The sequence below is a fragment of the Gymnoscopelus microlampas genome (genome assembly GCF_963454915.1).
Source record: "Gymnoscopelus microlampas genome assembly, chromosome: 19".
In the NCBI taxonomy this organism is placed as follows: Eukaryota; Metazoa; Chordata; class Actinopteri; order Myctophiformes; family Myctophidae; genus Gymnoscopelus; species Gymnoscopelus microlampas.
The window spans coordinates 45,767,087-46,039,957 of NC_139956.1; the positions used below are offsets into that span (position 1 = coordinate 45,767,087).

The 272,871-nt window shown below is 41.6% G+C and overlaps 2 protein-coding genes across 2 annotated transcripts; one reads left to right on the forward strand and one right to left on the reverse strand.

The window, feature by feature from the left end:
• Positions 1 to 58,094: 58,094 nt before the first annotated feature.
• Positions 58,095 to 237,365, forward strand: LOC311034546 (netrin receptor UNC5D-like; the record flags this gene model as incomplete). The annotated part of the gene is made up of 16 exons (XM_084042426.1): positions 58,095 to 58,168; positions 99,563 to 99,618; positions 103,041 to 103,253; positions 134,329 to 134,472; positions 134,778 to 134,881; positions 181,265 to 181,439; positions 194,765 to 194,932; positions 198,074 to 198,238; positions 205,500 to 205,532; positions 213,749 to 213,934; positions 215,591 to 215,740; positions 230,939 to 231,967; positions 233,963 to 234,023; positions 234,268 to 234,315; positions 237,060 to 237,078; positions 237,345 to 237,365. The coding sequence occupies 16 exons, from the start codon at positions 58,095 to 58,097 to the stop codon at positions 237,363 to 237,365; spliced, it is 2,646 nt and encodes an 881-aa protein (XP_083898552.1).
• Positions 148,838 to 159,553, reverse strand: LOC311034720 (uncharacterized protein). The gene is made up of 5 exons (XM_084042688.1): positions 159,464 to 159,553; positions 156,176 to 156,316; positions 154,884 to 155,206; positions 149,832 to 150,007; positions 148,838 to 149,030 (listed from the first exon to the last, which is right to left on the reverse strand). The coding sequence occupies exons 1-5, from the start codon at positions 159,469 to 159,471 to the stop codon at positions 148,962 to 148,964; spliced, it is 717 nt and encodes a 238-aa protein (XP_083898814.1). The 5' UTR covers positions 159,472 to 159,553; the 3' UTR covers positions 148,838 to 148,961.
• Positions 237,366 to 272,871: the final 35,506 nt, after the last annotated feature.

Below are 272,871 nucleotides of genomic sequence, written 5' to 3' on the forward strand. Positions count from 1 at the left end.
TATATTTGTTTGTTAATTGAGCAAGCAATCAGCACACCTAAACCCCTCCAAATTTTCTGACACCATGTTAAAGGGATATTTCACCTTCAAACATGTTTGGCCCATTTATTTCTTAATCTACTCAGAATTGTGTGAGCACCCCAGACATTTTTATGTTGCTTGATTGAAGTATTTAGATATTCGGTATATCCTATACCAACCCATTGTATACCCATTGTCAAATAGCTGATATCATCTGAAAGTGTGAGAACTACTGATTTAGAAGGCATTTGTAGAATAGGCCTGGTCTCAATGGGTTAAGGTTACTACTCATGTTACTTGGGACACCTCATTAGTACACCCTTCGCTGTACTGTGATTGGCTCATAATAGCACACCCCTCTACATTAGTACACCCCTAGCTGTACTGTGATTGGCTGACTCTATTCAGCACTGTGATTGGCTAGCGAGACACATGATGAAATGAATAATAACCTATGAATAGGACTATGCATTTAAAAAAGTGAGCTTCCATCACTGTGATGACCACTGTGATGACCACACCGCCCACTTCTCACTGGGTGTGATTTTTGTATTAGTACAGGGGTCTTCAACAGGGGGTCCGCAACCCCTAGGGGGTAGGGGTGTGCCGATACACTAATTTCACCAAACGATACGATACGATATTTGGCTCACAACTTCGATACGATATCGATACGATACGCACTTTTTTTATTATGAAAATATATGGGAGAGGAAAAAATTAAATGCAAACAAATAATTCTGTTTTTGCATTATTCAGACATGCAAACTTGTAGCTTTTCAGCTACAATAGCCGTTTTCAATCCAAATAGGGCAATAGTGTGACACCTGACCCGAAAAAACAACAACATGTTGTCACCCTTTTCACCTCGGGGCTGTTTGCATGCCTGATTATAATGATTGTTATACATCTCACCACTCCGACTAGTGGCTTCCGCGTGCGGTTAAGGTTAGGGTTAGGGTTAGGTATAGGGTTCGTTAACGTCGGAAAGGCGACATGCACCCCAGAACCAGGTCTCCTGGTCTGTAGCATAATGAATAATATTACTAGATGATGATGGTGAGAGATTTTAGAAACAAATCTGTATTAAATAGTTGGAAATCAGAGTGGTGACTGAGGTCTCAAGTTAATCTAATGACCATGACTGTTTTGATTTTTAATGCCTGGTTGTATACTCTATGGGTACCCATTTGTTGTGACTAGAATGGCGCACCGGAGTAAGCGCCTGTCTGGTGTAATTGCGCTGATACTGGGAAGAGTTCGAATCCCAGGAGGGAATGAACATTTATATAATATATATTCATTCATATATTAATTAATTAATTCATTGATGCGTTTATTTGCACGCTTTCAATGGGCTGAATAGTGATTGTACCTTACACATGTTGACTCCGACTCCAATGGCAAATAGTTGCATTTATTAAACGTGTAAATCTATTGTTAGAGAGACTGACACAGGAAGTTGTTGTCTTCCTGTTTCTCAATAACAAAACCAACGGAGAACCGGCCACAACACAACGTGAGTGTTCGTCTGTCTGACGTTTCTTCATCCAAACAAGAATCAGATCGTTATGTTTTGGCATTGTGATGAGCACCAGTCTGTTGGGAACAAATGTATGCCAACTGTATGCTACTTGACTTTGGTGCTACTTGACTTTGGTGTTTCTTTGCCAAAGTCAACGTTGTATTTTTTTTTAAGCTTTGTAGTTGTTTTTTACATAAATTATGCTTCGCTTCATAGCGCATGCACCAGCCATGCAAAAGTGGTCCAATTTTAGAATACATGTAGGATAGTGCACCATAAAATGATGCTTTGGTAGTAGCTTCCTGTTGGGACACAAATGCTTGAATAACCCGTGGTGCTCTGCAATCAAGTGTTTCAAATAAATAGTAATGCCAGTTGATAACCTGGGAGAAAATACATTATCTGCTATTTGAAGCAACAGCAGAAGCAAATACCAGTGTTGATCATTTGGACAAACCAAGTCTACAAAGATAAGTGGTAGATATCGAAGTAAACACCAGGGTTGGATTGCATTTAACCCCAAGTCATTTGAGTCCTCTGTAACCTCAATGCAGGTGGCTTGTCGTTTTGTTCCAGGTAACCATAGTTAAAGCTCTTAATTCTCCTGTCTATTTCCTTCGATGTTGTGTAGTTTTTAATCAAGTGTAGTATTAGCAGTTTCATTTCATATTGTGCCACGCCCTCCAAGATATGCATAATATCGACAGAGAAATTGTCACATGTATTGAAATACTGCAAGGAATTTAGAATGCAAGAACGTTTAACACCCATCACATAGGGAAGTTTAGGAGTAGTCGTCTCCATTTTGTGGCAGTGTTCTGCATGAAGTGCTTGAGTCCACATAACTATCTTGGGTGAATCTTCTTTGAATTCTGTCTGAAAGTCCTCTTTCTCAACTAGACAAAAGCGGCAACAATATCTGGCACTGAAATGATTCTACGAAACCAAACAAACCGTGAAGACCCAGGTTGTCGCCTGTAACATGGACAATAGTTCCATACACTGGCTGATCATACAATGGACCTTAATTCCATCCTTCTCCAGTATTTTAATATCTTGCACAAGTGGATCAAGTATTTTAGAAAAGGTGTGTGTTTTAATGTCTTGGGCATGGAATAAAGCGACCAATGATTATTAAGCAGCATTGAGTTGAACTTTGGAGAAAAATTACGCAAGGTGAAATAGAAAACTTTATTGTCCACAAGGGAAATTTGGCTTGGGCTTTCACCCCTGCTGCAGCCACACACAAAACATCAGTGACAAAAGACAAAATACATAACAGGGGGGACACAACATTACACATTACACTCCCGGGGTCTTGCTATGAATACTCAGTGCCGCATGGATTGAGAGAGACATTGTTTGGTTAATCTGGACGAGGTGGTTCAGGACAAAACTGTGGATTCTTTTGTCTGAGAGGCACACCCAAGCCTCCACGCCACGGCAGAGTCCCATGTGGAGTTTTATGGGGCTGTGCGGGACGCCCTCTTTTTCCTGAACACGTCCTTGCTGTGGTGGAGGACGTCAGCCTCCCGACAGTGCCTCACATACTCCGTGTAGGCTTGCCCCAGGGTCAGGGTACTATCCAGCGGAATGAGTGCTTGCGGGAAGTGCCCGGCTCCTGGACTCGGCGGGCCTCTCGTCAATTCCCATCAGATCTGGCACCACCTCATCTGGCTCAGCCAGTTCCGGCCGGTTGGTGGCCCCGCCTGCACCCGCACCTGAGATGAGATGACATATACTTTACTAATTCCCGAAGGGAAATTGTGGTGTTACATCAGTACCGTGTAACACTTAAATAAACAATCTACAGACAAACAGTAAACACACAACAAACACAGATGGACATAATCATACAAGACCAGGGCCGACACAGGACCATATGTATCGAGTGAGAGAGTTTTTAAGCGTTATAACGTCTAATGGCAGCCTCATCTGTGGGGCTCCGGGTGGGCGCTTGTAGGGAATCCCCTCCCCCAACTTGAACAGCGTCAGGCCAGGGTAGTTGACGGTCAGCGTGTGAGAAGAGAGCATCCCCATCCTTTGCATGCGGGTAAGGGCACCTGGCGGCAACTGGTTCAGAATGAACTGCCGGAGAAGCATATACTTCACATATACCTGTGCCTGCACCATTGCAATACAGGAGAGTACCACGTAGTACCGTAGCTGCAGGTCACCCTCCCATGGTCCGTGGCCCCGCATCCTGCTCACCATTTCAGGAAGCCACGGCATACCATGCTCTGAGTACTGCTAACATCTCACCAGCATGAGTCCTCATGTGTATCTTCAGACTGTCCTTTCGACTGACTCTGTTTTTACAGACTGTCCTTTCGACTGAATCTGTTTGTACAAACTGCACAAATGTATGGTCTTTCTCCATTGTGAGTCCTTATGTGTCTCTGTAAGTGATCAATTCTCTTAAATCATTTGTCACAAACACGACAACGTTTCAGCTTGTCAACCGATCGGGGTTACGGATAGTTTCCTTCAAGGTCAGGAAAACTTCGAGAGGCGTAGGCTCTGCCTCGGCGGCTCCCACAGGTCCAATGGGCCTCCTTGCCCCTTTTGACCGTCCGGTAGTTCACACAGGCGAACTGCCTCAGGTTCAACGCCTGAAAACCTGCCAGCAGTATAGCCTCGGGGTCCCGCTGACTGCCCCTCACCACTTCCACCAGCCTCACGGTCCTGGCTGCACCGAGGCTGGCTGTGGTAGAACTCTTCGAGTGCCAGCTCGGTCTGGAAGGCCTTCCAGGTGGGCTCGTAGCTCCCCATGACGAGATTTGTGGCGCAGATATCTCGCAGGCGGCCCGTCAAGAAGTCCAGGACCTCCCGGTTGACTGTGTGCAGGCCCTCCCCCTCCGGAATGTCCCGAAAGGGCATGAGTGTCGCCTTTTCCCTCATGAGGCATTTGAGCTGCCCCAGGTCAAACATCTCTTTTGGGTTGTGCTTGAAGGGAATTTTGGGGCCCTCAAAAAGCACCACCGCCTCCACCCTTGCCGGAAGATGCTACCCTTCCACTTGAGGTCCTCCATGTGCTGCAGGTATGCGCTCGCCCTCCTCCGAAACATGGCATTCCTGTTGTGGTGGAGGAGGCCACAGGTCGCCACCTCGCCCGAGATGGGGTGTCTCGTGTACGGCACCTGGAACAGAATCAGAATGTATCAGCTTTATTGTCACATCGCAGGTTTACAGAAGTACAAAAAGTTGGTGAAATGTGTTCTTGTGCACAGTTACCATCGTATCGTTATTTACTCAAGTACCTGAGATAAGATATAAAGGTGCGTGAGCATTGCATACCTGGTGGGTGTGCAGGCTGTCGCAGTACAGCTGCATGAAAAGCAGAGTTTGGGTCCTGTCCGGAGCCTCTGCCACAATACTGGTCAGTTCTTGCTTGACGTCGAGTCCGAACACTCCCAGATTGCTCTGATAGTTTGCAGCTTCATGCAACGCTTGGACCGTGAAGACCGATCCCCGGGGCCCGGTCATGGACTGGACCCCTAAACGGGACCACATAAGGTGAAGTCTCGGGGTCTTGCTACAGATACTCACAGCTGCATGGATTTAGAGAGACTCTGTTTGGCTATCCTGGACGAGGTTGTGCAGGACAAGGCTTTTTCCGGACTTCTGGCCAAACTGGATGAGGGTCTTCATGATCCTGATCCTTCATGGTCCTATATAATGCACCATTTACTGCATCAATGGCATCGTCTACCAGCCTGAGCACTCTAATTTTGTCCTTCTGCACAATGGAGATCCTGCCCCCGCCGTACGAGGTCAGGCAGTTTTTCTGCACCGTCCCCATTGCCATGCCATCCGGGCCGAGGTCCCTGACCAGGTCCCGGAATTTCTGCACCACTTCCTTCACGAACACCACCGTCGCCGTCCTGGCATCTGAATCAGAAACAGAATCGTCTTTATTGTCACATCACAGGCTTACAGAAGTAAAAACAACACATCCCATACCACCGTATCTGTTAAGGGTGTCACGATACTCGATACGTATCGAAATCGAACCGAAAATGACGTACGATACAGTGTATCGAAATCAAAAGCTGTATCGCGATTCAAGGGTTAGTAATAAAAAAATACTCATGCGCATGCGCACATCCGATTGGACGTCCGGGTGAAGCCATGCTCGAGCCGTTGTTGTGTTTTTCCGTGCATCGCGCATGCGTGCTTACGACGGGGGAGAAAAAAAGACGACAGGACAAACCCACACACAGTGCACACCGCAGAGGAGTTTGGAAGAGAGACAGAGGGAGAGGCCGCTGTAGCGTTGCGTCTGTACTACTACTTTACATTTCACCATGGCCACTGCTGAAGCCAGCGATGGTAATGATGATACACAAACGGAAGAATTGGAAAACCCTCCCGCTTCATTTAAGTCAAATGTCTGGCAATATTTTGGCTTCCCAGTGAATTATGAGGGCACCCGACGCGTTGTTGACAAAACGGCTACCGTTCGTCGATTATGCTCCACATAACCACATTGATAGTTTCTCCGTCTTCTCTTTTCCCCCTCTACACTTATACCTCTCGGACAAAAATAGCCGATCTACAAGCTCACAACGCCTCGCAGTGCGAGGCGTTGTGAGCTTGTAGATCGGCTGTTTTGGGCTAAAGTTCACCTCAGAAAAGGGATGGGGTTATGGTAAAAAAAAAAAAAAACCCTGTTGAAGACCCCTGGCTTAGCTTATTATTCACATTTCTTGTTTGTTAAAGCTCTTACCTGTTCTAACAATGTGAACATACTTTAAGATGTTTAAGAACATGTAGCCAAATAACAATTGTTACATGTTCAACTTTGTATTTAGACTTTATTTAGTTATAAAGCTTCACAAGAATGTTGTTAACTCATCTTAAAGAAGAATCTGAAAATGACAGTTGTTGTAAGGGCATAAAACCATTTTTGTTATTCTCATTCTCATTTGATATTATTAAAATAAAAGGGACATGTGTTTTTCTTTACAAATCAAGACAATAGCCTAAATTAGTAATCATATAGCCCTCAAAGCAGAAAAAAGGAGGTTTTAATCGAAAATGTAATCGAATCGAATGCGACCCATATATGATGTTGTGTATATGTAGTTGGAACACTGGTGATAGCTTTGGGATTCTGGGACTGTGAGAGTGTACTATTGGAACCAAAATAGACCCCTTATGGGTCTGTAACTCTGAGAGCGTACACATGTAATCAGATAGACCTCTGGTTATGTGTAAGCTCTCATAGTTAAATAAACACTGAGGATTTGACAGTGTGATTGGCGTCCGAGAGATAAAACAGCCTATCAGACGGGGGGTCCGTGGCCTAATGCATCAAACCGGTGGTCCATGAAATGAAGAACGGTTTGAGAATCACATTTCTGTTCCTCGCCTCTCGTGGAACTGAGGCTTTTGCTCTCTCTCTCTCTCTCTCTCTCTCTCTCTCTCTCTCTCTCTCTCTCTCTCTCTCTCTCTCTCTCTCTCTCTCTCCCCCCTTCTCCTCTGCATGGGTGTGTGAAGCAGTGGTGGGAAAAAGTACTCAAATGTTTTACTTAAGTAAAAGTCCTGAATTCAAAATTTACTTGAGTAAAAGTACAAAAGTATTGGTATCAAAATGTACTTAAAGTACCAAAAGTGAAAGTACTAAAATGTTTGAAAATAGCAGATCCCTGGTCCCTGGAAGATATAGCAGATCGTCTATTTTCAAATAGCCTAGGTATAAAATAGGGCTAAAAGTGGTTAATGTATGTTTTATAATGCAATACATCTATATCTGCAAAGTAACTAGTAACTAACATTTTCAAACCATTGTAGTGGAATAAAAGCACAATATTTGCCTCTGAGATGTAGTGGAGTAGAAGTAAAAGTATAGACGATTGGAAATACTCCGGCAAAGTAAGAGTACCTCAAAATTGTACATAATGACAGTATAGCTTGAGTAAATGTACTTAGTTACTTTACACCACTTGGTGTGTGAAGTGCACTGCTCATTGATGTACTGACCACATGTGTTGGACACATGCAGTCGGCCTCTTTTCTTCCATCAGTGGACTCCATATGGAGACAGATGGACCCGGTGGGAGTTCCCTTCTATCCCATCAGCCCTGCTGTCACACAGTGGGCAGCACATCACACGGTCCCATCCTGACACTGTTCTCTTCATCCATTAGCAATGACATCATTATGTGTTAAGCAGTGGTGGAAAGTAACTAAGTACATTTACTTAAGGCAATTCTTAAAAATGTTTTCTAAAACTGTTTTTTTGAAGAAAAAAAAAATGAAAAAAAAAAGTTCAAGATATCAGCCAAAGAAATATAAAGTGACACAGATGCGTTCCAGGTCTTAATGGGTTAAGTACTGTACTTAAGTACAATTTTGAGGTATTTGTACTTTACTTGAGTACTTCCAATTTCCAACACCAAATATTATACTTTTACTCCACTACATTTATTTGAAAACTTTAGTTAGTTACTTTGTAGATTTTGATTATTATTACAAAACATACATTTACCACCTCAGCCCTATATACATTTCGTCCATTTGAAAATAGCCGATCTACAAGCTCACGATGCGACGCATTGTGAGCATCGGACATCGGACATCGGACGGTATCAGTCGGTATCAGTCGGCCTCTTACATCGGACGGTATTATTATTATTATTATTATTCGGGATATATTAACAGCATCAACAACATTCAAAAAGGTGATTGCCTGGCCTTGAACAGAAAACCCCTGTGTTAAACATTTGAAATGCTATAAGCACAATTCATTATTGCTATAAGCACAATTCATTATTGCTAGTTATTATTATTATTATTATTATTAATAATGATAATATATGGTTATATTATTATTATTATTATTATTATTATTATTATTATTATTATTATTATTATTATTATTATTATTATTATTTATATCGTTCATTCATTAATCATTGAGCTAGTGAACAGAACGGGACCTCAGTTGCCAGATTTTGCGGGAGAAATAAGCAACCAGGTCTATGAAAACAAGCCCAAAAGAAGTGGCTTAGTCAATCGGCAATTTTTGAGTAGCCGATTGACTAAGCCACTTCTTTTGGGCTAGCTCGCGTGAGCTTGTACATAGGCTATTTTTTTTTTTAAACTCATGCATTAAAATGTGGAATATTGGGAATATTTTTTAAAACATTCTAACAACACAAATGCTCCCTGGCACAAAACATTTTTCATGAAAATATTTGAGAACCACTGGTTTAAATGTATTTAATTATTTTTGGGAGCAAGCCTAAATAAGCAAGTACACTTTATAAATAAGCCACAAAAACACAACACAACCCGCCGCAACTACCAATTTTACAAGCAACTTTACAGAAAAAGAAGCCCAAAGTCGCTTATAATGAAATCATTTTATATTTGTATTGTGTGCTGTCATGCTTGTTTGAGCAGAAGTAGAGAGCCTATATGTGTTTGGGAATAAAGCTAAATTAGCTAAATTATAGCGACAGATAGATAATGTACACAGTCTACACTTGCTGCTTGCTGGACAACATAGGACTAGGACAGAGTGATATGGCAGCGCGTCAATCTGGTCACCGATCATGGCGGCGAAAGTGGGCGGAGTTAGCGGCGTCTCAACCCTGTTACGTCGCTAATCCCGACCCCTATAGAATCAGAGGATTTATTTTTCACTCACATCTTTGCTTCTGGGGGTCCCTGGAAGAAAATATTTTGAGATGGGGGTCCACGTATAATTGTGGGGGTCCTTGGCATGAAAATGCACCACTGATATAGCAACATAGGATTTAGAAGACATTTTTAGAATCGGCCTCAGGTCTTAATGGGTTAAATTAAACATCAATAATTGCACCTAATGCTGGGCTTCATATCATATCAATATAGAGTTTCAGAGATTAACACTCAAACTTGTCCCGTGTCTGTTTATTTGTCAGCTACTGTAGGTTACATAATTCAAAATGTATGAATTTTGCAAAAAATGTGCCTGAAAACGATTTTCCAATGAGGTCTGTGTGGTGAATTATTAAGCTCTCAAGCTTTTGCTTTTTTTATAATGCTGAAGAAGTGAAAAATTAAAAAAGATACAGCTGAAGAAAAGAAGGACACATATTGAACTGTGTGATGAAATCAAGGGATCCAATTCCATTTCTGAAGATCAAAGCTGCAAATGTATGCACTGAAAAGATGAGGCAACAGACTGATATACTGTTATATGACGCTGGGCAAGACCTGGGCTGTTGGTTGTCTAGGAAGTGACGACCGCAAATGGTTGAATTTGGCGGAAGTACCGCCCAAGGAAATGACGTTGATGCTTTACAAATCTGTCAACATTCTCTGTGAATGATTAGTGTTTTTTTTTTGGGTCAAAAAATATCGTTTCCGGGGGAAACGCATACACCGGAAATCCTGCCCACTCAGGACTTCCGAGACGCTCGCTGCTTTAGGTCATGTGACCAGGCTCTTCTCTTCGCAGATGAGTGAGGCTGGGACCGAGGCTACTGTTATATGCGCATAGAGATCAGTGTTGCCAGGTTTTGCTAGATAAACAAGCAACCAGGTCTATGAAAACAAGCCCAAAGGAAGTGACTAGGCTACATGAGCCCTTTAAGCCTATATGCATCGGCTATTTGGAAGAAAAAAAATCACACCCTGTGTGAAGGAAGCGGTGCCTTTGGGGCGGGGCTTAACTCATTTCAGTTCGTCCCTATTGGTGGTCTGAGTCATAGAGGTATAATATAACTAGAGGGCGGATTGCCCCGCCCCCAGCTATCATTTCAATGAATGTGCTCACTGGCGTTTTGAAGCACCCGGAAGCCTGCCGGAAGTAGAATTATTGGTTCGATTTTGACCACACGTAGAATTATGAGCATGCGCACTAGTGTCCTTTTTGCGTTCTACGGCAGCCCGTGTGTCAAGGATTGAACGCGAGATATTTATTAAATACTCTCGAGATGCCTATGTATATGTAAATGCATATGTATTTATGTATAATATGTTTACATATTTATATCTATATATATATAAATATCTCTCAGTATGTTTTGCTCGTGCATGTATTTCTCCCCGCCTGCAGTTCCAGCTTTGGCCACTGGGGTGGCAGCTTCAATGTTTCTCAGCAACTCTGGGGGCTTGGTCTGAGTCCACTTACCAAATTTGTACTTGGTAGCATGCTGCAAACTGGAATAATGGCTGTGTAAAGCCCAGCCAATGGGCAGACAGAGGGGGCGGGGCTTAAGTAATTACAGTTCGTCCCTATTGGTGGTTTTAGTCCATGTACAAAATTTGTACTCCGTAGCATGCTGCGAACGTGAGTTATGGCTGTTTAAAGGCCAGCCAATGGGAAGACAGAGGGGGCGGGGCTTCAGCAATTAATGCTCGTCCCTATTGGTGGTCTAAGTCCACATACCAAATTTGGACTTGGTGGCATGCTGCAAACTGGAGTTATAGCTGTTTAAAATCCCGTGCTCATCCCGTGCTCATACGGACGGACGGACATAACATACGCTGGGGGTCCCTGGACCCCTCTTTGATAACCAGTGGCAAGTGTGGCCAATGCGAGGAGAGATGGCACAGGCAATCTCCAAGTCCGTGTGTGTGTGTGTGTGTGTGTGTGTGTGTGTGTGTGTGTGTGTGTGTGTGTGTGTGTGTGTGTGTGTGTGTGTGTGTGTGTGTGTGTGTGTGTGTGTGTGTGTGTGCGTGTGTTTGTATGTGTTGCTTCTTTGCCGTGCTCATCCCGTGCTCATACGGACATAACATACGGACGCTCATACGGACAGAGTCAAATGTAGAGCGGTTGGCACCGCTAAAAACGTGTGTTGCGATGCAACGCGTTGTGAGCTTGTAGATCTGCTATTTTCAAAACAATCTTGAATTTTTTTCTTTTTAAATCTGGAATCTTTTTGAAACATTTTAACAACACAAATCTTGTATGGGGGTCCCTGACATAACATATTGTCAGATGGGGTCTGCAGACAAATACATATTAATGTGGAGGTCCTTAACTGGTTTAAACAACAAATAAGCTACTACACTTTAGAAACAAGCCCACAAAACCGCAACCCACAACTACCAATACCAATTTACAGCAACTAGCAACTTCACAGCTTATTATAAGCGGACATGGCAATACTGATAAAGATACTATACTGGCAGTGTGCACAAGGAACGCGGAGCTGATCGGTCCAGCGGTTTGCGAGATTAGCTCCAGCCACGCAGACAGACACACAGATCGACTCTTTTAGAGACATGTGCCTCCTGCAAAGCCACAAGGTAAAACATGCAGCACAAAATGTGTCAGTGATTGTTGAAGGACGAAGGGACGCTGTATACCGTTTGATTCAAGGGTGATCAGGGTGATGAACTACATGCAACACAGACAAGACCACTAATATCGATGTCCTTGTAGAGCTTTTTTTTATTACTAATTTACATCTTCATTGGTAAAGTCACTCAGGAACAGTCACCTTGGCATTCAAATCTTCATATGAAGGTTATATTTCATTAACATAGCTAATTATGCATGCATAATTCTAAGGAAAGATTCATTTTTTTTATAGCTGCACTTGAAAAAAAACATGGATTATTAAACCAAAAACTAACCCAAAACAGAAGTTTGACACATTCAGATGAAACGGAATAATTTTAAGGTTTGAGATTTATCGCACATGGAGCCTCAAGCTGCCTCTTAGAACGCCATTACAGTCCTTGAACCATGAACTGAAGCCAAACACCGCGTCCAGGTGAGTTTTAAGGCTTTTTCCAGATATCAATCTATTATCCAAGCCTCCAGTGCCCTCTCGCTATTTGCAGATGCATGATGAGTCACTTCACGCATAACTATGGTGAGGTTCGCTGAGCACAGATGCACTTTCTCAGCAATGCTCTGACCCCCATCTCAAAATATTTAGTTCCAGGGACCTCGCAAAGATTCGAGTTAAAAATGTTTGCTTTAACCCATTAAGACCAGGAACGCATCTGTGTCATTTTTTATCTTTATTTCTTTGGCTATTCAAAAATAGCAGATCTACAAGCTCGTAGCGCGGCACCGAGTGCCGCGCTATGAGCTTGTAGATCTGCTTTTTTTGTTAAATCGTGAAAATGTGTGCACATCTTTGAATATATAATACATATTTTTTAAAGCGAACATTTGTAACTCAAATCTTTGCTTCTGAGGTCCCTCGGAACAAAATATTTTCAGTTGGGGGTCCGCGGCCAAATGCATATCATTTTGGGGGTCCTTGACAGCAACATTTTACATTTTTTTTCAGAAAACTGTTTATTTAGAAGATATTTGTAGAATCCTCCAGAAGCAAAGGTTTCCAGTTATAAATGTTCGCTTTAAAAAATATATCTTCAAAGTTTGCACACAAAAAAATGCAGATCTACAAGCTCATAGCTTGTATCGGTGCCGTGCTATGAGCTTGTATATCTGCTATTTTTGAATAGTGCAAAGAAAGCTTAAAATGACACACAGATGCGTTCCCAGAATTAATGGGTTAAATATATTTTTTCGGCTTTTCCACAGAATTGGAGCGACACAGTAAGTGAGTTTTGGTCATCGTTCGCTGTTCTTGCAATGTCATCAGTATGAGGGACAGGAAATGACCTTTGTCTTGTAGATGGCTTTATAATCAGCCAGGCAGAATTGTAAATTCAAAGTACATGTTTACTGTTGCTAGCAATAACAGATCTACACAGTAAAATCCTTAGTGTTGCTATCATTTATCCATTTGTAACATTTGTGGTTACATTTGTGCTCTCCTCAGAGTTAAATTAAAATTAAATACATAGGACCACAATAGAATCAAGTCCCCAGGACTTTTTTTGTGTTATCCTTTTGGCCTTAATGTCCAACTGTACCTCGTGCTGTTTTCATTTCTGACTAATAGAGTATTAAATCAATCAAACAAACTAAACAATTATTTGTATGACAACTACCGTAAATCCTCTAATAGTGACCCGGGCTTGTATTTGTTTCAACTGTAGTGGGTACTGGGCTTTTATTGAAAAGAGAGAGGCCTGTATTCAGTTACAGGTGGTCACTGGTCATTATAACTTTTTCATTACTCACTGTTGGGTAGATTTCCTTCGCTTTGTTTTGTATTATTTTCCTTGACTGTTTGATCACTCACTCAGCTGTATCCCTTCAAACCTAATGTATGCTCCGCCGTGCGAACGTGTTGCGCGCTGAGAAAGGACGAGAACAGCAGACATACAAGCTCACACCGGTCGCATCCGCGACGCGATGTGAGCTTTTATGTCAGCTGTTCTCCGGCGCACAATACCGTTGCGGGGTGGAGTATATACATGTCTTGCTAGGAGCATCTCACCAGCCAACACACAAGAGGAGGTTGAATGAACAGACATCAGCACTCCACAAAAGAGCTTTGGACCATGCAGTCTCAATGTTTGTAAACAAGAAACCCGTCTTTTAAGAAGTATAAAGTCAGGGGCGGGTCACTTATCGTTACATAACTCTATGGGTATCTTAGTAAACAGCGCCCTCTTGAGACTTTAAAAAAAGTCTCAAGAGGGCGCTGTTAGAGGAGGGCTCTATTCACAGCAGCCATATTATGAAGACATTCACAGGTGTTACCAATGATACTAATGAAGGCTCTGTTCCATTCTGGTCAAACAGATTCAGGGTGCTGATATTGTGCATGTTGGCCCACTGGAAACATCAGTGGGTCTACAGTTGGGGTCCAGGGACCCTCATGGGCTTCCAAATGGCCCCCTACAGGTGTGTAACTCTGAGAGTGTACAAATACATGTGTGTACAATGTACACTCAGAGCTATGGGGGTTTTGGAAACCACTGTGCTAGACTAAATGGAACAGAGCCTTCATTAGTATCATTGGTAACACCTGTGAAGGAAGTGATAATATGGCTGCTGTGCATAGAGCCTATTAGCAGACCGGCTTGTATTTGCTTTTTTCAACAACGCCCCCGGTCATTAATAGAGGCCCGGTTTTTAATTGAATAGAGGTCACTATTAGAGGAAATACGGTCATCGTCAACTGAAATGTTGTAATCGTGACAGCCGCAGTCACGGGATAAAGAGTGGAGATCACATTTAAAGGGTGTAAGCAGGGGACCAGAGGGACGGGGGATAAGGACTGCAGCTGCATTCCAACTGCACTGATCTTTTTGCAGCTGACAGCAGCAAAAATATGTCCTGCAAGCCTCAGGGGTCCTACACAGTTAACACTGTACTGTACACTTCTGCTATTAACACTACACTAGACTTATACTGTTAACGCTGTACTACTGTACACTGTAAAACTGTACTTGAATTGCCATGGACATTTAAAGTACCTGTCCACCTCCGCGGAGTCTATGGGCAGAGCTGGAACTTCTTGGGGGGCTGAGTAGACGGCTGCCCCCCGGGACTCCCAGAGGGCCTGTCCCATCAACCTTATTTTAAGTTCAGACTACACTGATTATCAGCCTGAAGCTGCGTGGAGCTTCAGTCTGACATTGGCCGCAGTGTAGGCGATTACAAGGGGGAGGGGATTCGAATTCCCCTAAACCAATCACAAGAGATCCACGGATCCGCCTACATCTGACGTCGTCACGCAGCTTGCTTTAGCGGATATTCGCTGTTTGGCTTGTCGTTACGCCAGATCAAGAGGGGCAGTCAGAGAGTGGGCGGGGTCTATGGTCTGGAACGAGGCTAGAACTCTAATGTTGTGCGTGTGCGTGCGCTGTCCATGGTGCTGAACTCTAATGTTGTGCGTATGCGTGTGCTGTCCATGGTGCTGAACTCTAATGTTGTGCGTGCGCTGTCCATGGTGCTGAACTCTAATGCTGTGCGTGTGCGTGCGCTGTCCATGGTGCTGAACTATTGTGTTGTGCGTGCGCTGTCCATGGTGCTGAACTCTTGGTTGTGTATGTGCTGCGCGAGAAAAAAGGACGCTCTGCTTCTAAATTCCGCCGATTTTCGCCGTTTTTTTTTCTTCTCACGCTCTTAAGTAAAGCCCCGAAAGGTTTGTGCCCTGTGCTGCGCTGCTTTTATCCGCCAGATTGGGACGTTCATGGCATATTTTTGCACCATTACGGTGCGTTCATCATCGGTGATGAGTGCCTCTAACAGCCGCTGCTGGCTGCGTGCACGCAGCGAGGCGATGCGAGGCAGTACTCACATGCGTCCCCTCCCCCTGCGCCTAATGGCTGTACATGGGGCCGACGCGTGCTTTAGCGTGATTGTGTGAGTGTGGCATCAGGAAGTAAATTCCTAGCCTCGATCTCCAGGCTAGTAAAACTAAAAAATAAAAGCTTTAAAATTCCTGTCCCAGCTGTTGGTACGCAAAAGCGCCTTGCGTCGCCTGATGTGCCACGCATTATTTATTTTGGGTGCGCATGCGCACCTGCACACCAGTTATCTGCACCCCTGCATATATTTTTAGTTAGTTAGTTAGTTTTATTTCAGTCATGATTTTTTTTCATACATAACAGTTGAACATACAGTACAACTTTTTAAACAAAACAGTTGAACATATAGTAAAACTTAGTCAACAAGATGACTATTTGACCGAAAAGGTATGGGCTGAAGCCGAAGCTTATTTTGCCCACCTTTTTACCATAAAAAAAAAATGTTATCAAAGTAGCATAAGAGCAAACAAAAGAAAATGAACAAACACAGAGCTTCAAATATTACATTTCAGAACAGACGAAACAAAAAGAAACAACAATTTGTTTAGTTTTTCAGACGTAAACAGTTAGTTTATAGCTTTTTCTATTTATATTATAACAATATTTTCTATCACTAGCAGCATTTATACCGTCTCTATTTAGAATTTATTATTTTTATTATTCATTTATTTTATTTTATTTTTTCATTTTTTTAATAAACTTTATCCTTTCTATTGTAGAGTTACTTTCCGCTACACTTTACATATATATGAAGTGATTGCTTCATACATATAATATATGCACTCAAATACACACTCACATACATATTTCTCCACATATGTATGCGTGCATATGAAAGTATGCCCACACACATATGGATACTCACTTTCATATTTATAGCTATTCATTGCATGTGTATGTAACTATCAATTACCTTTGCTTTATATAATTTCTTGAATGTTTTTATTGAGTTAGACATTTTGATTTCGTTTCCCAATGAGTTCCACAGATCAACCCCTATGACCGATATGCATCTCTCTTTGGTGTTGGTCCTTGCTTTTGTTTTTTTGAATATGGCAGTTCCCCTGAGTTCGTATCTGCTTTCTCTAGGCTTGAACAGCTCTTGCATGCATCTTGGAAGTAGTTGGTTGTGTGCCTTGTACATTATTGCAGTGGAGTTGAGGTTGACTAGATCTTTCAATTTCAGTGTGCGGCTTTCTATGAATAGTGGATTAGTTGGAGCATAGTAATCAGACATATTAACTATTCTTATAGCTTTTTTTTGTAACATAAATATAGGTTGAATTATTGTTTTATAAGTATTTCCCCACACTTCCACACAGTATGTTAAATATGGCAATAGTAAGGAACAGTATAGTGTCTGGAGTGATTTTTTGTTTATGATTCTTTTCATTTTGTATAAAATTGCTATTGTTTTGGATATTTTTCTTTTTAAGATGTCTATATGTGGCTTCCAAGTAAGTTTGTTATCAATAATTATTCCTAGGAATTTTGTATGGTTTACTTGCTCTAATTCAATATCATTTATGGTTAAATGGATTGGAATGTTAATCTTTTTATTGCCGAAGATAATGAAATGTGTTTTACTTATGTTTAATGATAATTTATTTATGTCAAACCACTTTTTTAAGATTTTTAAGTCATTTTCCACTGCATGCAAGAGCTGCCCAAGGTCTGCACCTGAAGAGTACAGACTGGTATCATCTGCAAACAGAACGCAGTGCATATCCTGCAGGGCTTCACATATGTCGTTTATGTAGAGAATGAATAGTTTAGGGCCCAGGACCGAGCCCTGAGGAACTCCGAATGTTGTTTGTAGGGTTTCGGAGTCAACTCCATTTAAATTGACGTATTGTTTCCTATCTTTAAGGTAACTTTCGATATATTGCAGGCAGGCAGGCATGCCTCCGGCAGGGTTTCCTCACTGGCAGGTGACAGCAGTGACAGCAGAAATGTGTGGAGAGGAATTTAATTGTCATAATAATTAAATTGGCAGAAAAAAGGGGTAAAATAATTGGGCACTCTAAAATGTATAATAGGTAAATAAATTCAAAGTACAACTCCCCAGAGCCAGATAGACTGCAGGTATAAACGTCTCTCATCTCATTCAATTCCAGCATTCTATTCAGAAGGCTGCTGGCGTCAGACATTGTTCACTGGCCACAGCTCTGATCATGTGGGACAATCGACACATTAAAAAACATTTTCACACATACTCACCGGCATTCAGAACAACCAGCCATAATTGCGGCCGTTAGATGGACCGCGCATTGATGGCATCGATTTGGACTGAATGTGAGGTGGAACGCGGTAGACGGTTCTGCCCAGACAGAAGGCCCTACGGTACTCATTACACTCATTACACTCCAATGGAAACGGCCAGATGAGTTTTATACGACTGATATGGACAAGCTGGCACATAATGAGGCGCTGCACTTTGTCAGAGGAGAACAACATGTCTGGCAGATAAAAGGCAGACATTAGAAATAGAACTGAAAGTGTTTAATGTCATTCTGAATGTCCAAGCAGAATCTCCACATGGACAATAAACAGTGGTGGGAAAAGTACTCACATTTTTTACTTAAGTAAAAGTATCAATACTGCAATGTAAGAAATACTCTGTTACAAGTAAAAGTCCAGAATTCAAAATGTACTTGAGTGAAAGTATAGTATTGGCATCAAAATGTACTTAAAGTACCAAAAGTTAAAAGTACTCATTATGCAAAATGTCCCATTTCAAGTTTTGAAATGTATACACATCTTTCGAAAATAGCAGATCTACAAGCTCACAATGCGTCGCGATGCGACGCATTGCGAATTTGTAGATCGGCTATTTTCAAAAGGCCGAAATGTATATAGGGCTGAAGTGGTTAAAGGGATTCTAGGCAACATTAAGCCTAAATTTAAAAAAATATTTATTTATTTCCCCTCTATCAGCCACTATATAATGATGCTGGGGTGTTTTCTTGCATTGAAACACAGTCCTCTTTCTGAAATCCGTATTTTCCCTACTAGTCAATGAGCCAGAGCCCCAAAATTGACAAATGATTACCGAAAGAGTGGGCAAAACCAAACCTATATAAAATTGTTCATAGGGTCAGTACGAGTAAATAAATATATGATAACCTCTCCACAGGAGCAGCTTTTTCATGGTTATCACACATTTTGTGATTTTCCCCATACGTACATGACAGGTGAAAAAATGACAACATTTAAAAAAGAGTTATCATAATGAAACTTCCTGAGTTGATTACTTACATGAAGACAATGATTTTTCGTATTACAAGTTTTCTGCAATTGTATATATAAATATGCAAATTAGGCATTAGGAAAATATGCCCACATTTGCATAACTTTCCAGAATCAACATTGGAACATTGGACAAAGCCAGAGTCAACATACTTATTTCATTTTGTTAAGATGTCGGAGTCAAAGGTTTTTAACAAGGGAATATTTAATATCTGGCTCAATTTTGGGGCTCTGGCTCATGGACTAAATGCATAATTTGCATATTTAAATATACAGTTTCAGAAAACTTGTAATACGAAAAATAATTGTCTTCATGTAAGTAATCGACTCAGGAAGTTTCATTATGATAACTCTTTTTTAAATGTTGTCATTTTTTTCACCTGTCATGTACGTATGGGGAAAATCACAAAATGTGTGATAACCATGAAAAAGCTGCTCCTGTGGAGAGGTTATCATATATTTATTTACTCATACTGACCCTATGAACAATTTTATATAGGTTTGGTTTTGCACACTCTTTCGGTAATGAAATCTTGTCTGGCTCATGGACTATACTGTTTATGTTTGTCCGGGACGTAAATGAACGCACGCATGTGCGCGTCCGTGCGCGTCCGTGTCCGTGTGAACTTTTTACTTTCGGTTTTAAAACGCTCTCAAACTTCTTTTTGGAGGCACAGAATTTACTTTTAAGATAGCGTTTGGATAGAATTTTGTTGTTTAACTACATATATGTGGTCAATTTATCATGACAGAGCCTATTTAAAAATAAAAATTCAGAGAACAGGCAGGGGCGGGCAGTGACATGCATTGTATCCGAATAAAGCAACCTATTTTCGGCATGGCCCGTTTAGAAGTCCCCCCTGCGTCACCCCCTGGTGGTCGGGGAAACGAACTGCTGGAGGGGCGGTGTTTGACAACATTTTTTTTCTTTTTTTTATCTCTGAACTTGTCTACAATCCCTTTAATGTATATTTGGTAATAATAATCCATATCTACAAAGTAACTAGTAACTACATTTTTCAAATAATTGTAGTGGAGTAAAAGTACAATATTTGCCTCTGAGATGGAGTGGAGTAGAAGTAAAAGTAATGAAAACGGGAAATACTCCAGTAAAGTAAAAGTACCTCAAAATTGTACTTGAGTAAATGTACTTAGTTACTTTACACCACTGCTGTATCCTACTCTTTATTCCTTAGCAGTCTATAATAAGACGTAACATTAATGGTGGTTTTCACTGTCTGGCCATGGGTAATCATCACGTGAAAAAAAAAAAAAAGCTTTTTAAAGAAACATGATTGCCCGACATGTTCCTTTGGTGTTAAAAGCCTTTCGGCAGACAATTTTAAACGTCATTGATAATTGTACACTTAGCTTTGTTTCCCCACACTTTAGCTTTCAGCAGATCATTGATGTCAAAACATGTGTTTTGAATTGCAGTTAAATCTGCCCACCAGAGTACACCAGGGAACGCATTTGTGTGTCATTTATTTAGCTATTTAAAAAAATAGCAGATCTACAAGCTCATAGCGCGGCACCGAGTGCCGCGCTATGAGCTTGTAGATCTGCTATTTTTTTGAAAAATCGTAAAAATTCTTTGAATATGTATAGATTTTTAAGGCTAACATTTTTTAACTCAAATCTTTGCTTCTGGGGGTTCTACAAATGTCATCTAAATCCCAACAGTTTTATTTTTAGAAAACGTTGCTATAATCAGTGGTTCTCAAACTTTTTCATGTCAAGGACCCCCAAAATTATATGTATTTGGCCACGGGCCCCATCTCAAAATATTTTGTTCCAGGGACCCCCAAAACAAAGATTTAAGTAAAAAAATATTCGTAGAAAAATATATAGATCATATAGATTATATAAAGATTTGCACACATTTTCAAGATTTTTCAAAAATAGCAGATTGTACTCGGTGCCGCGCTATGAGCTTGTAGATCTGCTATTTTTGAATAGCCCAAAGAAATCTAAAAAATGACACAGATTCTTTCCCGGTCTAAACGGGCTAAGACAGATTATTTTCCCTGGTTGGTGACGATTCTGACAAATCCTTAACTTTCTTCAACCTGTGTTTATCACATGTCAACGATAGCTGGTGTATTCTCTACCCCTCCTTGGCGCTTCATTAATAATGGAATTTATAAGTTCATTTCTGGTGAGAGAACACTCTCAGGAAGATTGTACTATCGGAGAACAATAATCACTTGTTTATTTTCCATGCCGGGGGGCATAGCATATTCATTAGTGTGTTGATGTATACGTGTATTCATTAACTTCTATTCTCGTCGTTCGGAGGCTAGACGTTTGTGAATATCTGTGTGCAATTAACTCTGTTGATGAAAGATTTTACCATGATTCCAGGGGATGGATGACGTTTTAATTATCTCTTAATGTATCCCAAAATAAAGCCAAAATAAACACAGGCTCTTTTCAGTGCATAACTTACAGGGCTCATCTTTCAGGAAACTTTTCCAATGTACGGGAGGACACCAACACACTGGGTTGGGTCTACTGCCAGGGTTCATAAAATGTTCAGGCCGCGACCCCCCAAAATCATATCTGAACTGAGGACCTCCCACCCTGACAAGCACTTGGAATTGTAGGCATTACATTTACGTTTGACGGTTCCACTGATACATATTGTGAAAATAGCTGAACGTTGTGTGTGAGCTTGTATTTTCACAATGTTTGCCTCTTTCTTACGTAACATTGGACAATTTGGTATTAATAAAGTCAATAAATGAACAATTACGTAAATAACTTTAGAAATGTGCAGATACCGTGTATACGTTTATACTGTATGTTGGTTTGTTTACTGTTGAGTGAGAATAATGTTTATTCTGGAGGGAATGCAGGATCTATGCTCCGCATAAGTGGTGGAAAGTAACTAAATACATGTACTCAAGTACTGTACTTAAGTACAATTTTGAGGTACTTTTACTTTACTGGAGTATCTCCAATTTGCAATACTTTTACTTCTACTCCACTACATCTCAGAGGCAAATATTGTACTTTTACTCCACTACAATTATTTGAAAACTTTAGTAGATTTGGATTATTATATAACCACTTTAAACTTTGGCAATTTCATAGACAATCTACAAGCTCACGACGCGTTGTGAGCTTGCTTGTAGATCGGCTATTTTCAAAAACTTGTGAAATGGGACCTTCTGCATAACGAGTACTTTTACTTTTGGTACTTTAAGTACATTTTGATACCAATACTTATGTACTCAAGTATATGTTGAATTCATTCCGGACCTTTACTTGTAACAGAGTATTTCTACATTGCAGTATTGGTACTTTTACTTAAGTAAAACATTTTAGACACTGAGTCCCTGAGTCCCTGACGAGGACAGTGTGTAGCTTTGGGATGGAGAAGCTCCCCAGTGGGAAGGACACAGAGGGCACATCTCTACATGTCAGGATCATTGGCAACACTAGAAAAAGTGCTCCTCGGAGCACAGGTCTCCGGCAGGTCAGATACGTTATTCTGGCCTCCTGGTGGCGCTATAATAGGCCAATGTGAAAAGGGTGCCATTTATTCTTAGGTCTTTCACGGCAATCAGACACAGCATTCATGATTTGAGGCATTTTGTTCCAAAAATGTGTTTTGCTAAATTAGACCTGCTGGTGGCGCTATAACAGGCCAATGTGAAAAGGGTGGCATTTCTTCCTCTGCCTAGTGGGAATGTGCGTGTGAAATTTCACGGAAATCGCAAGCTTTGTGCATAGTTTGAGGCTTTTTGTTCAAAACGGACCAATCCTGCAAACTTTGGAAGCCAACCATAGAGGCAATGAGGATGGAATATGGGAAATCGGACAGATCCGTGTTGATCACATGACTATAGAGATACTGTGTACCGATTTTCATGACGTTTGGATAAAATCTGTAGGTGTAATGTAAAAAAATGGGTTTCGCACAAATTGGCCTCCTGGTGGCGCTATAACAGGCCCATGTGAAAAAAGTGGGGCAGAGGTTCTGAATTGTCATCCAGGGAGTGTGTGTGCACAGTTTCGGAGCGACCGGGCCAACGGTGCCGGAGATTAGCTGCTAACACACAGACAGGACGGACACACACACGGACGGACAGACACACACACGGACACACGGACGGACGGAGGGTAAAACATACTCTCTCGCCATGCCTTCGGCCTGGCGGAGACAATAATGCTGTGGGAAAAGACAGAAAGACATTTATCGTCACCTTGCTAAAATAATGGCCTACTTCATTTTTTTTTGGGAACATGATATTTCTGCCTAAATCAGCTCTTCATGACACTGGCCACCTCTGGTAAAATTGTCTATATCCTTATTGAAAAGGATCATGCTGTTCCCACCCCAGTAGTATAATGGCCTACCTAAAAATAAGTGACCTAGGCCATAAAAGTCACAAAGACAATGTGACTTGGGCAGTCTGGAGTAGGTCACTCACTCAATTAATAATTTTGGCCAAAGTCAGGTTTACAATTGCCTAAGTCAAAACACAAATTGCCCAAGTCATTTAATCCTCTTATGTTATATAACTGTCAGACAGTGTTATTATTGGTCAATAGTCATATATTGCGTTATTTGTCAATAGTCATATATTGCTATAAGGTTTGTGGGTGAAATGATAAAGAAATATAATATAGTTTTTATTGGTTCAGTTCTTTCTGTTTTCTGAAAAACTTCATTTTAGCAAAGTGACGTTATTATGCCTAACAGGGTGTCTCTCTCTCTCTCTCTCTCTCTCTCTCTCTCTCTCTCTCTCTCTCTCTCTCTCTCTCTCTCTCTCTCTCTCTCTCTGATAGGTGTTAAAAACCTCAGTGTTGATTGATCCCTTTCTGAGAGTGTACACATTAGGGATGGGGTGGTAATCGTCATTATCATTCATCGTGATAGAAAACAAAAATTGTATCACAGAGATTTAAGTGTATCGTGAAATTGTCCTCCGTCATACACTAGGATGAATTAGCTTGTGTTGAGCTGCAAATTCAGTACCACTTCGACCCTCTATACTTGATAAAAACGGATCTGTAAAGAGCACATTTGGTACGCTTTTATTTCGCTCTACACAAATCGATCACCAAAAATATCAGATCTACAAGCTCCCGACACGCTGCATTGCAACGCGTCATGAGCTTGTAGATCAGCTATTCTGGCGAACGTTCTCCCTAGAATAGGAATGCTGTAGGTTCAAGTGATTAAACATTTTTTTTGCCATAATAACCGTGATATGTAAATTTAATATTGTCCCATCCGCTAGAACACATGGAACCAAATGGACCCTTACACAGTCCATTGTGTTACACTTGCAGTAACACTGAGAATGGTACAGTGATAGCTTGCATACATACATACACCATATGCATCACTATAAAAGGCTCTCTGCAGTGGAACTCTGTCCTTACAGAGCCGATAGCATTACATTAATATTCATGTAGTAGCGATTCACATTAGAGCCTGCAGCTCTTTCTGTTTGTGAAACAGCAGCTTATTTTAATTAATCTTTATCTTCTTCTCTTGCATGCGTGCCGCTGTGGTTCCCAACCCCTGTCGTTCTCATTGGTCAGGTAAGAACACATCAATTCTCTCTCTCTGTGTGCGTGTGTGTGTGTGTGTGTGTGTGTGTGTGTGTGTGTGTGTGTGTGTGTGTGTGTGTGTGTGTGTGTGCGTGCGCGTGTGCAAGAGTGAGCGTGTGCGTGTGCGCGTGCGATCTACAAGCTCATAGTGCGGCACTCGGTGCCGCGCTATGAGCTTGTATATCTGCTGTTTTTTAATAGCCAAAGTATAAAATAATGGTTTAAGTGGTTACACAGATGTGTTCATGGTCTTAAAAAAGACGATCAGTTTGAGCTGAAACGTTGGCCCAAATATGGACTCATGCGTCATAGACGACTGACGTCAAGACATAAAGTCTGAGATCCACGTTGACTGTGCAGATAGGTATAGTGCAGTATGTACTGTATGTACACTCATTGCTCCCTGAACTCTGTCTCTTATCTCACATCTTCCTTTGGCTTTGGTCTCACATGTCTTTGTTTTCCCTGCTGCTGTACGGGAAGCACTGATGAAGGCAGATGTCTGAATTATCTCACTATGTGTAGGTTCTGAATGTGACAGAGACAGACAGCCCTGCATAAAGACACAGACCTCGTAGGCCAAATTGCGTTGCTAGGGAACCGTTTGGATCCAATCTATTTCCTTGTCAGCTACTGAAATACACAAACAGTGCAAGAGCAAATAAACTGTTAGAGCCATTTAGAATGTTTATGTTGTGTGGAGCATATTAGAATGTTTATGGTGTGTGGAGCATATTAGAATGTTTATGTTGTGGAGAGTTACTATGGTTTGCGGGTGTGAAAAGGTCTGTTGAGATTTCATTCAGACCAGGCTACATTGATTCCATAATTGTTATTTGGAGACTAGAAGCCAGGTTGGACTTTAGTTGTAAATGTTCCTATTCTCCACAAAGCAAAACACAGTCATTCAAATTAATAGACATTCACTGGTAGTTGACAGAGCCATGTTTATGAACACATCGGGTGCCAGAATTTTTTAATAACAGATTACGTTCGGTGACAGAAATCTCACCGTTGAGCTGCGCGGCGCTGTTTAAGCTGTAGACTCCAAGATGAGCAATCCATGTGAAACAAAGCATGCGTGTATTTTGCCACGATGGTCCTGGCTAACGCCTGGAACGATAACATCTTTCACGTGGGTCACAATGGTGGAGTGATCGCGGGTACAAAATTAGTCATTCTCCCCAACGTTTTAGAGAAGGAGATAAAACGGAAGCGAGCCATTTTTGCCACGGTGATCCATCTGTCCCTTCCTTCTCAGAATCACCATGGGTGATTCCAGAGCTGCTCTAGCACCTCCCGTGTGGAAAAAAACGGAAAAAACAAAAAGACTGATAACTCGTAATTTTACGGTTTCGGCACCAAAGCGATACTCTTTGAAAACACGTAATATTACGGTTTTGGCACCCGATGTGTTAAACACAATGTGTATATACAGTATGTTCTCTGGGATTGATTATTCAAAAAACACTTCAGCACATTTTCTTCATTAGAAATGTGTTTGGGCAGCTATGCGCCCCTCACACCTACATCGCACCGCCAATCCGACTTATATGCCCATACATGGAGATCTCGGTATCGGTCAGTCCTTGTCCCTTTTATGCCCATATATGGAGATCCCTGATGTCATCGGTACATGCCCATATATGGGCACGCCAAGCCCCCAGAACCCAGAGGTTGCATTGAAGCCCATTGGACATGCTGGCCATTCATAGGTACTGCAGCTTAAAACGGCCTGGGGCCACTGTACGTGAACGTACATTACGGGTCCATTTGGTTCCATTTGTACACTCTCAGAGTTATGGGGGTCGTGGAAACCACTGTGCTACACTAAATGGAACAGAGCCTTCATTAGTATCATTGGTAACACCTGTGAAGGAAGTGATACTATGGCTGCTGTGCATAGAGCCTATTGGCTCGACTCACAAGCTTGCACACAGGGTTGCACATGAACCGTGACGCATAACGTGTCACAGAAGCCCTAAATAGGTCCCGCCCGTCACATTTCACGACCCGAGGAAGGGGTGATTTAGGACTATGCGCTGGGGCGACCAACTCAAAACAAGTGGATGGGCGGAGATTGCCGGTGCCCTCTCTATTATTTTATCATTTTAACTCTATGGGGCTTGCCCCCTTTTGTGCCCACATATGGAGCTGACCGATTTGTTTGCGCCTGATGCCATGACGACACATTGAGGTTAGACATCACACTCCATGTTGGGGCATAGCTGCTTTGGGAACTCCTTGGTTATGGCGACGTGAGCGTGACGTCAGAGGTCGGCTCGCCAGCCAGCCCGCCAGCCCTCCCTTAAGCCAATTTTCATATAGGATACAACAAATATGGAAAATAACTTATCTGAAAAACGTGAAAGATTTTATGTTATAAAACATTTTGTAAATGTTCGCAAAATAGTTAGCAATTAAATGTGTTCAATTGTGATAACATACATATCAAACATATCAGACAGAATATATTTAATTCATTCTGACCAGAGATAAAAACATATCTCGCCAAACATAAACATTAATGACCAGAGGAGGGATATCAAAAGCAGTCGTATTGATTCCCCCATCCTGTGTAGTATATTCCAATTCTTTAATTCAATAAATATCTACTAGTAGTTGACAGAGCCCCATTTATAAAGCACATCATTGCTTATGTTTATGAGCAATTTGCTTTGACACATGCAATCAAAGAGTTAGCTGTTGGTCTGTCTCCTCAACAACCTATAATGGCAGTGTCACCAACCAGCATTTACCTCGTGCAGTAACAAGAAAAAGTGCATATATTTGCATAAATGTTTACTCAAAAACCCTTTTGTTTGCACTTTCCCTCCAGTGAACGTTGGCCTATATATTCCCCTACTGATTGCAATCTCTGCAATCTGGTGCGTTGGAACTGTGGGATAGGCTTCAAAAGATAGCGGAAGATGACGTGATGATTTCGATGTACACAAGGAAATTGAAATGTGTCTTTTCGAATAATCTCCCCTCCGATCCTTAGTTACACATACACGTAAATATTAAATCAGAGAGGTTAGAGCGCAGAGTATAGCCCTTGGAGCTTTTTCAGGGTTGCGTGCGTTGCTCAAGGGCACTTTAGAGATGGTGGGCATATACTTTGCTCATAAAAACGTTTTTTGTGGACACGACCCCTTAACACATATACTGCCAATCCCGAGATATCTCGGGACATTAAATCCACCCGTTACCTGCGTATCCCGAGATATCTCGGGATCGTCTTTTAATGTGGTTTGATAACGAAAAAAAACATTTTTGGTACCATCCTTGATTTTTTTTTTTCCCCATGACGCTTCCGACCCATCCTATGAGAAAATTTCTGACAACCGTTTCCGGTTCGTTTTTTATCTTGAAAAAACAGTTTTTCCCTGGTTTTGGCTAAAGATCATGGTTTTCACACGGTTTAAAAAACGAATGGTAAGCTCCGGTTGTATTTTCTTTTCTTTGATCGACGAACGGTTATCCTCTTTGTGTTTAAAAACGATCTGATAGCCGATCGGAGGCCCAAGCTAATCTAAGATGGCCGGTGGGGAAACGTCACAGCCACGTCACAGCCAAACGGATATGACGTTTGCAGCCTCTTTTCGCCGCTACCACAGAAGAAGAAAAAGAAAAAAAAGTGTAAACGAGGGCTCGTACGTCCGTCGTTGCTGTTTATAAACACCATCCGATCGCGGATTTTAATGGATATAATTTGTTTGTGAACGGTTCAAAAGGCTATAAAACTCAAAAACGCTGGCAGTGGGTGAGTACCTTATGAATAAACTCTGGCAGGGAATGTGTTAAGGGTTCACACACTTTCGTGACCCCCTAAAATAATCATATTTGAGCTGGTGACTTGTAGGCATTACATTTAGTTTGACTCAGTTCCACAGATAAGTATGGTTAAAAAAGCCGAACTACAAGCTCAAAACACGCGCACAGTACGTTGCGAGTGTGTGGAAAGAAAATATCCTATGTCACGACTGACACCAGAGTGTGTGTGTTTGTGTGTGTGTGTGTGTGTGTGTGTGTGTGTGTGTGTGTGTGTGTGTGTGTGTGTGTGTGTGTGTGTGTGTGTGTGTGTGCGCGTGCGTGCGTGCGTGCGTACGTGTGAGTAATGGCTGTCACATCGCCCCGGATAGAAATCCTTCTCTCTGCTCATTAGAGATCCTGTAGGACTCTAATCACAAGGTTAAGGACCACTATACACTTTCATTAAAAGGTTAGGACCTCTATAAATGCTGCGGAACCCCCCATCCCCACCACCATCACCATCACAGCCAATAAATACTCAATTACGTGGCCATGACCGACTGCCGCTACGCTAAGTAGCATCTGTCTGACATCACTTCACTACCGCCCCTCCTCTCCTCCCTCAATCACACACAGGTGGTCTCACGCAGCACATTTTCGTTTACAGGAAGAAATTAAGATTGGCTTTTTGTTGTTTTGTTTTTACACAAAACTGCATCTATTGTATATGTTCATATGGTGACCACAGTCTAACAATACAAAAAAATGCATCTATTGTACAGATGTGCCACTTCAAAACTTCACACGTTACTGTTCTTTCAAATGCATGTTTTCCTCCCTGTTCTGCCCTTAAAATTGCACTGTTTTGCCCCTGAAAAGAAGTTGTCACTACACACCCCTGTTTTTCCCTTCAACAGACATCCATATACATGAGAACAAAAGAATGTGTGTTGAAGAAGGTGTCAGACTCATTATGAGGCGAAAGGTGATTTGAAGAGGTCCTTGACCAGTTGATCAAATGAATTAGCATCATAAAAGCAGTGATCATCAAAATAATTCAGCATTTTAAATGCCCTTCTTTGTCCCTCTTATTGCCCTGGGAATCCCCTGAAAATGTACTGTCTTGCCGATGGCAGGACATTTGAAGTTTTGAAATGGCACATCTGTATATGTTCATATGATGACCACAGTCTAACAATACACAAAAATGCATCTATTGTATATGTTCATATGATGACCACAGTCTAAAAGTGTGAAAAACATATTTTTCATTTCACTAGACCTTTAAAACACAACTTTGTTTTTTTTACAACTAAGGTTTATTTTTTAGCTTGTAATTAAAGTAAATAAAAGATGAGTGATACACATTTTTCATTTACTGCTTTCTATAGTTTTAGCAATTTTCGTTAGTTAGGGTTGATGGATGTCTGTTTTTTTGGAATGACGTCACATCCGACTAATTCTTCTCTGAGTGACGATCAATCATTCCAAAGCTGTGTTAGGGCGCCCCTTGTGCAGATCTGCGTTCTTGGCGGGCAAGTGATTAATTAAATAGAACGCAGATCTGCGTCTTCGACGGGTAATGTGTGAAATGTGTTTTTTCAGACATTTAACGACTTTAACCCTCAATACTTTGTAAACTTGACCTCAGTACTTGGTTTGCTGATCCTGTAAGCTCACAACGCGTCACAGACGCGTTGTGAGCTGCTATTTTTTTGGCTAATGTAACCACCCCCAACATAGGGATGCGAGGGCTCAAGTGGTTGATGTAAAAATAAAAATAATAAAGTCCCTATCACACAAAGATTTGGCGGCCCCCTGCAGCATCTCTGAGGTAGCCTGGCATGGCCAGACTAGGCTGCACCAGCGCTCCTGTTTTCGGGTATAGAGGGGCGGGTGTATAGAGGCGCGGAGAGATTGCGCCTGATCCCATTGGTTCACCGATCTGTCCGTCAACCCCCGCCCCGTTAACACAACATTGCGAACGACGCCCACTGCACTCTGGTTGGTTGGGGAAATGAAACACTTCCCATACCCGGTACACCGACGCGCTCCTCCAGGCTTTTATTTTTTAGCAAAACTAAACAATAAAAGCCTGGAGATCGAGGCTATGGCCAGACTAATGTCACTGCTTCGATATTAGTCTGGAATCTCTGTGTGGAACCTGCATTTCCGAGGGGCAAATTCAAAACAATGCCTCTGGTGATAAACCCGCCCCCACATTTGCATACTGGGCCCTGATTGGTCCCTCACAACTTCGGAGGGAGAGAAATCAAATCTCTATTGAGAGGGGCCAGACCTAATCTGCATGAGGGCAATACATTTTTTTCAGTGGCAGATTTGTCCGCAACCAGGCTATCTCTGAGGTCCCCGAGGTTTTTTTGTTGATGTGGAGAATCAGGTTAAAAATGACTTTCTCTAGTTCTCTTTCTAATTCATTTTAAGTTTATTGTACCAAATGGAAAGTTATACATGCAATTCTGACTTGAATTATTGCCAGTCCACTAAATCCTGTCATTTCTAAATTGAAGCTCTGCTGCATATTGCCCTCAATGTGCAGAAAGCATCATTTGATACTCAGGTATAAGATCAGTGATGCGTACACATTACTGCATTGTATTCACCAGCGGATTTAATGAGAAATGACTGAAAAGATTGCTGAGCATGTCTATAGACGATGATAACTACGGTAAATTTCTGTAAATGTGGCAATCTAATATATGAGATATTAAAACGCTAATGGTCACAAGAGAACAGTTCATTATTACTTCGACAACTTAGACCCTTTATACTTCATTGGCCGGGGTCTCCCAGGAATCTGTACTTGGCCGCCTCCTTTTTTCCCTCTACACCCAATCTCTTCAGCCAAAATAGAACACACCGTAAGCTTAGATCTTGTAGATTTTCACAGAATGTTTGCCTATTTCTTACAGCATGTTCGCCTATTATCAGTGGTGTAAAGTAACTAAGTACATTTACTCAAGTACTGTACTTAAGTACAATTTTGAGGTACTTTTACTTTACCAGAGTATTTCCAATTGTCAATACTTTTCCTTCTACTCCACTACATCTCAGAGGCAAATATTGTTCTTTTACTCTTTAATTATTTGAAAACTTTAGTTACTAGTTACTTTGCAGATATAATGAAATAATAAAACATACATTAACCACTTTAGCCCTATTTTATACATAGGCTATTTGAAAATAGCAGAACTATGCGTTGTGAGCTTGTAGATCTGCTATTTTCAAACGTTTTATTACTTTTACTTTTGGTACATTTCAATACCAATACTTTTGTACTTTTAGTCAAGTAAATTTTGAATTCCAGACTTTTACTGGTACATTGCAGTATTGATACTTTTACTTAAGTAAAACATTTGAGAACGTTTTCGACCACTGTTTAAATGTAGTAATCTATTTGAGATTCATCTCTAATGCTCACAACGGGTCGCATCGCAACGCGTTGTGAGCTTGTAGATCTGCTATTTTCAAAATATACGAGCGCTTCTGCGAGTGCATTTTCGGGACTCCCGACCATCTTTTCATGGACATCGAGGTGTACAAACTTACAGTAGCTTGTCCTATGTTATGGAGTTATGTCATAGAGAGTTATGTAGGCTACACAACCTGGCTGGGTTAAGGATATAAACCTGACGCTCCAATATTAACGTGGCGGCACGGGATCACTGCATTCCGCCCGAATGTCATGACTGCTTTATTTAGTGTAACTCGAACACGCACTGCTCGGTATGGGTTAAATAAATGGGTATACAAACGTATTCCATTCATGGCGATGTGATTGGTATCATAATATGTCATTCATGTAGGCTACAAGCCTACCTATGTGACAACAAAGATTGTACCGATACGCTACGGATTACATGAAAGACAAAGTTGGGCGGGTGTGTGTGTGTGTGTGTGTGTGTGTGTGTGTGTGTGTGTGTGTGTGTGTGTGTGTGTGTGTGTGTGTGTGTGTGTGTGTGTGTGTGTGTGTGTGTGTGTGTGTGTGTGTGTGTGAGAGAGAGTGAGAGAGAGAGAGGCGTGTACGTGTGTGGCGAGGCGAGCGGGGGAAACTCTTTCTTATTGGCTTTTCATCATGCCTTTTTGGGTCATATTCTGGTTCTTCATGTCGTGAAGTCGGGGCGTTTTGTGAATATTTAAGGGCGTGTTATTTAAATTACGCTCGGTTTCAGCCGTGACATTTATCAAGGCTGCGACCCAATGTACGCCTGTATAGGATCCGTTGATAAATGTGACTTTGACGTTGGTGTACGGCCGAATATATGGAAAAATATAAGCCGGTTTATACGCTCCGTTGATTGTGTCTTAGAAGATAGCACACATAACGTTAAAGTTCCAGAGGTCAAAGGAGGTCAAGGTCAGGCCGCCATCTCATCTTAAAAAACATGAAATACACGTCTCCATGGTGACGAACTTTGACCTCAACGCTTCCTGTTTATGCAGCATGTCAACTGTGACTGTGCATTTGCATATGCTGTGCATTTGCATATGCTGTGTGTGTGTGTGTGTGTGTGTGTGTGTGTGTGTGTGTGTGTGTGTGTGTGTGTGTGTGTGTGTGTGTGTGTGTGTGTTTGTGTGTGTGTGTGTGTGTGTGTGTGCGTGTGCGTGCGCGTGCGCATGCACATGTGGAAATGTGTTAGACTGCTGGAAAGACTGACAGACTTTAGTATGTCTTATTTAAATGCATACGTGTGTGTGTGTGTGTGTGTGTGTGTGTGTGTGTGTGTGTGTGTGTGTGTGTGTGTGTGGGTGTGTGTGTGTGTGTGTGTGTGTGTGTGTGTGTGTGTGTGTGTGTGTGTGTGTGTGTGTGTGTGTGTGTGTGTGTGTGTGCGTGCGTGTGTTTAAAGTTTAAAGTGTGTCTTATTACTTTTTATTCTACTTTATTGTAATTTATAAGTAATTATTATGTTTTAGTTTTATTATTAGTCATTTTGATTGAATTCAATAATGTATTAACAGTTTAACAGTTAGAGGTACAGTTATACAATAATAAGGATAACACAAAAAAACCTTAGGGTTTGTATGTGTGTGCATGCGTGCGTGTGTGTGTGCGGTAGGGGATCACAAACAGTGTTCATCAGCAAACGTGTGTAAGTTCGTGTGTGTGTGTGTGTGTGTGTGTGTGTGTGTGTGTGTGTGTGTGTGTGTGTGTGTGTGTGTAGGTGTGTGTGTGTGTGTGTGTGTGTGTGTGTGTGTGTGTGTGTGTGTGTGTGTGTGTGTGTGTGTGTGTGTGTGTGTGTGCGTGCGCGCGTGCGTGTGCGTGTGCGTGTGTCTGTAAATGAGTGTAGATTAATGAATGCATCCTCCAAATCCAAAGGATTACAGCTAATCCCAGACATCGACCCAACAGAAGGGCTAAATCTACAACCGAGAGAGAAAATAAAAGTAATTTGAATCAAATTAAAACACATGCCTGTCTGGTTTTCTCATTAAAGGATGGTAAAGACATTCTTTTTTAATTAAAGGTAATTTTGTGGTATTTTCATCTGTATTTCATATACATTATTGTACGTTGAAAGAGGGGCAGACAGTGATGACGGTTTAACACAAGAAACGTAGCCACAAGAACAACCTCAGGTTTGACCTCAATTTAAATTCCTCCATACATAAACATAAGAGCACGGCTTTGTCTGCAACGCTTCATCACAACACATTAAATCTAATCAAATAATAACTCCTCACGATGTAAAAACGCCCCCGTTTGCAAAGCATGGCCACTGTTCCCATGTCTGCTTATTAAAAAAGACTTTGGGCTTGTTCTTCTGTAAAGTTGCTTGTTAATATTGGTAGTTGCGGGTTGCGGTTTTCAAAATGTTTTATTTCTATTATTATTATTTAAACCAGTAGATCTCAAATATTTTCATGTCATGGACCCCCAAATTAATATGTATTTGACCCCCATCCGAAAATATTTTGTGCCAGGGAGCCCTGTTTTGTACCAGATGTCTGTTGTTAAAATGTTTCAGAATCTTAAAAATTTTGTATTTGAAGATGTTTTGAAAATATTCTTCTTCAATCACTGCTCACTCCATCTGTAGCTACAAACGGCTGTCTCTTGAGGTCATCTCCCGTCTGAGATTTCCACAATCTCCTCATCCCATGCAAGGCATTCCAAGTCAAGGACAAAGTGCCCTCCAGACCTTCAGATCCGGTTCTATCGAAGCGGAAACAAGATATTTGAAGTCCTCGATTACCTCGAGCACCGTCCCCACTGGCAGTAGCAATTATTTCCGCAATCTGCCTGCGACGCACCGTGGACACTTTTGAAGAAAATATTGTTTTGATGAGGTTAGGAGATATAGACCGCTATAATGCCTCGCTGAGGAACTACAAACACAACCAGATGGTAATTCATTTAAGGAGAGAGATGGCACACACAGACACTCTCCACCGTGTCTGTCGCCATCAATGGGGAAATCTCTGAGGAAAATTATGTGAAAGTGCGTTTGGAGGTTGAGAAAAACAAAGAGTGGGGACAGAATCACCATCACAAACGCACTGTGATTGCGTTGTGAGCTTCTAGATTGGCTATCTTTGCTCTTTGACATAAGGACATATATAGCGTCTAATTAAAGACAGGGTGCCGTGATTTTCAGTGATCCCCCCCCCCCCCCCTAAAACATAATCATCAGGTATTATGGTTATACTAGGAGGAAGATTTTTTTCAAAAAAGTGTACACAGAAATTGTTAAAATTATGTTTTTATGTGGACACACCTCCAGTTCATTAAGTATACCTGGTTCTCACCTTAGCACCTCCTCCACCACCTTAGCACCACCCACCTGTCCTAGTCCCTCCTCCCTCCCTCCCTCCTCCTCCACACCTGTTGTGTTATGATAATGAGGGGGAGGGTATAATTTCACTATGTCACTAAAGCGCTGTTTCTCTATTGGCACGTTTGACCCTCAAGGTTTCAGCCTCCAGGTAGAAACTCTAAATAGTCAGAGAAGACATAAAACACCATCACAACACCACCAGGGGGCTTAATTAAGTTCTATCAACCTCATAGACACATGAAAAACAGAAAAAGTGCAAAACCATGGCACCACCTCTTTAAGACCTGAGGCCGATTCTACAAATGCCTTCTAAATCAGTGGTTCTCAACCTTTGTTGGGCCAACTTAAGGACCCCCAAAATGATATGTATTTGGCCGCGGACCCCCTTCTGAAAATGTTTTGTGCCAGAGAACCCCAGAAGAGAAGATTTGTGTAAAAAACTAACCCCCATTTACAAGTCGAACCCTGTCTCTACCCATTCATTTACAGCTGCTCCTAAAAAACTGGGAAGGAATTAGCAATTAGTTTAGTGTGTGTGTTGTCCACTCTCAGACGCCGGACAGCATGACAGCTAGGGAGCAGGTAGAATTTGTGGGTTGAATCGCCGCCGAACCCAAAAGCCCATTTATCTGATTGATGTTTTGGGGGGAGGTAGTGGGACCCAGCGGAGGAGAAACTGTAAATGAGTTTTTTTTTCCTTCCCCCCGCGGTACATTGTGTCTGTCGCCCCGTTTCACCCTCAATCTGTCTTCCTCTTTCGCCCGCTTTGCCCGCCAAACGTTTAGTAAACTAATTAGTTGGAACGTGGCCATTCTGAACTCCATGGTGGCTGAGTGAGTGTGCGGGGCCAACTGGAGGAAGCGGCTGGGCGTGGTGGAGGAATGGGAAAAAAAACGAAATAAGAGCGTAAACAAGGGGGAGGGGCTGTTCTGTTATAGGGCGGTGAGTGATGGGCGATGTTGGCGAAGGAAACGGTTTGGAAGAGAACACTTCGTTGGCCGGTCAACTGGCCCCAGACGTCCATTCTGTTTTGTGCCGTCTACCGATTTGACCCGCGTCCATGAGAAACTCGCTTTAAACCTCTATCGTGAGCTTGTAGATCAGCCATTTCCAAATGGCCGAAGTATATATAGAGCTGGGGCCAGTTGCACCACCTCACACTAAGTTCAAACTTAGCCTAGTTATAGCTTAAAGGGATTCTAGGCAACATTAAGCCTACATTTAATATATATATATATATATATTTTGCATTTTTTTCCCCTCTATCAGCCACTATATAATGATGCTGGGGTGTTTTCCTGCATTGAAACACAGTCCTCTTTCTGAAATCCGTATTTTCCCTACTATTTATGTTTGTCCGGGGCGTAAATCAACGCACGCATGTGCGCGTCCGTGCGCGTCCGTGTCCGTGCGTGAACTTTTTACTTTCGGTTTTAAAACGCTCTCAAACTTCGTTTTTGAGGCACAGAATTTACTTTTAAGATAGCGTTTGGATAGAATTTAGTTGTTTAACTTCATATATGTGGTCAATTTATCATGAAAGAGCCTATTTAAAAATACAAATTCAGAGAACCAGCAGGGGCGGGCAGTAACACGCATTGTATCCGAAGAAAGCAACCTATTTTCGGCATGGCCCCTTCAGAAGTCCCCTTAACTATGGAAGTCCCTCCTGCGTCACCCCCTGGTGGTCGGGGAAACGAACCGCTGGAGGCGCGGTGTTTGTTTATTTCTGAACCTGCCGTCAATCCCTTTAAATGGCTTTAAAAAAAACATTTAGACCAGGAAAGTATCTGTGTCATTTTTTTATTTATTTGGCTATTCAAAAATAGCAGATCTACAAGCTCATATCGCGGCACCGAGTGCCGCACTATGAGCTTTTTTGAAAAATCGTGAACATTTGTGCAAATCTTTAAATATATATTTATACATTTTTTTTTTACATTTGTAACATATTTTTCTTCCAGGGACCCCCAGAAGCAAAGATTTGAGTTATATATATATTAAAAGTTTTGCACACATTTTCAAGATTTTTGAATTGCCAAAGAAATTTAAAAATGACAGAGATGCGTCCCCGGATTGAATGGGTTAAGCTATAACTAGGCTAAGTTTGAACTTAAGTGTGAGGTGGTGCAACTGACCCCTGAAGTGATTCATGTATTTTTTGTAATGATAAGTAACTAGTAACTCACGTTTTCTAATAACTGTAGCGGAGTAAAAGTACAATATTTGCCTCTGAGATGTAGTGGAGTACAAGTAAAAAGATTGAAAATTGGAAATACTCCAGTAAAGTCAAAATACCTAAAAAGTGTACTTAACCCTTGCATTGTGTTAGAAAACTGCATCCACTTGTGGTGTTAGCGGGTCAAATTTGACCCGTGATTTAAATCAGACCAACATACTCAAAAAATAAGTATTTTCATAAAAGAAATTCTCCCACCTCATAGCTGACTTGTAATGCATTCATATCCATGTAAACACGTTTTAAAATATCATGTTGGGTTAGGGCTAGGGTTTCATCTTTCAAAATATCTTGTTTTCTATTATAAAAATGTTAAAATTCACTCATTAAATTTCCTATAATGATGGCAATGGATAATGATGTTATCTAGCTAGAATATAATAATTAAGAATAATAATTAGAACACACTTCCAAAAAAAATAAAAACACAAAAAATACTTGTTTTCGTTTTTTAACTTTAAAAAATGTTAAAATTATTCAAAATAGTGGTGTTAGGGTCCGAAATGACCCGTATACCATAGAAGGTAAAAAGTCATTTATTTTTCATAAACTCAAACTTTATTTTACTCCTGATAGCAAATGCTAATTGAGGACATGTCTCTCTCACTCTCAAACATGTAAACATTGAATATTGACAATTTTGGTGGGAATTGAGCCACACTTCTCTTCCGGGTCATTTCGGACCACAAGTGTCATTTTTTTTTGAGACTATCAGAATTAATTAAAATGATGATAAATCATTTTGTTACCTTAAAATGGCTATTTCTGAGGATATCATGAAGCCTCGTTCCAATAAAGAAATGTAAAGGGTACTTTTTACCTATTCAAACTTGAAAACGGGTCAAAAAAGACCCTAACACAATGGAAGGGTTAAGTGCATAACTTGAGTAAATGTACGTAGTTACTTTACACCACCGAGCTGAGCTCACTATAAACTTCATAATGAAGCCACGATTAGGCTGAAACGCTGTTAGAAACATTCATGGCTGCTATATAACGATAAACAAAGGAAGAAGGCTGCTTCAAAGCTGCTAACAAGCTCCTGAATCCACAAGCAGGGAGTCAGCCATCGATCTGTAGTGAACCTCTCTCCCCGCTGGATGTTTTCTGTGGTCTGGATTTGGTCTTATATCCATGCACATCACTCTGAACTCGAACACCATTGATTGGGATGAAGACGTCCTCCTCTAATTAACATTCTTATTACTATCATACCGTTGCTGTCTGGGAGCAACCGTGTATCTCTATGTTTGTTTCAGAAATTTCCTGAAAAGTAACGGTTTGGACATACACGGTTTCCAACCGACGGCCAAGATTTGTGTTGCCAGATTTTGCGAGGGAAATAAGCAACCAGGTCTCTGAAAACAAGCCCAAAAGAAGCGACCAGGCCACGTGAGCATGTTTTACTTAAGTTTATTTGGCTATTCAAAAATAGCAGATCCGCGCTATGAGCTTGTAGATCTGCTATTTTTACGTCCTGTACTCTGACAAAGCCCCCTGACGCTATGACATATTTGTCGGATCGCGGTGTGACGGTGTTTGGGCCCGAACTCTAGATGTGAGGCCCGAACCTCTAGTACTGTTAAAAGCAGTCATACACCAAACATAACAGAAGCATGCGATGCCCTACTTATTAAGCAGCTAACATGAACGCTAGTACCGTTTAAAAAAAGCCATACACACAAACAAAACAAGCATGTGAGGCCCTACTTATTAAGCAGCTGAAATAACTGAAGTGACACTACACGTTCACTGCCGTAGCAGAATGCCAGCAGTGGCTAAATGTTTTTTTTGCTGTTGTCTATTTCTCTCTAATGGGAATCAATGTAACAGCTGGTGCGTGTGTATGCGTGTATGTGCGTGTATGTGCGTGTATGTGCGTGTGCGTGTGTGTGTGTGTGTGTGTGTGTGTGTGTGCATGTGTGTGTGCGCGTGCGCGTGTGTGTGTGTGTGTGTTCAAACTCAAACTGTAACATCAGCAGAGACATAGTGCTGAGCATGTGGACTGTGGATTATTTGACTGTGCTGTTTTTAAACCTATAAAAACTATGGGGTGCCGTGAGGGCCTAAATTCACTCTCAACTCTCACACTCTCTACTGCCTCACACACACACACAACTGAACACCTCACACACACACTAGTAAAGCCTCTCACGCACTATAATGAAACCTCACACACGCTCTACTGAAAACGTTGCCTCACACACACACAACTGAAAACCTCTCATAAACATTAGTGAAACCTCACACACACACTAGTAAGAACCTCTCACACACTATAGTGAAACCTCACATACACACCACTGAACGCCTCACACACACACACACACACACTAGTATAGCCTCTCACACACCATAGTAAAACCTCACATATACACTACTGAACACCTCACACACATACTAGTAAAGACTCTCACAAACTATAGTAAAACCTCACACACACACTACTGAACGCCTCACACACACACTAGTAAAGACTCTCACACACTATAGTGAAACCTCACACAAACACTACTGAACGCCTCACACACACACTAGTAAAGACTCTCACACACTATAGTGAAACCTCACACAAACACTACTGAACGCCTCACACACACACTAGTAAAGACTCTCACACACCATAGTGAAACCTCACACAAACACTACTGAACGCCTCACACACACACTAGTAAAGACTCTCACACACCATAGTGAAACCTCACACAAACACTACTGAACGCCTCACACACACACTAGTATAGCCTCTCACACACCATAGTGAAACCTCACACACGCTCTACTGAAAATGTTGCCTCACACACACACAACTGAAAACCTCTCATAAACATTAGTGAAACCTCACACACACACTAGTAAAGCCTCTCACGCGCTATAATGAAACCTCACATACGCTCTACTGAAAACGTTGCCTCACACACACACAACTGAAAACCTCTCATAAACATTAGTGAAACCTCACACACACACTACTGAACACCTCACACACACACACTAGTAACAACCTCTCACACACTATAGTGAAACCTCACATACACACCACTGAACGCCTCACACACACACTAGTATAGCCTCTCACACACCATAGTAAAACCTCACACACACACTACTGAACACCTCACACACATACTAGTAAAGACTCTCACAAACTATATTAAAACCTCACACACACACTACTGAACGCCTCACACACACACTAGTAAAGACTCTCACACACTATAGTGAAACCTCACACAAACACTACTGAACGCCTCACACACACACTAGTAAAGACTCTCACACACTATAGTGAAACCTCACACAAACACTACTGAACGCCTCACACACACACTAGTAAAGACTCTCACACACTATAGTGAAACCTCACACAAACACTACTGAACGCCTCACACACACACACACACTAGTAAAGCCTCTCACACACCATAGTAGAACCTCACACACACACTACTGAACACCTCACGCACACACTAGTAAAGTCTCTCACACACTATAGTGAAACCTCACACACACACTACTGAACGCCTCACACACACACTAGTAAAGCCTCTCACACACCATAGTAGAACCTCACACACACACTACTGAACGCCTCACACACACACTAGTGAAGCCTCTCACACACCATAGTAGAACCTCTCAAACACACTACCAAACACCTCACGCACACACTACTGAGTCCGATGTCATAATGACACAATATAAATAATATTAATATCGTATAAACTGAGTTCTGTGTCAGAAATGCCCAAATATGGAGTGTAGGCCAGTCAATGATGATGATGTCAGTAGTATGACAGTGACATCATATTGATGACATCAGAGTACTCCATATGGGGAGAGAAGGTATGGGAAGCCCAAAATGACTCTAATGTATTGATGTTGGGGGAAAAAATACAAAATCAAGGGAAAGTTGTACATTTATGATAAAATATGGACTCCTTACATATTCTCAGATGAAATGATGTGAGGACAAGACCCTATTTTTTTTTTTTTGAAAAGCAACTGCGTCCGTCAAATCTAGCAATTTTGGTGTTTATTATTACTATTATTAATATTAATATTATTATTATTATTATTATTACCCTTATTATTATTATTATTATTGTTGTTGTTGTTGTAATGCGTTGTCTGTTTTGGTGGTGTTATGTTTTTTGATATTATACACTGTACTGTCTCTTGTCTTGACACAAAAGGTAAAATGAAATTAAAAAATATTATATATAAACACTATGACTTCAACAACGCCATCAGAGCTGCTGGACCACAAAGAAAATGACCAAAGAGGAGGGACTTTGTTGCTGACTATTGAGGATGAGAGAATGATACTGTAAGGACGACTTCACCCATTTTTTCCCCTACTCACTCTGTGTCACAGAGAAGGGCTGTGGACAGTTCAGAGACCTGCTTACCAGTGGCAAATGTGGTCAGGTTTGGTCATTTCACAAGAAGATTTCAAATTTAATTTTAATTAATTTATTACATTTATTAATGCAAGAAGAACATGACTTATATTATAGCTTGCTAACGTTCTCTGAATAGAAAGACTGCTGTTTCTGTTAGCTTGGATTACCCGTCGATGATGTCACTGGTAAGCGTGTTTCTGAAACATCTGCTTGATGGTCCAAGCTAATATTAAAGGTAGGGTAAGTGTTATTTTTTGGTTAAAACAAATAGTATTTTGTTAAAAGGTTAAAATACTATATTCTGATAGTAATCATTGCTATAGATATAGAGTGTTTTTTTCAGTAACAGATGTCTCCCTGTCTCCAGCTATTTAATAAACAGAAAATACATTTTTCGGTCGGTGTCAAAATCTCAGCCAATCAGGAGAAAGTACCCATTTTTAAGCTTAATTTGTATAGTGTTCCAGTTCCAATTTGGTTTGCTCATTTCTTAGTGTCATCACTTCCAATTTCACTTGTTTAATCTGTATCCTGATTGAGTTCTGTGTCCTGGTTGGATAAAATTGGAAATTAAACTGAAACTGAAACGAAAATGCATTTTCTGTTTTATAAAGAGCTGGAGAGACAAAGAGACTCCTAATACTGAACAAACACTCTATAGCAATGAGTACTATCAGAATATAGAGCTATTTAACACTTATTTTAACCAAAGCAAATCACTTACCCTACCTTTAACTACAGCATTTCTCTTATATGGATATGCTATTTTCATTTTTGTATGAGTCAGTTCTTTTATGACTGTTTTTTTTTGTAAGTAGGCCTACAGAGGTGGTTGTGTTTTTAATGGAGGCTTATGGAAGGCTCTGAGTAAAATAGAATGGAATAGAGTAGAATAGAATAGAATGGAATGCCGTGGTAACATTTAAAAGCACTTATACAGTATCACCATTACATAGGCCAAATTGGATAAAATCTTAAAAGAAGGTGTATCTTGTTTCCATGTGGTGCATTTTAAAATGAAAAATAACTAATAGACTATACAAATAACTGTGCAAAACACACTGATATATACTATATGAACCGATAAAAACTGTACATATAAATTGACAGACAGACAAACAGATAGATTTTCAGTACTGTATGCGTGAGGTTTCACTATGTTGTGTGAAAGTCTTTTACTAGTGTGTATGTGAGGTTTTGCTATGGTGTGTGAGAGGCCTTACTAGTGTGTATGTGAGGTTTTAATATGGTGTGTGAGAGGCCTTACTAGTGTGTGTGTGTGGTTTCACTAGTGTGTATGTGAGGTGAATCTCAGTAGTGTGTGTGAGAGACAGTCACAATATGGCGATTTAGTGTAGTGGGTAGAGCATTGGCCTTACAAGCAAGAGATTGTCGGTTCAAACCTGACTCAGGGTTGACATTAGTAAGGTAATGTAAATGCAGTTTCTCCAGGTTCTACCACAACAAATAGGTTCTGAGACACTACAACAGACATATGAACCCAATTCTCCCCTACAAGATGACATGTTGTTGGGGAGAATTGGGTTCATATGTCTGTTGTAGTATTAAAAGATCATTTCGTTTATGTATGTCCAAATGAGGCTTTAAAAGGGACTAAAATTGACCCAAAAAAGTCAAAGAAAGCCTTACATCTGTCTTAAAAAGACCAGACACATGAATGTGGTCACAACATTTTCAGAGGACTAGAGGGGGAAAAAATCGTTCCTTAGGTGGGATTCGCTCACGGCAAATTGGATTCTCAGCAAAGCACCGCTAACAGGTAAGTCACAACGCCAGCTAGCCTCCAAGAAATCCCACCTAAGGAAATAGATTTTTTTTACGCAAATCCATCATCATTGAGCAATCCAATAATATTCATGCTTATAGCCTATACTCTCTATCAGGGGTAGAATGTGCTTAGTCTAGCCTATATACATTTGCATTTCTTATTTGGATAAGATATAAAAATGTACCTTGAGATAAGATAAATTGTTTGCAATTGACATTGAAATCAAAGCATTAATCATTAACGTGAGGCACAACTTTGTTTTGTTTTGTATTGATAGAGTATTTTATTAGACAGAAATGTAATAACAGCACTAGTACAGCCAAACACATAGTCTAAAAAGGACTTGCGGTCTTCTGTCCATTGTGGTCCTAGGTGTCCAATTCATCAACATATCAAATAGCACCAAAAAACATGTATATCATCACTACATAATAAAAAAACACTTTATGTACAACATAGAAAAAAGGGGAAGGGGGGGGGGGCTGTCGATGTTTTTCTTTGTTTATTTGGTTTATTTACACACTTTTTCATATTTTGGATTCATGTTGATGTTGTGTATTTTCCAGACATTTAACCACATATGAAAACTCAATACTAGTAAACTTGTCATTTGGCTCTGTACTTAGTGGGTTTTTTGCCTCAATGCCACACTTCTTCACCAAAAATAGCAGATCTACAAGCTGACAATATATGCAGCAGGATGCGTGGTCAGCTTGTAGATCTGCTATTTTCGGTGAATGTTCATCCCCAGAATAGGGATGCTGGGGTTCAAGTGGTTAGTGTAAAAAATACTGAAAGAGAGAGCAAAGGTTCTATCTCACATAGATTTTGCGAACTCCCTATAGTAACTCTGAAGACCCCCGGGGTCCCGGACCCCTTGTTGAAGACCCCTGCTCTAGGCTAGGCAAACATATACTATGGTTTAAAACATTATCCAATGCGTTATTCAAATGCATTCTCCTCCGGGTGAATGGTGTTTTGCATATCAGACCGCAATTTATTTTATTAACATCTCTCTTGTCTGTCTAATTGACTCTAGTCTAGCCTAGAAAGGCTGCTCAACAGTGGGATCAAATCAATACGGTAACGTCGTATGCAAATGAGCTATATGCGCTCTTATTAGAATGTAAACAAACCGCTCGTGCAGCCAAGGATCACATGGCTTCCAGTATTTTAACGCTATTTTTTCCATCTAACTTTTTGTTACAGCTACTTTTATCTCCTTATAAAAATACATACTTTATCTATGGGATTTTTGTTTTATACATTTCAATGTAAAAAACATAATAATAATGTGAATGTGGTACATCAAAATTATTTATTTTATTTTAATCAAAAAATTGTGAAATGACATAAGCCTACGTAAAACTACGTTTGATTTAGTTATATAAAAATAAATAAATAAATACATTACATTGATTCCAAGCTATACTTAACGTTTCAAAAACTAATCACTTTTTAACAGTTACAGCTGCCTCTTTGTGTTACAATAAAAGGATTCATCCAAAATGGGCGGCCATAGCTGAGTGGTTAGTGAGCCCGCCTACGGAGCCAGAGGCCCTGGTTGCCGCAGGTTCGATTCCCGGCCAGGTCAGCATATGTGTTGATGATATGAAATTTTTCCCTGAGCAAGACTCTTAACCCCTAATTGCTCACAGGTTATCATTGGAAACAAGACCGCAAGGACTTTCATGAACGACCTTTTAAAACGAATTATCCTTATAATGTGCCCATGCTAAAACGCTGCTAAATACATACCAGTATGGTTGACATTTATCCATAATTTCAGTTCATTGTCTCTTGACTCAATTCACACCTTTGGTTGAGAACCGCCCTGTTTACACCTAGAAACCTCTTTCAAACTGCAAGCCATTCAGCTTACTGAGGACGAGAGCTTGATCATGACATTAATATTATTATTATTATTATAATTTTGATATAATAAAATTAATATTTATTATCATATTATTATTATTTTCATCAGAACGTTGACGCGCCTGACCAATCAGAACGTTGGCGAGGCTGACCAATCAGAACGTTGACGCAAAAGCCAGGCATAGAGGGCTAATATCCGCTCTATACCTAAAGGTATAGAGCGGCTAGCACCGCTAAAAATAGGGTCTTGTCCTCACATCATTTCATCTGAGAATATGTAAGGAGTCCATATTTTATCATAAATGTACAACTTTCCCTTGATTTTGTATTTTTTCCCCCAACATCAATACATTAGAGTCATTTTGGGCTTCCCATTCCTTCTCTCCCCATATGGAGTACTCTGATGTCATCAATATGATGTCACTGTCATACTACTGACATCATCATCATTGACTGGCCTACACTCCATATTTGGGCATTTCTGACACAGAACTCAGTTTATACGATATTAATATTATTTATATTGTGTCATTATGACATCGGACTCAGTAGTGTGTGCGTGAGGTGTTTGGTAGTGTGTTTGAGAGGTTCTACTATGGTGTGTGAGAGGCTTCACTAGTGTGTGTGTGAGGCGTTCAGTAGTGTGTGTGTGAGGTTCTACTATGGTGTGTGAGAGGCTTTACTAGTGTGTGTGTGAGGCGTTCAGTAGTGTGTGTGTGAGGTTTCACTATAGTGTGTGAGAGACTTTAATAGTGTGTGCGTGAGGTGTTCAGTAGTGTGTGTGTGAGGTTCTACTATGGTGTGTGAGAGGCTTTACTAGTGTGTGTGTGTGAGGCGTTCAGTAGTGTTTGTGTGAGGTTTCACTATAGTGTGTGAGAGTCTTTACTAGTGTGTGTGTGAGGCGTTCAGTAGTGTTTGTGTGAGGTTTCACTATAGTGTGTGAGAGTCTTTACTAGTGTGTGTGTGAGGCGTTCAGTAGTGTGTGTGTGAGGTTTTAATATAGTTTGTGAGAGTCTTTACTAGTATGTGTGTGAGGTGTTCAGTAGTGTGTATGTGAGGTTTTACTATGGTGTGTGAGAGGCTATACTAGTGTGTGTGTGTGTGAGGCGTTCAGTGGTGTGTATGTGAGGTTTCACTATAGTGTGTGAGAGGTTCTTACTAGTGTGTGTTTGAGGTGTTCAGTAGTGTGTGTGTGAGGTTTCACTAATGTTTATGAGAGGTTTTCAGTTGTGTGTGTGTGAGGCAACGTTTTCAGTAGAGCGTGTGTGAGGTTTCATTATAGCGCGTGAGAGGCTTTACTAGTGTGTGTGTGAGGTTTCACTAATGTTTATGAGAGGTTTTCAGTTGTGTGTGTGTGAGGCAACATTTTCCGTAGAGCGTGTGTGAGGTTTCACTATGGTGTGTGAGAGGCTATACTAGTGTGTGTGTGAGGCGTTCAGTAGTGTTTGTGTGAGGTTTCACTATGGTGTGTGAGAGTCTTTACTAGTGTGTGTGTGAGGCGTTCAGTAGTGTTTGTGTGAGGTTTCACTATGGTGTGTGAGAGTCTTTACTAGTGTGTGTGTGAGGCGTTCAGTAGTGTTTGTGTGAGGTTTCACTATAGTGTGTGAGAGTCTTTACTAGTGTGTGTGTGAGGCGTTCAGTAGTGTGTGTGTGAGGTTTTACAATAGTTTGTGAGAGTCTTTACTAGTGTGTGCGTGAGGTGTTCAGTAGTGTATATGTGAGGTTTTACTATGGTGTGTGAGAGGCTATACTAGTGTGTGTGTGAGGCGTTCAGTGGTGTGTATGTGAGGTTTCACTATAGTGTGTGAGAGACTTTACTAGTGTGTGCGTGAGGTGTTCAGTAGTGTGTGTGTGAGGTTTCACTAATGTTTATGAGAGGTTTTCAGTTGTGTGTGTGTGAGGCAACGTTTTCAGTAGAGCGTGTGTGAGGTTTCATTATAGTGCGTGAGAGGCTTTACTAGTGTGTGTGTGAGGTGTTCAGTTGTGTGTGTGTGTGAGGCAGTAGAGAGTGTGAGAGTTGAGAGTGAATTTAGGCCCTCACGGCACCCCATAAAAAACACTCTTGACAATAGAGTTCTAAGTACTGTTCGTCTTAATAAAATAAACCTCAAGTAGAGGGTTCCAGCTGTGCACACATGCTCTTACACACGCATGTGCACGCGCACACACACACACACACACACACACACACACACACACACACACACACACACACACACACACACACACACACACACACACACACACACATAAGCGCGTCACTTGGTGCCACGCTATGAACTATAGATAGATCTGCTATTTTTGAAAAAATCTTGAAAATGTGAGCAAATCTTTAAATATAAAAAATAAATGTAAAATATTATATATAATATATAATATGTAAAAAATTAAGCGAACATCAAATCAAAACTCAAATCTTTGCTTCTGGGGGTCCCTGGATCAAAATATTTTGAGATGGGGGTCCGCGGCCAAATACATATAATTTTGGGGGTCCTTGACATAAAAAAGTTTTAGCAACACTGATATATAACATAAGTCTCTCAGAAAACTGTAAGGATTTAGAAGACATTTTTAGAATCGGCCTCAGGTCTTAACGGGTTCAAACATTTCCAGATAAACAATTTCACACGTGCGCGAGGAGCGAGCGTGGGCGAGTTTGCACTCACCTCCTGTTGAAACTCACACGGCTCGATGCGTGACACTTAGATCATACTGTATGCGGCTTGTGTGAGAGTTTATAAACCGATTTAAATATGGTTTTGCTGTTGAACTTGGCCCCCAATTAACTTTGTTTCGTCAAGTATTTTCTCGTGCATGTGAGAAAAAACGATTTATAAGTGAAAAAAATCATATTGGGCTGAAGTATTCATTTTAAACACATGAAACCCTTGCATTCCCTATTCTTGTAGATCGGCTATTTTTGCTAGGTACTTAGTGTAGAGCGTAAACAGGAGGGGGCCTAATATAGAGCCCTGGGTGACCCCGTTTAACAAAGTATAGGGTTTAAGTGGTTAAGGATGGATAAGGAAGAACATTGATAAATCGTTGAAGAAGGAGTTTGATGCAGTTTGAGCTGCTGTTGTGGGAAGTCTGCAATGGAGTTTAACTTTTTTGTTTTGTTTTGTTACACTAGATTTAGAAATGTGTGTGTGTGTGTGTGTGTGTGTGTGTGTGTGTGTGTGTGTGTGTGTGTGTGTGTGTGTGTGTGTGTGTGTGTGTGTGTGTGTGTGTGTGTGTGAGAGAGACACACTGTGTTTTATGGCATCTCATTGAGACATCCTTGATGTTGACGTCTCTTCTATCCTCCTTGTCTATACCTCCTGCCTACACTTCCAAGTGCTTGTCAGACTGTGGGGTCCCCAGTTCAAGTACGATTATTTTGGGGGGTCCCCAGTTCAAATATGATTTAAAAAAAATCACACCTGTGTGAAGGTAGCGGCGCCTTTGATACATTTTGTCATCAATAAGTGTTTATAATGTGTTTATAGCCACGTGTCACGTGAAGCTTGACCAATCACTTTGTTGACGTGTCTGACCAATCAGAACGTTGACGCAAAAGCCAGGTATAGAGGGCTACCGCTCTATACCTAAAGGTATAGAGCGGCTAGCGCCGCTAAAAATGGGGGGGTTGCGGCCTGCAAAGTTTGTGAACCCTTGCTCTACCTAAAACCTCATTTAGTCTTTGTCGTCCCACGGTGTCACCGGCTGAAAAGAGCGCATCCAAAAGCTCACAGTGCGTCACATCCATGACGCGCTGTGAGCTTGTAGATCGGCTACTTTTGGTTTGCAACGCCACTGTATGATAGAGCATAAATTAGCCATAACCTCTCTCTCTCTCTCTCTCTCTCTCTCTCTCTCTCTCTCTCTCTCTCTCTCTCTCTCTCTCTCTCTCGTGCCTTTCCCTCTCTCGTCTCATTCCCTCCATTTCTCTCTCTAATGGTGCATTCTGTCACCGCTCTCGTTTCAGTGTCGTCCTCAAAGTGTCTCTTTTTAGGATGAATATCAAAATACTCTTTCCACAATGTATTGTGTAACTTTATGTGAAAGAAACGCCCCCCCCCCCCCCAAGATTCCACAGTGAGTGTGTGTGAGTCATTGCTGTCTTCTTCCTTCACTTTAACCCATTAAGACCTGAGTCCGATTCTACAAAATGTCTTCTAAATCTAAATCTAAACAGTTTTTTAAACTTATGTTACTATGTCAGTGGTTCTCAATCTTTTTCATGTCAAGGACCTCCAAAATGTATATGTATTTGGCTGCAGACCCCCCATCTCAAAATATTTTGTTCCAGGGACCCCCCCCCCCCCCCCCCAGAAGCAAAGATTTGAGTTGCACATGTTTGCTTTAAAAGATATATATATATTCAAAGATTTGCACACATTTTCCCGATTTCTCAAAAACAGCAGATCTACAAGCTCATAGCGCGGCACTCGGTGCCGCGCTATGAGCTTGTATATCTATTATTTTTTTAATAGCCAAAGTGTAAAATAATGCTTTTTAGGTCAAATAAAAAAATGACACAGATGCTTCTCCCGGTCTTAAAGGTGAGCAAATCCAAAAATGAAGGAAGTGATTTATCTGAACGCCGGAAAGTCAAGGTGTAGAGGACAAATCATAAGACGTTGAATGTGCTGTTACCCAATACCGTAATTCAGTGGTTCTCAAACTTTTTCATGTCAAGGACCCCCAAATTGACACTTATTAGCCCACAGACCTCCATTTGAAAAGATATGCCAGGGACCCCCATAAGAGAAGATTTTTACGGCTCTAGCAGTGATTCTCAACCATTTTAATTCCAAGGACCCCCAGGTTGACATGTATTAGGCTACGGACCCCCATTTAATCGCATTTCTATCACTGGGACCCCAATGTATATTGTAAAATCAATGTTAAACTAACTCAGAGAGTGTACAAATGGATTTGTACACTCTCAGAGTTACAGACCCATAAGGGTCCATTTGGTTCCTAACTATCCATCATTTAGCTGGGGACCCCCTGGAACTCCCTCAAGGACCCCTGGGGGTCCCCGGACCCCACTTTGAGAACCAATGCCGTAAGTGGTAGGTCCTTTCATTTACATGCATTAGGCTAAAGAGTAAACCACTGTGTGCGTCATGCACAGTGAAATCCTCATTGTTCATTTAAAGGTCTGTCCACACCAAGAATGATACGTATATAATTATAACGATAATGATGTCTTTGGTTGTATTTGTAGCTGAGCTTTCTGACTACAGTGTAATTAAAGCTGAGACAGGGGAAGGGCAGTGCTGACACTGTGCATGGGTGAAAAAAAGATATTGCTGTTGTCGGGCAGAAACCTCCTATCTCCATAATATTCTAACTTTTTTTTTTTCTTTTTCGTAAATTAAAGGGATAGTTCATGCAAAAAAAAACTTTTTTTCTATCGATTAGTCACCCCATGGAGACTTGAATTCATGGTTATGTTTTTGTTTTAGTTGCATTCCTATGCCAATAATGTGATGAACAGCGGACCGGTATAGGCAGCGGTTCCGGTAGGAGATACAAAGGAGACTATTTGTCTCCTACCGGAACCGCTGCCGGTCATCAAATTATTGGCTTAGGAATGCGACGAAAACAAGAAAATATCCATGAATTCAAGTCTCCATGGAGTGACTGATCGATAGAAAAAAAGTCATCTTGGGGGTGAACTATCCCTTTAACGCCCTACTTGATTATACTACAGTGACACACAAAAGCATCAAACGTAGCAGATCTACAAGCTCGAAAGCTCGCTCGTTTCGAGCTTGTAGATCTGCTACTTTTGATATTTTTGAATTTGAATCCTGAAAAGTAACAGTTTTGGACATAATGGTTTCCACCAGACAGAGACAAAACAAATCAATAGGCTCTATTCACAGCAGCCATATTGTGAAGACATTCACAGGTGTTACCAATGATACTAATGAAGGCTCTGTTCCATTCTGGTCAAACAGAGTCAGGGTGCTGATATTGTGCATGTTGTTGTTTCCATACTCTGTTACACCAGTGGGTCTACAGTTGGGGTCCAGGGACCCTCATGGGCTTCCAAATGGCCCCTTACAGGTGTATAACTCTGAGAGTGTACAAATGGAACCAAATGGACCATTTGGTTCCATTTGTACACTCTCAGAGTTATGGGGGTCGTGGAAACCACTGTGCTACACTAAATGGAACAGAGCCTTCATTAGTATCATTGGTAACACCTGTGAAGGAAGTGATAATATGGCTGCTGTGAATAGAGCCTATTATGGAGATACAAGGTTTCTACCCGACAGCAGAGATGTGTTGACATCTTTGTGATGTGACATGGTCACTTCAGGACACCGCCACTGTCCAAGCAGAAATGTAACTCAGCACTATTCAGTGTAAAGGACACCTTTAATCGATGGCTCCTGTTAACGCAAACCATCAGTCATGAGATGTTTTACGACGCTGATAAATTGTGTTTTTAACCCATTAAGACCTGGAACTGTTTCATTTTTAGATTTGAGCTAAAAAGCGTTATTTTACACTTTGGGCTATTCAAAAATACCAGATCTACAAGCTCATAGCGCGGCACCGAGTGCCGCGCTACGAGCTTGTAGATCTGCTATTTTTGAATATTCGTGAAAATGTGTGCAAATCTTTGAATATATTTTTAAAGCGAACATTTTTAACTCAAATCTTTGCTTCTGGGGGGTCCCTGGAACAAGATATTTGGATGGGGGTCCGCGGCCAAATACATACAATTTTGGGGGTCCTTGACATGAAAATGATTGGGATTTAGGAGACATGTAGAATCGGCTTCAGGTCTCAATGGGTTAAAAGGAACTGAATTGGACACGCACGCACGCACGCACGCACGCACACACACACACACACAGTACCACACACGGTAAAGTGAAAGTGATGCAACAGAGGCTGGCTGAAATAATATAATTAATTTGCTACGTTTTAATAGTTGTTTATCACACATGCACCGTACCAGGTGTCACAAGGAGACCAATCAATCAAACGATGCAAGAAATTAGTCAATAACGTTACCGGACATTATATTTAGCAATGTTTCACAACATTACGGTCACATTTTAACCCATTAAAACCGGGAAAGCATCGGTGTCATTTTAGATTTTAGCTATCTATAATATATATATAGCTAAAATCTAAATCTAATTCTATTATAGAACTCTGGTAGGAGCCTCCACAAGTCTACTACCGGAGACTGTGCCGGTCATCAAGTTATTGGCTTAGGAATACGACAAAAACAAAACAACATGAATCCAAGGCTTCATGGGGTGTGTAATTGATAGAAAATAAGTATTTTGTTTGGGTGAACTACTCCTTTAACTTAAACACATTTCAGTACATTGCCAATGGGCCTCGCAGCCCATGAAGACCCCACAGTAGTCATGGACCCCATGGGTACTATTGGCCCCATTGGCCTGGTCCATCTTGTGTCCATGGGGTGGTGGGTCTATACTACTGTAGGCCTACAAAGGAAGTGGAGAGACTATAGGACACAGAGTTTGTATAAAAGAACAAAGACATAAGAATAGCCCATCAGTAGAGAGAGGACACACTCTGGAAGAAGATGACTCATCTGACCTTTTGTCTTGACTCTGCTTCAAACCTCTATGTGACGGAGTTCAAAGCTGTCGTTAACTCACCCTCAGTGATGGAAGAAGTACTCACATGTTTTACTTAGGTAAAAATATCAATACCCTAGAAATGGCAAATGGAAAATAGCAGATATACAAGCTCACAACGAAGCAACGCATTGTGAGCTTGTAGATCTGCTATTTTCAAATAGCCAAAGTATATATAGGGTTGAATTGGTTAATGAATGTTTGTAATAATATTCAAAATCCTCAAAGTATTTAGTAACTAGAGTTTTCAAATAATTGTCGTGGAGTAAAAAGTACAATATTTGTCTAGATGTAGTGGAGTAGAAGTAAAAGCATAGCAAAATGAAAACAAAACTACAGTAAAGTAAAAGTATCTCAAAATGATACGTATAGAGTACTTGAGTATATGTACTTATAGTTAGACTTTACACCACTGCCTGCAGGTTAATGGTGACATTTGACGTGCGCGCACGTCCCTGCATGTCCCACTTAACAATGCTGGAGCCAGGTCTATTAAAAGCCTGTCTCACGGTAAAAAAGACAGGAACAGTCTCCCGACTTCACATAACAGCCTGTATGAGGCAGACAGACATTCTGGGCAGATATGTTCGCCTAAACCTCATTTATACTTTGTCATATACGACCTGTCGCTCGCTGAAAATAGCCGACTAAGCTCACAACCCGTAGCGGCGCAACACGTTGTGAGCTTGTAAGTCGGCTATTTTTGTCGAGCGACACCTTCGTACGACAAAGTAATTTTTCAGCTGCATTTGCGTAACATTTATCTCATACATAGGCAACTGGTGGCCCGGGGCCCACATGCGGCCCCCACCTTCACTTAATGCTTAATATCTAAATAAATCAATAATACTGATATATTATTGATTTCCGCTGTTACAATTCCAAACATGCAAACATGACCCGCTTTAATTACTTCAGTCTGTATTAGTAGCTTAATGACTAGTATTAAAATTCTATCGTCTTTTTTATGTCCAAAGTATTTGTATTTCAGTTCATAAAGTTAACATAAGTATAACTAAATGCATTTGAAATTAAATTAAAACAATACTTTTCAGGATTCTAATTCAAAAATAGCAAAACAAAAATCAGGATTCCAATTAAAAAATTGCAAATCTACAAGCTATAGCAGATCGCAGCGCGACACGTTTTGAGCTTGTAGATCTGCTATTTTTGCTACTTTTGTGTGACTTGGCCATAGAATGGCTACATAGAATTATCTCCTGCCTCAAACCTGAGTCTCTCTGCACGAGCGCCAACATTTCTACTGCTGAGCTAAGACAGAAAGTTACTTTGGGCAGAGGAGATATTACGCTTTGTGCTTGCCATCTTATAATGAGCATTAGTAAGGACCAGTTACACAAAGATAAGGTTGAAAATGGGTTAACTTGAAAAAAGACAGAAGCAAGCACTCATCAGACGAGTCGTTCAAAGTTCAAAAACGTAACGGGTGCACGGTTCAGGCAGAAACAGTTTCTCTGAAAAGAAAACCAGCTTTCATCCATTTAGGATCTTGGGCGGAGTATGGGCAGGCAAATTTGAGTGTGACTTTGTGAACAACAACAACCCGTTTTCCCCTTGGTTAAAATGCTGGTTTAGATACAATGTGTTGATGTTTTTTTTTTTTTTTTTTTTCATTTTTTCTGGGTTAGTAGAACAGCTGGAGGAGTTTAAAGTTTATATTAATTCAAGAAAGTCTAGAGAGTCAGTGTTGTTCCTGGATGTATTGGTACAGAGAGATGTAAATACTGTAAGATTGCAACTTGTATCTACAGAAAACAAACTGATAGATACAATTATTTACATTTTTCGAGTTATCACCCTTCTGGGTTAAAGAGAAGCTTACCTACAGTCAACTACTTAGGACGAAAATAATCTGTAGTTCTGACAGTGCTTTCGAGAGGCAAGCGAAGGACTTGAACTGGACTGTGAACGTTTCAAAAACTAAAGGTTACAGTGATAAAGTACTTGGGACTAACCTAGAGAGAGCTTGTGAGAAAGAGAGGACTAGCCTGTTAACTCCTAAACCTGCTCGTGCAGGGGAGTCCAAGATGATTTTATCTACTACTTAGGGCGGATTCAGACTAGGTCCGTTTGAATGAAACCGTTCCCGAGTACGGTTGGCTTCTCCCAGCTGGCCAGCATTCACATTGGCCAAGATTCTTGCGCACCTGAGACCATTTAATTTAACAGTAATGGTAAATGTGCCTCATGGGGGCGCTGTTGACTATGGGACTTTGGGAGATGGGAGAATGTCATTCACAGAAGAAGAGTGACTTGTCAGAGTGTATAATAAAGTTTGACTGTGTTCCTGACGTTGTCTTGAGTTATAATAACAACAGAACAACAATACACAACCAAAGCAGTGTGTGCGTTGGTCTTTGAAACCTCAATATGTAACGTTGTCTCTCGCGTCTGTGTTATTATCAATATGATAGCGACGTCACTAATGCATCCTTGGTATTTTAGCAGTGACGTCACCAACTAATCCTTGGCATATTTATCCTAGTGGCAGTGTTACATATGTGTTTTTTGTTTATGTTTTTTCACGGCTTGCACTACTCAAACACTAGCGGGATTATTATTTCTTGTCAACATTCAAGTAGAACTATGAGAAGGTATAACCCAGCTAAAATAATGTGTCATTATAAAAATATATACATGATATATGATTAGCAGTCCACTTCCTCCTGTTGGTACGGATGGCTTCACATTGCATCGTTCCGTACCCGAGGACGCATGATCCGGATCCGAGACTAGCTCCGGAGACGGTCTCGGGTACGGTACGGTGATCCGTTTCGGGGAACGATACGCAACGTTCACACTATCACAACATCAGCCAAGTGGTCCAGGGTGCGCACCCGGGACGGGACCATAGTGTGAATCCGCCCTTATTCACCCTTGTGTTCTGACATTAAGAGTGCTGTGAAGAAACACTGGTATTTGTAATCAAGCGATCCTAAAGTGGGTCATGTTCAACTTCAAGTGAGGATTTCAGGACATAAAAGTAATATTAGAAACAAGGATGAAAAATCGCCTGTGGCTAGACATTTTAATGCGGTGGGACATGAAGTTTGCTCGCTGAGGTTTCAGGGTATATAGAGGCAATTCAGCCATTAAAAAGAGGTGGGGATCGTGAAAGATTACTATTGCAGAGAGAGGCATGGTGGATCCACACCCTACAGACAGATCACCCTAAAGGGCTGAATGAAGAACTGTTGCTAGGCTGTTTTTGTTTAAGTAGTGGTCTTTTTTAATCAAAAAAGATTGCTGCTTTAATGGTAAAATAATTTACACTTTTTGTGCAATAAGTTATATGTCTTCAAAGTGACTTCGGAAGTGAAGGTTTTGCCCCTTTCTATTGTGTCTGTATTGGTACTGCGGTATTTAAAATATGCGTATTTTATAATACTGTGGTGCTATTTGTGAACAAATCTGAGTCTGTCTTTATAGAAGGGTTTTAAACTCGCATAGGCTTGGGTTTTCAAAAATATATATTTTCTAAAAACATTTTGTGAGAAATGTGTTGTAAAAAATATTGACGATGTTGGTGTTTTTCATGTTTTCTTGTTTTTTTCTTACCTTCTTTTTGTTGTATGTAAACTTGCAAATATTTTCACCCAGACCGCCTTGTGTGTTGCACCAAGGTCCCTTTTATAAGGTGACACTATTTTGTACGTTGCACACACGCTGAGGAAGGCCTGTGAGGCCGAAACGTCCGGTTATATGAGTGCTGCTGGGGGCGAAAAGACTCTAATAAAAACAAGATCTGAAAATGGGTTAAAGCATGGGTCTTCAACAGGGGGTCCGGGACCCCTAGGGGGTCCACAGAGTAACTAGGGGGGGGCGCCTGAAAATAGCAGATCTACAAGCTCACATTGTGAGCTTGTAGATCGGCTATTTAGAAATGGCAGAAATGTATATAAGACCTGAAGTGGTTACTTAATGTTTTGTAATAATAATCAAAATCTACAAAGTAACTAGTAAGAGATGTCTCTGAGATGTAATGGAGTAGAAGTAAAAGTATAGAACATTTAAAATACTCTAAAGTCAAAATACCTCAAAATTTGACTTAAGTACAGTACTTGAGTAAATGTAATTAGTTACTTTACACGACTGCAATTAGCTCATGAGATACTTGTGTGCATTAGATATTGTATATTGATAACCACAGGTCCTCATAAAGGAGCTGATGAACAGACTGGCAGCGCTACAGGAGGAGAATGGAGCCTGACAGTGCCTCCCCAATGATCAACGATGTTACATCTAAATCAATACACACACAAAGACATAATGTGTCTTAGATCTCAAATCAATACTTAACACAAAGACAAAGACCTTCTATGTGTCTTATGAGAGAGATGTTTGATCCACATAAAGCAACTGGAATGTTGATCAACAACTGTGTATGACAATAACAAATCAATTCTACTCCCTGTCTAATCCACCAAGCTATTTCTACATACTGTATGATGATAACAATGTGACCTTAAGTGGTTTAGTAATTTTAATAATGCCAATCAATGTGCTAATAGGGTTAGAGCACATCAAGCATTCATATATCAAGTCACAACTCAATGAACTCATTAAGACCTGAGGCCGATTCTACAAATGAAGCGGTTCTCAAACTTTTTTTGTGCCAAGGACCCCCAAAATGATATGTACTTGGCTGCGGACCCCTCCATCTGAAAATGTTTTGTGCCAGGGACCCCCAGAATGCATGGCTTTGGCTTTGGAATGCAACAAAAACAAATAAATCCATGAATTCAAGGATTCATGGCATGTGTATTTGATAGGAAATAAGTAATTTTTTGGGGTGAACTACTCCTTTAAGTCGTCATGGTTACCCAGTCCGTATAATACCAGGTTGCTATGGTTACCACTCTTGCTAATCAGAATCCATAGAGGCCATTCTGACGTGGCGGACCCCATATTTGGGCACGTATCACCCATGATTCCATATTTGGGCACGGCTGACTCGGCGTGACCTCATGGTGACAAGAGCATCACCTGTTTATAAGCCATCGCAGTCCATGTGATCCGACAGAACCCACTACGAATGCCACAGATCTTCACCATTAGTGCCAAGCTCTAAGGGTTTCTTCAGCTCAAGGATCATGAGAGCCAAGTGGAAGAAGAAGCGCATGCGCAGGCTGAAGCGCAAGAGGAGAAAGATGAGGCAGAGGTCAAAGTAGAGCTTGGGGAGGCAGCGGTGGCCTAGAGGTTAGAGGAGCGCGCTGGTGGCTGAAAGGTTTCCCGGTTCGATCCCCACCAGACCAGCATGGGTGGGGAAGTGAATGACCATCCCCCCCTCCTCCACACCGTCGACGTGCCCATGGGAAAGGCACTGAACCCCTAGCCTGGTTCCAGACGAATCTGCCATTGCAAAAAAAAAATTGTCTGGCCATGCCAGGCTACTGAACCCACAATTGCTCCCAGAGTGGGAGCTTCTCAGTGGCCAACAATATAGACCGTGGCGCGGAATACTGGGATTGTGCAGGGCGTTGCTGGGGCATTCATGCTCAGTCTGCTCACCATACCTAATAAAGGTTAAAAAAGATAGAAAACTATAGAAACTCTCATTAACTCATTCCCTATGCCTGGACATGCTATTTTGAATGTCCCATAGCAAGTGTATGATCAACAAACAAGTTTGTTTGTTGATCATACTGGAGATAAATATTTTGTGACCACTTGAAAAGATAAGAAATATGAACAAGATCAGGAGACCTGGTTCTGCCAGACCCAGAATAAGTACTTTATAAGATCACTACGTCACGATCTTACTTTATAAGATCACTACGTCACAGCTAAGCCGGACTTCACATGACGTGTCAGCCTGTGTCCCTTCTATGCCCATGTATGGGACAGACTTTTTTGGCTGGGGCCGGAGGACAAAGTGACCATGCCCATGTATGGGGACAGACTTTGGGGACAGACTTTTTTGGCTGGAGCCGGACCACAAAGTGACCATGCCCATGTATGGAGAAAACAGATACGAAGCCTCATGTAAGCCCGCCCCTTGGGTCTGGCAAAAATCATGGCAGTGGATGAGTAAAGGTCCTGAAACACAGGGGGCGATTTGTGAATATGTTATTTATTTATTTTTTTGTCAATGCAAGCTTCCACATCAGTTTTGTGGAGCGAAAAAAGCGTCTTTTATTTATTCGGACTGAGTCAGAATTTTGTGTATATTCGCAAAATCGCCGGTGTGTAATGACCTTTAACCTGCATCTCTGAACAATGATGAGAATGTTCCAAGATCTCTGAAGTGGAATTGTGTAGAGCCACCCTCATTGTTGCTAAAGTCCTGGTTTTGAGAGTACACCATTTCTCCCTGACAAAGCCAAGCCCTCAGAGGACGTCTACCGCCACTTAAGCTCCTCCCTCTCTCTCTCCCCGTCTCTGTCCATAAGCTGCTGAGCTCTGAAGGAAAGCCTTCATCACCTGGATGGAAGATCTGCCCTTCCGGGCCAAGCTAGCTGCAGGATTGGACTGCATGCATCTGGTATAACCTGAAATACCTAGTGGATGGACATGCTGCTGGACCACGTGTCACTGCTCTGTGACATCAGCTCAGTGTGGATTTCGTCGACTAAAACTATGACGAAATATGTTTGTTGACTCCCTTTTTTCACTGACAAAGACGAAATAAAAACTAAGCTACTCTGTCTAAAACTAAATATATTGACAATTTCGTCAACAGATAAAATACTAGTCTAAAATGTTAATGAGGCACTAGTGGTGAAGAGATCCAGTAGAACTAAGACAAGTAATTCTTATGTTTTTTTTTTAAGTGAATCACTTCCATCACTGTGATGACCACTGTGACCACACCGCCCACTTCACACTGGGTGTGATTTTTTTTTTTTACACAATAAAAAGGTTTCTGTGGTCTTTGATCGCCATATATGTGAGTTATTGGGGGCTAGAAGAGCTACTGTAAATAATAATAAATAAATTGCTGGGTTATTGTGTAAAAAAAAATACATATTTAGCCACCTGCCCGAATGCCCCCGTCCACTGTAAAAAAGATCCCGAAAATTGCTAAAACTATAGAAAGCAGTAAATGAAAATTTAACACTCATCTTTTATTTACTTTAATTACAAGCTAAAAAATAAACATTGGTTGTAAAAAAAACAAAGTTGTGTTTTAAAGGTCTAGTGAAATGAAAAATACGTTTTTCACACTTTTAGACTGTGGTCATCATATGAACATATACCTAACAATAGATGCATTTTTGTGTATTGTTATATCAAAAGTCCCTAAAAAGCCAATCTTAATTTCTTCCTGTAAACGAAAATGTGCTGCATGAGACCACCTGTGTGTGATTGAGGGAGGAGAGGAGGGGCGGTAGTGAAGTGATGTCAGACAGATGCTACTTAGCGTAGCGGCAGTCGGTCAAGGCCACGTAATTGAGTATTTATTGGCTGTGATGGTGGTGGGGATGGGGGGTTCCGCAGCATTTATAGAGGTCCTAACCTTTTAATGAAAGTGTATAGTGGTCCTTAACCTTGTGATTACAGTCCTACAGGATCTCTAATGAGGAGAGAGAACGATTTCTATCCGGAGCAATGTGACAGCCATTACTCACACGCACGCACGCACGCACGCAAGCACGCGCACACACACACACACACACACACACACACACACACACACACACACACACACACACACACACACACACACACACACATTCTGGTGTCAGTCGTGACATAGGATATTTTCTTTCCACACACTCACAACGTACTGTGTTTGTGTTTTGAGCTTGTAGTTCGGCTTTTTTCACCATACTTATCTGTGAAACTGAGTCAAACTAAATGCAATTTGGGAACCCATCACCAAATAAAAAAGGAAAAACTGCGCCCTCTGCTGTTTTTTACTCTTTCACTTAGCTCTGGGGGGAGCTTGATGGAGCACCCGTGCGCAGGGAAACCAGGGTTTTGGTCTGCCTTCAGCCTTTCACTTCCAGTGGTGTGACTATGTTTTCATTCCCACTAACAATATTTCTACACGGAACACTAACACCACTTCTCCCAGAGAACGTATGTATCGTTTTGGTTATACGCCCACTTGTTTCTATGATGAAAAAGCAAGTTAAAATGTCAATATCTTTCTGTGGTTTTGTCTGCTCCGAGGACGCTATTGTTAAATTAGTTTCGGTTTGTTTCTAGTGGGGAAGGATCGGCACACACGTAAATCCCGGCCACAACATTTGATTGGGTAAAGCGCGGCCTGCTACCTGATCTGAAGGCACGCCCACTTGTAGGCCAGTGCGTACGCGATATGACGAACCCCCCCGACAGATTCAAGCGGAGAGCAGAATCTGTTCTTGAGAGATTAAACTAAATGTAATGCCTACAAGTCAACAGTTCAAATATGATTATTTTAGGGGGTCACGAAAGTTTGTGAACCCTTAAGGGGTCGTGTCCACAGAAATAGTTTTTTATGAGCAGAGTAGCGCTTTGGATATCATGTCCACACACACACACCATACAGAAATGTGAGCTTACCATATACACAGTATTCCTTAATCATATTCCATCATAATCAAGGGCTTTCGCAGAGAAATTAGACTCCAGTCATTTTCAAATTAGAGCACTGCAGAGGGCAGGTGTGTGTCTGTGTCCAGCTGACGCTCGTTGATGCTTGTTAATGTTATAGGCATCAAAGCAATTATGCTTCTGCACTGTCAAATAGGCCAACATCTAATCTAAGATTAGTGGGACTCATTCAAATGACCACCCCTATATTGAAAACCTAGCAACATCACTGTATTGTATTATATTAGATTTATTAGATATTATATTGATATTATAGCAATGTTGTATTATTAGATGAGATGTTGTTACCTGACAATTAATTGACTTTTGGTGAAAAAGCCCACACGCATCGGTATCGGTTGATATCAGTATCGGAAATTAGGAGTTTGACAATATCGGTATATCAGAAATCGGTAAAAAAGTCGATATCGAACATCCCTACTATCCTATATTAAAATGTGCTAATGGGAGAGTGGGCCGGCGGGCGGGCGGACCTCTGACGTCACTCTGACTCAGCCATAACCATATAAGGAGTTCCCAATGCAGCTACGCCCAAATATGGAGTGTGTTGTCTAACCTCTATACTGATGACATCAGCGATCTCCATATATGGGCATGAAAGCATGCTGGGCAAGACCTGGGATGTTGGTTGTCTAGGCGGAAATGGTTGAATTTGGCGGAAGTACCGCCCAAGGAAATGATGTTGATGCTTTACAAATCTGTGAAATGAAACAAGTGTTGTGATTGGTCCAAAAACATTGTTTCCGGGGGAAACGACGGAATCCTGTCCACTCAGGACTTCCGAGACATTCTCTGCTTTAGGTCGTGACCAGGCTGGGAATGAGGTTAGGATGAAAGGGACAAGGACTGACAGATACAGATATCTCCATATATGGGCAGAAAAGTGACACAGACAGACGGGTACAACGGGTAGGCTACTCTGACAAAGCCCCCAACACTAAGACTCAGACCTATTGGTCGGATCGGCAGTGCGACTTAGGTGTGAGGGCCGCGTAGCTGCCATAACCTCCAGTTTGTAAACACATCCTCAGGTGTTAAAGAAAAGTGCTGATGAAGCAGAATGAACTAATCTGCTAGGGAATGTAATTAAGTCCTTATCAGCTTTCTGTGTATCGTTGCTGTTGGGGGGAAAACCTTGCATATCCAAAACAGTTTTAGCTGTGCCAGCTGTGTGTGTTTGTCAGTCCGTCCGTCTGTCCGTCCGTCTGTCCGTCCGTCCGAGCACGGCATTAACAGCTGCAGAATTAACAGATGCAACACATTACACTAATTAAACACAAACAGGAGACAGTGCAACACATGTGCCCATTTAAAGACATGCGCACACACACACACACACACACCGCGCGCGTGCACACACACACACACACACACACACACACACACACACACACACACACACACACACACACACACACACACACACACATGGGCCCAACAGTCAGCATACTCATCAAATAGAGTAGTACCGCCTGAATACCAGCACCCACACATCAAAAAGAGTAGTGCCGCCTGAATGCCAGCACGCACTCGTCAAACAGAGTAGGCACCGCGTACTCACACTGGGTGTGAATTTTATGATTGATTTTGTTTTAAAATAAAATGGTAAAAAATTGCAGATCTACGCAAGCTTGTAGATCTGCCTTTTCACTTATTTTCACAACTGAAACTCAGAGCTATCTGTTATAATTATCTTATCTGTTAATATTATTATCGCTGTCGGGCAGAAATCTTGTTTCTCCATACATCATCTTTTAATGTTTTTTTTCTCATAAATAATAGCCCCATTGTATACTTTGTCCTATCCAGTGGTGGAAAAAGTACTCACATTTATTACTTTATTACTTAAGTAAAAGTATAAATACTGCAATATAGAAATACTCTTACAAGTAAAAGTCCGAAATTCAAAATGTACTTGAGTAAAAGTAAAAACGTTTGGCATCAAAATGTACTTAAAGCAAGAAAAGTAAAAGTGCTCATTATGCAGAATGTCCCATTTCAAGTTTTCACATTTCTAAACATCTTTTGAAAATAGCAGATCTACAAGCTCACAATGTGGTTAATGTATGGTTTGTAATAATAATCAAAATCTACAAAGTAACTAGTAACTAAAGTTTTCAAATAATTGTAGTGGAGTAAAAGCACAATATTTGCCTCTGAGATGTAGTGGAGTAGAAGTAAAAGTATTATAAATTGGAGATTCTAATGTTACTTAAGTACAATACTCAAGTAAATGCACTTAAGACCTGGAACGCATCTGTGTCACTTTAGATTTATTTGGCTATTCAAAAATAGCAGATATACAAGCTCATAGCGCGGCACCGAGTGCCGCGCTATGAGCTTGTAGATCTGCTATTTTTTAAACATCATGAATCTTTTTTGTTGATTTTTTTCAAAAAACTGTTAGGATTTAGAAAACATTTTTAAGAATCGCCTCAGGTCTTAATGGGTTAAATGATTCTGATATATTTTTTAAAATAAATAATCAATCTATAATGACATGCCCAAAACGGGGATGCCAGGTTGAAAGTGATTAAGCGTGTCAGTGGGTTTTATAAATATTGAACCAATGAAAAGTTTTAGGTACTTTTTTTTACATTTCCTGAAAAAAATAACGGTTTTGGACATACATGGTTCCCACCTAGTGTTGCCGGCACTGCTTATTATATGCGACTTTGGGCTTGTTTTTCCTGTAAAGTTGCTAGTACATATAGGTAGTTGCGGGTTGCATTTTTTGGGGCTTGTTTCTAAAGTGCAGTTGCTTATTTGGGCTTTCTTTAAAAATATATGTATATTTTTTGTTTATAGACGGGGTGCCGTGATTCCCCCCAGATTTTTTTCAAAAAAGTGTACAGAAATTGTTAAAATTATGTTTTTATGTGACACGCCTCCAGTTCATTAAGTATACCTGGTTCTCACCTTAGCACCTCCTCCACCACCTTAGCAGCACCCACCTGTCCTAGTCTCTCCTCCTCCTCATGCCCACACCTGTTGTGTTAAGATAATGAGGGGGAGGGTATGTTTTTACTATGTCACTAAAGCGCTGTTTCTCTATTGGCACGTTTGACCCTCAAGGTTTCAGCCTCCAGGTAGAAACTCAAAATAGTCAGAGAAGACATAAAACACCATAAAACCACCACCAGGGGGCTTAATGAAGTTCTATCAACCTCATAGACACATGAAAAACAGAAAAAGTGCAAAAACATGGCACCAGCTCTTTAAACCAATGGTTCAACAACATTTTCACATCAAGGACCCCCAGATGAATGTGTTTGTCCACTGTCTTCCCATCTGAAATTATAATTTATGCCAGGGACCCCCGTACCAGATTTGTGTTAAATATATATTTTTAAATTCCCTCAAGATTGTTTTGAAAATAGCAGATTTACAAGCTTTTACACGCTTACAACGCATCGCATCAAGACGCGTTGTGAGCTGGTAGATCGCCTATTTTCAAATAGCCGGCGTATATAAGTTTGAAGTGATCATGTGGCCTGTCGCTTCTGTTGGGCTTCTCTTCATATACCGGGTTGCTTGTTTCTCTCGCAAAATCTGGCAACACTGTTTCCCACCTGACAGCAGTGACATGGCTGCTATGAAAGGGGTCTTTTCGTCTGGTCTTTCAGAAAACACACAGTGGTGTAAAGTAACTAAGTACATTTACTAAAGTACTGTACTTAAGTACAATTTTGAGGTATTTTTACTTTAGTGGAGTATTTCCAATTTTCAATACTTTTACTTCTACTCCGCTACATCGCAGAGGCAAATATTGTACTTTTACTCCACTACAATTATTTGAAAATTTTACTAGTTACTTTGCAGAGATAAATTATGATATCATGAAACATACATTAACCACTTTAGCACTATTTTATACCTTGGATATTAGAAAATACCTGATCTACAAGCTCACAATGTGTCGCATCGCTTTATAGTATTTTTACTTCTGGTACTTTAACCCTTCCATTGTGTTAGGGTCATTTTTGACCCGTTTTCAAGTTTAAATAGGTAAAAAGTACCCTTTACATTTCTTTATTGGAACAAGGCTTCATGATATCCTCAGAAACAGCTATTTTAACGCAGCAAAATTAATTACCACCATTTTAGTTAATTCTGGAAAAAAAGTGACACTTGTGGTGTTAGCGGGTCAAATTTGACCCGGTAGAGAAGTGTGGCTCAATTCCCCCCAAATTGTCAATATTCAATGTTTACATGGTTGAGAGTGAAAGAGACTTGTCCTCAATTAGCATTTGCTATCAGGAGTAAAATAAAGTTTTGGTTTATGAAACAATAAATGACTTTTTACCTTCTGTGGTATACAGGTCAATTTTGACCCGCTAACACCACTAGTGTCATTATTTTTATTTGTTTTTATTTTTCATTATTTTTTTGTTTTAGAGGTGTGTTTCTTATTATTATTCTTAATTATTCTATTATAGCTAGATAACATCATTATCCATTGTCTTCATTATAGGAAATGTAATGAGTGAATTTTTACCTTTTTACAATTGAAAACGACATATATTTAAAGATGAAACCCTAACCGTAACCCAACATAATATCTAAAAAAGTGTTTACATGGATTTGAATAAATTACAAGTCAGCTATGAGGTGGGAGAAAAAAATGAGTATTTTGGGCTGAGTTAAATCACGGGTCCAATTTGACCCGCTAACACCACAAGTGGATGCAGGTTTCTAACACAATGCAAGGGTTAAAGTAAAGTAGGTTAGATAAGTGTCTTAAGACACACCGGCATGACATGGGTGAATGACATGTCGTCAGCCTGCGACTGCAACCTGTTCCTGTTCGCAGATGACTCGGCCCTGCTAGTCTCGGACAGGGACAGGCTGCAGGTTGAGAAAACTCTCAGCTCTGAACTCAACAAGATCTGCATCTGGCTCTCCGACAACAAGCTCTCATTACACCTGGGCAAAACGGAATGCATCCTCTTTGGGTCCACTCCTAACCTCAGAAAGGCAGAGAGCTTCACGATCAAAGCGGGTGATGATATCATCAAAAGAAAAAACGAAATTACCTGCTCTATCTTGGAGGCTGACCTCTCTGGTGACAAAAATGCTGAAAAAACGATCAAAACGGTCCACAAAAAAACACGCTATTTGCGGAGTATTGATCGTAAAGTCAGTAAGAAGACTCTGAAGACTCTTGCAGTGGCCCTCATACAAGGTCATTACGATTATGCATGTACTTCATGGTATCACAACACCACCAAGGCCTTAAAAACAAGGCTCCAAACATCCCAAAACAAACTTGTAAGGCTACTTCTTGGCCTCAACTACAAAATCCATCTAACCCCTGATCATTTTGATAGGATTGGATGGCTTAGGGTTGCGGACAGAGTACAGCAACTTGCTATGGGCCTGGTCTTCAAGATATATCACAACATTGGGATCCCCCTGTATTTGTCAAAATACTTCCAAAATGTTAATGATGTCCACGATCACAATACCAGAGGCAGCTCCACAAACCTTTTCCAACCCTTTTTTGGCTCAACAAAGGGAAGTAACTCGTTCTCATGCTATTCATCAAAAATGTGGAACGCCCTACCAAAAGGAGTAAAGGAGTGTAAAACCCTACTCTCTTTCAAAACTGCCCTAAAGATACACCTTCAGGAGGCCGCAATTGGAAAATGGCCCCTGTCTAAGTCCTAACCTAACCTACCCCCCTACCCCCCCCCCCCCTCTCTCCTTCTCCTTTTGTACATATTTCTCACTCTTCATACCAGTAACCTGTAAACTGATTGTATGACATTCTATAGTAGTTGTGTATATCTGTCTGTCTCTTATATGTCATCATGATTTGTGTGCATGGGGAACTCATTTGAAACAAGCTCTGTGCTTTTATGAGTCTTCCAGTTTAGTAGACCTTGTATTGTGAATTTGTACTTCCATGTACTGTTGTTCTCATGTCTTACTAAATAAAGTACATCAATCAATCAATTTGTGAAACATGTAAGATCCATAATGATCTCGCAGAGCTTTCCAACCTAGGCTGTGGTGGGCTACTATCACCAAATCAGGCTGATCCATTGGGAGGTAACCATAATGCTTCATTTGTGCACGTGCCGCATGCTGAAGACATATATACAAGGCCACAACACTTGTGGATGGTATGCATTGTGAGCTTGTAGAGAGCTTGTACATCTGCCATTTTCGGTACCACCATACATTGAAGTATACATGGATCTCAATGGTACTGTAGGTGTGGCAGTCAACAACCATCAATGGGACCGCCTGAAAGATTTTTGTTTTAATCTCCTGTCCAAATTAATGAAAATCATTTATCTGAAATAATCTTGCGCTCCACTGGCAGGCAACTGGTTGGGCAGTGGTCATCACAAATTTCTAAGGACATAACTTTAGCTGCAGAATCTGACCCACGCTGACTTCATTTGGGAGAAAAAGAAAGCGGTAGAAACAAAAACGAGCACACTGAGTCCATTTATCAGAGAATAGCCAACATGTCCTTCTGGTACTTTTTAATGAATAAGGCACAGGCATACACGGACGTGTTTCGACATCAAGTCTTTCTCAGTGTGTATCAGAAAAAGAAAGCGGTCATTGGTGTTGTTTGTACCAGGGGGGTACTAGACAGACAGTCCTGAAGAAGAAAAGGACTTAAGCTAATGTCTGTAGTTGTAAATAGCCATCGTGACCACGTGACACTGTCAATCTCAAAGACACCTGACTTCATATGTTGAGGGCATTTTATTTTTTTAAGAGGTCCTATAGCCTACTCACCCCAATTACAACTTTTATTTTTCCTTTTCCTACTTTAAAACATTTATCCCATGATTTTTGTAACCCATTTTTACACCCAGTGCCAATTGCCTAAGATTTAATGCTGGGAGCTACTCTTTCTCTAACAGCCTGGGGAGAGCCCCGAACTAAGCTCATAATTCTTTCAATGCATGAGGAGTGAGTAGGCCGCTTATTATCATCGGACAGAGGGGAGTTTCCCCGATAGGATGTAGCTTGTGGAAGGAACACGTTATTTCAACCGGTTCCTTTCCTCTCCATCAGGCGCCCCGGCTGAACAGGGGGAGGCAGTGTAGAGACCAGGATTACTGCATATTTTGTGTGAGGGTACCTACCCTAGGAGACACGGGGAGAACATGCAAACTCCACACAGAAAGGCCCTTTCACCAACCCAACCTATATATATATAATATTTTGAGGGGAAATGAATAAAAACTAGAAAAAGTGCTCCTCGGAGCACAACTCTCCGCTGATGGGAATGTTGGGAATGTTCTATCTGTATAAGTGTCCTATCCGTCCTGTCTGTATAAGTGTCCTATCCCTCCTGTCTGTATAAATGTCCTATCCGTCCTGTCTGTGTAAGTGTCCTATCCGTCCTGTCTGTGTAAGTGTCCCATCCAATTGTTACAGTATCCGCCATTTCTCAACCATTTCGTGATTGTTCCTGTCTTACCTCACTCTTACCAGACTTGTGTTGGGAATGTTGGGAATGTTCTAATTCTTATGTTCTAACTGTCCTATCCGTCCTGTCTGTATAAGTGTCCTATTCGTCTTGTCTGTATAAGTGTCCTATCCGTCCTGTCTATGTAAGTGTCCTATCCCTCCTGTCTGTGTAAGTGTCCTATCCCTCCTGTCTGTATAAGTGTCCTATCCGTCCTGTCTGTATACTGTAAGTGTCCTATCCGTCCTGTCTGTATACTGTAAGTGTCCTATCCGTCCTGTCTGTGTAAGTGTCATATCCCTCCTGTCTATGTAAGTGTCCTATCCGTCCTGTTTGTGTAAGTGTTCTATCCGTCCTGTCTGTATAAGTGTCCTATCCGTCCTGTCTGTATAAGTGTCCTATCCGTCCTGTCTGTATAAGTGTCCTATCCGTCCTGTCTGTGTACTGTAAGTGTCCTATCCGTCTGTGTAAGTGTCATATCCCTCCTGTCTATATAAGTGTCCTATCTGTCCTATCTGCCAATTATGTATCAGCCATGCAGCCATTTCGTGATGGTTCCTGTCTTACCTCACTTTGACGGTGGCAAAGACACCGTCAAAGTGACGCCATGTATTTATACAGTATTTCACCGTATTGTCACGTGTCACGTGAGGCTTGACCAATCGGTGTGTCATATTTAGAAAGTGAAAACAAAACTCTCCTGCGGAGAGTAATAATAACAAAAGAGGTCCTCCGCACCACAGTTACAACTCACCGAAACGTAAAAGGTTGATGTCAAGACAGCGCTGAAGTGTGATTGAGTCATCAGACTCAGTGGAAACACTGCAAGCATTAGATGCAGAACGTACTGCCAAGGGAGTCTAAGGAGGGAGGCCGAAAACAGAGCTGCCAACCGAACGAGAGAAACGATGCGTCATAATCACCCATCGCTGAGCTTCGAGAGACGTTTGTACCGCATATAGCGTTGTACCGCAAACTTAACTTAAACTGTCATTTACTTAATAATAACTAATAATTAGTAAAGGATGATAAACACATTAAAATGAAAAACACCAGATCCATGTGGATCTCTGCCATCATGGTGATGATGTGATATTGATGACATCACTCTTGCCCAAATATGGAGGGTGGGCGGCAGCCTGCGCACATCGGTGTTACTATGCATGGCAACCGATTGTGTTGTGAGTGAGGTCAGACCAAAGCTCTGCTCAGCATATATGAGGTGTGAAGTTACTTTAGACTTCATTCCACTGAGACCGGAAGAGGATGTGTCCACAAATGGAGTTGTGAGAGAAAAGCATACAGACAAAGAGTTCAGGGAGCTAGAGAGAGGACACATTTTTCAGCCTCAACAGAACCTTCAACTCTGTCACCATCACAGTCCATGTACAGCAGCAGCTCCGACCATGAACCACCACTCCTGGGAGGAGGGTGGTCCCAATCCTCCCAGACTAAGCTCTCCTGTTCTGAGTGTACCTTCACGTCTCATCTGAGCCACGACAACCTCAACCGCCAAACGCTGAGGAATGGACAAATCTGCTCAGAGGCCGGTCAGCAAATAGTCAGCTCTGTAACCAGTAGGAAACTAGGAGACACAGACCCACCAAAATCTCAAAGTCAACAACGGTTTACCGAGATTTTAACTCAACCAGGAGATGTAAAGACAAATCAGACGATTTACGCTGGAAAGAAAACTCGGATCTGTAAACAGTGTGACAAAAGTTTCAGTAAGTTAAGTTATTTGAAGAAACATGAGCGTATCCACACTGGAGAAAAGCCTTTCCATTGTAAACAGTGTGACAAGAGTTTCAGTGACTCAAGTAGTCTTAACAAACACCAGCGTGTCCACACCGGAGAGAAGCCTTTCAACTGTAAACAGTGTGACAAGACTTTCAGTGAGTCAAGTAGTCTGAACAAACACCAGCGTATCCACACCGGAGAGAAGCCTTTCTTCTGTAAACAGTGTGACAAGAGTTTCAGTCAGATAAGTCACCTGAATACACACCTGCGTATACACACCGGAGAAAAACCTTTCCATTGTGAAAGGTGTGACAAGAGTTTCAGCCAGTTAACTAATCTGAGGAAACACCAGCGTATCCACACTGGAGAAAAGCCTTTCCACTGTAAACAATGCGACAAGACTTTCAGTGAGTCAGGTAGTCTGAACAAACACCAACGTATCCACACTGGGGAAAAGCCTTTCCACTGTAAATGGTGTGACAAGAGTTTCAGTAGGTTAGATCATCTTAAGACACACCAGCATTTGTGAAACATGTAAGATCCAAAAGGATCTGCAGAACGTCCCAATCCACGCTGTGGGCTACAATCACCAAATCAGGCTGCTACTGCATGCTTACAGGGAGTGAGGAGCAATGATCCGGTGGGAGGTAACCGTAATGCTTCATTTATGCACGTGCCGCATGCTGAAGACAGATATACAAGCCCACAACACTCGTAGAAGCTTGTATAGAGCTTGTGGATCTATTTTCGGTACCACCATACATTAAGGGCGGTTTCACACTATGGTCCCGGATGCGCACTCCAGGCCGCTTGGCAGGTTTCGTGCTAGTGTGAATGTTGCGTATCGTTCCCCGAAACGTATCACCGTTCCGTACCCGAAACCACCTCCGGAGGTAGTCTCGGATCCGAATCATGCGTATTTGGGTACGGTACGCTGCAATGCGAAAGCAAGCATACCGTTTGACGGAAGTGGCCCGCTCTTTGTAATAGGTGACGGTATATAAACTCGACAAAAACAGTCAACAAAAACACGTCGCAGATCAATCCACAGGGGTTCAACCATGGCCGGATCCCGCGGGTTAATTTCATCATTAAATTATTATTATAATTATAAATTATAATTATCATTAAATGATGACCATATGAACCCGCGGGATGATGCGCTAAAACCCGCAATATTTATATATAAGACATTTTTTTTTATTATATAAAACATTACATACAGAAATAGAATGAGAGCGCGAGAGATAGAAAGAGAGGCCGTGTCACTCACGGCCATATAAGGACAGCAACAATATATATATATATATATATATATATATATATATATATATATATATATATATATATATATATATATATATATACATAGTATATCTTGTGGATATCTTGTGGAGTTTCAGCTACTATGCATCCCAGAAATATAGCTTATAAGGCTTTGTAATTTGAAATTTGTAAGTAAATATGGTAACTCATTTAGATGTAGGCCTACGTAGGTTTATGGTTTCCCAAGGACTATAGCCGTTTCACTCATGATGCAATTTCTCTTTCATAACAGATACATACATGTGCCAGATAATCCCCACACCAAGAGAGTAAAAAAAGAAAAGACGTTGGATTGATGTACTTTATTTAGACATGAGACATGAGAAACAGTACATGGGAGTACAATTCACAATACAAGGTTTCAGTCATTCAGTCCGACTTCACTGTATAGGCTACTATAGTTGCCTTTTCATAAATGATATATTTTTGTACTTAAGCTGTCGTGAAAGTTTATAATATTTAGAGAATTTTAAAGTTTCAAATACAAAAGTAGTAGTAGTTGTGAAGGTTAGCAAACTGGACATTTAGACTGAATGTTTCCTGTATCTTGCGCTAATGCACACAAGTGTTTCACCAGGTTTTATATGTGTTGTTTCTCATAAGCGTGCATCCGTTGTCCGTCAACAACACAGCAGTCTGTGCCTTGACTTCTGTGCGCTCACTGGGTACATCCACACATGCCCGTACGCTAGCATGCAACGGTACGCTACGTGACGGTAGCCCCGTCCAATCCCATGTTAAAAAAAAAAACGGAACGGTTTTAAACTTAACATGGGAGTGGATGGGACCTCCGGCGTCCGTACGGAAACTTGACGGAGATGTGTGGATGCACCCACTGCGCTGTGCGCTCAGTGCGTTGACTCTCTCCCCAACCCTATATTTATGCGCGACCAGCACAAACATTGTCGCATAGTTGATGACGTCTGTGTCCACAGGCGAACCACTATGTGCATGCCGCCACCTATAGGATCGGGGGTATATATGCAAGTGTTCTCTGGTGCGCAAAGATCTTGGCCAATGTGAATGCAGGCCAGCTGGGAGAGGCGATCCGCACTCGGGAACGCTTCGGTTCAATCGGACCCTAGTGTGAAGCCACCCTCAGTAGCTCAATGGTACTGTAGGTGTGGCAGTCACTAAACATCAATGGGACCGCCTGAAAGATTTTTTTTTTCGTTTCCCCTCCTAATTAAGGAAATTATTTATCGAAAATAATATTGTGCTCCACTGGCAATCAGCCTGCGGGCGACCGGTTGGACAGTGGTCATCGTAGATTTATAAGGAGATAACGCTAGCTGCAGAATCCAACCCACGCTGACTACATTTGGGAGTAAAAGAAAGCGGTAGAAACATAAACAAGCACACTCAGTCCATTCATCAGAGAATAGCCAGCACTCCGAAGTCCTTCGTGTGTATCAGAAAAAAAAATCACACCCAGTGTGAAGTGAGCGGTGTGGTCATCACAGTGGTCATCACAGTGATGGAAGCTCACTTAAAAAAAAAAGTGTTTTTTTTAAGTGCTTAGTCCTATTTATAGGTTATTAATTTCATCATGTGTCTCGCTAGCCAATCACAGTGCTGAATAGAGTCAGCCAATAGAGTCAGCCAATCACAGTACAGCTAGGGCTGTACTAATGTAGAGGGGTGTGCTATTATGAGCCAATCACAGTACAGCGAAGGGTGTACTAATGAGGTGTCCCAACCCCACTTATAGGAGCGGCTACACCGCTCAAAAAGAAAGCGGTCAGTGGTGTTGTTTGACTATCAATCTCAAAGACACCTGACTTAATATTTTGACAATATTTTGTTTTTTTTAAAGAGGTCCTACGCACCCCAGGTACAACTTTTATTTTTCCTTTTATTTCTTTTTTACTTTAAAACATTTATCCCACAATTTTTGTAACCCATTTTACACCTAGTGCCAATTGCCTAAGCTGTAATCCTGGGAGCTACTCTCCCTCTAACAGCCTGGGGAGAGCTCATGCTTCCTTCAATGCATGAGGAGTGAGCAGGCCGCTTATTATCACCGTAGAGAGGGGAGTTTCCCCGATAGGATGTAGCGTGTGGAAGGAACACGTTATTTCAACCAGTTCCTTTCCCCTCCATCAGGCACCCCGGCTGACCAGGGGGAGGGAGGTAGTATAGAGAACAGAATTACTGCGTATTTAGTGTGAGGGTACCTACCCTAGGAGACACGGGGAGAACATGCAAACTACAAACAGAAAGGCCCTTTCACCAACCCAAGGCTTAATATTTTGAGGTCAAAGAAATAAAAATAACAAAAGAGGTCCTCCACACCACAGTTGTGGTTTTCAGCCGAAAACAGAGGTGCCAACCGAAGGAGAGAAACCAGCGATATACGAGCGGTGCGTCATAATCACCCCGTCGCTGAGCTTCGAGAGGCGTTTGTACCACATATAGTGTTGTACCGCAAACTTAACTTAAACTGTCCTTTACTTAAGTATATTTTGATGCCAATACTTTTTGTACTTTTACTCAAGTAACATTTTGAACACATGACTTTAACTCGTAACAGAGTATTGTTATGTTGTGGTATTGCTACTTTTAATTAAGTAAAACATCTGAGTACTTCTTCCACCACTGAAAACACACCACTGTGATGTTCTGTGCCGAACAATATTGTTGTTTTCAATTACATCATTATGAACTCAGCAATATGAGATGGAGGATAAGCTCCAAAAAAAACAACATCCTTCCCTATAATCCACCCTCTGCCTTGTGACAAATGAATAATGATGTTAATATATTTGCAGGGAGAGCGGATTTTAATCGCTGGAGCGATGTTAACTTTTTTTTATTGAGTCTGGTTCTGTTTCCCTGCCAGAGCTTTAATGAAATGACAAAACAGAAGCTTTTTATGATGATATTTTACCATCTCTTTGTCCTGAACCCCATCTCAACATCCACACGCACGCGCACACACACACACACACACACACACACACACACACACACACACACACACACACACACACACACACACACACACACACACACACACACACACACACACACACACACACACACACAATAGTAATATATTCATACATTCATTTATAGTAATATAATTCCTGATGCAAGTGTTCTGTGGTGTTGCCAGAGAGAGAGAGAGAGAGAGAGAGAGAGAGAGAGAGAGAGAGAGAGAGAGAGAGAGAGAGAGAGAGAGAGAGAGAGAGAGAGAGAGAGAGACAGCCAGACAGACAGACAGACAGACAGACAGACAGACAGACAGACAGACAGACAGACAGACAGACAGACAGACAGAATACAAGAAAGTGGATTGTTTTCATAATGTTTCTGATCCATCGAATACAATCGCAGGGTTTCACTTTATGTATCAGAGTGAGCTGTCAAGTTCACAGTCAAATGGGGATTTCACTGTGTAGCGTGTGTGATTACTCAACACAATGCCTTTAACCCATTAATACCTGGAACGCATCTGTGTCACTTTAGATTTCTTTGGCTATTCAAAAATAGCAGATATACAAGCTCGGTGCCGCGCTATGAGCTTGTAGATCTGCTATTTTTGAAAAATCTTGACTTTTTTTTTTTTGGAATTTTTTTTTTTAGGATTTAGAAAACATTTTTAAGAATAGCCTCAGGTCTTAAAGGGTTAATTATGTCACTATCTCCTTTCTGTCAGAGAAAGACAGAGTAATGGATCAGAGGCGATACGAAAAAGTATGGATAATTATATTCTTTTGTCTGTCTCCGCCATCAGTCAACAGAGGTTTCATTTTCAGACACAGCGAAAGCCACGTGATGAATATAAATGTTACTGTTAGATGAGCCAATAGGCTCTATGCACAGCAGCCATATTGGAAAGAAATTGGGCCTCTTCTTACTTCCTTCAAAGGTTTTACCAATGATACTAACGAAGGCTCTGTTCCATTCTGGTCAGGGTGCTGATATCGTGCATGTTGGCTCACTAGAAACACTCCAGAGTGTACAATTTGTACACTCACAGAGTTATGGGGGTCCTTGAAAACAAGACAACCACTATGCCACACTAAATGGAACACAGCCTTAATTAGTATTATTGATAACACCTGTGAAGGAAGTAAGGAAGGGGCCCAATTAATTCCCAATATGGCTGCTCTGCATAGAGCCTATAGAGGCACTGGATATCAGCGGTGGAAAAAGTACTAAAATGTTTTACTCAAGTAAAAGTATCTATACGGCAATGTAGAAGTACTCTGTTACAAGTAAATGACCCAAATTAAAAATTTACAAATTAAAAAAGCAGATCTACAAGCTCACAGCGACGCGTTGTGAGCTTGTAGATCGGCTATTTCCAAATAGCCTAGGTATAAAATAGGGCTAAAGTGGTTAATGTATGTTCTATAATGTAATACTTTATATCTGCAAAGTAACAAGTAACTGAAGTTTTCAAATAATTGTAGTGGAGTAAAAGTAAAATATTTGCCTCTGAGATGTAGTGGAGTAGAAGTAAAAGTATAGACAATTGGAAATACTCCAGTAAAGTAAGAGTAACTCAAAATTGTACTTAAATACAGTACTTGAGTAAATGTACTTACAGTAGTTACTACGTAAGCACACTATGAATAATGTGCTTAAAACAGAAACCCCAGAATCTGTATTTGTTATTCCCCCCAAACAAAGTGATTAATTGGCCGTTAAGCAAACAAGGCAGTTAATAAAATGCACTTATCTACTTAACCATATTAAGTTTTGAGAACACATATTGTGAGAAACCCCAGTTAAGCTGCATGAATAATATGTCTATATTGCATCTTACATCAGTGGAATGGCATTGTTGTGACATAAAATGGAGAACGAGGAAATTCAGCAAGGTGCACTAACCACACAGTAACATTCCGAATGCTATTTTAATGCTAAATTAACTCTGAGGATGTTTCTGTGTACTTTCTCAGGATTCCAAGAATTACATCAGCATGAGTCGTAGAAATTACCCAATCCAGCTGTTCCCTATAGGGGGGCAGGGCAGCTCGTTAAGCAATAGATTTGGGTGGAATTAATTCACGGTTTTCACGTGTACATAAGAAGATTTACCAAAACGTTATTGTATAGATGAGGTTTCAGCCACCTGCTGTTTTTTTTTGCATGAAATCATATTTTTGTTTTCTTAGATTTGTGCGTCTTTTCAGTCCAGCACCAGGCTTTCATTTGAGTAAAGTCCAGGAAGTTGCCTTCTTCCACACCATATGGTGTGTTTTTCTCAAGCTAGGGGTGTCAATTTTGTTTCTCAAAATATGATGATTTTAAGCCTCCGGTACGATAATTTAACATTTCACATCGGGCTACAATTACTGGTCAGTGCTGGGTCTTAAGTTGTAGTGTCACGTTCTCTGTTGTCTGCGCTTAGGTTCGAGTTTGAGTTATCTGTTACTTACTGGAGTGTTGTGTAAGTTTGTGTTGTGAATGTTCTCTGGTGTGGTTGTGTAATATGTTGTAGGTTATTCTGTGTTGTCTGTCTTAAGTAAAGTCAGGTTAAAATGTGATCTTTGTTTACTGTGTTTGGTGTTTCTGAGTTCCTGCTTTTTAGTTTCAACCTTGTAGGACAACTGGAAACAATACAAAAAAGGACACAAATTCAGGGAATTCAGAAACACAATATCAGCTTTTCGTCCATGTAGTTTTCTGTGCCTGACTGAATGTCAAGTTTCTATTGGCCACGCTGGTATTTGTCACAGTGCACAGAAGGTCTGAACTTTGACCTTTGCTCGCTTCGCTGTGTTCCACGCAAAGACAAACTGTCGAGGGTGCAGAACAACAGCGTTGCCATGTCCGCTTATAGGCTCTATGCACAGCAGCCATATTATCACTTCCTTCACAGGTGTTACCAATGATAAAAATGAAGGCTCTGTTCCATTTAGTGTAGCACAGTGGGGTCCATTTGGTTCCATTTGTACACTCTCAGAGTTACACACCCATAAGGGGCCATTTGGAAGCCCATGAGGGTCCCTGGACCCCAACTTTAGACCCACTGGTGTAGCAGAGTGTTTCCAGTGAGCCAACATGCACACAATATCAGCAACCCTGACTCTGTTTAATTATCATCTAAACCAGTGGTTGTCAAATATTTTCATGTCATGGACCCGCCCAAAGTAATATGTATTTATTCCTAACCCCTAGCTGATAATATGTTGTGCCAGGGAGCCCCGTACCAGATTCGTGTTGTTAGAATGTTTCAAAAATCGTCCAAATATTCCACATGTTATTTCAAGCTCTTTTTTGAAAATAGCAGATCTACAAGCTCACAACGTTGTGAGCTTGTCGATTGGCTATTTTCAAATAGCCGCTGTATACTGTAGGCTATATAGGTTTTAAGGTGCTCATGTGGCCTATATAGTCACTTCTTTTGGGCTTGTTTTCCTAGACCTGCTGGTTGCTTATTTCTCTCACAAAAATCTGGCGGCGCTGCTGAACAATGCTAAAAATGCTAAAATGTTTTTCAAAGTGCAGAGCGATGCTGTCTCCACTAGGCTTAACCCTTTAAGACCGGGAACGCATCTGTGTCATTTTAAGATTTCTTTGGCTCTATAAAAATAGCAGATCTACAAGCTCATAGCGCGGCACTCGGTGCCGCGCTATGAGCTTGTAGATCTGCTATTTTTGAATAGCCAAAGAAATCTTAAAATGACACACATGCGTTCCCTTCCCGGCCTTAAAGGGTTAACTAACCCTGTGACAGGCGGTGACATTCCGCCCACACATAAAACTGTAACCCCGTGACAGCCTTTTACACCCACACGTTCCACAAGTCTCTGAAAGCTAAAAGCTCTATTTATCACATTCAGCTCCCACAGTTCACCTGTGAATTCTTTGACACTTTGGCTGAAGATGAAAGACATGTAAAATGTGATTCGGGATTTTTTTCCCCCCCTGCAAAATGTTAATGTGGGTCCAGGAGGAAATTCTGGAAGGAATGGAGATACAGTACAGGTGAAATACGTTACTTTACGTTCATTTACTTGAGTAAAAGTACAAAAGTATTGGTATCAAAATGTACTTAAATACCAAAAGTAGAGATTTGGGTATTGGAACTTGGCTTTTCTCTCTCTCTCTCTCTCTCTCTCTCTCTCTCTCTCTCTGACATGTGGTACTCAACGGACCGGTGGTTTGCGTGAGAAAAGATTGCAACCCGGAATTGGGAGACATACATCATTTAAGGGAAATACAGAAAGGGGAAGGACGGATGAGGATTGGAAGGGAGGAGGAAGTAGAGGGGGGGTCAAAAAACTAACATATGATAAGATTGGCAAAGGGCAAAAAAAATGACATCGTCATTGGTCATACCTCCTCAGGATTTAATCTCTTGGTTGATGGGCACTGAAAACAGATGTTGTCACGGTGAACACAGGGTTTTGGCACGGGTGGACCCAAAAGCAGGCACGGCACAAGGATAAGGATAAATAAGGCTTTTACTTGGTAAAACAGAGAGATTAACGAACGAAATACAGAACCCTCAGAAACAGAGGGAAACTTCACAAGAACAAAGTACAGGCAGGCACACCGAAAACAGGAATAATGTCAGAGCAAGGAGCACCGGCTGAGACGGGCTTAAATTAGGGAAAAGAGTCATTAGGTACAATTAGGTACAGCCGGGCGAACCGCAGTAAACATAGGCTCAAAACAGGGAAAAGTCAGTGGCGAGCAGGGGGGGGGGGGGGGGGGCGGCGCCTGAACTGTGACAGATGTCAAATGTATTTGAAGGAAAACATTTTTAAAAAACGGACCAGTGGTTTGCGACATTAGCTCTGGACAAACACACAGACACACAGACCCTCTTACTGGAGACCACCCTCCACGCAGTAAAAATGAAAAATAATATTAATCCAAGCAGGCATGCAGTGGACTTGAAATGAAACCAAAAACATATCAGTCCTGCAGAAAGATAGCATGAAATTATTATTATCACGAAAATGCACTGTTGAGCAACGTCAGCGATGATGTGTGCTGATTCATCTGACTGGAGACACACACGCACGCACGCACGCACGCACGCACGCACGCACGCACGCACGCACGCACGCACACACACACACACACACACACACACACACACACTTTAATATCCTTTTTCAGCTGTGAAATCCCCTCACATCTCCCTGTCACTGACACATGATCTCAGTCCCAGAATGGACAAACAAATCCTCACCAGCTGAAAGCAAATAAGCCTCCTTTGATATCTCACCATCCCCACATTATTTCTGGTGTTTGGCGAGAATGTGTATGGCCCACACAATCAGTTGTGGAAGAAGTACTTAGAGAATTTTTATATAGTGGTATTACTACTTTTACATTTTTTTTTAAAAAGTACTGTGTTACAACAGGGGTCTTCAATGTTTTCAGGCCAAGGACCCCCTAACTGAGAGAGAGATGAAGCAGAATTTTGTTTTACTTGGTCTGCTCTTTTTTCCTTTTACACCTACACTTTTTGCCAAAAATAGCAGATCTACAAGCTCACAACGCCTCGCGCTGCAATTTTTCGGCTAATGTTCCCCTCAAAAAAGGGATGCTAAAAAAAAATTGTACCACACAAAGATTTGACGGACCCCCTGTAGTAACTCTGAGGACCCCCTAGGGGTCCCGGACCCCCTGTTGAAGACCCCTGTGTTACAATTTAAAGGCCTGTATTGAACATTGTGCTTGAATGAAATTATGGTAGCGGTGTCAAATTATACTTAAAGTGCCAAATGTAAATGTACTCATCACGCAGAATGTCCCATTTCACAAGTTTTCGAAATGTCAAAATCTTTTGAAAAATAGCCGTTTAACAATCCAATCCACTTTGATTATATAGCACATTTTTAATTACACGGTTATCAAAGTGCTGTACAGAAAATCTAAAAAAGCTTAATACACAACATAAGCTAAAACACAAAAAAACAACAGCAAAAACAACACAGTAAAATAAGAAACAAAAACTAGAAAAAGTGCTCCTCGGAGCACATGTCAGGTACGTTATCGTGGCGTCCTGGTGGCGCTATAATAGGCCAATGTGAAAAGGGTGGCCGTTTTTTCTTAGGCCTTTCACGGCAATCGGACACTGCATTCATGATTTGAGGCATTTTGTTCCAAAAATGTGTTTTGCTAAATTAGACCTGCTGGTGGCGCTATAACAGGCCAATGTGAAAAGGGTGGCATTTCTTCCTGGGCCTAGTGGGAATGTGCGTGTGAAATTTCACGGAAATCGCAAGCTGCGTTTATGATTTGAGGCATTTTGTTCAAAACGGACCAATCATGTCATCATGATTTGTGTGCATGGGGATCTCATCTTAAACAAGCTCAGTGCTTAATGAGTCTCCCAGTTTAGTAGACCTTGTATTGTGATTTTTTTGTACTTCCATGTACTGATGTTCTCATGTCTTACTAAATAAAGTATATCAATCAATCAATCCTGCAAACTTTGGAGGCCAACCTTAGCCAATGAGGATGGAATATAGGAAATCGGACAGATCCGTGTTGATCACATGACAGATACTGTGTACCGATTTGCATGACGTAAAACCTCTAAAATCTGTAGGAGTAAATGGGAAAAAATGGGTTTTGCACAAATTGGCCTCCTGGTGGCGCTATGACAGGCCCATGTGAAGAATTTGGGGCAGAGGTTCTGAATTGGCATCCAGGGAGTGTGTGTGCACAGTTTGGCAGCGACCGGGCCAACGGTGCCGGAGATTAGCTGGTAACACACGGACAGGGACAGGACACATGGACAGGACGGACGGACGGACGTAGCGCGGTACTCGGTGCCGCGCTATGAGCTTGTTTATCTGCTATTTTTGAATAGCCCAAAATGTAAAATAATGCATTTTAGCTCAAATCTAAAAATGAGACAGTTCCAAGTCTTAATGGGTTAAGGGACTTAAGGCGAGATTTATTGAAAAGGCTTGACGGTGGGGGCCAGTTTGATATGGGAGGGGAGCGCATTCCATAATTTGGGGGCTAATACTGAAAGGGCGCGGTCACCTCTGGTCTTTAAACATGTAATTGGGATGATAGGTTTAAACTGGTCCGCAGACTGCAATGACCTTGGGGGAGTATTAAACTTCGAGAAGTTCAGAGAGATACTGAGGTGCCAAACCATTCAGTGACAAGCTCACATACTCGTTCTACTAGTGGTGAGAATGTGCATGGCAGACGTGTCAGAGGCTGGTCGCATTAACGTTACCGCAAGCTGCTTCATGCAAACAGACTTCTGGAGATGTTAGTTGAGATTTCAGTTCCTTAAACCTTCTCATAAAGTGTCGTTCAAAGTTCCCTTTCTTCGCCTTCGCTGCACAGTTGTTACAGCTGAGACAAATACATTAGAATTTTCTATTTGACATGATGAAACAATAGTTCTCTTCCAATAGGCTCTATGCACAGCAGCCATATTGTGAAGACATTCCCAGGTGTTACCAATGATACTAATGAAGGCTCTGTTCCATTCATGGTCAAACAGAGTCAGGGTGCTGATATTGTGCATGTTGGCCCACTGGAAACACTCTGTTACACCAGTGGGTCAACAGTTGGGGTCCAGGGACCTTCATGGGCTTCCAAATGGCCCCTTACAGGTGTGTAACTCTGAGAGTTATGGGGGTCGTGGAAACCACTGTGCTACACTAAATGGAACAGATCCTTCATTAGTATCATTGGTAACACCTGTTAAGGAAGTGAAAATATGGCTGCTGTGAATAGAGCCTATCGAAACAATATATGTTGTAATGGAACATGTTCCTTATTGTTTTCATTACTGCCTCTAGGGGGCATAGTTCTTCCTTTTTCCTATAAGTTTAGTACCTCCCTGTCTTCAGGGGGCGCTGTTTGTGTTGTGGAGCTGCAGCTTACATGTGCTGAAGGAGGTGACCAGACTTCCTTATCCCCTTGTAAACAACAAGAGAGATTGTTTTAAGAGTGTTGTCAGTGATCTATAGCCATCAGTTGTTTCCATCCTTTTGAGTGGCAAAATAAGTAAGTAGGCATATCACCCAACTTTGTGACAATGTATATTGAGACATTATTGTGACTTATGTTAAACCTGTATGTGTTCTTTATTGCCATGAATGGCACTGCAGTGTACAAATTGAGGCATCTGCCTACCTTGAATGTAACCTGAAATCACCTACCTTTTTGTTGGTTACCTGTTTAGTTAACACTTAACTGAAAATGCTTACCTGTTTGTGTTAACTGTAACTAGCTGTTTGTATTTTTAGCCGCTCTACATTTGACCGTGTGTGTCCGTCCGTCCAACAAAACAACCGATCTACAATGTGAGTAAAATTATTCAAAGTAAATAACGTGAGTACAAATATTTAAAAGTAAATACCTTGAGTAAAAATACTTCAGAGTACTTAAATTGAGTAAAAATACTTAAAAGTTGAAAAAAAATGTAAAAATACTTAAAAGTAAGAGAGAGATTTTCTCTCGCTTACTTTTATGGTTTAATGCTCACATAGGGCCGTGCCTGAGCGCCATCTTGTGCTCAGAGCAATGAGGATCTCAATGGTAAAAAAAAAACTTGCACTTTCACGGGTTCAAATCTGGGGTAGAAGCGGAAAGTTACATAGTGCTGCTTTAATACGTACTGTGCCTATGTAACCATCTGTCTTAATACGTAGTGGTCGATTAGTGTTGTCATTTCTCCTCATGTTCTCATGACTGAGCTTCATACATGAATAATGAGACTGTCCATAAAGCTCTATTAACCACCATACTGTAATTCTACACGCACGCACGCACGCACGCACGCACCCACGCACGCACCCACACACGCACGCGCATTCTCCACTGCAGCACTGGGTCTATGCTTTGATGCATAGAAGTGACCATTTGAAGAGCACCGCTTGAATGAGAGCAGACGAGACGCCGTTGTTGCTTTCTACAAACGATTATGAACGAAACATTATCCGTTCTCCACTTCACTGGAGAATTATAGAACGCTACCATGCATATAGAGACACCGGTATGAGACGCATGTGTCTGAACCACTATGTGTCTGAACCGTGTGTGTGTGTGTGTGTGTGTGTGTGTGTGTGTGTGTGTGTGTGTGTGTGTGTGTGTGTGCGCGTGTGTGTGTGTGTGTGTGTCTCTGTGTATCTATACATACACATACGTTAGATACAGACACGAGTGTGGCATCCATATTTTAAAGGAGGAGTTCACCCAAAAAATGACTTATTTTCTATCAATTGCACACCCCATGAAGCCTTGAATTCATGGATTTATTTTTGTTTATGTGGCATTCCTAAGCCAAAATTTGATGGTTTGATAATTTAAAACGGGTGTGTATCCGGTAGGAGACACAAACAATCTACTTTGTGTCTCCTACCGGATACATTAGCCGGTAGGAGACGGGAATCAAATTATTGGAGAATGCCACAAAAACAAAAATAAATCCATGGATTCAAGGCTTCATGGAGTGTGCAATTGATGGAAAATAAGTCATTTTTTGGGTGAACTACTCCTTTAACAAAGCACTCAGGTGGCTCATTATGATGATGCCCAGAATCCATATTCTTGGGGGGGGGGGGAGAGATTAGCCACAAATAGCAGATCTACAAGCTCACGTGTTGGGCTAGAACGGCTGTTTGTGTTGAAGCGATTGGGTGTAGTAGATGGGGGAAAAGTGGTCCAAGTAGCCACCTCAGGTCCAGTTAAAGGAGAATTCCTGTCATTTTAAGTGTTATGTTTGATGTGTGTCAAATCACTTACCAACGTAGGAATGAAAATCGCGTAACTCCACAGAGCCCCCTATCGACCCCCACCGTTGTCATTATAGGAGGATATAGGATAGCCCAAATTCGCCTATTTTAACCAATGCAAAGTCTGTTTTTTTGCTTCTAGTACTCATTGTTGAGTCCCATGATAATGTAACAGGCGCTAAAACTCCCGACAAGCTAACGGCTAATAACAGAACGAGCTAATGCTGGTTGCTGGTTTCTCTCCCGACCTGGCAACCTGGGGCTGCCATGCAGAGAGATAAGCAGCCCCAGCGTTAGCTCGTTTGTTATTAGCCGTTAGCTTGTCGGGAGTTTTAGCGCCTGTTACATTATCATGGGACTCAACAATGAGTACTAGAAGCAAAAAAACAGACTTTGCATTGGTTAAAATAGGCGAATTTGGGCTATCCTATATCCTCCTATAATGACAACGGTGGGGGTCGATAGGGGGCTCTGTGGAGTTACGCGATTTTCATTCCTACGTTGGTAAGTGATTTGACACACATCAAACATAACACTTAAAATGACCGGAATTCTCCTTTAACGAAGTCTTAGGCTGCACTAGCGCTCCTGCTTTCGTGTACAGAGGGGCGGGCGTATAGAGGCGCGGAGAGATTGCGCCTGATCCCATTGGTTCACCAATCTGTCCGTCAGCCCCCGCCCCGTCAACACAACATTATACGAGCGACGCCCACTGCACTCTGGTTGGTTAGGGAAATGAAACACTTCCCATACCGGGTACACCGACGCGCTGGTCCAGGCTTTTATTTTTTTAGCAAAACTAAACAATAAAAGCCTGGAGATCGAGGCGACGTCTAGAGAAAACCAACTTTGTGCGGCGCTGCGAGATTGCACATCTGCTATTTTTGAATTATTTTTTTTGAAAGTTTGAGAACTACTGATTTAGAAGGCATTCGTAGAATCAGCCTCAACCCTTAATGGGTTCAGTGGTTAGTCCAGCTGTTTTAAAGACATGAGAGGCAGAGCCGATCCAGATGTTCAAAAGACATAAGAGGCAGAGCAGATCTAGACGTTTTAACCCATTGAGGCCTGAGGTTCCGATCCTGCAAAATGTCTTCTAAAACGGTTTTCTGAAAAAACGTATGTTTCCATATCAGTGGTTCTCAAACTTTTTCATGTCAAGGACCCCCCAAAATGATATGTATTTGGCCACGGACCCCCATCTGAAAATGTTTTGTTCGAGGGACCCCCCAGAAGCAACGATTTGAGTTAAAAATATTTGCTTTAAAACAATATATATTCCAAGATTTGCACACATTTTCACGATTTTTCAAAAATAGCAGATCTACAAGCTCGTAGCGCGGCACTTGGGGCCGCGCTACAAGCTTGTATATCTGCTATTTTTGAATAGCCAAAAGTATAAAATAGCCAAAGCCAAAGTATAAAATAATGCTTTTTAGCTCAAATCAAAAAGTGACACAGATGCGTTCCAGGTCCAGAGCGGTTTTCCTGCGAAACCACCCGTTTCAGAGGGGTCTTCGCAAAGTGACGGACTGAAGCCGTTGATGCAGTCAGATTGATGTGACAATGAGCCTGGTTGTCCGGGGACTGTGTGGGATGAAAAGGAGATGACAGGGAATATGGAACTGGAACATGAGTAGGATGCTGTATAATTGCTAGCAGGAAAAAAAATCACACAATCTGTCTCCATATGAAGTGATTTATTTTTTTCTGTTCTATACTATGCTTTATTCTATAGTCTGCCTCAGGGGGTTTAGACCCAGAGGAAGACTATTCTCGTTGGTTTCCTGCAGTGGTGGAAAAAGTACGTAAATAGTAAGTAAAAGTAACAATACTGAAATATTGAAATACTCTGTTACAAGTAAAAGTCCAGAATTCTATATTGACTTGATTAAAAGCACAAAAGGATTGGCATCAAAATGTACTTAAAGTACCAAAAGTGAAAGTACTAAAATGTCTGAAAATAGCCGATCTACAAGCTCACAACGTGTCGCATCGCGACGCGTTGTGAGCTTGTAGATCGGCTATTTTCAAATAGCCTAGGTATAAAATAGGGCTGACGTGGTAAATGTATGTTTCATAATATCATAATTTATATCTGAAAAGTAACTAGTAACTAAATATTTCAAATAATTGTAGTGGAGTAAAAGTACAATATTTGCCTCTGAGATGTACTGTAGTGGAGTAGAAGTAAAAGTATTGGAAATTGGAAATACGCAAGTAAAGTACAAATACCTCAGAATTGTACTTAAGTGCAGTATACTTAAGTAAATGTACTTATTTACCTTCCACCACTGGTTTCCTGAATCTTTTTAAATACACGTTTGCATCGTGGCTAGAGTTGTGCGGCCTCCTCAGCATTATTACCCACTGTGGTCAGCCCCTCGTCAACGCAGGTGTGCACTCCATAGTGTGAATACAAGGGCCAGTGTAGCAGATCTTAAACCACCAAAATTAAAAAACAAGGTAGGAAAACGCTCATTCCAATACACAGGGGCGGAGGAGTGGAATAAAATCACACACAAAATAAAATTTGCACAGTCACCAAACAGTTTTAAAAAGACGTTGAAACATTGGCTGATGGGCAAGTTAAATTAGAGTCAGGGACCCCTGTTGGTCAGCATTGGTCTTTTGTTGTTTGTTGTATGACTGGTATTGGATGTGATAAATGTAATGTTCTATTTATTTATTTTATTGGTTATTGAAGAATGTCTATGTTGTTTGTTGCAATGATATTATTTTAGTTAAGGTAAAATGGCAAATGTGTTGATAGTTAGAAACCATGATGTAATCATTTATGTGGGACCTCAACGGAAATAAGTCCTTGGACTTTTTGTGATATCCTGATATATACTGTACTGTAATTTGTACCAGAAATTATCGAATAAAATCAAATCTCCCTCCCCTGTGTTTGCCACCTTAGTACATCTAGCATGGCTAGTTTAATACCTGGATGTCGGACATTTGGATATTTTGTCTCACAGAGTATGTATTGTATTGTGACAGTTTGTGTTCATTCATTGTCTCAAGAGGGGGACACATTCTTTGTATAAACTCCTCAGCTAGCGTCTTTTGCTCCCAATGCAAATAAGCCCGATTTGAAAACAAAGGCGACTTTCTGTGGTTGGCTACAACAGAATAGGGTGAGGTGCTGCTAATGTTGTTATGTTGATTTTTTGTTTTGTTTTTCCCCCCCAAATACGTTTGTACTTTTACTCAAGTCAATTTTGAATTCCGGACTTTTACTTGTAACAGAGTACTTCTACATTGCAGTATTGATACTTTCACTTAAGTAAAACATTTAGTGCTTTTGGTCACCGGGTGACTAATAGGTGACCAACGAAAGTTATGAGACCGTCCAGATTGACGTCATGTTGTAGTCATCACCTACCTCAAACGGACGAAGTTCGGTTGGTGGATGGTATCCATAGAGTTATAATATATCTAGAGTAAGAATATTATAGGAACCAATATGGAACCAATATGAACCAATGGAATGAATCCATGGGTCGTGACGCGTCGTGAGCATGCGTGTAAAAAAAACGGGAGACGCGCGCGCAGTATCATTTAAGTGCACTCCCAGATTTGACCACCAGGCTTGGCCGCTTCACTGTTCTACCGTAGTTCTGGGGGCTTGATGGTATCAGGTAGCCTAGCTCCCTTCACGGATCCATTTGGTTCCATTCGTATACTCTCAGATTTACCAATCATTTAGCTGGGGACCCCCTGGCACCCCGGACCCCACTTTGACAACCAAGCATCTTCAGAGCACTGCAGAACATTTACCGCACCCACCCTGGTCTGTTCTCATCTCCTTCTTTTTTTTTATTTATTATCACATGATTTTACCAGTGCCAATTGTCTATGTAATCCTGGGCACTACCTTCCCTCTGCCAACCTATAGGGAGCCCAGGGCCGAGCTCATGCCTCCTTCAATGCATGAGAGCCAACAGGCTCTATGCACAGCAGCCATATTATCACTTCCTTCACAGGTGTTACCAATGATACTAATGAAGGCTCTGTTCCATTTAGTGTAGCACAGTGGTTCTCAGATTTTTCTATTTCCACGACCCCATAACTCTGAGAGTGTACAAATACATTTGTACACTCTCAGAGTTACACACACGTAAGGGGCCATTTGGAAACCCCTTAAGGAACCATGAGGTTCCCTGGACCCACATTTTAGACCCACTGGTGTAGCAGAGTGTTTCCAGTGAGCCTCCATGCACACTATCACTCTGACTCTGTTTGACCAGAATGGAACAGAGCCTTCATTAGTATCATTGTTAACACCTGTGAATGTCTTCACAATATGGCTGCTGTGAATAGAGCTTTGACCTTCTTGTCACCTGACAGGGGAGAGTGTCCCTGGTTGGACATAGCGCGTGGAAAGAACATGTTATTCCAACCAGTTCCTTCCCCTCCATACCCTAGGGAACACGGGGAGAACATGCAAACTCCACACACTCATCTCCTTCTAAGCATCATCTTCTGAGCATATCACCCCATACTTTACATTGGCTCCCTGTTTCATTTAGAGTCGACTTTAAAATGTTGCTTCTTGTTTTTAAAGCGCTACATGGTATGGGCCCCCGAGAGTGCTTAGATCTTCTTTCGGCAGGCCTATTAGAGATTACAGTTAATACCCAGAGGAAAACTGGCGATGCTGCATTCATCAGTTATGTTGCTAATCACATTACATCAAGAGATCAGGGAGGCAAGCACAGTCAACATCTTTAAGCGCCAACTGAAAACCCACCTTTTTTAACGTAGCTTTTAACTACCATCTTTCGAGATGTATTGCTCCGCACCTAGATGTTGCTGCTGTTGTGCTGTTGTTTTAATCTGTTTTTGTGTTGTTTTCATCTGATTAGATTTTTACTGTATTGTACAGCACTTTGAGCTGCATTTCAATGTATGACAAGTAAGACGCGCGAACGCTGGAAGCGAACGCAGCTCGAAAATATTGTGTATTTACGTGTGTGTGTGTGTGTGTGTGTGTGTGTGTGTGTGTGTGTGTGTGTGTGTGTGGGTGTGTGTGTGTGTGTGTGTGTTTGTGTGTTTTGGCTGTAGCTGCACTCTGGCGCACTCTGTCGGTTGCACACAGGCAGTGCAGGCAGTGCACAGGCAGTGCACACACACAGACAGACAGAGCCACAAGCCGAGCAGAGTTTCATAGTAGGCTCCACAGGGGCGGAGGCGCGGCTTCGCCTTCCGCGTTCGCAAAAAGTGCCATATAAATAAAGCTCATTTTCTTCCTTAGCACCACCCACAATGTCCTAGTCCCTCCTCCTTCTCATGCACACACCTGTTGTGTTCTGATAATGAGGGGGAGGGTACAATTTTACTATGTCACTAAAGGGCTGTTTTTCTGTTGGCACGTTTGACCCTCAAGGTTTCAGCCTCCAGGTAGAAACACAAATAGTCAGAGAAGACATAAAACACCATAAAAACACCACCAGGGGGCTTAACAAAGTTCTATCAACCTCATAGACACATGAAAAACAGAAAAAGTGCAAAACCATGGCACCACCTCTTTAAGTAAAAGTACACTGAAACACTGAAATATTGAAATACTCTGTTACAAGTAAAAGTCCAGAATTATATATATACTTGATTAAAAGTACAAAAGTATTGGCATCAAAATGTACTTAAAGTACCAAAAGTAAAAGTACTAAACTGTTTGAAAATAGCAGATGTACAAGCTCACAACGCGTCGCGGTGCAACACGTTGTGAGCTTGTAGATCGACTATGTTCAAATAGCCTAGGTATAAAATAGGGTTGAAGTGGTTAATGTATGTTTCATAATATCATAATTTATATCTGAAGAGTAACTATTAACTAAATCTTTCAAATAATTGTTTAGATTTTTACTGTATTGTACATCACTTTGAGCTGCATTTCAACATATGAAAAGTGCCATATAAATAAAGCTCATTATCCTCATACAGAACATTTAACATTTCTCACTAGAGTGACTTCTTGCACTCGGTTGATCCGAACAGATGCTCTTCCCTGCTTCTCACCCACTGAGCGTCTGCTCCATCCACCTCCGTCTCCTCCTCTCCTCATCTCTGATCCACAACACCACACCCTCCATCTGCTGCCACTTTATCTCTAAACTTCTACTGTGGAGAAAAACAACCTCACTGCAAGCTTACATAATTCATATCATGTAGCGTATGTGTATTTATGCTGCAATCCAGAACTTATTTTAATGAGTGAAACGTCATGTTTTACCAATCTGTGTGGTAGAGTATAATGTTAAAGGGACCAACATTACTTTTCTATCAATTAGCCAACCCATGATGCGACGCATTGTGAGCTTGTAGATCGGCTATTTTCAAATGGCCAAAATGTATATTGGGCTGAAGTGATTATAATGTATGTTTTGTAATAATAATCAAAATCTACAAAGTAACTAGTAACTAAAGTTTTCAAATGATCGTAGTGGAGTAAAAGCATAATATTTGCCTCTGAGATGTGGTCGAGTAGAAGTAAAAGTACAAACAATTTGAAATACTCAAGTAAAGTAAAAAAAGTACTTCGAAATTGTACTTAAGTACAGTACTTGAGTAAATGTACTTAGTTACTTTCCACCACTGAGCGCGCCTGCTCATAACTCTATGGCCTGCTCTTTTGTTTCCGATATTGGTACTTACGGCAGACTTCCGGGTGCTTCAAACGCCACTGAGCAACCCTCATTGAAATGAATAGCTGGGGGCGGGGCAGTCCGCCCTCTAGCTATATTATAACTCTATGACTGCTTGGATCCTTCACAGGGTGCAGCGCTAAAGGGTTCGCCCAACCTCATTTGGGTATTGATTAAAAGGGTTTAGTTAATATTCAAAAAACAACACTTGGATTTAAACCATTTAATAGATTAAAAATAATAAAACCAGTACCACATCGCCTTGCATGAGGTAAATAGGATAACTAACGTTAAATGAGGTTATTATATGCATTGATTTATCATTGGGTTGTTCATAGTTAATGCTTATTGAAAATGGGTGTGGCCTCATGATGAAAGTGTTAGGGCGGATTCACACTATGGTCCCGGGTGCGCACCCTGGACCACTTGGCTGATGTTGTGATAGTGTGAACGTGGTGTATCGTTCCCCGAAACGGATCACCGTACCGTACCCGAGACCACGTCCGGAGGTAGTCTCGGAACCGGATCATGCGTATTCGGGTACGGAACGATGCCATGTGAAGCCATCCGTACCAACAGGAGGAAGTGAACTGCTAATCATATATCATTTATATATTTTTATAATGACACATTATTTTAGCTGGGTTATACCTTCTCATAGTTCTACTTGAATGTTGACAAGAAATAATAATCCCGCTAGTGTTTGAGTACCGCGAGTCGTGAAAAAACAAAAAACAGAAACACATGTGTAGCAAACGCGTATATAAGGATAAATATACTAAGGATTAGTCCGTGACATCACTGCTAAAATACCAAGGATGCATCCGTGGCGCCAATATCATATTAACAGAGACGACGTTACATTTCGAGGTTTCAAAGACCAGTGCACACACTGCTTTGGTTGTGTATTGTTGATCTGTTGTTATTATAACTCAAGACAACGTCAGGAACACAGTCAAACTTTATTATTCACTCTTAACTCTGACAAGTGACTCTTCTTCTGTGAATGACATTCTCTAGCTCCCAAAGCCCCATAGTCAACAGCGCCCCCATGAGGCACATATTTACCATTACTGTTAAATGGTCTCGGTTGCGCAAGAATCTTGGCCAATGTGAATACTGGCCAGCTGGGAGAGGCCAACCGTATTCGGGAACGATTCAAATCAATCAGACCCAGTCTGAATCCGCCCTTAGTCAGCGAGATGGAGTGAGTATCTTATGACATTGGCTTAAGTGCATATCCAGGTGTGGATTTGTATTAATTCACTATACTACGAATATGACCTGGTAGACCGTAAATTACCCGCTCGACATATTTGTCTGCTATTTTTTGAATAGCCAAAATAAATCTATACATTACATATATGCATTCCCCGGTCTTAACACATTCACTTCCAGGTATTAATTAATTATTATTTTTTTTACCTTATATTGACGATCCACGGAGAGCCACGGAAGACACAATGTGTACACAGATGTAAACAAAGGCTGTCTGAGGGGAGGGGGAGGGTCTCTCGTCTATCCACCGGGAAATAAATGTTTAAACCGCGATCAGGCATTTTGTTGCTATGGGCAGTTGAATGAGGCTCGTTTTCACCAGAAAAAGAAGAAATCCGAGCTAGATGTGTTTTTCTGCAACTCATAACATAGGAGTGGACGGAAGTGATTCATTCCTAAGTTGCATTAGAGCGCCCTCTAGTGGAATTTTCATTTTTTAAATTGATTGACGGATATATCCGTCAATGGTGGTCAACGGTTAGATTTTAATTGACGGATATATCCGTCAATGGCATTGAATGTGTTAATGGATTAATATTGAAAGAGAGGGCAAGGAGAGCTTTCTATGCCATCAAAAAGTCAACACTTGTTGACATCCCAATTAGGAGGCCCTGGCTCAACATGTTCCAATCAGTGATTGAACCTATTAAGGGCAGGCGTGTGTGTGAACTGTAATCTGGGGAAGGTATTTTGTAGTATTTTGGTCAAAAGGCTCATAGACTTGTCTTAAGTGACGCACAAATTGGATTCTTACCAAATTGCAGGACATCAGACCAGGGTCTAGGTTTTTTTCGGAGGTATACGATAATCATTCCCTCCACGAAATGCGTGTGGTCGTGGGTATACTAGCCATTTCAATGGATGAAATGGTTAGTAGACTGTATACGCTTTTTCCCTAAAAAAATCTGCACTGTATACAGCGTATACACTGTAGAACACACCAAGGCATCAGACCATATTTTGACCCTCCACACCCTAATTCAGTGGTTCTCAACCTTTTCAGGTGGCGACCCCCCAAAATGATCATATCTGAACTGGGGACCACCCACCCTGGCAGGCACTTGGAATTGTAGGAGTTACAAACATGGACTTCCTTTAATGGCCAGCCCAACACATCAGCTTTATGGATTGGTCCAACTGTGTGTGACGTTTGTGCCTCTGAACCAATATAAGTGGTAGAGCACAATACACAATAGGACTCCATTCTGTTACACAAAGATTTGAAGAATCTAATTTAACCCCCTGAGGAGCTGTTGTGAGAAATGTTCTGCTGGACGCTGCATTTGAACAGAGGACCAGAGTTTGGCCGTCATGTTGTTGTTGCCGTGGGAGACAAAGTCTACTCATTTGGAGGGTGCTGTGTCATTTATGCTGGAGGAAGTTGATCCCAGTGCCAACTGGAAGAGAAAGTTATCTTGAGGTTCCATCCAATCGCTGCAACCACACAGCTGTGCTGATAGAAGATATATATATCTGGGGGGGTTGTAAATATGACACGATGGAGTGCTGCAACATTCTTTATGCATTTGATGTCGACACACACAGATGGTTCAAGCCCAAGGTTTCTTGAACTGTTCCAGGGAAGAGGATCGACCACTCAGCCTGTGTCTTGGAGAAGGTCATGTATATTCATGGAGGATACAACAATGGGTTATTATACTATAAGGACATGTACAAGTTGGACACCAGTCTGGTCTGGTCTTTAATTAACATCAGAGGCTCTCCACGACCTGCTTCATCATGTCACTCTGCAACCATGATCAGGAGACAAATGTTTGTTTTAGGGGGTGGAGACACATACGTAACCAACACATACGTAACCAGTGTGTTTGACACAGAGACCAACTGCTGGCTGAACACACCTTCTGCACAGCTTCTTCCAGTCGAATGCTGGAGTCATTCAGCCTTTACCTACAATGGAGAGCTGTACATAATTGGAGGCAGAAGCACCCACACTGATCTGTGGCAATTCAGTCCAGATACCTTCTCCTGGAAGAAGGTTGAGCCAAAGGGAACAAGTCCATCTCTGTATAGGATGTGCTGTTGCATTGTGGGAGATCGTGTCATCCTCTTTGGAGGAGAAAATGACCTTTACATGTTAGACTTAAGTCCTAGTCTCAAGACGTTATGCAAACTAGCAGTTATTCAGTTTCGTCTGGAGCAGTCAGAACTCACACACAACATCAGGTGGGAACTGGCAGCCATGACGACCAACAACAAATAAATGCAAAATAAAATAAGACGGGGTCCAATGAGGGCATGGCCTCCTGTGGATCTCAGATTTCTTGTGACCAATCTGTGACGTCGGTCAACTATGATCTATCTATGACGTAATGACTCCATATTTGGGCATGGTTTCAGCCCGATCCGACTGCCATTGACTTCCATTATGAAATTAAAGTTGAATAACATTTTTAAAAAGGAAAAAGGGTAACATTTCAATCTCATCCAAGTTCCATGTAAACAGGAATGTTGGAAAGGGTTTTCAACTGCTGGTTGTTGGTGTTTGGGGGGGGGGGGGGGGGGGGGGGGGGATGCAGTATTTTTTTTTAGAGCGGTCTATTATTTTAAATAGTCGTTATGCCAATTATTTCCCCCCCGACACATTTGTGTGTTCTTACTTCCCCTCCCATTTCCCCTCCCTCGAACACGGGCCAGCTGTGTTTGGTAAACGCTGGACAAGCCGGATGGTGGTCTATGGAGGTATTGCGTGTGGCCCCTAACCATGCATTCAGTAATGTTGCCCCCCCCCCCCCCCATTAATCCTCTATAAAAGAACAAAACTACTGTCATTCTTTTCGTCCATTCAGTGTGTTGACCAGTTGATCTGAACTTGCAAATGAGCATTGACCATTGGCATATTAAGAGAGTGGCAAAGCACATTTTATTCATGTATTTATTTTGTCCAAAATGTAAGTTGTTTATTAGCATTTCTGTGAAGTCGCTCAATTAAGACTTCTGTGGGTGGAGCCATGGGGAGAGACCGAGCCCCCAGGACCGGGAGGTCCTCCTAGTGGCCGACTCTGGTACAGCACGTTTAATCCAGTTTGGACTCAAGCAGGCGTGACTCGACCAATGGGCTTGAGGTAGATCAGTGGTAGATCAGTGGTAGATCAGTGGTTCCCAAAGTTTTTAGCTCAAGACCCAAAAGGGAAATTTAATATCTATACCGGGACCTTGTGAAAATGACTGATCTACAAACTCACAATGTATGACATTTTGAGTTTACGGCGGAATTAAAGATTATCATTATCAGTGGTCCTTTGAGGAGGCTGGTGCATCAATTAAAAACGTACTTGAAGCTTAACTCATTCACTGCCAAGGACGACTTTAACATTTTTTTTCTCCAAAAGGCCCAGACTCCCAAGGACGACTTTGACGTCTTTTGGTGTTTTAAGTGTTTTTCCACTAGATGGCGCTGTTCGCTAACACATGAGTGACCATTTCATGCTCAGACACTCAGATCCAGGACATCACGTGATCCCAAGATTTCCTCTTCCATTCACTTCCTGGTTTGCGTATTTGGGGAAACGGCTGTATATTGCTTTCCTTTTTTTTCCCTAAAAACACAAAAAGTCGTCCTTGGCAGTCTGGGCCTTTGGAAAAAAGTCGTCAAAGTCGTCCACTTGGTAGTGAATGAGTTAATGCAGCACCCTCCTCCTAATAGTTAGGATAGTAAATAATATCACCCACTGCTCCTAATAGTTGGGATGGGTAAATATGTTAATAGCTAGTTATAGTTAGGATGGGAAAATGCAGAAAACTAATTTCATGTAATTACAAATGACAAAAATACAACAACTAAACCTAGTTGTTCTACTCGCTATGGCTTAATGAGTAAACAACAGCTTTCTCTGTGTGAAAACAAGCCAAATCACCAGCCAAAAGCTTTTTCTCAAATGGCTGTAGCACAGTTAGTTATACCTACCTCTTTCCCATTTCTAGTTTTTCATTAAAAGCTATGAATAATATTGGACCGGCATCAGAGACCACCCACAGTGATCCCAGCACAAATCCATTTCTCACAACGCTTCATGCGGAGATTGATATTGGCTGTTCTCGAGGAAACCCCCATCTTTTTGGGTGTGCTTCCAATATTCACTGTTACAGCCATAGTAAGTGTGTGTCGTCTTTGTGTGCGTGCGTGTGTGTTAGTCAGTGGTGTAAAGTAACTAAGTACATTTACTCAAGTACTGTACTTAACTCATTCACAGCCTGAATTATTTCTGGCCGCGTTTGCCCACTGCCAAGATTTTTCATTGAAAAAAAAAAGTACTCAGGAGCCGAGATACAGAATTTTTAAGTTTAAAGTTAACAAGGAAGTGGATGGGAGTCTAGATCTTCGAAAAATCATATCTCCTTGGTCTTTGGGTCAAATAAAAATAAATAAAAATAAAAATAAAAAACAAAAACAAAAGAAAAAAATTAAAAAGTCGTTTTAGTCGTTCTAGGCAGGCATGGCTTATGGGACAGAAGTCGTTTTAGTCGTTCTAGGCAGGGAATGAGTACAGTTTTGAGGTATTTTTACTTTACTTGAGTATTTCCAATTTTCAGTACTTTTACTTCTACTCCACTACATCTCAGAGGCAAATATTGTACTTTTACTCCGCTACAATTATTTGAAAACTTGAGTTACTAGTTACTTTGTAGATTTACAAAACAAACATTAACCACTTCACCCCTATATATATTTTGTCCATTTGAAAATAGCCGATCTACAAGCTCACAATGCGTCGCGATGCGACGCATTGTGAGCTTATAGATCTGCTATTTTCAAACGTTCTTTGTTTTTTTTAACTTGTGAAATGGGACATTCTGTTTGGTACATTTTTATGTCAATATTTGTGTACTTTTAATCAAGTACATTTTGAATTCCATACTTATACTTGTAATGGAGTATTTCTAACATGGCAGTATTGATACTTTTACTTAAAGGTAGGGTAAGTGATTTGCTTTGGTTAAAATAAGTGTTAAATAGCTCTATATTCTGATAGTACTCATTGCTATAGAGTGTTTGTTCAGTATTAGGAGTCTCCTTGTCTCTCCACCTCTTTATTAAACAGAAAATGCATTTTCGTTTCAGTTTCAGTTTCATTTCCAATTTTATCCAACCAGGACAGAGAACTCAATCAGGATACAGATTAAACAAGTGAAATTGGAAGTGATGACACTAAGAAATGAGCAGACAAAATTAGAACTGGAACACTATACACATTAAGCTAAAAAATAGGTACTTTCTCCTGATTGGCTGAGATTTTGACACCTACCGAAAAATGTATTTTCTGTTTATTAAAGAGCTGGAGAGACGGGGAGACTCCTGTTACTGAAAAAACACTCTATAGCAATGATTACTATCAGAATATACTATTTTAACCTTTTAACAAAATACTTTTTGTTTTAACCAAAAAATATCACTTACCCTACCTTTAAGTACAACATTTGAGTACTTTTTTCCACCACTGGTGTTAGTATGCGTGTGCTGTTCTTGAGGAAATAGGCCATCCTTTGGTGTTTGTTTTCAATATGCACTTTCACAGCTAGAGTGTGTGTGTGTGTGTGTGTGTGTGTGTGTGTGTGTGTGTGTGTGTGTGTGTGTGTGTGTGTGTGTGTGTGTGTGTGTGCGTGTGCGTGCATGTGCGCATGTGTGTGCGCGCGCGTGCTCATGTGATAGAGCAATCGCTCAGCCCTGTGGCATGGGCATGTTGTTTTCCTCTCTCTCTCACACTGGGCACAGATGTATCTGCAGCCCGTATGCATTATTGCCGACGAGGCCCATTGGTCATAGATCAGTGTGGGAGCTGCAGGGTAGAGAGAGGGCATGGCCGTCTCCCCTGACAGCATCAAAGACACTCAGCCCCTCTCTCAGCCTCCATCAGCCCCTCTGGCATTTCTGGAACAACTGTCCACATGAACCGCTGGCAAGCCTTGGCCGCTCCATGAATGATGCATGTACGAATGGGAATGAGTGGCATCGACGAGTGTCACGATGCACTGCCTGTGTTTATTTAATCACACGAACCATATCGACAAGTTTCCTAAGGCGTTGGTGGGCATCACTTCCTGTCGATTTGATCCAATGAAATCCAATGAAATCGACAGGAAGTGATGCCCACAACGCCCTAGGAAACTTGTGGATAGGGCATAGCAGTGGCGAACATTTTGTGGTGCCACAGATAGAAAATCCTTACTTTTTTTCCCATAGAGATGGCCTGGAACCAAGCCATCCAGGCTCCTGGTGAATCATGACCATAAAACATTTGATTCTGTGTCAAAAACATATTTGAGTATTTAATTATAATGTATACTATATTTAATAAATGCTGCTTTTTTGCGGTTTTCAAATACGTTTTGACACAAAATATAAATCAAATCATTACCAAAGTCTTATGGTAAGGATTCACCAAGAGCCTGGATGGCTTGGTTCTAGGCTTACAATAATTCATATCAATATTTTCGGAGATCTCTATGGGAAAAATGGGTTTTCTATCCACAAAATGGCCGCCACTGCTATGCCCCTGCTTCGGGTGAACATTCGGCGGAAATAGCAGATCTACAAGCTCACACGCCACATTGCGACACGTTGTGAGCTTGTAGATTGGCTATTTTTTGGCAAATATATTTTGTGTAGAGGGGAAAAAAGCGGAAGGCCCTGCTATACACCCCAGGGCGACTCCAGCCAACTAAGTAGTGTACATTGGGTTTAAGTGGTTAATATAATTCACCTCGTAAGAGCAGCTCAGTGGCCATCTTGTCAGAGTGCCCGTCCTGAGATTGGGAGGTCGGAGGATTGACATTTCCCGGCCGAGTCATACCAAAGACTATAAAAAATGGTACCCAATTAATCCAGCTCTCCATTTCATCTTTGGCCACCGGCCGTGTGTTTTTCTCCATCCCAGGCGGCAGCAGCTGGTTACTGGTCAGGTTGTCTGTGCTAGCATGACCTCCCCGCTCGGTAATGTTACATCGCGATCCGTAAATTGAACAGTTTGTTGACTCATATGCCGATTTGGGGGGGCTTACTGTGTTTGCTGGCACGAAGGCTACAACGGATAGCATTTACACAGTCGGTGACCCCTCCAGCGCCAATTTACCAGTGTTCATTTTAACTCTGAGAGGGTACAAATGGAACAAAATGGACCTGTGGTCTGTGTATTTGTACCCTCTCGCTCTCGGAGTTAGTAACAAAAGCTATTGTATTGTAACTATTATCGTTTATGAACAGCTAAATCAGTTCTGTGTGCCTCTGCAAGGGTTTTTTGTGTTTAGCCTATATACTTTATTGCAGGTTCGTACATTACATGTTATCGATTTCAAAAAAATAGAAAAAAAAATAGATACACAAACAGAACTTAATAATACCAAAAAAGGAGGGAAAAAAGGGTACATAAAGAAAGTAAAGATAAGAGGGGATAGGGATAGCTTTCCTGTAGTTCTCCCAAATCTACTTTTACACTTCATGCCCTCTGCAAGGGCTTGTGTGTGTGTTTCCTGTGTTGCTGCTGGTTCTCGGTCGGTTGGACTGTGAGTCAAGAGGCCATCTTTGACGTCCTCTTCAACAAAAAAAAAGGTGCGGCCCCAACGGCACCTTCCCGCGACCCATAGTTTGAGAAACGCTGTTCTACACCATAGGAGCATAAGGAATATTACTGATGAACCATCATTGTTGTCACACTATCAGTAAACAGAAAATGAGACCTACATTAAACAAGCACGTAATAACTGGAAGAGCTGTCGTGCTTTGTTTGCGACAGCTGCGTGTTTATGTATTTACGTGTATTTATGTTTCCATCTGTCAGTGTGTGGGTTTTTGAGTTTTTGAGAGAGAGAGAGAGAGAGAGAGAGAGAGAGAGAGAGAGAGAGAGAGAGAGAGAGAGAGAGAGAGAGAGAGAGAGAGAGAGAGAGAGAGAGAGAGAGAGAGAGAGAGAGAGAGAGAGAGAGAGAGAGAGAGAGAGAGAGAGAGAGAGAGAGAGAGAGAGAGAATCACACACATCCTGTATGAATCCTCTTGAATAAGGAGCCTCTGAAACGGCAAAGATGCTATAGGTTCATTGCTTACCTGGTATCCTATAGTTTCAAAGTACAGATTGTTATTCCGAGAGTATATTGTTCCCCCTTCAACAGGGGGTCCGGGACCCCTAGGGGGTCCTCAGAGTTACTACAGGGGGGCCGCCAAATCTATGTGTGATAGGATACTCTTTTTTACATTAACCACTTGAACCCTAGCATTAATTTTCTGTGGAGAACCTTAGTCGAAAAAAAGCCGATCTACAAGCAAAAAAAAAAAGAAAATACACATTAACATGAATCCAACATACACTGATGACAATATGTAGTGGGGGTCCCTGCTTCGTCTCTCTCTCTCAGCTAAGGGGTCCTTGGCCTGAAAAACGTCGAAGCCCCAGGTTTAGACTGATGATAGGTTCTTGGTTTGCCTGGGATCCTACAGTAGCTTCTTGAGGCACTACACCGTCCTTCTGCATTCTATCTAATGTAATTACCTTGTGGGTGGGAGTGAGGGTGATTATCTTCATTAAAACCAGCTCATCAATATTACAACGGTTACGGGTCACAAGCAGGTTAGTTACAGTGTAATTACACTGGCTGCGTTTCAGGAATAGCGAAACGTGTTTATCGTTACACACCTCTTAACCACTTAAACCCTACATCATTGACCGGGGTCCCCCAGGAGTGCATACTAGGTCCCCTCCTTTTTTTTTACCCTCTTTACAAAATCCCTGCCCCGAATGTCTGCCCCAGAGACGTCATGAAAAAACCTGACCCGCGCATCACTACAAGGCTTGGTTGAATGCTTGAATGCTTGATTCTGATTGGTCAATCACTGAATTCAGCTGTGTGTTATTTCTGGATAATGACCGATGAGCTCAATAACAGACCGCTGTCTAATCAAATGCTCAGAGCACCTGCTGCGCTGCTTGATTGTGTGCCTTATCCAACATGACAGCCATGTAAACAAACACACAATGTTATGTACAGCTAAACATTGCTCTCAAGAATGTTTTTGAAAACATTTGAAGCGCGAAATACTTCCCGTTGTTTTCCGAGGCGACGCATTGCACTGGACGCACCTGGCATAAATGAATGGACTGCTTTCATTACCGTAAATAATTAAATCCTTCGTTTTGTTTGGTTCAATGTATTAATTCATTTATTAAGTAGCCGTGTAATAAGCGGGATTGTTGCAGGATGATTAGACTTCTCCGCTGCATACCAGAGCTGAACCTCTGCCCCAAATCATTCAGATCCGCCTGTTGCAGCGCCACCAGGAGGCCGATTTTTGCAAAACTCATTTTTTGATATTACTCCTACAGATTTTGTCCAAACATCACGTCTAATCACCCTATCGGGCAGTGGTGGAAAGTAACTAAGTACATTTACTTAAGTACTGTACTTAAGTAATTGTTTTTGGTATTTGTACTTTACCTGAGTATTTCCAATGTCCAATACTTTTACTTCTACTCCACTACATCTCAAATCAAAAATATTGTACTTTTACTCCACTACAAGTATTTGAAAACTTTAGTTACTAGTTACTTTTCAAATATAAATTATGATATTATGAAAGATCCATTAACCACTTTAGCCCTATTGTATTATTATTTGAAACTAGCCGATCTACAAGCTTGTAGATCTGCTATTTTCAAACATCTTAGTACTTTTACTTTTGGTACTTTTTGGCAACAGTCATATTTTATAAAGAAAGGAGTTTAAATAATTCGTTTTTCTGTTATTTTTTATTTTTTTCACCTCTAAATCCTCATTGGGTCCTATTGTTTAGTCTTACAATGCCATTGGCCAGGATATTTGCATATAAATACCCCCCACAGAGCCAGGAATCATCACAACTTGAAAAAGCTCCGGGTCTTAGAGGGTTAAGTACATTTTAATGCCAATACTTTTTTTTTTTTGTTATCAATTGTTTTTATTATATCGAAATACAATCATGTTTTTAAATGAATACATTTTTCAACAACAAAAACAAGATACAAACAACTTAAACAGAAACAATAATAATAAAAATAAAAATAAACCCACCCACCCCTCCCCGGACCAACAATGTCTCAAAATGTAAGGATCAAACACCATGTCTATACCTGTGCAAGGTTATAACACTGTTATACTAATGCCAATACTTTTGTACTTTTACGCAAGCCGATTTGATTGAATTCTGGACTTTTACTTGTAACAGAGTATTTCTATATTGCAGTATTGGTACTTTTACTTAAGTAAAGAATTTGAGTACTTTTTCCGGCACTGCTATCAGGGTTTATTTCTCAACAATGACCGGCTCACCGTCAATTATCCCTTGCATATAGTACAGTATCAACAGTATGCCATGTCTCTGTGTGTCTTCAGGTTCCCGGGGTGAGTCGTCGCAGCATGTCATTGGTCAGTCTGGAACGTTACCTCACTTCCTGTTGGAGCCGAACGATGCTTACATCATCAAGAGCAACCCCATCCGGCTGCGCTGTCAGGCCCGCCCCGCCCTCCAGATCTTCTTCAAGTGCAACGGAGAATGGGTTCATCAGAAACACCACACGACCCAGGAGTACTCTGACACAACCACAGGTACAACACATGCACGCGCGCATACACGCGCGCGCACTCTCACTCGACTCCAGCTAAGCTGTGAAATAAATGTGTGACGCTGCTGCTGCCGGAAAAAAGCTCTCGCTCCTGCTGGAGTAAAGCACACTATCTCTTTTATACACATGGATGGACAATTGGACGTTATATTTATAAAGCATCACATTTTAACATGTTAGGGTACATAAGCAGGCAGGTGGCTTTATCTCAGCTCTGACACACACACACACACACACACACACACACACACACATAAACACACATACACACACACACACACGCACACACACGCACACACGCACGCACGCACACACGCACACACGCACGCGCGCACACGCACACACGCACACACACGCACACGCACACACCCGCCCTAAGAGCACACCGACCAGGGGACAGGGACAACATCCACTGATTAAGACGGAAACAGAAAGAGTTGCTATGTGTGTATAATGTGTGTGTGTGTGCGTGCATGCGTTTGTGCATGCGTTTGTGCGTGCGTGCGTGCGTGCGTGCGTGCGTGCGTGCGTGCGTGCGTGCGTGCGTGCGTGCGTAAGTGTGTTTGTGCGTGCATACGTGTGTTTGTGCGTGCATACGTGTGTTTGTGCGTGCATAAGTGTGTTTGTGCGTGCATAAGTGTGTTTGTGCGTGCATAAGTGTGTTTGTGCGTGCGCGCGTACGTGTGTGTAAATTGACACCCAAATGTCACCTCATCTTTTCCTGTCTCTTCTGTTGGAGCTAAAAAGATTGAGTTCACCTGTTTGATGTTTTAAAAATGGATGCTTATTAATGAACACATGTTCCCATGGAGTCACTTTAATTATTCAGATGATTGAGGCCATGTGTGGGGTTAGGAGGTAGGGTTACGGTTAGGAGCTAATAGTCAGGAATCAGGGTTAGTGTTAGTGTTAGGTGTTAGTTGGAAACTGGATCATTCAGTTTTGGATTTTCACTTTAACTCATTAAAACCGGGAAAGCATCGGTGTAATTTTTGATTTTAGCTATATCGTCTCTGTTGGGTGGAAACTTATTATGTCCAAAACTGTTTCTTTTCAGGATTCAAATTCAAAAGTAGCAGATCTACAAACTGAAAACGTGCCACTTCGCGGCAAGCTTGTAGATCTGTTTTTTGTGACGCTGTAGTATGATCAAGGCATTCATTTACGAAGAAACACAATCATTTAAAATATGAGAGGTTTCAGCCCAACAGCAACGATATATTGTATAGCATCATCTTTGGGTTAAAATACAGAGCCATAGAAGTTATTGTTAGTGTACCGCACCGCTGTGCTTCCATCTAAACATGGAAAAGGAAGTCATTGAGGTCAGTGTGTAGTAGGGGTGGGACGATATATCGATATCGCGATATATCGCGATACTTTCTCCCACGATAAATAATCGATATACTGCCGGAAAAAAACGATATTAAAAAGAAAAAAAATATATATATATACATATATATATATATATATCTTCTTCTTTTTTTTTTTTTTTGATACGTTGCTTTTCCGACTCTGTATTTGTGTAATGACGATTTTGAACTGTTTGGTGCTATTTTATGTGTTCATGAATTGAATACAAGGACTATCGTGATATATCGTTGGTGATGTCACCAATGATATCGTGATGTCGCAATATATCGAATATCGTGATATTATTGTTATCGCCACAGATATTGTATCGTGAGATACCCATATCCCTAGTGTATAGTGTGATATGTTTGTTCCATAACATGAAGTGTGGGTTATGGTTTCCATGACCGTAAACATCAGTAGGGTCACTCCAGCAAAGTAGGCAGCTGTGACCACGATATGACCTATCTATACTTATAACATCTATATGCACACATCTGACAGGTGTGCAAAGATGTCAAACAAAGCAGATGATTGCTGTAACATTCAATTATATTCTGAATGAAGGTGTTCGGGTGGGTGGGGGGGGGGGGGGTACTTACCCCTTACGTAGCTAGTTTTTAAACGCTATTTTGTAGCCTTATGCACAGGTCAGCATCTGATGCCATTTTATTTTTCCCGAAACTCATGTAGGCCTATATACATGCTACTATATACTTTATACCAAGGGTCTTCAACATGGGGTCCGGGACCACTAGGGTGTCTTCAGAGTTACTACAGGGCCGGGTCCGCCAAATCGTTTCATATTTTTTTTGTAGGAAATGAAAAAAAAGAGGGATATATATTTATATTTTTATAACCCATACAAATAGGTCTGTGACCCACAAATGGGTCCCGACCCAGTGTTTGGGAAACAGTGCTCTAAAGCATAAAACACCCTTCTGTCTAACCTTGGGCACATACCTGCTGCATATGCTATGTGGATATAATGTTATGTACTGTACATGTCTTTTATTTTATTTTTCTTTGACATGTTTCTTTTTCTTTAGTTTTTCTCCTTGCTCTCCCTCTCTCGGCCTCCGTCCCCTTTGAACAAAAACACACTTCACCAGTGGTGAAAAAGTACTCGCATGTTTTACTTAAATAAAAGTGTCAATTCCACAATGTAGAAATACTCTGTTACAAGTTAAAGTCCGCTATTCAAAATTGACTTTTAAAAGTACGAAAGTATTAGCATCAAAATGTACTTAACACCTGTAAAACTGTGATGTGACAATAAGGCTGAATCTGGATCTTATCGAACCCCTAACTGCTCCCCCTGTGCGCTCATCTGAGCCATCTGAGCAGCCATATATAGGCTGGGTGAATGCAGAAAAGCAACCCCTCCCCCATGGACCAGTAAACAATCCCTTTCTCCATTCGCCCCTCAGCGACAAATCAATTTCATCGCCTAAGGAACCAACCAAAAGTTTTAGCGAATGCTACTGCGTCTGCATTAAAGCGATGATTATCGTTTAACCCATTAAGACCGGGAACGCATCTGTGTTTTTAGTTGTCTTTGGGCTATTCTTTTTTTTTTTCAAATCGGGAAAATTTGTGCAAATCTTTGAATATATATATATTTTTTCTTTTGAGGTGAACATTTTTTAACTCAAATCTTTGCTTCTGGGGGATTCAACAGCTTTTTAAAAAAAAAAACGTATGTTGCTATAATATCAGCGGTTCTCAAACGTTTTTCATGTCAAGGACCCCCAAAATGATATGTATTTGGCCACGGACCCCAATTTCAAAATATTTCGTTCCAAGGACCACCCCACCCCCCCAGAAGCATTTTGCCCCAAAAAAATGCTTTAAAAAAAAAATATATATATATGCAATGATTTGCATGCAAATTGCAGATAGAAGCTCGTATATCTGCTATTTTTGAATAGCCGAAAGAAATCTTAAAATGACACACAGATGCGTTCCCGGTCTTAATGGATTAATTGAATTATAGCAATCAGAGAAAGCAAGGCACAATGAAGGTCAGGGCTTTGATACAAGCTGTTTGCTGTTGTGATAGTGCTGATGCTTTACTCTTCGCAGTACTGATCATTATCTCTCCCATAGTCACCATTGTATTCTGGCCTCTAAAACTTTACAAGCTGCACTCACAATTCATTGCTTACTGCTCCCATCTGGACAGTGGTGTTAAGTAACTAAGTACCTTTACTCAAGTACTGTACTTAAGTCCAATTTTTTAGCTACTTTGACTTTACTGGAGTATTTCCAATTGTCCATACTTTTACTTCTGCTCCACTACATCTCAGAGGCAAATATTGTACTTTTACTCCACTACAATTATTTGAACACTTTAGTTACTAGTTACTTTTGTAGATATAAATGATTACATTATAAAACATACATTAACCCTATTTTAGTATACCTAGGCTGTTTGAAAATAGCAGATCTACAAGCTCACAACGTGTCGCGTTGCGACGCGTTGTGAGCTTGTAGATTGGCTATTTTCAAACATTTTAGTACTTTTACTTTTGTTCATTTAAGTACATTTTGTTACCAATACTTTAGTACTTTTATTCAGGTAAATCTTTAATTCCAGATTTTTACTTGTAACAGAGTACTTCCACATTGCAGTATTGATCATTTTAAGTAAAACGTTTGAGTACTTTTTCCACCAGTGCATCTGGATCCGTATCAGGCTTTATCTCTCTCTCTCTCTCTCTGTCCACTGGGAGAGATGGGAGAGCGGGGTAGAGCGAGCAGCACACCCCAGAGACCAAATGAAAGAGAGAGAGAGGGAGGGAGGGAGGGAGGGAGGGAAGGAGTGATGGCATAATGGCAATTGAGACAAAGAAAGAGAAAAGTATTAAAGGAAAGGGTATTTTCTGGTCTCTGGGGGAGGGGACAGCTGGGGAAAGCTTTTTACAGCTTTGCTCCGTTGATGGCTGCTCAGATGGCTTTTTGATGAGTGCACGGGGGGTGAGGGAGCTGTTAGAGCAGGGGTTTTCAACAGGGCGGTCCGGGACCCCTAGCGGGTCCTCAGAGTGACTACAGGGGAACTCTTTTTTTTACATTAACCACTCGAACCCTAGAATTGCTTTTATGAGGGGAACATTAGCCAAAAATAGCCGATCTACAAGCTCACAACGCCTTGCGCTGTGAGCTTGTAGATCGGCTATTTTCGGCAAAGAGGTTTGGTGTAGGGGGGAAAAGAGACAAGTTTTCTAAGTATGGAGGGTTTAAGTTGTTAAAGGTCTGAAAATACACATTAAATGAGTAGTTCACCCAAAAAATGACGTATTTTCTATCAATTAAATACCACGTGAAGCATTGATTTCACTGAGATCTTTTTGTTTTTGTCGCATTCAATAATTTGATAACCGGCGGAAAGATGCTAATGTATCCGGTAAGAGACTCAAAGGAGACTCTTTGAGTCTCCTACCGGAGAGACTACCGGTCATCAAATTATTGGCTCCGGAATGTGAGAAAAACTAAAAAATCTCCATGAATTCAAGGCTTCATGGGGTGTGTAATTGATAGAAAATAAGTAATTGTTTGGGTGAACTCCTTTAATTCCAACATCATTCCAACACTGATGATAGTACTGTCAAACAAGTCTATGAAGCTATCTATGAAATCTATGAAAAGGTTTAATCTACAACACTATTTTATACAATATCCAGTGGGGGGGTCTCTGCTTCATGTCTCTCTCAGCTATAGGGTCCTTGGACTGAAAAACGTTGAAGATCCCTTTGTCAGAGGTCTCGCTCAGGGACACGTACACTGGGCAAGCTGGGGCTCGAACCGGGTAACATCCGATTGACCTGCTCTCTCTACTCGCGCAGCTATTAGCCTTGCGGTTCCAGAGTCTCGTGGCCCATACTGTAGGTCAAGAGCTTAATATGTCCTGTTTCTCCTGTGACACTAGTATGTCTAATGCATTCTCACTCCCAAGACGGCAGACGGGTGCACTTCTTGGGACGGATTCCCCAAGAAGTCAAAGTTTAACTGGAAGGGGGGGGGGGGTGGCACATGTTGACTAGGGGAGATATGAGTTACGATTCTGTCCCATTAACTCATTAAACACTACCGTAAAACCCTGCCAGCGGCTCCGAGCGTTTTCACTAACCTTTGAAAAATCATACAATATTTTTTCTTCACAACGATCCATCCACCGGTCGCTTTAAAAGACGTTACCGAGTCTCGTAGAATTGGGGGGGGGGGGCCGTCACGATAATCCGTTATTGGCAGTTGAATGTAGGTTGTTTTCCCCAAAAAGAAACAGAAAGCAGTGAAAAGGGCATTTCTCCAAATCCATTACAATGGGAGTGAATGTGGTTGGTGACAATGGTTGGTCACATTTGCCCCAAGAAGTCACGATAGGCCGTTTGGGGAGTGAGAGTGTGTTGTACAAGTACACCCGCTGGACGTGATGCTAGTGTGTCACAGGGACTTTTACCCACAAAACAACCCTGAATGCTGAGTGCCAAGCAGGGAGGCATTGTTTTTATAGTCTCTGGGATGACTCTGCCAGGGATTGAACCCTGTCCTCCCAATCTCAGGTGAATTATATCCACTCAGCTATGGATGCCATTGAATAGGCTCTATGCACTGCATCCATAGTATCACTTCCTTCACAGGTGTTACCAATGATACTAATGAAGGCTCTTTTCCATTTAGTGTAGCACAGTGGTTTCCATGACCCCCATAACTCTGAGAGTTACAGGTCCATTTGGTTCCATTTGTACACTCTCGGAGTTACACACCCGTAAGGGGCCACTTGGAACCCCCCTCAAGGAACCATGGACCCCGACTTTAGACCCACTGCAAAGTGTTTCCAGTGGGCCAACATGCACAATATCAGCACCCTGACTCTGACCAGAATGGAACAGAGCCTTCATTAGTATCATTGGCAACACCTGTGAATGTCTTCACAATATGGCTGCTGTGCATAGAGCCTATTAGGCTACACAGTAAAATATCAGTAAACTCTGTGTTCATTTAGCTTTGAGAGGATACAAATATAACAGGCCCATTTGATTACATGTGTATATTGTCTGAGTTACAAATTGATTTAATTAACATTGAGGTTTTTACGGTGTGAGTAGAGCCTCCTGTTTGGTCTGCTGGCAGACACTCGGTGGACTTGGATGAGCTATATTTTATTTTAGTGTGGCTTTGTTGTTATTTTCCAGAGACAAGTTGTACAACAACATCAATACCTGTATTATCATGGGTGCAATCAGGGTCTTTTGTTTTACGTGTGAACTTTAATATCATCCATTATGCAATAGTTCTGTGTTGAGAAATGGGGCAATTAATGTAAACCACGGCCAAATTGGAACTGATGATAACCCAGTTCTACGCTAAGTTTACGCTAAGTAACATTTTTGATGAAATTAGAGTAGGGGTGGGAAGATTTTGTTGTCTTCTTTTTTTTCCCCAGAGGGACCTACTGGCTTTCATAATGTGAGTGAAGGGCCACACACTGGACAACTGAATTAACCCATTGTCAAGGACCCGTAAAATTATGTGTATTTGTACGCCGACCCCCATCTCAAAATAGTTTGTTCCAGGGACCCCCAGATGCAAAAGAAAAAAAAAAGATTATCTGGATGTCTTTCTTTTCCCTGCATAAAATACAGTGTGCCAGTATATAACTTTAACTATAAACTCTAAACAACCCCCTGAAACTACATCAAACAGTTTGTGAAGGTGAAAGCATCACCTTTGCAGTATAGCATGAGGTTTATTATGCACAATAAATGTTGTTATTTTCATACGGAAGACAGTAGATCCATAGAAAGCTTACTGCCATGTCATAGAGAGGAGAGACGCTGTGTATTCCTGTATGCACACTTACACTACCAGTTACATTGCTATAGCTCTTTCATCTGTATTGCACGTATCTATTCCACACACACGCACGCACGCACGCACGCACGCACGCACGCACACGCACACGCACACACACACACACACACACACACACACACACACACACACACACACACACACACACACACACTCTTCCAATTGGCGACACATCATAGATGGAGCCATAAGCTCCTTCCCTCTCCGTTTAAGTTCAAAGAGTAAACAGTTCTTGTTTTGCAGAGATTTAGGCCAGATGCTATTTCCATGTTCTCACATTCATCCTCACACTGAAGGGGAAGCAGAGTGATTGATACAGCACAGACACACAGCACACTCCATGGCATACGATGACAACCTACTTTCTCTTTAACACACACTTGAGATTCTGCAATGATGATCTTCACGGCAGAGACATTATGTTTTTTTATTTTTCTGTCTTTTTTCCTTTCTTTCTCTCCCCTCCCTTTTCTCTCTCTTTCCCTATGGTCTCCCTCATTCGCACACTGGCCTTCCCTCGTTCTTCTCTGCATCACTGCATTGAATGCCACAGCAACTGAACCACTCAACCGTTTTATGGTTTGGCTATTCAAAAAAATGAACTCACAACTGCTATTTTCGTACAGTATATAATCGTTGCTGTCCGGCAGGAACCAGCTAACTCCATTTTTCCGCTTTTGCATTTTTTTCCCATAAATCAGTGCTATTGAACTCCCTTTCCGTCTGTGTGTTTGTAAAAACAAATATTGAACCAATAAAAAGCATTAAAAAGTGCTTCTGACAAAAGCAGCTAACTCCATTGGATCCACAAACTCTCTGCTAAACCAGCTAACTCCAGCAAAGGGGGGTGGAGTTAGCTGGTTTTGCTGACTCCAGGCTCCACCCCCTTTTGACCTCCAACCTCATTGTGATCTTGGAGATCCATTCAGCTGATCAATGATGAACAAAACCTCCTAACTCCACTTTTGTTTAGTTTTTTTTCATTTCCTGATAAATGAAAAATTTGGAGTTAGCTGGAGTTAGCTGGTTCCTGCCGGACAGTCCGGCAGGAACCTGTAACTCCAAAATGGAGTTGGTTTCTGCCAGACAGCAATGTATATCAGTCTCACCAGCTGTGCTCAATCAATGCCATTAACACGCAACACTGCAACAAACTTGTATGGAATTTTGCCCTTCAATAGGCATTTCGGAGACAAAGGATTTATTGAACAGTTTTGGTCCCACATGAAGTGAACAGAGCACATATTACTTTGAGTTAGCACAACACAATAGTTTGGACTTTGTTTTATGTCCAAACTATATAAATAATGATGTTCTATCTCTACGGGGGGAAAAAATAGGTTTCATATCTGTGGCACAACAAAATGGCCGCCAGTGCTATGCCCTATATTCAGCTGAGAGATTTGGCGTAGAGGGAAATAATAGCAGACCTGGTGTAGAGCCCTGAGGGACCCCGTTAAACTAAGTATACAAGGTGTAAGTAGTTAAATAGCATATTCTGATTTAAGCCCATTATACTACACTAGAATTATTTTGTTTGGTTCGGATCGCCTGGTTTTGAGCTAGTGGTGTGTGTTTCCCTGAATGCTGACAGTTGCCTTTGCTGCCTGGACATTTGTTGTCATTCATAAGTTTGTGACTGATGGAACTTGAGATATAGCGAGCAGTAGCACAGTATGTCTGCTGTTTACTGTCTATGTCACACTGTAGAATGCAGTACATTATATCTGCTGTTTAGCGTCTACAGTATGTGCTAGTATTGTCACTTACAGTATACAGAGATGTGCTGACGCCTGACATGTTGACACCGTACAGAACATTTTTAGAAAACTTCACTGGAAACCTATAGTACTTTGGGACAAACAAAGCTGTTTGTTTTTAAGCTGTGTTCCGCATCTACTGTATATTTGACTTTGTGTCTGTATGTATATTTATGTTTTTATTTTTATTATTGTGTTGTTCTTCAAGATAAAAACAACTTGTTATGTCTGGTCTTTTATTAGATTTGACTTGACAACTTGTGTGTTTGTGTGTGTGTGTGATTTTTTTTTCACTTAAATGTTATTCATTTTTCATGAACAAAACACGTAAGACAAAAGAAAAACAATAGACATCACATACGTTGCCAGACATCATCTTAATAATAAAATAAAATAAAATAAAATAAAATAAAATAAAATAAAAAAAAATAAAATAAAATAAAATAAAATAAAAAATATATTTTTTAGATTAAAAAATAAATAATAATAAAGACTGTCTATATCATAGCCGTTGAAATGACGTCTATAATATAGACAGTCTAAATATAGACGCTTAAAAAACAGCTAATCAACGTCTAGCTAAGAATAGACGTTGAAATAACTTTCGACCAATTATAACCCGGTTTTAGACGGAGGTCTAATGGAAGACTATGGCTCACTGGGTCGTGTCAAGACCAAACATAATTATTTATTTGAAATAACTATCCTATTCCCTAGACCTCTTGACGCTCATTGTCAATCCATTTTCCCCATTTGTTCTCAAATATCTCTTTCTTCATCTTCAAGTTAGCATCATCAACAACTTATCATATTCAACAAACAAAAAACAGTTATGTTTGGTTGTTCTGATATCCATACAGCTCAAATATGTCTACCAAAGGAAACAGAGATGAACACAAGAAAAACACAGACACAGAATATCCAATATGGTGAATAGCTACTACTCATAAGCTTGTACTGAATACTACTATTCCACCTTAACAACGCATTCTCAATATCAACACGGCAAACAAGACTTCTTGGGACAGACGTCCCAAGAAGTCAAACGCTTGACTGGAAGGGGGGGCTGAAACGGCATGTACAGACTAGGGGGTCTTTACGTGACGTTGTTTTAACAGTTTTTTTGGGGACCATTTTAAGTCTTGGGTTTGAGAACGGCATTTCCGCATTCCTGGAGTGCAGAAGTGCCCGGGACTGTCCCAAGAAGTCACATTGTGACTTCTTGCACGTGCATATCATGCATGTTAGGGAGTGAGTCTGTTGGCCATGTTGTGTGTGTCAGTCTCAGCTGTGAAGCAAATGAATGAGCGTAAAGTGTAAATATTTCATAGTACATCATCGTCTCTATAAGTAGATGTGTAATGTTATTAACTATTCATGACAGCTGAATGAAACTAGCTGTAATTGACTCATGACTTATTGACTTATTTATGCTCTAAATGCATTTGACAAACTGCAGTAAATAAAGTGGCTACTGTAACTGTAGGGGGCAGCCTAATTATGTTTGCCTAATCGCTTGTAAAACGTGTTGTACAACGTGCTCACAACGTGTCGCATCGCGGCGCGTTGTGAGCTTGTAGATCTGCTATTTGCTAGATCTGCTATCTGCTATATACTGTATGTGTTTACCTCGCTTACTGCAAGGTAGCTATTTTTGTGGATTCATTGAATATTTCTGGACAAGCACTGATCCGAACCACGGCGGCAGAGAATTTGTGCAATTTATGGATAGATTATCAGACACCTTTCTGTAACCTATCGGGGGGTCCACTGTTTCCTCGTTACGCCACTGGCTGGCTGGCTGTGTGTGTGTGTGTGTGTGCGTGTGCGTGTGCGCGTGCGTGCGTGCGTGCGTGCGTGTGTGTGTGTGAAATAATGGTTCAGCTGTACAGTAGATTCCTCAGTGTTTGATTTAATTCTGAGTGTAAAAATGGACCCACATTGGCTTTTACTCTGTGGAAAAGCTGTGACCCTCCCGGTGACATTAATAGATTTTTCTTGACCCTCCCCACAAGTGATTGAACAAATATTATCACCCCCCTAAATAATGATTAACAACGGTATAAAATGGAGCTACTCCCCCCAACTTGCTTGATTCCAGTCTCAGTTTATAGTCATGTTCCTTTTTCTCCAAATACTTTTACTGTGTTTCTAAGAGACTTTCTTCTTCAGCATGGAGAGAGGCATGTTTTTTTTTTTTTTTTTTTGTAAATTAATGCCCTACTTCATCATACAAGAGTTTTGCGCAAAAGTAGTGAAAACAGCAGATCGACAAGCTCACAACGCGTCGCATTGTGAGCTTGTAGATCGGCTGTCTTCACTATTATAAAACGCTTTAAAATAATAATAAAAAAGGAACGTTTGGACACACAAGGTTTTGCACCCGACAGCAACGATAGGAAAGCACATACTGCAGCATTTCGGGTTGGCTAGATGTATCAAGTCTCCGACACTGAATCAGCCTTTCAGTAGACGTTTCCAGGCTGAAGATACTGAATAAGATATGAACAATATGTTCAATGCAGTTCCTGAAAGTCTTCTGTTGGATCTGTCCCAAAGCACATAAGGGAGTGCTGGTACAAACATGGCAAATACAACAAGAGTCCTGGGCATTAGCTACCGCTATGTGTTAGCCCAGCCACGGCCCCGCCGAAAACGTTTAGAAGGCATTTGTATCTGTGTCATGGGTCTTAATTTGTAAGTCACTGCAGAATTACTTTCTAATAGTTTGATACAGTTTGTTGTCATCTTATAGTCTTTCTTTCTTTTTTTCGTACAATGTGAGATCTGCCACATGTGTTGAGTTTCCCAACTCAGGAACTGGTGAAGGACGAGAGTTTGAGAACAGAGACCGTTGCCACCATGGAGAACAGTTTTTCATGAGTTGAAAAAACCTCAGTGAGTAATGAAACGATATTAACCCATTATTTTTAGATTTCTTTGGCTATTTTTTTTGCGGACATGTTTAACACTGATCTGTGCATCTGGGGGTCCCTGGAACAACACGTTTTGAGGCTACCCATATATTATATTTTATACATACCCATTTTGGGGGTCCTTGTCATGGAAAAGTTGGAGAACCACTGATATAGCAACATACTGTTAGGATTTAGAAAACATTTTTAGATAATGTATTTGGCCGCAGACCCCCATCTCAAAAAAGGTTTGAACTTTGAGTTACAAATGCTCACTTTAGAAAATATATATTCAAGATTTGCACACATTTTCACGATTTTTCAAAAAAATAGCCAAAAGAAATCTAAAAATGACGCACAGATGCGTTCCCGGTCTTACTGGGCTAAACTCAGTCCATAGAGATAGTTGTGTTGTCCGTACTTCAGTGACTAACAGTCTTTGACAGGAACATCAGTGAGACACAGACACAACTAACACACTCTACTCTATGGAGGATTAGTCTTACTTATGAAGGCATTTTGTTGACAAACAACCTCCTCCTGGAAATGTGATAGAGAGATGATGAAGAGTGACAGAAGGAGAGATAGAGATGGACAGATGGATGGAGAACACGGTGAAAGAAGAGGAGGGGAGAGGAAGTTTCGACTGAGGGGATGGCGCCACACACACACACACACGCACGCGCACGCGCGCGCGCACACACACACACACAGGAAGGTGGGACAAAAGGGGATGATATCTGTGCCTGGAGTCTTCAACTGAGAGGCTGATACCCAGAGATGGAGAGATAAGAGGAAGAGTGGGTGAGGTAAGAGGAAGGACAGGAGCAGTGGTGGAAGAAGTACTTCTTACTTAAAGTAAAAGTATCAATACCACACAATGTACAAAAAGTTATTGGCATAAAAATCAAAAAGTAAAAGTAAGTGTTTTCACACGTTTTCAAATATATCAAATGTAAAAGTCCTTTGAAAATATATATATATACGGGGCGGCAGTGGCTCAGGGGTAGAGTGGCCGGGTAGAGTGAACTGGAAAACCGCAAGGTTCCCAGTTCGATCCCGGGCTGGGGCGCTCCCCTAGAGTTAGTGTCGAAGTGTCCTTGAGCAAGACGCTGAACCCCTAATTGCTCCCCATGAGCAGGTTGGTGCCTTGCATGGTTTCCTCCACCATCGGTGTATGAATGTGTGTGTGAATGGGTTAATGGCACAATCAATGTAAAGCGCTTCGGATAGAAGCGCTATATAAATGCACCATTTACCATTTAAAATAGCCCAAATAGGGCTGAAGTGGTTAATGTATGTTTTACATTGTAACTACTAACACATTTTCTAATAATTGTAGTGGAGTAAAGGTGCAATATTTGCCTCTGAGATGTAGTGGAATTAGACATAAAAGTATTGAAAATTGGAAAAACTCGTACTTAGTTATTTCCCACCATTGGCTGCGGGGGTGGAGAGGAGCAGAGAGAAGGGTGGAGTGGAGAGGAGAGGAGAGGAGCGGAGAGGAGGCGCAGGAGAAAGGATACACAAAGAGGAACTGGCATGGAGACATATAGGATATCCATCCCCACAGAGGTCTTTGATGAAGAGATAGTGTCGGAGAGAAAGTGAAGAGGGTGAGCAGAGAGTAGGGGTTGTCCACCCTGTTGATGCTCTGACAGAAGGTTGAGGCCAATATGGTGGATTAAGATCTTGGCTATAAGAGATACAGTTTTTGCCCCATCTTTCAGGAGGAGGCAGGAGACATTACATTATTTTATGAATTCTATTTTTATTCCATTACAGAGAGGGATTATAGGCTCTATGCACAGCAGCCATATTGGAAAGAAATTGGGAAATTGGGCCTCTAATTACTTCCTTCACAGGTGTTACCAATGATACTAATGAAGGCTCTGTTCCATTCTGGTCAGGGTGCTGATAACGTGCATGTTGGCTCACTGGAGAGTGAGCCAACATGCACGAGAGTGTACAAATGGAACCAAATGGTCCATTTGGTTCCATTTGTACACTCTCAGAGTTATGGGGGTCCTTAAAAATAAGACAACCACTATGCAACACTAAATGGAACAGAGCCTTAATTAGTATAATTGGTAACACCCGTGAAGAAGGGGCCCAATTCATTCCCAATATGGCTGCTGTGCATAGAGCCTATTGAACCATATACTGTGAAAAAAACATAATGGACACAGCAAGCCCCATTGGTTTCTACAGACCGTTCTGAAGCCACTTTTTCGGCGAATTGAAATCCGCCATCTTTGAACTTCGGGTCCCAAAATGCTACCGGAAATGCTATTGGCTGCAACCGCAGCGAGGGCGGGCCTTCACTCGGTAGAACCAGTAGAATCCCTAGAAACATAATAAAATGAATGGGACCATAATTTACTAAACGCATAAAAAAACTAGCAATTGAAAACATAAAGTGTTTATGAAAATGTTTACCAATTATAGAATCAAGCCATCCAGGATCCTGGTGATTCATGACCATAACATATTTGATCCTGTGAAAAAAATGTATTGAAACCCGCAAAACAAAGGGTATTTATTAAATATTGTATATCATATAATTAAATATTCATTTTTTTTTCATATTATCAAATGTTTTATGGTCATGATTCGCCAGGATCATGGATGGCTTGATTCTAGGCTTTAATTAATTAATATATAAATATTCTTGGAAATCTCTATGGGAAAAATGAATGGGGTCTGGAATGATGAATGGAACCAGAAAATGACCGCCACTGCTATGCCCTATTGAGAGTATTGTATTGCGACCGGTAGAAGGATCTGCCGGGCCATTAATAATAACTGCATGCTGTAAGAGAACCCGGAAGAGAGCTTAAATTCCAGTGCCGGGGGGTTGCCCCTTGTATGGAACAGACCTGTAGATATTCTCTCTCAATGTCAGAAAGAATCCTATATAGAAATACAAACCTACTCTGCATTTACCCATCATAACTATTAGGACCAGTGGACGCTATTAACCCTGTACACTTATGTGAGTCCTACAGTATATACTTTTGTATTTGGGTCCCCCACCGGGGTCTATACTTGCACCCCTCTTTTTTCCACCTAATACACCAAATCTCTTTGCGGAATATAGCCGATCTCCAAGCTTGCGAGCTTCTAGATCGGTCTTTTAATGTTTGCCCATTATGACAAGACCAGAATAGGGACGCTAGGTTTCATGTTGTTAGTACGGCAGCCAGGGAACAGTGAGAGGTTAAGTAAGTGTCTTGCTCAATGACACATAGATCTGGCCATCCGAGGGTCGAAACCAGCGACCTTCCGATGCCCAGACAACCCCCCCCCCCCCCACACACACACGAAAGTTACTCAGCAAAAATAATTTCTCTAGTAAACAGACTTTTTTTGTTTTACATAATCAAATTATGTGACAGGCACAGGTGTTACCAATGATACTAATGAAGGCTCTGTTCCATTCTGGTCAAACAGAGTCAGGGTGCTGATATTGTGCATGTTGACTCACTGGAAACACTCTGCTACACCAGTGGGTCTAAAATTTGTGTCCAGGGACCCTCATGGGTCCTTGAGGGGGTTCGAAATGGCCCCTTATACGGGTGTGTAACTCTGAGAGTGTACAAATGGAACGTTCCATTTGTACACTCTCAAGAGTTATGGGGGTCGTGGAAATTGAAATATCTGAGATCCACTGTGCTACACTAAATGGAATAGAGCCTTCATTAGTATCATTGGTAACAGCTGTGAAGGAAGTGATAATATGGTTGCTGTGCATAGAGCCTATTTCATCACACAAACATTCTCCCGCGAAGCTGCGTTCACGTCCGTCATGTGCTCGCCTCATGCTATATCCATCCACCATCCATCCCAACGCACAGCGTGCCATGTCAGCCCGCATCTACACGGCTGTCTGCCTCAACCTAATACCATCCTCCTGACGTTCTCCCCCCCGCCCCAGGCCCACCCGGCCGCCACGCTAAGTACAGTATGACAAGAAGAGACGCACCGGGAGGTGATCTGTGCCAAGGCTGCTTGGATCATAGAGCACACTTGTGGCGCTGGCACGGCCCGCTGGCATCCCTGAGGAGCGCTTCATAGACTCCTGCAGGCTTAAAGACAATCAACCGGAGCCTATACAGGCTGAATACCAGCCAGGCTGACAGCAAGACAGGCACCAAATCATCTTCGCTGAAAACAGCCCGTCTACACAACGGGTCACGTTGAGGCGCATTGCGAGCGCCTGCATCGGCATTTTTTTTTTGCAGAATGTTTTTAACCCTGCCCCAGAATACAGACGCTAGGGTGGTTAACCCCATGTGTACATGGAGAGACGTGATTAACCACTACATGAATCACTACAAATACCCTTTATATTTGCTGATTGGTCAGTCAATCAATCAACCAATCAATCAATCAATCAATCAATCAACCAAGGCATCGTGTTATTTCCTCGTAGAGCAGATTGCTGTTCTCAATAACAGACCGGTGATCTGCCTCTGTTTAATGTTGCTATGGAAACAGAAGCGTGTAAGCACATGAAATCATTTTTAAATCAACATCATGTGTCAAATGATTGATTTAATTTGTAAGCAGCTGGTAATAAAGAGGGATAATGTCCACTGAGCTCGTCATTATTGGAAAATAAATAAAGCCCTTCTAGGTGAAGCATGACCTTCATGTTGCTGTGTATTGTCTGATAATGACTCACACTGTGCCTTAAAGGGCGTCCACACCAACACACATCACTATAAATATGACATTTAACTAATGGCTCTAAGCGAAGTGGACGGCGGAGTCGACGCCACAATGATAACCATAACGACAGTGGGGAAGGATATCGCTGGCTTCACTTTCAGAACGATTTGATGAGCACTGACTCAATCATACTCCATCTCTATGTACAGGGTGATATTGTTCAACACATCACAGATGTACAAAAAAAAATAACAAATGTTATGGTTCATCAGTGTGGGTGGCCACATCATTATCGTTATAGTTGTCTTTAGAGTTATTGGTGTGGACGGCCCTTTAATCTACCTAAATGAGTAGTTCACCCAAAAAAGGACTTATTTTCTATCAATTGCACACCCCATGAGTCTCCTAGTGAGCCTCATGGGAATAACCTGGTCATCTTATTACGGTGAACTACTCCTTTAACCTTCTTATAAAGGATAGGCCCCTCCCACTGGACCAAGTTAATTGAGTCCTCAATACAAAGGGAACAACACAGCTTCCCTGTTTGTACACAGACCAAACATCTTGCATAGTCGAGCTTTAAACAATAAATAATGTATTCCAAACCTTTAAACACTTGTTGTGTGACATTATGTCTGTTACTCGTAGTAGAAGAATTGCCCAGGAAACGTAGTAAATGTTGTTCATTGTACTGTTCTGTGTACTGTGTGCACCCACCAAACTATCCTCAGCATGCTGCCTGGCTGTTGTGTTGAACGTGAGTGGTGATGAGATTATGTGGTGTCAGTGGCAGGCTAATTCTGCTACAAAATCCATGCCTGGCCTGCTGTCTGCCGCTGTGTATTGCATTATGGGTAACACCGAACCATAGACAACCCCCACCACAAGAACAAGTGCATAATTAATGGTTTCTACTTCTAGTGCTGTGAGGATAATATCACACAAGCTGCTGAGGAAGAAATGTATCCCAGTGCGCTGTGCTTTGATAATGTAATACTGTCATTGTCTGTTCATTAATATCCCCTCAGCTGAATTCAGCAGTTGAGATGAGGTGCTAATTATTAAGTGAATCATACATAATGTACAGTTATGCAACGATAATCTCTGTGCAATTAAGTACAAGTAGTGCGGTGTAAATCAGTGGATGAAATGTGTTTCTGTGCAAAGGGGACGGAGGCAGAGAGAGGGAGAGCAAGGAGAGAAAAAAAAGAAAAAGAAACATGTCAAAGAAAAGAAAATCAAAGACATGTACAGTACATAATATTATACTGTATACCAGGGGTCTTCAACGTTTTCAGGCCAAGGGCCCCTTGGCTGAGAGAGAGAGAAAGCAGGGACCCCCATTATATATTGTATGAAGTATTTTTTATTTTCATAGATTTCATAGGCAGCTTCATAGACTTGTTTCACAGCACTATCATGTTGGATTCATGTTAATGTGTATTTCCAGACATTTAACCATGCTCTAAAAACAATACTTTGTAAACCTGACCTTTCACTCTGTACAATCTGTACTTTCACTCTTTTTTCCACCTATACCAAACCACTTTGATCTACAAGCACACAATGCCTCGCGCTGCGAGGCATTGTGCGCTTGTAGATCTGCTATTTTCGGCTAAAGTTCTCCTCAGAATAGGGATGCTTGGTTGAAGTGGTTAATGTAAAAATCACAAAGATTTGGCGGACCCCCTGTAGTAGCTCTGAGGACCCCCTGTTGAAGACCTCTGCTGTATACACATAAGCATATGCAGCAGGTTAGACATAAGGGTGTTTTATGCTTTAGAGCACTGTTTTCCAAACACTGGGCTGGGACCCATGTGTGGGTCGCAGACCAATTTTTATGGGTCCTTAGAGAGAGAGAGAGAGAGAGAGAGAGAGAGAGAGAGAGAGAGAGAGAGAGAGAGAGAGAGAGAGAGAGAGAGAGAGAGAGAGAGAGAGAGAGAGAGAGAGAGAGAGAGAGAGAGAGAGATGGAAACGGAATAGATTGAAGATAGAAACGGAATAGATTGAAGAGAGAGAGACATGGAAACGGAATAGATTGAAGAGAGAGAGACATGGAAACGGAATAGATTGAAGAGAGAGAGACATGGAAACGGAATAGATTGAAGAGACAGACATTGAAACGGAATAGATTGAAGAGACAGAGCCATGGAAACGGAATAGATTGAGTCATGTTTTTTGCAATTCAACTTAAATGAGTCTGCATCAAGTGAGGCTTGAACCGGCAACCTTGCGGTCGTGAGGAACTCTTAGGTAGCTGCAAGGCTTGAACCTGTGACCTTGAGGTTGTGAGACATACACTTAAGCGGGAAGCTAATGGACCAACAGACAAACCTCTGAAAAAAGAGATCACACTGATGATAGAGTTTCACGCAAATAGCTGAAAAATCCTGGGTTTAAGTGTTTTTCAAACTGCTCAAGATTGCGGACAATCTAAGGGCGGTGCTTACTGGTCAACGTGATAGATGTGTTCCTCATTAGTCAAGGCACATTCCAGGCCAGGTCAGCATATGTGTCGATGAAATGAAATTTGTCCCTGAGCAAGACTCTTAACCCCTAATTGCTCACAGGTTCTCATTGGAAACAAGACCGCAAGGACTTTCATGAACGACCTGTTAAAAAGGAATTATCCTTATACATGTGTAAGCAGGTCTAATGGCTGTCGGCCAAACGAGGCATGACTTTTGCCTGTTTAAAGTTTGCATTTTGAAAAAATTGCTATAGCGCCCCCGTTTGACCAATTGGAGTAAGATTGGTTTCAGTGATATTTGGAATGACCCTTTACATTTCTGCAAAGTTTCAAAGAATGGTAAGTCTGCATGTATGTGTCACAGCTTGGCTCTAGGCCGTGACAAACATTGGGACGACGGAGACCAGGATGTAGTTATAAATCAAATACATATTTATTAAACAAAGACTAATAACAGAACTAAGGAGGTATGGACAAACATAAGGAACCTATGGAGTGTGGAGTCAGTAATCAGTGGTGTAGATGTGGATGTGTGAGACATGGTGTGGTGCAAGGTGTGTGGATGGAAAGCAAGAACATAATCATAATAACAGCATGGAGACTAGGGGGTTGGAGCTGGTGGAGATCAGGTCTGTTTGTCTCAGCTTCTCCAAGACACTGGCAAGGGCTGGGCTTTTATAGCCTCCTGGAGGCACCGGCCCCAGGTGCTCTCCAATCACTAATCAGCCCCACCCTGCTTCCCTATAGGGCAAGAGTTAATACACAGCAGAACCCACAACCACCCAGACTAATACATGTATGGGGCATCACACCCCCCCCCTTAAAGACGTGGTCCCACTAGGAACCACGGCTCCCCATTGAACACTACTTAAATACAAACAAATAATCAAACCCAAAATTCAACACTTGAGTGCACTCTACATCACCCAATTTTAACATTCATATTTTACCATTTCAGACTCAAATACTTTCAGAAAATGTGTCTACTACTAGAGTGTAATAACACCCTTAGAGCCCTGGCTTTGCAAACCCCTGGACTCTCCTCCCCCCTCAACAGCTGGATCCTGGTGTTTCAGCTAGCAATAGGCTGTCAAGGAGCAGGACAGGCCAGGGACCACAACGCCAGGCTCTAGAAAAACAAAGACATCAAGGATTAGACAGACATTTAAACAGGAGCACGAGACAGTGCATCTGCCACCACATTATCTTTCCCTTTAATGTGCCTGATGTCCAGAGAAAATGACTGTAACAACAAAGACCACCTAATAAGTCTTTGGTTTGGACATTTAAGAGAGCTAAGGAATGTAAGTGGGTTGTGATCTGTATCGACAATAACAGGCACCCCAGATCCCACATACACACTGAAATGCACCAAAGCCCACACCAGTGCCAATGCTTCCTTTTCAATAACAGAGTAATTAAGCTGGTGCTTATTAAACTTTTTAGAAAAAAAACTGACTGGCCTGTATAGCCCCCCACTGTCAGCCTGCAACAATACTGCACCTGCCCCAAAATGACTCGCATCGACCTGCAACTTGAACTGTTGGTCCATGCGAGGAGCTGCCAACACTGGGGCAGAACACAGCAAGATCTTAGCATTTTGGAATGCTTGCTGACACTGGGAGGACCAGACAAACTTCACCTTGTCCTTGAGAAGGTCAGTCAGAGGACAGACAACAGATGAAAAATTTCGGCAGAAACTTCTATAGTATCCTATTAATCCTAAGAATCGCATAAGATCTTTCTTAGTAGCGGGAGGAGGATAATTCTCCACAGCAATCACTTTTGCGTGCACAGGACGGACCTCCCCCTGGCCGACCACACGACCAAGGTACGTGACCGTTGCACGAGCAAATTCACATTTTGCAAGATTGACTGTTAACTGCGCATCAGCCAAACGCTGAAAGAGCGAGTGGATACGTGCAACGTGACTCTCCCAAGTGTCACTATACACGACCACGTCGTCCAAATAAACGGCACAGCCTTCGAGGTCACCAACAACCCTATTCATAAGGCGTTGGAACGTCGCCGGTGCATTTCGCAACCCAAATGGCATGACTTTGTAGGAGTAGAGACCGGACGGAGTAATAAATGACGCAATTTCACTAGCTCTTTTTGACAGTGGGACTTGCCAGTATCCCTTTAACAAATCAAATTTGCTGACAAATTTCGCCGACCCAACCTCGTCAATACAGTCATCCATTCTAGGCAATGGAAAGGCATCTGGCTTTGTCACGTTGTTAACTTTGCGAAAATCTGAACAGAACCTAAATGACCCGTCAGACTTCGGAACCAAAATGCATGGTGAAGCCCAACTAGCCGACGACGGCTCCGCAATGCCATTCTCCAGCATATACCGGACCTCTGCATCCAACACCCGGCGTTTGTCTGCAGAGACCCGATAAAAACGCTGCCGAATGGGTTTTGGATCAATCAACTCAATATCATGTTCGATAAGATGCGTTTGTGATGGTGTATCACCAAATAAACCTGGGAAGTTGCCAATCAACCTAGCCAACTCTGAACGGCGAGCCTTGGGGAGATGACACAACAGGTTGTCTAACTTACTAAGGGACTCTGTGTTTTTCAAGCGCCCATACACCAATGTCTCATCAAATGTGCTGGTGTCCTCGCTCTCAGCCACTGCCACCGACTGAGAGGTAGGACCCACGCCCGCTGCCAAACACACAGGTAGAATCTCCCCAGACTCTCGGCCATAATATGGTTTTAACAGATTTACGTGACACAATTGAGTAGCTTTACGACGGTTTGGAGTTGAAATGACATAGTTTTCATCTGAAATGTTCTCGACCACAGTGTGTGGACCTGTAAACTTTGCTTGGAAAGGCGAGGTCACAATTGGCAAAAGAGCCAGCACCTGATCGCCCGGACTGAATTCCCGACGTTCAGCCCGCCGATCATAGGAGCGCTTCATTTTCACTTGAGCCTTTGCTAGATTCTCTTTAGCCATTGTACCTGCCACATACACCTGCTGCCTGAACCCATTGACAAAGTCAATTCGATTTTTGGGAGGGTCAGGAGCCTTAAAGTTGTCATGAAGCAGTGCAAGTGGACCACGAACTAAATGACCAAAAACCAACTGATTAGGACTAAACCCAGTACTTTCTTGCACCACCTCCCGAGCAGCCAGAAGTAACCAGGGCAAGCCCTCCCCCCAATCTTTGCCCAACTCCGTGCAATAAGCCCGCATTAAGGATTTTAAGGTCTGGTGAAACCGCTCTAGCGCCCCCTGACTTTGCGCATGGTACGCTGATGATTGAGAGTGTTTCACCCGGAGCTGCTTCAGAACCTGAGCAAACATGTGGGAGGAGAAGTTGGAACCTTGGTCGCTCTGCAGAACCCGAGCAATACCAAATATTGACATGAACTGAGAGAGAGCTTTAACCACAGCCCTAGTCGTTATGGACCGTAGTGGATAGGCAGCTGGGTACCTGGTCGCCTGACACATGACTGTTAACAGGTACTTGGCGCCAGACCTAGAGGGAGGCAGAGGGCCGACACAATCAATGATGATGTGCTCAAATGGCTGCCCTATAGCTGGTATGGGGTGCAATGGGGCAGGCTTAATCACCTGATTGGGCTTACCAGTCATCTGGCATGTGTGACACGTTTTAATGTATGCAGCCACATCCTTTCTCAACTTGGGCCAAAAAAAATACTGCAAAATGCGATAATATGTTTTCTTGACCCCCAAATGCCCTGACTGGTCATGTGACAGTTTCAACACTAAATCCCTGTATTTAGCTGGAACTACCACCTGGAACACTGGATCCCCCACCCCAAGTTCCCCACATGGCACCCACTTCCTCACTAGCAACCCATTATCAAGAAAATACCCATTTGCGCTATCCTCCACCTCACTACCTGTCAGAACTTCCTCAAAAAGGCCTCTGATGGACGGATCAGACTGCTGCGCCGCAACAAGCTCTGTCTGGGAAACAGAAATAGGCACATCAGACAACGCAAAACTGGCATCAGATTTTTCAACTTTGTCACGCTCAATTTCACGAGCCCCGGCACGTGTCACGGCCGCTGCTGAAAATACCTGCGGAAAATCCCGCTCGCTCTCGTCTGGATCACTGGCTACAATCGGAACCAGACTTACCAATGGTGCTGGCGGCACCTTAGCCCATACGAGGCCACCCGCATGCATATTCCCCAAGAGAACATCGACCCCAGCCATTGGAAACGCTTCCCGCAACGCCACCTCCACCTCACCATGGACAAAGCCACAGTCAAGTTCAAGTTTGTGTGTAGGAGAAGAGATTATGGACATGCCCATACCACGGCTCAACATGGCATCCCCCGTTGCAGACTTAGAGGAAAACGGCAGAACAGAATCAAGCACGTATGTGCCCAGCGCCGCGGTGTCCCGCAGAATTGTTACAGGCACCTTTTCATTGGAGCCAACAAGGGAGACAAACCCCCTCTCTACGAATGGACGGTACGCCTCATCTACATCGCCGAGACTCCTCTCGTTCCCATGTAGAGGACCCTCCGACCGCGACACCACAGACACCGGCGCAACACACGCTGCTGACTTCACGTTCACGTGCGTTTTATTCCTCTGTTGTAAAGAATAACAGTCTGCTTTTATGTGACCCTTTTTCCCACAATAATGACATGTTTTTTCACCGTCACGGGCAGCCCTACTTTTCCCATCCTCCATTTTCAAATTTCTGGTAAAAGGTGCGTTAGAATTATGGCTGGGTGCGCTATAGTGATGGCTGGGTGCGCTGTTCTCCCGGTGCGTACTTTGGGCGCCCCGCGGTACCCACTCTCGGTGCGTCAACACGTATTGATCAGCCAAAGCGGCCGCTTCTGCCACTGTTTTAATCTGCTGCTCTGTAATGAATGTTGCTATACGATTTGGGATTGCATTTTTAAACTGTTCTAACAGTAGTAAGTCACACAAGCCCTCACATGTGTCCCCACCTGAAACCATACGCCAACGGTTAAAGTTAATGACCAATTCCCGTGAGAACTCCAAATATGACTGTTTCTCGTCTTTCCTGTTGTTTCTAAAGCGCTGACGGTAACTCTCAGGCACCATTTCATACACTTTCAGAACCGCAGATTTAACAGTGGCATAATTTAAACTTTCTGTGACTGATAATGCTGAATACGCCTCCTGTGCCTTCCCAGTAAGCACGCACTGCAGCATTACCGTCCGGTCCGCATCAGGCCAACCTCTCGAATTAGCCAATCTTTCGAACAGTGAAAAAAAAGTCTCTGGCTCCTTCTCACTAAACTTTGGCATCAAGCGCAAACTGCTCACCAAATCAAAAGATCGCTTTCCTGAAGCTACACTTCCATCTCCTTCCAACAGTTTCTGGTCCATCTTAGCTTCCTTGACAAGTTCTACCTTCTCCCTCTGCAGATTAATTCTCATTTTTTCCATTTCAATTCTCTCTCGCTCTACTTCTACTCTTTCTTTTTCAATTTTAAGCTGTTGTTTAACCCTCTCCATTTCCAGCTGAATGAGCATCAGTTCTTTTTGTTCTGTAAAAGACAGATTTTGGGACGGTGGCTGCACCGCCGCACCGTCTCCCTCCCCTGTTTCATTACCTGGCAAGATACCAATATCTTCCAAGCCAGCACTTAATACTACCTTAATTGTCTGTATTTTACGTCTCCTGTCCCCAATGTCAATTTTGTAATGGTCAGCAATTTCTAGAAGCTGCTCCTTTGTACAGCTTTCTAAAAAATCTACTGACGGCGACGCCACAAATTGATCAATTTGAGCCATTTTGATTATCTTTTGAATGTATATTTGACACCAGTTAACTACAACACCAACACCAACTGACTGAGTAATCAGAAGCGTCCCCTATCTGCCTAATTCAATCTTATATAACTCACCCCTAGCTCTTCGTGGGGTTTCGCGGGGGTATTTACGCACTAACTATATGCAGGAGACAACGCAATCAGTTGATAATTACGCCGTCAGCCACATACCGTGCTCCCGAGACAACTGCTACTACCGCTTCACCCCAACATTACCAAAATACAAGAAAAGAAATAAATCCATGAAAGTCTAAAGACTAACGTGGCTTATGCCTAACATGGGACAACAGTAGCTCCTATATGATTACTCAATCTCTCAGTATCAGTGTGTCAAAACTTAGCCCATGTACACATTCAAATAACTCCATGCTCAAAGAAAAAATACGGGAAATCAAAGAAATTTAACTCAACGTTAAACAACACACCGCACGCACTGAAACACTTTGAAACCGCTTCAAACAAAGTAAAAGGGAATCCCGAGTTAGGCCCTCCCAAACCGCATTTGATTGGCCCAACTTTACATTACGTCACGGGGAATACCCCATCTTACTTCAAGACCGGCTTTCAAAAAAACACTCAGTAACTGCGCGCAACAAAATACTTTAACTTTAACTGAACTTTAAAGTTTTAACAATACTCACTTAAGTTCGGAACGAGCCCCCATTTGTCACAGCTTGGCTCTAGGCCGTGACAAACATTGGGACGATGGAGACCAGGATGTAGTTATAAATCAAATACATATTTATTAAACAAAGACTAATAACAGAACTAAGGAGGTATGGACAAACATAAGGAACCTATGGAGTGTGGAGTCAGTAATCAGTGGTGTAGATGTGGATGTGTGAGACATGGTGTGGTGCAAGGTGTGTGGATGGAAACACTGGGTGAAAAGCAATGATTTTGGGAGGGTATCCCTCAGGCATACCCCTGATACTTAAGGGAGTATGTGTGTGTATGCTGCCCTCATTCATTAATGTACCACCTCCCACATACCTCCCACATATTCAGGTGTATGTACCATTTCTGAGACCCTCATTTGCATTTACCCCCTGTGGTGTCTGGCCAGCAAGGACCTCACACACCCACCCCTCCCACCCCTCTCACCCTTCCACCCCAACCACTTCTGAGCATGTGCAGAAAACTACATTTGATTGGAAGCTGTGGCTTATAACCCCACCCCCCCACCCCACATTCTGCATGCTAATTCTTGGATAAACCCCCTAGTTTATACCCCCCCCCCCCCTCAGTGGGAAGGGTGGTTTATAGCCCCCCCCCCCCCCCCCCCCCTCCCAGGGGCTGTGGCTTGTCGTCCCCCCCCCACCCCCAGTGGGAGGGGTGGTTTATAGTCCCCCCCCACTACCTGCACTAATTTATTTATATATATATATATATATATATATATATATATATATATATATATATATATATATATATATATATATATATATACACACACACACTCCACACACACAAACAATATAGAAAAACACATAGGCAGAACTCATGTAATTATGTTTATTGATCAAGAAAAATACATTTATACAAAACAATGGAACAGGAGCACACAGATAAGGTAAACTGTTTCAAAGAAGTATTTTGTTCCAGGGACCCCAGAAGCAAAGATTTTAATCTTAATCAGGTTTATTGTCACATCACAGGTTTAATTAAAAAAAGTGGGTGAAATGTGTGTCTATATACTCACACTAGTAGGCTACCTGAGATAAGATATGTGCATGAACATAGCAGCAATGTATACTGTGCATGATATACTTATGGACGTTAGTTAAGGTGCTTGGGGAAAAAAAGTAAAAAGTCAGTGCGTTATACACAGGATTACGGTGCAAAATGTCAGTGTGTGTCGACCGCATAATCCACATAGACTGACATATAGTCAGCAAGTAGTGCCATGAGGAAGAGCAAAGAAAAATAGCGGGAAAAGGAAAACTTCTTGAAGTCACTTGTAGGCTACTCATGTAATCCACGGGTGGGTCCAAGGAAAAGCTAAATCCAAGTCATGTGTCCCTGGTATAATCCACAGGAAGAAATACAGAAAATAAAGAAATATATTTTGTTCCAGGGACCCAGAAGCAAAGATTTGAGTTAAAATGTTTGCACTAAAAACATAGTCCTTAAGCTCTTTGTCGTCAAGCATTGGGTCCTGGAGAACACAGCGTTTGGTACAAGGTCCTGGAGATGATCTTGTGAACTTCTTCCTGCTGGAGGGCTGAAGATCCAAAATGGAAGTCCATCTTTGGAGTTGCTCTGTGTCCTCAAGCATTGGGTCCTGGAGAATGCAGCGTTTGGTATGAGGTTTTGAGATGATCTCCTGAACTTTGGACTGCTGAAGATCCAAAATGGCAGTCCTTGAAGCCTTGAAGAAAAACAGAAGAAGAAAAAAAGAATTACAATTATTTCTTTTCAATTATAACACAGGGGTCTTTGAATACAAAAAGACAAAACAATGCCCTGTAAGTAGGCTACAATAAGGTTTGCTGTTTTCTGCAGGTCTAGCCCACTCTATTAAGATGCAAATAGCTTATGTGAATACTGTGAGTGTATTATGCATGTGCGCTTACCTTTTATAAAAACAGGATCAACATTACAGAAACTAATGCTTAGTTCTCCTAAAAGATGAGCTGCAACATCAATATTATGTGGAGAATTTACCCTGTTGGAAGAGAAGAACCGTGTTAGTTTTTAGTCATGTGCAATTTTTTTTATCAGTTAAAACATTTCACCAGGACAGGAACTCAATCCACAGGCCTACCTCCCCCCACTATCCCCCACCACAAATCAAATTGGTGGGGCTTGGTCTCCCCTCTTACTAAAGCATGATTGTGATATAGTTGAATTTGGTTACTTACACTTCTTTTGGATTGAATTTGTGGTTATTCTCCGAGTTGTGTAGACGCCTCACAGCCTCCTGTAAACAGCATGATTATAAAAGGTCAATTTGAGGAAATCAATGCTTTTGGCAAACCACCAAAGGAATACCAAAACACTCGCCCCAAACACAGTCACCCGGGCGCAAATCCGGCACATATCCGATAAAATCTCTACCTGGTATTCCCCCTAAAATGGTGGCGATCGTGTTTTGGGGTGAGCCTTCCGGTTGCCCACCAGAACATTAGTTACACTTATTTTTCTACAAGCAACTCATACAAAGAATTTTCTAGATAGTAGACACAGGGCCTATATAGTCAGACATAATTTCACTTACCGCAAGGTTGATGTTATTTGCTCTTTGGTGCAGGCAGAGGCAGCAGCGTAGACAAAGCATCATCCCGAGCAGCGTTGCTCTCGACCAGCTAAGAGGACCACCTAATAATTCTGTTCTTCTCGGAGTCGAAGGCTGGCGTCTGCGAGGACTCGAAGCAGCACCCGATGCATAAAATAAATCTCTACTCGTGTTTGTTGCCATTTTACTCACAAATTAAACAAATTCATCATGCAGTTAATAGTTTCCAAGCAGAGTTCTCTAACAACAAACTGCTATCCTGTAAAGCCAACTTGGTGCCTTGGCTAATACATGCCCCCGTGCTGTGGCTAGGGTTGCCAGATTCTGTGAGAGAAACAAGCAAGCAGGTCTAGAAAAACAAGCCCAATAGAAGCGATTATGGGTCACATGACTCACATGAGCACTTTAAACCTACCAACTGTATACATCGGCTATTTGAAGATGGCAGATATACAAGCTATACAAGATATACTCGTGATGCAACTCGTTGTGAGCTTGTAGACTGCTATTTTCAAATAAAATTCTTGGTGCAAATTTATTATAAAAAAAACCTGGCAACACTGGCTCAAAGACATCTCACAGACACGGTGTGAAGAGGCGGTGCTCAGGAGTGAAACATGAAACAATAGGAACATTGAAACCATCGACACCTATCATGCAAATGTTGTGTCTGCATGTAATGTAATCTAATCTCTATCCCCCAAAATACAAACGAAAACACACATAAAGTAGCCTTGTTTGTGATATGGGTAAAAAGTACAACACATTTTGGTATCAAAATGTGCTTAAAGTACCAAAAGTAAAAGTCCTAATACGTTTGAAAGTAGCGTGTGAGCTTGTTGATGTATAAAATAAGGCTAAAGTGGTTAATGTATGTTTTATAATGTAATCATTTATATCTGCAAAGTAACTAGTAACTAAAGTTTTCAAATAATAGTAATTGGAAATACTTCAGTAATGTAAAATGACCTCAAAATTGTACTTAAGTACAGTACTTGAGTAAATGTACTTAGTTACTTCACACCACTGTTTGTTGTACAGCACCTTGTGTAACAGAGAGGACCTCTGTTACTACAGTAACCTTGGTTATTAGTGTTTATTCAATCATTTTTAAACAGGGACATTGGTGGAACAAGTACTCAACTGTTCTGCTTAAGTAAAAGTATCAATAAGTGGTGTTCTAGCAACTCAAGCTTTGATGTACCCCGTTTGGACCCAACTGCCGAGTTGCATCCTCACCCAGACCGGCATTTCTTTGGGAGGCCTGTCGAGATTTGGAATTTGCAAGGTACACGGACGGATTGTGCACCATCATTCCTACCGATTGAAAGAATAGCATACAGATGTGTTTACAGTGCCACAACTGTACAGTTAAGCCAGATCAAAGAGAAAGTATCAGTAGTTAAACCACTGTGCACAGTAGTTGAGATTTAGACCCAAGACCTGATCTGTGTGTGTGTGTGTGTGTGTGTGTGTGTGTGTGTGTGTGTGTGTGTGTGTGTGTGTGTGTGTGTGTGTGTGTGTGTGTGTGTGTGTGTGTTAGACCCAATACCTGATCTCTGTGTGTGTGTGTGTGTGTGTGTGTGTGTGTGTGTGTGTGTGTGTGTGTGTGTGTGTGTGTGTGTGTGTGTGTGTGTGTGTGTGTGTGTGTGTGTGTGTGTGTGTGTGTGTGTGTGTGTATATATCTCTCTCTCACAGACAGACAGACAGACAGACAGACAGACATCTCACTCATTGTTTTTTAATCAGTCATTGTGCAATAGTCTGTGTTTCTCTCTCTCTCTCTCTCTCTCTCTCTCTCTCTCTCTCTCTCTCTGAGCCCCCCCCTCTATGAACCCCACACCTCCCATTGTTTGAACAAACCTCTAATTTACATGTGTAAGGAAGATTCCCAAGCAGAGAAAAGAGAGACGTATATCCAGGTATCTTAAAGGCATTTTAAGGTAAACAGTCCTCTCCCGCATTCATTGAAAAACTCCCACCTATCATTTATGTTGGGTGGGTGTATACCTTGCCCATGTATCCAGGTATATCACCTTTTTCACCCAGTGAAAGCAATAATAACAGCATGGAGACTAGGGGGTTGGAGCTGGTGGAGATCAGGTCTGTTTGTCTCAGCTTCTCCAAGACACTGGCAAGGGCTGGGCTTTTATAGCCTCCTGGAGGCACCGGCCCCAGGTGCTCTCCAATCACTAATCAGCCCCACCCTGCTTCCCTATAGGGCAAGAGTTAATACACAGCAGAACCCACAACCACCCAGACTAATACATGTATGGGGCATCACATAGGGGCAGATGAATAATTGTCATAAAACTGCAATATTCATTGGCTCATTAAAGCTTCATTTTTTCACTTATGGAAAATATTTTGCATACGTTTGTCGGCATAGGTCCAAAGTTCATGTGTAAAACGTTTCGTGCAGATTGCTCAAAAATCCCAGGAGGAGATAGGTTTTAACTGTTTTTCATATAATTCAAAATGGTGGGAGATATAAAGGTCAGAGGTCAAAAGTCAGAGTGTGAAAGTTGTTAGGCATGAGGAGACGCATATGTGTATTGAAGTTTCATGGCTGTAGGTCAAATAGGGCATGAGTTGTACCTGTTCAAAGTTGGCATTTTTCAATTGAGTGCTATAGCGCCACCTTTTGACGAAAGATTGTGAGAATTATTTCTTGATCGTTTTTCATGACCATCTACCATATGGCCGAGTTTCATAAAAAGCGACAGCACGGTTCAGCCAGAACTGCCAAAAGTGGCAGAAGAAGAAGAAACGGAATAATGCCAATAACAAAACGGGTCCATGCTGGAAGCCTGGCCCCGTAAAAAAATTAGATCTGATAATATGTGAGACTTGTGGGTCTCGAGCTAAAACATTTGTGAACCCCTGCTTTAGAGATAATGCAGAGTGGCTTTGAACTCAATGTGATCCTACAGGATCGGTAAAGAGGTTTCTCTGTGTGTCTTCAGGGCTGAAGGTGCGTGAGGTGATGATCAACGTGTCCCGTCAGCAGGTGGAGGACTTCCATGGTCCAGAGGACTTCTGGTGTCTGTGTGTGGCCTGGAGCCACCTGGGCACCTCCAAGAGCCGCAAGGCCAGCGTACGCATCGCCTGTGAGTCTCTGCTGTGTGCTGTGTGTTTGTGTGTGTGTGTGTGTGTGTGTGTGTGTGTGTGTGTGTGTGTGTGTGTGTGTGTGTGTGTGTGTGTGTGTGTGTGTGTGTGTGTGCGTGCGCGTGTCTCTGTGCTTGCGTGCGTGCGTGCGTGCGTGCAGGTGTATCCACAGCTGTGTGTGTGTGTGTGTGTGTGTGTGTGTGTGTGTGTGTGTGTGTGTGTGTGTGTGCGTGCGTGCGTGCATCTCTGTGTGTGTGTGTGTGTGTGTGTGTGTGTTTAATCCATTCTTTTTTCCACTCTGTGTCAGATCTGAGGAAGAACTTTGAGCAGGACCCCCAGGGCAGAGAGGTGCCTCTCAAAGGCATGATTGTCTTACACTGCCGTCCACCAGAGGGAGTGCCTCCTGCAGAGGTAATGAGGAAATTTAGTTTCTCTCTCTCTCGCTCTCTCTCTCTCTCTCTCTCTCTCTCTCTCTCTGGAGACGGCCCATCCAGTACCACCCTGACAAGCACTTGGAATTGTAGGAGGTGATAAATATTGTGAAAATAGCAGATCTACAAGCGCAAAGCGAGGCGTTGTGAGCTTGTACAGTAGATCGGCTATTTTCTCAAAACATTTGTCAATTTGGCCAATGTTTGACCAGTTTTCATAGTTTAGTTTGTTGATTACTTTTGATGCAGTAATGGTGCTTTTTATTTTCTTTCTTAAATGTTTTTGAGGTATTAAAAAGGGTCCTGACCCACATGCTGAAAACCAACGCAATAACAGAACAGAACAGGCAGTCAACATTTGGCGAGAGGACTCGCTGTTTGACGCTCCTATGCACTCCCTATACGCTCCTACCGATTTGCTTTGGATTCCTTCACAATGCCCCTTAGATGGTGTGTGTGTGTGTGTGTGTGTGTGTGTGTGTGTGTGTGTGTGTACGTATGTTGGTATGTGTATGTGCTCGCACACACACACACACACACACACACACACACACCCATCTGTGTGTGGGGGTACAGTATGCGTGTGATGAATGATTCAACTCACACAAATGGAGCTTCGCTGTAGCGCTCCCGTGCTCCTGCGGTCACCAAATAGACAGAATCCTCATGCATTCATTAATGTGACTCCATCTGACAAAGACAACGCTTACAGTAAATAATGCGGAGACAGAACGCAGCTCGCAGGAGAACGGCCACATATTCCCCTGCAGGAGCTGGAAGGAGGTGAAAGGCTGAGAGGTCATATATTATATACGCATGTGAAACATTTCACTGATGGAAGTTCAATAGGCTCTATGCACAGCAGCCATATTATCATTTCCTTCACAGGTGTTACCAATGATACTAATGATACTAATGAAGGCTCTGTTCCATTTAGTGTAGCACAGTGGTTTCCACGACCCCCATAACTCTGAGAGTGTACAAATGGAACCAAATGGACCCGTAAGGCTCCATTTGGTTCCATTTGTACACTCTCAGAGTTACACGCCCGTAAGAAGTGTTTCCAGTGAGCCAACATGCACAATATCAGCACCCTGACTCTGTTTGACCAGAATAGAACAGAGCCTTCATTAGTATATTGGTAACACCTGTGAATTTCTTCACAATGTGGCTGCTGTGCATAGAGCCAATTACATGTTGACTAATAATAGCACATTATGATCAGTAGAAACTAAATATTGCATTTCAATCAGTCACTGCTGTTTATTGGACCATATTTCATTTGACTCCGAGAGTGTACAAATGTGTACGTTTTGTACACTGAGCCACGATGGATAAATTAACCCTGAGGATCTGTGGAAATGCATTTGGATTCTGAGACACATTTTCGATCGGTCACGGCTGTTTATTTTCCATCTTTCAGTGATTTGCATATCGTCACGCGGCGCCAAAGCTTTTGATGCTGAACTAATGTAAACAGAACGCAGTTTGAGATGACAGTACAAGTGCAGTGGACTGCTGTGTAGATGTGTCTATATGCATATGACAGTTTGACTGTTAGATGTGTCTATACATATGAAATTGTGTGAATGTAGACAGTGGGGGAAAGTAACTAAGTACATTTACTCAAGTATGTACTTATGCACAATTTTGAGGTATTTTTACTGTACTGGAGTACTTCCAATTTTCAATAATTTTACTTCAACTCCACTACATTTCAGAGGCAAATATTGCACGTTTACTTCATTATAATTATTTGAAAACTTTAGTCACTAGTTACTACTTGAAAATAGCCGATTTACAAGCTCACAACGCGTCACAAATATTTTCAAAGGATTTGTATACATTTTATACTTTGAAATGTGACCTTCTGCATAATGAGTACTTTTACTTTTGGTACTTCAAGTATTATGTTGATGCCAATACGTTTGCACTTTTAAATTTTGAATACCGGACTTGTACTTGTAACAAACTATTTATACAATAGGGTATTGCTAAAGTACTAAAGTAAAAAATCACACCCAGTGTGAAGTGGGCGGTGTGGTCATCACAGTGGTCATCACAGTGGTCATCACAGTGATGGAAACTCACTTAAAAAAGAAAGTGCTTTTTTTTAATTGCATAGTCCTATTTATAGGTTAGGTTATTAATTTCATCATGTGTCTCGCTAGCCAATCACAGTGCTGAATAGAGCCAGCCAATCACAGTACAGCTAGGGGTGTACTAATGTAGGGGTGTACTAATGTATGAGCCAATCACAGTACAGCGAAGGGTGTACTAATGAGGTGTCCCAACCCCACTTATAGGGGCGGCTACACCGCCCAAAAATGTGATTACTTCTTCCATCACTGACTGTAGACGTATCTATGCATAATATATAGTGTGACTGTAGATGTATCTATGCATGTGGAATAGCTTGTGACGCGGCATGCTGTTTGGCGATGATATGACAGTGTTTACAACACACTTCATTACATAAAACAGCTATATTGCTCTTCTTAGGAGAAATGTTAACAGACGTGGGAGAGCTTTTCCTCTACATCTATCTAACATTCTGTCATGTGGGATTTCACTGGACTGTTGCCTAGGATGTTTTTACCATGTTTCTTTTCATGGCGCTGACAATCACTCGGTAACATTTCCCCCCGAGAACCTGTTTTATGCAATAGTCAGTGGTGGACAGTAACAAAGTACATTTACTTGAGTACTGTACTTAAGTAAAGTTCTTGAGTAAATGTACTTATTACTTTGCACCACTGCACCTATATGGCAGAGAGAGAATCATCACTGATTCACAAACGTTGAAGCGATGGTGCCATTTAAAAATATGTAATTAGAGACTCTCTTTTTCATACAGTAGAGGTCCGGGCCACTACGCGGCCCTCACATTTGCCGATCCGACCAATATGTCCGAGTCAATGTGTTGGGGGCTTTGTCAGAGTACCCATTGTACCTGTCTGTCTGTGTCACTTTTATGCCCATAAATGGAGATGTCTGCATCTGTCAGTCCTTGTCCCTTTTTGCCCATATATGGAGATCCCTGATGTCATCAGTATATGCCCATACCACACTCCCTTCAGTCCTTGTCGCTGCGTGCGGCGAGTTTGAAGTCGGTCGGTCAAATGTATGCACATGACCATAAATGGACATAGCGGTCGGATCTGTGGCTCTGGACAACCGCATCTCATTATCTGTCAGTCCTTGTCCCTTTTATGTCCATAAAGGAGATCGCTGAGGTCATCAGTATATGCCCATATATGGGCATGCCCCTTTTTGAGCCCTGATTTGTTTGCGGCTGATGCCATGACAACACATTGGGGTTAGACAACACACACCATACTGTATTTGGGCATTGGGAACTCCTTATATGGTTATGACTGTTTCAGAGTGTTTTTTGAATATAGCATGCAATAGCATTTAGTTTATGTCAAAGAGAAAATATGTTGTTCCCTATCAGTGTGGTAAAAACACTCATTAAACATCACATTAAAAATCACGGTTGGTGAATAATTATATATATACTAATTAATTAGGCTTAAAGAAAACAATTCAAGAATAATTTTGAAATTAACGGTAGGTTAATTGTCAGGGAGGCGATCACACACATCGCTCAAAGGAAACTTTACAAGCGGAGCGCAAGACGAAAGAGACTTCTGAATAATGAAAGAGAAATAATAATACAATTGTTTCACAATAATTAGGCCCACATTAACTGCCCCAGTCTGCTTTAGTAAGTGTGATTAATCATTAAGTTGGCTCGTCCACAGTCATTTGAAGTGCTTAAAATGTCATTATTCAGGGATAAACATAACGTTTCCAGAGACGAAGTGGAGATAAAGCAAAGAGACTGCGAGGGATTAGCCGCTGTTGGGTGGAAACGTTGTATGTCTTAAACTGTCACGTTTAAAGGAATAGTTCACGCAAAAAAATACTTATTTTCCATCAATTACACACCCCATGAAGCATTTTTGGAGACTCTGCCGGTCATCAAATTATTGGCTCAGGAATGCGACAAAAACAAACACATCTCCATAAATTCAAGGCTACACGGGTAGGGATGGAGCTCGAAAACCGGGTCTATTATATGCGGGCATGAATTTATCGAGACCCGGGTATCGATAAGCTTTGGGCTTGTCGGGCCTGTTATCGAGTGCAGCGGCCCATGACGTCATGTCCAGAGGTGGACGGAGAACTCGACCCCAGTACTTGGGTAAGAGTACAGAGTACACCTGGTTAAATTTACTCCGCTACAAGTAAAAGTAGCTCAGTCAAAATGTTACTCAAGTAAGAGTAAAAAAGTACTTGCTTTTAAATATACTTAAGTATTCAAAAGTACATGCTTTTAAAAATACTGAAGTGCAAGTAAAAGTAAAAGTAAAAGTACATTTATTATTTCTTATTTTTCACATCAATGAATTGCTGTAATTTTTTATATGGCTTTTATTTAAGTCACAAGTCAAATTAGTGCAGCATTGTTTCAAAACGAGTGAACTAAATTAATATCTTTATAGCCTAGTGGTGCAGCATAAAATAACCAAATAACCACAAAATATTAAATTTAAATATACTGTCTTGAACAAACAAAAATATGTCTAAAACCTCAACAATTCCAATGCAACAAAATAACTCCTCATCTAAGCCAGTGGTTCTCAACCTTTTCGGGCCGTGATATATAGGCCCAAAATAATCATATTTGAACTGGGGACCCCCACCCTGATAAGCACTTGGAATGTAGGAGTTGAGGCATTCCATTTAGTTTGACTCAGTACCACAGATAAATACTGTGAAAATACCCGATCTACAAGCTCACAACGCCTGCGCCTTGCGAGCAAGGCGCAGGCGTTGTGAGCTTGTAGATCAGCTATTTTCAAAATGTTTGCCTCTGTCTTATATTATTTGACAATTTGGCCAATGTTTGACCATTTTTATAGTATAGTTTGTTGATTACTGTTGATGCAGAATGGTCTTTTTCATTTATTTTCTTTTCTTTTCTTTAGGTATTAAAAATGTGTTAAAAGTCCTTAAATTGTCACTTCACTGTCATCTGGGGACCCGGGACCCGACCTACAGGTTGAGAACCACTGATCTAAGCAGTAGCAGTGATGTTAGGTTTTCAATGTAGTTAGTGGCTGCCAGAAACCAGGAGTGGTCATTTGAATGGGTCCCAGCCCAGGGACACTTTGTGATTCTATGAGTCCCAATAAAATAAAAACGTTTCCCCATTCAAGGCGCATGCATTGTTTTCAAGGCGAATAACAAAAAAACATGTCACTCTTTGCCTTTCAAGAATATTCAAGGCAAAAAAAGTACCATATGTCACTGCTACGGTATGTGCTAAATACTAGTGCTAGCCAAAACTCAGGTGAATTTGATAGTATTAAACTCTCTAAAGCGATCCAAAATGTTGTGCTTACCTCGACAACAAGTGTTGTCCCTATCTACTTCAATGGACTACTTTGTTTGGGCTGTTAGCTGGATTATTTTTTTAACAGTGTGTGTGTGTGTGTGTCACGCACTGACGTGTGCACACACACACACACACACACACACACACACACACATCATTTCGATGCCATCACGGTCCGCCAAAAGTACATTTTAGTCGAGTAAATCAACTGTAGATTTTAGTCGACTGAAATCTTATGATATTTAGTCGACTAAAACTAGACTAAATGTAAAACATTTCAGATGACTAAAATATGACTAATATGAAACAGAATGTTATTCAAAAGACTATGACTAAAACTAAATCAAAATGTGTCAAAATCAACACTGACTGGTACAGTATGTTTTCAATGTCCGTGCTGACACACAGTAAATCCTGACCTCCACTAATAACCACTTAATCCCTCTATATACTTGAGTTTACCGGGGTCCCCCAGGGCTCTATACTGGGTCCGCTAACTAATTCCTCTAACCCAAATCTCTTCAGCGAAAATAGACGATCTATACAAGCTATAGCTAGAGCTGGTGGATCTGCTCATTGCACCACTGAAGAATGCTTTCCCCAGAATATGGACGATAGGGTTCATGTGATCATGGTGGAGCTGGATGCCTTTGGTCTATAACAGACACAACGATAGAACAAACACAGCTACTATCTGCTTCAATCCATGCTCTCATCATAAATTCCCTGTCAGGAATGTCATCCTCTGTCTTCCTAATTCTCCTCACACACAGCTCTCCCATTCATTCTGAACCCCACCATGCTTCCTGTTTTTCTGCATCTCGGGTCGATCCGCTTGTCTCTCCCAATTTACCCCCCCCATGCCCCCCCCCCCCCCCCCCCCCCCCCCCTCCCCCGTTGCCCCAGATTGCATTCTCAAATTCTCGGCTGCCCCACCACGAGAGAGAGAAGATTCTCTTGTCTTCTCAAAGTGGAAAATAGTTTGAGATGAAATGTCAGGACGGTGGTGATGGCACCGCACAGAACCCCTCAACACACACACACACACACACACACACACACACACACACACACACACACACACACACACACACACACACACACACACACGTCCTGCCTGCAGCTTGAACTGACAAAGACTGAGTGGAGCACATGTGGATGTTTTTTTCTGTGCGCGACAGTGTTTTTGTCATCGTTCGGCCGTGTGTGCGTCAACGTTCGGCTGTGTGCGTACGGGCGCACGCTACAGGGAACATTGGATAGGGTTCCTTCTTTGACGAATACAACGTGTGGCCAATTGCATTTTAGTCTAGTTTTAGTCGACTAAATACGCCTGGTAGACAGCTTTGGTCCAGAGGACCTTTTGGTGAAGTTTGCCTTGGCTGATGTAATGTGCGGTCACTGTGATGTAGTGGTCCTGCGCTATGCTAGTCCATCCATCACTTGTAATGGCTACCTTGGCCACATTTGCTAGATCTGTGATGACATTCTGTCACTCCACTTCATGCCATGCAGGGATGAGGGTGTTGGACAGAGCGGCCCTGCAGAGGGGGTGTAACGTGGATTGAGGGCATTTGTCATCTCCCTAAACCATGGTGACTCCACTGTTGAAAAGGAATGCAGCCCTTTTACCACAAACTTAGTGACAGCCCTGTGGCACTCGTCCACTTTGTCAGGTGCCATCTTTTTGGAAGCCAGAGTGAAGGGCGTTTGGGCCAATTTGGGGTCGGGGTGGAGGTGGGGGACTGGGTGGGCGTGGAGGTGGAGGTGGGGGTGGGGGTGGGGCTGTAGGTGCAGCTGTGGTCTTGCTGCATGCTGGGGGGAGCTTGGGCTGACTACCATCTAAAATTAAATGAAGATGACAAAAGATTAACATTTGTGCCCGTCATTAAAACAACCATTCATTATGTGCGATAACTTTGTGTTAAATGGCTTTATATTTATAAATATAGTACTATAATAATTACTAAACATCTCTTCAGCTCTTTACAAACAGAAAATGCATCTTTATTTTTTCTATTTGTTTTTCTTTGTTTTAAGTAACTAAAAAAATATCCCTTGACCGTAATTTATACGTCATCGTACGACGGTGTGTCACACACCAAAAATAGCCGACCTACAAGCTCACACCGCGTCTGCTCGCATCACTTTGTGAGCTTGTAGATTTGCCATTTTCGGCGTCACACATTGAATATGTCACGCTACTAGTCATTCATTCATTCGCAGGGAGCGATATATTATAACTATGGCGGGGAAATTTGAGTTTCCTCAACGGATTATTATCAATTGGATTATTAACAGAGACTTGCTAACATGCTGGGCTGCAAGCACCACATACCTTGGGTAGAAGAGGAAGGTTGCTCCGCTGTGGTAGCCGACGGCTTCGGTGTTGTTTTGACTCGTCGCAGATAAAAACTCCACTTCCTTATTTCTCAGAGCAGCGCTGGGTGGCGGGTACCAATTCAATACACTTTTAAGTCGTCATCATGTTAGTGCCAGTGTGGGTGATTAGATTTATTTATTGATCGGCTCTTGTTTTGATAGTTTAGACATGACCAGAGGTGGACAGTAACAGAGTAAATTTACTTGAGTACTGTACTTAAGTACATATTCTGAGGATCTGTACTTTACTTGAGTATTAGATTTCTTTGATACTTATTACTCTTACTCTAGTAGATTTCCAAGACAAATATTTTACTTTTACTCGAGTAAATTTCTAGGAAGGCTGAAAAGTACTGAGTACTTTTAGGTTGGCTGGTTGTTGTTTTAGGGGGAAAAAACAATGCACAATATGTGGCGAGGTTGTTTCATACATAGGTGGTAACACTTCAACAATGCAGAGGCATCTGTCCATCGTGCATCACATAAAGCCGTGATACCTTTGCATGTCTGCGACAAGTCAAAACAACACCGAAGCCGTCGGCTACCACAGCGGAGCAACCTTCCTCTTCTACCTAAGGTATGTGGTGCTTGCAGCCCAGCATGTTAGCAAGTCTCTGTTAATAATCCGTTGAGGAAACTCAAATCTCCCCGCCATAGAGTTATAATATATCGCTCCCTGCGAATGAATAAATGACTAGTAGCGTGACATATTCAATGTGCGACGCCGGAAATGGCAAATCTACAAGCTCACAAAGTGATGCGAGCAGACGCGGTGTGAGCTTGTAGGTCGGCTATTTTTGGTGTGTGACACACCGTCGTACGATGACGTATAAATTACGCTTTTAAAGTGACAGTACACAAACAGTTTCTACAATATTATTCTCCAAAAGTAAAAAGGTCACTTGCCTTCTGTCTGTGAAAAATACTGTATATGAAGGCCATGGTAAAATGTAGTTCAAGGGTCAAGGGATTTTTTTTTATTTTTTTATTTTTTTTAATTTCTATAATTTTTATCCCCCGATTTTGTAACCCACATTTTTTCACCCAGTGCCAATTGCCTATGTAATCCTGGGCACTACCTACCCTCTGCCAGCCTAGGGAGAGCCCAAGCTGAAGCTCATGCCTCCTTCAATGCATGAGGAGCAAGCAGGCCGCTTGTTATCACCCGACAGGGGGGAGATTCCCTGGTTGGACATAGCGCGTGGAAGGAACACGTTATTCCAACCAGTTCCCTTCTCCTCCATCAGGCGCCCCGGCTGACCAGGGGGAGGCAGTATAGTGACCAGGATTACTACATGTTTTTGTGAGGGTATTAACTACCCTAGGAGACACGGGGAGAACATGCAAACTCCACACAGAGTAGGCCCTTTCACCAACCCCACCTAGGGTATGGGCGCCGATGACGTGGAGGAGAGAACACGCCCCCAGCGTCCCTGGCGGGAATCGAACCCAGGACCTTCTAGCTGTGAGGCGACAGCGCTACCGACTGCGCCACCGTGCCCCATATTTTTGTAGTTACTTAAAACAAAGAAAAATAGATAGAAAAAATAAAGATGCATTTTCTGTTTATAAAGAGCTGAAGAGATGTTTAGTAATTATTATAGTACTATATTTATAAATATAAAGCCATTTAACACGAAGTTATCGCACATAATGAATGGCTGTTTTAATGATGGGCACAAATGTTAATCTTTTGTCATCTTCATTTAATTTTAGATGGTAGTCAGCCCAAGCTCCCCCCAGCATGCAGCAAGACCACAGCTGCACCTACAGCCCCACCCCCACCTCCACCTCCACCCCCCGACTTTGGCCCAAACGAACTTCACTCTGGCTTCGCACAGAATGATACTGGACGTCAAAACCAGGTGGAACTCTCTGTTCCTGATGGTTGAGAGATTCCTCGAACAGTATCCGGCTGTCCAAGCTGCAGCAATAGACCAACGGAGAAGAAAGCCGATGGAGAAGGACAAACTGGATAACATCACAGATGAGGACTTCACCAGAGCAGAGCAGTTCACCAAGGTGATGAAGATCCTGTACACCTCTACAGTGTGTGTATCAAGTGAGAAAAGCCCCACATGTGGTCAGATCCTTCCGATACTGGAGAAACTGAAGGAGCACTTCACAGTACTGGAAGGAGACACTTTGTTTGTGGCTGGCATTAAACAAAAGATTTGGACTGACCTCTTTGCACGTTACCAGGCGGACAAAATCAATGCGTTCCTGGAAGAGGTGACTGCGGTGGACCCCAGGTTCAAAGCTTAGAGTGACAGAGACTCCACCTGGGACCATTTAGAGAAGGCTTATAGCAGCCAATGCCACAGAGGCAGTGCAGTTCCCAGACCCTGAGGACAGTGACACAGCCCAGGAGGAGGCAAAGTATGACGATGATGACGGCACACTGGTCTCAGAGGAATTAAAGGCTCCTGTGGTTGCAGTCACTCCACTAGTACAGCCTAAGAAGAGCGCCTTGGAGGAGCTGCTTGCAGAGGAGGAGCAAGAGCTACACACCATCCAGCCAAACAGGGTGACCACCACTCAGAGTGTTCACCAAGAGATTATTCTTTACAGAAACCTACCTCCAGTCTCTATGGCAGAAGACCCTGTCCTGTGGTGGTGGGGAAAGAGAGACACCCTGCCCCTGCTAGCTGAATTGTCTGACAGCTACCTTTGTGTTCAAGCCTCCTCCACCCCCTCAGAGAGGGTGTTCTCCACTGCTGGTGATACCATCAGCCTGGAACGATCCAGGCTCATGCCTGACAAGGCAGACATGCTAATCTTTCTTCAGAAAAAACACCTAGAGCTGTGCTTTTATTAAAAGAGATTATTTTTGTTCTGTAAAACATTTTTTTTGTTTATTTAATTTTATTTAGTTGGAAGGAAGGAAGGAACTGAAGTAATTTGTTGGACATTTATTGTATTGCTGCTGCTTATATATAATTTTTCTATTGTCATAGTTAAAATGATATTGAAGCCAGGGGATCTGTGTATTTTCTGTTTAAAAAAAAACCAAACAGTAGCATTATTTATTTAAGGCTTTCTTGTTTGAAATCAAGCAGTAACTCACAGTCTAAGTCTAAGAGCTGTCAATTATTTTTTGCTTTTTGTTTTGGAAAGCATTTATATGTTATTATGTATTTCCTTTGTTGTTGAATATAAGTTTTTGTTGGACATTTAATGCTGCTGATTTCTTTTCAAATGAATGTCAAGAAATATACTGTATATACAGTAGAAATGTAAAGACAAACTCACTGTCACTCACAACAACTGGCCAATAAAAAAAAGGTTCTATTCAGAATGTATAGTCGTCTCACGTCTTTCCACAAATAATAGAAAAGGATCAATAATGGGCTCAATAGAAGCTCGGCTCAATAAGCAGGATCGATAAGGTGCTCATTATTAATAAAAATGAATGAGCTCCATACCTAGCGATGAGTAGGCGATATACTGACCTACCCACGATTTATCAGACCATTCATTGGTCGTAATCATGAGCTACTGCACCTACTCGGAGGCGGAGCAATCCCCACAACATGATTTACGATTCAGTGCCTATCGGTACATAACTCCAACGGCGCTGAGTCGGCTCAAGCGAACGTCGCAACGTTCGGGACGGCAACTCGCTCGCTTTAGCTCGCTCGGTGGTCCCTCACGTGGTTCCAGTTCTCTTGAGAATGCGCGCCTCCGTCATGGTCCGAAACCAAAACCAAAACCGAACTTTTAAAGTCATCTCCGTCGGTAGGTCAGTATGTCTTGATAACACCCAATTAATGGTCTGATAAATCGCGGGTAGGTCAGTATGTCGCCTACTTCGCCCATTCATTGGTCTGATAAAAGGTGATAATGTCCCATACAATGCATGGATAGCATCCGAATGGGGTGGTTAAATCATTGCATCTGAACTCAATCATCCTGGTTATTAAATCATGACATCTGAACTCAATCATCCTGGTTATTAAATCAGGACATCTGAACTCAATCATCCTGGTTATGAAATAGTTACGTCTGAACTCAATCATCCTGGTTATGAAATCATTACATCTGAACTCAATCAATATTAAATAGTTACATCTGTATGAATGTGTATTTTTCCTTACTTCAATCTGACAATACTTCGCTGCAAGCTATTATTTGTCAAAATTATTGCCACAGCCCATATAGAACCACAGACAGAAATTATTTTATCCGTTTTAACACTGAAACTATGTGTCAGATTATTAGGCCTACTATTACTAATATATATATATATATATATATATATATATATATATATATATATATATATATATATATATATATATATATATATATATATATACTATTTGCCTCTATTGAGATGAATGAGAGTCCAGGCATTACTTCTACTTTGTTACTTTATTTAAAGAGAGTAAAGAGTTAACATCACATGGCAGCTTAAGCAGGACAAGAGACAGAGTTCAACTCTGAATAGATATTTATACCCAGTGTGTGAGCACATGCATGCTGTTTTCTATAGGCTTGTGCACGAGGTGTGTGTGTGTGTGTGTGTGTGTGTGTGTGTGTGTGTGTGTGTGTGTGTGTGTGTGTGTGTGTGTGTGTGTGTGTGTGTGTGTGTGTGTGTGTGTGTGTGCGTGCGTGCGTGCGTGCGTGCGTGCGTGCGTGCGTGTGTGTGTGTTGAGATCCAGATGTCTAAACAGTGTGTATCCTAGGTGTGTGTGTGTGGGCATGCAAGGATGTGCTTGTGCACATATGTGTGTGCGTTACAAGTACTGAGACTGTGTGTGTGTGTGTGTGTGTGTGTGTGTGTGTGTGTGTGTGTGTGTGTGTGTGTGTGTGTGTGTGTGTGTGTGTGTGTGTGTGTGTGTGTGTGTGTGTGTGTGTGTGTGTGTAAATGTGTGTGTGTGTGTGTGTGTGTGTGTGTGTGTGTGTGTGTGTGTGTGTGTGTGTGTGTGTGTGTGTGTGTGTGTGCTAAATTAAGTTAGGTAAGACCATATAGTGGTCAGCTAAGGTCAGAAGACCCATGGGAACTGGACATCTGGACACCCATGATTTCTGCAACTAATCTAGAATCTCTACTTACTCAGCTAGTATCAGTTATAAGGTTGACCACAGTAGGCCTTCATTAGTAATGTGCATGGTTACATTGTAGTGTGAGTGCATTACAATATGGGTACTGGTATATTAGTGTATAATGGTATATGATATTATGTATGGATACATGTATGTAAGTACAAAGACTGTGCTGTTTAGATCACTGTTGCATCATTGACCATCAGAGCTTCCTGTGCATGTGTTCAGTGGGGTATGGGTTTTCGAGGCCTGTTCTTTGTGTGATTCAAACCAGGAACTGTGAGTCCTTAAAGGACGACTTCACCGATTTTCAACTTATCTTCATATAATTGGTCCTCACTAATACTCATGATAAAATGTTTTTAAAAAAATCTACTCGGTCTGTGTCTCAGAGGAGGGCTGTGGACAGTTCAGAGTCCCGTCTACCAGTGACATCCTCAATGGGGAATCCAAGCTAATAGAAACTGCTGCTTTCTATTCCTGGAAAGTTGCAATGCAATAAAAGAAGCCATTGTTCTCGTGTTAATACAAATCTAAATAAGAAATGTGAAATCTTGTTGGAAAAAAAAACATGCCTAACGATGATGGCACTGGTAGACAGGTTTCTGGACTGTCCACAGCCCTCCTATGAGACACAAACCAAGTAGAAAAAAATGGTACCAAATTGTAACATTTTATCATGAGTATTAGTGAGGACCAATTATATGAAGATAGGTTGAAAATCGGTGAAGTCGTCCTTTAATGTGTGTTCACCTTAGGTATTTCTAGAATTATGCTATTTTAATATACCACAAGCCATAATGTTTTAAAAACATAGCAGACCTACAAGCTCACAATGAGTCGCATCCACGACGCGTTGTGAGCTTGTATGTCTGCTATTTTAGGCACGGGACACTGTCGTGCTGCAAAGTATAAATTAGGCTCTAGCCCTGAGTGAACAGCAGCAGGAGCAGAGAGAGAAAAGATGCATCAACAGTGAAAAGTTGAGAAACAGTGAAAAATACTTTATTTTAAACACAAGTAAGACCCAGCAACGTTGTTGTTGTAGTTAATACAGCGCAGAAGCTTTCTTTAATTACAAAATAATCTCAACTCAAGTGTGTGTGTGTGTGTGTGTGTGTGTGTGTGTGTGTGTGTGTGTGTGTGTGTGTGTGTGTGCGTGCGTGCGTGCGTGCGTGCGTGCGCGCGCGCGCGCGTGTGTGTGTGTATTCCTCCATTCTACTTACTCATCACACAGAGACACAGAGCCTTTAATCCAGAACCCAGGATAGAGTGGTTCAGTGAATGTGTTCTGAAAGGTGTGAAGGAGTGTCAGTGTGTTAGAGGACACAGTGTAGAAGGACAGAGTTCCAGCAGGCCAGTCTAGATACACTGCTACTCTGTAGACACTGTCCTCCCTGTCCTCCCTGTCCTCCCTGTCCTCCCTGTCCTCCCTGTCCTCTCTGTCCTCCCTCTCCCACTCGCAGTCCTCACTGTCCTCACTGTCCTCACTGTCCTCCCTCAACTCCTCTATCGCCTCCTCTAACGCCTCCTTTCTCGCATACTCTGCCATTATGTCCTCACTGTTCTCACTGTCCTCCCTGTCCTCATTGTCCTCACTGTCTTCACTGTCTTCACTGTCCTCACTGTCCTCCCTGTCCTCCCTGTCCTCCCTGTCCTCCCTCTCCCTGTCCAACCTCTTCTGCTTGTCATCACTGTCCTCACTGTCTTCCCTGTCCTCCCACTCCCTGTCCAACCTGTCCTCACTGTCCTCCCTCTCCCGGTCCTCCCTGTCCAACCTGTCCTTCCTGTCCTTCCTGTTCTCCCTCTTCCAGTCCTCCCTGTCCAACCTGTCTTTCCTGTCCTCCCTGTCCTCCCTCTCCCAAACCACCCTGTGCTCATCCACGGCTGCTCTGTTGGAGTCAGAGGGACTGACAGGAAGGACAATCTTTATCTTATTGTGTTTGACAGTGTAACTGTTACCATGGTGACCACCACTACAGTACAGACTCCAGGACTTGACATTCGCTCCAAGCCAACAGTCATCACCCTGCCCTTTCCTGTTGATTCCTCTGTAAGTCACTGCTATAGCAACCGTTTTACTCCACTCTACCTTCCAGTAACAGCGTCCAGTCAGACCCTCTGTACACAGAACCTGTGGCTGTCCATCAAACCTGTCAGGATGATCAGGATACGGAACCTCTACCCCATATGCCACCTTTCTGTTGTTCTCAGACAGAGAGAGGCATTTGTATGCTGTGTTTGTGTCCAGTGTGAGGCGATGGAAATCTGATGAGAAAACAACACAGAAACATTAAAAAACATTATTCACTGAGTCACACACACACACACACACACACACACACACACACACACACACACACACACACACACACACACACACACACACACACACACTAAATCAATCAAAAGGCTTCAAAAAGCAGCACACAATTGGGGAAATCCTTATTAAACCCTCTGCTATAATTAGGAGCTGGATGCAGTGCCCCTGTCTGATAACACCATTGGCAGGTGGATCACACATGGCACAGGGCATAAAGTGTCAACTGACTGACAGAGTGAAGAAATCGAAATATGCTTTGCAAGTAGATGAATAACCCTTGTATTAGTGGGTCACAAAACAAGTAAAAAAGTTTACACATTGCATTATTCACTGAGAGGCTCTTACAAGAAAAACGCTCAACCCAGAGCTTAAAAGTATTCTTGACACTGGGACGAAAATCACGTCCACTCAACACCAGGCGTTTTGCAACTCTCTGCAACAAACTGGACTGGGAGCATGAGGCCTGCTGTTCCATACTGATGTGAGATGGCTGTCCAGGGGAAATGTTCTCACCCGCCTGTATGAGCTGCTTATTTCTGATGGACAAAGCACCAGAGCTGTCTGAGCACCTGCCTGAACCTGAATGGGTATTAAGGCTGGTGTATTTACCTTGCATATTTGATAAACTGAAGGGACTTACCTTGCAAGGTGACAACACTAGCATCCGGTCCATGAATGATAAAATCCATGCATTCACAAGGAAAGTCGAACACTGGATTGACAGCTGCACCAGAACAATATGACTGGGTACTGTAAACTTGATTGATTGAATTCTGATTGAATCTGTTTGTAATGGAACATGTTCCTTATTGTTTCCATTACTGCCTCTAGGGGCCATAGTTTTTCCTTATTGTTTTCATTACTGCCTCTAGGGGGCATAGTTTTTCCTTTAAGTTTAGTACCTCCCTGTCTTCAGGGGGCGCTGTTTGTGTTGTGGAGCTGCAGTATACTTGTGCTGAAGAAGGTGACCAGACTTCCTTTTCCCCTTGTAAACAACAAGAGAGATTGTTTGTGAGTGTTGTCAGTAATCTTTAGCCATCAGTTGTTTCTACCCCTTTGAGTGGCAAAATAAGTAAGTAGGCATATCATCCATTATTGTGACTACTTATTTTAGGAAGAATTGTGACTTATGTTAAACTTTTATGTGTTCTTTATTGCCATGAATGGCACTGCAGTGTACTGGTGAAATTGAGGCTTCTTAACACATTCCCTGCCAGAGTTTATTCATAAGGTACTCACCCACTGCCAGCGTTTTTGAGTTTTATAGCCTTTTGAACCGTTCACAAAAAAAATATATCCATTAAAATCCGCGATCGAATGGTGTTTATAAACAGCAACGACGGACGTACGAGCCCTCATAATGTTTAAACTTTTGTTCCTTTTTCTTCTTCTGTGTTATCAGCCGGTAAAAGAGGCTGCAAACGTCATATCCGGCTGTGACGTGGCTGTGACGTGGCTGTGACGTTTCCCCACCGGCCATCTTAGATTAGCTTAGCCTCCGATCGGCTATCAGATCGTTTTTAAACACAAAGAGGATAACCGTTCGTCGATCAAAGAAAAGAAAATACAACCGGAGCTTACCATTCGTTTTTTAAACCGTGTGAAAACCATGATCTTTAGCCAAAACCAGGGAAACACTGTTTTTTCAGGATAAAAAACTAACCAGAAACGGTTGTCGGAAATTTTCTCATAGGATGGGTCGGAAGCGTCATGGGAAAAAAAAAAAAATCAAGGATGGTACCAAAAAAAAATGTTTTCGTTATTAAACCACATAAAAAGACGATCCCGAGATATCTCGGGATACGCAGGTAACGGGTGGATTTAATGTCCCGAGATATCTCGGGATTGGCAGTATATGTGTTAACTGCAAATGCTTACCTGTTTGTGTTACCTGTAACGAGCTGTTTGTATTTTATGTTAATTTGTGCTTTTCTATATTTTGTGTTTCAGTTTTACACTTTTTTTGTAATAAACCAGTCCATATTCAACAACTGCCTGTTCCTTGGAGGAAATATTACAAAGGAGAGTTTAACTGGCTGTCAAAGCCCAATAAGGACATTGGGTGTAACAGTACAGTAAAATTATTCGCCCTCTGCGAGGGACATCAAACAACTTTTGGACACTGACAAGAGAGCCAGTAGGCTAACACTTTTTGAGTGGCTAGTGAAATTAGCACTCTGCGAGCACTCTTCTTCACCAGCCTTATCCAGTCAACATAATGGAGACATCACAGGCACGGAAGAAAGACAATGAGGACACCAAGTCATCCTCCGCTCACTCAAAGTCCTCAGGAAAGCTGACTGTTAGATCATCAGCACGATCTACCAGATCATCTGCATCAACCAGAGCCAGCATGGCGGCAGCACGAGCACTGGCCGAAGCGTAGGCCGCTAAAGCAAGAGCAGCCTATGCTTACAAAGAAATTAATATTAGATTCAACTATTGAAGCACTTCAACTCCATGAAGAAGCTGATGCTACCATGGCCAAAGCAGAGGTATTGGAGTCTGGTGCTGCTCAGCTTGAACTTGCAGAGCCAAGTGAAGAGTTGGAGTGTTTACCCATACAAGCAAACCCAGTGCAGAAAGGAGACATGTCCCCTCAACGTGATTCCATCACCCATGGGTCCCCTCAACGTGATTCCATCACCCATGGGTCCCCTCAACGTGATGACATCATCCACAGGTCCCCTCAACGTGATGACATCATTCACAGGTCCCCTCACCATGATGACATCATCGGTACGCCTGATGACATCACCGGTACGCTTGCTCACCATGATGACATCACCGCTACGCATGATGACATCACCGGTATGCCTGCTCGCCATGATGACATCACCGGTACGCCTGATGACATCACCGGTACGCCTGCTCAACATGATGACATCACCGGTACGCCTGATGACATCACCGGTACGCCTGCTCATCATGATAACATCAGCGACACGCCTGCTCACCGTGATGACATCACCCATAGGTCCATTCAGCATGCTGACATCACCCATCAGCAAAGTCACCAGGAAAAAGACTGTAACGTCACCATCAAGTGGGTGGAGGGTGACAGTGAAAGGCATGTGACAGCTCTTCACCCTGGCCCACCACCACAGACACCCAATTCCCCCTCTTCCCTTCAAGAGCATGGCGGAAAGGAGGAAAGCTCTTCACAGGAAGAAATACTCACTCCTGCCCCCACACAAGGGACACAGCAGTTCCAGATACTCAAGGATGCTCTCTCTTACCCGGACCAGATCGAGGTCCAAATCAAGGACTTGGTGTATGTGAACACACCGGGTCAGATCCACCACATCACCCTGCATGACATGTCAGACCAGAACATTATCTTCAATACCAGAGTGCTCGCCCAGCATCAAACCCAGCTACCAGCCCCTGCATCCCCCACTGCTGCTGATACCACAACCAGCACACCGACAGTTCTAACCCAACCAACGTCCGTCAAGATAAGCATGCCTCTCCAGTCTTCGGCCCTGACTCCCAGCAGCCAGAGTAATCCTACTGTCCCACCTTACACCTTCCCATGCTTGCTGCCCCCTCCAGCTCCATCCCCATTGAAGAGCCAGCCAGTAGTGTTCAGACAGTTACCATGCCATGACACTACGTGTCAAGACTACTAAGACTTTCTCCAAACCCATTCCATAGTGTTTTCTTCTCAGAACTTGTGTTGTGTAAATGTTATCGTGGCATTTTTAAATATGCCAAGGCGGGGAGTGTAATGGAACATGTTCCTTATTGTTTCCATTACTGCCTCTAGGGGGCATAGTTTTTCCTTGTTGTTTTCATTACTGCCTCCAGGGGGCATAGTTCTTCCTTTTTCCTTTAAGTTTAGTACCTCCCTGTCTTCAGGGGGCGCTGTTTGTGTTGTGGAGCTGCAGTATACTTGTGCTGAAGAAGGTGACGAGACTTCCTTTTCCCCTTATAAACAACAAGAGAGATTGTTTGTGAGTGTTGTCAGTAATCTTTAGCCATCAGTTGTTTCTACCCCTTTGAGTGGCAAAATAAGTAAGTAGGCATATCATCCATTATTGTGACTACTTATTTTAGGAAGAATTGTGACTTATGTTAAACTTTTATGTGTTCTTTATTGTCATGAATGGCACTGCAGTGTACTGGTGAAATTGAGGCTTCTTAACTGCAAATGCTTACCTGTTTGTGTTACCTGTAACAAGCTGTTTGTATTTTATGTTAATTTGTGCTTTTCTATATTTTGTGTTTCAGTTTTACACTTTTTTGTAATAAACCAGTCCATATTCAACAACTGCCTGTTCCTTGGAGAAAATATTACAAAGGAGAGTTTAACTGGCTGTGAAAGCCCAATAAGGACATTGGGTGTAACAGTACACTGTTACCAAGATTATTTACAGCACAAGTACACTCAAAAGTTATGCCAATTATAATACAATTTACACAATATGTTGTTTCAATTGAGGTTTGTCGTACTTAATGGTTAATAAAGTAAATACATTACTTATATACTGTAAATAATATGTTTTTTATCTGTGTTCTTTTTGCTTTGTTTGTGTTATTATGCCGATGTGTTGAATAGCCCTAAGCTTAATAAATGAGTACATGTGCGCACGAATGCCCACCAAACATGTATGTTTGTGTGCATAAATTACCTCCGGGGTTAGTGGGGCTCGTGAGTCAATGGCAGCATTATTGTGGGGGTAGGGGGCTATTTGGGAAGCCAGAAGGAAAAAGGAGGGGACCAAGGATAGAGTACTGGGGGTCCGCGGTCAGAAAGACAGACAGACAGACAGACAGACAGACAGACAGACAGACAGACAGACTTGTGTCCAGTCTTACTTTGTCCTCTTGTGGTTTGACTGGGTGTCTTCAGTCCAGGTGTGGTTTGTCTGGGTGTCTTCTGTCCAGGTGTGGTTTGTCTGTCTGTCTTCAGTCCAGTTGTGGTTTGACTGGGTGTCTTCAGTCCAGGTATGATTCTGGATCTCTTTCCACACTGGGGACAGCCATAGTGTCCTGTTGGAGCAGACTGGTCCCGGTATGAGGTGATGCACTGTCTGCAGAACCAGTGTCCACAGCTGGTAGAGACTGGATCTATCAGAACCTCCCCACACACTGAACACCTGGACGCCTGCTCAGTCACAACACGACTCCTCTTCCTCTCTCTGTGGAGATGATGAACATTTATTATGAGTGTATTTTAGACTTATATAACTCTAGAAAGATATTACATAGATAGGACATGCAAACGTGCAGTCAGTCTGTATAGTGCAGCTTCACCACTGAACACCACATTGTGATTTGTACCACTTCATCCACAAACTGCACACATAGCAACTTACAATCTATAGATAAACATTGGATGGAAAGGACACACTGTTATTAGACTTAATGGGCCTGATTCACTAAGCTGGTCTTAAATAACGTGTACATAAAGTGACTAAAAGGAGGGTGTATTTGTCATGATGAATCCCGACGGCTGCCAGCTGATCGTAGAATGTCAAGCGTGTTCCCAAGAAATTCATTTGCATTGTTCCACGCCCCAAATTTTCACACCATAAAAGGCAACAGGAAATTAAATTATCCAACTTCAAATTCACCGTGCTGAACAGTGTTGCCGTGTTCCGTTTATTATAAGCGACTTTGGGCTTGGTTTTCTGTAAAGTTGCTTGTAAATATTGGTAATTGAGGGTTGCGTTTTTTGGGGTTTGTTTCTGCCGGACAGAAAGAGTTGGCATAATGTCTATAATATGCATTCAAGCGATAGATTGTTTAGGCTATAAATATATTATTTTTTAATTTACGTTGACAAATGTTGGGCACATACATATTTTATTTGAGGTTTGGCGCTATAGTAATTGATTTAGCATGAAGAATAAGGCATTCTAATGACATACGCAAGCTTTGGTCCTGTGTAAGTCTGTCTCCAAGCAGACTTGAGAAAGAGCGGACCTCTGTAAAAAAAAATACAAAATGATTGATGAATCACACTAGTGGGAAGTTGCGTGAATTAATTTACGTTAAAAATACGGGCGTGAACAGCTCAGTGAATCGGGCCCATTGCCTTGTTTTTTTTTTCTCAGTGATTTGCACATGTAACTTAGCATTAGATCATTTTACGAGGATTGACGTACTGTGTGTGTGAAGATCCAGGTTCATTACTGAAGGCAGGAGGTTCATCTTCAGTCCAGTCACTACTCACTGTTGGAGACTCTGGTTTGTCACTTCCCTCCTCTCTCTCCACAGACTCACACATCTTCTGCTCTTTATTAAACCTGTCAAGGTTAATATAATAAAATAGATCAGACAACAGTAAATACTGGATGAATGTGCATTCAAACACAGTAGGAACTAACACACTCTCACAGGAGGACATAGACATCACGATGGACACAGCCATGTTTAATCTTAATGAAACTATGAAAACTAGACCATACCCGGTCGACGCATCCGTGGGGGGATATGCGCACATGATCTGGCAACAACCCGGGAAGCAGTTCGTCCCATAGCTGGGCAGCCCCGTAACCATGGCGACAGTGTTTTACACAAAAACGCTAATAAGAAGCTGAGATTTGACGAAATTGAAAAACGGGCTTCACAGTTGCGTTCAGATGGTAATGGTCAATGGCTGTGTGCAAAATCAGAGCAATTGGTCCAGCCACTGAGGAGAACCGGGTTGTGACACCACTACAGAGGTTACTAGAATTATAGTAGGATAACCATATTAGGTCATGATTCTCCAGTCCTTCCCTCGTAACCTCACACACACACACGCGCGCGCACGCACGCGCGCGCGCGCGCGCGCGCGCACACACACACACACACACACACACACACACACACACACACACACACACACACGCGCACACACACACACAGCTGAGTTTTTATGTTATTGTTGCTGCCAGGTAGAAACCTTTTATGTCAGAGCTGTTCATTTTTGAGGGTTTGAGGCCTATAGGCTCGAAACCTCCCACACTATGGTAGAGGGCTATGCCAAACGGCCAAGGCCCGAAACTCACAACCATTGCCCAAAGGGTGGCGCCAGAGCAATCAATTGAAAATGCCAACTTTGAACAGGTACAACTCATGCCCTATTTGACCTACAGACATTAAACTTCAATACACACATGCATCGCCTCATACCTAACAACTTTCACACTCTGACTTTTGACCTCTGACCTTTAGATCTCCAACCATTTTGAATTATATGAAAAGCATGATTTTTGAGCAATCTGCACGAAACTTTCTACACATGTACTTTGGACCTATACTGACAGATTGATGCTCGTGGATTTTTTCTAAGTGAAAACGTTATGCTTTTTTGAGCCAATGAATATTGCAGTTTTATGACAATTATTCATCTGCCCCTTGGCCTAACACAGTTTGGCCTTGAGCAGTTTGAAAAACACTTAAACCCAGGATTTTTGAGCAATTTGCGTGAAACTGTGCATACATGTGCAATTGTTAAAAATAACATGAAGTGCTTATTTGAGAGTAGTTATTTTCAATGTATGACGTACTTCATTGTGAAAATAGTCGATCTACAATCTCACAAGTTGTGAGATTGTAGATCGACTATTTTCACAATTTTGTTTTTGGTACCGAGGAGACATCACATTTCTCTATTGGTAAGTGCTTTGTGAACTACTGATCTTAGTGTTAGTGATACAGGGGCTCCGTTCATGGCAGAAGGCAAGAGTCTATGATCTTCAACAGACACCATGAAGCCGTAGCGGTGCCAGGAGAGGGAAAGTCTGGTTACCTAACGTGCAATCATGTTTCAGCATTTCCTAATTCCCCCATAAGATGGGAAAGCTACACTCTCATTGACTGTTGTTTTCAAATCACACCTCCTCATTTCCATTTAATGGAAATCCTCGATTCTAATTAGCTGGGGAAAAGATGGAGGTGGAGATAAAGAATTTGGAGACACCTGATTAGTTTTATCTGCAACCAACCAGCAAGCGTTCCATCCAGCTTCTCTGATCTTTTTTTTTGTTCAAGCACAGGTGTGTTGATTATTAGGCTACAGCTGAACTTATGGTGAACTGTGCTTGTAAGTTGCTGTGACATCAAAGGGACCCCAATTGAGCTGAAACCTTGCCATTTTCCACTAAAGCAGAGTTTAGTAGCAATTATTTCATTCATGTGTTTGTATGTTGAAAAGAAGATGTGTATATTTTGCAATACATTCGCACTTTATTTCTATAGCTCCTACTTTTGGATTGTTTCTACCAAAGATATCTATAAAAATAGCAATCAAGCAAATATATTTGCTTTTATATGTGTCTGTGTGTGTGTGTGTGTGTGTGTGTGTGTGTGTGTGTGTGTGTGTGTGTGTGTGTGTGTGTGTGTGTGTGTGTGTGTGTGTGTGTGTGTGTGTGTGTAATTAAAATACTAATACACACACACACACACACACACACACACACACACACACACACACACACACACACACACACACACACACACAGTAGCACAAGACTGTTTAATTAAAGGTGACCTGCAACCTATACAAATAAATAAAACCCTGGCTGCAACAAAGAGGGACCGCACCGTGCGCATGTGTTCCTAAAGTGTCATAATAACATTAGTTGTGCAGGTCAGGACTTTCCTGGTCCATGCTGCTGATTCAAGCAACTACTGCAATATCAACATTGCTTTACCAATATCTGTAACACCAGAATGTTCCCATGGGGATCAAACAAGGTCTATATATATATCCATCTATCTGTATGTCTGTTAAAACACACACACACAGCTCTCTCTCTCTCTCTCTCTCTCTCTCTCTCTCTCTCTCTCTCTCTCTCTCTCTCTCGACCCAAATACCTCAAGGTTTCCTTCGATGTCATGCGATTCAGATGGGAAAATAAATATTCCAATATTCAAGTTTATTTACCCCCACATTTTTACTTTTCATTTTCATCTCCCCGTCTCGTCTGAAAGATGATTTATACTTGGTTTTGTGACTGTGTTGCTCACCCAAAATAGCCGATCTACAAGCAGCCAACGTGTTGCAGCGTGACATGTTGTGAGCTTGTACGTCTGCTTACCTCCAATGCAACTCGACACATTTTATTTTTTTCTCCTCCCCTCCTCACAGCTAGGCTAACGGCTAGGCTAACCACAACAACACGAAGTAAACAAATCAACACTTTTATCTTTTTTTTTCCTTTCGTGTATCGTCATCATATGTCCAGCTTTGTGTCGTGTAGCATCTCCCCGTCTCGTCATCATACGTCATCATATGTCCAGCTTCTACTTTTATCATTTATCATTTAATGTGGACACATTTACAGCTTTAAGCTCAATATGCCATGCATGACAATGTATGGAACTATTAGAGCTCTGAGACTCATTCATTCACTGACTTATTATTTACTTATTAAAACTAATGTAACTACATTATAAACACTTACCGTCTCATATGCTGTTCTGTGTTGTTGTGTGTAAAATGAAGAGTCTGAAACAAAATGTGTGTGTTACTGTGTTACTTCCTGCACCACTCCCTTACATCTGCATGATGTAATTCTTAAGCCACGTCCCTTCGCTCATACACACACACACACACACACACACACACACACACACACACACACACACACACACACACACACACACACACACACACACCCCTTCTCCCATACACACACGCCCCTTCTCCGGAGACGGAGACAGAGAGAGAGCGAGAGCGAGAGAGAGCAGGCAGGCAGGCAGGGAGGGGGTGATCTACTCCAAGAGTGTGTAGCGGCTTTATGTTTCTGACAACTATCCAGGAGATTAACTTAAAACATCTGGTGTTGACATGAAGATTGGGTGATTTACTCTTTGTGGGAAACACAAACAATGAGATGCACGCATGCACGCACAGCCCATTGCTCCTCTGCAATACTAGGCAGTGGTGGAAAGTAATGAAGTATATTTTATGGTCCCAAAAGCGGCTAATCAGTTTCCTGGGAAAAGGTTCAAGGAGAGAAGATCCGGTCCAAGGTTTTAAGTCAAACATCTTTTTATTCAGCCCGACTGGCAAACTGCCATGTGGGTCCAATTCAGCAGCACACAGCCATCACGTAAACACATCCTTTTATACACTGTTTACCTTCTGCAACAAGAGGAGGGGCTAGGTAGTTTAAGCCCAGCCCCTAATTCCTGTAGGCCTATCCCAACACACAAACTGAAGGGCCGTGGCCGAGCCCCCGCAACACCCGGGAGGCATGCGATAATCCGACAGACCTTTTCTCCGACTATGTGGCATCCGCGTGCGGTTAGGGTTAGGGTGCGGGTTTGGTTCGGGTTTAGTATTGAAACGTCGGAGCGCTGCGCTGTCGGAGGAATGCGCTGTCGGACTAACGTACTGCACCCGCAACACCCTGGTATAACATTAGCATGTGGTCCCTGCATGACATACAGAGTTGGACAATAACAGAGTAAATTTACTTGAGTACTGTATTTAAGTACATATTCTGAGGATCTGCACTTTACTTGAGTATTAGATTTCTTTGATACTTATTACTCTTACTCTAGTACATTTCCAAGACAAATGTTTTACTTTTACTCCAGTAAATTTCTAGGAAGGCTGAAGAGTACTTGGCTGGTTGTTGTTTTTTCCCCCTAAAATGCAATTGGCCACACGTTGTATTTGGGGTAAACAGGGGACAGGGGACGGGACATTTTTGTTCAAATCTTTAGCAAGTAAGTTGTGTGTTCTTTCTGCAGCCATTAAAAGTAGAACACACAAGCACAAGGATATGGGCGGATGATTAGGAGAGAGCAGAGCCGTAGAGAGAGAGTGAAACCGGAGAACAATGGGGTCAATGACTAACCAAAACCACTGAATGCAAATCGTGGAGTTAAAAATAAGGATGCAAATGTTGTCCCTGCATGTTGGAGTCACTCTACGCCCACACAATACTACAGAAAAAAACTCACAAACACAGCTGTTTTTGTAATGTAATTTAAACCACTTAATGACTCTAAAACGTCTTTCTTTTGGAATACAAACCTTATTCAACATTCAAACTGTGTTGATATGAAAAACAACGAAAAACAAACACAAACACATTTGAACTTATTTTCTCATTTTCTGCCGTTTCGCAACTCATTCATGGAGATGTTTTAGTGTTTTTGTCGCATTCCCGAGCCAATAATTTGATGACCAGGACATCGGTCAATAGGAGACTCAGTAGCAGACTTTTTGTGTGTTGTATCAGTGTTGTATCAGGGTGAAGGTTGTACCATTCAGAGCATTGTCTCCAGGGGCGTCACGGCCATTCACTCACTGTGCGTACGACGCGACACCCTCACTCTCACAGATCCGTGATTTGACCCCCCCCCCACTTTTTGAAATTATTAAAAAATATATATATATTTTTTTGATAATAAATTGGTAAAATCTGGCAAAAATAAGAATTAAATAACCTAACCCTAACCCTAAAACCGAAATAAAGTAACCAAAACACGAAAAAATCTGCCCGGAAAAACCAACGCGTGGCACTGAGTGGCACTCGGTGCCACGCTATGAGCTTGTATATCTGCTATTTTTGAATAGCCAAAGTGTAAAGTAAGGGGTGCAGTCCACCGAAAGTCCATCCCCCCCACCTTCTGAGAGCCTGTGACGTCCCTGATTGTATCAGGGTGTAGTTTGTACCATTCAGTTTATCTTGTGTTAATTTCCCCCAGTTCAAATGTGATTATTTTGGGGGGTCGCGGCCTGAAAGGGTTGAGAACGACTGGTATAGAAAGTCGTCGTTGTTCAGAAAAGGCCTTATGTTGACTGAAGTAGAGGTCTTCACGGGTCAAATATAAATACCCGAACCCAAATGGACCCGTGATTTTTTTACCCGGAACCGAATGGACCCGGCCTATGGTCCAATATGAACGGCCGATACCCGAGTGGACCCGCGAAAAAAATACCCGTAACCGAATGGACCCGGGCCATTGTTAGAAATTGAGATCCGGACCCGAACAGCACCGAGAGCTGTCGGGAACCGACCCGTATAGAACCGTGACATACAAGAACCGAACCCGTACATAACCCGACTTACCCGAGCCTCCGAAAAACCCGAACGCAAAATTGTTTGCCAACGTCATTAGTACAAGTTGTCCAGCGTTAAATAAGACTTGTTTCATACTTTCTTACCTATAAATGTATAGCCTCCTCCATGCTGATTATGATGTATAATCCCAGTCAATGCTCATTGGACAGCTATACAAAATAAATCCACGTTCTATATGTTTGTAATCCTTCTTCATTGCCAACTATTATCCACGTTAATTTCTAATGTTAAACCACATTTAATGTTGTTTAACATTATAATTGGCTTTGGAGTTTCCATTGTGCTTTGAGTAACAACATGTTGATATTAACTCGATTATTTTACCATTTTTAACCATTAACCAAAGCGTTACGTTAATCGACAATATTTGATATAATAACTGGTGTATATAAATGAGAGCTGTGTTCCGTCAGCAGCTATAAATGAGTGGGTAAAATATTTCCAAGGATTCGTCGGTGATGTCATCGCCGACGAATCCTTGCTAAAGTTGCTATCTTTAAAACAACTTCGAACATGGCGTAGCGTCCGTCGCTACTTCCTTGTTGCATAGTGACATCACTGTCGAATCCTTGGTATCTTTGTCGTAGCTTTTCAACGTGTTTGTTGATCAGCGCCGTTAATATGCGCTGTAGTCTTTGCTCGTGGTAGTGAAACACTAAACAGGATTATTATCTCATGTCAACATTCAAGTACAACAATCAGAAGATGTAACTCAGGTAAAGTTATGCGCCACTAAAGTTCTAAAGTTTTCCAGGCTAATACAGACATAAATATGTTTTAATCATCCTATCCTTGTTAATATATCGCCATTTAGGTCAATGATATAACATTATGTAGTGATATGATAATATAAATAGCAGCCAGTCATTGACTGCGTCACTGCCAGTCTGTCTTCTGAACGACCGACCTCCCTCCCTCCACTCGGGTATTAATGGAACCGTGCATTTCACAGTCTGAGCCCCGAGAAACCCGCTCGTCGGGTCAACTCGGGTATTAGTGGAACCGTCCATTTCACAGTCGGAGAACCGAGACCCGAGACGGACTGTACCGGCTCCGACCCGGACACGGAGTCACATCTTGTGAATGCACCCGTGACCGAACGAGACCCGAGACGGACTGTACCGGCTCCGACCCGGACCCGGAGTCACATCTTGTGAATGGACCCGTGACCGAGCCGGGTACGGGTCGGAACCCGGGTATTTCGGGTTACATGCCTAACCCGACGAGCTCTAGACTGAAGCGAGACAGAGGAGATGGAGATGCCTGGCCTCGCTCATAAACCCCAGAGTTAGTTGAATCGGACAGAAGTTGTACCATGATGTGTCATGGTGTAAGTTGTACTATTCTACCATATCAGTTTTCTAGTTTGTACTAGTCAGTCAGAGTGTTGTATCAGGGTGTACCGTAGGTTGTACCATTCAGAGTGTTGTATCAGGGTGTAGTTTGTACCATTCAGACAGGGGTCGGCAACCTTTTTGACATGAAGTGCATGCTTTTATTTTCTTGATAGTTAGTGTGCCATATCAGCATTAAGTACAATTATGACACCATATCAAAATAAATGTTTGATATAATGTTATTTCACATCAGGACATTCATTGTAATGATCATTAGACTCATAGCAATAACCCCACCTGTCTCCCAGACTCCCACCCCTTCTAATTGATCTTTGAAAGACCCCTCATGTTTAGTCTAGCATTTTCGAGACATAAACATAAGCCAAGCCATATTTTTCCATGAGGGCTGGAAAACCTGAACATCAATTTCAGCTTTCTTTGACATTTTTGCAATTTTCTCTGAGCCATTAACTGAGTGATTTTGCAATCATCGCAAGCTGTTGTGACATAGGCTACACGCTCCAACATGCACACAACTAAATAGCATAGGCTAAGTGAATAGGAGGAAGGATTATGCGCAGGAGATACATTGCATGCAAATGCGAGGGGATTTATTTGTACCATTCAGAGTGTTGTATCAGGGTGTAGTTTGTACCATTCAGAGTGTTGTATCAGGGTGTAGTTTGTACCATTCAGAGTGTAGTATCAGGGTGTAGTTTGTACCATTCAGAGTGTTGTATCAGGGTGTAGTTTGTACCATTCAGAGTGTTGTATCAGGGTGAAGGTTGTACCATTCAGAGTGTATCAGGGTGAAGTTTGTACCATTCATAGTGTTGTATCAGGGTGTAGTTTGTAGCATTCAGAGTGTTGTATCAGGGTGAAGGTTGTACCATTCATAGTGTTGTATCAGGGTGTAGTTTGTACCATTCAGAGTGTTGTATCAGGGTGTAGTTTGTACCATTCAGAGTGTAGTATCAGGGTGTAGTTTGTACCATTCAGAGTGTTGTATCAGGGTGAAGGTTGTACCATTCAGAGTATTGTATCAGGGTGAAGGTTGTACCATTCAGAGTGTTGTATCAGGGTGAAGGTTGTACCATTCATTCACTAATGAAACTCAAAGTTAATTGAATTGGACGGAATGAAAGCTGATCTGGTTGCAATATTCTGTAATTGCCTTCATGTGGTTTTCAATTCACTTTTAATTGAATGTGAATGTAAAGCCATTAAAGCTGTTTTCACAATGATGGACGTTTCACTTATTACACCTGATGGGGAGGGGGGCTATATGATTAATGTGTGGTTCAGTGATTATCAGCCTTTTTCATTTCAAGGAGTTTGATACAATGTTTTCCCCACCAACCCCCAATCTACACTGTACTATCCTCAGTGTATATTACTCAAAAAAAGTACTCACATGTTTTACTTGAGTAAAAGTATCAATACTGCAATTTAGAAATACTCTGTTACAAGTAAAAGGCCTGTGTTCAAAATGTTGCTTGAGTAAAAGTGCAAAAGTATTGGCATCAAAATATACTTAAAGTACCAAAAGTAAAAGTACTAACATGTTTGAAAATAGCAGATCTACAAGCTCACAATGTGTCTCATTGCAACACATTGTGAGCTTGTAGATCGGCCATTTTCAAATAGCCTATAGTTACAAAATAGGGCTAAAGTGGTTAATGTATGTTTCATAGTTTATATCTGAAAAGTAACTAGTAACTAAAGTTTTCAAATAAGTGGAGTAAAAGTACGGTATTTGCCTCTGAGATGTAGTGGAGTAGAAGTAAAAGTACTAAAACTGGAAATACTCAAGACAAGTAAAAATACATACAAAATGTACTTAAGTAAATGTACTTAGTTACTTTACACCACTGGTACAAATGAAACCGAATGGACCCGTAGTTATCAGTTGTACACTCTCAGAGTTACAGACCCATAAAGGCTCCATTTTGGTTCCTAGGCTAACTGACAACCATTTCCATGGATTAAAGATCTCAGTCGTCACGACTGATTCCAGTCATTTGGATCCCATAGAAGCCATCATGTCTTCTATGGAAGCATGTGGCGCAGCGAAAATAGCGATCTGCAAGCTCTCAATAGGCTATTTTAAAATAATCCTATATTACAATTGAGAAAAGTCAGCACTTCCTGTCCCTCGGTGAAGCCACCCCCCTGAAGCCAATTCATTGTTTCAGTATCAACACAACAACAACATATCACATGTCACTACAACACTAGCCACAACGTGCGCACTACATTTACGCATTGTTTTTTCCACTTTCCATTGCTCTCTATACATTTGCCTCTTTGTAGCATAATTATTATTGTCCAACAATATTTTGCCATAGTAGCGACCACACCCGAAGGGGAAACCCTTTAGCACAAGTTAAGTTTTGGTTTCGTTTTTACCTCCGGGTGTTGCCACATAAATGAAAAACAAGCAGACCATCATGGGCTCTGGTGTTGCCAAATCATGTGCCAGAAACAAGCAATGAATGAAGTGTTGCAATGAACGTCTACACGCTCTCCTCTCGCTGTCTCCGATGTGCGGGCCAGGCTACTCGACGGGAGGGCCGCGTAGCGGTCCGAACTTCTAGTGTTTTACAAAAGAATTTGACCATTTGAAGTGGTCAAACTAGCAATATAATTAGAAGCTTTTTCCATAAAACCCTAATGGTCTTGGATATTTCATAAAATCAAAGGTTAAAGCCTCAGTCTGTGATTTCTTCACCTGATTGGCAGTATGTAGAACAGCAGGAACAATATTACATTTTTTTTTTAAATCCGGGAATGCCGTGTCATTTTAGATTTCTTTGGCTATTCAAAAACAGCAGATCTACAAGCTCATAGCGCGGCTATGAGCTTGTAGATCTGCTGTTTTTGAGGAAATGAATCGTGAACATGTGTGCAAATCATTGAATATAATCATATACATGCTTTAACTAAAAAAAAAAGCATGTATATGATTGGGGGGGGGGGGGGGGGGCGCGTACAAGTACATTATCATTTTGGGGGTCCTTGACATGAAAAAAGACTTATAATGGAGGATGTTCATAGGATGTATAGAAGACATTTGTAGAATCCCCAGAAGCAAAGATTTGAGTTAAAAATGTTCACTTAAAAAAACATATTCAAAGATTTTCACACATTTTCACGATTTTTCACAAAAATAGCTGATCTACAAGCTCGTAGCGCGGCACCGAGTGCCGCGCTACGAGCTTTTAGATCTGCTATTTTTGAATAGCTAAGTATAAAAGAATGGTTATAGCAAAAAATCTAAAATGGCGCAGTATGCTTTCCCGGATTTAATGGGTTAATATTCACAATTGCTCCTTTCACACTGTTTCACAAATTGCGTAATAGGACTTGGCCATACACATGTCCTCAGCCGTGCGATTTTATTTTTGCTTTAATCAATGCATATACTGGCACCTCCTCAAGGAGCCCTGAGGAGGTACAAGCTCTATATTGGCAAATACATTGAGCTGGACTCGAGTGCACGCTGCTACTACAGTAGACATGCTGTTCGGCATGGATCATAGGATTAGGTGTGGCTTTGCTGCTGTACTGCTCACTGCCAATTAACATATTAAATCTGGAAACGCATCTACAAATGCCTTCTAAATCCTAACAGTTTTCTGAAAACCGTACGAATGTTGCTAAATCAGTGGTGCTCACAATTTTTCATGCCAAGGACCCCCAAAATGTATTTTGCCGCGGACCCCCATCTGAAAATATGTTGTTCCAGGAGCAAAGATTTTTTCTTTTAACTCTTAATTTTTATCCCGTCATTTTGTAACCCTTATTTTTTCACCCGGTGCCAATTTTCTAAGTGAAAAGTGTGTCATAAATGTTCCCTTTAAAAATATATATATTCAAATATTTGCACAAAATGTTCAATAATTTGTCTATTTGGCTATTCAAAAATAGCAGATCTACAAGTTCAAAGCGCGGCACCGAGTGTATATCTGCTATTTTTGAATAGCCAAAATATAAATTCATGGTTTTAGCTAAAATCTAAAATGAGATGTGTTCCCAGATTCAATGGGTTAAGCAAAAAAAAAAAAAAAAAAGCTAATTAAGCAAATCTTTCCACCTCCCTTCCTCCCCTGTCAGTCTCTTATCAGGCTGGTTTGAGCCTCCTCAGCATCAGCATTATGCATTATCATTTCCCTCCAGACAAGGAGATTAATATTATTCTACCATCACACAATGTAAATAAATAACATAACAAGGTTATAGACGCACTGAAGTGAGTGGGAAGGACAGAGATTGAACAAGACAACAAAACCAAAACAAATAGGAATACTATGAAAAGCTCCACAAGAATGGCTTAATTAAGCATACATGGTCCTTAAAGGAGTAGTTCATGGAGTTAATTTGTCAAAGAGTCTCCGACTGAGTCTCCTATTGACGATGACCCAGTCATCAAATTATTATTAACGCGATAAAAACAAACAAAAATCCCCATGAATTCAAGCCTTCATGGGTTGTGTAAGTGATAGAAAATTAGTAATTTTTTGGGTGAACTACTCCTTTAATTTATCAATTTCTAACTCTGAGATTGTACAGACCAAATGGATTTGGTTTGTACTTGGTCTGCTCTTTTTTCCCTCAACACTAAACCTCTTTGCCGAAAAAATAGCCTATCTACAAGCGCGAGGCGTTGTGAGCTTATAGATCTGCTATTTTTGGCTATAGTTCTCCTCAGAATTAGGGATGCTATAGGGTTCAAGTGGTTAATGTAAAAAAAAATAAACTCCTATCACACAAAGATTTGGCGGCCCCCCTGTAGTAACTCTGAGGACCCGCTAGGGGCCCCGGAACCCCAGTTGAAGACCCCTTCTTTAGGCCACAGCGTATAACCTCCTCTAAATCATCACACGGTCCCTCTAGGTGTCACGTGGCAGACACTGCAGCCCAGTGGGCCTTCATCCACTGGCCAAACTGGCACAGCATCACTGGGCAGACTGCTGGCAGAACTCCACGGACCACCTTGCTATCACAGTGTGCCCTGTATCCTTTGGCACAGGAAAGGCTCTGCCGTGTCTGGAGCCTGGGGGGAGAGAGTTGGACACGTTCATGAATGTAGCTTTCATTGTCTCCGCCATGCCAAGGTCGAGACAATGTTTTGCACCCTGTCCGTCCGTCCGTCCGTCCGTCCGTGTGTCTGTCAATAGGCTCTTTGCACAGCAGCCATATTATCACTTCTCTCACAGGTGTTACCAATGATACTAATGAAGGCTCGGTTCCATTTAGTGTAGCACAGTGGTTTCCACGACCCCCACAACTCTGAGAGTGTACAAATGGAACCAAATGGACCCGTAAATGTACACTCTCAGAGTTACACACCTGTAAGGGGCCATTGGAAGCCCATGAGGGTCCCTGGACCCCAACTGTAGACCCACTGGTGTAGCAGGGTTTCCAGTGGGCCAACATGCACAATATCAGCAGCCTGACTCTGTTTGACCAGAATGGAACATTAGGGGTGTGCCGATATATCGTCCCACGATATATCGCGATACGTTGTCGAGACGATATGTATCGTTTTGGGGGAAAAGAATATCGTTTTAAATATTTATTTTTTTTTATATTATTTTTTTACAATCATTATAATCAGTCATGCAAACAGCCCCGAGGTGAAAAGGGTGACAACATGTTGGGTTTTTTTCGGGTCAGGTGTAACATAGACTGAGAGAACGAGCCCCATCCATGGTCTCGAAGGGCGGATCCAAACCCAGGCGCCCGGAGCAGTGCGGCGCCTCCTATTGCTTCACCAATCTATGTCCCCTGATATTGTGCATGTTGGCTCACTAGAAACACTCTGTTACACCAGTTGGGGTCCAGGGACCCTCATGGGCTTCCAAATGACCCCTTACAGGTGTGTAACTCTGAGAGTTGTGGGGGTCGTGGAAACCACTGTGCTACACTAAATGGAACAGAGCCTTCATTAGTATCATTGGTAACACCTGTGAAGGAAGTGATAATATGGCTGCTGTGCATAGAGCCGATTGGCTAACATTGGCTTCCAAAGTTTGCAGGATAGGTCCGTTTTGAACAAAATGCCTCAAATCATGAACGCAGCATGCGATTTCCGTGAAAGTTTGCACGCGCATTCCTACTAGGCTGAGGAAGAAATGCCACCCTTTTCACATTGGCCCGTTATAGCGCCACCGACCAGGAGGCCACAATAACCTACCTGACCTGGCGGAGACCTGTGCTCCGAGGAGCACTTTTTCTATAGTTCCGTCTGCGAAAAGGTTCAAAACGTCTTCCACTGATGAGATTTCAGATCTCAGGTCAGTGCATAATGTTCACTGCCCTAGATCCAGTTCCTTCCCTGTGTGCCCCGCTGTCCTTGATCAGCTTGAGCCCCATTATGCCTCTCCTCACTCACAGGCAGTGCTGTAAAGTAACTAAGTATGTGTAGTCAAGTATTTACAATTTTCAATACTTTTATTTCTACTCCACTTCAGAGGAAAATGTTGTACTTTTACTCCACTACAATTATATGAACATTTTAGTTACTAGTTATTTATAGATTTTGATTGTTATTACAAAACATGCTAACCACTTCAGCCCTATATACATTTTGTCCATTTGAAAATAGCAGATCTACAAGCTCACAATGTGTCGCGATGCGACGTGAGCTTGTAGATCAGCTACTTTCAAAAGATTCTTTATACATTTTGAACTTGTGAAATGGGACATTCTGCACAATGAGTGCTTTTATTTTCGGTACTTTAAGTATATTTTAATGCCGATACTTTTGTACTTTTACTCAAGTACAGTTTGAATATGGGGGGTCATGCCTATGTTCCCTCAGCCCTATGTTCCCTCAATCCCTAACACATTTTTTTTATCCGAATTAGGCCCCATGTTCCCTCAGCCCTATGTTCCCTCAGCCCTATGTTCCCCCATATCAATTTAGACCCTATGTTCCCTCAGGCTTATTTTCCCTCAACCCTGTGTTCCCTCAGCCCTACAGATGTGCCACTTCAAAACTTCACACGTTACTGTTCTTTCCCTGAAAGTGGCCTGAAAATGCATTTTTTTTCTCCCTTTTCTGCCCTTAAAATGCACTGTTTTGCCCCTGAAAAGAAGTTGTCACTACACCCCCCCCCCCGTTTTTCCCTTCAACAGACATCCATATACATGAGAACAAAAGAATGTGTGTTGAATAAGGTGTCAGACTCATTATGAGGCGAAAGGTGATTTGACCAGTTGCTCAAATTAATTAGCATCATAAAAGCAGTGATCATCAAAATAATTCAGCATTTTAAATGCCCTTCTTTGTCCCTCTTATTGCCCTGGGAATCCCCTGAAAATTGACTGTCTTGGCGATGGCAGGACATGTGAAGTTTTGAAGTGGCACATCTGTATGTTCCCTCAACCCTATGTTCCCTCAGCACTACTGTATCTTCCCTCAGCATCACAGATGGCCCTGCCATAATGTGCTGTTGCCATAATGTGCTTGCAAACTTTGCGCCAATGTGTTTGTTATGTGGGCACCGACATCCCTTTTTCACGATTGTGCCGCTTCGCTAATATAAGTAGCAGCATGTGATAACAATGTATTATAATATCCTATATTAAAATTGGCTAATGGGAGGGAGGGCCAGCGGACGGAGCTCTGACGTCATTCTGACTCAGCCATAAACAAACCACGTCACTATGACTACATAAACAAACCACAGCCACGTCACTATGACATTATAACCAAACAAACCACAAGTCTGCTCCATATGGGCACAAAAGGGGGCATGCCCATACTGTATATGGGCATATACTGATGACATCAGGAATCTCCTTACATGGTCATACAAGGGACAAGGACTGACAGGCAGTGAGGTGGGGACAAAAATAGACTTGGACTTGATTTGGGACTTGAACGCCAATGACTTGTGACTTGACTTGAGCCCTCTTGACTTGAGACTTTTCACAAGTAAAGTACAACTTTGTTTTTTTACAACAAGGGTTATTTTATTAGTTTGTAACTATAATAATTAAAAGCTGAGTGTTAAAAAAAATCATGTATTGCTTTCTATCGTTATAGTGATTTTTAACTGGGGGGCGGGGGCATTCCATTGGTAAATAGTTTCTGCCTGTTACAGCGCCACCATGAGGCTGATTTGAAAAATGTAGGGTAGTATTTCTTCCTCGGCCTAGTAGGGATGTGCTACAAGTTTCACGCAAATCGGAGGCCGCGTTCATGACTATTTACCAATGGACAGAATGCCCCCGCCCCCCAGTTAAATATCACTAAAATCACTGTAACGATTAAGCTAAACATGATTTTTTTTTAACACTCATCTTTTAATTATTATCATTACAAACTAATAAAATAAACTTGTTGTAAAAAAACAAAGTTGTCCTTTAATACCTTAAAGCAAGCCCAAATATTAAAATGTTTAAAAAGTGTCCCATTCCCATCAACTATTAATGTTATTATAGTCAGAAATCCCGGCCTTCAGTGACACTTATAATCTGTGTTTCTACACATTTTCCATTTCAAAATTCCATACTTGTCCAGACTCAAATTTCCAGAATTCTCTATTAATTCTTCAGACCATATTTTACAAGTATAAATAGCTACATGTAGATGCTTATTATGTAACAAAATAGTTTTAAAATCCAACTGTACTGTATGTTACATGTATGACCATGCATAGTGATTGCCAAATAATTGCAAGATTGTAGCTAGGTACAAAATAGGCTCATACAATTCAATTAAGCACTGCTTTTTAAATTAAAACTTGTTGTATTTTTGAAAATGTTATACCTATAATGACATGACCAAAATAGGGACACCACATTGAAAGTGGTTAACACTAAACCCAGTCAATGCTAAAACAGAGCAATGTTATTGAGATTTTAACTAACTATATACCTTCAACCCCTACAGTAACAGAAAAGATGTTCATGTACAATTCACCAGTGAACTAGAAAGGAGAACTAACGTCTATTAACTTTGCTTTATTGGCTGTTAGATTAGGTAAATCATATCAGCACTTAAATGACTAGACATTACAGTCACTCCTACACAGAAAGTTTATGTGTGTCTAAGGCTAAAGGATACCTTTATGGCCTCCTTATCGTTTCCTTTTATGGCTGTGTTCGTTGTCATTTCAATAGACACTGTGAATAGACTGTGCTGCACAGACACAGAGCTTTTTTACCAATTCATTATCGGTTATTATTTATAAAAGAGACAAAAAATATGGAGGGGACAATTCTATATAAACTTTCTGTGTACGAGTGACTTTATATATAGTCATTTATTAAATAGTGTTGATATGATTCTAATCTAACAGCCAATAAAGCAAAGTAGTTCCCCTTTCTAGTTCACTGGTGAATTGTACATGAACATGTTACTGTAGGGGTAATATAATAATAATATAAAGTGCTTACCGGGTAAGCACTTTATATCATTTATGGAGATGTACAGGCCTTAAACACGGAACTCCAAACACTATTTGGGGAAGTGTCCAAGGAAGGCGGTCATAGATACTCAATTGTCATAATCAATCAAATAAATGTATGACAGTATTGATCCAAGGCCAGGTTTCCTTATACATAAAAGGATAGCCTTTTCTCATAATTACATGACTGCATGAATGTTCAAACAAGTTTTAGATTCTTTGTGATGCTATGTATATGCAATTCTGCAACGGCAGCAAATGTATATTTTAATAAAGGATTGGTTAACCTTAATAAGACGTTGTTCCCACTTTAGACCAAGTAGATGGAAAAAAAGGTTACCTGGAAGTGTCATATCCATTTCCTGTCCCTGTAAATGTCCCCATAGCTTCATATGATTGGCTCGACTGCTATCAATCAAATATGAAATCAGCCAATCAAATGAAGCTATGAGAAAATGAACCGGAACAGGAAATAGGTATGCCATCTTCCAGAAACCTGGGACCGCAGTTATGCACAGAGCCTATTAAGGATTTATAAACCTTAAGAAGGCATTGTTCCCGCTTAAGACCTGGTAGATGCAAAACCCGTAGTTAAACTGTTAATAAGTGCATAGTTAACCGTTAATAAATGGTTAATAAACTATATTATAAAGTAACAACACAGCATAATAAAGGTTGAACACTGACATGATAGGTAAGTTAGGTAAGTTAAAGAGACTGAATGTGTTTGTAAGGCTATTATAAACAACTTTAAGATACTTATATTTAAGTTGCTTGATTCAATAAAGATATTTGATATTCATTTTATCATAATATAAACCAATTGTAACTCTGTTTTAACCATGTTAGACTCAATTAAAACATGATATTGTCCTGCTAATGCGTGAGGAGCCCTGTTTTTTCAATTACTTTAAATGTATTTTTATCTATAATTTACATAACATTAAAAAAAAAAAGATATATGGAGAAAACATGTCCCTCTCACGCATTAGGACAATATCAGTCACCAAAACCAAGGACGTGTTTTCAATGAATTTAACAGGGTTAAAATGGAGTTTGAAGTTACAACGGATTTGTATAGGAAGGGGCGTGTCTGATCAAATGAATATCAAATATCTAAATACTGAATAAAGCAACATAAAAACTGGCACCTGGGGTGCACACGAAAGCCAGAGTAGACGTTAAAATCACTCCAAAAGTGTCTAATAATCTAACAATATATATGCTTACAATGCTATTATTAAGACATGTATAGCCTTATTAACACATAAGGTTAAAAAACATCTTATGAGGACTTTTGGTTAATCAGAGTGGAAAGTTGTTTTGTGGAGTTGTGTGAAAATTTGTTTGGAAGTTATTCAGCTTCTCTAAGAAGCCTTTGATTCTGTTCACCCAACTGTATTGCTTCCGATTAATACATGCCTCGTCTCAGGATGTGTCCATGCTGCCTTCAAACATGCCGTGGCACATCCTTGAATCAAAAAGAAAAAAAAAAAATCAATCCTCTCTCTAGCTTATTTCTCTGCTGCCATGCCTGTCGAAACTCTTGGGAGAAAGTATATTTACGCCCTGCAAACATGGCCTTCATCAAAATCTCTGGCTTCAAACCAATACCACAGCACTGAAATTGCTCTCCTGAGAGTTTTTAACCCTTTAAGACCGGGAACGCATCTGTGTCATTTTAAGATTTCTTTGGCTATATAAAAATAGCAGATATACAAGCTCATCGCGCGGCACCGAGTGCCGCGCTACGAGCTTGTAGATCTGCTATTTATTTTTTCATCGTGCAAATGTGTGCAAATCTTTAGTTTGAATATATACATACTTTTTTAAAGCGAATGTTTTTAACTCAAATCTTTGCTTCTGGACATTTTACAAATGTCTTCTAAATCCTAACAGTTTTTTTTTTCCTAAAGTTTTTTTTTTTTTCTTTCTTTTTTACTTATGTTGCTATATTTTCAATGGTTTTCAAACTTTTTTCATGTCAAGGACCCCCAAAATAATATGAGGGACCCCCTCCCATCTAAAAATATTTTGTTCCAGGGGCCCCCACAAAAAAGATTTGAGTTTAAAATGTTTTTTCTAAAAACAGCAGATCTACAAGCTCATAGCGCTTGTGTATCTGCTATTTTTGAATAGCCAAAGAAATCTTAAAATGACACAAATGCGTTCCCTTCCCGGCCTTAAAGGGTTAATGACCTGGTTTTAACCGTAGCCCTGCCGTTTTGTCTTTCTGTGATCTCTCAGCTGCCTTTGTAATGTAGATCGTAAGATTCTCCTATCACAGCTTGAGCATGATGTTGGCAGGTACAATATTACCACCCTAACCTGGTTTCAGTCTTGCCTGTCTGATATCAACTTCTGGCCCTAACTCAAGGCTCCATTCTGGACCATATACTCTTTTTGCTTCATATGCTGCTCCTAAGGGTCCATTTTCTCCAAACTAATCTCTTTTCACTGTTCTGTCAATGATGTCCAGATCTACTTTATTCTCAGAGCTAATTGCTATGATTCAATTCAGCTGCTACTTGAGTGCTACCAGGAAAGATTTTTAGATTTTAGCCATAATGTATACTTTGGCTATTCAAAAATAGCAGATATATAAGCTCATAGCGTCTCACTTCATGCCGCGCAATGAGCTTGTAAAACTTTGAAAATGTGTGCAAATCTTTGAATAATATTTTCTCAAATCTTTACTTCTGGGGGTCCCTAGAGCGAAATATTTTGAGACGGCCCGCGGCCAAATACATATCATTTTGGTGGGTCCTTGACATGAAAAGGTTTGAGAACCACTGATACAGCAACATACGTCTTTTTTTCAGGAAACTGTTTTAGGATTTAGAAGACATTTTTAGGTATAACTCAGAAACAACTAGAGATGGCAATCTTAGCTTTTTTTGGTCCAGGTTGACTACTGTAAATCTCTATACACCGGTATAGGCTCTATGCACAGCAGCCCTAATATCACTTCCTGGCCCCTTACACACCTGTAAGGGGCCATTTGGAAGCCCATGAGGGTCCCTGGACCCCAACTGTAGACCCACTGGTGTAACAGAGTGTTTCCAGTGGGCCAACATGCACAATATCAGCACCCTGACTCTGTTTGACCAGAATGGAACAGAGCCTTCATTAGTATCATTGGTAACACCTGTGAATGTCTTCATAATATGGCTGCTGTGAATAGAGCCTATCGATCAGTCGTCACTCAGGCGGGTGCATTTCGCCTTTCCGACATGTCGCCTTTCCGACGTTAACGAACCCTATACCTAACCCTAACCCTAACCGCACGCGGAAGCCACTAGTCGGAGTGGCGAGATGTCGGAATGGAAGGAGCACCCCCACTCAGGCACCTGCAGCTCGTTGAAAATGCAGCCGCTCGCCTCCTCACTGGCACTAAAGACTAAATAAACACAAATCACTTCCCCGCTGTCTTGGCCTCGCTTCATTGGCTCCCTGTCAATTTTAGAATTGATTTTAAGCTTATATTATTTGTTTTTAAACCCCTAAAAGGATTGGCTCCCCTGTATCTTTCTGAACTCCTGCACCATTACATCCCAGCCTGAGCTTGGAGGTCTGCTGGTCATGCCAAGAAGCTGTGAGAAAAGCAGGGCCGAGCGTGTCTTTGTGGCGGCTCCCCCTGCAGGCTGCATATGGAACAGCCTGCCTCTCTCTATTAGATCTGCCCAGTCCGTCATGGTTTTAAAGTCTTTACACAACACTCACTTCTTTCCCTGGCTTTTAATCACATTTGAGCTTATCTTATTTATGTTGTTGAGAGCAAACACATCATGTGTTAGAAATCAATCCAAGATCATAACTTGATTTAAAAAATGAATCAAAATAATTGGACAGGTAGTATAATAGAACAATGAGGTTGTTTTATGGGTCAATTTCCTGTAAATAAAATGAATGCCACTGAATGTGTTTGTGCCTCTTTTCCAGTGCAGCAGGTTGAGCGAACTGCAGTAGGCAGCAGTGGAAAAGATAACGGGACAGAAAGAGGGCAAAAGAGTCTCTATTTTGGGCATGTCATTATAGGTGGCAGTGGCTTAGGTTAGGAGGTAGAGCGGCCACTGGGGAATCGGCGGTGGTGGAAAAAGTACTGACATTTTTAAGTAAAAGTATCAATACTGCAATATAGAACACTGTTACAAGTACAAGTCTGGAATTCAAAATGTACTTGAGTTAAAGTACAAAAGTATTGGTATCAAAATGTACTTAAAGTACCAAAAGTATGTTACAAGTTTTCACAAGTGTTCAAATTAATAAAATGTCCAAAAATCTTTTGAAAATGGCAGATCTACATAAGCTCTTATATACATAGATCTACATAGGCTTTATCCATTGCTTTACACAGTGCGTCGCGGTGCGACGCATTGTATAAAGTAATGGATAAAGCCGCTATAGAAACGAACCATTTAGCATTTAGATAAAACACTTGTTTACCGTTTTACATTTTTACATTTACATAAGAAAAAACAACAAAAATTGCCGATACACAAGCCCACAATGTGTCGCATCACAACGTGTTGTGAGCTTATAGATCTGATATTTTTTTTGCTATATGCCGTACTACCATGTATATAGCCTATAGGGCTTCAGTAGTTAAAGGCACATGATGAAATATTTCTCGGGACATCAAAGGGGTAAAAAATGACAGATGGCATCATCATTTTTCTTTATAGATTTTCCAGCTCCATTTATATCTTTTCATCCCAGGCACGTTGACAGAGCAAAAGCAATCTCTGCCACGCTGTGTCTGCCTGTGGTCATATTGCCTTGGAGAATGCACAGTAATGTGCAGTTTGTGCACTCTCACCAGCATACAGTACATAGGCCCAGATACATACAGATGCACCAACACAGTATCACTCCCATAGAAGGCACATATGGCACATATTCCCAGGAAGGCACTATGTGTCGTCCAGGGCCGTCGGGGGCGGCCCTGGGCGACACATAGTGCCTTCCTGGGGTTCTGACCAAAAGGCAATACGTGCCTTCTTGGGAGTGAGACTGGGTTGGATGCACACATGCACTCACTCCAATACACACACGCACGCACGCAGATTTGTATTGTATAAATAAGTATACTGGGAGGACATGAACATTCTAGGCAGTGGTGTAAAGTAACTAAGTACACTTACTCAAGTACTGTACTTAAACAACGTTGAGGTACTTTGACTTTAGTGGAGTATTTCCAATTGTCTGTTCTTTTACTTCTACTCCACTACATCTCGGAGGCAAATATTGTACTTTTACTCCACTGCAAGTATTTGAAAATTGTAGTTACTTGTTACTTTGCAGATATTATAAAACATACATTAACCACTTCAGCCTTATTTTATACCTAGGCTATTTCAAAATAGCAGATCTACAAGCTCACAACGTGTCGCATTTCAAACATTTTCGTACTTTTACTTTTGGTACTTTAAGTACATTTCGATACCAATACTTTTGTATTTTTACTCAAGTGACTTTTACTTGTAACGGAGTACTTGCGGTATTGATACTTTTACTTCCAATTGTAGGACAGTGATTTTATGAATACCCTTTTTAAATTTTTAATTTTTCATTATGGTGCGTTCACAGGGGCCAGATACAAAGATAGTAAAATACACAGCATCGTTTTCACTGTGTCGCTTTGTATCTGTGTTGCTCAGCGCGGTCGTTGACGTCATCAAACGTGCGGACATCGGCGCTACAGTTGTAGTTTTGCATCTTTGTATCTGGAAGTTGAACCCAGCTCAACTTGAATGTGTATCTTTGTATCTTTGTCGCTAGAGCTACAGCTACAAACGTCGGATGTATCTTTGTATCTTCGTGTCGCTGGCTTCCATTGAAAAGGAATGATAGCGTGTTTCTTTTTATCTGCCCATGTGAACGCACCATCACTCTTGCTCCTCACAATGTCTATTTCTCAAAATTCTGCTACACTTATGGAGACTTTTTGTCCTCAGAAGTGTAGCAATACGAGTACACACACACACACACACACACACACACACACACACACACACACACACACACACACACACACACACACACACACACACACACACACACACACACACACAGTAGTTAGTCATGTTCAGTGCACGGCCATAAATCAAAACCCACTCCCTGACGCCTGAGTGAGTCTCTCTCAATGAAAAAGATCCAACTAATGGCAAGTTAATAGCAATTTACAGAGCCAGCCAAGTGAACAAAGAGACACACAGACACCCCGTCCTTTAAGTTTATAATTCCTAATTACTTTCACTCACTGCATGGCCTCATATTGGTAATAGACTATAGTAGACGCTGTTGACCTGCTTTAGATGTCCCTGAGGGAGGTTCTGTCCTGTGGATTACACAGTAAAATACTCAATGTAACCACTTAAAAACTATACTAAATGCACCGGGGTGCCTCAGGGGTCTATACTGAGCCCCCTATACTTTGTTTCCCCTCCACACCAAATCTCTTCCCCGAAGATTGCTGATCTACAAGCTCACAATGCGTCCCAACGCGACGCCTTGTGAGCTTTCTGCTATTTTTTGTCAAATATTTGCCTGTTCTCACCAAATATTCGACTATCATGGCATGCCGAAGAAGAAGAGAGAATAGGGACACTAGGCTTCATGTTTAACCAAATGGACCATTTGGTTACATTTGTAGACTCATTGCGTTACAAATGGAATATTAACACAGAGGATTTTACTGTGTCATCATCTAGTGATCTACAGTAGGTCTGACATCAAGGTTAGAAAGCATCCCTTTGTTTACCTGAGCGAAAAATTGCAATATCATGGAGAAACACTTGTAAGTTGCTCCGAATCAACTAAATGCCTAAATTATAACTGAGAAGAGTGATAAATAAAACACACACATTTGATAAGAAAAACACATTAAAATGCAAAATAGAGAACAAAAGATCTCACCTCAAAATCAACAGAAGGAACATAGACAAGAAAACAGAGTTAGGATTATCAAAAATAAACAATGAAGACAATTAACACCATGCAGCTGGCAGGACGTAATACTGTAACAGTTATGGTTGAAAACTATAACACTGAGTGTGTGAAATGACAAGTCAAACATATTCCTGGTGCAGAAAAGAATCATAAAAGGATAGAACATTTCATATCCAAAAATACTCTCTAGAGAACTTGGCTTGTGTTGAAACCCATGTGCACCCAGCAGGAACACTCCTTGTTGCTCCGTATGTGTGATACTGTTCATCCCAGAAGCGTTTTAAATAGTGAAGTTTGAGTGGAAATGAGTGTGTTTTGGAAGCGGTGAGGATATGACTGGATACATGACACTTAGATTGTACTGTGGGAGTTGTGTGAGAGTTTAGAAACTGATTTTTGATATAGTTTTGCTGTTGTTAGCCCACTATCAACTTTTAGGTTTTTGGATTCTTCACTCACCGTGAAGGAGAAATACAAAAAACTAAAATATCCATGGATTCAAGTAATCGCGGTTTGAATAATTGATAGATTTTTTTTAAATAAAGTAATTGTTGAGGCAAACAGAGTCGGAAACATTTCACGTTATAAGATAGAGGTTTAATACAGGAGCTCAAGGGAGAAGTACTATAAAGTCGAACATACCAACCATGGCCAAAAATGTCATTATAAAACAAAATGCAAGACGCCAGAGGATTAAAACATTCAGGGTGGTGGTAGTGTAGTTCTCAGCTGTACCCTGAACAATAGATGCCAGGCTTGTGCTATCTTGACTCAATGATATTCAGAACATAAGACCAAAGGTGAACAACACAACAAAATAAGGCAGGGGTCTCGTCAACAGGGGGTCCGGGACCCCTAAGGGTCCGCAGAGATACTGCAGGGGGGCCGCCAAATCTTTGTGTGATTTTTGTATTTTTTTACATTAACCACTTGAATCCTCGCATCTCTATTCTGGGGGAACATTAGCTGAAAATAGCAGATCTACAAGCTCACAACGTTTCGCAGACACGTTGTGAGCTTGTAGATTGGCTATTTTCGTCAAAGAGGTTTGGTGAAGAGGGGGGAAAAAGCAGCCCAGAGTTTAAGTGGTTAAATGTCTGAAAATACACATTTAACATGAATCCAATATGTAGTTGGGGCCCCTGTTGTGTGATGTAATGCATAGTTCTATTCATCCAAAGGGTGACGATAATGACTTGGACTACATAGTGTCATTGGATATGATGCAGGGGCGGCCATAGCTGAATGGTTAGTGAGCCCGCCTAGGGAGCCAGAGGCCCTGGTTGCCCCAGGTATGATTCCAGGCCAGGCCAGCAAATGTGTCGATGAAATGAATGAATGTTGAATGAATGTTAAAGGAATTATCCCATCCTATATGATCAGCTGAAATGCCTCACTTTTACATCAGATGTTAAGTTATAGCGTGTGTCTGCATTTGATGTGTGTGCGTGCAGGTGGAGTGGCTGCAGAACGAGGAGCCTGTGAACTGGGATGGAGTCGTTGACACCAGAGTGGATCAGAACCTCATCATTCCAGAAGCCCGTCTCTCAGACTCTGGGAACTACACCTGTGTAGCCAGCAACATCGTGGCCAAGAGGCGCAGTTCCACGGCCACCGTGGTCGTCTATGGTAAGATGTACACCTTCATTTGATCCTGTCTGGGTCACATTTACTAACAAAAGTAGGTCCCAGTATAGTGTATACTGTCCCAGTGTAATCAGTGTAATGTACACTGCAAAACTTTTATTTTTGTTATTTACCCCTTTTTCTCCCCAATTTTGTCGTACTCCTCCCCATCTCTCCTCCCTCCTCTGGCTCTGAAGCGCCTGTATGGCGGACACGCTTCCTTGGCGGGCAGCTGGAAATGTCCGTGTGCGTCACAGAAGGGGGCGTCCAGTAGGCCAATCAGAGGCAGGTGGGGGCGGGACAACTAGATTCTGACAAGTCCTGGAAAAGACGTGCTGTGGTTGGCCAGTAGTCAACACGCTGTAATTGGCCAGTGCCCGTTCCCCCCGGAAATATGGCGGCCACCATACCAAACAGGTCGCTCCAACGAACTGCAGAGGCCAATGATGTATCTAGGTTTCTACATCTATGCTCCTCCCGCCCAACACTCCGTGCTTACAGGTGCCCCTCCTCCAGACTGTAGGATTACGGGCAGTGACAATTATCACCCTTTCCGCCCGGCTTCCCTCCCCCGAACACGGCCCAATTGTGTTTGTGTAGACGCTCGACACCACGGTGGATTCAAACCCACAACCTTCACGGTGGTGGCCAGGCACTTTACCACTGCGCCACCCGAGCAGAATGTGCAAATGGTTACATTTAGTACACTCTCAGAGTTAAATTGACAGGAGTCAGGATCTTACAGACAGTGTAACTGTACACATACACTATTCCCATGTTTACTAGTACATACCCAGGGATGCACGCCCCCAAACTATGTGCAGACACAGTACAACCATCAGTTAATTTATCCACCCTCAGTTCATTAAATACACTGAGAGAGTGTGAGCACCTTGAGTTAACTGTTCGGTTAACTTAACAGTTACCTCATTAACTGTTGATTTAATTAACTGAGGGTTAATTAAATTAACTGATGGTGTCCACATTAGGTGTACACTCTCAGAGTTAAATTAACACTGATTATAGATTAGGAAATGGTATCAAATGGAGGTCTGTGGCCTAATCAATGCATATCAAGCTGTGGGTCCTTTAAAAAGGTTGGAAATCGCTGCTATAGTACCTTTAAGATAGGTGCTATTAGTACCTTTCAGATAGGTGCTATATAGTAGCTACCTTTAAGATAGGTGCTATATCACCAAAAGAGGTTTTCCTACGATTACAAGCCAAAGAACCCCTTTTAATGCTATTTAGCACCTTTTGTTGGTGTTCAACATTTAGCATATACCTGCAGGTCTCTTAACAAGCTGTTTTCTAGTGCTGTTCTGTTGGCTGCTCTGCAAATAAAGACACAAAGCGCTGCTATTCCACTGGGGACAACTCCACAGCTCATTAATCGCAGTGTTTCCACATTTACTTATCTTGACGTCTATCAACATCCAGAGCGACTCCTTTGTTTTCACAGAAAGCAATCGAACAACCTCTCACTATTCAGCCTTTCTGTTTCTCATCAAAGCAGCAGCTGAGGCCCGTCACTCATCAACCCACTGTCACGCTAATGAAGACTCTCGCAATGTTCCACACTCTTGATAGCACGAGACAGATGTAGATCAACAAGAAAGAGCACATCTTCATTTTCCAACATGACAAAGAATGTGATATTTACAATAAGTCAGCTGTTTATACGGCAGCAGATGAAAGGTGATGGAGTGATTATTAGAGCCAGAGCAATTTGATATACCCTATGAGGAGACGCGGTGTGTATGTACCCCATGGCTACAGCAGAATAATCTATTTGGCATTAGCCAAAGAGCTCATTTTATCATCTCTGTCGGAGATCAAATTCAAAAACAGATCTAGAAGCCCAGAATGTGTCGCATCGCACCACGTTTCGAGCTTGCGGATCTGCTACGGTTTTGATGCTTTTGTGTGACGCTGTAGTATGATCATGTAGGGCGTTAATTAACGAAAAAAACACAAAAAGTTAAAGTATGGAGATAAGAGGCTTCTGACCGACAGCAAAGATATATAGATGGATGGATGGGAGGAACACATTACACTGAAAGCACTCGTCTTTTCACTTCTGATGGAAACCTTTTTTAAATTGCCCAGTAATTCTGTTGCTTTGTATATAAAAGGATACTGTATATTGTATTATATTATGTCACGGTGCTGACACAGAAGGACGGGCTGGACCCAAGAGCAGGATACGACAAGGGAGAATAAAGGTGGAACTGAACTTTACTAAAGAAAAGGTAACAAAACAGAGAATAGGCTCTATGCAAGCAGCCATTTAGAAGAAAAATTGGGGCTCTTCTTACTTCCTTCACAGGTGTTAACAATGATACTAATGACGGCTCTGTTCTATTCTTGTCAAACAGAGTCAGTGTGCTGATATTGTGCATGTTGGCTCACTGGAAACACTAGTGGGTCTCAAAGTGTGGTCCAGGGACCCTCATGGTTCCTTGAGAGGGTGTAACTCTGAGAGTGTACAAATGGAACCAAATGGACCCTCCCGGGTCCATTTGGTTCCATTTGTACACTCTCAGAGTTATGGGGGTCCTTGAAATGAAAAAGTTTGAGAACCACTGTGCTACACGAAATGGAACAGAGCCTTCATTAGTATCATTGGTAACACCTGTGAAGGAAGCAAGGAAGAGGCCCAATTTCTGTCCAATATGGCTGCTGTGCATAGAGCCTATACACCTTGCCAAAGAGGGAAATACAAAAAGAGTCACGACACCATGGGAGACAGAATACACACAGACCCAGGAAGCGTCGTGACACGGTTTATCCAAGCCCCCAGAACTACGGTAGAACAGTGAAGCGGCCAAGCCTGGTGGTCAAATCTGAGAATGCACTTAAATGCTACTGCGCGCGCGTCTCCCGTTTTTTTGGTGCGCATGCTTACGACGCGTCACGACCCATGGATCCATTCCATTGGTTCATATTGGTTCCATATTGGTTCGTATTCTTACTTCCGGGTGCTTCAAAACGCCACTGAGCACTTTAATAGAAATGAATAGCTGGGGGGCGGGGCAATCCGCCCTCTAGATATAATATAACTCTATGGGTTTATCCTCGCAAAAGGCACCGGCTGGAAAGTCCTTGTAAGGGGAACCAAATTCATTAGCCCAAAGGGCCTACAGCCGGCGTGCCGCGGGTTCAAAGCATAAACAGAGTCAGAGCCTACAGAGTCAGTGAGGAGGAGGGGGCGGGGCCGAAGGAGCGGCAGCAACCGAACCGTGACGATATTATATATTTGTCTATAAAAGGATATATGGTATTGTATTATATATTTGTTTATAAAAGGATATGATAAAGTAGGTTTTTTCCTTATCACCCATATGTATAGATACCAATGCAGGGCGAAACATCACATCAGTATGTATACAAAGTACCAGTAACTTTCAAAGGCGACAAAGAAAAACCAGACTCAGGACACAGGCAGCCATGGATGTAATGAAAGTATATTATTCAGAGAGAGAGAGTAATGGAAGGTTACAGTATCAGCAGGTTCACGCATCATCGGTCGTCGCCTCTCTCTGCCTTAAACAGAGAAAGCACTGGACTTTAACAGCGTCCAGTAACATAAACATATGACATCATTGAAGATACATCAAGCGTCCAGCCGTTAGAGGTGTCCTCCTACTATTGGTGGATAGTGATGATTACGTCGTCGTCAGATGAGGATGATGATGGTAGATGATGAAGATGATGAAGATGGTGTGACAGTTTATCTTTGAACAACAGCGTCCACATGTCTCGGACAACATGTTGGCCTCGGGTCTGACCTGTCACTGGTCAGTGATGACTTCAGTGGCGCTGAAGGAATTGTTAGCGCAGAGAACATCGAGATACAGTGTTCTTAAAACAACTGATAGCCACAGAACAGGCCTGTAACTACTTTGACCTTGCATAGACAGAGAAATAGCAGAATAGTACATGACAGAGTTTAAGCCAATATGACAGCATTATATTAATTTGACATTTAAAGCAGGTTTAGGGCACTAGACAAATTATGATCAATCAAAATAACTCCATCAAGCCTACATCTTATCATGATTTGGATAGGGTCAAAGGGCAAGCTGATCAAGTCTTGTACCTTGTGACATTATTCAAACCAAATCAGACACAGACAAACCTTACAGTGACTAGGTAAGGACACAGAGATTTCAAATGACGTAGGGGCAAAAATAAATGGTTAGTTATTCAGATAACATACACATTTGTACTTCTTCAAAAGGACTGTATAATTTATTCAGATATTAATTCAAAATTGTACTTCTTCAAAAGGACTGTATATAATGGTTATTTATTCGATTAGGAAGCAAAACATGGTTATATTTCATGACATTTTAAGACACCACACAACAAAGTTTTCCCCTTGCAATTTGCAAATAACTTTATTATAATTCAAAAAAAATCTCAGCTAATGTACTGTCCCAACAAACCTTTTCAAAACATGTTTAGATTAATCAATTTTCAGCACCGTTAATGACATTGGCAGCTTAGAGATAGAGTGAGAGACAACTGGCCAGTCTGACAATTTCAAATTGAAATCTGACAAGACACCTACGTATCCGATCCGATTCTGTGCATGTCCAGGAATAGAAAAGTTACCCTCCTCGTTTTGAAGCTGCGGTCCAGTGCTTTATTTAACAAGTTGACCTGTAGGTCCAAGTATTTGAAACATGGAACGGTACACTCCTGATACCTGTATTTATTACATCATTTTACACTTTATTTAGGGAAAAACTCACGTGGAATGGTCTTAAAACTCAAGAAATACTTCCCGCTTGCATCATGTAGGCATGGGGGCATCAAACATCTATCCAAGACATTGGTTGAAATCTGTAAGATAGATGGAAATCAAATTTACTGTTTGGCATGAGACCTACAGTTGACTATAGTATGAAACAGAGTTTAAAACAGTTTGGAATAAAATTAAAGTTTTAGCCCTGTATGTCACAATTAGCAGGTATTGTGACATTATTGTTGTCCAGGAATTGGATTAATGGAGTGGCTTACATTCTCGTTCTAAAATGAAACAAAGACAAACAAAGCATTAAACATTTAAATCAAATCATTCATCAACTCCCCTCTATTTGACACTCATATATCTGTAATATAGTGTGTGTCAGAGGATGAATCTGTTGATGAGAAAGAAAAAAATCAAAAGAAAAAATGAAAAAATAAAATTTCAAACATTTTTTTTTTTTTAAGTTATAATTAAAATATTTAAAATTAAAATATAACAATGAAAAATAAGGAATAAACATCTTTGTTCTGAAGAGTATATTAGAGTTAGGTAAAGTACACCAAAATAAATAGAAATTAAAATTTTTCCAGAAAAAGAGCAGATCTACCAGCTCAAAAAAATCTTAAGTTAAAATGATAAAATATTTTCAAAACTTTTAAAATAATTCAAAATGACTTTATAATAAACTTAATATTATAGTTAATTTTTTCCAATATTGATATTAGAACATATTGAATCGTATTAGGGTTAATTTAACTGAGATGGGTTGAATGAAGTTGAACAATGGAGGCTGTAGGGGCAGTTAGGATTACGAGAACTAACACTTCCTGTAAGGAATTATGGGTAATGTAGTTTTAGAGACCAGAGTGGTAAACTAATTTTAACTGACTGGAGAAGGATTGAAATTTGGACTAAAATTGTTAGAGAACGAGCGAGACAGACACGCATTCAAACATTCACGCATGCCTGCATAGCTGAATCGCTCACACACATAGAAAAGATAAGAGAGATAGAAACTTTCACCTTACGCTCTCTCACTCCCTCGCACTCACACACCGTAGAAGACAGACACACTGGCGGACCCACAGAGAGAGAGAGAGAGATAGAGAGAACAAAAAACAATCGTTCATTAATACACACCGAACATAGATATTGTAGCGATAAACTAATTTTGGAATGAGAAATATTTTTATACTGAGTGGGTTAAGTATAGGCTACTTATTAGTTTAAATTATATAAAAAATATTTAAAAGAATTTAAAACTTGGAATTTTCAAACTTAGGATTAAGGCAAAATATATTCACTGGTTCAAAGGAATATAAAATGTATTATTAAGGCATTTAAAACGTATTGTTTAAAGCTCAACATATTAAATGGATGGATGATTTAACCTACAGTGGTCAAAATAAAACCGGTCTGTGTTCAATATATATAACTTTGACTGGTGACAGAAGAAATCAGAGAAAACAAATATATATATTTAACAAACCATATAAGACAAAACAAACAAACAAAAAAATGTACTGACAAAGTAAGTAAAACACAAACTTCAAACGGACTCGGGCCGATGCAGAAGTTTCTGAATTACAAGGGAGGCAACCTGGCAATGCCGTACGGGAGTATGCAGCTGCCTATTAATGTTTTGTACTCGCGGACTGGGGCCGATGGGTGGTACTAACATAGAAATACAACTGCATACAAATGTGTTACCTGTAGCTAACAGGTAATATGAGGCCAGGGGAAGAGCAACACTGAAGTACCCTTGAACAGCTGATTTGAGACCCGATAAGGCGGACGTTTTATGCCTGTCTATCTAAGGCTAGAACAGTAGACTAGAACATTAACCCACATACAGCCGATAGGCAGTGTGTAAAGGGGTGGCAGGGGTTAATCTTAGGTCAAATATCAGTATAGAAGGAAAAATGAGTACATTATGACAAACCTGAAATAGTATATATTCATGTAGGCACCACACAGACAACCCCCTCCCACCTAGTGTAAAACTATTATTAGATAAATCTAATCGAACCGAACACCAATGACGTGATAAAGTGGTAATTCGAGGTACAAAAAAATTAATCCATATGTTTATATATATGGTCACGAATATATCGAAACACCCAAGTTTGGATTGTGGGTTATTTCTAGATGCATTTACATAAATATATATATAAATAAAGACAAATAACTGTAAGTAACAGCTGATAGCCAAACATCAGTGTAAAAAAACGTTGAGGATGGATGTGTCTGGTGGTGATCAATATATACAATGGACAAGCCAGAAAATAAAACAACATAAATAAAGACCACTGTATTCTAAATAAGAGGATAATTTATGAGACATTCAGGGAATGTCCTCCCAGGTGATAAAACATTTTGACTTGACTGACTCCCTGGCGGAGCTGTGTTAAACAGTAATTTAAAAACAGGCTGATAATTTATGAGACAAATCGTTCGGTAAAGACAATAAAATAAAATAAAAGGTATACTCATCAGATCAAGGTTCACAGGGAGAAGTTACGTGGAGATCCCAATCACTGGACCATGGTAAAATAAAATAAAAATATATACATACCGAATCAATGGTTCGGGGATCTTGACTCCGATGGCTGGACCATGTGGAATTTGAGACATGTGGAGAGTCATCAAAGGGCAAGTCCAAAGGTCCAGCGATCGCGTCCAGGTCCAAGACAAAATAAATAAAATAAAATAAAATGTGATACTGTTCAAAGATAACCTTCATCTGAATAGAAGTGATACATCGTTACACCCAAGGCTGGTTCGTTTGATACGTATTAAAACAGGGGAAGCCAGGGGAAGAGAGTCTGACCGTACAGTTCCGGTCAATAGCTCAGTTCCCCTCGTCCACCCTGTTTCAACCATATCCGGCATCGATTTGGACCAATTGATAGAGTAGGTTTTTTCCTTATCACCCATATGTATAGATACCAATGCAGGGCGAAACATCACATCAGTATGTATACAAAGTACCAGTAACTTTCAAAGGCGACAAAGAAAAACCAGACTCAGGACACAGGCAGCCATTGGATGTAGTGAAATATCTTGTATTCAGACAGAGAGAGAATGGAAGGTTACAGTATCAGCCGGTGTTAACGCATCATCGGTCGTCGCCTCTCTCTGCCTTAAACAGAGAAAGCACTGGACTTTAACAGCGTCCAGTAACATAAACATATGACATCATTGAAGATACATCAAGCGTCCAGCCGTTAGAGGTGTCCTCCTACTATTGGTGGATAGTGATGATTACGTCGTCGTCAGATGAGGATGATGATGGTAGATGATGAAGATGATGAAGATGGTGTGACAGTTTATCTTTGAACAACAGCGTCCACATGTCTCGGACAACATGTTGGCCTCGGGTCTGACCTGTCACTGGTCAGTGATGACTTCAGTGGCGCTGAAGGAATTGTTAGCGCAGAGAACATTGAGATACAGTGTTCTTAAAACAACTGATAGCCACAGAACAGGCCTGTAACTACTTTGACCTTGCATAGACAGAGAAATAGCAGAATAGTACATGACAGAGTTTAAGCCAATATGACAGCATTATATTAATTTGACATTTAAAGCAGGTTTAGGGCACTAGACAAATTATGATCAATCAAAATAACTCCATCAAGCCTACATCTTATCATGATTTGGATAGGGTCAAAGGGCAAGCTGATCAAGTCTTGTACCTTGTGACATTATTCAAACCAAATCAGACACAGACAAACCTTACAGTGACTAGGTAAGGACACAGAGATTTCAAATGACGTAGGGGCAAAAATAAATGGTTAGTTATTCAGATAACATACACATTTGTACTTCTTCAAAAGGACTGTATAATTTATTCAGATATTAATTCAAAATTGTACTTCTTCAAAAGGACTGTATATAATGGTTATTTATTCGATTAGGAAGCAAAACATGGTTATATTTCATGACATTTTAAGACACCACACAACAAAGTTTTCCCCTTGCAATTTGCAAATAACTTTATTATAATTCAAAAAAAATCTCAGCTAATGTACTGTCCCAACAAACCTTTTCAAAACATGTTTAGATTAATCAATTTTCAGCACCGTTAATGACATTGGCAGCTTAGAGATAGAGTGAGAGACAACTGGCCAGTCTGACAATTTCAAATTGAAATCTGACAAGACACCTACGTATCCGATCCGATTCTGTGCATGTCCAGGAATAGAAAAGTTACCCTCCTCGTTTTGAAGCTGCGGTCCAGTGCTTTATTTAACAAGTTGACCTGAAGTTCCAAGTATTTGAAACATGGAACGGTACACTCCTGATACCTGTATTTATTACATCATTTTACACTTTATTTAGGGAAAAACTCACGTGGAATGGTCTTAAAACTCAAGAAATACTTCCCGCTTGCATCATGTAGGCATGGGGGCATCAAACATCTATCCAAGACATTGGTTGAAATCTGTAAGATAGATGGAAATCAAATTTACTGTTTGGCATGAGACCTACAGTTGACTATAGTATGAAACAGAGTTTAAAACAGTTTGGAATAAAATTAAAGTTTTAGCCCTGTATGTCACAATTAGCAGGTATTGTGACATTATTGTTGTCCAGGAATTGGATTAATGGAGTGGCTTACATTCTCGTTCTAAAATGAAACAAAGACAAACAAAGCATTAAACATTTAAATCAAATCATTCATCAACTCCCCTCTATTTGACACTCATATATCTGTAATATAGTGTGTGTCAGAGGATGAATCTGTTGATGAGAAAGAAAAAAATCAAAAGAAAAAATGAAAAAATAAAATTTCAAACATTTTTTTTTTTTTAAGTTATAATTAAAATATTTAAAATTAAAATATAACAATGAAAAATAAGGAATAAACATCTTTGTTCTGAAGAGTATATTAGAGTTAGGTAAAGTACACCAAAATAAATAGAAATTAAAATTTTTCCAGAAAAAGAGCAGATCTACCAGCTCAAAAAAATCTTAAGTTAAAATGATAAAATATTTTCAAAACTTTTAAAATAATTCAAAATGACTTTATAATAAACTTAATATTATAGTTAATTTTTTCCAATATTGATATTAGAACATATTGAATCGTATTAGGGTTAATTTAACTGAGATGGGTTGAATGAAGTTGAACAATGGAGGCTGTAGGGGCAGTTAGGATTACGAGAACTAACACTTCCTGTAAGGAATTATGGGTAATGTAGTTTTAGAGACCAGAGTGGTAAACTAATTTTAACTGACTGGAGAAGGATTGAAATTTGGACTAAAATTGTTAGAGAACGAGCGAGACAGACACGCATTCAAACATTCACGCATGCCTGCATAGCTGAATCGCTCACACACATAGAAAAGATAAGAGAGATAGAAACTTTCACCTTACGCTCTCTCACTCCCTCGCACTCACACACCGTAGAAGACAGACACACTGGCGGACCCACAGAGAGAGAGAGAGAGATAGAGAGAACAAAAAACAATCGTTCATTAATACACACCGAACATAGATATTGTAGCGATAAACTAATTTTGGAATGAGAAATATTTTTATACTGAGTGGGTTAAGTATAGGCTACTTATTAGTTTAAATTATATAAAAAATATTTAAAAGAATTTAAAACTTGGAATTTTCAAACTTAGGATTAAGGCAAAATATATTCACTGGTTCAAAGGAATATAAAATGTATTATTAAGGCATTTAAAACGTATTGTTTAAAGCTCAACATATTAAATGGATGGATGATTTAACCTACAGTGGTCAAAATAAAACCGGTCTGTGTTCAATATATATAACTTTGACTGGTGACAGAAGAAATCAGAGAAAACAAATATATATATTTAACAAACCATATAAGACAAAACAAACAAACAAAAAAATGTACTGACAAAGTAAGTAAAACACAAACTTCAAACGGACTCGGGCCGATGCAGAAGTTTCTGAATTACAAGGGAGGCAACCTGGCAATGCCGTACGGGAGTATGCAGCTGCCTATTAATGTTTTGTACTCGCGGACTGGGGCCGATGGGTGGTACTAACATAGAAATACAACTGCATACAAATGTGTTACCTGTAGCTAACAGGTAATATGAGGCCAGGGGAAGAGCAACACTGAAGTACCCTTGAACAGCTGATTTGAGACCCGATAAGGCGGACGTTTTATGCCTGTCTATCTAAGGCTAGAACAGTAGACTAGAACATTAACCCACATACAGCCGATAGGCAGTGTGTAAAGGGGTGGCAGGGGTTAATCTTAGGTCAAATATCAGTATAGAAGGAAAAATGAGTACATTATGACAAACCTGAAATAGTATATATTCATGTAGGCACCACACAGACAACCCCCTCCCACCTAGTGTAAAACTATTATTAGATAAATCTAATCGAACCGAACACCAATGACGTGATAAAGTGGTAATTCGAGGTACAAAAAAATTAATCCATATGTTTATATATATGGTCACGAATATATCGAAACACCCAAGTTTGGATTGTGGGTTATTTCTAGATGCATTTACATAAATATATATATAAATAAAGACAAATAACTGTAAGTAACAGCTGATAGCCAAACATCAGTGTAAAAAAACGTTGAGGATGGATGTGTCTGGTGGTGATCAATATATACAATGGACAAGCCAGAAAATAAAACAACATAAATAAAGACCACTGTATTCTAAATAAGAGGATAATTTATGAGACATTCAGGGAATGTCCTCCCAGGTGATAAAACATTTTGACTTGACTGACTCCCTGGCGGAGCTGTGTTAAACAGTAATTTAAAAACAGGCTGATAATTTATGAGACAAATCGTTCGGTAAAGACAATAAAATAAAATAAAAGGTATACTCATCAGATCAAGGTTCACAGGGAGAAGTTACGTGGAGATCCCAATCACTGGACCATGGTAAAATAAAATAAAAATATATACATACCGAATCAATGGTTCGGGGATCTTGACTCCGATGGCTGGACCATGTGGAATTTGAGACATGTGGAGAGTCATCAAAGGGCAAGTCCAAAGGTCCAGCGATCGCGTCCAGGTCCAAGACAAAATAAATAAAATAAAATAAAATGTGATACTGTTCAAAGATAACCTTCATCTGAATAGAAGTGATACATCGTTACACCCAAGGCTGGTTCGTTTGATACGTATTAAAACAGGGGAAGCCAGGGGAAGAGAGTCTGACCGTACAGTTCCGGTCAATAGCTCAGTTCCCCTCGTCCACCCTGTTTCAACCATATCCGGCATCGATTTGGACCAATTGATAGAGTAGGTTTTTTCCTTATCACCCATATGTATAGATACCAATGCAGGGCGAAACATCACATCAGTATGTATACAAAGTACCAGTAACTTTCAAAGGCGACAAAGAAAAACCAGACTCAGGACACAGGCAGCCATTGGATGTAGTGAAATATCTTGTATTCAGACAGAGAGAGAATGGAAGGTTACAGTATCAGCCGGTGTTAACGCATCATCGGTCGTCGCCTCTCTCTGCCGTTAAACAGAGAAAGCACTGGACTTTAACAGCGTCCAGTAACATAAACATATGACATCATTGAAGATACATCAAGCGTCCAGCCGTTAGAGGTGTCCTCCTACTATTGGTGGATAGTGATGATTACGTCGTCGTCAGATGAGGATGATGATGGTAGATGATGAAGATGATGAAGATGGTGTGACAGTTTATCTTTGAACAACAGCGTCCACATGTCTCGGACAACATGTTGGCCTCGGGTCTGACCTGTCACTGGTCAGTGATGACTTCAGTGGCGCTGAAGGAATTGTTAGCGCAGAGAACATCGAGATACAGTGTTCTTAAAACAACTGATAGCCACAGAACAGGCCTGTAACTACTTTGACCTTGCATAGACAGAGAAATAGCAGAATAGTACATGACAGAGTTTAAGCCAATATGACAGCATTATATTAATTTGACATTTAAAGCAGGTTTAGGGCACTAGACAAATTATGATCAATCAAAATAACTCCATCAGGATACATGGTGTTGTATTATATCATTGTATTTAAAAGGATAATGGTATTGTATTCTATCTTTGTAAATTTAAAAGAATATATTGTTGAGAAAAGAAGAGTGAAGTAGAAAGTAGGTCAGTGTTCAAACTGTGAGGATTGCTTTGGTCTGACATTTCTGCTCTGCCATGCAGTGGTGAAAGTACATTTACTGTACAAGTACTGTACTTGAGAACAATTGTGAGGTAATTTTATTTTGCTGAGGTGCGTATTTCCTGTATATATATATTATAGTTCTACTCCACTAAATCTCAGAGGCAAATTATGTGACAGCTTTAGTCACTTTGCAAATTTAGACAATGAATTACAGATGGGCCATTCTGCATAATAGTACTTTTACAGCTGGCACTGTAAGTACATTTTGATGCCAATACTTTTGTATTTACTCAAGTAACATTTTGAATAACAAAACATAACATTCTAAATGTTTTACTTATACTTGTAGCAGAGTATTTCTATATTGTGGTATTCAATCTACTTCTACCATTGCTTATAGGGTGTCCTCTCTTCCTGTTTCTTTTCTTCTTCTCCTCCAGTAAACGGAGGCTGGTCCTCGTGGACAGACTGGTCCTCCTGCAACGTGCGCTGTGGGCGGGGCATGCAGAGGCGTTCGCGCACCTGCACAAACCCCGCCCCTCTCAACGGGGGGCTGTTCTGCGAGGGCATGTCTGTACAGAAGAGCACCTGCAACGCATTATGTCCAGGTACGCGTCAAACCATGACGAATAGGCTCTATGCACAGCAGCCATATTATCACTTCCTTCACAGGTGTTACCAATGATACTAATGAAGGCTCTGTTCCATTTAGTGTAGCACAGTGGTTTCCACGGCCCCCATAACTCTGAGAGTGTACAAATGGAAGCAAATGGACCCGTAAGGGTCCATTTGCTTCCATTTGTACACTCTCAGAGTTACACACCCGTAAGGGGCCATTTGGAAGCCCATGAGGGTCCCTGGACCCCAACTGTAGACCCACTGGTGTAACAGAGTTTTTCCAGTGAGTCAACATGCACACAATATCAACAACCCTGACTCTGTTTGACCAGAATGGAACAGAGCCTTCATTAGTATCATTGGTAACACCTGTGAATGTCTTCATAATATGGCTGCTGTGAATAGAGCCTATTGCTCTGCTCCTTATTTAAAGGAGTTATTTTTGTCGCATTCCTAAGCCAATAATTTGGTGACCGGCGGAAAGATTAATAATATTGATTGATTAGTAATGTTGTAATATTCCTTATAAGAATATTGGTTAGTAATGTAATATTCCTTATAAGAATATGGATTATAATAATATTGATCGGTAATGTTGTAATATCCATTATAATAATGTAAAGTGATGTGGCTCTCATTGCTCTGTGAATACAAGGCTGACAACACAACTCGTGGAAAGTAGTTTAGCTGAGCTCTCATCAGCTCTCATGCAACGTTTGCCGGTGCTTCTGTATTTATGACAGCATTCTCTTGGGCAATGGTTCTCAAAGTGGGGTACGGGGACGCCCAGGGGTCCTTGAGGGAGTTCCAGGGGGTCCCCAGCTAAATGGTAGTTAGGAACCAAATGGACCCTTATGGGTCTGTAACTCTGAGAGTGTACAAATGAAACCAAATCATTGATTTTACAATATGAATTGGGGTCCCAGAGACATACAGTACATGCCATTAAATGAGGGTCCGTAGCCTAATGCATGTCAAACTGGGGGTCCTTGAAATTAAAATGGTTGAAAATCACTGCTAGAGAGCCGTAAAAATCTTCTATTATGGGGGTCCATGGCTTATCTTTTCAAATGGGGGTCCGCGGGCTAATAAGTGTCTATTTGAGGGTCCTTGGCACGAAAAAGTTTGAGAACCACTGCTCTAGGGAACACAGCTGTGTCTCTCTCTCTCTCTCTCTCTCTCTCTCTCTCTCTCTCTCTCTCTCTCTCTCTCTCTCTCTCTCTTCTCTGTCTCTCTCTCCCCCCCTTCCCCCCTCTCTCTCTCTCTCTCTCTCTCTCTCTCTCTCTCTCTCTCTCTCTCTCTCTCTTTCTGTGCTACATTTAGGGTAATTACACATTTCTCTTCAAACAGTCTCTTTATGCTCTGACCTCATTTTTTATGTCTGCAACGTACGCAACACACAGCATTCTTAGACAGCAACCCTGAACACAAAAAGTTTATAAAAGTGGGAAAAAGAAGACATGAAATGAAACCGAAACTACAGCCTTTCTCTTCCTGGAAAGTTAAATAGAAGCCCACTGTTCTTACATAACATCAATAAATGAGTAAAGTGGTCCTTTTAACCCATTCAATTCGGGAACACCTCTCTGTCATTTTTAGATTTCTTTGGCTATTAAAAAAGTAGCAGATCTACAAGTTCATAGTGCAGCACTCGGTGCCGCACTATGAGCTTGTAGATCTGCTATTTTTGAAAAATCGTGAAAAGTTGTGCAAAACATATTTTACAAATGTTCGCTTTAAAAAATATATATTCAAAGATTTGCACAAATGCTCAAGTTTTTTCCAAAAAAGATGCAGATCTACAAGCTCAGTGCCGCGCTATGAGCTTGCATATCTGCTGTTTTTGAATAGCCAAAGACATCTAAAATGACAGACATGCGTTCCCTGATTCAAAGGGTTAACCAGTTTTTTTCTTTTCTTCCTCATCTGAATTCAACAAAAACACATTATTTGCATTTAGATGATCAGAGAAAGGCTTGAAAATGCTTGGAGTCATAATAGGCTCTATTCACAGCAGCCATAGTATGAAGAAATGCACAGGTGTTACTAATGATACTAATGAAGGCTCTGTTCCATTCTGGTCAAGAGTCAGGGTGCTGATGTTGTGCATGTTGACTCACTGGAAACACTCTGTTACACCAGTGGGTCTAAAGTTGGGGTCCAGGGACCCTCATGGGCTTCCAAATGGCCCCTTACGGGTGTGTAACTCTGAGAGTGTACAAATGGAACCAAATGGAACCCGTAAGGGTCCATTTGGTTCCATTTGTACACTCTCAGAGTTATGGGGGTCGTGGAAACCACTGTGCTAGACTAAATGGAACAGAGCCTTCATTAGTATCATTGGTAACACCTGTGAAGGAAGTGATAATATGGCTGCTGTGCATAGAGCCTATGGTGGGAGGGGGAGTCAGTGAAACATGACACAAGTCAGCAAGATGCTCCAACGCGCTCCTCACGTCTATCCCCGGTTGGGAGGACAATGTTTACTGTGTGAATGTTGCGGTAAAAGCTCTATAAAGACTTTCTCGGGAGACTCTGTGAAAGACAGGTTATCTTTGTGTTGTCAGCATTTTGTAAGAATCCCTTTTTTCGCAGTGGTGTAAAGTAAACAAGCCAATACTTTTACTTCTATTCCACTACATCTCAAGGGCAAATGTTGTACTTTTTACTCCACTACAATTATTTGAAAACTTTAGTTACTAGTTACTTTGTAGATTTAGATTATTATTAAAAAACATACATAACCACTTGAGCCCTATACTTTGGCTATTTGAAAATAACAGATAAGCTCACAACGCGTCGTGACCTTGTAGATCTGCTATTTTCAAATTATTTTTGCTGCGAAACTATTCACACACACTCCCTGGAAAATTTCAGGGAAATTTTGCATGCACATTCCCACTAGGCCGAGGAACAAATACCACACTTTTCACATTGGCCTGTTATAGCGCCACCAGGAGGCCACAACAACATACCTGACCTGGCGGAGACCTTTTCTAACTACGTATTGTTTTATGTCATCTCTCTCAGTGGATGGAGGTTGGGCTCCATGGAGTGAGTGGACAGTGTGTGGGACAACGTGTCAGAAACAGTTATTATTATTATTTATTGTTTTATGTCATCTCTCTCAGTAGATGGAGGTTGGGGAACATGGAGTGAGTGGACAGCGTGTGGGACAACGTGTCAGAAACAGCGCAGCAGAGACTGCTCGTCTCCTCAACCCAAACACGGGGGGCTTCTGTGTGACGGAGCGACACAGGACCATGACAACTGTACCGGGGGTCTTTGCACACACAGTGAGTCACAGGTGTTCATTTAACCATTAAGACCATGACAACCAGTGTTGCCATGTCCACGTATTATAAGCGACTTTGGGCTTGTTTTTCTGTAATGTCGCTTGTGAGATTTTGGTAGTTGTGGGTTAGGGTTTTTTGGGCTTGTTTCCTAATGTTGTTTAAACCAGTGGTTCTCAAACATGTTCATGTCAAAGAGCCCCAAATTAATATGTATTTGTCCACAGACCCCCATCTGAACACATTTTGTGTTGTTAAAATGTTTCAAAAATATATATTATTTAAACTTTTTTACCCAAGACTTCTTTCATGACACGCTGTGAGCTTGTATAGATAGGTTTAAAGGGGTGCAATACGTTAGTCCGACAGCGCATGCCTCCGACGTTTCCAATACTAACCCTATACCAAACCCGAACCCTAACCCTAACCGCACGCGGATGCCACATAGTCGGAGAAATGGAATGTCGGATTAACGTATGCCTCCCACAAAGTGCTCATGTGTTAGTCGCTTCTTTTGGGCTTGTTTTCATAGACCTGATTGCTTATTTCTCTCCCACAATCTGGCAACGCTGATGACTGACGGCAACGGTGATCTCTTTTGAGATCAAAGCTAATAAATGGGTTATTTTTCCTGATGATACCGACCCTAACCCACCTGAAAATGTATTTCCTGTTTATTAAAGAGCTCTAACTGCACACACATTCTATATAGCCGTGATTACTATCAGAATATAGACAGCTTTAAACTTGTTAACACTATTTAGTATTTAACCACAAAATATGGGAGCGTACTCAAGTTCCCTCAACCCTATGTTCCCTCAGCCCTATGTTCCCTCAGCCCTATGTTCCCTCATCCCTATGTTCCCTCAGCCCTATGTTCCCTCATCCCAAATTAGACCCTATGTTCCCTCAGCCCTATGTTCCCTCATCCCAAAATAGACCCTATGTTCCCTCAGCCCTATGTTCCCTCAACCCTATGTTCCCTCAGCCCTATGTTCCTTCAGCCTTATGTTCCATCAGCCCATGTAATATTCTAATGTTTTGTCTTGTCTGTCTGTCTGTCAGTATCATGTCAGTATCATGGTCAGTATCATGTCAGTATCATGTCAGTATCATGGTCAGTATCATGTCAGTATCATGTCAGTATCATGGTCAGTATCATGTCTGTATCATGTCAGTATCATGGTCAGTATCATGGTCAGTATCATGTCAGTATCATGGTCAGTATTATGTCAGTATTATGTCAGTATCATGGTCAGTATCATGGTGGTCAGTATTAGGGCTGTCAAAAAAAATCGATTCATGAATAAATCGCGATTCTTAATGCCACGATTTTAAAAATCGATTCAAAATATTAAAATCGATTTTTTATTATTATTATTATTATTATTATTATTTTTTTTTTTTTTATAAAATCGCAATAAATCGCAGAATCGAATATCAATTAATCGCAGAATCGCAATTTTAATCGAATCGGCACCCTAGAAAATCGCAATAAATCGCAGAATCGCAATTTTAATCGAATCGGCACCCTAGAAAATCGCAATAAATCGCAGAATCGAATCGAATATCAATTAATCGCAGAATCGCAATTTTAATCGAATCGGCACCCTAGGAATCGATTTTGAATCGAATCGTGAGGTAAGTGAATCGTGACACCCCTAGTCAGTATCATGTCAGAATTATGTCAATATCAGGAGTGGTTATTTGCTTCAGTCATCAAAACGATTTCTATAAGTTTAGGGTTGTAATGGATAAAATAAAATAATTTACCCATAATTTTCCTATAATAAAAGTATTAAACTCCCTTTTTAACACAGTATCTACTGTGTTAAAAAGTTTCTGGGGGAGGACCCCCAGGTATACAGTATATGTCCAACCCGTATTCATTTGACTGTGTAATGTTCATGTCTGTATATCAGAACTTTGTTTGTACTCATTTAAATCCCCCTCTATTTTTTTTATTTTTTATAATAAGCTAAGTTTTCCATAGCTTATTATACCTTTAAACTTTTGTAATATAGTTGTTTTGGATATCTACAAAAGCTCGATATTAGTATAGACATGTATCATTATTATTATTAATATTTTACTTTATTAGCTGTGATAAAAGTTCAATAGTTCACTGCAATGATCAGTAATTCTTTGCAGCTGTTGTTATAGGTACCTATAGGTTTCAAAGCTGTTTGAATTTGAATTGATGAGAAATTATCAATATAATTTAACATCAGTCAGTTTCACAGCTGTCTGAATTTGAATTGATGAGAGAAACTATACATATAGTTTAATGTGTCTTAGCTGACCAGGTCAAAGCAATTAAGTTTGACCAATCATGTTGCCCAAGCATCATGGTCAGCATCATGGTCAGTAGCATGGTCAGCATCATGGTCAGTCATGGTCATGGTCATCATGGTCAAGTTTTCCTTGTGACATAATGTACACGTATACGTACCCCCAGAACATGCTTTCAACACGTACAATTTAAGGTTACGTGGCGCGGCTCCGACGCCCCGCGGGTCCGAAAGCCGAAATCCGGGCTCAAAAAGGGTGGAAAAAGAGCAGATCCACAAGCCTGGATAGGCCTGTGGTGGCCGCGGGGCGCAATACCGCGGGGCGCCCTCCCCAGTCCATGGTCCCCGGTAGTGATGAGCGGGTCGACCCGTAACCCGCGGGACCCGCGGGTCAACCCGCGGCGCGGGTGGGTCGAGTCAGAATTTCAGAGGCAATTATGCGGGCTGTGGGTGAGCGGGTCAGCCGCTCTCACACGCAAAAAAAAATAAAATGATCACATGCTCTTGTTTTGTCTTTATTCCTAATAAGAATAAGAATAATAACAATAAAACAGTTTGAATACACTTGGGGATTATTTTATAACCATGATTTTACGGAATTAAAAAAACATCGCGGGTCGCGGGGCGGGTTGAGCCATAGATTTATATATGGGTTCGCGGGGCGGGTTGAGGCGGGTTGGGTTCCGTCGCGGGGCGGGGCGGGGCGGGGCGGGTCATGAAAAAACCCGACCCGCTCATCACTAGTCCCCGGCCCACCTCCGCGCCCAGGGACGGTGGCTCCCGGAGCGGGTAGAGCAACGGAGTGTGAACCCGGCAGTCTGCCGGGAGGCCCAGGGCTCCTGGCCTCTCCCCTGCTGGAAGGGGGAAGCCAGGGAGAAGGGCCGACTCGTGCCATAAGATAGCTAGGGATCATGCCCAGGAAGAGGCACCTTCCAGTTCCTGGGGTAGCGACGGGGCGGCGAAGACCCCCAAAATCATGGTTCTTTGAAAAATTTCGATTTTTTTTTCTAAGTGTCCGCATGGGCTCCAGAGGTCCCCGGGGACCCCCTGGAGGACCCCCGGCCTAAAATTCCAACTTTTTTCGGCTTGTCGATCTGCGCTTTTTCGGGCTAAAACGGCCCGTACCTCCCGGTCCGTGGGTCGCTCGGGGCCGGCGGAGGGCTCGTTGGATCCGGGCCGGGGGTGCGCACGTGTCGGTACCCCCCCCCCCCCCGGGCCCCTGGGTGGCTGCCCGGGCAAACGGTGGCCAAAAAACCCGAAGAAAGCTCCGGAAGGCTCAGGAGCTTTAGGGCTCGCTGCCTCTCCCATGCGTGAAATTTCGCATTGGGGGGAAAGTGGCCACTTGTGCCATAGGGTAGCTAGAGACCATGGCCGGACATGGTGCACCATATTCGGGGGCGTCCCCGTGCCTCGCAGGGCCATGGATCCTGGAGGTTGCAGCCTGAAGTGTTGCAGCCTCAGGTCGCCCTGGCTCTCCCCTGGTGGAGAGGGGGAAGCTACGGACAAGGGCCGACTGGTGCCATAGGATAGCTAGGGCGACGGAGCCTCGCCCGACGTGAGGCTCCGTCTGTGGATCTCCGCGTCGTACCTCCCTGTCCCCTCCCCGTGGCCCAGGAGGCGTCCCGCTCGTCCCTGCCTCCCTCCTGTGAAAAAGTCTCCCGGTCGGGACGCCCACTCGCTCTAGAACGTACCTGTGGAGCTTGGCCGTGGGGAGCTTGGCCGCCGGGAGCTCCCGCCGCCCCTCTCACGGGGGGCCTTGGCAGTCTCCACGGACCGGCAACCCCACGGTGCGCGCCTCACCTGGGCGCGCTGTCTCTGTGGCGGAACAGGAGGCCTACCTGGTTGATCCTGCCAGTAGCATATGCTTGTCTTAAAGGGCGCTGCAGACTCGTCTGAGTTGGGCGTGCAGTCACTGCCAAGTGACCACGCCGGGACAGTAACTGATATGGGTGTAGACAACATAGGTGGCGCACGCAGGAGTTGAGTAAACCAAAGTTCCCGATTGTGGACCCACAAGGCAAGTTACCTTGATGGGGTTGGGGGCGGGGGAACTTGACATGAACCTGCGAGCAGCTACGTATCTATGTGGGTACGTTGTGCCCGGCGCCGCGGTTGTCCCGCAACTCAGCAGTGGCTGCACCCGAGTTAATCGAACGAGATTCCCACTGTCCCTACCAGCTACCTAGCGAAACCATAGCTAAGAGAAATGAAATCAGCTCAGACCATAGAGGAAAGAAGACAATCTTCAGCGAGGAAACAAGACCCTGCTAATGGGCGTGATAACTATTGCGGCACCCCTTGTACCACCAGGTACCTGCGGTCTGTAGGCCGCGGGACCCCCCCCGACTTATCGCCCGCCGAGGGGTGCTTAATCGTGGGTACGCGGGACCGGCCGGTGAGCCGGCCCGACGCGCTAAGTTCAGAATAGTCCCAGGGGCGACTATTCTGGTTTGTACCACCAGGTCCCCGCGGTGCTTGGGCCACGGTCTGTAACTTCACTTAACGCCCGCTGAGGGGTGCTTAAAGGACAACTTTGTTTTTTTACAACCAAGGTTTATGTTTTAGATTGTAATTAAAGTAAATAAAAGATGAGTGTTAAAAAATTTAAATTTACTGCTTTCTATAGTTTTAGCAATTTTCACAATCTTTTTTACAGTGTTTTCACAGTGGGCGGGGGCATTCTCTCCGGTGGCTAAATATGTATTTTTTTTAACACATTAACCCGGCGTTTTCTTTATTATTATTTACAGTAGCTCTTCTAGCCCCCAATAACTCACATCTGGCCATCTCAGACAGCCGGACCTTTTTTATTGTGTAAAAAAGGCATATTTAGCCACCGGACAGAATGCCCCCGCCCACTGTAAAAAATATCGCAAAAAATGCTAAAACTATAGAAAGCAGTAAATGAAAAATAAATTACACTCATCATTTATTTACTTTAATTACAAGCTAAAATATAAACCTTGGTTGTAAAAAAACAAAGTTGTCCTTTAACACATCGGGTGCCAAACACGGTCTGAACCGTGTGTTTACATAGTGGCGGTTCGGTGCCGAACACGGTCTGAACCGTGAGTTTGGTCTTTTTGTTTTTTCCGTTTTTCCCCGCGCGGGCGGGGCTAGAGCAGCTCTGGGAGCACCCATTGTAATCCTGCGAAGGAAGTGCCAGATCGCTCACCGGAAACAAAACAAAAAATCACATCTCTGGTCCCTGGCTGTAGAGGCCTGACCCGACCGACAGACTGGTCGGGTTAAGCCTCCAGAGCCAGGGACCCCCGGGGGTCCCCGGTCCACCTCCGCGCCCAGGGACGGCTGTCGGACTGGTGGGCTTTCGGAGCAGCGGGCCGTCGGAGCTGCACCACGTAGCCACAATTTAATGTTGTGGTCACCATCATCATCGGTGTAAAGAAAACTTTATGAAGTCTTATAACTTATAACTTACTAATAATATATCTATATATAGTCTTATACCTTTGGGGGATGCCTTGGGGAGCCCGGGGGAACCCAACAGGTGACCCCAACAGCACATTATGGAAGGGCCATATGTGACGCTGAAGGAACATAGGGATGAGGGAAGATAGGGTCTAATTTGGGATGAGGGAACATAGGGCTGAGGGAACATAGGGTATGATTTGGGATGAGGGAACATAGGGCTGAGGGAACATAGGGTCTAATTTGGGATGAGGGAACATAGGGTTGAGGGAACATAGGGCTGAGGGAACATAGGGACTAATTTGGATAAAATAAATTTGTTAGGGATTGAGGGAACATAGGGCTGAGGGAACATAGGCATGACCCCCAAAAGATCACTTACAGCACCGTTAATTCACACCGTACAAGTCTGTTAAATTGCCAGATATTGGCAAAAGGATTATCAGATAATGTACTTTGATAGTGTGACGTGACTCCATCTGAGCAGAATGCAGTACTTGTCTCTGCTGTCAATACGTCCTCACAACTTGAATCCTTTTCTCATTAAAGGTAGGGTAAGTGATTTTCTTTGGTTAAAATAAGTGTTAAATAGCTCTATATTCTGATAGTACTCATTGCTATAGAGTGTTTGTTCAGTAAAAGGAGTCTCCTTGTCTCTCCACCTCTTTATTAACACATTGCCTGCCAGAGGTTTTCTAGAGCAGTCTGTAGCCTCTGCCAAAGTTTTGAACGATTTTGGTACCTTTTCAAGTAGCCACAGAATATTTTCATGGTCATTGTGACCTCGTTGACATGTGTTGTTTGATGTTTGAATATATTTCAAAACCAGTAGTTTTAAACCAAAAAACAATGTGAATTGTTTGTCCGTTTGAATTTTAACATTGAAGTGAATGGAGCAGCAAATCTTTGAACATTTTTAGCTCCTAATTCGTTCGAAATTCGAAAAGGGTTGTAATTATAAAAAAAATCAAAAAATAAAATAAAATAAAAATTGAAAACATTTTTTTTTTCTTTTTTTGCATTTTTGTTTCAGTTTCAGTTTAATTTGCAATTTTATCCAATCAGGATAGAGAACTCAATCAGGATATAGATTAAACAAGTGAAATTGGAAGTGATGACACTAAGAAATGAGCAGGCAAAATTGGAACTGGAACACTATAAAAATGAAGCTTAAAAATGGGTGCTTTCTCCTGATTGGCTGAGATTTCTCACTTACCCTACCTTTGAGTCTGTCTTTACCGAAAACGTTCAGTGAAGACAGAGTTTTTCATGTCTCTCACGTCTACAGACCATGCGCACTGATTTATGTTTCAACCACTTAAGTCCCTCAGGATTCTGTATCTTTCCTGTTGTCTGTTATTGTGTCTGCTTTCACTGAAAATAGCCGATCGACAAGCTCACAAGGCGTCGCGCTGCGACGCGTTGTGAGCTTGTAGATCTGCTATTTTATGCAAAAGCCCCACAATACGGATGCAGGGATTTAAGTGGTAGAATAGATTTTTTTCTATATAAAAGTTCGTAAAATTCAGTATTTGTATTTGCAGATGGAAAGCTGTTACACGATGTGACGCCACAGGGTGAGTTATTTCTCCATTACTAGTATTTTATAACAAACAACATCATGTGTAAGTGATAATGCATTCTGATGTGTACTGATATGGGAAAATTATTTACAAGGCGGAGGTGAAGTTTCCGTCATGTCTGTTATATTCCAGCCTATCATATTTCTAAACAGCTTAATATTGAGTCAATGGTCCATTTACGCAAGCTCACACGTTGTGAGCTTGTAGATCTTCTATTTTCGACAAATGTTCGCCCCCAGATTTGGCATGCTAGGATTCATGTGTTTTAAAGATTAAAGTTGCACATAGTGCTTTATCACACAAAAAGACACCACAATGCTTCTGTACAGTAAACTGCACATGTTAAAAAGGTAGCAACAGCCTCTCTCTGGGAGGTGATAGATTCCCTTTTCCCATCATTGCTAACACATTGTTATAAAACTAGTTAATGTACGGCAACACATGCAACACATTGTTATAAAACTAGTTAATGTACGGTAACACATGCAACACATTGTTATAAAACTAGTTAATGTATGGTAACACATGCAACACATTGTTATAAAACTAGTTAATGTACGGTAACACATGCAACACATTGTTATAAAACTAGTTAATGTACGGTAACACATGCAACACATTGTTATAAAACTAGTTAATGTACGGCAACACATGCATCACAGTGTTATAAAACTACTTAATGTATGGTAACACATGCAACACATTGTTATAAAACTAGTTAATGTACGGTAACACATGCAACACATTGTTATAAAACTAGTTAATGTACGGCAACACATGCAACACAGTGTTATAAAACTAGTTAATGTATGGTAACACATGCAACACATTGTTATAAAACTAGTTAATGTACGGTAACACATGCAACACATTGTTATAAAACTAGTTAATGTACGGCAACACATGCAACACAGTGTTATAAAACTAGTTAATGTACGGCAACACATGCATCACAGTGTTATAAAACTAGTTAATGTACGGTAACACATGCAACACATTGTTATAAAACTAGTTAATGTACGGCAACACATGCATCACAGTGTTATAAAACTAGTTAATGTATGGTAACACATGCAACACATTGTTATAAAACTAGTTAATGTATGGTAACACATGCAACACATTGTTATAAAACTAGTTAATGTATGGTAACACATGCAACACAGTGTTATAAAACTAGTTAATGTACGGCAACACATGCATCACAGTGTTATAAAACTAGTTACTGTACGGCAACACATGCATCACAGTGTTATAAAACTAGTTAATGTACGGCAACGCATGCAACACATTGTTATACAACTAGTTAATGTACGGTAACACATGCAACACATATAAGACTATTTAATGTAATGGAAGAGGGACTTTAGAAGGTGTGAACAAAAGAATAATAATAAGAAAAAGACACAGAGTTGATGACATACATAGGACCACAATGGAAATAAGTCCCCAGGACTTGTTTGTGTTATCCTTTTAGCACAAGAGTTTTAGTTTACTTCCGTGGTGTTTACATTTTTGTCTAATAAAGTATTCGATCAATAAAAAATTAAAAATAAACAGACTGAACCTTTAACTCTGAAGAGAGTACGAATGGTACCAAATGGACCCGTAAGGTCACATAGTTAATGCAGTGGTTCCCAAACTTATTTTTCCTGCCGCGTTGTGAGCTTGTGGATCTGCTATTTTCACTAATTTTTAAGCTTTTTTAAACATTTATTTATGGATCTTATTAGCTTTTTTTTTTCATTTCATTTGTGAAATACTTTCGTTTTTTTTTTTTTAAATAGTTTTTAATTGATTTTAAACTTTTAAAAATTGGTTTGCGACCCAAAGATGGCCCCCGACCCACTGTTTGGAAAACAGTGAGTTAATGTACATGCTTACTATGTTGCTCATCAACCACACAAATAAGACATACAGTACAAAACATATTAACCACTTAAGCTCTACTGTATATACCTAGTTGTACAGTGTAAGTCAAATGTCAAAATTCCCCGATCTACAAGCTCACAACCAATGTTTGCCTACTTTTGCTGAATGTTTGCCAATTATATGATATGCCCAGAATAGTGACGCTAGGATCCGTGTGGTTAATGCATGAGCTGTCCCTTGACAGTGATTTGCAAATTTGCATTCATACATAACTAGAATGATAATCCAATTATGTTATCACACCTCTTCCGTTATATAAGAATCTGCGTCCCTCTCTTGCATCTCTGGCACCATCTCATGTACCACTCTCCTCTCCAATCCTGAAATATAAATACATACTATAATAACCTCATGTACCACTCTCCTGTCCAATCCTAAAATATAAATAAATAAAATGATACAATAATAACCTCATGTATCACTCTCCTCTCTAACCCTAACTCAATCCTAAAATATCACTTAAAACCCAACTCAGCCTGGGGGGGGGGGGGGGGGGGGGGGTGGTTTTGGCACAAAGTTAAAGGGATAGTTCACCCAAAATCGTTTTTTTTTCTATCGATTAGTCAACCCATGGAGATTTGAATTCATGGATACTTCTTTTGTTTTGTCATATTCCTATGCCAATAATTGGATGAACAGCGGAGCGGTAGAAATCTTTTGAAAATAGCAAATCTACAAGATCACAATGCATCAAATCGTCACACACACACTCATACACCGATGGCGGAGGAAACCATGCAAGGCATCAACCTGCTCACCGTGAGCAATTAGGGGTTCAGCGTCTTGCTCAAGGACACTTCGACACTAACTCTGGGGGAGCCCCCCAGCCCGGGATCGAACTGGGAACCTTGTGATTATTTGTGGACAAATAATGCATACAAGTTGGCAACTGAGAAGATGGTTCTGCGGTCTGACGTCGTATGCTGGCGATCAGCCGGTCATATAGACCCCGGTGATGTCATAGATGATTTCACGCAATGACATCATCATGGTGGTGGGACCCCCACGTCACGTCCAGTGTTGGATTATGTAGCAGGGGTGTGGGAATTTAAGCAATATCCTAAAAGTGAGGCTGTACACAATAGAGCAATGCGGTACTTCTTGGGAGTACGCACATTTACGCCAACCCTGGCTATCATGGGAGATATGGGGTGGGAACGCAATGAGGTACAGTGGAGTGTGCACCTTTCTTACAATAGAATTGTAAGAAAGGTCTTCGAGTGGGACATCTTTCAAGGGTGCATGGGCTACGGCTGGGTATGAAGACCATTATTATAATAAAGAAAAAGTAGAGAGTATTTGAATAAAATAAATGTTTTTTCAAAAAGTAAAGGACATTGTCTTATTTGTTCTTATTTTGTTCTTGTATGTACTGTACTCATGTTTATTTATGTGGTATGTTATAAGGCAGGACGTAATACGAACAGGAAGGATTGTTAACTCTTTCACTGCCAGACTCTGCCAGAGTATAGACGCATTTCCGCGCGACGTCATCACAGAGCAGAATGCGCAATCTGTGCATGCTCGGGGGAAACGAAAACGAGCGCCGTTCACTCTGTTGTTATGTTCGGGAGTTAGATAGCCATAATTCTGCTATTATAGGCATAATAGGCATAATGCTGCTATTATATACAAACAGATCCAACTTTCGACAAATCATTTTTATTGCGTAAACAAGGTATTACAAACTGCACAATTTAATCTACTTTCATTAAACCCGGTGAAGATCATTTCTTTTATGAATGGACATTTGACCAGAGCTGCTGCGGGTAATGGCGCCCTCTATAGGCTTCCCCCTCCTCTGCGCGGTCATATCCTCTCAATGTTTACAAACATGAAACCCGTCTATATACATTAGTCCAGCTGTTTAGCTATAAAATGTATAAGAATCGTTCAGTTTGTGATACAAGCATGACATTTGGTACACATATAGCCAAAGGCATTACAAAAATAATTGGAGATGGAGCCATCGAGAATTTTCAACATGGCGCCCATGGCAGCCATTTTTCAAAATGGACGCCAGAAACAACTGTTTTCTAATGAGTGATGGATATAATATGACACTGTAGACAAAATGTGTTGAATTAATTGACCACATGTGCTTGGTAATGTATTTTTGGGATAATTCATCAACAATTCAAAATGGCCGCCATTTTTTCCAGCCTGGTTAGATATGGATGATCTCTGTGTCAAATTATACATTTTTTCTGCAGAATTTGAATAACTGTAGAATTTCTAAGCTGATTTGTTATATCTTACAATAAGTGAGGCCAAACCTTGGGTCTAACCATTCACAAGGAAGACTATTCACACTCGCCTTCACAGAAACAGAGGGCAGTGCACTCTCGTTTTCAATGACCTCACTTGCATTGTCCAACCACTGGTACTCTTCCTTGGTATGCTCACTAATACCATCTCTTGTGAGTGATTCTGTCCTTGTTTCTGGAACCTGTGAGACCTTGATATTGCTAGCAACAGGGGGGACCTCGGTGTAGTAGGCTGGCAAGCGGTCAATGGTCTTGGAACATCCTCCCTCGGGTCCATTGAGTATAAGAAGGCTTCGGTCAGTCCCTTCACCAACAAAAGATGGATGCTGGATCAAAGAGATCGCCGTACCATGGAATGAATCCCTAGCTGTGGTTGAACTCGGATTATGATCGATATTGTCAACGGCAGCAGTGGTAAACACATGACTGCGCAACTGTGGAGGGCATACCACTTGTTCTCTATGGAACTGCTGGCAGACATGGCTCCCCATCTGAGTTGAAAGCTGAAAAACACGATCATAAGATACACTCAAGCCAAGATGTGCCATTTTATCGACAAGTTCTCTTTTACGTGTGTGGGCATGCAGCATCAGTCCTACATAATGGAGCTGGTGTCTCTTGTGCAGTACTGTGTCTGACAGAAGATGTTGTGTCTGTTGCCCTCTTGTGCTTAACACAGTTGAATTTTAGCAACTGAGCAATTCTAAGTGCTGCAGGAGATGTTGCCTCCATCTGGTCTTTGATGCTGGGTCCCTCCAGTACCATGTTCACAAGGGTAAGTAAAAGCTGTGGCACAGAGTCCTCTTGGCAGTGTTCAGGAAAACCGTTAAATGGTTTGGCCTCCCCAAATATTTGACGACGGACAATCTGTGCAGCACGTGCAATGTGCATCTTCGTCATTATCCTGCTCACAGGCTTTGGCAAGAGCAGTGCCGATGTCGTCTTCAAAGGCCATCAGGACATCTCTTCCCTTAATGTAAGCTCGCATGTCTGGGAACTCTGCAAGAAGTCTCTCTTTCAGCCTTGTTGAGTTAACTCTGCTATCAAGCTCCACTCCTAGCTGCTCCATTCGAGACTTGTAGAGCTGGGAAAGTTCAGCTAGTCTGAATACCGGTGCTGAACCATCTTGTCTGGCCTCCTCTATATAAAGTACCAACTCAGCAAACACAACACCAGAGGTTGATGCTGCATGTCCCTGACCATGATCTTCAAGACCTTCTAATTTAGCCTTTCTTGCACGGTTGTAGAGACTTATTAGGCATCTGGCATGATATTTTGCTTCAATGGCCACCATGTCCCCAGCACTAAGTCGCCCAAGTAATTCAGTGTCTTGAATTAGGGTTGCAGCAGCACACACCCGATTGTCCAATTGAAATGTTGCAGCCTCACGAAGGCTTTCATTTCCAGCAGGCTGTCTGCAGAAGAAACAGATATCCTGTCTCATTTCAGGAGTCCGACTTGGTTGGGACCTTCTGAGTTTGCATTCCAGTTGTTGATCAGCACTTTCACTGCACGCTCGCTTTTTTGTTCTTTGCAACTTGGTTTCGTTGTACTTCAGCCTGCATGTATTATGGTATTGAGCTTTGTTCGCAACCATGGCTGCTTCTATACCATGACCCTCATCCAGTCTTCCAATTTGAAATGTTGAAGGGAGCTGGCCAAGTTCACTAAACTGTCTTAAATGTTCTGCAAGTGAAGTGTATCCACTCTCCTTGTCTGCTCGCGGATTCTGCAAAGGACATCTCAATGCCTCTGTTGTGTGTTCTTGGCAAATGATACAGAGCTTCCAGTCCGTCTTGGCTGTGCAAGATGTTGATGGTCCTTGACCATCAAAATTCACAAGTTGAAATCTCTTTGACATTTTCTCAACTAAAAAAGTAATGATTGCAGTAAACTTTAAGGCCGAGGGATTATCCTTTTACCACCATTTACTACTAGGGAAACACATTCTTGTATGGGATACAACTAGGTTCGGAACAGAGAATTGCCCTACACCTAGCCCGATCGTTCATCCAATGCCATTTAATTCCTGTGCGATCTGTACACCATCTGGGTAACTAAATGAAAATCATATAAAGCCCCGTTACCCTTGGCTCGGCTCTCCCGCGCTGGCACATCCTGTCCATTCAGGTGCGGCTATCTAACATATAAATATGTAAACTATACATGGGTTTCATTTGTAGTCCTAAATGGCCATGTTTAGGACCTACACGGATGTTTCAATTTATCTGATATAGAGCTGAACACCTGTGTTTGGTCCTCGACATGGCTAGTGTAGGACTACAAATTTAACCCATCGATTATGTAGATGTGGGGCTAACGTTAGATAGCATTTAGGAAACTAAACTACACTACCACTAAACTATAACCACAACCAGCACATTAATTACAGGAAATAAGGCAATATTAAGAGGAGTGTATTTAGCTGGCACTGAACCCCATGCTGAGTTTCACAGCAGTGGTGTTGCCAGTGTGCCCTGGCTGTGCTTCAACATCCACTCTATTACTTATCCATTCATTGGATGGTTCTGTTCTTGCAAATATGAGGATTTTTTTTTGTTTATTGGTTCAACGATTTTTTTAAATGTATAATAGATCTATTTTCACGCAATTATACATTTTATTTTGGCCAATGTGGCTGCTATCATGAAAGAAACAGTTGTCCATCCAGTTTTGAGGTAGAAGGAAGCTTCTGGCCAATTCCAATGTTTCAAATTTGATTTCTGCATCATAAATAATGACTCATTAGACACCAAGATCATCCATATCAGACAGTCACACAAATGATGGCTGCCATCTTAAAAAATGGCGGCCATCTTGAATATTAAATGACAACTTTTCAATTATCCAACAGACATTTACCAAGTACTAATATATGGTAAATATGTCTAAAATATCATAGTATGTCCCTAAGTCATATGAAAAGAGTTGTTTCTGGCGTCCATTTTGAAAAATGGCTGCCATGGGCGCCATGTTGAAAATTCTCGATGGCTCCATCTCCAATTATTTTTGTAATGCCTTTGGCTATATGTGTACCAAATTTCATGCTTGTATCACAAACGGAACGATTGTTTTGGTTATCTCCTGCACTACATGAATAAACTGACCCACTACCAGCGATTTTCATGTTTTATAACCTTTTCAACAGGTCACAGAAAATGTATATCCATTATAACCCATCGTCTGATCGTGTGTGTAGACACAAACAGTATCCATGGCCTGACCCCCAGAGGAAAAGAAAATCACCCGCAAGGTAACTTTCACGGGCGCAGGCACGCTGAAAGCAGTATATAACGGGAAAAAAACACATATTTCCCACCTCCCCAACAGAACATTTATATATATATTATGAACGCGTGTCAGACCGTTTTTAAACACAAAGGGGATGACTGTTCGTCGTCCAGAGAAGATAAAATATAACCGGAGTAAGTTAGAGCCGTTTCCAGGAAACAAATAAACAGGGGGTGGACGGATGCGGAAATCTTCGGATGACGTTATTTCCGGATATTTCCAGAGAACAACGCGATCTATTATAAAACACGCCAAATTCCGGTACTTACGTTTAGACACTCAACCAGCTAGGTCTTGCCCAGCGTGGCCTACAGGTAATGGTCTGAAGAAGAAATCATCCCCCACTCTCGATATGCATTCAGGCGCGGCCAGTGGTGTAAAGTAACTAAGTACATTTACTCAAGTACTGTACTTAAGTTCACTTTTGAGGATTTTTTTGCTGGAGTATTTCCCATTTGCTGTACTTTTACTTCTGCTCCACTTCATCTCAGAGGCAAATATTGTACTTTTACTCCACCACTGTTGTGGACAGCAGCAGTAATGCAGCTCTACTCAGGTCTCTCTCTCTCTCTCTCTCTCTCTCTCTCTCTCTGGTTCAGGTGTGGACAGCAGCAGTGATGTAGCTCTGTACTCAGGTGTGTCTCTCTCTCTCTCTCTCTCTCTCTCTCTCTCTCTCTCTCTCTCTCTCTCTCTCTCTCTCTCTCTCTCTCTCTGGTTCAGGCGTGGACAGCAGCAGTGATGTAGCTCTGTACTCGGGCGTGGCTGCAGGCCTGGTGACGGTGGTTCTGCTGATCGTGGGCGTCACTCTGTACAGGAGGAACCAGAGCCAGTACGGTGTGGATGTCATCGACTCCTCGGCTCTCACTGGAGACTTCCAGTCCTTCACGTTCAAGTCCTGCAGCCAAGGTGAGCTCGACACGCACGTGCGGACACGCACGCACGCACGCACGCACACACACACGACACGTGCCTTACAAAAACAATGTTGGTGTAATGGTGTTACTGATTTTATTTTTATTTTTTCTGCATGCACAAATACAGTAATGTATTCAGATTAAAGCAGCACCATGTAACTTTAGCTTAATTGATGCATTTACATTTGGTCCAATTTGTATGGTAGAGTATGTTAATACAATATAACTTATACAATTGGGGTGGTTGTATTTTGTCTCCCTGCTCTTCCATTGAGACATTTAGATCGTGTCAAAGGTCTCACCTATAGACACAGGATCTGACACGAATTCTGACCCGATGGTCAAAATAGTCAATTTATCCCCTAAGCAAGCAGGTAAGCTCTATAGCTCAATGGTAAAAAAATGTCAGCACTTGCGCAGGAAACGGGGTTCAAATCCGGGGTAGAAGAGGAAAGTTACATAGTGTTGCTTTAATGTGGCAATGATGCTAGGAACATGTGGAAAAAAAACGATCCATTTCTCAAGTTTACTTTTCCTGGTTCAAAATATTATTATAGGAGGCTTTGTGAACTTTCAAACTGGTAACTAATCATTTTTAATATTTAACAAAGACAACTGCAGATGTTGGTTATTTCACATTAAGTAGCATCAAAGGTGACATGCACCATGTATTTTATTTCTTATCAAAGGCTGGTATCACTGTGTGAGTTCTGGACAGCATCTGTAGGAGTAGCAGCAAAATGTGTTTTATGGTGGAAAATGTAGTCAGGCACAAATATATGGGGGAGTTATGGCATGATCCAGTAGGAAAACTTTACTGTATGACCTATGGTTCAAGAGTTATAGGCTTAAATTAGCTGTTCACAAATGGATACACAGCTACACGGACGGACAGGGTCGTGTAGCTGTAAAATGTAACATCAAGATCATATTTAAGCTCAAAATGATTTACTGAGCTTAGAACAAGTTTTATTTATGCTTTTTTTCACAGCTTCAAATGGCTGCTTAAAGTGATTTATTTATGTATCATCTAAAAATGTATTTATATATTACAAAAAAAAACATTTTTATAATCAAAGCTGAGGTGGATAATGTAAAACACAGGAATGCATTCCACCCCCACCCTGAGTAAGAGCAAATGGGCTACTGTGTGAATATGGAATATGGTTATTGATGGAGAGTGTTTTGCATAATTTTTTCCATGGTGAGTACAAATGATACACTAGCGGATATCATTTGTACTGCATATCCACTTCTCTTTGCCAGATTCTACTGTTATCTGCTCTCATCAACTGATTTGTGCACATGACCTTGACCAGAAAACATGGTTGTAGTTTAAATGCACCGAGTATATAACTGTAGTCCCGGGTTTCCAGAAGGTGGCATACCCATTTCCTGTTCTGTGAAGGTGTCTTATGTGTTTGCGGTTCAAATCTGCTGCCGCGCCAATTATACAAAGCTGAACCGGAACAGGAAACGGGTATGCCACCTTCTGGAAACCCGGGACTAAGTTTTTGCACAAAGACTTTTCAAAATAATAAAAAATGCCTGATAAGATTAGGTATAAGGGATAAGTCAGCACGCAAGATAGGGCCACAATTGTATATTCACTAACAAAACAAACTGCTCATATTACTGTGTTTTTCAGGAAATCCTCTGCTGATCAACTCCTCCATGCAGCCTGATCTGACGGCGTCTAGAACCTACACCAGCACCATGTGTTTCCAGGACTCCATGGAGAAGGATCTGATGGTTGAGCGGTCACTCTTTGACCCCTTACCTGACCTCAAGGTCAAAGGTGAGAGGAACAGATCCTTGCTTCCCTCACTTGCGTCTTTTCCTTAGCCAAATTCCAATACCCCAAATACGCTGTCTGGGAGATGGGGTCAAATTATTTTTTTCAATAAATTGATAGTATAAATAAAAATCAACCCATTATTTAATGTGTTGCTTCAGTAGCTTTGATCACTGTTATTCAGAATGTTATTCATTGTACACTCGCTGGTTGACGCTCCAAACGGCTTGGAGAGCCCACTCACTCTCCGGTCTCGGCTCCTCCACAAGCAGATTACAATTTGGGACCAACTTTCCGGGTTAAGCTGGAGGACCGAGTGTGGAATGAACGGGTGAGCAGAGATGTGGGTATTGGAATTTGACTCTTGTGTCTTAGTCCCTCCCTCCGACCATTCATGGAAAGTCACCAGGAAACAGGAACCGGTGCATTCTAGATTCTTGGAACCTTGGTGCTTTCTAGAGAACCGGCCGCGAACGGGCCTGCATTTCCACCAGTTTTAACCAGAGCTGTTGGTGGCGCTAATGTACCTAAACACCAAATATTGAAAAGAAGAAGGATACGTCATACACTGAGTCCCACACAACACTATATGATAAACAGTATCCACGAGTTTTCCTGCGTGAATGTGACACATCTCTGTTTACACATCTGGATCCCCTCTTTGCGTACATTTCAGTCTTGATTTTTTGGTTGGTTCGTTTCATTTTTGCTTTGGCAAATGGCAATGTAAACGGATGTTTCTTCATGCCTATAAAGCTAATTGAGGTGAATTAAGATGGCGGATCGGATAGATTACTTGCGAGCGTTCGTGCCGTTATTACAGATGTTTGTGTTCATCCAAAAAACCTGCATGGACCAACTGCTGGTGTCAAGAAGAAGACGTAGAAGACTACGTGCAAGACGAATGGTATTTTGTTCCTTTTTAATTTGCTCCACACGAATTGCAACGTAATCTGGTTAAATATAAGGAAAATGTGTACGTTCCACATTTGTTATATTCATTTATATAAAAAGCATTTGAATTAAACGGTAATTCAACTTAAACATTGACATTTTACAGTCATTGATCTACACCCGAAGACGGAGGGCCGAGGTGTGGGTACATCCACAAGTGCATCTATGGTGGAATGTCATTGTCGCTGGCTGGAGCAATGACAACTTCCTCAGCAACCTACAGGTGTCGCGGGAGTCCTTCGGGTACATCTGTCGTCATCTTAGCCCCTATTCTTCGATGGAGAGACACTGCATTCCCGTTAATAAAAGAGTAGCCATCGCCCCCTGGAGACTGGCCACCAACGAGTGTTACCGGACCCTCAGTAACCTTTTTGCCGTGGGCATTGCAACTGCTTGACATTGTTTGCAGGACTTTTTGCAAGGCTGTCATCAAGGTGCTGCTTCATGACCACATACATACAGACCCCCTGATGCTAAGAAGTTGCTGGCTCCTTTTCATTTTTTTTTACGATAAATGGAGAGTACCTCAATGTGTTTTGGAGCTAACGACGGAAGCTACATTCCTATAGCACAAGAACTGTACCCATGCGACTATCACAACAGAAAAGGGGGTGCAGTACGTTACTCCGACAGCGCATTCCTCCGACAGCGCAGCGCTCCGACGTTTCCAATACTAAACCCGTCCCCAGATGACGGTGAAGTGACAATTTAAGGACTTTTAAGACCTTTTTAATACCTCAACAAAAACAAACAAACAAAAAAAGATTGTTATTGCATCAAAAGTAATCATCAAACTATACTATAAAAACTGGTCAAGCTTTGGCCAAATTGTCAAATAATATAATTATGAAAGAGGCAAAAATAATATTTATCTGTGTAACCAAACTAAATGTAATGCCTCTTGCATTCAAAGTGATTGTCAGGGTGGGGGGGTCCCTAGTTCAAATATGATTATTTTTGTAGGGGGGGGGGGGGGGGGCGCGGGCTGAAAAGGTGGATAACCACTGGGTTAAGCAGTGGGAAGGCAGTTGTGGAGACAACCTTTTGGCCAAAGGGTTAGATGGAGGTGTCTCCTGAAGAGAAATGACTGTGCATTGAACCTTGTGGAGCAGATGGTTCTGGCATGCTGCACAACATGTGTGAGGAGCATGGGGGTCATCGGTACACTGAGTCCAATGAGGCCATCCCAGCAATGCAGCAGCATTTGAACATGGAGCCTCCTGTCCGTGAACAAGAACATGAACAGCAGGATGGATCTGATGTGCGAGCTGCACCGTTCGACTATTTCAACCCTGTTTAAACCCATTAAAACCAGGAAAGTATCTGTGTTATTTATTTAGCTATATCGTCTGTGCCGGGTGGACAGTGATGGGCAAGCTACTTGGAAAATGTAGTAAGCTACACTACCAGTTACTCTCTATTAAATGTAGCTCAACTACAACTGAAGCTATCGCCAGAGAATTGTAGCAAGCTACACTATAAGCTACATGGCAAAAGTAGCTAGCTACATCGACACTACTTTTTTTTTATTCATGTTTTTATCAACTTCATGATCAAGTTTCCACCGAACAAATAGGCAGGCAAAAATGCTCAGTTTGATTGTTTATTAAAAAACAAACTTGAAACAAGCCCTCTGTCTGGCTTTTGGTGTCATCCTTTTCACATTTACAGGCATTAAAGGCAGTGAAACAATAATCAAATAAACACCAAAGTGTGGTCAAAAACTCAAAATGACATCAATTTCTTACATATGGCTAGAGTAAGACATCAGCTGATTCCACTGCAACATAGTCATTTAATTCGTATGGTTCTGAACAAATTACACAACCGGCCAAAGAATGCAATATGCATCATACTTACTGAAATATGATATAGACCTGAATGTGATTTATAGGACTTTTTACAAAAGTTCCTAAAGATACCAATACTATCTCTGGAATGGAGACTTTTCAGCACAGGATAAACTACAGTTTCAACTCAAACCAGAAACCACAGTAGCAAAATGACAATAACCTGGCCAAAGAAAAAGTGCAAAAAACATTTGTCTCACAAAACAGACATTAACAAAATCCATCTTTACATGAACGGACATCAATAGAATAGAACAAACACATTTGTGCCAGGACTTGAATCCTATGTAACATTTATACCTTTTTAAGTACACTCTTAGTGGGAGAAATATGTGAAAAAGTTGTTCACTTCCGGCAGAAAGTGTGAAATTTTGCACCTAGGGGTATTTTTGGGCGCTGAATTCAAAAATTGCCGGATCCAAGCAGTCGGACCAAAGCGTTTGCCGCCATCTTGAATTCCAACATGGCTGCCATGACAAAACTTAAGATGTTTTTTATTTCTGAATCCCATAGAAAAAAAAATGGTAATGTCATATTATATTTAGGGTTTGCAATCACTCCTTCCAATTTTTTTTTGTATTTTTATTTCTTTTTCATTTGTTTTTGTAATTTTAGAATTTTTCTGTTAATAGTTTTTTTTTGCATTTTACCCCTTTTTCTCCCCAATTTAGTCATTATGCCAATTGAGTCCTCCCCACACACACTTGTGTATTGTCACTGCTGTTGTATTCTACTGACTCACCTGCCAGTGAAGAGCCCCCACCGGGAGGACGTAGAGCTTTCCACATGTGAGACAATACATTGTATTTCTCATTAACTTGATTATTTAATCGTTCCTACTCTGTTCTTCTTGGAAGCATTGTCCTGAACAGAAACATAGTTCTGTGCATGGTAGATTAGCCGCAAAACATTTGCAATTTCCAGCACACCGTTATTTACACATGGATTTGATCAGCTCTCGACACCCTTTTGACGCCTCTGCCATCACCGTCCAAAATGGACACCAACCATCGTCCTCACTTTTCACCCATCCCCAATCTGCAGGTGAAGGAATCTCTGGGTTGGATATTTGGGACTGTCCCCAGATGTGACCAGCTTGAAAGACTGCTCTCTTGACATGTTGACAAAGTGCCTCCTTTGTCGGTGGAATATTTTCCACTTTACGATTTCCATGAGCAAATAGTTGCTTTCGTGCCTCGTTCACTTTCTTCAGAGGAGAAGTTCTTCTGTACAGGACAACAAAGAACCTCTCTATTTCATCCATATCCTCATCTGTTACTTCTGCCGGTGCGTGTGAGAGATGATAGAAAACGTTACCCAAGTTTGGCATTAAATTGAATATGTCCCACACAGTCTTTTTGCCGATCCCAGATATGGAAGAAACGGTATCGCATCCGGAAACAGCGTGCATGAACAAAAGCCCCCAGGAGCGTTCAGGGCCAATGTGAGTGGCAATGGTGTGTGCAGCAATGTGCCTAAACTTTTTCCCATGTCCAAATGCCAACCACAGTTCACAACCATTCATGACACTTGCCATTGCAATAGCCAACACAACCACATCTGTGTCCGTTGCATGAATGACGACACTTCTGTACCCCCGCTGGTAGGCGTGCCAGGCATGTAGCAACATTCGCGAATCAGCCTCTTCATGTGTACATGGTTGAAGTTGAGAAACATCAGAAGGGGGGTTTGATCTAACCTCTTCTTCATAGGTTGTGAGAAGTGTTTTCCCATCTGGAACAACCATTGTTTCTAGAGCAGCTGCGACGAAGGCGAATAATGTTTTTTTGTTGGAATCTACTCGAAGGAAGCTGCTCCAGTTTCTTGGCACGGATGTCTGTTCAGTCACATGGAGTGGTATGCCGATGCCACGACCAAGCCTGGTTCCTTCCTTGAGACTGTCCGTTCTGTACGTGTCCCACACCACATCAACACGCATCACAGTCTCCTCGTTCAACTTTCGTGCAATGTACGGAAGGAACTGTTTCTGTACATAGTCACCGAATGTACTGACCACACTGTTACACTTCTTAGGCTCTAACTGATGGACTAAGGCAGCACCATCAAAGATAAACTCCTTTGGGGGTATCACCAGGACGTGGTGCCAAAGTTTCCAAACAGGGCAAGAGATCAGCTTTACCGATTGGTGGGCGCATTGTATTGATTCCTTCAGCCAATGCCGGTGGCCACGTATGGCACTCGTGTTCAAAGAATGTGTCAAGATCACCATCTCTAGCTTGGCTAGCGATGTACATTCGTGAAAACAGCTGCACGTCACTTTTCATACTCGTTATCTTCACCTGAGACTTTGAAGATGTTTTCCTCAGCTTTGATTTGAACAGAGGTAGATTGTTCTTTGCAATGTTATCATAGAAATTGATAGAAGGATCCTTGATTCGCTTCTCCACAAATCCATCAAATTAGATGTGAAATCCAATGAAACTGGTCAGATGACTAATGATATCCAATGAAATCCGACAGGAAGTGGAAAACACACAGCCTAGGAAACAGGTGAATATGAAGTCCTCCCATCATTACCACACACTTGTCTTCACCATATACTCTTGGCCATGTCCATTGAATCTTCTTTGCAATTGCATAAAGTGGTTGGTCAACTGTGAGAACTGGAACTTGTCCTGGATGTATGTGTTCTGTTGCCTGCTTGACTATGTTCATCCCATGCTTCACCATTGCCAGTGTGTGAGCACTATCATGGAACAGAGGTAGCAATCCTGTAATTGCGGGTGGCCGAGGAACTTCAACCTGTTTATTTGCCATGTATGCTGACCATGATATATTATCTTTACTCTCAAGACTTTTTTCTCCTGTAGACTTTGCACAAATGAAAGCCACTGACTTTCTTTGTCCTGAGTCCTGGATGACACACTTGCGGTGGAGGGACCTTTGGGTTTTCTTGTGGAATTTAAAATAAGAGCACAGATGACCTGTAATATGCTGTTTTTGAAGAATGAGTTTTCACTATTGTTAAAAAATATTAAATAAGTGTGAACCCATAGTAATCTGACCTCATGTGAAAGAATACCCCTGAAAACATAGGTAGAGACACCAACATCATGAGGCTCATATGAAGCACTTTGGAGTAACACTGGTTTCAATCAAATTTACCATAAAAACAGACCGTAATCTGCTAAATTAATCTACAGAAACTAAAAATGTCAAAGTATTGCTGCATTACAATTTGGATATCATCAAAACAAACTTGTTTCACATTCAAAAGTGATGAGATGTCAAAGATTGGAATACAAAACCTAATTGAACCAAAAACGTTGGCGGCCATCTTTAATTCTCATTTTATGACCAGATCCCATGGGAAAAGTGCTTGGATCCGGCAAAATTTGAAATCAGCATACTTCAAATATGCCATATGCAAATTTTCACACTTTCTGCCGGAAGTGAACAACTGTTACATTTTTGTTACATATTTACCTCACTACATGAGGTGTTTGTTCACACGACACAGGAGAAGCTTTTCAAAGTTTGCATCTGAAAGACGGTTTCTTTTTGGTCGGAAAATCTCTTTTCCTACACTAAAGAGACGTTCACAAGCTGCACTAGCCGGGAATCCTGTGTTGTACTTGAGGAAGATCTCCTTCATCATTGGGAGGTTTTGGAACACATTGACAAGGTTGGTTTCGGTAGATTTCAAGTAGGTGTCCACTTCATCCACAACTCTTGTTGGTCTCAGTGATGGGAAGTATCCAGTCACTTCATCGTCATCTTCCATTGGTTCCTCACCATCTGTCATGGCATCATCTGGGTTTTGAGTTTGACGCTGTTTTACTTCTGCCCTTAGGTTTGACACAACATCAGTATTTTTCTGGTGGGGATGTAGGCCAATCTGAATATAGGATGAGCTGCAGAGGCCATGAGCAACCTTACATCTTCGAAAATGTATCCAAACCTCCGCTTGACCCCATTGATGATGGAATCTACCAGTGGGTTACAGTGAATTAGGGTGCTCTCATTCTTCAACTGCTCCATTTTCTCGAGGAGAATTGCGATTATTGGCACCAACACTCCGGAGTAGGCCATTCGATCAGACTGTAGTACATCAAGAGCCTTGGCCAGGGGGGCCATAACCTGAAAAAAGACAAAAGAATGAACACTCAAACATAATTTTCTCTCTCTCTCTCTCTCTCTCTCTCTCTCTCTCTCTCTCTCTCTCTCTCTCTCTCTCTCTCTCTCTCTCTCTCTCTCTCTCTCTCTCTCTCTCTCTCTAAATGTATACCATTGAATTACCTTCACATACTCCCGTATGAAGGAGAGTTCTGTCGCTTTGAAGTGTGGCACCTGCAGTTTCTCACAGGTTTCCTGGAGCTCTTGTTCTTTCGCCAGGATACAGGTATGCAGTCGCTCACTGGCTTGGTAAGTTGAGTTCCACCTGGTTGCAACAGGAACTACCAGCTGGCATCCTAGCTTGTCTTTGACGATATCTGAACTTTGTGTGCTCCTCTGTTGCTTATTCCATAGCGCCTGACATTTGCCAATTGTTGATCTTGAAATCTTTTTAAATGGCTGTGAATCTTTCAAGGCGTCTTCGATGTCTCTTGTGGCAACCAGGTTGAGGGTGTGACAGGCGCATCGTTGATGAGGTGGGAGACTGTATTCTGCTTCCGTTTGATCCAAAAGTTCGGTGACATTTATGAAGACAGGGCCTCCATCCTCCTCTTCCTCCTCTTCTTCCTCTTCTCTGTCTTCATCCATGTCTCTCTGAACTGCTGCAAATACACTGAACGCCTTCACAAAATTCGAACCATTATCTGTGGTTGTGATGGTCACCTTGTCTTTCAAGTTGAATTCTCGGTGAACGTCTATCAACATCTCAGCCAACACATCATGCGTGTGGCGGGAGGCATGCGTTAATCCGACAGACCTTTTCTCCGACTATGTGGCATCCGCGTGCGGTTAGGGTTAGGGTGCGGGTTTGGTTCGGGTTTAGTATTGGAAACGTCGGAGCGCTGCGCTGTCGGAGGAATGCGCTGTCGGACTAACGTACTGCACCCGCGTGTGGCGCCCCACAAGCCTGCGACAGGCTAATGCTCCAGAGCAGATGCTTAAAGTGTCTTTGTTAATCCAGTGGACAGTCACCCCGAGGAAGCTTTGGTTATTAGCTGACCACGCATCTGCTGTGGTACACACATAGTTCAGTTTGGACAAAGTCTCAGACAGTGTGCTTTTCATGGATATGTGCACATCATCAAGCATTCTTCCCAATGATCTCCTTGACATCAAATGCCTGGTGGGCAAAATCTGACTGAATAACTCCTTGTATTCTGGTCTCTCCACAGTATGAAGTGGATGCAATCCTTGAATGATAAAGTTAAGGATTAACTTATCAAATCGCGCTTGAGTCATCATAGGGGTATCATTCGTCTTGAAGTACTGTGCTACACTGGCTTGTTTTAAAGGAACAGCATCTTCTCTCATATTCTGAGGAGCACTCCTCTTCCTCGCCTGCTCACGTTCCTTTTCCAGGAGGGCAAATTTATCTTTGTGCAGCCTCTACAAAAGAAATAATACATACATTAAACTCTGTATATAAGTTATGAATAATTAAATCAGTGTGATGCCCCACTCCCTTATATGGAGTTATGGGAGTGCGCTCTGCTAATGCTGTTCCTTCTAGGTGAACAGGGTGGGGCAGTCTATCTACTAATGGCTCATTGGAGGCACCGGGCCCAGGTGCTCTCCAATGATAATATTTTCTGGCTAACCACCATACCACTTTACTTTGGTTTTGTAGACACTGCTGGTCAGTGTTAAAAACAAAAAGTAATACTTTAGATGTCTTTCCTCTGTTCTGGGGCTGGATGATATGGCTTAAATCAATATTATGAGTTCTCTCTATCTATCAACAATATGGTACATGTATGCAAAATACATTTAAATAATCAAATTCATGAATTTATGTTCATATGATCATTTAACCAAAATAATGGTAATGTTAGGTGTGTGATGTCAAATAAAACAGACATTTTCAAATAATATTCCTATATACCTCCTTTTTTAAGTAAAATGTGCTTCTCGTGATCAATTTAGACCAATTTAAATCCAAATAAATATATATAAAAGATATGAATTATCAACCCTACTCTAGATCAGTGGTTCTCAACTTTTTCAGGCCGTGACCCCCCAAAATAATCATATTTGAACTGGGGACCCCCCCCCCCCACCCTGACAAACACTTGGAATGTAGGAGTTATTTTTGTTTCACTCGGTTCCACAGATAAAGATTGTGAAAATAGCAGATCTACAAGCTCACAACACCTGGCAATGCAAGGCATTGTGAGCTTGTAGATCTGCTATTTTCCACAATTTTTTCCTCTTTCTTATATTATTTGACCAAAGTTTGACCAGTTTTTATAGCATAATTTGTTGATAACTTTTGATGCAGTAATGGTCTTTTTATTTTATTTTTTAGGTATTAAAAATGCCTTAATATTCACACTGTCATCTGGGGACCCCCCCAAAAGAAATCATGTGGGATTGGGGACCGACCCACAGGTTGAGAACCAATGCTCTAGATGATCTTTTCACTCTTATGTACTGTATGCATTTATTTTAGTTTGACTTCTTTTCCCCACCCCAAAAATATTGTTAATTTTGCCTGCAGTGAAATAGCATCTATTAGTTAGCTGTTGACAAAAAAAAGTGCACTGACTTGTAATGTTTGAGAACAGTTGACAATGGTTATGTAAAACATTTGATCAGCTCACCTGAATGTGTGTTCTCAAATTAGTGTTGGACGTGTATGAAGTTGAGAGCAGCTTCATTTTTGGCTCACACAGCAAACACTTGAACACATATGATTTAGGCGCTTTTTCAGTTAAAATCATAAATTTGTCCATATAAGGCCATGGAGAGTCATTGTTGTTGACCTCCTGGACGTCATCTTCATCACTAGAAGACTCGAATCCCTCTGCCTCTGCCATTTCTGAAATGTTCTCCCCTGGTCGTCGTGTCTGCAGCCGGCTGCTTCATGTGGTCTGTGTTATGATTTTACTTCCTGCTTTGAAGAGCCTTGGAGTGATGACCCGCCCTACCCTGCCTCTGATTGGCCGAACCTTACCCAATCGTGAGTCGTCAGACTCTTCTCATCTAAACCAACCAATCATCTTGGATTTTTTCCAGGTTTTTTTTTTTTTCCCACAAATCATTTGTAACGTGTAGCGTTTGTTGGACGTTACGTCACTACATGGGTCTAAAAATAGCTACACTACAGACAACGCTACTTTGTTCAAAAGGAGCGACGCTACCATCAAGCTACTGATAAATGTAGTTAAGCTATGTAGCGTCGCTACTTGTAGCTAGCTACTGCCCAACACTGCGGGTGGAAGCCTCATATGTCCAAAACTGTTACTTTTCAGGATTCAAATCCAAAAGCAGCAAAAGTAGCGGATCGACAAGCTCGAAACGCGTCGCTTCGCTCCGCGTTTCGAGCTTGTCGATCCGCTACTTTTGCTGCTTTTGTGTGACGCTGTAGTATGATCAAGCAGGGCATTCATTTACGAAAAAAACACAAAAAGTTTAAATATGGAGACAAGAGGTTTCTGCCCATGACGATATATAGATCAGGTTTTACAGGAAACTGTTAGGATTTAGAATACATTTGTAGTATCGGCCTCAGGTCTTAATGGGTTAATGTAATGAGTATTGTACAGTGCATGCTGTAGTTTGTTATCATGTTCATTTGTGTTGCACTGTACCATATCTGTATTTTCTTTTTGTGTGTGTTTAGGCATTATGCCTGCTTGTTCTTTGTGTTGTTTTAATTTCAAGATGTGAAAGAAAATGAATTAATTGAATTTGGATTTTTTTGTTTTGTAGAGACCTTTTTCCACACAAAGACAGCTTATTGGACTGTAAATATAACAGCAACGCATGTGGAACAAGTCTGGCAAACGTTTGAATAGTTTTGGGTTTGTTAACAGCACAGATTAGTATCTTACATTTGGCTACGCTGCTGACAAAAGACTTGACATTGAACTGGAGTTAACCATTTAAACCCTCTAGACTAGGGGTCTTCAACAGGGCATACAACAGGACATACAAATGCGATGCATTTGTATGTGACTTTATTATGGTCCAAAATGTGCTGTGCCATGCCAGGAGACGCACTTTGGTATTTTCATATTTTCAAATATGGTCCTCCTTTGGTGTATTGTTTACAGTATGTAGCTCAGTAGAGATCATTAAACTTTTGGGCTTTTCAGTGTTGCAGTAAAGAGTTTTTCTTTAAGGAAAATATATATTTACATGTCTTTGATATATACATTATGTTACGCAAACATAAAAAGACAAAAGTGCAAAAATGTTTGGTAATGTCATTTCATTACACTGTATCTCAACATAAATAATTGCAGCAAGTACATACAACTATACAACTGTAAACACATACTTAACTTTGTCTTAAACTAAACTCAAGTGTTTTTAAGGTGTTGTAAAGGATATTTGTGGGTGAAAACAAGTCATTGCATAATAATCGTCGCTATAGTCAGGGGTGCACATAACTGGTGCGCAGGTGCGCATGCACACTCAAAATAAATAATGCGCACCACATCAGACGACGCGAGGCGCTTTTGCGTACCAACAGCTGGGACAGGAATTTCCAAGCTTTTATTTTTTAACAAAAAAATAAAAGCCTGGAGATCGAGGCTAGGAATTTACTTCCTGTAGCCACACTCACACACTCTCGCTAAAGCACGCGTCGGCCCCATGTACAGCCATTAGGCGCAGGGGAAGGGGACACATGCTGCACGTGCTTGTGTGATTGTTGCTTCGCGTCTGCTCGCATCGCCTCGCTGCGTGCACGCAGCCAGCAGCGGCTGTTAGAGGCACTCTTCACCGATGATGAACGCACCATAATGGTGCAAAATATGGCGTGAACGTCCAAATCTGGCGGATAAAAGCAGTGCAGCACAGGGCACCAACCTTGGGGGCTTCTCCTAACGGCGTGGGAGAAAAAAAAAACGGCGAAAATCGCGGAATTTGGAAGCAGAGCGTCTGTCCGGGGCTTCAGTGCGGCTGCAGAGTTCATGTGCAGGGCTGGGCTGAAGCAGTGCTGCACCCCAACCACCCCCCCCCCCCCCCCCCACAGGTTTACAGGTCTGTTTCCCAATGCGGCATCAACAGTATCATAATATGGAAACACATCAGCCGTATCATTTCCCGCTCCCCTTTTGGACAACTCTGTCTTTGCGTCTCGGTATTCCGATTTAAGTTTCTTGAGTTTGTTGATGATTTGGTCTGCCGCTACCAACTCTTCAACTAGTTCTGCACATAGTTTGCTCTTTCTTGTGGCAGTTTCTAACTTCTTTTGATTTTTTCTTTTGCCATTGTTTGTTTACACATGTCTTCACCGTCCGACTTCCAGATTAACCATTTTTTGTGGTTTTGTGGTGGTTCCCTTTTCGAACAAACTTTAAGTGCTCGGAACTGGTTCAACATTTGGCGGTGGAAAAATAACCAAAACTGGTTCAACCCCGGCGGAAAAGGGGGGAAAATGTTGGAGAAGTGACATCTCAGCTTCTCTGAAGTGTCATGTTAAGCCACATCCATTTCGTTTTTTCTTTTTTTACCCTACAATTTTGAGTAGCCAATAGTACCTCTTTTTCTCCCCAATTTAGTCGTTGTGCCAATTGATTCCTCCCCACACACATTTTTGTTTTATCACTGCTGTCGTATCCTACTGACTCACCTGCCAGTGAGGAGCCCCCACCAGGAGGACATGGAGTCTTCGTCCTACTCCTCCCGCCCAACACTCCCCGCTGACAGGTGCCGCCCCCAGCCCACATGAGTCTGGTGCAATGGCCAATATCACAATTCCTGCCCAGCTTCCCTCCCCCGAACACGGGCCAATTGTGTTTGTGTAGACGCCCGACAAAGCCGGATGTACCACGGTGGATTTGAACCCACAACCTCCGTGGCGGTGGGCAGTGACTTCACCACTGCGCCACACGAGCACCTCCGCGTCCATTTCTGATGACAACAAAACAGCTGAGCCCCACCCCCCACCTTCATGACTCTGTTTAGAGTAGACACATAAAAAAACCCTGCTGATTGAAAGTTATGCCACAGTTTAATTCTACCTGTAGAGTATCATATCGGCATCCACCTGCGACACTAGCGCACACACACACACACACACACACACACACTCACACTCACAATCGCACACGCACGCGCGCACACACGCACGCACGCACGCACGCACGCACGCACGCACACACACACACACACACACACACAGACGTGTGTAATGCAACACAGCCAGCTGTACGGATGGAGTCATTAACATCATGCTGTTCAGCTTGGAACGTCTTCCTGGAAGCATGCACTCATGTTTCCTCGCTCATAGCTCCTCAGAGATGCCTCCTAATCCTTTCTCCTAGCACTTTGGAGCGGGAATAAAAAGACCTGGCATGGCCGTCACACACCACTTGAAATCCTGGTTCAAGTGAGGATAGAGGAGTGAGGAAATATCAGGCAATAGAACAGAAATAATTCCTAATGCTCTCATCAGTGAAGCATTACACAAGAGACCTGGGACCGACGTGGTTTGAACGGATCAACACTGACTTCAGTGGAGCCCTGCCATATAGGCGGCGGGTGAGCCTGACAATTGGGAAGGCTACAGCAGGGGCGGAGATGTTTTTTTTGGCGGATTTTGCTAGTTTCTTTTCGTTTTTTGGTAACTTTATTTCGGTTTTAGGGTTAGGGTTAGGTTAGGGTTATGTTATTTAATTCTTATTTTTAGCCTAAATAATGCTGCGCACATTACAGTATGTTATATCTCTGCTGTCCGGCAGGAACCAGCTAACTCCAAAATGTTCATTTTTCAGGAAATGAAAAAAAAGTTAGGAGGTTTTGTTGCAGATGCATGGAACTCCAAGCTCACGATGAGGTTGGAGGTCAAAAGGGGGTGGAGCCTGGAGTCAGCAAAACCAGCAAACTCCGGTGGAGAATTTGAGGATCCAATGGGGTTAGCTGGTTTTGTCAGAAGCGCTTTTTAATGCTTTTCATTCGTTCAATATGTTTTATTTTCTTTACCAACACAGAGATGGGTGTTAAAAAAAAAAAAGCGTACAAATGGAGCAACGATATATAATTTGCACAATTCCCAGAATTTCCCTGCATAACATTTGGGAAGGCTTAGCCTACCCTAGCCTTCGTTACCCGCCGCCTATGCTCCTATAATCTTACTTTGGGAGCAGAACAAAACCATCAGTGATGGAAGAAGTACTCACATGTTTTACTTAGGTAAAATGATCAATACGGCAATGTAGAAATACTCTGTTACAGTACAAGCAAAATTCCAGTATTCAAAATGTACTTGAGTAAAAGTACAAAAGTATTGGCATCAGCATATACTTAAAGTACCAAACGTAGAAATTGCCATTGTGCAGAATGTCCCATTTCACAAGTTCAAAATGTATAAAATACATTTTGAAAATAGCAGATCTACAAGCTTACAATGTGTCGCATTGTGACACATGGTGCGCTTGTAGATCGGCTATTTTAAAATGTCTGTAATATATATATGGGGCTCAGGTGGTTAATGTATGTTTTGTGATGATAATCTAAATCTGCAAAGTAACTATAGTAACTAAAGCTGTCAAATAATTGAAAGTTTCTTTACACCACTGAAAATCTGAAAACACTTCTAACTTCACCAATCTGTTCTTCCCCCTGGTCGGGAAGTGTGACTTGCCAAACATCAGCAAGGCACTGCCCATGTTGTTTGCTCTGCAATAACATCATTTTGATCTTGGCTTACCGAAAGCTGAAACTACGTTATAGTGGAGTATAGTAGAGCCCCTCCTAACAAGGCTAAAAAGCTGATGTCCAACTTAACATGACGTTTGTCAGTATATTTAAAGACGGGGTGCCGTGATTTTCAGTGATCTTTCTTGAATTCATGGAGATTTTTTTTGTTTTTGTCGCATTCCTAAGCCAATAATTTGATGACCGGCGGAAAGATGCTAAAGTCTCTGGTAGGAGACTCAAAATGGACACTTTGTGTCTCCTACCGGAACCGCCGCCGGTCATCAAATTATTGGCTTATATCTCCATGAATTCAAGTCTCCATGGGGGTGTATAATTGATAGGAAAAAAGTTGTTTTGGGGGTGAACTATCCCTATAACCCATTAACACCTGGAACGCCTCTGTGTCACTTTAGATTTCTTTGGCTATTCAAAAATAGCAGATATACAAGCTCATAGCTCTAGATCTGCTATTTTTGAAAAATATTTTTGAAACATTTTTTCCAAAAACTGTTAGGATTTAGATTTTTTTTAAAGCATCGCCTCAGGTCTTAATGGGTTAAGCACACATTATTTATCATTTGAATGTTTGTGCTTGTTTATTTACAAGCAGGTCCAGGTTCTTTCATGGTGTCTCTGGGGGTGGCAGAGAGAGCAGAGTACCACGCCATATCCCACCCTACTCAAAACTTCCCCCGACGCCTGGCACCAGACTACAACAGGATAGGGGTAGATGCCAACCTGGCACCAGACTACAACAGGATAGGGGTAGATGCCACCCTGGCACCAGACTACAACAGGATTGGCGTAGATGCCACCCTGGCACCAGACTACAACAGGATAGGGGTAGATGCCACCCTGGCACCAGACTACAACAGGATTGGCATAGATGCCACCCTGGCACCAGACTACAACAGGATGGGCGTAGATACCACCCTGGCACCAGACTACAACAGGATTGGCATAGATGCCACCCTGGCACCAGACTACAGCAGGATGGGGGTAGATGCCAACCTGGCACCAGACTACAACAGGATTGGCATAGATGCCACCCTGGCACCAGACTACAACAGGATAGGGGTAGATGCCACCCTGGCACCAGACTACAACAGGATTGGCATAGATGCCACCCTGGCACCAGACTACAACAGGATTGGCATAGATGCCACCCTGGCACCAGACTACAACAGGATAGGGGTAGATGCCACCCTGGCACCAGACTACAACAGGATTGGCATAGATGCCACCCTGGCACCAGACTACAACAGGATTGGCGTAGATGCCACCCTGGCACCAGACTACAACAGGATAGGGGTAGATGCCACCCTGGCACCAGACTACAACAGAATGGGAGTAGATGCCACCCTGGCACCAGACTACAACAGGATGGGTTTAGATGCCACCCTGGCACCAGACTACAACAGGATTGGCGTAGATGCCACCCTGGCACCAGACTACAACAGTATGGGGGTTGATGCCACCCTGGCACCAGACTACAGTATGTTGGGGGTAGATGCCACCCTGGGCAGAAGAGAGAAGAGTCTCTACACCCCCCAGGTCTCCTCGCCCCCCTTCACGCCTCACCACAAAACTACAGGGGTGTTTGGCCATGCAGGAGGCAGGATGGTGATACCCAACACAGGTGAGTCTAATTTAAGCTCAATTCCAAGACTCAAATTTCCGCCTCCTCGTTTCCTCAGTCATCTGTCCTCCAGCATGGCAGTGTTACGGCGAAATTGGTGACAATCCTGTAGACGCCACGTAACGTCAGTGTTCGAACGTAAATCATTGCGGTTTGTTTATTAGCAGAGTTCAACCTAGCGGTATTCAGGCCACGTATTTAAAGACCTCCATGTGAGTTATGTGAAGTCCACAAGATGGTCACATATTTCGGCCGGTCACCAATTTCACCGTAACACCGCCATGCTGGAGGACAGATGACATTCTAAATCAATGCTCATGATTGATTGAACTGTAACTGTACAAATGGTAGCAGGTGTTTGTTGGACAAGAAAGTTGTTACAAAGACAATGCAGCTTTTGTTTGCAGTTTCTCCTCAAATAGGAATGAGAAAAAAATTACAAACACAATCTCACTTTTTGTTTTACTTTTTTATAAGTAGAACAAGCTGATAATAATGGACTTGGCTGAGGTTGTGCATTATGGCATTGTACATGATCACTTTATTAGCACTTCTGATTGTTTTAGACAACCACACAGACACTACAAACTTCAAAGGAAGAGGAAGACGAGGAGGGACAGGGGGAAGCGGACGCTTCACTCAACACCATTCGGACGACCAGGACCGGCTACGGGAACGCAGCACCGGACCGACACAGTGAACCAGACGGTGATAAATATATCAGGTACAATTCTTTCTGATGCCTGCATGTCTGTTCTATCGAAAGGACTATCTTTTGCCCTAACATATACCACAAATGAATTTAAAACAAAAGTTTACTTGTTCAAGTTCTATAGGAATCTACATTTAAAAGCATGGTACAGTCATAGTTATCACAACACCGTTTCCAGAACATCACCCAACACTGAGCAGGCTATAACCTACAGCCCTTTCAAGGCCAAATCAACGTTCTTTTCAGTCGACAACAATGCTTGTTTGAACGCATTTACTAAAAAAGTAATGCATGATGTGGAAAAACTTTTTCAGGCTGGGACCAGAGGACAACGGAAATTCAACCCTACAAAGGAAGAGAACCAGGCTATTCTAGGACTTCAGAACAACAACAACTTGGTGGTTAAGATGGCTGACAAGGGACAGCGTCACAGTGATTTGGGGTAAGGGTCAATATATTCAAGAGGCTTTACACCAACTCAGTAATCTTGTATAATAATCCATTGATGTCAAACCCCCTGGAAAATATGCACTGTGAGCTCAAACAACTACTTGACACTGCTAAAGATGAAAAATGGATACTGATGAAGAATAATTATGACTTTTTATTGTTTTATTGTTTTATGCTATCCAAAATTCACAAGGGCCGTGTCAATCCACCAGGCAGACCTATCATTAGTGGCAATGAAACCTTATCTGAACCATCTTCTAAATTATTTGTTTACTTCATTAAACCTTTCGTTTCCACCTTGCCTGCCTTCGTTCAAGACACTACACATATTTTTTTGTTAAAACTGGATGATACCGGCGATATTTTTTTTTGTCATTATGGACGTTGAAGCTCTATACACAAACATTGATCACAGGGAGGGCCTTGAAGCACTAAGACACTATTAACAGCAAAGATCTGAGGACAGCATGCTGCCCCCTAGTGACTTCATTGTGTCAATGAAACAATGTCTTTCTATTTCAGGATCAACTTTACAGACAAGAGAAAGGCACGGTCATGGGTGCAGCCTATGCCCCCGGCTATGCAGGACTCTTCTTGGGCCTATGGGGGGAACAATTCATCTACTCATCTATTCATCAACTCGACTAATGATAATCTTAGACTGAGCTTGGAATATAGCAAAGCATAAATACATTTTCTAGACATGAGGATGTCAAAGGATGCCAATGACAGCATACACACATCTATCTTCAGGAAAAGTAGTGGCCGCAATAGAATCCTACGGGCAGACAGCTTCCATCCCTGTAGTCTCATCTCCAACATCTTTTGGACAGTTTCAGAGACTCTACGGAGAATATGTGACTTTGACCAACAAGCCATCAACATGTGCCAGAGGTTTACACAGAGGGGTTATAAAAGTGACACACTGAATCATTCTTATGTCGAAGCTAAATCTTTAGAAAGGAGAAGTATCTTTCAAAAAACTGCCCGTCCTTCTGAATCCGGACAGATTTATTTTACAACCCAGTACAGTACATTTGCCCATGATATCAAGCATAATAATCAAAAGGAATTGGTGCATTATGAGTGATCCTGATTTAAAACCTGTTTTCCGTGATTCCCCGTCTTTTTCTTTCAGACGTGCCCCCAGTCTCAACGACAAGCTTGTAAGGAGCTATCTAGTCTCGTGAGCCAGACTGCCTCCTCCCCGCTTCTGGTTTGTCTTTGCAGTCTCTTAAATTTGTCCTAATATAAATAAAAAAGAATCAAAGCATTATAGCTTGGCTGCTTATTAGAAATGGAAACTCTAAAATAAAAATAAAATAATTTAAAAATATATATTTTCGTGAAAGGAAATGACAAACAGATGACAGCTTCCTGTCGCGTATTTCAGGAGGTGTAGTTCCAGACTCTATAGCATTCGGAGATTGTGGAATAGTTGTCTGGCTACGCAAGACTAGATGCTATCTATCAAATTCTAAAATATAAAAAGTAGCATCTATAACAGGCGTACTCAACTACAAATCTTGAAGGTCCACAAATAATATTTTGAATAAGGCAAAGGTCCGTTTATTTAAGTCGGTCAATCGAGCCAAGCTTATCAAATCGGATCCCCTCCCAACCAACCGACCTAATATAACGGCGGTGCAGAGCAGCGGCGCAAATCTGGGTTGAGGCTAGAGGGGTCCCCAAATGAAGGCAATTCTTTTTTATTTTATTTTCCTCCAATCTTGCTAATTTGACACTGTGTTATGTTAATTCTTCATTATTAATTACTTACGATGCATAAGTGGGTTCAGGTTCAATTAAATAAGTATTTTAAATTATTTTAACATTTATTTTTATTATTCTAAATGACTTTGGGGGGCATCCAATCTGAAACTAGGGGGAGACAAATCTCCCCCGTACCCCCCGTGATTTCCGCGCCTGGTGCAGAGTATGAAAACATACATGAAAATAAACATGAAAACAACAGAACAACAATTGAAATACTTTTTCACACCCCCTCCCAAGGATCCCCCAAAAATATATCTCTTTTTTCTTTTTTACTATAATTTGCCCAGGGTCCGCAGAGAGTTGTCCCGCGGTCCGGTCATGGACCCCTGATCTATAAGCTCAAAACGCGTGGCTTTGCGCCGCATTTTGAGCTTGTGCATCTGCTACTTTTGATAGTTTGGTGTGACGCTGTACTATGATCAAGTCGGGCGTTAATTTATGAAAAAACACAGCAAGTTAGTTTCTGCCCAACAGCAACGATATATAAAGCTAAAATAAAAAAAATGACACGGATGCTTTCCTGGTTTTAATGGGCTTAAGTGACATTCCCTGGTCTTAATGATGACATTGACTTCGCCCCATTTCTCTAATAGCAGGCTACTCAGCCAGTATGCTCATGCTATTGAGGCTATAGGGCATAGCAGTGGCGGCCATCTTCTGGTTCCACTCCAAAAAAGCCAATGCATTTTTCCCATCGAGATTTCCAAAAATATTTGTATAAATTATTTTAAGCCTAGAATCAAGCCATCCAGGGTCCTGGTGAATCATGACCATAAAACATTTTAATTCTGTGAAGAAAAACATTTCGAATATTAAATTATATGATATACTATAATAAATACCCTTTGTTTTAGTTTTTAGTTTTTTTTTTTCACAGAATAAAATGTTTTATGATCACGATTCACCAGGATCCTGGAAGGCTTGATTCTAGGCTTAAAATAATTTATATAAATATTTTTGGAAATCTCTATGGGAAAAATGCATTGGCTTCTTTGGAGTGGAACCAGAAAATACTCTGGTTCTAGTTTCCCCATTTCGGTTCTGTGTTCCAACCTGATGTATTGTATTTTATCGTTTTGTATTTGGTATGTAATGTGTAACCACGCATGGGTTAAGGTGAATTCTGTTCTGATTGTTAAGTGGTGACGTCATGTGAAAATGACTGTGGGCGCTATTCAATGACGTGTGACACTGTCATTACTAGTGGACCCTGATGAAGGCCTGTGGCCGAAACGCGCTGGTCACCTGTGCGTTTTTTTATCTCCTTGCTATGGATTAATAAAATATTTTCTATTTGAACTGAACAGAGCTGCCTTCTTTAAGTTAATAAGTTCACCGCCTTATAGGCTCTATTCACAGCAGCCATATTATGAAGACATTCACAGGTGTTACCAACGATACTAATGAAGGCTCTGTTCCATTCTGGTCAAACAGAGTCAGGGTGCTGATATTGTGCATGTTGGCTCACTGGAAACACTCTGTTATACCAGTGGGTCTAAAGCCATTTGGAAGCCTCATGGGCTTCCAAATGGCCCCTTACAGGTGTGTAACTCTGAGAGTGTACAAATGGAACCAAATGGACCCATTTGGTTCCATTTGTACACTCTCAGAGTTATGGGGGTTGTGGAAACCACTGTGCTACACTAAATGGAACAGAGCCTTCATTAGTATCATTGGTAACACCTGTGAAGGAAGTGATAATATGGGCTGCTGTGCATAGAGCCTATTTTGTCCACTGTGTCTACAAAGGAAAGGAACTTACAACTCGTGTCCTGAAACTAAAACACTCTCCAAAGTTGTTCTCAGTTTGAGTGCTGCGTGGGTCCGTAATTATCTGATCATGGTAGCAGGTGCTCAAAAATGAACGAAAAAGATAATAACACAATGTCACTTTTTAGCAGAACAAGCTGATAAGGTGTGCCGTGTGTGTGTGTGTGTGTGTGTGTGTGTGTGTGTGTGCGTGCGTGCGTGCGTGCGTGGGTGCGTGAGTGTGTGCGTGTGTGTGTGTGTGTGTGTGTGCGCGTGCGCGTGTGTGTGTAAGTGTGTACAGTTGTGTTAGTTGTGTGTATGTGTTGATCAGAGATTGTATACAGGTGTGTGCAGAGTGTTAGCTGTGTTACTTGTGTTGATCATGTGTTGCTCTGTATGTGTCAGTCTGGAGACCAGCATGCAGGTACATACATACATACATACATGTACAGTATTCAGGTATCCATGTCCACATAAAGGATGCTCTCCACAAGGACACAAATATGAATGGTACAGTTAAGGTTACATTCACAAAATTATGGCATATGTCTTCATGATACAATGATTCACTAAGCTGGTCGTAAATAACGTGTAATAAAAGTGACTAAAGGAGGGTGTATTTTCTCTTAGCAAAAAACAATGTGCAATTCACAAAGGGGTGTGTAAATCCCTCAAATGTGCGGATCACAGGTGTTCCTCACTATTGCCTGAAGGTCAGAGGCGCGTTCATGTGAGAGATCATTTGCATTGCTCCACGCCCCATTTAAGACAACCGGAAACAGACGAAAAACAAATGTGCCTCTCCAAAACGGACAGATCTACAAGTTTATAACACGGCGTGACGCACCGCATGACAACTTGTGGATCAACGGAAGTGAGTCCCTCACGCGATTAAACGTTTATAAAGTAAATAGACGACTCTCATGTCACGTGTTAGAAGTTTACAAAGTTAATCCCACCACCAAATACTGTAACAACAACGAAAGAATATTAAGCCTTTTCTACTGAACATTGCTCACCTTTACCGAGGTAAAAATATGATGCTAGGATCCAGCAGGGCATACTGGACGCTATACTGGATAGATTATGGACCAGAGCTTATTGATTACTGGGGGTAAATTCGTCTTTTGGATTAATACTGTATATCACTGTCGGAATGGGGAATGGATCTACACTGTATTCTGGACACAGCGTTCATCCACTGTTTCCTCATCAGATGGTAAGAATTAGGCTATTGTGTGTGGCGATCATGTGATCAATATACAGTACAATATTACTGTGCCTCGAGTGACATTTAGGCATGATAGTCTATTTTCATCATTACGTGAAACTTTGCCTGAGTCGGGCGACACTGGCAAACACACCGAGGGACCTAATAATTTAGCTCTAAATGCAACTGATAGCCTACAAAATAAATACAAATCAGTTGAATTTGCATCATGACCTATAATATGCATAGGCTACAAGCAATACATCATTTGACTTATTTGTTTTATGTGTTGACAAATGAGAACGAGCGGACCTCCCGTAAAATTAACCGACAAATAGAGATTAATGAATCAGACTTGTAACGTGGGAAGTTGCATACTGCCATATGTGGCGACTGCCAATTATAGCAGAGACAGCACAATACTTTGCCAGCCTTTTTGCCTCCTTTTTTGGCATCCCAAGTTCTTGAAACCCTCTAACAACCAGTCTGTAGGTATGTCCTAGGCTGCCAAATATAAAAACAAATATAGCTGCAAGCTGTGATACAGGGGCCAAGGAATGCAACAGGACATGTGGAACATGCAATATATGCAACAAGCCATAGAAACAGAATGGATTGGACTTGAAATAATGGAGCCTGTACATTTAACAAATGATAATTCTAAAAAGCTGAGCAGAGAGCTGAGGGATTGTGGATATTGTATCTCTTTATTGTGTTGCTTATAATGCAGATTTCAAACTTGTGATACATAGTATGTCTCCTCGGAACTGAAAATAGAACTGGGGCAGCTCACAACACGTTACTATCCGAAAACGCGTTGTATATTGGCTATTTTCACAAGGAAATACATCATACATTGAAAAAATAAATACCTAAAAGTAGCATTTCATGGTATATTTAAAAAGTGTGCATGCATTAATTAATACGGTCATGATTTGTCCGTGGATCAAAACGGTCATGATTTGTAACAATGAGACATGTCATTAATAATGAATGGTATTAACACATTTTTCAGTACATAACAGATACATTGTGACAATGATGATTTCACTACACAACTCTTTCACACATCCAACGGAAAGTGTCAGAACATGCATCTTCCCACCATCCTCTAACAGACTCTGTACTATAATAGTCCACACAGTCATGGTTTCCTCTGTAGTTATAAGGCGCACCAGGTCCCCAGAACCTGTAGAAGTAAAGAATATCTCATTCATTACAATACATTTACAACAATGATTAATTTTCTCTCTACATTTTTAGTTTAGCAGGGGAGCAGTATGGGTTAGTGGCCCGGCCTGTGTCCTCCGTGAGGAAGAAGCCCAACAAATCCACGGTGAGGCCTTTAAGGAGAGCCATTCAAGCAAGCCGCAAGTGGAGCCTGCAGTAACACCAAGGCCCAAAAAACCATCACGTCAGAATGAAATGTTTGGAACGGGGGAGTGTGGTGCAACGCTCAGGTCCTGGACCTGGTGAGACGAAGGAGGAGCCCGGCCAGGAGGCCATCCACAGAGCCTAGTCCCTCCACGTGCCAGAGCCTCTCCTCCACCCCAGCCCCGGCAGAGTAATTCCACAGAAGTGGCCCTGTCTTGCCCTAAGAGGACTGACCGTGGTGTGTGTGTGTGTGTGTGTGTGTGTGTGTGTGTGTGTGTGTGTGTGTGTGTGTGTGTGTGTGTGTGTGTGTGACCAGTAACTGTCTGTCTGTCTGTCTGCACTAACTGTGCGTCCGTCCGTCCATTGGTCTGTCTGTCTGTCTGTCTGTCTGTCTGTCTGTCTGTGATCATTATTATTATTAATGAAGGTAAAGTCTTACGTTGGTGAGGTCAGTGGTGTGCCATCCACCCACTTAAAGGATCCTTCCTCTTCTCTGTCAGTCAAACCAATCCACACATCTTCGCGTATGGGAACAACTCTGTCAACAAGGTCCTGGACAGAAAAGCTGCTGGTTACTTGTGACAAATGCACATTATATTTATTATATTTATCTGCTTGATCTATGGGTGTTATTATGTCTGAGTGATATGTAACATCTGATCTACTTGTGCATGTTATTATATACGAGTGATATTTAACATGTTGAACACTATGAGATATCTGGACATTTCCTATTCACGTGAGGGGTAATGGGGCTGAGTGCTTTGACTGGAACATTGGAGCCACCCGACTTTACAAATAGAGGTGTGGCACGGGGGGGGGGGGATCGAACAAACAACCCGGGTACCAGAGGGAACGGGTGGAAACGCGGAGATCTCCGAGGTGACAGTTTATGCCGTTTACCGAACAAAGTTTAAACGTGATATTAAACTGCAGCCAACTACAAAGAACATTCGAACCCAGCGGACTCGCGGAGGAGGAAACCTACCGTTGCTGCCGTGGAACTCGAGCGCTGCGGTGTTTGTGAACGAGACGCCGGTCGGTGTTGGAGACGGGAGGAGCCGAGGCCGGTGAGACAAAACCAAGCATGCTGTTTCTTTGTGGATTACAAATTATAGGGGTACCCCGAGTTTATTATTATTTGGGCCGCGTCATGCGGAAGGGACTTTTCGTTTCATTGGGATTAAGGAACTTTACAGCCACGGAAGCGCGGTAAAGAAGAGGGCCGTCACGGGGACGTTATTGTTATTGTGCCGTGGCGGACCTCTAAACACTGTGCGTGTGCGTGTTTGTTTATTGTTTATATTTCAATTGTGATCCGCAGGGTTACAAAGGACAGTGGGGTTTGTTTGGGTTGGGGGGAAAGCATGTGAAATAATTGTTGTGCCTTGATTTGTTTGTTTATTTATTTTATTTGTTAGGGAAAGAGACAGGGACAGTAGTTAAAAACCCAAGAGGGTGTGTTATTATTTACCATTTTGTGAGGACGATTATTATTTTTGTGGCTTAAATAAAGTTAAAATCCTGCCGGTCTTGTTGTTTTCCTTTTTAGTTAATAGTTAACCTTTCAGAGCAAAGGGCTGATTGTTACATACTTAAAGCTACAATCAGTAAGTCTTCTCCAGACAGAGAAATGTTGCGACTATAATAGACAGGATTTGTACCCGGGTCTCACCTCTTTTTCTTTGCTGTTTATGATGATCAGGTCTGATTGTTTGTCTCTACAGTCTTTTCTGCTCTCATCCCAGGTTTTCTTCTCAGTAGATTTAGAGATGTAATAACACACACCACCATCTAATGTAAATCCATCTGATTCTAAAAACAAAAAGAATAAAGTTAGAAACAGTTTTTTTTTTGTTATCTTTTTCTTTTGCTCAGAGTAATGATAAATGATGAACAACATGAAATAACAATGAATAAAAACTGACCACACAGCTTCCATCCTCCTCCCTGTAGCTGGTCAAAACTGGAGTGTATCTGGTCCTTCTCTTCAGTCAGGATGCTATGGCTGGTCTGTAACTGGTCAAAACTGGTCTGCAACTGCTCTTTCTGTTCATTCAGGTTGTTATGTCTGCTCTGTAAAGCCAACTGGATCTGACTATTCTGTTCAGTGGACTGTAGCTGCTCAAAACTGGACTGTATCTGATTACATCTGGACTGTAAGTAATCATTGTATCCAGTCAGCTTGTTATGGCTGCTCTGTAACTGGTCAAAACTGGTCTGGAGCTGATCTTTCTGTTCATTCAGATTGTTGTAGCTGTTATGTAACTGGTCTAGATCTTTGACCAGGGTGTCTTTCTCTTTCTTCAATTCAGAATCTGTAAGAAGGAGAATACATCATAAATCATCCAGCAGTACACTTGGTTTTGACCCAGTCAATTCACATTATAGACTGTATAACTCTATGTCTATATAACATCAATATACTGGGTTTTGACCCAGTCAATTCACATTATAGACTCTGTAACTGTATGTCTACATAACACATTATAGACTCTATAACTCTATGTCTACATATAACATCCATATACTGGCTTTCGACCCATTTTCTCTCTTACCTGAACATCCTCCACTTCTGTCCACACCCTTCTTACTTCCATCCTTGTATTCTGAAAAAATACAACATTACATCATGTTAAATATAAATGAAATAGCTCTATATTGTGGTAGTAATCGTTGCTATAGTGTGTGTTTTCAGTAACAGTGTTAAATAGCTATATGAGTAGTTTTACTTTGGGTAGTTTATATAAGTATATTTAATTTACTTGCATAATGGGGACACTTTAGTGTTTTCATATACATTTACCTTGAAACCTAAGACCTTAGGTCTTACGTTTCCCGAAGCCTGTTAGGCAGACACCTAACGCTGTGCACTTGAGAACCTACGACGGTGGTGTTTCCCGAAGGCAGTTAGATAGCACGTAAGCGTAAGGCACAACCAGCTGCTACTAATGAAGATAGTGCATAGCGGGGTTGCTACTGCGCAGCTGCATGGAGGCTTTTACGCAGCTTCCTAGGCTACGCATGACCTGAAATCGCTTTGGGAAACGCGGCCATTGTCCTTCTAATGTGTGATGGGGCCGTGATTTTTCAATAACTTTTTTCTTAAATTTTATAACATTTTTAAATACATTTTGTTTTGTTAATTTTTACCAAAGAAAATTACATGAAAAAAGTATTTGTAAAAACACGTCTCCCTCACGCTTTCAAAACAGGCCTAAAACTCCATCTACTGTAGGAGACCATGAGGGGAGTTAAACATTTTTTCCCATAGAAAGGAGGTGGCATTCACTGCCGACATTTTGTTTTCTTTCTGACTAATTGTAAAAGAGTTTGTTCTGATGAGGGCTAGGTGGACAGAATGACAAACCAAAGGTTTCAATAATAGTGTCATTCAAAAAAAAATGTCACTCAAAAAAATACAAAACAATAAACGTACATGCTTTCAAACAAGCAACAGTCTAGAGCAGGGGTCATCAACAGGGGGTCCGGGACCCCCAGGGGGTCCTCAGAGCTACTATGGGGGTCCGACAAATCTTTGTGTGATAGGATTTCGTTGTTTTACATTAACAACTTTAGCCCTAGAATTCCTTTTCTGAGGGGAACATTAGTCGAAAATAGCAAATCTACAAGCTCTCAACGCCTCGCGCTGCGAGGCGTTGAGAGCTTGTAGATCGGCTATTTTTGGCAAAGAGGCATGTGTAGAGGGAACCATCTGTTTTAAAGGACAGGTTCCCTCAACACCTTCACCTTCATCACTAGTGGAAATTAACAAAGAAAACATTTCCCAAACCCTTACAGAAATCAATATAATCCACAAGGTAAGCATTAGTAATGTTTTCAGCAACATAACTCTTTTATATTACATGGAAAAATGCACACTTCCCTGGCAAGTGGTATGTCCCAATTACCATACCCCTCTATATAAGGAGCACTGTGGTCATGTGGTAACCTTTTCTGATCCTCAGACCAGGAAGAGGATATGGCAAGTATGTGTTTTTGTTGAGGAATGGTGATGAGCTTTAAACTGATGACTAATAAAGGGGTTATGTTTCAACCAAACAATTGTATATGTGTTTGTAAAAAATGAAATTAAGGTATTGAACTGGGTCAAGATGTTATTACAAACTCCCTGATTACCATGTAGCTAGCATTGTAGCAAACAAGTGTTTGGTGCTGACCATGAGGCTGTTAGAAAATGTAATTGAGATCTGTAACGAAGGTCATGGTGAATATATTGCAATAGTAACATATGGGAAGGAGTGAATATAAGTAGTATGATAAGAATGCATATGTTAAACAAAATAATGAATATGTAATCATGTAAAAATATAATGGAACATGTGAGGCTATAAAGGTAAAGTGGGAAAGGCAGTGTCTTTTCCACACTAATAAAGTATTCAATCAATCAAATCCGTGCCTAAGGTTACCTGTCTGTCTAATTGTCTAATAGACAGTCTAATATTGTGGCTGGAGATTAAATCCATCTTCCAGTTTCTCAGCTGTCATTTGTAGCTGTGACGCATTTTGACAAATACCCCAGATTACAATAAAAACGGCTAGAAAAAGTGCACAGGTCTCCTCCAGGTCGGGTAGGTTAGTGTGGTCCAGCAATGTTGTGAATTCGGATCCGTCTTGATGACTTAACTAAAGAGATTTTTGTACTGATTTGCGTGATGTTTGGACAACATTTGTTGGAGTAATATTTAAAAAATAATAATAACCGGCCTCCTGGTGGCGCTATGATAGGGCAATGTTGAAAGGGTGGCATTTGTTCCTCAACGTAGTGCGAATGTGCATGCGAAGTTTCACCGCAATCGGACGCTGCGTTCATGATTTGCAACATTTTGTTCAAAACGGGCCACTCCTGCAAACTTTAGATGTCAGTCTTAGCCAATGAGGATGGAATATGAAAAATCTAAAAGATCCGTCTTGATCACATGACTATTAGAGATCATGTGTAGGGGAGACCGGGGACGAAAGTAACACTTTTTGTATTTGCAGACTACTTGAAATATCCTAGTCATCTTTTGCTATAAGAAACATATGTGCCCTAATTAATAATACAATTTTTAAGCTTTCACTAATAAGGACAACAAGGCTCTGTACTTGGACCAATACTATTCACTCTATATATGCTTCCCTTAGGTGAGATAATTAGGAAACACTCTATAAATTTCCATTGCTATGCAGATGATACACAATTATATCTATCAATGAAGCCAGATGAAACAGATCAACTGGCTAAACTTCAAGCATGTCTTATAGACATCAAGAGTTGGATGACCCGTAATTACCTACTCCTCAACTCGGACAAAACTGAAGTTATTGTACTCGGCCCTAAGCACCTCAGAGATAAATTAATCGATGAGAATTTTACCCTAGATGGTATTACCTTGACCTCCAGGGCCACTGTAAAGAATCTGGGAGTCACGTTTGACCAAGACATGTCCTTTCAGTCCCACATAAAACAAATTTCAAGAAATGCCTTTTTTCACCTGCGTAATATTGCAAAAGTTAGGCACATTCTGTCCCAAAATGATGCAGAAAAACGCATTTGTTACTTCTAGGCTGGACTATTGCAACGCCTTACTATCAGGCTGCCCAAGTAAGTCCCTAAATAGCCTGCAGCTTGTCCAGAATGCCGCTGCGCGCATACTGACAGGAACCAGAAGAAGAGATCATATCACTCCTTCATTGGCCTCTTTGCACTGGCTCCCGGTTAAATACAGAATAGAGTTTAAAGTTCTCCTCCTCACATACAAGGCTCTCAATGGACAGGCACCAGTATATCTCAAAGAACTCATCGAGCCCCGTAAACCAGCCAGAACACCACTGCGTCCACAGTATGAAAAAATGCTTACGGTTCCAGTAAACCCCCAAAAAACTAGAACAGGAGGTGGAGCATTTAAGTTTCAAGCACCTCAGCTGTGGAACCTTCTCCCAGTCTCAGTCCGTAAAGCAGACACACTCTGTATATTTAAAACTAGACTAAAAACCTTTCTCTATGATAAAGCCTATAGCCGAAGTGTATAGACTCAGTCCCCCTATAGTCATCCTCTCTCCCCCACCTTCCCCTTTCTCCTCTCTCCCCTCGTCCTCTCTCTTCTCGTCCTCCCTTTGGTTGTGTGGGTTTGTGTCCCATTGGTACAATCGTAATTAACCCTGTACGGATTCACGCTCTAGTAAGGCCTGCCACTAATTCTACAACCGGGGACTCGTTCCCCGGAGTTTCTTCTACCACCCACGTCGCAGGTCCATGGACTATTACTATGGACCCCCAGCTGCGGCTCAAGACTGTGACTGCGGACCGGGCCTGGGCCTCTCCATGGAGTCTATGGACTGTTACTACGGACCCCCAGCTGCGGCTCAAGACTGTGACTGCGGACCGGACCGGGCCTCTCTCCATGGAGCACGACCTGGACACGACCGTGGACTTCTACTACACTACACTATACCGCTACACTATACTGTATATTATATTATCTTAAACATTTTTATATTATTCCATTATATACTGCATACACACTATTGCTGTACTATATTATACTATCATATGCTAGTATCTTACACTATTATATTTGCTATTATTGTTATTGTTACTGCTTGCACTGTATCTCTTTCTGTCTCTCCTCTGTCTCTCCCTTTCTCTCTCTCTTCTTTCCCCCAACACGGTCGAGGCAGAAGGCCCCCGCCCTAGAGCCTAGGGTCTGCCTGACGTTTCTTCCTGTTGAATTAAGAGGGAGTTTTTCGTTGCCACTGTCGCAAAATTGCTTGCTCAGGGTGGGATGTTGGGTCTCTTCTCTACATGTAAAGTGTCTTGAGACAACTTGTTGTGATTTGACACTTTAATAAAATTGAATTGAATTGAATTGAATTGACAAGACTGAAATATTAATTTGAATGCAATGAGTCACAGTGTTACGATTGCCCCCGTGACGGGGGCAGTTGTAACAGTGGTTGGGGGCAATTGTAACATTGTAAAAATAAGTCATATTGACACACTTTATCCCAAATAAAAGCACATCACTAAGTAATATGTATTTGTTATAATTTAACATTTATACTTACCAATGTTTTATATACATAATTACAATTATTTTGTATTTTTATTCAAATTATTTATTTTTCAATTTTGTTTTTTCACATTTATGTCATTTTTTAATTTAAATGTATTTTTACTTTGAAATGTAGTGACATTTAGTGAAATATGTTCATTTACTAACATAAAAGTATGTAATCCCAGACAAAAAATCTGCTTGCATTGAAAACACATTGTTACAATTGACCCCGGTCACTTTGTTACAATTGCCCCCAATGGGTCAACCATGATAAAATCCCATATTCTAGCTAGAAACACCTATACTAGCATAGGCTGCTGATGTTCATTTGTGACCAATAACATAGAGATACAATTAATCTAAGTTTAAATCAGCTGACATCTTATCTTTAGACAGCAGAAGGAAAATACCGTACACTCCAAAATTTACGTTTACACTTCAAAATCAGTTCTTTGTTGAAAACTTCTGCTGAGATGAAATGAAATCTAGCTTGTTCCTAATTAGAATTATTGAGTGTGTTACTTTTGCCCCCTGTTACTTTTGTCCCCGGTCTCCCCTACCGATTTGTGTGAAATTTGGATAAAATCTGAAGGAGTAATATAAAACAAGTCGGCCTCCTGGTGGCACTATGAAAGGCAGATGTGAAAAATGCAGGGCAAAGGTTTTTCCTTGGCCTCGAGGGAGTGCGCATACAAAGTTTTACACAGATCGGTGCAGTGATAGGTAAAAACACGAATCGGCCTGTTATAGCGCCACCATGAGGCTGATTTTAAAAATGTCATGTGCCATTTCTTCCTCTGCCTAGTGAGCATGTGCGTGCACAATGTCACGGAAATTGCATGCTGTGTTCATGATTTGAGGCAAAGTGTGGAAGCCATTATTTAGCCAATCAGGATGGAATATGAAAAATCTGAAAAACCTGTTTTTGCGAGATATTTGGAAAAAAATCTATAGGAGTACTGTCAACAAAATTGTTTTGCCAAAAGCGGCCTCCTGGTGGCGCTATAATAGGCCCATGTGAAAAATTGGGGGCAGAGGCTCTGAATTGGCATCCAGGGAGTGTGTGTGCACAGTTTCGCTGCGATCAAGCCAACGGAGTCAGAGATTAACTGTCCACGGACGGACGGACAGGGTGCAAAACATACTCTCTCGCCATGCCTTACGGCCTGGCGGAGACAATAAAAGTAGGCCTTTTAAAAAAAAAAAAAAACTAGAAAAAGTGCTCCTCGGAGCACAGGTCTCCGCCAGGTCAGGTACGTTGTAACAAATGAAAACAATTAAATCTTACAAAAAACCTCTAATGACGTTGGTTGTAAGCTTGTAGATCTGCTATTTTCTCTATGTGTTGTGCGATTAACTCTTTAAGACCGGGAACGCATCTGTGTGTCGTTTTTAGATTTCGTTGGGCTATTCAAAAATAGCAGATGTACAAGCTCATAGCGCGGCACCGAGTGCCGCGCTATGAGCTTGTAGATCTGCTATTTTTGAAAAATCCTGAACAATTTTGTGCAAACCTTTGAATATACATATATTTAAAGCAAGCATTTCTAACTAAAATGTTATTGCTTCTGGGGATTCTACAAATGTCTTCTAAATCAGTTTAAAACAGTTTTCTGAAACACTTATGTTGCTATAATATCAGTGTCAGTGTCAAGGAGCCCCACAACGATATGTATTTGGCTGCGGACCCCCATCTAAAAAAATGTTTTTTCCAGGGACCCCCAGAAGCAAAGATGTGACTAAAAAACAATTGCTTTATAGATATATATTCAAAGATTTGCAAAAAAAAAAAACACAATTTAAAAAAGAAATAGCAGATCTACAAGCTCATAGTGCGGCATGAGCTTGTATATCTGCTATTTTTGAATAGCCAAAAGCATAAAATATGGATAAAGTGCGTCCCCCGGTCTTAAAGGGTTTTAACAGGGTCCGGTTCAAGCTGTTAAATGTCATTTTGCTTACTTGCATTATGCTGGTTGATGCGCAGCCCCAAGTGAACCAGAGTCCCGGCCTCACAAAGACCGAGGAGCAAAAACAGCAAAGCACTGCAAGCCTTCATCCTGAAACTGAGAGTGACTCGGCACGAACCTATACTCACTGACTAGTGGCCCAGCAGCTGTCTGATATACTCACCTCCTCGAAAAGGTAGCAGCCCCTCTCAAAGCATTGGTCGCTTACCCCCTACAGAGGGTTGAAGGGTGGGGTTAGGGAGGGTGGGGTCAGTATCTGCCCACTGCCTGGACGGGGGTCTGTGGGTTATTTTTCCCCAGTATCCCACCCAAAGTGGATATTCAGGTTTTCAAGAGTCCCATCTGTGTGTGTGTGTGTGTGTGTGTGTGTCTGTGTGTGTGTGCGCGCGCGCGTGCGTAGGTGAGCATAAATGGTTTGATGTATTAAAATAAAACTTTTTCTAAAGTTTAATATTTAACATGACTGGACATGTCTTTGTACATCATAATCCTGATAATAATAATAATAAAGCTTTATTTGTATAGCACCTTTCGAAACAAAGTGCTTCACAGAGAATCAAAAAACACTATACAACATTAAAAACATTAAAAACAAAACACACAAAAAAACATTACACAGCAGTGCAGTAAGACACAATAGGTTAAAACATTTGGGGTATAAAAGCAGCTTTAGAAAAGTGAGTTTTCAGGAGGGATTTGAGCCGGGGCACAGCCTCCACGAGCCTAGTCTCGCGTTACCAGACTGTTGCCTCCCACAATTTTCAAATGTTTCCGGCATACAGTCTGGGACTCGGAAGATCTGATCATGAATATAAACCGGATGTGGAGCCTCCTCCCCACTTCCGTTTCGTCTTTACAGTCGCGCAAATTTATCCTAATATAAATACAAATCATCTAAGTATACATAGCTTGCTGCTAGCAGACATGGAAGTAAAGTAAAGTATAAAGATATTTAAAAAAATATTTTTGTGAACGGAAGTGCCAGTTTCCTCTCTCGGATTTTGGGAGTTGTAGTTCCAGACTCTCTATTGCATTCAGAGATTGTGGAATAGTTGTCTGGCTACGCGGGACTACCACGAGCCTGATCTCCAGAGGGAGGGCATTCCAGAGAGTCGGAGCTCTGAAAGCGAAGGCCCTCACCTTTTGTTTTCTTCCGGGAAGATGGGATAAAAACGCATCACATATGCTGCGTCGAAGCAGGCAACCTCCTGGACATCACACAAATATAAGCCTGAAACTGGACTAGAAAGACACGACTGGTGTTTTGAATGCCTCCAAGTACAGATCTAGGGTCAGATTTACTGATCTTGAAAAGCCAAACCATATCCCGAATCAGCAGCCAGGGAATTTTGTGAAATTCACAAAATGTTTTTGAATATGGTGAAATTATCGTACATTTGGGCATTTTTGGAATCATTTATCGTACATCGTACAGAGGGTAAAATTATAGTACAAATATGATAATTATCGTACATCTGGCAACACTGCTCTGACCTGGATGAGGGGGTCAGTTACAATGTCCTCTGAGACCCTCACAGTCTCTGGAGTTAATCCAGAGACTGTGACACTCCAGTGCGGACACAGAGGTCGTTCAGGTCTGGCCAGTCCGACCAAACCCCAAAACCAGCGGAACGGGTGTCAAGTTTCCCGTTGGGTTTCCTCCTGAATCCAAGGAAGTGGGGCTCTGACTCTCTGGATAGTAGGGACCTTACGCCTCCTTAGGTCCAGGAACAGGGAGGTCATCGTTACTAAGCATTGTCAGTGGTGGGAAAAGTACTTATCTAAAAGTATCAAACTAATATAGAAATACTCTGTTACAAGTAAAAGTCCAGAATTCAAAGTGTACCTGTGTAAAAGTACAAAAGTATTGGCATCAAAATGTACTTAAAGTACCAAAACTAAGAGTACCAAAATGTTTGAAAATAGCAGATCTAGAAGCTCACAACGCGTCGCGATGTGAGCAATGTGTGCTTCTAGATTGGCTATTTTCAGGCAAGAGGCTAATAAGATGTCATCCACGTAGCCCTGTACTGGGTTGGAGGAGATCACACCATGAGGGGTACTTTTAAGTAATTAATTTCTTATTTTGTCAAAACCTGAGGCTTTGCCCACCTTCATTTCCATAAAGCACCAAAGAAAGACAGTTCCCACAAATGTCACCATGATCACACAGATGATAATGAACGCTCTCCTCTTCATGCTGTTGTCCCTCTCCCTCTCCCTCTCTCTCCCTCACCCGTAAGGGTCCATTTGGTTCCATTTGTACACTCTCAGAGTTATGGGGGTCGTGGAAACCACTGTGCTACACTAAATGGAACAGAGCCTTCATTAGTATCATTGGTAACACCTGTGAAGGAAGTGATAATATGGCTGCTACCCAAATGAACATTATAATATATCTTCTTTGAACCCACACCAGCATAGTGAAAACCCAATGATGACCAACCAGGCCAACGCACAGCAAAGCCACCCTGTACCTGAGGGGTTTGTATTTGAGGAATGACAGTATATAGCCAATATTGTATGTGCGGGTCGTGTAGCGGCCCGAACCTCTAGTTTCTTACAATCTCCATTCATAGTTTTTAGGAAGGTAGCAAGAATAGAGATAGAAAGAAGAGCAAGGAAAGACTAGGATAGAAACAGGGCATATGTTCCTGATATGAGTAGAGTGAAAAAAACATACAGGTATACCCTGCATATTGTATCTTTGCCCCATTATTCCAGGAGCCTATTTTGTGACACTATGACGTCATTTGCTCTTATCCTAACTTGTCAAAGCAGTGAATAGAATACTGTACGTTTTTTCATAGTCACCGGGATGGAAAATATAGATTTGGTATTCAGTTAGATAGATAATGTTATACGAAGAAAACAGTATACGGTCGCACCAAACTATGACAGAGTAGCTTCCAGCGCATTCTTTCTTCACGTTGCCAGACCGGTTCATCTTCGACTCATCCGATTGGACAGATAGAGAAGGAAAGCAGCAGCTGTCTCGAGGATGTATCTGCTTCAAATAGACTTTTTGAAGGCGTAAACGCAAGGTTTACGCCTCCATAAACGCATAAACGCAAGGTGTCTGCTAACACATGGGAAGCTGCACAAGGGCAACAAACTGCTCCATTCCCATTGAAAAGCATTGGCAGAATCCGCCACATAGGCAGAATCAAAGTTCGGTGTGACCGTACCCTAAATGTACATTCCCCATGGACCAGTGTGTCTTTACTGTCAGACATTACACGCAGAGAGAAAACGGTCCTACAGATAAAATAACCTTTAGGAAAGGAAGTTAATCCTCTTTGACTGCTTTCCAACAGAGCGTTAAATGTTATCTCAACACCAGACGTCAACTTCTCTTGATTTATGACAGACAGACATAAGCTTCGAGTCTGTGACCGGGGTCCCCAGGGCTATATACAGTATATATATGGAGAGAGAGAGAGAGAGAGAGAGAGAGAGAGAGAGCTGTATATATAGCTAAATCTGTCATTATATCTTTTGGGGAGTTTCAATCGAATATCTTAATTACAGTGAGATTGAGCTAACAGGCTAACAGTTAAGTTTTGTTTCTCTGTGTGTTCAGTTTGGGAAAAGTTGTCTTTAGCGCTGCACAGCCATCTCAATGTTGGGTCTGGACTGGCTGAGTAAACAGGGACTCAGACCCCATGTATTTCCAGGATAACAGAGCGATGTAACACTCGCAGAAAGGCTGTTATTTTGAGAGCGAAATGCCCCACAATATGAATACCTTTGTATATGTTTTATTTTGATGATATAATCTTACAATATGCACTCAAGGGTGCCTTTATCTTCAGTGATGCTTGCGGGACGTGTTGTGAGGTTGTAGATCTGCTATTTTTAAATAGCCTATGTATAAAATAGGGCTGAAGTGGTTAATGTATGTTTTGTAATGTAATCATTTATATTCGCAAAGTTACTCACTAACCAAAGTTTTCAAATAATTGTAGTGTAGTAAAAGTACAATATTTGCCTCTGAGATGTACTGGAGTAGAAGTAAAAGTATAGACAATTGGAAATACTCCAGTAAAGTAAAAGTACCTTACAATTGTTCTTAAGTACAGTACTCGAGTAAATGTACTTAGTTACTTTACACCACTGCCTCTCGTGTAATATTCGAGTTACGTACCGATAGGGACAGAATAGTAAATCATGTTTTGGTGAGAGCGTTTGCCCCAACTGCCACTCAAAGTGGCAATCACAGCGCATCCTTGCACAAGCGTATTGACCGAATGTGTCTAAAGCATACATGGGCAACTGGCGGGCAGGTTCATATCGGAATACTGATATATTATTGATTTCAGCTGTTACAATTCCAAACATGCAAACATGACCCGCTTGAATTACTTTAGTCTACATTAGTAGCTTAATGACTAGTATTAATATTCTATTGTCTTTTTTATGTCCAATGTATTTGTATTTAAGTTAACATAAAATGCATTTGAAATTGAAATAAAACGTTACTTTTCAGGATTCCGATTAAGAAATAGCAAAAGAAAAATCAGGATTCCAATTCCAAAATAGCAAAAATAGCAGATCCACAAGCTCAAAACACGTCGCGGTGCGACACGTTTTGAGCTTGTAGATCTGCCATTTTTGCTACGTTTGTGTGACATAGAATGGCGAAATACGGCATTAATTTACGAATTAAAGTTAAGATACGGAGATTAAGAGGTGTCTGCCCGACAGTATATGCAATGTGGCCCTCTGGAGTGAGTGTGGAAATATAGTGGTTCTCTCCATCATCATTTCAGTTTCACCTGGAATCAAACTGTCATTTCACCACAGGGCTCCGGGAGCGTCTGAGAAAAGGTAGATATCAAAGGTCATGCCTCGGGGCTAAATTGCATCTAAAGACTCCCCCCAATCTAGCAGTCAGACTCTCAACCCTGCAGCTCTCTGCTCGGCTCTGATAAGACCTGATGCTGTTTACTTCTCCGGATGGATGCAAACAGATGTCAGTCAAACCCCACCTATCTTCCTGACAGCCGCATGCAGAGAACCAAGGAGAAATGGAACATTTTGTTTCTTATTCAAACTCAGACGCAATCTACATTTTATTCATTTAACATTAAAAATTATTTATTTTTTTGTTCAATTACACACCCCATAATAATAAAGATGCTAATGTATCCGGTAGGAGACACAAAGGAGACTCTTTGTGTCTCCTACCGGAGAGACTGCCGGTTATCAAATTATTGGCTTTGGAATTACGATAAAAACAAAAAAATCTGCAAGAATTCAATGCTTCATGGGCTGTGTAAATAATAGAAAATACGTCATATTTTGGGTGAACTACTCCTTTAATTTATATACGTAGGCAATCTACACAAGATACACAATAGGGAACAACCAGCTCTGTGTGGGATAGATTCAGGTGGACAGCAGAGTGCCTATCGTCCCTCTGGACTCCATTATACAGTAGTTAGTAGTGGTGGATGAAGTACTCAACACCAGTACCTGAGTCAGAGTATTACTCAACTACAAGTGAAAGTTGCTCAGACAAATTTGCACTTGAGTTAAAGTACTTGGAGTACTTGCCTTTAAAAATACTCAAGTATGTCTAAAGTAAAGTACATTTTCTTGTTAATATGAATTTGTTGCCATATTGAAATCTCGAAAGTTAGTAGGCTACAGTTACTCAAATGGGTCTTTTCTGCCTTCATTTGGATAGCACAGTGACTGCATCAGAGCCTATGCACCCCAACATCAATCACTCTTGTGGCGCTCGGTTGGCTCAGGGGTAAAGTACATGTCAACCAGTTAATTGGCATAACAACTAAAGTGGGAGAAATTGTGGTAATACAAATATTTGGCTACTCTAAATTTAGAGGAAAAAACACAAATATCAATTACTCACTGCAAACATATTTGTACGACATGATCATCTTACTAACAATCTCATGTTAATAGTTTTTGAGACCATCAGTCACTTTCATGTTTTTAAGTCTGCTTTCCTTCAATTACCAGAGTCCAAACAATGAGTAACCTTGGTTTCCTCTGATGCCTGAGGCTCAGTTCTGTCTGAGTGTTCATATTTTTAGGCAGGTCGTCATAACCTCTGTTAATATTTCAGTGTCTAATTTAGCAGAAAGGTATGCTATTAAAAGGCAACACTGGGAGGGTGACCTGTCACTGCACTATAATGACTCCTAGAGGTTGGTCAGGGTAACACGGCTCAGTGGGGTGTGGAACTGGGAGGAATAGTGGTGGAAAAAGTACTCATGTGTTTTACTTAAGTAAAAGTATCAATACTGCACTGTTGAAGTACTCTGTTACAAGTAAAAGTCCGGAATTAAACATTTACTTGAGTACAAAAGTACAAAAGTATTGGTATCAAAATGTACTTAAAGTACCAAAAGTAAAAGTACTAAAATGTTTCAAAATAGACGATCTACAAGCTCACAACGTGTCGCGATGCGACGTGTTGTGAGCTTGTAGATCGGCTATTTTCAAATAGACTAGGTGTAAAAGAGGGATAAAGTGGTTAATGCATGTTGTATAATGTAATATATTTATATCTGCAAAGTAACTAGTAACTAAAGTTTTCAAATAATTGTAGTGGAGTAAAAGTATAATATTTGCCTCTGAGATGTAGTGGAGTAGAAGTAAAAGTAGACAGTTGGAAATACTCCGGTAAAGTAAAAGTACCTCAAAATTGTACTTAAGTACAGTACTTGAGTAAATGCACATATTTTAAATAGCTAAAATAGCAGGCCTATGTGTGAAAGGGGAGTTTATGAAAAAGAAAAAAGTTAAAAAGATGAAAAATGTACGTTTCTGTCTGACAGCGATAATATATTTCTATGCAGATGTGTTTACACCGTGTTTGAGTGTGTGATTGCATCCCATGCTGTCTCAGTTTGGCCTGAGAATGAGCATGCTGGTCCAGTGACAGTGGGACCATAGTGTCCTCCTTCATGAGAGGAATCCAGCCAAGCCCAGCTGCCAGTGGTGTAAAGTAACTAAGTACATGTACCTAAGTACGATTTTGAAGTTGTTGTTTTTTTTAACTTTAGGGCGCGGTCCCACCGCACAACCTGCGTTTAACAGCGGCCAACCATGTTTTGGTGGGACCGCGCCCTTTACCGGGGTATTTCCAAATGTCAATACTTTTACTTCTACTCCACCACTCAGAGGCAAATATTGTAATTTTTACCAATTACTTGTAAGACTTCAGTTACTAGTTACTTTATTTTGATTATCATTACAAAACATACATCAGCTCTATATATGCTTTGGCTATTTGAAAATAGCAGATCTACAAGCTCACAACGTGTGGCTTTGTGACGCGTTGTGAGCTTGTAGATCTGCTATTTTCAAACGATTTTTTAAAACATTTTGAAACCTGGTGAAACGGGACATTCTGCGTGATGAGCAACTCTACTTCTGGCACTTGAAGTATAGTTTGATGCCAACGCGTTTGTACTTTAACTCAAGTCAATTTTGAATTCCGGACTTTTACCTGTAACAGAGTATTTCTACATTGTGGAATTGATTCTTTTACTTAAGTAAAAAAAAACGTGAGTACTTGTTTCTCCACTGCCAGCTGCATGACTGATGGTGGTCCCATCCAGCCATTGATGGCTGCTGCTCTGGCCTCTGGCCAAGAGCAGCTCAGCTCGGCTAATCTGTCACTGAGGGCCCGAGTCCGCCCGACCAAAACAAGCCCAGTGATGGAAGAAGTGCGCACATGTTTTACTCAAGTAAAAGTATCAATACTGCAATATAAGTAGAAGTCCCCTATTCAAAATGTACTTGAGTAAAAGTACAAAGGTATTGGCATCAAAATATGCTTAAAGTAAAAGTACTTATTGTGCAGAATGTCCCATCAAAATGTATTTTTAAAAGAATTTCTTGAAAATAGCCAATCTACAAGCTCACAATGCGTCGCATTGCGACTCATTGTGAGCTTGTAGATCTGCTATTTTCAAATGGACAAAATATGTATAGGGCTGAAGAGGTTACTGTATGTTTTGTAATAATAATACAAATCTACAAAATAACTAGTAACTACATTTTTCATATAATTGTAGTGGAGTAAAAGCACAATATTTGCCTCTGAGACGAGTAGAAGTAGAAGTATAGAAAAATGGAAAAACTGAAGAAAGTTAAAAAATACCTCAAAATCGCACTCAAGTAAAGTACTTGAGTACATGTACAGTACTTAGTTACTTCCCACCCGTGCTTATAAGCCCCCATCAAGTCATGGAGCTTACATGCTGTGTGCTAAAGCCTGTCCACCATTAGTCTTATCTCTTTAACCCTTTTAGACCGGGAACGCATCTGTGTCATTTTTAGATTTCTTTGGCCATTCAAAAATAGCAGATATACAAGCTCATAGCGCGGCACCGAGTGCTGCGCTATGAGCTTGTAGATCTGCTATTTTTGAACAGCCCAAAGAAATCTAAAATGACACAGATGCGTTCCCGGTCTGAATGGGTTAATCCTCCTATCTGTGTGTGCGCGTGCCAGCTAGGAAATGGGCATCATATCAATGTATGTGTGTGTGTGTGTGTGTGTGTGTGTGTGTGTGTGTGCGAGTGCCAACTGGGCAAGGAGCATCAATGTGTGCCAACAGGGCAGGGGGGGGGGGGGGGGGGTAGCCACTGATTCATTGTGCTGCCTGGGGGTTTGCGTTTTATGTAATTCTAAGGCGAGGTCCGACCCATCTATTGTTTGAATGGTTTGCAGCCGTCATTTTAAAACTAACAGCTTTATGCTACAGTGGATGTTTTGTTACTTTCAATGCACTCCAATTGTTACAGTGATGCAGTATTTGCATAATAGTCGCTGTCGGCCTGAAACCTGTTTACGTCCAACACGGTTACTTTTCAGGAAATGATCAAATCAAAGGCAAAATAAAAATAACAGAACCTGTGTTCCAATAGTTATTATTTAGTCTCAAGCTCTTGTTAATACTTTTCTTTTGTTAAATATTTATGAAACCCACAGACACACGTAACCACTTTTAACCTGGTGTCCTTGTTTTGGACATGTCATTATACTGTAGGTGAAAATGTTCAAATAATAATGTAAACTGTTGCGCACACACGACTATAAAATAGTTAAAGGACGACTTCACCCATTTTCAACCTATCTTCATATAATAGGTCCTCACTAATGCTCATGATATAATGGTACAATTTTTTTCTAATCAGTCTGTGTCTCAGAGGAGGGCTGTAGACAGTTCAGAAACCCGTCTACCAGTGACATCATCGATGGGGAATCCAAGCTAATAGAAACTGCAGGCTTTGTATTCCTGGAAAGTTGCAATGCAATAATAGATCCCATTGTTCTCGCCTTAATACAAATCTGAATAAAAAAATTGTAATCTTTTTGTAAAAAAAAATCCTGCCTAACGATGATGTCACTGGTAGACGGGTTTCTGGACTGTCCACAGCCCTCCTATGAGACACAGACCAAGTAGAAAAAAATGGTATCATTTTATCATGAGCATTAGTGAGGACCTATTATATGAAGATAGGTTGAAAATGGGTGAAGTCGTCCTTTAATAATTATTATGAAAGAAAAAATATCGTATGGAGATACAAGGTTTCTGTCCAACAGCAACTATTGTGATGTAGCACAGCTGTATATCACAGGCTCCAGCTATTTCCTTGGCTTATACACTTAATTCTCATTACTCAGTTTTGATAGAGTGATTTTAACTGTGATTAATGTGTGTGTGTGTGTGCGTGCGTGCGTGCGTGCGTGCGTGCGTGCGTGCGTGCGTGCGTGCATTCTCCATTATATTGTTTAGTTGTCTGTCTATTGATCTACCGATTGATCTAATATTATTTTTTGTGAGTGTGTGTTTAGTCCACGGTCGCCCTCCGGCGCGTTCAGCGGTGACATGCTGCGCCACCCAACTCCGGTAAGAAACGGGGCACACTGTCACAGGCCACTCCCATGTCTCCTTCTCCCCGAGAGAGCTGGGGTGGAGGGATCTACCGTCAGGGGACACAGTCGGTTTTCAGCTTCCATGACTTGTTGGGTTATAAATCCTTTTATTTCAGTCCATGAATATGGCATGTTCTTGCCAAATCATCATTAATATTACATAATCTCTGCTTTTGGGCAGAAACCAGCCAACTCAAAAATGTTCAGGAAATTAACCCATTATCCTGAAGCCGATTCTACATGTCTCCTAAAGCTCAACAGTTTTCTGAAAAAAGTATGTTTCTATATCAGTGGTACTCAATCTTTTTCATGTCAAGGACCCCCAAAATTATATGTATTTGGCCGCCGACCCTCATCAAAATATTTTGTTCCAGGGACCCCCCAGAAGCAAAGATTTGAGTTAAAAATGTTCGCTTTAGAAATATATATATTCAAAGATTTGCACACATTTTCATGATTGTTCAAAAATAGCAGATCTACGAGCTCATAGCGCGGCACTCTGTTATTTTTGAATAGCCAAAAGTGTAAAATAATGCCTTTTAGCTCAAATCTAAATGACACAGTTCCAGGTCTTAATGGGTTAAGAAACTAAGTTAGGAGGGTTGGTTCATCATTGATAAAAAACAGCTGAATGGACCTCCAAGCTCACAATGAGGTTACAGCCGTTATTGAAAAAAATGGAAACACCTCTGTGTCTCTGCTGTGAGATTATGAGTTGACTCTGTCGGGAGCTGGCTGCCTGAGCTGATCCCCCGCCTACTCAGATCACATTGAGCCTATGGTATGGTGATTCCTTTTGGTTTATTTATTTAGTTGGTTTTATTTTCAGTTGTACATTATACACAATTGCCATCTAATATATGTAACCACACACAACCAATTGGAATAACAGTTTAGTGTTTAGTTGTTTTTCTATGAGTTTATTTGCATTTGATTTGACTGAGTTTTCTTTGAGTTACCAGTGCTCTGGGAGGTTGCTGACTGACATATATGGACATGATGGGCAGGCCAAAGCAATGGGGATCAGCTGCTACAGATCTACAGCTAATCTGGAGAAATTGGACTGCACCACAGTCCCTCATGGGGTGGGGCAGGGGTTTTGAGTGTGTGTTTCAATGGTAGTCTTTGTCTTCCCCCCCCTTTTAGTTAACAGTGGTCTGACCCGTCCCTATATATGTCCACCTCCTGTGTCATTTTAGTGAGTTCAATTTCAGTTCAGTTGTGTTGTTCAGTCCTGTTTTTCTGTTTAGTTATTTAGTTTGATTTGTTTATTTTGAGCACATTTATTGTTTGTTATCTGGTAAACCATTATTTTGAAACAAAACACAAAAAGAAAAATAAATACAAAAAAAACGAACATTATTTTAAACAAACAACCACGTTTCCCTGTGTCTCTCCTTCCGACCAACTCGGTCCCTGACAGTGTTAAAATCTAAATGTTCTGCGCCATGCCAGGCGCTCTGAATAGGGATTTTAACAAGCCTACTGTATCTCCAGTCGATCAGTCTTGTGGCTGACATCAGCATGGAGGAGCTGAACAAAATGTCAAAGTTTCTTCCTCGAATGTAACAACCTCTATGCTTTCTAACTCTGTACTTTTAAAAAGGTGATGGATTTTAAAACAAGTTTTCTAACAGTGATCAAAGGATTTCATTGCTCATATAAGCTCTACAGCCTGTTACGGCTGTGGCTTTTCTCTCTCTCTACTAACCTCATCAGGAGGCTTCGGTGGAACCTCATAGAGCAGGGGTCTTCAACAGGGGGTCTCCGGGACCCCTAGGGGGTCCTCAGAGTCACTACAGGGGGTCCGCCAAATCTTTGCCTGATATGATTTTTCTTTTTACATCAACCTCTTGAACCCTAGCATCCCTTTTCTGAGGAGAACTTTAGCCAAAAAATAGCAGATCTACAAGCTCACAACGCCTCGCAGCGCGAGGCGTTGTGAGCTTGTAGATAGGCTATTTTTTGGCAAAGAGGTGTTTGGTGTAGAGGGAAAAAAAGAGCAGACCAGGTAAAAAAAAAAAAGTTGAATCTGAAACACAATTGTATACAACTAGAAGTTCGGGCCGCTACGCGTTCACTTTGCAGTGCCACCTTACAGGCACCTCACAGTGTGAGAGAGAGTTTTGTGCTCTCCTAAATCCACGGCAGGCTTTGAAAGTACCCACTTCAGAAAGAGGTGACGTGCATCACCTCTCCAATGACCAAAACCCACTGTGGAAGCCGTCGAACTGGTGCGATCTGACGGCATCCTAGAATTTATAGGTAGGATGTGATGTCATGCGTGATGTCATGCTGTCGTGAGATTACGTCACACTGGCGTTGTGTCCATATTCGGAGTGATGCAACGTACATACAACGTTACAACGTACATACTGACAACCGACATGGCGCAGGATTCAAATTGTATATATATAGATATAGAGTAGGGGGTCCCTGCTTCATCTCTCTCTCAGCTAGGGGGTCCCTGGCCTGACAACGTTGAAGACCCCCCGTCATAGAGGCAATGCGACCCCAGAAGTCACAGTCTGGTGTCTGTGGAAGAGGTCTGTGTCACTCTCTGTCTCATCCTGGACACCTTTTACACTGTCTGTGACATTTACACACAATGCAGTTTGCCAGCATAGACATCAGATGTATTTTATGCACGCAGGGCTCCATCAGTGGTGTTTGCTAAATGTCATCAGTTAAGAGAGAAAAGGGTAGATAGACAGAGACAGAGATCATCTACTGTACGTACGTATGTGTGCTATATGCCAGGGGTTCTCAAAGTGGGGTCCTATGGGGAGGGTCCGCAGCTAAATTAGGAACAGTTCAACCACCACCCTATTTTTTGAAACAGCGAAAATAGCTGATCTACAAGCTAACAATGCGTCCCATTGGAATAGGGACACCAGGTTGAAAGTGGTTCATTTCACTATAACGTCACCAGCTATAATGTATATATTACATAAACGTTGCTGTCCGGCAGAAACCAACTAACTCCATTTTTCCGCTTTTGCATTTTATTCCATAAATCAGTGCTATTGAACACCCTTTATGTATGTGTGTTGATTAAAAAAAATATTGAACCAATGAAAAGTATTAAAAAGCGCTTCTGACAAAACCAGCTAACTCCATTGGATCCTCAAACTTTCTGCTAAACCAGCTAACTCCATTGGATCCTCAAACTTTCTGCTAAACCAGCTAAGTCCACCAAAGGGAGGTGGAGTTAGCTGGTTTTGCTGACTCCAGGCTCCACCCCCTTTTGAGCTCCAACCTCATTGTGAGCTTGGAGGTCCATTTAGCTGTTCTTATCAATGATGAACAAAACCTGCTAACTCCAATTTTGTTTTGTTTTTGTAATTTCCTGAAAAATGAACATTTTGGAGTTAGCTGGTTGCTGCCGAACAGCAGAGATATATATACATATAACAGTGACTGAATGTACTGCATAAGAATGATGAATCATACTGTAGGTTTCTCTCTCTCCACCTACAGTATATATAAATAGTCGTAGAATTCTGTACCAAATATAATCTAACAACAAACAGTATTTTATGGTGGTCCCTGGCAACAAACCCTTTCAAAAGTGGGTCCACAGCCTCAATACTCTAAATCTGCTCTCTCTGTTTTTTCTCTCCATTAAATCCGGTGCTTTTGTAGCACTCCAGTTTGACTCTATAATTTCTCCCTGGCTGGCTGGCTGGGATAAACTATAGTATAGATCCTTCATGTCTGCTGCAGTGCTAATGGAAGTCTAAAGCAGTGGTTCTCAAAGTGGGGTCCTTGGGGGGGGTTCTAGGGGGTCCCCAGCAAAAGTAATTAGCGTGTAGATTGACTATTTTGGGTTAAAGTTCTTCCCAGAATAGGGATGCTATGGTTCAAGTGGCTACTGTAATACAAACAAAGTTCCTACCACTTATTTGGTGGCCCCCCTGTAGTAACTCTGAGGACCCCCTATTGAAGACGCCTGCGTGCTGTAGACCTTTTGTCAGGAATTGATCAAAGACAGACGGCCTGCACTCTTTGTGTTGTCCTTCTTCCCTTTCTTTTATGTCTGAGATAAAATCCTCAGTGTTTATTTAACTCTGAGAGTATGCAAATGCTACTCTGAGAGTAGCCTATACAAAAGCTCTGAGAGTTTGCACACTCTCAGAGTTACAAATGGATAAATCCACACTCAGTTCTCACAAACTGTACTTCAAATGCCAACATAAACAACCCCCTTCAACATCCTTCTGAATATCCTTCACAGTGTTTTATAATGTGTTCCATTTGTGTCAACTTGCTTCTGTGTGTGTGTGTGTGTGTGTGTGTGTGTGTGTGTGTGTGTGTGTGTGTGTGTGTGTGTGTGTGTGTGTGTGTGTGTGTGTGTGTGTGTGTGTGTGTGTGTGTGTGTGTGTGTGTGTGCGTGCGTGCGTGCGTGTGTGTGTGTTTTGCTTTTGAGTTTCTTGCAAGAAAGTTTCTCGCAAGAAATGTGTTCTTTGCTGATTGATGAAAAATGTCACTTAGGCAACGCAACTCTTTCACTGGCTCTTTTGTATCAAAATGAATCTAGCTCAAATCATTATTTCTTTCAGAGCTACTCTCAGCTCTTCAGCTTCAAGCATTAAGATGAGGTTTATATTAGTTTGTGAATGTACGCACTGGTTTGAATTCACCCTGGCAGTCGGCAGAGCCCTATTTTTCTGAGGTGGGGATGGTGGCAGGGTACTGAATACATGCATGTGCATGCATGAATTCACCTGACTACATGCTAAAATATACTGTCAGTACATTTCAATCCATACAGAGAATATTTTAGCCTGCTGGGACAATAAATAAACACAACGACGTGGCTCTAGGAGAGGGTCTGTGTGTGTGTGTGTGTGTGTGTGTGTGTGTGTGTGTGTGTGTGTGTGTGTGTGTGTGTGTGTGTGTGTGAGAGAGTGAGTTACTAGCACCAACACAATGCACTTCATTGTATTTCTAAATACATATATGAACAAACCCAATGTCACACTCTGACCCTGGCCTCAGCCCCGCCCCCCTGTCTTTCCACTCTGGCTCGCTCCTTCCCCCCTTCTTTCCTGGTGATGAGGAGACAGGCTACAGCTGTGCGCCCAGCTGCGCACTGTGCCACTGATTCAATTGACTTTACCTTTTAACGAGGCGTTCTCTGTTGGCCCAGTGCTTTGTGATCGAGTGACCTACTGTTTGTGTGAACAACTCTCCCTGTGTTTTGCCTACCGTTGCCTTCGTACCTTTTCCCTCTGCCGAGGTGTATCTTTGTTGTTTTGTTTAACTTCTGAAAAGTAAAGGATTTCATTTCTGCAAACTCCTGGTTCTGTGCTCCGTTTGTATTAGTCCAAGTATTACCCGGGTCGGGTTCCTGACACCCAAAATAAATACAATAGAAATATATATATTTTACATGGAATCAGATTAGTCTCAATAATCCCAAAAGTGGGGTGACCCGATTAGCAAGTGGCACATACCACATGGGTGCAAAATGCCCCCAACAGGAACGTAATGTTTTTGTCTATCCGTGTATTTAATGTATAATGAGATATATGTGTGTGTGTGTGCATTCATAAGTATGAGAACACAGTTCTGTCATGAAACGTATTTACTTTTCTTATTGAGACTAAACTGAAAAAGAAAATCCAAAAGGCTCCTCACAAACTGAAGTCACAGTCTTCCTTTATATACAGTAATAAAGGGAAAAAATCTAAATAACTTCACAAAACAGGTAATTCATCCTAGGCCACGCCCCTGAACGTCCTCGTCATATTAGTACTTCAGATTAGATGTGTGTTATGGTGACCATCACCTGATAACAGTTAGTTCTGTGCATTCACTCACTCTCTCTCTCTCTCTCTCTCTCTCTCTCTCTCTCTCTCTCTCACACACACACACACACACACACACACACACACACACACACACACACACACACACACACACGTTATGTATGTCTTAAAGGTGAAAGCTCAAAGGTCAGACATCAGACTGACAGACAGACAGACAATAACATCATTTATATTGAGCAGGTTGATAAATTATAGTATACAAATTGTCTCAGAATGCATACAACAAATAAGATAACACGTAAAATAACACATAACTCATCAAAAAAGTAACGCTATCCATCTTCAAACCAAAACAAAAACTAAACCACTTTACAACAGACAACCAACAAACAAACATTAATCCTGCCACTCTGCCCGTTCTTAATCACTAACTCTCAAATGTATGTTGGGTAAGTCAATGGTGCCACATTTAGGAATGTAAATGTAATGTAAAATGCCATCTAAAAAAGTATATCATTATTATAACACAGAAACATGCAATGATGACCTTTAAGGTGTGTTATGGGGACCTCTGCTGGTGACTTCATAGATCCTCTTCATTTGGCCTGTCATGTGCAATGTAGAGTAACATTTTCCACAATTACTTTTTAACTTTCCACAATTTCTGGAAACCCCTACAGTGATCAGAGGTATGTGCTATGGTGTTGTTGAATATATCCAGTTAATGTGTTAATCCACTTTGCATACCTCTTTTGGTTGTACCTGAGCTGTTGGAACGAGGGGTAAGCACGCACACCCTAAAACAATAGGCTCTATGCACAGCAGCCATATTGTGAAGACATTCACAGGTGTTACCAATGATACTAATGAAGGCTCTGTTCCATTCTGGTCAAACAGAGTCAGGTTGTTGATATTATGCATGTCGACTCACTGGAAACTCTGCTACACCAGTCGGACAAAAATGTGGGTCCAGGTACCCTCATGGTTCCTTGAAGGGTTTCCAAATGGCCCCTTACGGGTGTGTAACTCTGAGAGTGTACGAATGGAACCAAATGGACCCGTAAGGGTCCATTTGGTTCCATTCGTACACTCTCAGAGTTACGGGGTCATGGAAATTGAAACATTTGAGAACCACTGAGCTACACTAAATGGAACAGAGCCTTCATTAGTATCATTGGTAACACAGTGAACGTCTTCACAATATGGCTGCTGTGCATAGAGACTATTAATCGGGTGCTGGACAACAATACGTACATCAGTAAAAAGAGGGGAAGTCCGCACACTGTTACAGCTTCCAGTAGAATAGTTGTATTTATAATAAGTTAGGCAACGTTTCGAAGACAAATTGTCTTCAACAGGTCTGAGCTGTTACCTGTCCATAGTGCTAATCAGGAAAGGAAATTTTGTCATTTTAGGGCCAGGCCACTTGGCCTTTCGTGTTGACAATTTTTTGAGGGCACAATAAGGGCAGGTACACACTGCAGGACCTTAAAGTGGTCGGGGGGTCATCTGATCGTTAAGCATAACACACTGCAGGAGTTTATTTCTTGAAATCGGCTGTCATAATATCGTTGTGGTCTTCACAACACGATTGATCCCCGACAAGGGCTGACACACTGTAGGATAGTTCACTAGGATGCTATCTCCAGAGTCAGACCCAATACATACATTTGTGTTTATTCCAATTCATTTTAATCGACGTATCCCGTGATATGCCTCTCTCCCTCTCCCTCTCCCCCCTCTCTCGCTCTCTCTCTCTCTCTCTCTCTCTCTCTCTCTCTCTCTCTCTCTCTCTCGCTCGCCCGTCAAGAGCGCAGAAGCGGTCAGTGCCATGTCTGCTTATTATAAGCGACTTTGGGATTGTTTTTCTGTAAAGTTGCTTGAAAGTGTAGTTGTTTTTTTGGCCTTGTTTCCTAATGTTGTTTGAACCAGTTGTTCTCAAACATTTTCATGGCAAGGACCCCCAAATTAATAATAATAATTAATTGTCCACTGAGGCGCAGACCTCCCCCTTCTGAAAACATGTTGTGCCATAGACCCCCATTCAAGATCTGTGTGGATTTTGTAAATATTCCCCCCCCACCCCCAAATGTCTTCTTTAAAAATAGCCTATCTACAACGTTAGCTTGTAGATCGTCTATTTTCAAGTATCCACTGTATTTGTATATAGGCTTAAAGTGCTCATAGTCGCTTTTGTTGGGCTTGTTTTCACAAACCTGGTTGCTTATTTCTCTCGCAAAATCTGGCAACACAGACAACGACACACACACACACACACACACACACACACACACACACACACACACACACACACACACACACACACACACACACACACACAGAGAGAGAGAGAGCGCTCTCGCTCTCTGTCTCTCTCTCTCTCTCTCTGTACAATTCCTCTAAAATAAACAGCCCACCAGGCTCGCTCACTTTCTCATTTTGTTTTATAATGTTAACTTATTACAGGACTGGACGGTAATATTGCGGTAGGGACTGTTTGTTGTGGTCAGGTCTAGCAACGCTCCCCTATAGCCACTGTGGCTGTAATGTGCTCTCATTGGCTGTAGCGTGCATCTCCTCGCAAGGTGCTCCCAGACAGAGATGAATATCTAACAATTTAGATATCTGAAAACGGTCGGAAAGCCGTCGCAGAGCGGAGAATCGCGGCCACATCGGTTCGCAGAGCCTTTCACACACACAGAGCATTAACTCGCCGATCAAAGGCCGATCTGCGTCAGGTCGGGAGGTTTTGTCGGCGAGCGCCAAAAAATGTCGGCGACAGCAATATCGGACCTAATGTCCTGCAGTGTGTACCTGGCTTAAGGCCAAATGCCAGGGCAGGAAGGCCATCAAATAAAACAATGACTTTTAAGTCCACGGAAGTAATTAATTTAACTTCAAGGTTAAGGATGATTTAATTTTAATATACAAGAATAGTATAACTATCAGTGAAATATAACCCATTTATTCACAAAATAATGTATAGGCAAATTACTAATATTTGTACAATTATATTGGTCTCTCTATTTGTCACATTCAGCACTGACTGTTTGTTTACATGAATCACATGAGCATTCACAGATTAGAGATTTGATGTATTTTCCCCCACACGTTATTACGGGGCCAGAGCTCAGCTCTGGACCGTTTTGTTATTGGCAGTATTCTGTCACTTCTTCTTCTTCTTCTTCTGCCACTTTTCGCAGTTCTGGCCGAACCACGCTGTTGCTTTTTACGAAACTCGGCCATATGGTAGATGGTCATGAAAAACGATCAAAAAATAATTCTCACAATCTTTCGTCCAAAGGTGGCGCTATAGCACTCAATTGAAAATGCCAACTTTGACCAGGTACAACTCATGCCCTGTTTGACCTAGAGCCATGAAACTTGGATACACATATGCGTCTCCTCATGCTGAACAACTTTCACCCTCTGACTTTTGACCTCTGACCTTTAGATCGCCCACCATTTTGAATTATATGAAAAACAGTCATTGGCTCCTAACTTCTGCATTTTTTCACTTATGGAAAATCCGCCGCTTCTGTTTTGTCGGCAAAGGTCCTAAGTTCATGTGTAAAATGTTTCGTGCAGATTACTCAAAAATCCCAGGAGGAAATAGATTTTAACTATTGCAGTTTTATGAAAATTATTCATCTGCCCCTAACACATACATGCAAGACTCACATTTCTTTGAAACGTTGCAGTGATGTAGAGAGTCATTCCAAATATCACTGAAACCAATCTCACTCCAATTGGCCAAAGGGGGGCGCTATAGCAATTTTTTGAAAATGCAAACTTTAAACAGGCAAAAGTCATGCCTCGTTTGGCCGAAAGTCGTGAAACTTGCTTACACTTGTGCCTTGACTCATGAGGAACACATCTATCGCTTTGACCAGTAAGCTCCGCCCTTAGATTGTCCGCAATTTTGAGCAGTTTGAAAAACACTTGAACCCAGGATTTTTCAGCTATTTGCGTGAAACTGTATCGTCTGTGTGATCCCCTTTTTCACAGTTACTTGTCTGTTGGTCCAATGGCGTCTCCCTTAAATTAATGCCTCACAATCGCAAGGTCGCCAGTTCAAGCCTCACTTGATGCAGACTCAATTTAAGTTGAATTGCAAACAACATGACTGTATCAATGAATACATGTGCAAATGTTAAAGATAACCTGAAATGCTTATTTGAGAGTACGTTTTTTCAATGTATGACATACTTCATTCTGAAAATAGCTGATCTACAATCTCACAACTTTTCATGGTTTGTGAGCTTGTAGATCGGCTACTTTCACTAGTTTTGGTTCTGAGGAGATGTACAATTTCTTCATTGGCAAATGGTTTGTGAACGAGTGATCTTAGTGTTAGTGAAACAGGGGCTTGGTTCATGAAAGAAGGCAAGAGTTTATGATCTTCAACAGACAATATCAGCCTGGACAAAGCTATAGCACTATAGGTAGTGTTGCAGCCTATTAGTCTGAAGGTTGAGAGTTCGAATCCTGTTAATGGCAATAGGTTGAGATGTCCAATCAAACCATTCTGTTTCCATCTCTCTCTCTCTCATCAATCTATTGTTTCCATCTCTCTCTCTCTCTCTCTCTCTCTCTCTCTCTCTCTCTCCATTCACTGGCCCCGTATTATCGCTGCTTGCAGCTATATTTGTTATTATGTTACATTTAATGAACAAAGTAAACCATCTGGGTAGAGCAAGATAGAGCAGGTTTCATTTAATAATGTTTGAGATCTGATAAAACCACAGGATGCTTTACTTAGAATGCCCGTAGCCACAGCTTTTACAACGTGCAATTCTTCATCTGCCAGATTAGAGCTGTAGATCTACCAGTACCAGTTCTCAAACCAGTCAAACCAATTGCACTGCCATGGGCAGAATCTCTATAGATCTCTCTCTCTCTCTCTCTCTCTCTCTCTCTCTCTCTCTCTCTCTCTCTCTCTCTGTTTCTCTCTCTCTCTCTCTCTCCACTTTTGGTACCTTTTTAACAAAGCGTTTTCTTAATTTTTTTCCTAGACATTTTTTTTTTTTTTTTACCTAGTTTTATTTTTTAATTTTGGCCCATTAGTCTAGCCTAGTTGGGTCCCTTGAAATTGTTTGGTTGCCTATGCTGTTTTTATGCCTTGCTTTTAACCTGTAGCACTCTGAGATTCGTAAGAAAGTAAAGTGCTTTATAAATAAAATTAATTATTATTATTATTATTATTATTATTATTATTATTATTATTATTACTATTATTATTATTATTAATATTATATTATTATTATCATTACCCTTATAATAATCATTATAATCAGGCATGCAAACACCCCCGAGGTGAAAAGGGTGACAACATGTTGTTTTCTTTCGGGTCAGGTGTCACACTATTGCCCTATTTGGATTGAAAACGGCTATTGTAGCTGAAAAGCTACAAGTTTGCATGTCTGAATAAATTTGCAAAAACAGAATTATTTGTTTGCATTTACTTTTTTCCTCCCCCATATATTTTCATAATAAAAAAAGTGCGTATCGTATCGTATCGATATCGTATCGAAGTTGTGAGCCAAATATCGTATCGTATCGTTTGGTGAAATTAGTGTATCGGCACACCCCTAGCTTACATTGCTGTATTTTTTATTGTTGGACAATACGTATTGTCTCTCTGTATAACGTATAGTCTACAGATATAGCTAGGACTCCTAGTATACTTCTGTTCTCCTTATTATTATGCTTTTTATCACATCATGTGACAGCAGTTGTATTGACAGCAATCAGTCAGTACAACTGTACCTGTACAAAAAAAAGAACACATCCCTTTAAGACAGGCAGTGATGTGACTTCCCCTTTAAGGACACACTGTGTGTCATGTTGGAGCTGAGAGTACTGCAGTCAGTCTGAGAGTGGAAGGAGAGAGAAGCAGACACACAACGTCTGAAAGTTACTTACATTGTTTTCAGAAAGAATAAAGTGATAAAAAAACGTTTGATACAATCCTAAAAGAGTGTGTTAACACCTTTGTGACGTGGTTGGTCAGACTTAGGAGCAGCACCTGCCTGCTTTGTGCTGGTGTTTGTACAGACCAAGTGTTTTGGTGAGTTAAAAACACATTCATTTGTTGAATATTTGTACTTGTACCTTTTTAAATGGAAACGTTTTGGGTCTTATTTTTAACAGTAACTGTGTATTGTGTACATTTGATGGTAAAATGTAAAGATTTATTCATTTGAAAAACGTTTGATCAAGGCAGCTTAGCTGGGCAGCCAGCTGACAGCAATCAGTCATCAATGTGGGTCTAGTTCAAGGGCCAAGGCTTGGATATTTACCATGAGGCCAACACGGAAGCTTATGAATGGCCAGAGTGTGGCGCTGTTTTACCCTGCACCGACCTGCCGTTGTCAGAAGTAATTTATTTTAATGCAAGTGAATGGGTTTTTGGACAAACTTTAGACTAGATGTTCTTACCGTAATAAAAATTGTCATAAATACTATATGCTTCCAGTCGCTAGTTTAAAGTCTCCTTTCAATCATCATGATATGTGTTTTGCTAAACTATGGTCCCATTTATTCTAAAATTGACGATAGAGTAGGCTATTCTCTAGGAGGGGCGGGATTATTTGATTGACCAGCTACACAACCAATAGCATTCATTCCCCGACCCCGCTCTTGATTGACACAAGAGAGTCTTTCTGCAGACTGCAGACTCTAGGGGCGTATCCTATTGGGGCGTTTCCCATTGTAAGGGGGCATTTCGTATTCCTTGGACCATGACGGAGGCGCGCCGACTCAGCAGACCTTGAGGCCGAGGAGTCGCGCCCGAGCACCTCCAGGCGCGAGTGCCCGCGACGACCGGCCCATGGTCTGCTAGTCGACTGAGCGCCGTCCGAGTTATGTACCGATAGGCACAGAATCGTAAATGGTGTTGTGGGGACTGCGTTTGCCCCATTGGATAATAATGAGGAATACGAAACGCCCCCTTACAATGGGAAACGCCCCAATAGGATACGCCCCTAGTCTGCAGACAGACCCCTCTCGATTGACAAGCTACACAACCAATAGCATTCATTCCCCGCCCCCGCTCTTGATTGACAAGCTACAAAACCAATAGCATTCATTCCTCGCCCCCCGCTCTTGATTGACAAGCTACCCAACCAATAATGGTCTGGTCGCATTCTGCAGGATATGACGCGATTTTGAAAGATGGCGGACCTACAGTCTTGGAACAATCAGCTTCATTTACGGTCTGTAGAGTCTAGGGGCGTAACACCGTCCATTCTTTTTATAGTCTATGGTCTAGTTGTCCACTGCAGCTATAGTGTTAATTGGCCCACAGTACCTGAAGCCCTTTGTTGTCTGATCTGAGTCATTGCTCATTGACAGTGATTTATTTTCTTAATGACCTGTTGTACAGGTCAGGTTTTTTGTCCCTGTTGGAAAACAGAGAGGATGTTTCTTGGAGATACAAGATGGCGAGCTAGGCAGCCCACAGACACTGATTCAAGGAAGTGATCTACATGCCAGTGCAAGGGTCCACTTTGCATGGTCAGACCACTGTGAAACTCACTGCCAGAGCGCTAGGACTGTTGGCATTTGATTGATTGATGTACTTTATTTAGTAAGACATGAGAACATTACATGGCAGTACATAACAGTACATGGAAGTACAAATTCACAATACAAGGTCTACTAAACTGGAAGACTTATTAAAGGCATTGTAGGGAACATTAAGCCTAAATTTAAAAAATATTTATATATATTTTTTTTGCATTTTTTTCCCCTCTATCAGCCACTATATAATGATGCTCTGGTGTTTTCCTGCACTGAAACACAGGCCTCTTTCTGAAAACCCTATTTTCCCTATTGTTGTTGTTGTTGTTATATTTGTCCGGTACGTAAGGAAGTCTATGGAAGTCTATGGAGGCATCACCCCCTGGTGGCTGGGAAACGAACTGCACAAACAATAACAATGAGGGAAAATAGGGTTTTCAGAAAGAGTACTGTGTTTCAAAACACCCCAGCATCATTATATAGTGGCTGATAGAGGGGAAAAAATGCAAAAAATATATATATAAATATTTTTTAAATTTAGGCTTGATGTTTCCTACAATGCCTTTAAGCAGTGAGCTTGTTTAAGATGAGATCCCCATGCACACACATCATGATGACATATAAGAGACAGACAGATATACACACTACTATACAGAATGTCATACAATCAGTTTACAGGTTACTGGTATGAAGAGTGAAACATATGTACAAAAGAAGAAAGAGAGAGGGGGGGGGGGGGGGGGGGGGGGGGGGGGGGGGTAGGTTAGGACATGGGGTAGGTTAGGTTTATTTAGGATTTTTCTCCAATCTATTCTCTTTATTTTTGGACTGAATACAACTGGAAGGCACAACTTGAAGTGAAAAAAGACAAGTGTCAAAGTGCTACATGTTTTCGATTTAAGACACAAAGTGAACTGGAAAAGGACTGAGTTATAGTGTCACACTTTTATTTTGATACAGAAACGGTTTTGAACATCCTATTGAAATGTAGCATTTTGTTGTATTTTATTTGCATTACATTCCAATTTTTGTTGATACTATTACTTACCTCTATCTGTGAAATGTACTGGAATACTGGTTATTATTTTACCTGTGGAGAAAAGGGAATACTGGTTATTATTTTACCTGTGGAGAAAAGGGAAAGAGAGTTAACTCAAGATAAATAGTTGAAACAACATAAACTATTTTACTCATTAGTTTAACCTGTCTAAAGTAGTTGATCTAAAATAGAAAAACTAAATGATCTCTATATTAGAATAAAGGAAACAAAAAAGGGAAAGTGAGCAATACTTACCTTTAGGATACCTGCAGGATATCTGTATTTGATGTACAGTATGGGGTTTAAAGGTGATTGTATGCTGTATGTGTTGTATGTCTCTGTCT

What these genes read in the sequence shown, in the direction of transcription:
- LOC311034720 (XM_084042688.1), bottom strand. An exon ending in CCTGGATCTTCACACACACA is followed by an intron (nt 155,207 to 156,175) that starts GTACGTCAATCC and finishes TCATCTCCACAG; the next exon opens with AGAGAGGAAGAGGAGTCGTG. An exon ending in TCAAACCACAAGAGGACAAA is followed by an intron (nt 150,008 to 154,883) that starts GTAAGACTGGAC and finishes TTTTCTCATCAG; the next exon opens with ATTTCCATCGCCTCACACTG.